The sequence below is a fragment of the Carassius carassius genome, chromosome 12 (assembly GCF_963082965.1).
Source record: "Carassius carassius chromosome 12, fCarCar2.1, whole genome shotgun sequence".
NCBI classification, from domain to species: domain Eukaryota; kingdom Metazoa; phylum Chordata; class Actinopteri; order Cypriniformes; family Cyprinidae; genus Carassius; species Carassius carassius.
In genome coordinates, this window is record NC_081766.1 from 6,228,915 (window position 1) to 6,517,272 (window position 288,358).

The 288,358-nt window shown below is 38.3% G+C and overlaps 13 protein-coding genes, 3 long non-coding RNA genes, 3 other non-coding genes and 3 pseudogenes across 22 annotated transcripts; 10 read left to right on the forward strand and 12 right to left on the reverse strand.

Moving 5' to 3' along the window:
• Positions 1-7,988: 7,988 nt before the first annotated feature.
• Positions 7,989-11,882, forward strand: LOC132154646 (eukaryotic translation initiation factor 4E type 2-like). Of its 2 annotated transcripts, none has more exons than XM_059563293.1 (8): positions 7,989-8,128; positions 9,259-9,370; positions 9,439-9,573; positions 9,706-9,810; positions 9,892-10,044; positions 10,287-10,423; positions 10,726-10,821; positions 10,931-11,882. In XM_059563293.1, exons 1-7 carry the CDS (start codon positions 8,109-8,111, stop codon positions 10,772-10,774), a joined length of 711 nt encoding a protein of 236 aa, XP_059419276.1. In that variant the 5' UTR covers positions 7,989-8,108; the 3' UTR covers positions 10,775-10,821; positions 10,931-11,882. The 2 variants fall into 2 exon arrangements, with proteins under 2 accessions (XP_059419276.1, XP_059419275.1); XM_059563292.1 differs by lacking the exon at positions 7,989-8,128 and adding an exon at positions 8,153-8,546.
• A 631-nt stretch (positions 11,883-12,513) lies between these two features.
• On the reverse strand, positions 12,514-16,938 carry LOC132154645 (phospholipid scramblase family member 5-like). The gene is made up of 8 exons (XM_059563291.1): positions 16,785-16,938; positions 15,549-15,819; positions 14,765-14,839; positions 14,406-14,598; positions 13,562-13,673; positions 13,375-13,474; positions 13,202-13,260; positions 12,514-13,122 (listed from the first exon to the last, which is right to left on the reverse strand). The coding sequence occupies exons 1-8, from the start codon at positions 16,785-16,787 to the stop codon at positions 13,096-13,098; spliced, it is 840 nt and encodes a 279-aa protein (XP_059419274.1). The 5' UTR covers positions 16,788-16,938; the 3' UTR covers positions 12,514-13,095.
• LOC132154639 (acetylcholine receptor subunit gamma-like) lies at positions 16,807-22,569 on the reverse strand. Its single transcript, XM_059563285.1, has 13 exons — positions 22,453-22,569; positions 21,407-21,543; positions 21,280-21,324; positions 21,069-21,190; positions 20,761-20,916; positions 20,558-20,655; positions 19,405-19,605; positions 18,985-19,099; positions 18,722-18,836; positions 18,353-18,599; positions 17,775-17,908; positions 17,023-17,618; positions 16,807-16,941 (listed from the first exon to the last, which is right to left on the reverse strand). Exons 1-12 carry the CDS (start codon positions 22,514-22,516, stop codon positions 17,427-17,429), a joined length of 1,626 nt encoding a protein of 541 aa, XP_059419268.1. The 5' UTR covers positions 22,517-22,569; the 3' UTR covers positions 16,807-16,941; positions 17,023-17,426.
• Positions 22,570-25,804: 3,235 nt separating this feature from the next.
• LOC132154630 (uncharacterized) lies at positions 25,805-39,468 on the reverse strand. Its single transcript, XM_059563265.1, has 15 exons — positions 39,084-39,468; positions 37,447-37,605; positions 37,110-37,364; positions 36,733-36,922; positions 36,264-36,372; positions 35,951-36,107; positions 35,685-35,827; positions 35,393-35,552; positions 35,066-35,254; positions 34,336-34,503; positions 34,032-34,183; positions 33,484-33,907; positions 27,092-27,154; positions 26,840-26,946; positions 25,805-26,117 (listed from the first exon to the last, which is right to left on the reverse strand). Exons 1-15 carry the CDS (start codon positions 39,181-39,183, stop codon positions 25,944-25,946), a joined length of 2,550 nt encoding a protein of 849 aa, XP_059419248.1. The 5' UTR covers positions 39,184-39,468; the 3' UTR covers positions 25,805-25,943.
• A 10,737-nt stretch (positions 39,469-50,205) lies between these two features.
• Positions 50,206-55,394, reverse strand: LOC132154640 (dol-P-Man:Man(5)GlcNAc(2)-PP-Dol alpha-1,3-mannosyltransferase-like). Its single transcript, XM_059563286.1, has 9 exons — positions 55,127-55,394; positions 54,638-54,737; positions 54,335-54,482; positions 53,425-53,585; positions 53,069-53,189; positions 52,766-52,971; positions 52,584-52,661; positions 52,302-52,445; positions 50,206-51,479 (listed from the first exon to the last, which is right to left on the reverse strand). Exons 1-9 carry the CDS (start codon positions 55,338-55,340, stop codon positions 51,311-51,313), a joined length of 1,341 nt encoding a protein of 446 aa, XP_059419269.1. The 5' UTR covers positions 55,341-55,394; the 3' UTR covers positions 50,206-51,310.
• A 1-nt stretch (position 55,395) lies between these two features.
• Positions 55,396-58,605, forward strand: LOC132154643 (mitochondrial ubiquitin ligase activator of nfkb 1-A). 2 transcript variants are annotated; one of them, XM_059563288.1, is made up of 5 exons: positions 55,396-55,552; positions 56,187-56,337; positions 56,520-56,607; positions 56,708-56,828; positions 57,444-58,605. In XM_059563288.1, the coding sequence occupies exons 2-5, from the start codon at positions 56,221-56,223 to the stop codon at positions 58,159-58,161; spliced, it is 1,044 nt and encodes a 347-aa protein (XP_059419271.1). In that variant the 5' UTR covers positions 55,396-55,552; positions 56,187-56,220; the 3' UTR covers positions 58,162-58,605. The 2 variants fall into 2 exon arrangements, with proteins under 2 accessions (XP_059419271.1, XP_059419272.1); XM_059563289.1 differs by having other exon boundaries at positions 56,190-56,337.
• A 7,236-nt stretch (positions 58,606-65,841) lies between these two features.
• Positions 65,842-68,486, forward strand: LOC132154657 (calcium/calmodulin-dependent protein kinase II inhibitor 2-like). Its single transcript, XM_059563305.1, has 2 exons — positions 65,842-66,301; positions 66,860-68,486. The coding sequence occupies exons 1-2, from the start codon at positions 66,133-66,135 to the stop codon at positions 66,928-66,930; spliced, it is 240 nt and encodes a 79-aa protein (XP_059419288.1). The 5' UTR covers positions 65,842-66,132; the 3' UTR covers positions 66,931-68,486.
• Positions 68,487-72,793: 4,307 nt separating this feature from the next.
• On the reverse strand, positions 72,794-131,238 carry LOC132155380 (EEF1A lysine methyltransferase 4-like; annotated as a pseudogene).
• A 3,887-nt stretch (positions 131,239-135,125) lies between these two features.
• On the forward strand, positions 135,126-135,447 carry LOC132155458 (small nucleolar RNA U85). The gene has a single exon (XR_009437251.1). It is a non-coding gene; the product is annotated as a small nucleolar RNA U85 (small nucleolar RNA).
• An 831-nt stretch (positions 135,448-136,278) lies between these two features.
• Positions 136,279-137,588, forward strand: LOC132154661 (uncharacterized). The gene is made up of 3 exons (XR_009437177.1): positions 136,279-136,402; positions 136,864-137,022; positions 137,489-137,588. It is a non-coding gene; the product is annotated as an uncharacterized LOC132154661 (long non-coding RNA).
• Positions 136,448-136,768, forward strand: LOC132155457 (small nucleolar RNA U85). The gene has a single exon (XR_009437250.1). It is a non-coding gene; the product is annotated as a small nucleolar RNA U85 (small nucleolar RNA).
• LOC132155459 (small nucleolar RNA U85) lies at positions 137,076-137,403 on the forward strand. Its single transcript, XR_009437252.1, has one exon. It is a non-coding gene; the product is annotated as a small nucleolar RNA U85 (small nucleolar RNA).
• Positions 137,589-138,045: 457 nt separating the features above from the next.
• LOC132155381 (condensin complex subunit 1-like) lies at positions 138,046-139,771 on the forward strand (annotated as a pseudogene).
• Positions 139,772-142,423: 2,652 nt separating this feature from the next.
• LOC132154650 (microtubule-associated protein 6 homolog) lies at positions 142,424-151,861 on the forward strand. Of its 2 annotated transcripts, XM_059563298.1 has the most exons (4): positions 142,424-142,542; positions 143,377-143,860; positions 146,581-146,806; positions 150,992-151,861. In XM_059563298.1, exons 2-4 carry the CDS (start codon positions 143,379-143,381, stop codon positions 151,061-151,063), a joined length of 780 nt encoding a protein of 259 aa, XP_059419281.1. In that variant the 5' UTR covers positions 142,424-142,542; positions 143,377-143,378; the 3' UTR covers positions 151,064-151,861. The 2 variants fall into 2 exon arrangements, with proteins under 2 accessions (XP_059419281.1, XP_059419280.1); XM_059563297.1 differs by lacking the exon at positions 142,424-142,542 and having other exon boundaries at positions 143,123-143,860.
• LOC132154664 (uncharacterized) lies at positions 145,417-146,533 on the forward strand. The gene is made up of 3 exons (XR_009437180.1): positions 145,417-146,085; positions 146,168-146,309; positions 146,375-146,533. It is a non-coding gene; the product is annotated as an uncharacterized LOC132154664 (long non-coding RNA).
• Positions 151,862-152,220: 359 nt separating the features above from the next.
• On the reverse strand, positions 152,221-153,996 carry LOC132154662 (uncharacterized). The gene is made up of 2 exons (XR_009437178.1): positions 153,843-153,996; positions 152,221-152,496 (listed from the first exon to the last, which is right to left on the reverse strand). It is a non-coding gene; the product is annotated as an uncharacterized LOC132154662 (long non-coding RNA).
• Positions 153,997-154,015: 19 nt separating this feature from the next.
• LOC132154660 (YEATS domain-containing protein 2-like) lies at positions 154,016-187,735 on the reverse strand. The gene is made up of 31 exons (XM_059563307.1): positions 187,599-187,735; positions 187,078-187,195; positions 186,901-186,998; positions 186,609-186,701; positions 185,600-185,827; positions 183,996-184,108; positions 181,360-181,521; positions 180,287-180,398; positions 179,756-179,800; positions 178,650-178,854; positions 178,113-178,337; positions 176,993-177,154; positions 174,433-174,527; positions 169,944-170,123; positions 166,840-167,080; positions 165,172-165,333; positions 164,959-165,077; positions 164,557-164,703; positions 162,837-163,019; positions 162,262-162,598; positions 161,506-161,640; positions 159,636-159,707; positions 159,328-159,505; positions 158,685-158,761; positions 158,203-158,282; positions 157,913-158,114; positions 156,414-156,652; positions 156,110-156,184; positions 155,672-155,745; positions 154,967-155,044; positions 154,016-154,633 (listed from the first exon to the last, which is right to left on the reverse strand). Exons 2-31 carry the CDS (start codon positions 187,175-187,177, stop codon positions 154,591-154,593), a joined length of 4,260 nt encoding a protein of 1,419 aa, XP_059419290.1. The 5' UTR covers positions 187,178-187,195; positions 187,599-187,735; the 3' UTR covers positions 154,016-154,590.
• A 4,003-nt stretch (positions 187,736-191,738) lies between these two features.
• Positions 191,739-209,590, reverse strand: LOC132154637 (kelch-like protein 24a). The gene is made up of 8 exons (XM_059563279.1): positions 209,354-209,590; positions 206,902-207,776; positions 204,950-205,065; positions 203,771-203,955; positions 198,650-198,768; positions 194,124-194,312; positions 192,126-192,314; positions 191,739-192,045 (listed from the first exon to the last, which is right to left on the reverse strand). Exons 2-8 carry the CDS (start codon positions 207,700-207,702, stop codon positions 191,845-191,847), a joined length of 1,800 nt encoding a protein of 599 aa, XP_059419262.1. The 5' UTR covers positions 207,703-207,776; positions 209,354-209,590; the 3' UTR covers positions 191,739-191,844.
• Positions 209,591-212,308: 2,718 nt separating this feature from the next.
• LOC132154644 (probable G-protein coupled receptor 148) lies at positions 212,309-216,320 on the reverse strand. The gene is made up of 2 exons (XM_059563290.1): positions 216,062-216,320; positions 212,309-213,472 (listed from the first exon to the last, which is right to left on the reverse strand). The coding sequence occupies exon 2, from the start codon at positions 213,363-213,365 to the stop codon at positions 212,415-212,417; it is 951 nt and encodes a 316-aa protein (XP_059419273.1). The 5' UTR covers positions 213,366-213,472; positions 216,062-216,320; the 3' UTR covers positions 212,309-212,414.
• Positions 216,321-216,586: 266 nt separating this feature from the next.
• On the reverse strand, positions 216,587-226,878 carry LOC132155382 (transcription termination factor 4, mitochondrial-like; annotated as a pseudogene).
• A 1,378-nt stretch (positions 226,879-228,256) lies between these two features.
• Positions 228,257-240,643, reverse strand: LOC132154624 (PAS domain-containing serine/threonine-protein kinase-like). The gene is made up of 20 exons (XM_059563259.1): positions 240,404-240,643; positions 240,032-240,204; positions 239,113-239,327; positions 238,777-238,944; positions 238,444-238,581; positions 237,575-237,709; positions 236,982-237,162; positions 236,489-236,673; positions 236,093-236,204; positions 235,899-236,000; positions 235,560-235,734; positions 232,254-233,197; positions 231,983-232,158; positions 231,612-231,767; positions 231,254-231,379; positions 230,279-230,413; positions 229,989-230,188; positions 229,254-229,387; positions 228,635-228,778; positions 228,257-228,475 (listed from the first exon to the last, which is right to left on the reverse strand). Exons 2-20 carry the CDS (start codon positions 240,192-240,194, stop codon positions 228,291-228,293), a joined length of 3,774 nt encoding a protein of 1,257 aa, XP_059419242.1. The 5' UTR covers positions 240,195-240,204; positions 240,404-240,643; the 3' UTR covers positions 228,257-228,290.
• Positions 240,644-240,989: 346 nt separating this feature from the next.
• LOC132154642 (voltage-gated potassium channel subunit beta-1-like) lies at positions 240,990-283,151 on the reverse strand. The gene is made up of 14 exons (XM_059563287.1): positions 282,197-283,151; positions 274,126-274,169; positions 270,707-270,744; positions 268,277-268,356; positions 263,807-263,851; positions 263,667-263,711; positions 263,483-263,526; positions 260,081-260,167; positions 250,843-250,928; positions 244,111-244,231; positions 243,943-244,037; positions 243,271-243,391; positions 242,388-242,476; positions 240,990-242,040 (listed from the first exon to the last, which is right to left on the reverse strand). Exons 1-14 carry the CDS (start codon positions 282,409-282,411, stop codon positions 241,951-241,953), a joined length of 1,200 nt encoding a protein of 399 aa, XP_059419270.1. The 5' UTR covers positions 282,412-283,151; the 3' UTR covers positions 240,990-241,950.
• Positions 283,152-288,358: the final 5,207 nt, after the last annotated feature.

Genomic DNA, 288,358 nt, shown 5'->3' on the forward strand with positions numbered 1-288,358 from the left:
ACTTCAATAAGTATTCCTTCGGCTCTCCCACCACACTATATTAGGGGTAGGGCCACCCTCCTCCTCCTGGAGAGATCTACACAACGCCAGGTCAATATACAGGGCACTTTCGACTGGCTCTTAGTACTCACATCAATGCCACTTCCAATCCCCTTTTTCACGTCGTCTCAGTTCGCCGTATAATCTGTTCACTTCTCAACCTTTAAGGTTCGCGATGTCTTCACAATCATACAATTCCAGCCTGAGGGAGAGAGAGAGTTAGACAGCTACCAGCAGCGTACCAAGACGGGCACAACCCAGTGCTTCACACACACCAAAGAGAGCTTCCCAGACTGTGAAATAACTTGGCCTTAAGTACTGCCTTGTCCAGCGTATCCTCCAATCACCAACCGCTGTCCCTAACTAGGCACAGGTGCATCGAATTCCCTGATTTTCCTTCTTACGGCGCTACCGGAAGTTCCGGTGTTCTGTTTTTCCGGTCCGGGCGGAAACACTTCCGGGCGGAACCAAACTTCCCGAATTTTGGTTCCGCCCCTAAAGATCGTCACCTTGTGACATCCTCCCCCGCCAATCCGTTCTAGTCCCTAGAACGTCCTCGGGCTGTCCACTCCCCATAGCGGGCAGGGGGTCGGCCTCGGTTCTCTCGCTGGGATCGTCTCACTGGTGAATCGGGCTCAGCTTGTTCAGGGGCTGCTTCTGGTTCTCTCGGGGCGATCGGGGGTGGTGCCACCACGGGTCTCCCTGGTACCACAGCCCAACCTTCAATCCAGGGGGCCGCTGGTACAGGTTCCGTGGGGACTTCTTCCACGGCTTCAGGGTAGTTAGGGCATGGGCGAATCATGTTCCGGTGCACCACACGGTCGGGGCCTGACTTCCCTTCTGGCCGGATAGTATAGACCGGCTGCCCCGGCCTCTGCTGCCGGCAGACTACATAAGGGGTGGCCTCCCAACGGTCACTCAGTTTCCCCTTCCCCTGCCGCCGATTATCTCTCACCAACACCCTCTCTCCTGGCAGTAGAGGGGCTTCTCTAGCAGTCCGATCATACAACCGCTTACTTTTCTCTCCTGCCGTCTGTATCCTTTTCGACACCTGCTCGTAGGCGAAATGCAAGCGCTGGTGATGGCGCCCCACCCACTCCGTTACACTTGCTTCCTCTTGGTCGGCTATCACTCCTAGGACCAGGTCAGTAGGCATTCGTATGTGTCTGCCAAACATCAGGTAAGTGGGAGCGTAACCCGTAGTACTATGTATACTGTTGTTATAGGCCTGTAGGAGGTTTGGCAAGGCACTCACCCAATCGTCCTGCCGTTGTTGGTCCAAGGTCCCCAGCAGCCCCAATAGGGTCTGATTGAATCTCTCACAGCCGCCGTTCCCCTGAGGATGATACGAAGTGGTGTGAGTTTTCGTGCAACCGTACAACTGGCATAGTTCTCTAATTACCCTGGACTCAAAGTTGGCTCCTTGATCGGAGTGCAGAAACTCCGGGCATCCGAACGTCTGGAAGACGGCCCGCCATAAACTGTAGCGGTGGTGGTTGCAGTCTGGTCGAGGGTGGGGATAGCCCAAGCGTACTTTGTGAACAAATCCGTTATTACCAAGATGTTCTGGTAGCGATCTCGTGGTCGGCCCAGTGTCAAGAAGTCCATAGCCATGATATGAAGGGGGGCCTTCGCATGGATGGGTACCATTGGCGCTCGGACCTCCCGTCTGGACTTAAACAATATGCATCTCGGGCAAGCTTGAATTAGGGCGTGCACCGATGCCTCTAGCCCGGGCCAAAAGAAGAATCTCCTAAGCAGGGACACGGTCCTCTCCTGTCCCTGATGCCCCAACTGGTTGTGGTACGCCGAAACTAAAGCCGTTACCTCATCTGCGGGTACCACGATCTGGCGTACTTCTTCGCCCAACTTCGGGTCACTGACCCTTCTGCACAAAACGCCATCTCTCAGCTCCAGCCTGTCCCATTGCCCCAGCAGCCTCCTCCCAGTATCCGTCTGGGCTAACCTCTCCGCTGGCGTCAGCCGTCGGCCCTGTTCCAGCCATTCTCTTACCAGCCGCACATCTTGATCCCTGGCCTGTCTCTCCCTCCACCGACGGGGATCCCATCCCCAGTTCTCAGGCACGGCCTCTTGTCTGCTGCCTGGTGCCTCTACTGCTCCTACCATATAGCCCTCCTCCGGGCTGGCCCCTCCGGGGCTTTCCGCTTCGGGCAGCCTTGAGAGGACGTCCGCGTTCATGTGTTCACGCCCTGGTCGGTACTGTAGTTGATAGTCAAAGTTGGCCAGTTGGGCCACCCACCGCTGCTCCACGGCTCCCAGCTTCGCCGTCTGTAAGTGTACTAATGGGTTATTGTCTGTAATGATCGTCACCTTGGCACCCCAGAGGTAGTCTTTAAATTTCTCACTTAGGGCCCACTTCAACGCCAGCAGCTCCAATTTGAAAGAACTATAGTTCGCATCGTTCCTCTCGGCTGGGTGGAGGCTCCGGCTGGCGTACGCGATGACCCTCTCAACTCCGTCCTGCCGTTGAGCCAACACCGCTCCCAGCCCGAGATTGCTGGCATCTGTATACAAAAGGAATGGTTTTGTGAAATCTGCGTATGCCAAGATAGGGGCCTGTAGCAGCTCCTGCTTCAATGTCTGGAACGCCGACTCACAATTTGCATCCCAGTCTACGTTGGGCGACCCCCGGCCCCGGTTACGACCTGTGCCAACCAGCAACTGATTAAGGGGTTTAGCAATTTTTGAAAAGTCCTTTATGAAACGCCTATAGTATCCCACAAATCCTAAAAAGGATCGCACTTGCCTCACTGTCCTCGGGGCCTTCCAGTCCTTCACGGCCGATACCTTTCCAGGATCTACGGACACTCCAGCCGCACTGACCACGTGGCCCAGAAAGTTGACTTCTCTCCGTAGTAAGTGACACTTATTGGGCTGTAGTTTCAATCCGTACTTCTCCATGGCCCGAAAGACTTCCTCGAGGTGCCTCAGGTGTGAATCAAAATCTGGGGAGTAGACAATCACATCATCCAGGTAAACTAATACTGACTCCATTAACTGACCTCCCAAGCACCGCTGCATCAGCCGCTGGAAGGTGGCCGGAGCGTTACAGAGCCCGAAAGGCATCCGGTCCCATTCAAATAGTCCAAACGGGGTTGTAAAGGCAGTCTTCTCCCGGTCTGCTTCGGCCACCTGCACCTGCCAGTAGCCACTGGCCAAATCTAGGGTAGAGTACCATGCCGACTGCGTGAGGCTGGCAAGCGAATCTTCGATCCGTGGCAAAGGGAAAGCGTCTTTCTTAGTCACGAGGTTCAGCTTACGGTAGTCCACGCAGAATCTCCAAGCCCCCGTCTTCTTTTGCACCAGCACTATGGGGGCCGCCCACGGGCTGCTGCTTTCCCTAACAACTCCTCGCTTCAGCATGCCTTGCAGGAGTGTACGTACCTCGGTATACAAAGTGGGCGGAATTGGGCGATACCTCTCCCGGCTGGGCCCTGCATCCCCGGTAGGTATATGATGTTGTACCACCTGGGTGCATCCGTAGTCTTCATCGTGGGTGGCGAACACATGCTGCCATCTCCGAAGGAGGGCCTGTAACTTCTGTGTCTGTGCCTGCTCTAAATCCTCCCCTTGTAACGACTCACCCGCCAGGTGGCTCGGCACACTCCTCTCCATACCACCCCATGGGGTGTCTACTTGTGTCAGGGCCACCTCGATGACAGTGGGGCACACCTGACGAAAACTAATATCCCTCTCTTCCCTTACTTGGTGGGATGTAACCGTTGTCAGACGGGCTAATCGTTGGTGCCGATGTAGTTGCACCGCGTATGGATGTACATTCCGTATCCTCACGGGGACTCTCCCCCGCCGGACCGTCGATAGTCCTCGTGCCACTTCCACTTGTGGACAATCCACATGGGGCTCCACCAGCACCCACTCTTCTGGGCCCGCTCTTCGGGGCGGTACTCGCGCCCACACAACAGCCTCACTTTTTGCGGGGACAGACAAAGCAAAACGACACATCACTCTTCCTACCTCTTCCTGTTCCCTGCGGACTTGGCTCATTTGCACCCTTCGACAGTCAGCTACCACACACTCCCACTTGGGCCTCTCTGCAGGTGGTATCTTCGATACGGGCCTAGCCCGAAATAGCTCTTCCCAGCAATCAGCGAGGACATTCATGCCCAACAGGGCTCGATGTGCACCCAGACAATGGTCTTGCACGATAATCACACCTTTCTGGGGGACCATCACTCCGTGAACCTCTAGGTCCGTCAATCGGTAGCCAATATATGGGATGTCGAGGCCGTTTGCGCCCTTCAGAGTAAGCCAGGGGGCCTCCGCCCCTGGTGCCCCTTGTTTCCCAAACACTTCTTCGGATAAACTCTCAGCAAACAACGTCACTTGGGAGCCTGTGTCTACCAGGCATTGAATCTCCTTGCCGCACACTCTCACCTTCGCCACGGGGCTACGCCCAATCATCTGGCTCCTAGAGCCATATCCTCTTCCAGGGTCTTCTCGAGGGGTCCCGGCCACACGACCCACAGTGGCCGGCCGACCTAAAAACCCCCTTCTGACGCCCTGCGGGGCCCACACTGGCGGCTATAGTGACCTGGTTTGCCACAGCGGTTGCAGATGGGTCGCCCTTGCTCGTCCCATTCGAAACGGGGCCGGTTAAAGTGGTTCGGGCGCCTGAACGGCTCTCGGCCTCCCTCTGAGTACACTCGGTCTCGGGGCGCCGGCCGTGGTTCCTCCCGCGCCCGTCCTTGGCGCAATTCTCCTACGAGGGCTTTAGACAGTTCAGACATCTGATCGCGGACATCTTTCAAAAGTTCAGCCTTCAGTGCTTGCTTCCAGTCAGGGCCTCCGGGTTGTGCTGGTGCTACTTCACTGACAACCGCACACACTGGGGAACCACTCACCTCAGTCTCATCACCTTCCAGGGCCAGTGCCTCTTTCTTCAGATCTTCAAACGTAAGACCCGGGTCCCTTCGAAACTGGATACGTAGGCTCTGTCTCACCGGACCCTCCTTCAACCCCAGAAGAAACTGGTCCCGCAATAGAGTCTCTCCATCTCCCAACCCGTGGTCCCGACGGGTCTGTAGTCGGGCGAATTGCTCTCGCAACCTCAGGGCGAAAGCTCTAATCGGTTGGCGGGGGCCCTGCTTACAATTGAAGAACTGGGAGCGAAGGGCAGCTACGGGGGTGTGGTCACCATACTGTTCAGTGAGGAACTGGAACACGGTTTGGGCGTTGGCTCTAACGGCTTCGGGGGCGGCATGCACCTCTCGCCGCGCTTCTCCATCCAGGGAGTTTAACACAAATTGAAGCCGCTGGGCTGCACTAAGGCCCTGTAGGTCGGCCAAGTACTCTAGTTGAGCCTTCCATTCAGACAATCGTACCTCGGATTCTGTCCCCCCATATTTTTGAATCCAGGGGCTCCCCATAAAAACGGGCATGGCACGGGGTTGGGCTGAAAGCCCCGCGTTGTCGGTCATTGGACGACCTTGGTTACTCAACTCGAGGTGGAAATCCTGCCGACTACGCCAAATCTGTCACACCCAGGGGCTGGCTATGCTTTAACTAAGCCACACCCCTTCTCAACTTCCACCTCGAGGAGGTCCCCAAACCCGACCCAATGGCCAAGCAACACGAGAACAAGTAAGTGATAAAACAATCTTTATTTAAATATTTAAAAATAGCTTAGGGAATAGGGAAAGGGCAATTAAAACTAAACTCTGACTCGGCCCTCCAGATGGGCTATGGCCGGGAAGAGGTCAGGGAGCAAGGGGGCCACGGGGATCCGGGGCGTGGGGCTCGGGCCCCGGCCTGAGTCTTAGGTATCCGTAGCGCCCTCCTTCTTCCTCCTCTTCGCTGAATACAGCTCACGGTAAGTACTGGTTCACTCAGTTCGTTCTCGAGGTGCCCACTCTCTTTCTCTTCCTCCACAGGCAACAGCTCTTCGCTGATTACAGCTCACAGTAAGTACTGATTCACCCAGTTCGTTCCTTGGGTGCTCACGCTCTTTCTCTTTCTCCACAGGCAACGGCTGGGACACACAGGCACAGTTAGTTCAGCTTGGTTTTGCTCTCACCTCTTCGCTGATTACAGCTCACAGTAAGTACTGGTTCACACAGTTCGTTCCTTGGGTGCTCACTCGCTTTCTCTTTCTCCACAGGCAGCGGCTGGGACACACAGGCACAGTTAGTTCAGCTTGGTTTTGCTCTCACCTCTTCGCTGATTACAGCTCACAGTAAGTACTGGTTCACACAGTTCGTTCCTTGGGTGCTCACTCGCTTTCTCTTTCTCCACAGGCAGCGGCGTAAGTACAGGTTCCCTCAGTCTCTCCTCGTGTTACCCACTCTCTCTCCTTTTCTCTCCACAGGTATCAACTTGGGCACAATAGCACAGTTAGTTTGCTTTGAATGGCTCTCACCTCTGGGCTGGACACAGCGTACTGTAAGTACAGGGTTCGCTCTATTCCTCCTCGTGTTATTCACTCTCTCTCTCCTTTCCTCTCCACAGGTATCAACTTGGGCACAATAGCACAGTTAGTTTGCTTTGAATGGCTCTCACCTCTGGGCTGGACACAGCGTACTGTAAGTACAGGGTTCGCTCTATTCCTCCTCGTGTTATTCACTCTCTCTCCTTTTCTCTCCACAGGTATCAACTTGGGCACAATAGCACAGTTAGTTTGCTTTGAATGGCTCTCACCTCTGGGCTGGACACAGCGTACTGTAAGTACAGGGTTCGCTCTATTCCTCCTCGTGTTATTCCCTCTCTCTCCTTTTCTCTCCACAGATATCAACTTGGGCACAATAGCACCGTTAGTTTGCTTTGAATGGCTCTCACCTCTGGGCTGAACACAGCGCACTGTAAGTACAGGTTTCCTCTGTTTCTCCTTGTGTTACTCACTCTCTTTCCTTTCCTCTCCACAGGTATCAACTTAGACACAAAACACAGTTACTCTGCTTTGGATGGCTTTCACCTCTGGGCTGGACACAGCGTACCGTGCTGTCTCCGGAGATCTGAAGCACGCTCACAACATATACTGTACTGAACTAGGCCAGGACCAGCGATCTCCTTGTCCTCCCACGCCGAAGTGCGTGAAGGCGGGGGTTTATCTGACAGGACACACGGCAATACACAGCAGCCCACAGCAATATACAACACCACGTCAAAATTATAGGTTTTCACAGCACGAAGACTCACCCACCACACTCAGTGTACGGAAAGGACACCCGTCTTCCTTCACTTCGCTTGGTTCGGATCTGGCGATGGAATATGCGGCCTAGCTAGTGATGTCGTCGTTGCGACTACTTCAATAAGTATTCCTTCGGCTCTCCCACCACACTATATTAGGGGTAGGGCCACCCTCCTCCTCCTGGAGAGATCTACACAACGCCAGGTCAATATACAGGGCACTTTCGACTGGCTCTTAGTACTCACATCAATGCCACTTCCAATCCCCTTTTTCACGTCGTCTCAGTTCGCCGTATAATCTGTTCACTTCTCAACCTTTAAGGTTCGCGATGTCTTCACAATCATACAATTCCAGCCTGAGGGAGAGAGAGAGTTAGACAGCTACCAGCAGCGTACCAAGACGGGCACAACCCAGTGCTTCACACACACCAAAGAGAGCTTCCCAGACTGTGAAATAACTTGGCCTTAAGTACTGCCTTGTCCAGCGTATCCTCCAATCACCAACCGCTGTCCCTAACTAGGCACAGGTGCATCGAATTCCCTGATTTTCCTTCTTACGGCGCTACCGGAAGTTCCGGTGTTCTGTTTTTCCGGTCCGGGCGGAAACACTTCCGGGCGGAACCAAACTTCCCGAATTTTGGTTCCGCCCCTAAAGATCGTCACCTTGTGACATATACGTTAGCTATTCAACACAAAATGTTTATTAGACTAGGATAAGGTTATAATCTCTCCCATTTTTGTATACTGCAAAAAATACAAATATTCACCAAGTGTACAGCGTGCGCGTCACCCACCACGGGCGATGCGCGCGGCCGCCGCCACCACTAGCGCGCGCCGCCGTTGCTGCGGAATTGACGGGGCTGCCGTCGGCGCGAGAGCGGATACAGACACTCACCTAGAAAATAATGAACAACAAATTTGACGCGTGAGTAATCAAAACGACGCTGCACGTTAGCAGGGATTAGTCTTGCGTAAATGCAAATGTATGCGTTTCAAGCGTCTTTTTAACTTAGAGACCGTGAGAGAGAGGAAAGAGAGCGAGGGGGAAAAGAGGTGTGTCTAGAAGCTTTGGCATGGGCTGGGAGGTCACCATGTTTTAGTACATGATTGGACTCCTATAAGATTTTGTGAAGGATTGTGTTTTAATGCATGCGGTGAATGCAGCATGCAAATAACCACTTCTAGTCGCAGATCTGCATGCTCAGGGCCTCCAGGCCGAGGACGGATCACCGGGTTACGCGTGTGTGTGAGCAGCGGGGGTTAGGTGCTCTGCGACCCCGGCTCAAACTCTTCTCTGCAGCCAGCTGGAATGGCATGAGGCGGTGTAGGCTGGCTGTAAACACGTGAGGGGTTGTGCATAAGCGAAACACGCTATACTGTACATGGCACGTGAAAACGAAACTACCATAAAATCATCTGTTACATAAGCAGCGTAATTTATTATGTTTGCAAACTTCTCATGCGCAGCCATTGACCATTATAATCGCAGGGTCAAATAAGGTAGTGCAGTCCGTCTCTGCAAACTCTGACAGAGTCTTTCCTTTCGCTAATAAAGTCGAGTTTACAATTCTCAGAACCGTGGCTACAGTATGATTTTGGTATCAGAAAATTAATAACATGGTACTGAAAAAAAGTGTACATTATAAAGCCACTTGCATGACTTAATTTAATGTTTAATATATGTTGGCATATCTGAATTTTTAGCAACCATTACTCAGTTTTCAGTTTTTAACATAATAAAAATGAAAAATGAAAATTCAGCTTTGCCATCACAGGAATTAATTAGATTTTAAAATCTATTCAAATAGAAAACTTTGTAAAATTGTATAAATGTTTGACAATATTACAGTTTTTACTGTATTTTTAGTCAAATACATGCAGTCTTAGTGAGCAGAAGTTACTTATTGCATATATGAATGATCACACAATCACAAAAATGGTTTTATAGTTGCTTTATTTTTTTGTTGGAACCACTGCAATTATTATTGAAGCCACAGTTACTAAAAAATAACATATTGTGACTGAGTGGAATGAACCATTTTCTCTCTCTTTAAGCCTGAAAGATGATGACAGTGGAGATCACGACCAGGACAACTGCTCACCGAAAGATGGGGAGAAGGAAAAAAATGACGAAGAGGAGAAGGACTCAAACACTACCAAGAGAAAGGTACAGATAGATAGATAGGTCAAATGCTGTGGCTATACTGTATACTCTGAGCTGCTTTACTTGTGCAGGCGGTGGTCCCAGGAGCTGGTGAGCACCCTCTTCAGTACAACTACACGTTCTGGTATTCTCGTCGCACACCAGGACGACCAGCGAGCACACAGAGCTACGAACAGAACATTAAACAGATCGGCAGCTTTGCTTCGGTAACCTACAGACACAAACTCACATTGACATATTTATTCAGACTCACTTAATGAAGATTCAAACACAGGCACAGTGGGGGATGAAGTTTTAGTCACATGATTGACAGCTCAACAGCTGCCCTGTGTTTGTAGGTGGAGCAGTTCTGGCGTTTTTATAGTCACATGATCCGACCGGATGATCTGACTGGTCACAGCGATTTCCACCTGTTTAAGGAAGGAATCAAACCCATGTGGGAGGTGAGTTTTGTCAGATCACATGTACTGTATGAATGCTTCTTTATGCATGACAGATAATAGAATTGGGGTTGTTTTATGTAGGATGATGCTAATAAGAGCGGAGGTAAATGGATCATTCGGCTTCGTAAAGGCCTGGCGTCACGCTGCTGGGAAAATCTGATCTTGGCCATGCTAGGCGAGCAGTTCATGGTGGGCGAGGAGATCTGTGGGGCCGTTGTGTCCGTTCGCTTCCAGGTACTGTGATATTCATGCAATAAAGTTTGTATCTTGTATAGCATGCAAATAAAACCTACTATATTTGGTAAATATTATTTTTTATAAAATAGCATACAGTGTAGTTTGCAGTAAGCAGTACGGCAGTTTTTAATTTAGAACATAGACAGCATTTCACTCATTCTATGTTCATGAGTGGAGCTGTTACATTGTAAATAATAGTTTTTCTGTATAGTCATAAATATTTGTGCTTTTGTTTGAAGGAGGATATCATTTCTATCTGGAATAAGACCGCAAGTGATCAGGCCACCACTGCTCGCATTAGAGACACCTTACGCAGAGTTCTCAACCTGCCGCCCAATACCATTATGGAGTATAAAACACACACTGATAGCATCAAGTGAGTTATACAACAATACACTCATATATTTATGTGTATAGTCAAACAAAAATTTATTCAGACACCTTCAACATTTCACACTCAAGAGTTAAACTGTGTCAGAACAAATCCATCTTGATAAAGTCCGATCAGATCACTTTTTTTTTCAGTTTTATAGTCCACTGTATGAAGAATTTTTTGGGTATAATATATCACAGTTTACTTTATTTTGCTATCCTCGCTTACATAAATGAACTAAAGTGTCCTGCACCCACAGTGTTGATATAATATATAATGTTGTGTGTGTGTGTGTGATCTCTTAGAGCTTGGGAGGATTTCCATGGTCTAGTGAACGCAAGTGGAGGCCGCTAGTTTTTCATCTGAAGTGTGTGTGACAGGTATAAACTCTTGACTGACACGTAATCACTCACACTGGAGCTGCTCAGTTCTCTTTATGAGATACATGTAAGATTCATTCCCAACATGTTCATAACTGTATATAAGTACTACCTCTTTCTCCCCATCTAGATTGCCAAGTTAATTTTACCACCGAAGAGGACGTTTCCGAGGAATTTACCAGTTTTTAAAAGAAAAACGATCGGGACGCCATGAAAAGTGTCAGCATGACAAATGTTTACTATTGAAGATCATCTGTTTTTACAATCATCCAAACCCCACATCACCTGAAAACTCAGAGAAGAAGAAGAAGGAGGAACCAATTCATCAACATATGAACGAATGTTTTCCAGTCAGTCATTATTTGGTGGAGCTCTCAGAGGGACACAGCGGGACCACGTAGTTCAGCCACTGTGACGTGAACTAATGGCTGGGAACTGCCACAACAACACGCCCTTGTGTAGTACAGTCACATTAACTGAATTATCATCTGAATAACACCGTCTCATAAAGATGGTCTGAGAGGAAGACAGGTTACATTTAGGTCACAATATTTACCAATGAGGTTGCAGGATGATGAGGATATTTTACTATAGTGCAGTATTTTAGCTACAGTGTTGAGTTGTTTTAAAATAGAACTGTTGTACAAAAAAAAAATTATATTTCTAAATGTATTTGGAGAGCTCTATAATGGCTAACTTTTTATTTCTCCTGAGCTTAGAGAGTGTTAACCCAAAAGACAGTGCCCTATCAGGGATGGGTACCACGCTGCCTGATTCACTGTGCCTCCGGCAAAATCACTGATTTTCAAGATCGCTCAACATCCTGGCACTCCGCTGGAGGAGACCACACTGGAGATGCGACTCTTGGGTCTCCAAGCCCTGTTTTAGAAATGACTCGGATGTTATTCAGACATGCTAACTAACAAACACTGATCTGTTCATGGAGGCTGTGTATCAAAACCTCCCTTGAATTTCAGTGCTGGACAGTTGTTTTTGAGGTACATAAAAAAAAAGTGGAAAGGTTTTTAATTATGATTGATCATAGCAATAAATGTTGATTATGCATCTGCTGCTAATTTTCAGCTGTGGTGTGGCTCTGATTTGTTGGAAGTATTTCCATCTAATATGATTTGAAGAGCATGAGATATGTGTACAGCCCTGTCAATGCTACCTGGACTTCACATCTACGTATGATTCTGACCTCCGGAAATTTTTGCTTCTGAATGGGATCGAAGTCCTCCTTAACTATAAAGACACCTTACACAGAGTTCTCAACCTGCCTCCTAATACCATTATGAAGTATAAAACACTGGTATATACAGATAGCAATAAATGAGTTGTACAACACTCATATATTTATGTGTATACAGTCAAACCAAAATGTATTCAGACACCTTCACATTTCACACTCAAAAGAGTTAAACTGTCAGAACAAATTATTTCTTTTTTTTCAGTTTTACTGGTAGTACACTGTATGAATAATTTTGGGGTAAAATATTTCAGTTTACTTAACTGTGGAAAATATTCATCTAGTAAATTTCCTTTAAGAAACAGGACCTTAATCAAACTATGAAAGGCTGAATAGGCCATAAAAAAAATCTATAATTTCATTTATTTTTTTATTCTTTATTCATAATTTAACCTGTTTCTGGCCGTGAAAATAGTTGTGTTACTGTGGCTGGCATATAAACAATTATAAACTAATCCAACATGAAACTCTAGTAGACTACTTATAGACTACTGCATATACATATAAGCTTTCACTCTTTATCTCACAGTATGTTAATAATTCTTAGTTTTATGATCAAAGCTCTATAGTTTTTTACAAACATATGATGCAAGGTAATACAATGATGATTGAGAGATTGAGGACAAGTATTCTTTCCTAGATAGATAGATAGATAGGCCTTTCACTTGCTAAAAAAAGTCTGAACTATACTGTAGATTAAATGAGAGAAGGCATGTAGTAGTTTGTGTATCACAGGTTTTGACTGTGTTAATTGTTTAGTGGCCTAATTTGTGTATCAAATATGATAAAGCTGTATAGGTTAAATATGTACTTCAATTTAGTGTGCAAATGTTCAGGTGTAGAGTGGCTTTGTATGAAGAGTCATGATCTTCACAACAGCTCAAATGTAGGTAGCTCAGAAGAGCATCACCAATGCCGGTTCCTTATAGTTGTCATAGAAACATGATGCAGTGTTCCATCTTGTCACCAGAGTTCTATATTGTTGGTTTCACACCTCACTTCTGAGCTGATGCTAGCAGGCGAAGCTGATGTCTTTCATGTCCTACTTAGCTCATCTCAAAAAACATATGATTCTGCAAAAAGAAAGAGATAAATGATAAATCTGTTACATATTAATAAAATACCAGCATCTGTGTGTGGTTGGCAACTCACCAGCAGGAAGACAGCAGCTATTAACAGCACTTTGGTGTTCAATTTCATTCCTTGAGGTACTGAGAGAGAAAGAGATGTTCAAAATAGTCACACTACAATATATCACTCTAGCATATATATATATATATGTATACACATATATACTTGATATGAATGTGTATACAAATTTTTACCATCCAGTCCAAAATATTCATGATCCATGTTACATTCCTCATTATATCCAGGCCACCTTTTCCATATGCACCCAATATTCTCACCAATACTGGAAACCACCTGATGCCCCCAATACATGAGAATAATTAGAAGAGAGTACAATTAGAGCTGCATGTAAAAGGTGGATGATATGAATGGGTTTTTGACCTGCAGCTCCTGCTCTGAGAGGCAGCGTGTATTGCAACAGGAGCCCTGGATCCTCACAGCTGAGATGCCCTCGGAGTCACAGACCTCGAAATACGGCGTGAACATGCTCCACCTGTTAAAAACCTCAAGGCTTATAACAGTCTTAAATCAGTGGATTTGGTTTTAGAAGTTTGGATAAGAAGAGTTTTTTTCTGAACCTAGTGAATGTTCATTTGTGTGTGACTGATATTATTTTAGCTTGATATGACCTGATGCTGAAAGGCAACAAACAAACACGGCATGGTCTTTGTTCATGGCTGTCCTGAGAAGGAGGTCATGTTGATGGTTTCATCTCAGAACATTCACCACATCTCTCCCTATTCAGGCTGAGAGAGGTTACTGGAGGGTTTTTGTTGGGTGCAGTTAGTAGAAACACAATGATGACCTTATCTGACAGAACAGTTGGCATCATGATGAAACATGATGTGGATGGCTCTGTCTGCATAATAGGTTTACAGTACAGGAGATTACATCACCATTATACAAGAGTTAGAGTTAATTTGATTGGACCAGAGCAATGATACAGTAGTTAACTAAAATTAAAACCAATAATGAAAACCAATCAAATTAAAACCATATAGTATCTCAGTGATACTAAAATAACACTGGATCTGAAACGCATGCTGATATTTTATTATAACACTAGGATGTTTGCATCTGTATATTCAAGTGCCTTAAATATCACGCTAATTGTTTTGCATGTCAATCACATGGCTTTTTCTTGTCTTTAAGTGTCTGATTCTTGCAGTGTGGATTAATATTCCAGCTGCATGAGAGTGAGATCTGGTTTGCTGTTGATCTCTACCTTTGGTGAACTGTCCCAATAAGCTCTCTCTCTGGTGTGTAGGCCCTTATTTCCATCAGGCAGCAACCGAGCCAGCAAATCTCTGCTCTCAGGGGCCTCTCAAACAGGAAAACGCACTCTGCATCCTTATCAAAGCCTCGTAGTGAACAGGCTCGAGCTGGACCGCAGCATTGCATACACATGCATGCGCTCTCTAACAAAGACGCAACACAGAAAGAGGTTTTGTGACATATCAGTTGTGCTCAAAGTTTATATGTGGCTGCATGTTTTGGTGGCTTTGACAATGCAAATGACATCATCTTAAAGAGTGGCACACAATATCATCATTTAGCACATACAGTAGACTATTTCATATTTACCTTCCACAGCCACAAAGAGCTGGTCCCCGGTTTCAGTGGAGATGCTGTATGTTCTCCGGGCTACACACTGTGGACCTGAGACATCACACAAATATAAACCTTTATTAAACCTTACCATATTATATTAATTTATATACTGTGAGTATCTCAAACCAAGTCCAAGCTGTTTTACCTTTTATAAATATGCATTTAAAATTGTAATTATTATCATTTACTTATTTAGTTATTTACTTTAAATCATTATTTATTAATTATTTTATTAGTAGTATTTAATCCATTCTTATATAATGATTGGTGCTCAGGAAACATTTCTTATTATTATCAGTGTTAAAAATGATTGTGCTGCTTAATGCTTTTTGTGGTAATATTTCTCTATTGTTATTGGTTGATGCGTAGAATGTTCAAAAGAAAAGTATAGAAATCTTTTGTAAAATTATAAATGTATTTACTGTCACTTTTAATAAATTGCATCCTTGCTGAATAAAAGTATTAATTACTTTTTTTTTTAAAGGACTGACCATGCACTTTTGAACCGTATAGTACATTTTAAATTATCTTAATTATCTTTTTTCAAAGCCAATCAGTGTCTGTCTTTTGAATATTTTTTTTTTAGTTTGAAGAGTTAATAATAATAATTTTTGTTAAGTCACCTTTAAAGTTGTTCTTTCCAATACAAGTATTTTTCCTAAGAAAAATAGTCTATTAAACTGATTTGTAATATGACAATTTATGTTTTTTATAAAATTGTATGTATATATATTTATTTTATAAATGTTTTATTCACCTTGCAGTTCTGGTCTGGCAGTAATATGAAGTCTTGTGACTGTTCTCAGAACAGACAGTTTTCCCAGTCTTTTACTGTCATTGTCTGTCTCTTTCCATCTAGGTCCTCCGTCCTGTCCTCTTGTCCTGCTAGTATCCCGGAGCACAGGAGTGAGGTCCTGCGTGTCTGTAGTAGGTCTAATCTGCCTGTGGAAAGCTCTGAAGAGCATGTCAATATGTTTCTCCCTTTCCAGACCAAAAGGAAGAGGCTGAGTGGTCACAGATGGGGAGGCCTGGTTGGAAGAGAGAGAAAACACAGGAGGTAAAATCATGGCATGTGAAAGCCAAAGTAAATATTTGTCAAATGTCACTGAAAATCAGTGTGAACGGTCTTCTGCAACCCATTTCATTTTCTCATAAAACAGGATATTCAATATGACAAAAGTAGAGGAGGGGTCAGAATGTAGAACGTCTAAATGTGAGTTTACTAAAACAATGCTTAAATTACCACTTTGAATAAAAAGAAAAAATATATAAATGTAATATAAAAAAGATTAAAAGAAAATTTGTATACACTATAAAACCAGAATAAATGAGTATAAAAAGTAATAAAAGTATTTTTATTAATTTTTTTTTAAATAATTTATCTTTGCAAAAAGTGTTTTATAACTGTAATATAACTTATAATCTTTTCATATAATACCCATAAAATAATATAAAAACAATGCCTAAAATTAATAATGAATACATTACTAAATATTTTTTAATTGTATTTAAGAAACAATTTACTTATTAATTTTATACATTATTTACTATTATTCATATTTTTTAATAACACAAAAATCTATATATTATTGCATATGCTAATTATTTAAAAGATATATTAATATTAAAATTAAGACTTTTACATAACAAAAATAAATCTAAATAAAATAAATAAACAAGGCCATTTTTGATTCTAATAAGTTTTTTTTTCTTTTTGTGAGAAAGCTTTTCTAGAAACCGTTAAAAATAGCAACAAATTAAAGAAAAGGGCAAAATTAAATAATAACTGAAATATTGAATCTTTAGTCTTTTCTGCATCATTCGACTCTAGATGCACTCTCTTTTTTCTTTTCTTTTTTTGAAAGCTTGTCATTAAGCCATAATTTGTTGAATAACTATGCTTACTATACATAATTTGTTGTGTAAAGACACTTTATGACATGAATCAATACCAATTCAGCTGCTAAATAGACACATCAACAACATATCTTACCATTTCAGTTCCTGAGGTCTTTGTGGCTGCTGGGCAGGTGCAGAAGTGACGGGATAAGGGTTTCCTTTACTGAGAAGCTTCAAATACTGTGTTAGTAGTTGTAATTCTACTCCTACACTGAACACCCACCTCCTGCCCTGCTCTCTCCTTCCCGGATCTGGTCTTTGTCAGACAGAAAAGTACCAGTCAGCCATGTAATTAAGATCCTCCTCAAGTTAGTGGGGGGTAGAGGACTAACCTGAAACAATTCATTTGATTTCATGCAGAAGATCATCATTTACATGTAGAAATTTACCATTTTTATTTTCAGCAAAGCATCAACTGTTGAATCACTACACAGAATTAAAGTTGATAAAGAAATTGACAGGCAATAACAAGCAAATAATATGACATTCATATTTATCAACATCTCATCAAAGCCAATTCAAGTTTCAAATGACTTCGGAACCAACCAGCTCTCTTCTCTGGAGACCTTCGATCACTTTTGTAAACATGAAGCACTTCTAAACTGAAGTGCTGAGAGCTCCTTTGCCATAGCTTAGAACAATCTGATGGCTTTTTGTCTCCAGAGTATCCTCAAGAAAGTCCTCTATACTTCTGCTGGAGTTTCTCTGAGTCTATCATTTGGTTTTTAACTTGCATTCAGCCTGTGATGTCTCCAGATGAGATTTCAGGCAGGTATTTTTTTGGGTCTCCAGGGAAGGGCTGAGACGGGGCCTGGTTGAAATGTCCCATCAGGAAGATTCCGATGGTGCCCAATATAAACAGTAGCGCCATGACGATGAAGCACATCCTGTCAATCACCCTGGCAACCAGAAACCATTCTTCATTTTCCTGCAGAGTGAGAAGAAAGGATGACTGGAATTTAGACGTCAACACTAGTTTTTCAGGGATTGGTAAGTTAAGCCCAAACACAAACATCCACTGTTCTTGTGTAAATAAGAGACACTTTCAGCCTCATGTTTGGAGAATTCTGGAACAGCCACTTACACTTTGAAAGTCATTTTGGTGCTTGGCACTTTCAGCAATGTGTTTACAGGAAGACACACACTGCTGCACTTCTGATGAAGCTGAAGCCAAACTGGATTCTAGATCCTGTGCTGTGTTCCCTCCCAGACCATTTTCTGAAGTCAGACCACAAAAGAGCTAATTAAAGGCCAGAAACCATATGGCAAAATAAATAAATAAATAAATGTATTTTATTTTAAATATTTACTTTAATAAACGTATACTGTTACTTCAATTTAATGCATACTTTCTGAACAAAAACATTAATTTCTTAAATGTAAAAATGTACATTTTTAAACATTCATTTGTGTTCCTGTGGCTTAAGTAGAGCATTGCATTAGCAGCGCAAGGTTGTGGGTTCAATTCCCAGTAAACACATGTTAGGTAAAAAATGTTAGACTGAATGCACTGTAAGTCGCTTTGGATAAAAGCATCTGCTAAATGCATTAATTTAATTTTTTATTTAAGAAAAATAATAAACATTTTATTTAAAAAAAATCTTACTGACCCCAAACTTTTGAATAGTAGTGTATATAATTTGTTCAGAGTTGTTAACTCACGTATTTTCTCTAAAGTGTTCTTCAGCAGCCCCTTTCTCTCCTTCAGTCGACTGAACATCAGCTCTGAGCGTGCTGTTCTGAACATGTATTCATCAGCCTTTGCTATTAATCCCAAAGAGCTTCGTCTCCTGCGGCGAAGTGGAGTGCCGTTGCCCAGGGCAAACATTTTAAAATCCCCTTCCTCCTGCTCAGGTGTCCAGCGCTGCATCGTCATCCTCAGCAGACGAGGGAGGATATTCAGAAAGACCTGAGTAGCCCCAAAATGGAGGGAAAAGCGATTATGTAGCTTCATGTATAATAATAACTTTTTCATTATGTCTTTATGGATTGGACTAAAAGCATAAAGATGGTTAGATCGTTCTGTTGTACCTTTCTGATGTTGTTGCTCATGGGGTGGGTGTTTGGAGTTCGCAGAGAAACATTCAACACCACGACACAGTTCATCACAGTTATTGTGGTCACCGACATCACAAACATCAGATACCTGCCAAAAGAACACAAATTTCTCTAGATAATGTGTGCTGGAACACACACTAGTGTATATACTGTTTATCTTATGTTGCACACATTGAATACAAGTTTATCAGAAACTGCTGAAAAGGTGTGATGAGTGAATAAAAACGCAGACTCACTTTCCGATGAGAGGAACAGCTTGGGAAGTTTCTGGCACTTTCTTGGCAATAAGGAACAGGAAGACAGTCTGACCGAGCAGGATTGCAATGGTCATAGTACATTTCTGTCCTCCAGCTATTATACACAAACAAGCAATTCAACATACTGATCACAAATATGCTTATGAACTGAATGATAACGTCTCCTGATTTGTTAGGTTAAAGTCTTACTGTAAAAATGAATCATTCACTTCATGTTGATTATCATGAAGCAAATTAGTTCATGTTAAAGCCATCTGCTGTCAATGGTTTTGGATGACATTATTAGCCATGCCATGTTTAATCCCCCCCCCCCCCCCAAAAAACTTTCTGCAATTGTAAGAACTCGCTGAAATAGAAGCTGTGCATTGTGACACCTGTTAGCATCCACTGGAGTCTGACCTTTGGCCGGCAGGAAGTAGACAAGTAACACAAGGGATGAGAAGAGGACACAGGGCACGATGATATTGATGATGTAGAACAGAGGTTTTCTCTGGATGATGAGGAAGAAGATGATCTCCTGGTACTCCAACTCATCTGGGCTGTATCGCTTGTTCACAACCTTCTTAGCAGGGCGGTGCTTAATAATCCATTCCCCATTCTCTGACCAATCAGGGCACAGGAAAAAATGATCATTAGTGGTGTCGACTGAGACAAACACTACTCTACTACTCTAAGGGATAAGGGATAAGGATATGAACAAAACCCTATCTTACAATATTAAACTTTGTCGTTTTGTATAATTGAAGGATAAAACTTTAGATTGTGAGGTTTGCTGAGTAGATTGTGCAATTGTATTTATAATGGGTCAAAACCCCTTAAACTCAGTAAACCAGTTTAAGGGTGGGATTATAGACCAGTTTTAAGTTTTTTATTATTATTATTATTATTATTATTTTTTTACCTGTTATAAATACAATTACATAAAAAGTAAGCATCACAATTTGAAGTTTTATCCATAAATTATACGAAATGGTTCACATGCCAAAGAATCCAGAAGGGAGAATATCCAGAATTCAGACATTAATTTTTTTAAGTTAAAATGTGATATTACTTTAATTGTATATTTGTTTGTATTGTTTGATAAAATTGGCACACACAAAAAAAGAGAGAACTGTTGCAACCACCCAAAACAACAATTGATGGTAAAAAACAAACAAACAAAAAAACAGTCAGGTAAAAAATATTTTTATAGCGCTTATCACAATACACATCGTTTCTGAGCAGCTTTACAGAAAATCATGATGTTAATGTTTATAGTAGATTAATATCTTAATGCCTTATAGTTGCATATATCAGGGCAATAGTATAGCTGATATATGAGATATGTTTTAGTATTCATCACCCTACATGAGTATACCCAACCTTTAATAAAAGCTGTATATAGTTATGTTTTGTCACAAAAATAAAATAAAAATTATTCAGGCAGTTGAAGCGTATCGCTCATACACGATGCAACACAACTGCACCTTCTGGCATGGATAGCCTGTTGATTGTAACAACTAAATTTTACTTGATGGCAAAAAAAAAAAACATGCTATAGGAGGTTTAGTACCAGTAAAAGCTTCTGGATCAATTTCAATCCACTCCATAGTGACATTGTCCTCGTCTGACAGCATCAGTTTGATTTCATTGGCATTGTACGTCTCTGATCTGCCAAAGCAACCAGAGTGAAAGCCAGAATAAAGCAACTTGTTCTGTTTCTATGTAAGCTATTTCCACCACTCAAGACTGTCAAGACAGACGGATCAGCCCTACCTGAACACCATGCTGCAGTTCTGCCAGTCAAAAGGGAAGTAGTTGACCTTGATGGCACAAGAGCTTTGGTAGATGGCAGGGGGCAACCAGACCACACTACCGTCAGGATCTATCAGAGCGTTAGTGTAGAGCGCCACCTCAAAACGTCCATCCACACTTCACACAGAAACAGGTATTTACAGGTCACATTTGATGGTCTAAAATACTCAAAATTGCAAATATGTTTCAGAATAGATACTTTCATAATTAAAAACTACAACAAAGTTGAAGATACAGTGAGATGATGGATTTTTACTACAGTCTCTCACTTGTTCTCCAGGCCGATGTCGGGCAGCCAGATAGCTTTAGAGGGAAGACGCATACGTGTTATGTTCTCATAGACCTCAAACCCTGTCCTGTTGGCCCAGCGGAGTCGATAATCATGCCATTTCTGGAAAGAGAGAGAGAGAAAGAAAGGTATTTTGCTCTGAAATCACTGCTTAATTTACTGTACATATACAGAGATGTTATTACTCTTACCATCTCAATCCAAACACAGGTGCTGAGGGTCTCTTCTTTCTCATTCTGAACATGAAAAAAGGATGACAAACCAGTCACATATTTCACATAGATTTACCTTGTGTATACACACACATGCAGAATTTACCAGAGAAATGAGGTTGGTGAGGGTCATCTTGATCTTCACATCAGTGATGTCACCATAGTTCTCCATAGGTCGAATGTTCTTGTTGTATCCCACCATTAGATCTCTGTGCAGAGATCCTTCTAGATTACAGATCACATCTGAAACACACAGGATGTCAATCTAACCCCTCATTTTATTATTCCTCAAAAAATAAAATAATAATAAATAATAATAATAATAATCATTTGTTCACTTTTATTTTAATTGAGGAAAGCTCTTCCACACATTTAGTTAAGGTCATTTGAAAAGTATAATGTTTTGTTGAATATCACTACAAACAACAACAGCTGTTCACTGTAAAAAAAAATGATTGCTGCAATTTGTACAGAAATGGGAAGACCCAAAAATGATGTCATTAATTAACTAAAAATATTGCATTTAATTAATTTCTATAAAATTGAATTCAGTTCTGTGAAAAGTGCATTTTTTTTTTTGGATTTTCCAGTGGATTTTCATCTTTTCATTTCATGTTTTCATTTTTGGTCTTGCACCAGTTGAAGATGATTTGGATGTATGTATTCCCCCCTCTTCTATTATGTATTGTAATGAAATTGTATTGTACATACATGTATTAAGCATGACTTATGTGTCCAAATACCAGCTGGGCCCTGGGAATTTTTTTTGTCTCTTTGTTCTTCCAAATTTTTTTGAGAATAGTCTTCATGCTGAACTTTAGTCTTGGTTGGTTTGTGTACACACACATTACATCTTTACAATTAAAATAATCTCTTTATTACTAAATATATATATTTATGTAATTATGTAATGCTCGTGTAAATCAACAAAGATTTAACACCCTATTTCCCGCCCTCTTTGCTGACACTCAGTTCTCTAGCTTTAACACTTTATAAAGGCAGAGTGTGAACATGTAAAAACCAGTGGTTTCATGAAGAATTTGTCCACTAGACCGAACCCATGCTGAATCACTGAAAACTTCACAAGGTCTTAATCCATGCAACTTTGTGCATAACAAACCCCTCAGAACTCAGAAGAACACACCATATTACCTGAGAATAAGAGTGATAGAAGGCTCCATAACCAGACGGTTTTTGAGGAAGAGATCAGTTCCATGTCTAAAATCCTCAGAGCAGCATTAGTGGAGAATGGCTCTCCAGCTGTGTGTGTGTGTGAGGGAAACACAGTTGTTTAGGAACGGGAAGGGTTACAGGAAAAATAGGTGTGGTTCCAAACTTGAATCCTCATTGTTATTTTCAGAAAGTCCACAGAGTCTGTACCCATACAGTTCCTCACATTTTCAGCTGTCACTATACACACATGCATGTGCGCGCACACACATAGCAAAGACCTCAAAGCGAGGTCACTGGAGCTAGAAGTTTTCTCTCTCTCTGATTTTTCTCTGATGTCAAGCAGAGAGATAAGGTTACAGTATTTCCCACAAGTCAGTGCACAGATGGTGTCCCAGGCATGATTTGTGGAAGGATGTGTGTCATCAGCTGTCATGTGTTCATCTCTGTCTAACGATTGTCATCTGAGGTGACAAAGATGGTCAATACACCATAAATACCTATAAATTGCTTCATTTACAAATTGGGCTGGTTTAGATTTCAATTAGGATCTTAAGGGGGTAGTGAAGTTTAAGCATGTTTTATGCATGAATAGACAGTTTTCTGGAATTATTGAGTGATTGAGCAGAGCTGTGAGCTGTACTGTGGGTCAACGGGTGCTAATGGGGATCATATCCTCTATGGTATTATTTTAAGCCTAATGGTATCTCTAAGGCATACATTTCTGAGAGCTGCATTTAGTCTAATCTATGTTTTAGGATGTCTTGGAGATACATCAAATGAGAAACCTTGATACTTATCCATTTTTTGAAAATGCAGTAATCTGTTTTTTAGAGGCATTTAATTATTCACTTTTTCGTTTAAGAAACATCAATGCTTTATGTTACTTGGATACATGAAAAAGTTTTTTCTGCTTTGGATGTTTTTGAAACTATTTTAGTTGGTGGAACAAACAAGACAATAACTGGTAACATAAATATATATATATATATATTTGTATTTTTTTTTTACAGAACTGTTGTATAAAAGCATTTGAGCTGCTGGTTCACCTCATGTCTAAAGGAACAGATCAAACAAACAAATATGAAAACAGACAGACAGGCAGACAGATAACCAGACAGAGAGATAGACTAACAAATGAACACACAATCTGGATGGATTAATGGTTGTAAAAGATAGACAGATAGTCGAATTTGAATAAACAAATAAACGAAAGATAGGGATTGATGGATGGATGCTTTAATCTACATAGTTTGTTGTTGAAAAAACACGAATTTCATGATGTTTGACATGATGCTTAAAGACTGAGTAAAGGAAACAAGGGATCATAATATCTGATCATAGACAGAGAGCTCAGAAATATCATGTGTTGCCACCTTGCACCTCTACAATCCTTCACCGATGAGAGTTGGGGTTTATTTTTAACACTTTGGAATTTTGGAATGACGGATTCTAGACTGGTTGTTTGTTTGAGGATCAGAGATACAGGTCTTATTAATACAAACTAATTCCATATAATTCCATTAGAATAGAATAGAATAGAATAGAATAGAATAGAATACTTTGGACTGGTACTACTTGCTTATTTTTTATTGCCAAGAGATGGATTAAAATTAAATTCTAGGCTAAAGTGTGATAAGAGCAAGTGCTTCCAAACCTGTCAATCATTACACAACAGCTGTTTGCATCACTACTGTGACAGTTCTTCTGGCATCAACTACCCCATCTCATGCATTATTTCTGTCTATTCATAATTCCAGTGGGGCTTTTAGTATTTGAGTCTTGAATCATACTCAAGGAATTCTATAAACATGCAAACCCATGAAACTATAGTTGATTGGCACTGAAAGTGAATTAACATTACTCTGAATAAATCACTTGAGCATGCTTCTTATGGGGAACATACTAGGTGGAACAGACAATGAGCTGCAACTGCCAATTATCATGTACTAATACAGCATTTCTCAATGTTCCTTAGGATCCTCCAGAATCTTTTAATGCTCATTTTGAAGCCCAGAGGATTGTCATCAGCTCCAGATAAAGAATCAGAATTAAATTATATGTTAGTAATGTAGGGACAACTGTCGCTGAACAGCACAATAAGCACATTACCCATATGCTGAAACACCTCAGAAATTAAATCTGAGCCAAACAAAAAAGCCCCCCCTGAGTTTGAGTTTCCAGCACTGCTTTCTGCTGACAGAGATGTTCAGCTGCCATGAACTGACATGATCATAGAAAGCGCAGTTTCAGTGGCCTTTAATTAGGGTGATTTCTCACACCAATTTCTTCCCTTTCCCATCTAATAAATCTTAAATCTGAAGGAAGAGGGATGGAGGTTGAAAGGTTAGGGTATAAGGCTAAAAGCAGCCAAATGTATTAAACATCATAAACCCGTATTTTTCGGCAACAACTAGATATGGGTGTCATGCAGGCTAATACAATTTGTTTAATGGGACTGAATTTGTATTTAACGGTATAACAATTTAAATAAAAACATTAGAAAATGATAATCAGGATATATAACGTTTCCTTTCCATAGTTATTCAAAGAGTGAATAAATTATATATAGAAAGAGACATTGTCACTAACTGAACTAATTGTCGTAGGCCTACTCTCAAATAAAATAAAAAAACTATGGTTATTATCACTGAAGCTGCATATATTGTAAACTGAATCTGTTACTTACATTGTACTTGTATCTGCTCTTCGTTTTTGATGAGATGTATGATAAGAGAATTCGTGTAATTGAGTTAGAGAACAATCTCTCTCAAAACTGATGAGTTTCAGCGATGACTCACCTGAACGCCTCTAATTGGCCATTGCATTCCTAAGCTCAACAGAATTGTGTGTGATTGGTTAAAATGCGCAACACTAAAATACAGAGCAACATGAGAAGGACTTAATTCGATGGCTCAATCAACACTGTCTGTTCAGTTTCACTTTGTTAGCAACAGACGTAATAGATTTAATTTGTTTGTGCAGGGGCATTTTTGTCCAATTTAGTGGCATTTTTGCCCCAAGTTCCCATGGCCCCAGCCATACACATGCTCCGCCCATATATTAAAAAGCCCAAATACTTTTTTTTGTCAGTATGTGTGTTTGGTTCTTCTTTTGTATAAGAATTTTTTCACAAAGTCATTGTGTGCTTTTTAAAAAGAAAAAAGAAAGAAAGACCTGACAAGCTCATAAATATAAAGACAAAATGTATTTAAATAGTTAAATCTTCAACTCCATTTAATTTTTTAGTGATTTGTTTTCATACAAAAAATACAAAGTAATGCAAATAAATATATAACAAACATCAAATACCATATCTGTACAGTTTGTACACAGTGACCAACTTCATCCTCCAGAAAAGTGTTAGCTGTCCTGTGATGACTCTAGAAAGAAGGTCTCATCCAATCATTTCCATAGCAGCAGGTGATGTCACATGAGAAAGTTTAGGATGCAATAATATATACAAGTGTGTTTTACGTTTTGAGAGCATCAATGGCGACGGCAATGATGCGTGGCATGCTGCGATAGAACGCTTCATTCTCCAAACCCACCAAGCTGTAAAAGGTCAAAGGTCGCCCACCAACAGTGGCCTTGATCCGTGATTGGTACAAACCACGATCATTCTTAGAATTCAGGTCAACCAGCACCTGAGATGATGAACACACACAATGAAACATATGCAGAATTAAGATACAACACCACACAAACATAACATACATTACAAACGTGGGCTGAGTAGAAATTAAATTTTTTTGAAATGTATCATTTTTTGGGGTATTTTTTTTCAACAAAGAATTAAATTAATCTAAAGTGAAGGTACTGTGGAAGGCATTTATAATGTTTATGTGTGTGTATGTGTGTGTGTGTGTGTGTGTGTGTGTTTGTGTGTGTGTGTATATAGTTTTTTTTTTTACTTCAAATTCATGAAAGAATCCTGAAATATCTAAATATTAAGCAGCACAACTGTTTTCAACATTGATAAGAAGAAATGTTTCTTGAGCAGCAAATCAGAATATTAGTATTATGTGACACTGAAGACTGGATTAATGGCTGGGGAAAATTCAGCTTTGCTGTTAGAAAAGAGTTCATTTAAATTGTCACATTATATTTCAGAATATTGCTTTTTTTTTTTTTTTTTTTTTTTTTTTTTTTTAAACCAAATAAATGTATGCAAAAGAGACTACTTTCAAAATTACAAAAACTTACAGACTGAAAACTTTTGAACAGTAGAGTATATTTTATAATCTAATACAACTTCTGTAAATATATACTTGAAGGATCTGTCTGTCTGTCAAAACATGTACATAAAGTATCATATATTTTACTTGCAAATGTAATCTAGAAACTTCTACGACACACACAGACTCACCTCCTGGAAGATCATGTTTATGTTGTTCGATGGAACAGCCAGGATCCAGTTGTACATCACTTTGGTGGTGCTGACCAGCTGAGTGGATTCAGTTACTCCTGAGCAAACTGCAAAACACAAAGAACAAAGCCTTGAAACAAAACAGTAAATAATAAAAACTCACATTCTTTCAAATACATTTAATATTAACCTCATATTCCTTTTCAAATGAAATGAATGGATAGAAACACTAAATTAAATGAGAAATTGTACCTTTGTCATTGGCTCCTCTTATCTGTCGCTTGTGTAGATCTCTCTTTCTCCTCCACAGGATCTCTGAAACAATTATTAGTCTATTAGTCTGGATATTCATGGTAAATGGTATACAAATAGTTGTTGTTGTTTATATTTTTTAAATAAAAAAACAAGTATTTAATAATAGTAGTAATGGTTATTATTTTTAATAATAATATGATTATTAATAAAATATTATATAAATATAATATTGAAGCTAAAAAACATACTCGGTTACTAAACGTAACCTCGGTTCTCTCTAGAAGAGTGAACGAGTACTGCGTCTTAGCTAAGACGCTACGGGAAAAGTCTCTTTTCACGAAATACTGAAGCAAAAAATTATCCTTAATTTTGTATTTTTGTAAAGCGCATTTGCAGCAGTACACAGCCATAGGCGAGACGGCTCGTTCGCTCATTGGCTTGTTCTTCGCGCCCTTCTTGCCACTTCCCGCCGAAACGGGTGTGGCCCAACCTATAAAAGGAGCTCGAAAAGGCTGACTCACCTGATTTATTTCATCGCCGAAGCGAACCAGAGTGAATCGTACGCACGGCAGAGAACGCAGTACTCGTTCACTCTTCTAGAGAGAACCGAGGTTACATTTAGTAACCGAGTACGTTCTCTTACGAGAGCTCTCTCGTACTGCGTCTTAGCTAAGACGCTACGGGAACCCAATGTAAAACGCCGTGCGCGCAGGGATCACACACCAATAAACCTGAAGCAACACCCAGGATTTACAGTGCACAGTCACCTGAGGGACTCACAGAGAGTCCAGGACAGAAAAGGGAAAAAGCCCTCCGTCCTATATCTAGCAGCATCCGTAGATGCGGCAATATGACATCACACAGCCGAGGCAAGGCCTGACCAATGTGGCAATGCGGGTCTTACGCAATACTGCCCATATAACAGTCGGCAGCGCATAGCGCTCGTGAACTCAGAATTCCCCTCAGGGCCCTGATTCGACTATACCGACAGCAGCCTTGCTTGCAAGCAAGCCCAACCTGCCGCCATACATATATCCTGCAAGGAGATCACGAGGCGACGCCTCTTGTGGAGTGTGCTCTGACGCCCACTGGGCACTGAAGGCCCCTGGAAGCGTAAGCTAACGCTATGGCGTCAACTATCCATCTGGATAGAGTCTGTCTCGAAACAGCCATTCCCTTGGAATGTCCACCGAATGAGACAAACAGCTGCTCCGTCTGCCGAAAGGCAGCAGAGCGAGACACATAAGCTCTTAAAACCCTGACAGGGCAAAGAAGACTCGAGTCTCCATCCTCCCCTGACACCGGCAGGGCAGACAGGGCAATAACCTGAGCCCGAAACGGTGTGTTGAGGGATTTCGGCACATAACCGTGCCTAGGTTTGAGTATGACCCTTGAGTCATTGGGCCCAAACTCCAAGCACGACTGGCTCACCGAGAGTGCGTGCAAATCACCCACACGCTTCACCAAAGCGAGAGCCAACAAGAATACTGTCTTGAACGACAGATGCTGAAGGCTAACCGATTGGATAGGCTCAAAAGGGGGACCCTTCAAGGCCTCCAAAACCGCCGCGAGGTCCCACATAGGGACTGACGGAGGTCTGGGAGGATTCAGCCTCCTAGCTCCTCTGAGGAACCGGATGACTAAATCATTCCTTCCTATTGACTGACCGGGCGCCGTTTCAGAAAATGCCGCGATGGCCGCCACATAAACTTTGAGCGTGGATGGGGCTCTGCCCTTATCCAACAGCTCCTGTAGGAAGGAGAGGACCTCCGACACCTCACAACTAAGGGGTGAATAACCTCGAGCTGTGCACCAGCTGGAGAACACCGACCACTTCGAGGGCATTCAGACGTCGTGTCGACGGAGCTCTAGCCTGAGTGATGGTATTTAGCACTCCCACTGCGAGATCAGCGGGTAACCGTTGAGCGCCCACACATGGAGGGGCCACAACTCCGGTTGAGGGTGCCAAATCGAGCCCCTGGCCTGCGAGAGGAGGTCCCTCCTCAACGGTACCGGCCACAGGGCGACATCTGCTAACTGCATCAAATCTGGGAACCATGGTTGGTTCTTCCAAAGAGGTGCTACAAGCAGTAATGAACATCTCGTTTCTCTCACCCGTTCTATCACCTGCGGAAGGAGGGAGACGGGAGGGAAAGCATAAAGCGGGCAGCACGGCCATCTCCGTGACAGCGCGCTTTTGTTCTTGGAAAAGAACGCGGGGCAGTGAGCGTTTTCGTGGGACGCGAAGAGGTCCACCTTCGCCCTGCCAAATCTCTCCCACAACAGCCGGACTGTTTGCGGGTGTAGAGACCATTCGCCCGTAGGAACATTGCCTCTGGACAGCCTGTCTGGACCCAGATTCTGCAGCCCAGGCACATGCACTGCTCTCAGCGAGCGCATGTTGCGCTGAGCCCAAACCAGGAGGCGTTCCGTCAGCCTGCACAGGTTTCGAGACCCGAGACCGCCCTGGCGATTTATGTAGGACACCACAGACATGTTGTCCGAACGGACTACGACGTGGTGATCCTTGATATGGGGACAAAAGCGCGTCAGCGCGTTCTCCACTGCCAGCATTTCCAGGCAGTTGATATGATGGAGCTTTTCCTGTTCTGACCATAGGCCAAAGGACGGTCTGCCCTCGAGCAGCGCTCCCCATCCCGAAGTGGAGGCGTCCATCGACACCATCTTCACATTCGGGGAAGTCCCCAGGCTTACACCTGATCTGTACCAGCCGTTCGCTGTCCAAGGTGCTAGAGCCGCAACACAGCTCTGATCGACCTTGAAATGCAGCCGGCCAGACGCCCACGCTCTGCGCGGCACCCGAGCCTTCAGCCAGAACTGCAGGGGGCGCATGCGGAGCAGGCCCAGCTGCAGAGCCGGAGATGCTGAGGCCATGAGGCCCAGCATCTTTTGACAGTGTTTGAGCAACACGGTCGCGCCGCAGCGGAAAGAACTCGCTGCGCGCTGAATGCCCATCACGCGCTGTGGTGACAGCCGCGCCGTCATGGAACACGAGTTCAGAACTATACCCAGAAACAGGATCGTCTGACGGGGGTTCAGCGAACTCGTCGCCCAATTGACACTGAGGCCGATCTTCTCGAGGTGATCGAGTAAAACGGCCCTGTGGTCCACGAGCTCCGCTCGTGATTAGGCCAGAACCAGCCAGTCGTCCAAATAATTCAGCACTCGCATGCCTCTGAGTCTGAGAGGAGCGAGCGCTGCATCCATGCACCTCGTAAACGTACGAGGAGCCACAGATCAGCTGTCTTAGATCCAGTATGGGCCTGAGACCCCCGTCTCTCTTGGGCACCAGAAAGTATCTGCTGTACAGCCCCCCCTCGCTTTGAGCTTGAGACACAGGCTCTACAGCCCCTTTGCTCAACAGTTTTGATATTTCGGCCCGAAGTATGTGTGCTACTTCTGTTTTGACCGTAGTTTCGACGCACGCTGAAAAGTGCGGTGGGCGTCGAGAAAACTATAGCGAGTAGCCTCTCTTTATAATGCCTAGCACCCAATCCGAAACCCCTGGAAGCGCTGACCATGCATCTGCATGAATGGCTAAGGGCTGGATGCGAAGCGCGCTCTGTTGACTGGGCAACGGCGGCGCTCGAGTGTGCTGCGCATCTGAGGCAGGGAGCGCGCTGATCACAGCGGGCAGATCGCTCCTCCTCGACCCCGTCCCGGCGCTTAACCGACTGGGGGGAGGCTGAGCGGGTCCCGTGGGACTCGATATATCTGCGAGTAACTGTGGGCTGCATGTGTGCACATTTACCACTTTCAACTCGCTGTCTGTCTGTGCAGAATGTACGTGCGCGGGCCTCGTTTTTACAGAAGCCCCGCGCTGTATGTGACATAGTGTATGTGGGCACTGGGAAGTGGGCACGTTTACTATGCGGTGCGCTCGACCGATCTGTGTCGATCTTATGTGCGCTAGCCCTGTGTGCAGGGCTGTGCTTACATGTGGAAATGGGCACTGAGTAGTGGGCATCGTCACTGCATTTATAGCACCATCGGCCATGGCCGGACGAGCGTGCATGGGTTTCGTTTTTACAGAAACCACATGACGTGTGTGACATAGTAATTGTGGGCACTGAGGGGTGGGCACACTTACTATGCAGTGTGCGCGACCGACTTGAGTCGTCATTATGGGCGCAGGCCCTGTGTGCAGGGCTGTGCTTACATGTGGAGATGGGCACTGAGGAGTGGGCATCGTCACTACATTTATAGCACCATCGGCCGTGGCCGGAACACCAGAAAAAACACTCTTTTTCTGAAACATCTGGGTAGCCGTGATAACGGCTTTTGTGTGCAGGCAAGCGGGCACTCGTGCAGGCTTGCGCATTGCAGAGGACACTGAGGCAGTCACAACTCTTGGGACCGCAACAGCGGCGCGCTTGGGTGAGAGCTCGGCCGCAGCGGAACTCGAACACCGGCGCTTTCCCAGCAGTGCTAGGATGCTTTCGGGGGCTTCTGGCTTCACCGCAATCCTCTGCCGCGGCTCCCGCGGTGCAGGGCGACGGCTTGAAGAGCGAGAACGGGGTCCCGAGCTGCGTTGCTGACGCTGTCGCAATGATGCAGCAGGAGGCGGTGGGCGTGACTGAGAGCTCTGTGGGGCCGGTCTAGAGCGGCTAGCTGCAGAACTGGAGCGCTTCGGCAAGGTCCCATCTCATCCAGCTTGCGGAGGAGATCACCCTGGAAAATCTGTAGCGTAGCCATGGTGTGTAGCGCAGACGCAGCCTGCCCAGCAGCAGAGAATATCCGTGCAAGCAGCGATGACGTCATGCGGCAGGCTTTGGATGGCAACGCCGCCTTAGTCCGCCGTCCAGCAGAGGGCGGGCAAAGGTGCGCTGCTATAGCCTGTTCCACCGGCGGAAGTGACAGGTAGCCTCTGTTCTTAGCACCGTCCAGTGTGGAGAATCCTGGCGAAACAGATGAGCGGATTCTCGCCGAGAATGGAGCGTCCCAAGCTTTCGCCACTTCTTCGTGAAGCTCAGGAAGAAAAGGGCCGTGCTCTGTGCTTGAGGAAGAGCGCTCATCCGGAAGATAGCTACCATCCAGCCGGGAACGTGAAGGGGGCGCTGGTGCAGACCACTCGAGGCCGAGGCTCACCGCGGCCAGAGGGAGTACATGCATCAGCTCCTTATCGATGTCCCCCCGTCTGTTGGGCCTCTGAGCAGCGGGCGCGAGATCCATGGAGCTCGCCCAACCCTCACTGCCCGAAGCAAGCAGAGAGCACGTGTCTTCTTCCTCCGACGCGGGCCTGAGATCCACTTCCTCAGATGACGCGTTGGCAAGCAGCGGACGCTGAACATCGGGAAGCGATGCAAGGGAGGCCGGCGAAGCGGAGGGAACCGGCGAGCTCGGCCGAACTGGAGGCGGTTCTGGTAGGCGCTGCGAGCGACGCTGCGAGCGACGCTGCGAGCGACGCTGCGAGCGACGCTGCGAGCGATGCTTCTTACAGCGCTGCGGCGCAGCGGATGATGCAGGCTTCGAGAAGGATGCCAGGCGAGTCCTCAGAGTCACCATAGGCATTAACTCGCAATGAGGGCATCCGCCGTCAGCGAGCGCGAGCGCTGCATGGTCCTCATCCAGACAGGAGACTCAGATGACGTGGCGATCTCCTTCGCTGAGCAGGGCTCTGCACGAGCCGCACGAGGGCATCTTTAAAAAGACGCAGCTCTTTTTGTGAATGTGCGTCGCAGGGCGAACACACACACAGGATATAAACAGATATAAGGATGTAAAGGATATGGGCGCCGGATAGCGCAGCAGGAACGGCAGTGGAAGGCGGCGATGCCAGCAGCTTCAGAATGGCTCGTCCTGCTGATATGCTCTTTCAGACGGCGCTTGCTTCCTCCGTGATCCAGCGATGCGTGAGCTTCGCTGAAGAGATGAAAAATCAGGTGAGTCAGCCTTTTCGAGCTCCTTTTATAGGTTGGGCCACACCCATTTCGGCGGGAAGTGGCAAGAAGGGAGCGAAGCCCTGTTGCATCAGCCTGCGCTCGATAGGCTGTGCAGTTGCCGCAGAACAAGCCAATGAGCGAACGAGCCGTCTCGCCTATGGCTGTGTACTGCTGCAAATGCGCTTTACAAAAATACAAAATTAAGGATAATTTTTTGCTTCAGTATTTCGTGAAAAGACTTTTCCCGTAGCGTCTTAGCTAAGACGCAGTACGAGAGAGCTCTCGTAAGAGAACTCAAGTTTGTATTTTTGTTCAATCATTTACATTCATTTTTTGCTTAAAATATATATTATTTGAGATCTACAGTGGTCTAAACGGTAGTAAGGAGCCTACTGCAGGTTGAGAAAATTATAGTTATTGCAAAAAAGGTTTCCTGTTATTGTTTCTCAATATTCTGCTACTCAATTTCCCATTATTAACACTTACTTTTGAAGAGTGGCTGTTGAAGCAGGGGCGTCTGGGTAGGGACAGAATCAGAAGGTTCCAGAGTCTTAAGCTTCAGTGGTTGTGTGGAAGGTTCCAAAGATCTGGTTGTTGTATCTATATGATCCTGAGGGGATGCTGTCATCACCGGACTTCCTGTAACACTTCCTGTGCCACTTCCTCTCAGAGCTTTATATATCTGAGCAGTCCAATAGTCAGCTGACAGTACAGACTCCTTAGATTTGGCACTTTTATCCTGTTGTTGTTTTCCAGTGGTGGGAATAGTGAAATCCCTTTGAAACAGTCGGTGGTCCAATTCTGGTATGACAGGAATGCGCAGTGAGTCTAGTTTGGAATGCAGGGCAGCAATGGAGGAGAGCAGTGATCCGTCAAGCTGCTGAAGAAATGCTTTTCCACTCTCCTCTTCCTGAAATTTTCAACAAGTCACCATCAGTCTTAGTTTATTGTTAACTAATGTCCGTCTTAAACAGAAATGTAGTGAACATGCTGCTCCATCATGTAAAACCTTTGTTTAAATTAGACAAATTTACCGGTGTGAAGAGTTGTTGCTCCTGAGAAAGTTCCTGTGAGTTCTTTAGTTCTTTGTGTAGATTCAGATCTTCAGCAATGCCTGTAAGGTAGTTCTCCCAGTCGTCCACCAGAGGGCCCACTTGCTGGAATAGTGCTGGCTGGCCAACCTGCTCTTTGAGAATAATATGTTGGTTAGAAGAATAACAATATGGAGAATGATATATACAGTTGCTGAAAAACATTACATTCTGGAAAGCATTGTACATCCCCCCTGAGCCCTGACTGGCTTTACAAGTACAGTTCAGAAAGGTTTAACGGCTCTACCTGTTTCAAGAGCATTTCTGCGTCTTCGTGTTATATGAGCAGAGCTGTACACATTCTCCACCAACTGAGGAAGAGTCTGAGTGAAGAAGGTCAGGTCAAATTTATTTCTGATACAGTCATCGGCCTTCTGAAGCAAGTCCAGCAGAGTCTGCAGAAAGGAATGCAACTCTGTAGAGAGAAATACAGCAGACAGTAAGAAAGGCACTAGATGGAGGGAAGGTAAATATATTTCAGAATACATTAAAATAGAAAACAGTTTTCTATATTTCAGTATATTACTGTTTTTATCAAAGTACACTGTGAGTCTTGAGAGTTTGGACAGTACATAACTCAATTTATAATTTAAGCCTTTTATTTAGGATTTTAAAAATGCTTGAAATAGGTTGTGTAGAATAAATTGTGTCTACATACAAATTTCTTTAAAAACTAGTTTAAATTCATGTAAAGAAAATTAAATTGATGATTTGAATTTCATAAAACTGTATGAGCGAGCCTACAAGTGCCCAACATACATGTGAACTCCTTCAATGCAGCATAAAAAGCATCCCAGAAGATGACTAAATAATTTGCATATTTCCATTGCTGTTATTTCATAGTTTGTTATTTTTAAATCTTGAAAATAGTAGTAATAAAGAATGAGAATGTACATCCAAACTAGCACTTAACATTAGGTTAATTCAGTTTAAATATATAATTAGATTTTTTTATTTAAACTGTCTGGATAACTTACGGCACTTCTTAAACCGGCTTTGGCATTTGTCCTGAGCGAGACGCTGACAGGCAGAGGGGTCGAGGGCCGAAGAGCAGGATAGTGTGTAGAAGTGGCAGAGCGTGGTAAATTCTGACATCTGCTGTTCTTCAGACAGTTCACTTGTCTTGAGCAGCTCAGGACATGTGGGCTCCCGACTCCCAAAGGACTCTGGAATTCAGAGAATGGAATGTAAAACGATTTTGCAGGATTTGTGGCTTTTTATTGAGCAGAAAGTGTGGGAGGGTTTAAACTCATGGTGGTGGAGATCTTTGTTTTGTAGTGTGTGCAACATGCTGAGCAACTCACTCTGTATCTCTGTCATGACCCAGTCAGAGAAGGCGGTGACCCGTGTGTAAACACCAGGCTTTCCCCTCTCCCCACAGCCATCCCCCCAAGAGGTGATGCCAAAGAGCTGAAACCGTCCCGATAAACGGTCCTGGAAGATCAGCGGCCCTCCGGAATCACCCTGGACACATGCAAGGACACAGATTCTAGTCAGATGATTATAAAACAGGTGTAGTGTTTATATAGCAGATAAGATGTTTCTTCATCTGCTGGGGTGTTTATAATGCAAGCTAGTAGGGTAATGTGGAGATACCTGGCATGAGTCGATACCTCCAGTGAGGTACCCAGCACAGAACATGGTGTTCGTGAGCAGCTCCTTCCCCAGTGCACTGCAACAGGTGGCCTGAGACAGCAGTGGCACTTTCGCCTCCATCACCACATCTGCAGAGGGTCCGTCTTCACACATACAGAGAATCAAGACAAACATGAATAAACAAATTCTTCACAGCATTTTAAGCAAATGTTGTGTGATATTATTTGGCTCTTTTTCCAAAATATGAGTTATGCAGATTCTCTTACCCTCATATAGAGAGCCCCAGCCAGCCACCAAACAGGGTGTACCAGCCGGTGGGTCAAGGTCAGAGGGCAAGCAGACAGGTGTGACCCGTTCAGACAGAATAACTGGAGAACTCAGCTCCACCAGAGCAATGTCGTTATTAAATGTCTTTGGGTTAAACTACAACAAGAGAAAAGGACTGGTACAATAATTAAAATAAATATAAATACATACATATACATATATATATATATATATATATATATATATATATATATATATATATATATATATATATATACAATATTGGACTGGTTGCATTTTTGATGTGTTTACCTTCGGATGAGTGATGATGCGATTGACTTTCATGATCTGCTCATCAGGGTCAGTTTTTCTGAGGTCAAACTCTCCCACTACCGCTGTCCAGTAACTCTCACTGCGGCTCCTAATTGGGGGAGATACATTTTTAGACATTCACAAAACATTTGAGTACATTCACAAATAAAGCAACAAGACACAGCAAAATTAGTTATCCTTTTCAGAAAATGGCGAGAACATAATATGATAAAAGTCAGTGCTGTGGTTCATTATTTTTAATGTTATGGCACATTTAATCACTGTCACAAGTGTGTGCTGTTCTGGTATTGTACAACAGCTTCAAATGTTGCTCCTTTCATCACATCTGAGCAAAACAATTGTATGTTCTCAATACCAATACAAATAGCAAGATTGTCAAGTGAAAAGGCAATAAGGTATCCCACTTCACATTCAATTTAAATATGTAGATATGTATTTGTGCTTTTACCCAGCAAAGCAATGGGCAGCAGTGAGGACCCAAGAGCTGTCAACCAGCACGCCCCCACACATCAGAGCCCCATCCAGCCGAAGGTTCACCAGCCATGGCCAGCTGCCCAGAGGAGCAGGAGATCCCCCCATGATACGAGAACGAGGCTGTGTCAGGTTTTGCGAGACAGAGAAACGCTGGCCACACACAGCTACAAAAGGGAAGTTACATCAATAATTAGATCTCATTAGTTCCTCTAAAGTCCATTGACAAGCATAGTCAAGGTTTATTTTTGATTACATTTTTTATTTTAATTATGCAGATAATGTAAAATTATATATACATGAAAGTTCTGAGTATGTTTACATTATTTACTTTTTTAATTTATTTTTTTTTACCCTGTGCTGTGGTCTGTGTGGCCGGCTCGAGGTTCTGCATGGTGTTGAGCAGACTGCACTGCAGGACGCGAGCACTGCAGCTCTCTCCCATGACTCTGACGCACAGGTCTTTGTTCACTTGTGCAGGTGTGCAACGGCGTTTGTAGAAGCCACAGGCCTGACTCAGCAACCAACTCCTCTCTCCTTCATCAGCTTCCTCCTGAGCGCGAGAGATGACCTGACAGCTCGGCTCTGACTGTGTATGCTCTGGAGAAGCTACGGAATAACCACCACCATCAGAATCCTTGTTTAAAGTCAAAGAGTCCTAGTTATAAAGCATTTGTTCATTCAAGCTTACCACAAGCGCCTTTTCGCTGTCCACAGTCCTGAAACAGACAGGGCAAACACCCTCTGCAGCCTGCCTCGGCCTTGTTGCGGTCTGATACGGCAGCATCTACAGCAGACAGAGCGCGGGACATAGCGGCCTCCATCACTACTGTTCCTCTATCAGACAGAGCTGCAGAGAGAAGCAGAAAGAGATGAGCAAAAGTGAATACATGCCTCAAAACAACCAACATAAAGCAAATTAAAGAAAACATTAAAAGTAGGTATAAAGAAGAAATATGAGACATTTAAGCTCAGTGGAGCAGAAAATTGTGCTGACTTGGTGTTTATGTGAATCAGATAAGATAATCAGATCATTGTTTTCTCAAATGCATTATTTTTGTTTCAACAATAAAAATGGTCAGATATGCATACAAACACAAAAACTACAAAACAGCAGAATAACTAAAAAAACATTTCTGAATTTTCTCTTTTTTAAAATATTTTAAAAACATTTCTCTTGGTAATGCGAGCGTTAAGAAAACATTCCATTTTATCATTTAGTGTTACTTTGGAATGTTCTCTCTCTTTTTTTTTGCATTACTGAAGTGAACCTTACAGAAACATTAGCCAAAGCTCTGAGAATGTTCCCTGTTAGGTGGAGAGAAAACCAACATTTGCACATCTCTCAACGCATGACTGGCTGTGGTAATACTACATTTATATAAAAAAATCTATATGAGGGCAGTATTTTAATCAGTCATGGTTTTTCCATGAGGGCAAGTGAGCAAACTCATGCTCAGAGCAGTGCTAAAGACCCCAAACACAAAGTTACAAACACATTCAGCCACGTTAATTAACGGCCTGAACTATGGTCTCTGTGGTGACTACGCTAAACTCCTGAACACAGTCTCACTGTGATGGCACACAAAAGTAGAGGACTGATTCTTACCAACAAAAAATATGACATGCTTATTCAGTAACAAATATTGCTACAAGTGTGATTGCATCATATAATAATTGCTGTTAATAATGTTCATCTGGTTGACTACGTCTTGTATACATTTTTCTGAAAAATCCTGTCATATGCACACAAACTGACAGTCACCACTTATAAGCTACTACTAAATATTGTGGAAACGTAATTTTCTGTAAAGTTGCTTTGTAATGATTTGTATCGTAAAAAGCGCTATACAAATAAACTTGAATTGAATTGAACTGAATTGAATTGAACAGTCAAGAAGTTTATTCTTAGAGAAACAGTTAAATAATAATACTGTCAGATTATTAAGAGTTATTGGTCATTAGAGTTATTGGAGCTCTGACATCAATGTTCACCATCACTGAAAAGGCTGTTCATATATATTTTTTTTTGAGAAGTTCTACCTTTGGAACTCTTTTGCAACAAGTTTATTGAAAAGAAAACAGCTAAGCTATTAGGTTCATTTTAGACATCACAGTGAGTTTGCATCTTTTGAATCTACACGCTCAGAAAAAAAAGGTACAAAGCTGTCAATAGGGCGGTCACTAAAATAGAGAAGCTAAAAGGTACACTTTGTACCCTGTTTACCCCTAAATGGTACATATTAGTAACTTGAAAAGGTGCCACCCCAGTGACAGTTTTGTACCTCTAATGTAGAAGCAGGCAAAACGTCTGAATACCTGGCCTACCTTTAAGTGCGCTCTGTGGCATTCTGTACACCTCTCTCAACGGTGGCACCCCACCACACCAGCCAATCACCATCAACAGCAGCAGTGACATCATACCCATGATTCCACTTCACCTGTCCACAGGTGAGTCTTCCAATAGAAATACAAATTTTCTAACAACTTTAAGAAGTTCCACTTTTCAAAAACACTGGCACATGGACACAACCTTCCTTTTGCATCAAGGCACCTGTGACGCACGAGTGTCTCTGACCTTCTGGCTGGTTTAGCTTTCTCCCACACTCCCTTTAAGAGGATGTGTTAGTGACAGAAGCTGATGGAACTATGGAAAACATGCAGCAGCCCTGCAGATATATGCAAGAGCACTGGACCTCTCCCTGAAGGGTTGGGCATCAGGGCCAATGCACTCCCAGTTGAATTCATTAAGACGATGAGAGCAAATCACGAGGAACTTGCCAAGGCTGGAAATGTTCTGTGGTGAGAGAAAAAGAGGGAAAGAGAAAGAGAGCTGGATGGGTAGGGGGCGGGTTTGTTTGAATTCATTAATGTTAGAGGGAGACAGAGAGGAGGGGGCGAGAGAAAGAGAAAGAGAGAGGGAGCATCTGTCATTCAGCCAATCTCTGAATGAGAGTATTGTGCTCCTCCCTGAGAGTTCAAAGCAAGCGAATGTGGCGATCACAGGCACGCCGACCTCCTTGATCACTTTCACGCTTTTATGTGCGCCATTAAAATATTGTCAGTTCAGATCATTGCATCTTTCTCAGCTCAGCATAGCCTCATTGCATAAAAACATACAACATTAAAATACAAGAGCTCATCATTTGTTTACTCGTTACTGGCCGAGAGTTCGTAGAAAAGTTTGTCATGCTTCCTACATTGTTGGACTGTCACAGAAGGTGCTTTCCAAATCGTTTTCCAAAAACTTTTTCAGTGACATTTAAAAAAGCTAATTGAATTTTAATTTTAAATTGCTCCTTTTGGCAATAGTTAATAGACAAAATTAAATCAATCAAATGCCGAGCTCTGCATACATAACACTATGACTAAATCATAAATAAATCGTGTATTATAAATGTAAGTCTAAGTGCTCTTGTTGTTTTCATGGGAAATGCTTGACAAGTTTGACAATAACATCCATTTGGTTGGGCTGCATAATAAATGGGGGGAAAAAAACATATTATTTGTTAATCAGTACAATAAGCTGTTCCCTCATAAAAATTAATAGATAGATCATTTGAATTTTTAAATTAGAAATGTAAACAATCATCAGACAATAGTTTTTGCCAGTGGTTCGCAACCTTTTTGACTCTGAGACCGTCCAACAATATTCGCACATCCCATGACTTTTCCAGTTTTACATGTTTTACTGGATAAGAATTTTACTTACTTATTTTTTCACTCACAATTTCTAGTTGATACAATATATTGTAGCTTGGAAAAGCTAGACAAATGTATATCCATTATAAAATATTATAAAGATTTTAATCATTTAAATGACTTCTCCAGGTCTAGAAATCACAGTTTTTTTTATTCAGGTTTTTTTTTAGTGAGAAAGAGAGAGAGAGAGTTGTTGAGGGGGTGAATTAAAATAATTAACTAGATTTTTTTGTTATTTTGACTTTTTTAATTATTTGTTTGTGCTCTAACTGTATGTATGACTCTATTTTTCAAACCACTTTCCAAGCTGCTTTTGGTGGATGTATAATGTAATTTTCCCTAGTATAGTTCATCACACCAGCAAAGATCATGGTTTCCAACATTAGTGTAGTAGTCCCTCTGGATAAAAGTGTTTGCTAAATACATAAATGTTTGTGCCATCTTTAAAATTAACACCACAAGGTTTGATATTTAATGCAATTACATTACTAAGTGTGTCAAGTGTGAGAAGAGCAAAGTGAGGCTTAGTGGCCTGATTCATGAAATAATGACGCATGACAATCGAATGACTGTTCTTCCCTCAAATAAGGCTTGGACGTGGCAATCAGGGCAAAGGGAAACATAAAGGAGCGAATGCACAGACAGAGATGCTCTTGAATTCATCAGAGCTAATGAGCGATCATTTTAAGCTGTCACACGGTATCAGGTTTGTTCGTCTCTTTGAATTGGACTCATGACAGGCTATGTGACAAAGTGTGCAGAGATTAGCGAGTCCAACTAAAGGACAAGACAGGAACACTGTGTAATGTACGTGTGCTGAGTCTGCAGTCAGGATGAGAGACCCAAATTGGAGTTATCTTTGAGCCAACTGAGCAACCAAATACAGTGAGGGCATGCAGAGCAGCAGGCTACTTTCAAAAGTGCTTCACACAAGGCCTACAGTATGTATGTGTGTAGCGACTGAGAGAAAGACCTCCTTGGTCAGTGGCACATGAGACAGAACGTTTGGGTGCTGGTCAGAAGACAGAAACAAGCCGATATCTAAAATTCATAACAGTGTGAGCAATATTTAAGGGTTTTCCTGGTAAATAATGTTTTAAAATACTGTTGAAACATTAGCAGACAAAAATATCAAAAGAAAAGATGGACTTCAAGAGCAAGAGTCTCCCTATCTTGCATTCTCCTCCCTTTTTGGCATGAAGAATAAAAACAGGAGCCGACAGTTTGTTCCAGGCGTTCTATGTGGCCCCTGCACAATGGTTTTGCCATCCTACTGCCAACTGAAGCACTGAGGGATGGCATGAAAAAAAAAACAATCAGGCGGCTGATCTCCATTCATCTTTTGCCCCATTCGCCCTGCTGCTCTCTTTGATGTTGCCTGATTAATCTGCCCTCCGCTCCCTTGAGTTTCTCTTGTGCACTTTGTGATGCTCTGCCACTCTCCTCCACGAACAAGATGCTGATCACAGCACTAAAGGCAAAAGCTGGATTCAAGGAAAAGTTCAGGAACGAGCATGTGAGCATACTTTCAGATTGGATTCAGTGTTTGGTTACAAAAAGACAATGTGACCAGAAAGACTAATGATTAAAGAAAACTTCATTGTAAAGCTTTTAAAGCTTGATTTTAATGTTCTGGGTTCATTATCCATTATGATTTATGCATTCATTCATTCATTCAAAAAGACAAACAAAAATCATGTCTAAAGTAATACACTTAGAGTGAAGTGGAAGCCTATGAGGCAATGGATTAGGTGAATTTTTTTGTGAAATGTGAATTTTTGTTAAGGCAAAAAAAAATGTTTAATTTTATATATATATATATATATATATATATATATATATATATATATATACACATACATGTGAACATGCATTTACTCATCTCACTTGCACAAAAACAGACTCAGTATTCCTTGAAATGAATGAAAACAGTAAAATGCAAACTGAGAATATGACACAAATTTCCTTTATGTATTTAATCCCATTTTAGCAACCAGTGTCTTTGCTGCTGACTTTCGATGATCCACTTCAACTATACTAATAGGCAAAAATAACTTTAGATAATCATCACATTTGTGTTTCATTGATGAAGTAAGAGTGTTGAACTTTCTTCTCCTGCGTCCTATTCTTCAGGCTATCTAAAACGACAGGACAGTTAAAAGGTTTGTTTGAGTGTAAATGTATATTTTCTTTAGCCTGAGCTCAGATGAGATCGTTTAACACAAAAGTAATGCAAGTAACGTAATTATTAAATTTTTTAGGGAGTAGGGAATATTGTAATGCATTATTTTTTAAAGTAACTTTCCTCAACACTGGTGGTAACTAATAGCATGTCAGAATTTACTTGAATTTAACCCTGAACATTTATTTGAAAGAAATAGTGTTACTAGTACCCCAAAGTCATCTGTGAGACAACAGCTCAGGCTAATCACAGAAGACAACATTGTCTTTATGCTGTTAAGCTCTACAGCAGATGTGAGTTGAATCTTTCACAGAATGCTACTCACTCTCTCATTCTGCTGTAAGGACGAGCTTCAAGTGTGTCTTTGGTCAAGTCCTGGATCAGTGAAACTACTCATGTCGTCACAGCCATGAGGTCTGACACACAACTGGAGCACATGAGAGGGCTACTTGAGTGTGTGTGAGAAATTGTCTGCTTCTTCAAAACTACAGGGGGCAACAGAGGGAGATTACATAAAGACATGGAACACTAATACAAAAACTACACCCAAACAAACCATTTACATAAAACTATGCAACCATACAGTTGAATAACACACAGGTATTGTGCACTAGTTATGAAACCATTTGTCTCTATTGTCTGGTGCTGAGAACAATTGAAAAGTGGGTCAGTGGGATAAAAAAAAAAAAGGTCCCAACATTTCAGTTTGAGAATTATTTTTTCACAGATTGTGCATCTTTTGCGTGACATGGATAACCCCATTAGCTCAAGCTATTTCAGAATACAACCTTAGTGATGATGAAGACATTTGTTTGTGTTAGATGATTCATGAAAAGGGTCATACTTTACCATATATTTTGATTAATATTTTTTTTCCTACACTCCACTTATAATGTTAGTCAAGTTAGAAAAAAATAAATAAATAAATAAATAAAATTCCTTTTCACGATAATCTTAAATCTCTTAATCCTTTTTCTTCCTTCAAGTTTCAAGCTCCAAGTCTGCATTGTTAGATTTAACCTAAAATTGCAAGAAAGAAAAATTTGGTCTGTATAATATTACACTTAATAATTTCTCTTACACAGTATAAATAAGTCTTTATTATAAAAAATATATATACCTGCTTTTATATTTTAGGATGGGGATCATTACATTTAGGGGGCCCTCAAAAAGCTTGTAAAATGCTCATAGAGATGTCTTCAAAGTGGACAAATTACAAAAGAAAGTATCCTCAGTTGAATTTTAGAAATGTAAAGGGCAGTTTGTTCAGTTATTTAGTATTAACTGGTGGCGCAGCATTTGCATCTCGTTTCTTTACTAGACACTGATTTTCAGACGTGTTTTCTGAGTTTCTGAAAGAGAAACTTATGAAGTGTTGACAACACATTGCTTTACACACTTAATAAATTGTTATAAAAACAAATTAACTAAACATCACACATCTTATGAGTAGCTAGAATGTTTTAGATGATTAATGACATAATTAAAACGTCGAGGCGATTGGGACCATAAGCGAACGCCAACTGTGAAAGAGTGTGCCAACAGCGCCTTCTACCGGACCGTGACGATTGTGAAAAAGATATTTTACCTTATTCGCGGGGCGGGCCAAATAATTTCATAAAAGCGGGACCCGCGGGTTCGAAAAAAAAAACCCGACCCGCATATCACTAGTGTGTGTATGTATATATACATATATATATAGCTATACAGTACAGACCAAAAGTTTGGAAACATTACTATTTTTTATGTTTTTGAAAGAAGTTTCTTCTGTTCATCAAGCCTGCATTTATTTGATCAAAAATACAGAAAAAACAGTAATATTTTGAAATATTATTACAACTTAAAATAATAGTTTTCTATTTGAATATACTTTTAAAAAATAATTTATTCCTGTGATGCAAAGCTGAATTTTCAGCATCATTACTCCAGCCTTCAGTGTCACATGTAACATCCAGTCTATCACATGATCATTTAGAAATCATTCTAATATTCTGATTTATTATGAGTATTGGAAACAGTTCTGCTGTCTAATATATTTGATGAATAAAAGGTTAAAAAGAACTGCATTTATTCATAATAAAAAAAAATCCTAATAATATATATTCTAATAATATATTTTCTTTACTATCACTTTTTATCAATTTAACACATCCTTGCTGAATAAAAGTATTGATTTTATTTTAAAAAAAGAAAGAAAAAAAAATTACTGGCCCCAGATTACTGACCAGTAGTGTATATTGTTATTAAAAAACATTTATATTTTAAAAACATCGCTTCTTTTTTTTTTTCTTTTTACTTTTTATTCATCAAACAAAGTATCCTAAAAAAGTATCACATGTTCTGAAAAAAAATTAAGCAGCAGAACTGTTTCCAACTTTGATAATGAATCATAATATTATAATAATTTCTAAAGGATCATGTGATAATGATCCTAAAAATTCAGCTTTGCATCACAGAAATAAATGATCATTTAAAGTATAATACATTATTATGTATTAAAAAAAAAAAAAAAAAAAAAAAACAAGAACAAGAACAACTTTTAAAAGATCTTTGATGATAAGGTGCATAAATTCCATTAGGTGGTTCCACATTTTTTACATTTATGCATTTAGCAGATGCTTTTATCCAAAATGACTTACAATAGTGGAAAAGTTTCAATTTTATATTTAATATTTTGTAAAGGTTCCAAATTTTGTAAAGCACTTTTACTAAACATGAAATTCAATTAAATCAATAAATTACAATGCTAATATTTACAATCTAAAGATAACACTTTACAATAAGGTCTTAAAAGGTCTTAATATTAGTTAACTTGAACTAACAATGAACAATACTTCTACATAATTAATTTTAGCAAATGTTCAACATATACTGATATATTTAAAAATGTAACATGACCAATAAACAGTTGTACTGTTTGTATTAACAAGCATTAACAAATATAAAAACTGCTATTCAAAAGAAATAAATGCTGTAAAAAATATATTTCTCATTGCTATTTCATGTCATGAATTAAATAATGTTAACAAATAAGACCTTTTTATAAAGTGTTACCAATTTAAAGGAATATTTCACCCAAAAATGAAAATCTGCAGAAAATGTACTCAGCCTCAGGCCATCCAAGATGTATATGAATTTGTTTCTTCACTGGAACAGATTTAGAGAAATGTAGCATTACATCACTTGCTCACCAATGGATCATCTGCAGTGAATGGGTGCCGTCAGAATGAGAGTCCAAACAACTGATAAAAACATTACAATAATCAAGTAATCTACACAACTTCAGTCCATCAATTAACATATTCTGAAGTAAAAAGCTGTGTGTTTGTAATAAACAAATACATCAAAGACATTTTTTACTTCAAACCAATGCTTGTGGCGTGTAAAACATAAATCCTGAATTCTCCTAGTTGATCAGTTTCTCCAAATCTCTTCCAATGATGAAACAAACTCATCTGCATCTTGGATGGCCTAAGGATGAATACATATTCTGCAAATTTCTATTTTTGAGTGAACTATTCTTAGTAAGTAAAAACATAAAATAGAAACTAAAAAATAAACTATAATCCTAACTGGTAGTCTATGTTTGTTTCTGAAGGCTGGCAAGCTCTTAGATGAGTCTCGTCACAGGCAGAAGGCACGAGGTCACTCTGCTCTGTCTGGCCGAAGTTTCTCATCTCCACAGGGTGACCTGTGACCCCAGTCTGACAGACTCCAGTGAGGGAAAACAATCTTACAGTTTATGCATCAACATAAATACACACAGATGCATTTTAAAATCGGTCCAAATATTAAATCATCCTTTTCTTTTTACCTACCACTCTCTATCCAGATGGCCACCTGTTCCACTAGACTGGGACACCTTCACCGATCCAGAATTCCTATTTTCAGCCGCTCCCCCAGGTGAGTTCCAGGCTTCAGGGGACCAGTGTCGCTCAGTCATCCATGGTATGCTGGGAGGAAGGGCCGTATCCTGGAAGGTCCGTGTGGATCTGTCTATTCTGTGGGACACAGAGCGCTCAGCAACCCTGCAAACCAGCACTGGGCCCTGGGATGAGATTATCCACCAGCTGACCGCACGATCTGTCATCAGAGACTTTGAAAACATGCAGGAGAAAGAAACAGATATTAAAGTTGAAAGAGGTCTGATAGGAATAACAGTTAAAAACTAAATATATGAATTTAAGTTACACACAGCCTCCTCCATCCATGTCTTGTTCCTGTTGTTTGGGTGTGTAGGTCTGTCCAAGCATTACAGAATGAAAGCCATCCAGACAAGCTAAAGTTATGGAATCGTCTGCATGTATACAAGCTTCACCACCACCGCCACCAATGCAAGAAATCAACCTCAGAGTACTCGCATACGACACACAGGTACACACATATACTGTAGCACAGAAAATATAATCTCTCCAGCAGAGCCATTGAAGAAACTGAAAATACACAAACCTCGTCAGGTACCTTAAAAGTTATATATGCATGCCCACTTATAGTACATTTTAAGTAGCATACACTACCATTCAGATTTTTTTTTTTTACAAATGAATACTTTTGTTCAGCAAGGATTAATTAAATTAATTAAAAGTGACAGTGGAGACATTTATAATGTTACAAAACATTTTTATTTCAAATAAATACCATTCTTTTGAACTTTCCATTCATCAAAGAATCTTTTAAAAATGTATCACGGTTTCCTCAAAAATATGAATCGGCGCGACTGTTTTTAACATTGATGATAATAGATATTTCTCAAGCACTGAATCAGAATATTAGAATGATTTCTGAAAGATCATGTGACTCTGAAGACTGGAGTGATGATGCTGAAATAACTTTGCCATGACAGGACTAAATTACGCTTAAAAATGTATTTCTATATTAATATAGAAAACAGTTATTTTTAATAGTAATATTTCATAATATTACTTTTTTACTGTATTTTTGATCAAATAAATGCAGTCTTGTGAATGGAAGTCTATCTGTAATCACAAACTGGGTCCAAATTAGGATAAATACAGCTCAAATAAGTATTTACCAGTATTTACAAGATTATATAATTTATTTGCCTCAAACAAAGCTCTTGAATAATTTTTAAAGCTTTAATGTTATGAATATCAAGCTTTTAGCTCAAAAGTGCCCTGTAAACATTACTGTTGCCCATCAGACTGATAGAACCCCTTGCATCCTTACTGCCCAGATCAGCCAATCAGATTGGAGCTCACAATTTCAGCCAACTTTTGACATTTTTGTCCACAATATGCATTAAACGGTCCATAAACAGTCTGAGGCTCAACACGCAACTCAAATACAGATAAATGAAAAGAAAACCCTCTTAAGGTACTGATGCAAAGACATCCATTCAATCTATGAGGCAGTAAAACAATGCATTCTGCTCAGCGCAATCTGAATTTCTCCTTGGAGACAGAAAAAAAGGACATTAAGCTGCGGACACATTAGCACCATTTCTGTGAATTTTCTCAAACAGAAAGGTCGAGTCAATAGTGTAGTGATGTGTAAAAGCATGGAGTCACTTTTAAACCAAGCAGCTTTCTATTGGTCAGTGAAAATTTGCGTGAAAAACTTAAACACCAACAAAATCTTCATGGGGAATGTTTTTGCATTTATATCAATAGTAAGTTTGACCGCACCTTTAGGATTGTTTATACCTTATTAAATGAGTGTTGAATTATGGGTCTAATAATGAAGTTGTGTCTTTCAGGCATCGGAGGGAGCATCAGTCCATCAGCAGTGTCTTATCGCTCTCTGCGCTCTGTGGAGAGTTTCTTCGGGTCCAAGTCAGCATTGACCTGCAGAAGTATCACACTTTGTAATGATTTTATTGTACTATCACACTGATTTTCTGTGTTCTCCAGGTTCAATCTGGGCAGACTAAAGGGCAATAATGGAAAACAAGCTCCTCTCAGACCTCACTGTCTTTCTGCAAAGAGACAGACACACCTTACTACTTGCCATTGGTTGGTGTAATTGCATACTGATTTACAAATTTAATCACAACTTAAAGTCAGTTTTACCTAGTTTTTCTGTCCCCACAGCTGTGCCTACAGTTGGCATCAGGTGTGTTTCTGCTGTCTGAATCCTACTCTGGACTGCCTGAAAAGAGCATCCCCATACCTGAGCCACTGCAGCAGTCTGAGCCCCACTTTCCGTTGATCCTTACCACCTGCCACATCAGCGAGGCATATGTAAGACTCATGGTCCGACCCCTTGGAGGAAGGCCCTCAGAAATTGGTAGGTGCAGTCCCACAAGCTGACAGTGGGCGGGCTCTGAGACTGACATTTGTGAAGGTCCTCCGCTGGATCCCCCAGAACCTCATGGAGAGGATCTGCCGCAGATGGACATAGAGAGCTCAAGCTGGGCCACGGTGGTGGCTCTAGCCTGGTTGGAGCACCGTTGTGCTGGGTTTTTTGTGGAGTGGGAACTGGTGGCTGCCAAGGCAGATTTCTGGCTGAAGTGTCGAGTGAAGGGTATCAATCTGGCAGGGTTGAGGGCAGCGACCAGGCAGCTTTTCCTGCTTTTGCGTCACTGGGATGAGAACATAAAACTGAATGTGCTCTGCTACAACCCCAATAACATGTGATAAACTGCCACAAACAGGATCTATGAAGTTTTTTGTTCTACCCTGTTGGCTACACTTGCAAAGGATTTGGAGTTGTGTTCAAGTTTTTCCTCATGCCCAGACCATAATACTGTACCATAATAAAGCTTTGCCTTAATCTTTGGGCCTCAGTCTAAGTAGAATGCAGTTCACTGCAGATCTGACAACATTTTATCTTAGCAATAGCAAAATGACTAGCATTGGATGCTTCATGAATACAATCACCAACATATATAGCAGGCCAGAATTACACATTCCTGCCTTAACTTACACTACCGTTCAAAGATTTGGGGTCAGTAAGAGTTTTTTATTATTAATATTATTATTCAGCAAGGACACATTAAATTAGAATGAGCATATTAGAATTATTTTTGAAAGATCACATGACACTCAAGGCTGGAGTTATGCTGCTGGAATAAACTATATTTTAAATATTAAAATAGAAAACATTTATTTTAATTTGTAATATTTCACATTAATATTGTATTTTATATCAAATAAATGCAGCCTTGGTGAGCATGAAAAATATTTTTTAAAAATCTTACTGATCTTTTGAACTCTAGTTTAACAGCTGCTTGAATTTGATGAATCTATTTAAGTTTTAGACTAAACTGGACTTTATTTCAAACCACTTTTTTTTTTTGTGCAGTGACCGATTCTGTCAGTATCACTCAGTTTAAGTGCTGTTAACCACATGAACAGTCTAAGTAACTTTGGTAAATTGTATTTTTTGTAGGATCATTTGTGTTTTGATTTTTGACAGCAATTTGAATTCTGTGTGTTTGGCAATGACTGCTAGCTTTTGGACTCAAAGATTTAGGCATTTAATTTGTTTTTTAGAGTTTGGTTGAAAGCAAGAGTTTTCAAATAACACCACAAAAACAATCTGCAAAACTTGGGGCTATATTTATAATGTTCAATCATAGAAAGAATCATAACTGGTAACTATGAATGTTATGAAATTATGACTTTTTATTTTCGATCACAAATCTATACAATAAAATCCTCTGATTCCAAATGATGTTTCCTCAGGTTTTAAGACACTGTTGTTTCAAACAGTAAGGGCTTTAATCGTTCACTGTGCATTTAACCTGGTTTTGCACAGACTTTCGTAGCTGTGATCCTGTCAAAAGAATTGGAAATGGAATAAAATCATGGACAACAGATGTTTTATGATCATCGCCTACACTTTGGATTAAGCAAATACATGCCATGCAAAAAAAAAAAAGAAAAAAACAATAACAGCAAGCAGACCATAAGAATAAGATTTATAAGAACAATCATTCACTCTTCTTCACAGAAAAATAAAAATCACACTCAAAATATGAAGCATTTCATCATTGAATCTCTCGCTCTTCATGCTAGAAAAGGAAAAGACCAAAGATAGAAAACAAACACAGGAACTACTAGAGGTTCATGGTTGCCTTAAACTAAAAAGAAATGGAAAAGCAGATCTTTGCCATAACTTTGTGCCCTATAAATGTAACTATATGATCCTGTTGAGCTTATAGACAACTGTGAATAGCTGAAAAAAAAAAAAAAAAATCTTTTAAAGGGATAGTTCACCCAAAAATGAAAATTCAGTAATTATTTACTCACCATCTTGTTGTTCCAAACCTTGTATGTGTTTTCTCCCATACAATGATACATACAGGTTCTTTAAAATACCTTCATGTACCACAGAAGAAAGTAAGTCATACAGGTTTGGAACGACATGAGGGTGAGTAAATGATGACAATTCTCATTTTGAGTGAACTACCCATTTAAACAAAAACAAATCCCTGAATAATTATGAAAGCGAATGTTGAAATGCACAGATATTCTGTTATATATAACCTCTTGTTCAAATAAAATGTACTGAATGAGTCCAATGGCCAACGAGAAGAGATCCTTGAGGTCTCAAAGGTCAACTGTGTTGATAAACTGCACAGAAATTATGAGAATTTTTTTTTAAATGTCCTTCCAATAAAAATCCATTTACATTTCCCAGACTAAGCATCAAATTAGTCCTCAAGAATCCTGAAAAGCATCCTGAAAAGACCTGGGAAGGCCAGGGCTCAATGGCGCTTAGCCTTGTTCTCCGACTTCTGAGAGGGAAGAGCTGGAGTCGGGTTGAGCCACAAACAGAGCAAGATGATGAGATGGCAGATGTGCAGTGATAGAGAGCTGTAGTTGGTGGACGGATACGTGTTCCAGGACAGTTCAATCAGACCCAGGACCAACACCCTAAAAGAAAGCAAATGATAAAAAGATGATTTGGGACGGTAGATCTGGGGGTTTGATATATAACAAATTTGTATTAATCAACTACGATTGTTACCTAGTTAATGCAGATATCATGAACTAACAATGAAAACTACTGCATAGAGAGTGTTAATTTCTACATTTATTTTTACATTCTAAGCTGAATAAATTAACATACATTTAATGCAATAAACAAAGATGAATTAACTATTAATAATTGTGTGTTTATAAATAAAAATTAACCTAGTTTAATAAATGCTGTAAAAAATGTAATTCATGATTCCTAGTCCGTTCCTAATTTTTTTTTGTTGTTTTTTTTGAGCCAGTGGTTCATATTTTTTTTACTTGCCATGCCACAATTTTTATTAGTCCCGGCACAACAATTATATGTATTAAACACATAAAAAAAAGTAAATAATCCTTAATATAATTCTTTTTGCAAACTAAAGGTTTAAAAACACTTTAATTTTTAAATGATTAAATTAACTTCAGCGATGATGCACATTTCCGTCAACTGTCCCCAGCCTCTTTCAAGCGTACCCAGGGCAATCAGACAGTCCTTATTATTGAGCACTGCCCAACTAATGTTTCTACCACATAACTTGGTATCTCTGCCCACAATGAAATCTCATTGGTCCAAATTCTGCTCCATATAGCGGTTTATTATTAATCAACAAATATGCTCTGGTTGTTGTGATACTGTCGATTTGCACAACAAATGAAACTAACTAAAATGTACAAACACACACACACAAAGTTTATGAGAAGAAAAAAAAAAAAAACTGTTCCATGTGTCTGTTTTACCTGAGCAGATGGGCAAGTTTCTTGACTCCTCCACTCCACAACAGGTATGGCAGCGTATGAAAGTACCAGACATAAAACTGATAGTGCAGAGATCTACTGAAGCACATGCCAATGAAATTAGAAGTGTAAAGAACCAGAACTGTCTGTATGATCTGGGTTAAGGAACCATTCTCATCATATCGACTAGGACTAATAGTGCACATTTCATGAACGCCTGGTTTATTTAAAATGATTTCAATCCAATCCATCATACATTTGATTTAAACAACCATAAAAAGGATATGATCAGCATTGAGCTTGGGTACGGTCTCTTTTCTCGCAGACGGATCTGTTAGAATAGACCAGATACTGGTCCCAGACCTGTAATAAACACCATTTTTTAAAGGACACAGTCAGTGGAACAAAAAGAGCAGTAGGATATTTAGTTTACCAAGAAGTTTAATTGTAAGATTTGATTTTTGTACCTCTTCCATCTCTTCAGCGCAAACAGCAGCAGCGTGGTAATGTGTGCCAGAAGCAGAGCCAGGTGGAAGTATCGACTCAAGAACACATCCTCGGGAAGAAAACGCCAGTTCACCGTCCACTTAAAAAGAAACTGCCTGCCCAGGTCAAAGGCCCGGCTAACATACCCAACGGGGTTCACCAAGAGGAACGGCAGTCCCAAAACCAGCTGAAAGGGAGAAAAACGTTTTAAATGAAAAGCTGGTGTAAAACATCAAAAGGAATCACTTAATAAATATGTGAATGAGTTATTATGTGCGTCTAACCTGAATGACAGCACAGAGAGTGAGTTTAGGTAAAGTTTTCCATAGACCGAACTCACACAGGAGAAGGAAAAGGAGACCAGGAGCGAAGAGCAGAACATTCATCTTCACAGACACAGCTAAACTGTCCACAGCAAAGACAAATATACACTTTAAATGCACACACACTGCTGAAATGACCATTCAATTATCAAGCCATAATTATTCTTATGTTAAGAAGTGATGAAGAAATCAGGCTTCAAAATATTTTTTTTTTTTTTACAAATATCCCTTATAGTATATTCTTTAATTAAAATATTCAGTTTCTCTTATCATTCATCTATCACTCCATGTAGAATGAAGATGTTGTTTCTACTTGCCTGTAGAGGGCACATCCTAGAGTCCAGCGGCCATCCAGGAAGAGATTGATGGCTCCGAATAACAGCATCATGGCCACCGGATCATTAAAGAGACGCAAGATGAAAATGGAGTGAATTCGATACGAAGCACAGCAGATGAAGAAGAACACATATGGAGGAACCTAGAGAAGAATAAACAGACATGCACTATTAATAAGACACTTTCAGAATCATGAATACAAACTTCTGTGAATGGCAAAAACATAATATAAACAGAAATTAGCAGTGCACTGCATTATTAGTTAGATTTTTATCATTGTATTGTTGTGATGAGTAGTTGCTGGATTACAAAGTTTAGAGGTTTATGTTTTGCAATAGTTGTTTAGCTGAAGTTGGATATACAGGTTGTAGAACTAACAATACATGTTGCAGAAATACTGTACACTGCATTACATAAATTATACACCAGCATTCAAAGGTTTGGGGTAGGTAAGATTTTTGAAAGAAATCTGTAATGCTCACCAAGCAAAAGCAGATCAAAAATACAGTAAAAACAGAAATATTATGAACTATTATTTACTATTTTTATTTACATCTATGTTATTTAATGTAATTTATTTCTGCAACAAAAAGCTGAATGTATTACTTCAGTATTCAGTGTCACATGATCCTTCAGAAATCATTTTATTACACATGATTTGGTGCTCAGAAACATTTTTTATTTTAAATGTTGAAAACTTCTTTTTATTTTTTTGTGCTTTTACAAGTCAGTGCATCCAATGCTCATCCGCTTTCTTACAGACCCCACACATTTTAACAGTGGTTTGTAAAAAGAAAAAATCCTGTCTATTCTTGGGTGTAAAAAAAAAAAAACCTGACTGCACAGAATGCACAAGATGTATAATGGATTGGCATTATAAGGGGTCATTACCTTTTTGGTGCGATGGTAAATGCGGAACACAAGCAGGAGAGTGATGAGATAGAACACAGCGAACACATACTGACCCAAACGAATATTCTGTCCATGATCAGTAAGATAATACAGCCCAGTGAATACATACACAAAACCAGCTGGATACCTGAAACACACATACAGTATATAAAATCCAGTAAATGATTAGTGGCCAGATTTTCATTTATTATGCCATTCTCAAAGGTATACAGGAAGAGAGGAAGTCTACTGGGCATCTAAAAGCTGGAATACACTATACACATTTTTGATGTTGACACTTACACCAGGGGTCCCGTGTCGCCCTTCAGCTGTGTGTAGTCATATGTGCCGTTAATAACTCCCTCCACCTCATCCATGTACGCCTTCCAGTCGATCTCTGTATCTAAAAAAACACTTATATCATTAGACAGAGGAATCACGACGGCACTTATAACTGGCATCTCTCTGCATACTGCTATATAGTGTCATTTTGGTTATATGGTGTGCCGTGACTGACAGTGACATGATCATTGATGCATGTGTTCCTTTTAAGGAGTCCCGACGGATCTAATGCACAACTTATCCAGACTACAATTTTGGAAGGCAGAGTTGACTTTGACATTTGAGCCTATGTGAAACGAATGATTGAATGCATTAATAAGCATGCACCGCTATCCTATCTGAACATCAAGCCGTTTCTTTAGTTTGTTGTTCCTTTAATGAATTGTTAACTATTACTTGTAATTATCCAAGGATCACGTCAGTGATTGATTTCTACTGCACTTAACTTACATGCAACTCTTTGGATCACCCATATGTTAATGCCAATTTCCAGGAACCAGAGGACGGCCGTGACCAAGAACGTGTACTCTGCTTTGAACAACACCATGTGTTTGTCCTGCCATACGGAGGAAAGTGTTTTCTGAATTCTTGAGGGTAGAGTAGAGGGTTTCTTTTTGCCTCCTGCCATGTTGGCCGCCTTGGTGAAGCCAGAGGATTCAATCATAAACGTGTGCCGGATTCGGAAACACTGAGTTCCAAATTAAAAGTCCGTTGAGTTGTGTGTGTTTATGCACCGGCCTCCGCCCCCGCCCCAAATTCATGGTCAGGCAGAAATCATAGCTACCTATAAAAGGTCCTCGCGCATTGACGTGCCACGTGACCTTAACAACGTCGCAGTTTTCGGAAATGAATTCAGGAGGATCGTGAGTGTAAAAGGTGATTTCTGCTTTTTATTCACGCTATATTAATTTCTGTTGTTTCAGACAGAACTTTTATATTTATTTATGAGCATACATGTGTAACCGTGGTCAACGTACTAGGTTAAAGTCTTTAAAGGTCATTTATGGGTCACATTATTTTGACAGCCCCACAGATGATGTGCCTTGTTTGGTGAACTGTGGTTATTGTTATGTATGTTTTATTGCGGAGGTGTTAGTAGTGTCATTATGTCGGTTTCTCTTAAATCGACAATCAAAACACCCCAAAGTGCCATAGTTTTAAATAATCGGAATTTTCACTTCCAGTGTAAACAAAGACTTGCATGGCTTTGTCATCTCTTCCTCTTTTAACCTTATAACCTTTTTTATTTATTATTATTTTTTTTTAAACTATGCTCTCAAGCCAACATCTAAGTTTGTCTATGAAACATCTATTAGTTAATGTTAGCTGAACCCCCATATCACATAAATTATTTAAATTTGATTTTTTTTTTAAACTCCTATAAAAGAAACTTAAAATAAATTAATCTGTGTTCATGTAATTAAAAGCATCTGCTAAATTAACAGCAGTAGTAAAAATGAATGAAAATCAAACCTTGCACCTGTTCAATTTGATTTCATTCTGTGTTCAGTAGTCTAGAGAAGAGGAAGAGGGTGAGGAGGAAGATGGAGGATTTCCCCATCCGGGCAGTGGAGATGGTGTGTTTGGGTTCAAGTGTGGCTCTCTCTGGTCTGTTTTATTACATCTACAGGAAGAAATGCAAAACTGTGAACAAGCTTAATGTGAGTACATTTGCAAAAAAGACAATTTAGACACTATATATGCATGTATATAAATATAACTTGGATACTTGGAAATTATTAGTGCTTGGAATTTGTTCTTTTGATTTAAAGTGTCTGCTACACTTAAAGCAGTGAAATAGGAGAAATTTCTTAAAATTTAACAAATTTGGTTTTGATGTTAGGAAGCTCCAGTTTTGCCGGTGGATGAAAAGTTAGTAGATCTTTTGAATGCCACGCCAGGGAAATGTCTGCAGTATGTGGTCATCGAGGGTAACATTCACTTTCCATTATAGTGTCTCAGCTGATCTGTAGAATATAACTCAATCACTCCTTCACTTTCCACTGACTTGTTTCCACTTTCTCTCTGTAGGTACAGTGCAATCCATCGGGGAACCGTTAAGGAGTCAGTTTCAGGAAGGCAGTGTTGGTGTAATCCAGAAACTGGTCCTCCGAGAACACAAACTTGTGTGGAACAGTTTAGCACGCACTTGGTAAGTCCTGGTCCCTTGCTAATATAAATATACATCACCGTTCAAAAGGTTGGAGACTTTAATATTTGATCTTCTTTTAAATTAATACTTTTATTCAGCAAGGATGCATTATATTAATCAAAAGTGACAGTAAAGACATTTATAATGTTACAAAAGGTTTCCATTTTGAAATCAACGCTGCTCTCTTGAACTTTCTATTCATTTAAGAATCCTGAAAAAAAAGTGCCACTGTTTGTACAAAAATATTAACCCGCATAACTGTTTTCAACATTAATAATAATAATTAAAATAGTATATTAGAATGATTTCTGAAGGATCACGCAATACTGAAAACTTGAGTAATGAATGCTGAAAATGTAGCATTATATCACAGGAATAAATTGTTTTAAAATACATTAACATAGAATGTAGTAATTTTAGATTGTGATACTATGTCAAAATATTTATATTATACTGTATTTTGGATCAAATAAATGCAGCCTTGGCGAGCATAAGATACTTAAAAAAACAAACAAACAAAATAACATAATAATATATAAAATCCAAACATTATGTGATATATGTCAGTCTAACATGGCATTTCTAAAACGCGTGATTCTCTTTCACATCTTTCAGGACAGACAGCGAGCGTGTGCTTCACCAGCGTGTGAATGCTGTGCACTTTAACCTGCTGGGTGTGAACAAGGCGTTTGTGCGTGTGCTCTGTCCCCTGGAGGCCACGGGTCCCAATATGGAAATCATCCATGAAAAGTTCCACCAGGCTAGTTATGGCTTCACGGACCTGATTGGTCAGTATTTGAGCGGAGAGAAGCCCAAAGGTCAACTGGAAACAGAGGAGATGCTGAAAGTGGGTGCCTCTTTGACCGCAGTGGGCGAGCTCATCCTGGACACGGACCGCCTCCCAAAAATCCGCCCACCCACTGATGGCTCGGAGTACTTCCTTAGCACAGATGACTTTGAAACCCTGCGGCTGGAGCAGGAAGGGCAGGCAGAGGTGTGGAGGGTGCTGGCGTGCATTTGTGCATTGGCAGGTGTGGCCGTGCTGATGTGGGCGGGACGCAGGTACTACCGCCAGTTGAAGCAGCGATGGGAGCAGGAGAACATGAGGAGGGAGTTTGAACTGATGGGTGCAGAAGAGCGAGAAGAGGAGGAGAACGGCATGGAGGTATCAGAGAACCCGTGCGTGATATGCCTGAGTAACCCACGAGGCTGTGTGCTGCTGGACTGCGGACACGTGTGCTGCTGTTTCCGCTGCTATCAGGCCTTGCCACAACCCATCTGTCCCATCTGCAGACAGAATATCAGACGAGTCGTGCCTTTGTACCAAGCCTGAGAGACTGAAAAGAATCCATTGGTTTCTCTTGAAAAAGGCTTTCAGCACATTTCAACTACTAAACATAGTTTAATCCTTTACAAATGAACAGTTGTGCTGGATTTACATGATATACTTGTCAAAACAGCCTTAAACTTTAAAACAATGTTATACTGTGAACAGGACACCTGCGATAGAAGCAACACAGAGATTCCTGATACACACTTTAGTTTCACCATTTTAGTTTTAACAAATTCCTATGGAAGCTTATTTCCACCACAGAATAAAAAAAACATGTAATTGTGACTTTTTATCTCACAATTCTGACTGAATGTAAACTATTTTTCTTATAACGCTTTTTCTTGCGGTTGCAAGTTTATATCTAACAATTCAGACTTTTCTTCTCAGAACTGCACATCTCACAATCAAAACAATAATATTTTTCTACTCCGATTAGGACTTTTTAGAAGAAATTTCTGACTGTAAAAGAGGACAGTGTTATTGACATTGCAGCAGTATGAGGAAAGGGACTTCTCTAATAGCCTACATTTAGAAATGCACTGTTCCTGAATTAAATAAGGTGTTGAAATTAATTTAACATTGAGTGCCACTATACAATGCTCAATGGACGATCAGCGCACTACCCGAGTAATGCTGAAATTGCTGTTTTACTTCATGGAGAACAATGCAATTGAATCAATGCACTGAACAGCTCTGATGCAGTGGTGGGAAATCCCATTAAACGCTGAAAGGATGTTATGACAAAGATATCACTTTCATCTTCTAACAACTTAAGGTGAACCTTTTTTTTTTTTTTTTCAACAAATATATATATATATATATAACTTGACCTGAAGAAGGACAGATGCAGGTAATAGTGCATGCAAAGATGATCTCTCTTTCTCTTTCTGTCTGTTTAGTGCAATCTACAGAACCTATGTAACGGTACAAATCACAGTGGTACATATGACGTAAAAAGAGCCAGTTGGTGTAAAAATATTAATCACTTTACTCTTGTGATTATTAACAAATTGAACATTCAATACATGTGCATTAAGTGTAAAACAAGAAGGGCATAGCCTCATGAAAATAAAGTGAACATTGCGTTTGTTGTGCTTCCCACCAATTAACAGTTGGCTTGTCAATAATAGCGATATATATCAATACAGCAAATATATATCTCATAAATGCGAGTTTAAACTCGCAATAATACTTTATAGTCTTTTTAGAACTGCTAGTTTATATCTCATAATAGCAAGTTATAAACTTGTGAGAAAAAAAGTCTAAATTGTGAGATAAAGGCCTAAACTCAGAATTGTAAGGAAAAAAATGTCTGAACTGTGAGATTGAGAGAATCGGATAAACTTATTATCTTTTATTTATTGGCAGAATTAAGTTTCCATATGTTCCTGCTGGTCTGCTAGTTAAAAGTGAAAAGTAAAGTTTCGCTGAGCAATATGTTTTGATATTTTATTGAATATCCTGGTAAACAGATGTCTTTTGTGTTTAACTTTCCGTTTATTATTCAAGTGTATCTCATGTTTGGCACTTATCAAATGGTTAAAATTATGTTTTTTTTTTCATTCATTAAAAAGTATGGTTAAATACTGTATTGAATGGCTGGTATAAATAAACCTCTTATCTAAAAGTAAAATGTCGTTGGTAAGCTTAGTGCCTTAATTTATGAATAAGATTCTGCACTAGGTAGTTTGATTTGGTTGAGTTTTCAGTTTCCTTTAAGTCCAAATGTCAAGTCTGTCATGTAAAGATCTGAACTATCTTCTCTGGTCAATAAACACTGTTGTGTGCTGATCTTCTGTTCAGTTTCTAAATTGCTACAATATTATACTACTATATTGATGCTTTATTAGTGTTTGTGTAATGGAAAGTCTGAATTCTTTAGAGAAAGATGTGTGTTTGCCATTAAGCAATCTTTCAAGTGTTTTTAAGCAACAGCTGCTGTCATCCTGTTACAAGTAAATAACCCACAACAACCTTCCCTTTCCTTCAGACTTTTTCCTTTTAAATATAAGCAAATGATATGCAGATGCATAACTATTTGAAGAAGAAAAAAGACTTTTTCGCCAAGGTCGAGCTGAACTTCTGTTGATGCTGCATTTACCAATGCTTGTCATTTTACTTTAAACCACTAGAGAGCAAAGGAGGGCCAGACTCTGGAAAAGTGAAGGAAATATATTAGCATGAATCAATGCATCTCTTCTTGCACTAATGATTTTTAATTAATTTGCTTTATTTCTTTATTTTCATCCTCTGCTTTTTGCCCTTCAACTTAACTTAAGTTCAGTTGCTGCGTTCATTGTAAGTATAATCAAACAGGCTGTCCAAGTCATCTCAACTTAAAGTAAACTGACCTGTAAGACTACTATCTTGTATAAATAATAATAAAAAAAGAACTTGAAATTGGTTAAAATAATAATGGGGAAAAAATATTTTTTTTATATAGATTTTGAAGACCTGGTCAATTTCATAAGTAAAACATGCAGAGTTTACTATGAACAAGTACTGTGACATCATCACAGTAAAGAGATCAGATAAGAATATGGTACTTTCTTGGTATATTACAGTGTTGTTATTGTTCACTAAAACTAAAACTCTTAAAATATTTTGGATAAATTCAATATAAATATAGATAAATATAGATTAAATAAAGTTAGTTTGAAAACATAAATTAAAATAAATGCTTCTGTGTCAACTAACTCAAATAACAACAAAATAATAAAATACACATAACAAAAGTACACTTAAATTAAAATGAAAACAGAAAATATTAAAATAAAATAAAAGAAGTCTACAATCATGATTTAAAAAAAAAACTACTGTGGATGACAGTATTGGATGGTATACCATATCACATATTTATTTATGGAAATATCATGGTATTTGAACTGTTAATAATGGTGTATATAAAATACAATCCAAGTGGATCCAATAATAATTTATATGCAGTATTAGATTGTATTTTATAAACACCATTATTAACAGTTCACTTACCATATTTCCATAAAAATCCATGGCACTTCAAAGATAAACTTTTTTTTCGTAAGTGAACTCTGTCATTATATGGAAACTACATTACATAAAATTACTAAAAACAACAACAGCACATACGCAAAGACATTTGCTGCTATGTATGTGACAGGAGCAAAAAGGTCAGTGAGATTTTCACTTTAAGTAAAAAAAAAAAAAAACCAACAGCAAAATGCTTGCATTTCCCCAGCCACGTAACTCTTTATGTGTCTCAGCGTGCAGCTGTTTGTAACATGACCATGGCCCGTGCCTCATCTGCATACGCTCTCATCTCAGAGATCATCAACCTGCTTCTGTGCCGCAGGCTGAAACAGGCTGTCTGTATCGTGTTCCTGCTTTAATGTTTTTTTATTTAAAGCTCCAGAGGAAAGAATGTGTTGGTGTGTGTGAAATTACAGTGAACTGGCCAACAAATGTACAAAGACACACTCATCAGCTGGTGCCAATTACACTGCCATCCCGAACTTCTGCACTGGAGCCAACATCTCACATTTGAAACGGCAGAGCCGAAGTGGCAAAGAAGAAGGTTCTGTTGTTCTCACTTAGCTTAACAGGTGTTTCTTCAACTAGGCACTGTTATGTCCGAGGGATTTGAAGGTTTTTGTTTGTTTTTTTGTTTTATCAAAGAGTGCCTTGGAAACCTTTTCCATCAAATATGTGATGATTTTCAACATGCCTTTTATGTTTTACACTACCATTCAATTTTTATTGATTGTTTTTTTTTTTTTAGTCTTATGTTCCCCAAAAAGACAGTAAAAACACTATTATTATGAAGTACCATTAGAATTTCAAATAACTGTTTTCTTATTATTCTAAAAGCTGAAACCAGTTTTGCTGCATTGCTGCTTAGTTATGTTGGTGAAACTGTGATACACTGGTTTTCCAGTATTCTATGATGAATTTATTTAGCATTTAGTTTACAACATATACTATAATTTTTTATCACTTTAATGCATCCTTACTAAATTAAAGTATTAATTTATTTAAATAAATTAATATTACTGACCTCAAACTTTTGTTTTACCCCTTTTCCAGACCCAGGCATTCAAATAATCATAAAATATTATTACATTTTCTTTTGATATAGACTAATTAAAATAAGTAAACAAATTAACCAAATGTAATTTTATACATTTATAGCTATGCTTAATATACCAAATAATATTTTCACACTGATCTTGATTTTTTTTTTTCTTTACCCATCACTCATCTTATTTTAGGCACATTCTTCACTCATAGTGTTGTTGCCTTTGTAATTAATCACACTAACTTCTGGAAAAAAGTTCTGTTAGGGGCAAAATTATTTGTTGTGGAAATGACAATTTTAAAATTAATTTTTCAAAACCAGATGCTTGCTGACCTTTCAACTGAAAAGAAGGCTTACGTATAAACTGCATCTGCACATTTTATCGCCCACCCCTGAAAACTATGCAATTTTTGCTCATTTCTGTTCTCAGTATTTCATTTGACTCAGGTTTTTGTGATCTGGTGTGTTTTCTAATGCTGGATAGAGAGTGAGTCAGCAATTACAGCGCATGAGTCAGCAGAGGCCAGTGTGACCACAAACACACTCCCAGAGGACACTTTCACACAGCAAACTTCTGTGACAGAACACAAGACCTGAGAGAGGGCAACAAGGACAATAGACTGAAAAAGAAAGAAAGAAAGAAAGAAAGAAAGAAAGAAAGAAAGAAAGAATGAAAGAAAGAAAGAAAGAAAGAAAGAAAAAGAAAGAAAGAAAAAGAAAGAAAGAAAGTGATAGGTTTTTCTTCTCATTAATTTAGGTCTGATTATTTCACTAAAATTATGTGGGGTGGTGTTGGCCCAGTGGATAAGACACATGCCTTTGGTATGAGAGACCTGGGTTCAAATCCACTGTGAATCCCCTGAGCAAGACACTTAACCCCTAGTTGCTCCAGAGGTGTGTGACCTCTGACATATATAGCAATTGTAAGTCGCTTTGGATAAAAGCATCAGCTAAATGAATAAAATGTAAAATACATTGCTGTAGTGACAAGAATAACATTAAACTTGAAATTAACTGTTGGCTCAAGACAATGGCTCTGATCAAAGAAAAGGTTCAATTTTGTTTTTGCCCAACATTCTAGATTTTTAGCAAAACCTATTTTTGTGAACTAGTCCTAGGTCCTTCGCCTGATCAGAACCAAACCAGTGCAGAAAGATTCTCTGGAAAGTGAATATCAATTTAATTTTCCATTCATGTTCATGAAAGGATGTCAAAACATTCAAAGGGAGTGGGGCCACTTTTACTAAAACACTTTTGAAAGGAATGAGACATTTTCACCAAACTTGGTACTAAATGGGCTAAATCTGAGGTCACAAAAAAAAAAAACATGCAGTTTGGCCTTTTGATGTATGAATCGCTGAAATGCTTGAGTTCAGTGAAGCTCTGGTGTTTTCTATAGGCTAAATCCCTAAAAATGGTTTATTTCAGAGCCCAGACCACTGTGGTTTTCTAAAGACCTGTCAGTATGGATCGGCCTACTGTCATTCATTCATTTATTTGAGCAGTGAAGCGGCACAGACTATGAAAATCTTTTTTCAAAACCTTTTGCATATGAGGACATTGAAGATATGAAAATGAGCTTGGAGAACTCTTAGGATTGGTGACATACTAACAATCTAATGTTTGAGTTGATTCACATAAAACTTACTAGTTGTAATGCTGCAGGGGATACAATAGGTTAGATATTAATTTTATTAATTTTATATGCTTTTCACTCATATTTTAAGAGTAAAATATGCATACATAATCCAAAAATCTTTTGTGAGCTCTATCCAAGGTGCTGAAGCAGCTTTGTCTCTTACTATAAAGAAAGAGATGGAGATAAAATTCAAACCAGCCAGGTGCATCATTACCGTAAACGTCTACTTAGCTTCATTCAAACATAATTCATTCAAAGAAGGATCGGAAAGACAACAGGTGGTTCCAGGGTGACGAACAGCTTCCGGCATCTGGAGACCGAGGACAGACGACGCTGAACGTGACGCACGCTGATGACGCCTGCACAGCAGAACTGGCGTGTTACGGTGACATTTCCCCGGTACACCGGGGAGTGAATCTAATCGGGCTAAGCGAATCACAACAACTGATAGTTACAAAGCCTTTTCCCCATTCTTATTAACCTCCACTTATCGGGAACCGGAAGACAATGGTCATTAAAATTTCCAACATAAAGTTTGGTTTATTCAAGTTACACTTTGCAGCCATGGTGCGCAAAATGAAGACAAAACTATGTTAAAAAAGGCTTTGAATGAGTTATTTATTAATGTGACCAACTAGTAGACAATTAACACGTTGAAAATCATACTTTATTAAACATTTATGGAATAAAATGTAGACAGGCTACTTATTCATTAACTTAGGCTATTTGTCTCGCCAAAGCTAAATGTCCGTTCACTCCGAGACGGATAGCGTCCTAACTAACGGACAGTAACGCTGTGTTTATTACAAGCTTTTCATGGGGTGGATTTCCATGTCCTCTTAGAATTAGAATGATTACTGAAACTTTATAGTTATAGTTATCGTCGCTTGGTGTGAACGGTCCTTAATTTCAAAGTAGCCTAGTTTATACTAAATAGACACTCAAATAATAGGCAATTTTACCCTTTGATTTTCCTTTGTCATGTTCTTAACTGATACTGTTGTTATACGTTTGAAAAGCCTTTATCTGGGGCAAAATAATTTATTATGGTGGAAATAAAATTCATACCATTTTCACTAAATTAGCCTAATATTGAAATTATTAATGTTTGTTTTAATTTGTAAAAATAATAATACAAAAATAAATAGGAAAAAAATCACTAGCTTTAATGTGACCTTTATTTAACAAAAAAAAACATATTTTAGATTAAAAAAAACGATTTTAATAAATAATAATTATATTTTGAACAACATAAAGGCGAGTAGGCTATAGATGAGTTTTTTTTTTATTTTGAGTAAAATAGCCTATCAATTTAAATGCATGTTAAAGGCAGGCAGAATTTTTGAGGTTAGGGCAGATAAAAAAAGATATCCAAAATATTATATATTAATTAAAAAAAAACCTCCAGGAAAAAGAAAAAAAGAGCCCAATGTTGAGCGAATGACAGAATTTTTATTTTAGTGAATTATCCATTTAAATGCATGCTAAAAGACTGGAGATAAAACGTCATGGCAGATAAAAATAAAATCTACAAAATATTATATTTCAATAAAAATTAAACTCAGGACAAAAAAGTGCCCAAATCTGAACAAATATCCACATAGCTATGCATGCAGCAAATGTGACGTTACATTACAGAATGCAGTATTGAGTTGTTGAGATTCAAGTGAGCTCCATGAATCAGGTAGGCCTATTTGCCTTTTTTTATCTTTCTCTTTTAGCTTCCAAACCACAGGCTTTACAAAGACCCCTGCGCACACCGTGCATCACGAATAAAGAAGCGACTGCAAGGCGCTGTTCAGTGTTTCCTCTCGTCGTTTTCACCTTTCGCCTGATGGGGCCACCCTTGCACCTCTTGGACTCCCCATCTTTCTCTTTCTCTCTCTCTCTCTCTCTCTCTCTCTCTCTCTCTCTCTCCTAAACACACACGCCCGGATGGATGACTTCACTGTTCCGCCCGGGTTTCCTTTATGATCGCAGTTTCTCCCGTATCTTACAGCAGAATAACCCGACCGCCGTTGTAGTCTACACTCAGCCGCGCACTCTCTCTCTTTCTCGCTCGCTCTCTCATACTGCACCGAGCACTCCAGTCCGTTTGGTAGTTGGCGGTGCGAGGGGTCTAACATTTACGCACGGGGATATCTACGCAAAAACAAACAAACAAAACAAAAACAGAAGTGCACTTGTTTTTCGGGGATAGTTGCCATATCCACCGTAACTGCCTATCTACATCAGTTCTTTAGCGCCTTCTGAGTCGCGAGCCCATCCTACAACAGTCATGTCCGAGGTTCTGCCATACGGAGAGGGGAAAATGAGCGGATACGGAGCGGACAACGATGTAAGTCAGATGTCCTTCAGCTGCGGGCTGCAGGACACCAACTCATTCTTCGGAGCGTCGCAGGCGAAAAGACCTCCAAAACTTGGACAGATCGGCAGAGCAAAGAGAGGTGAGGATGTTGTCCTGCTGGAAGATAACTTACTGACGTTAAAGGGATACTCTTGTTTTCGCTCACTTTTTCTTATGTGCAACACAAAATGAGATGTTAGAAAGAATGACAGCCTCTCGGTCACCGCACTTTCATTGCACGGAGAAAAAAAATGTGATCGGGACCGAGCCTGTCAGTTCATAACATTCCATAAAAGAAACCCATATGGTTTTGGAACAACATAAAGACGAGCAAAAGCCGGAATTTTAATTTTAAAGTGAATTATCAATTTAAATGCATTTTAAACGATTGGATAATATTTTGACGTTATGAGTTTAACATTTGTAAAAATTTCAAACTGTCACCGGTCTTCCGCAATATGACCAAAGGCGATTTCATTCAACCCGACTGAGGAATGCCCTTGATTTAGGTGATATTGTTACGCATTTAATGTGCACTTTGATCATTTGAATTCGTTTGTGGTGTATTGCGTCTTGTTGCGCAGTTTCAAAACGCACAAACCACACATGGTAGATTGGCGAAGTCTTGACATCAGCTGTCTTGTTTTCTTCTTTCCAGTGGTCATCGAGGACGACCGAATAGATGAGGTGCTTAAAGGCATGACCGACAAATCATCACCGGACGTGTAAACCCGTGCGATGCCTTGCAGACATTTCGATTTTTATCACCGATTCGAAGCACTTGTCGGTTGTGCATGTAAAGATGATTGCAAAGAGATGGAGAGACGGTGGCACGATGCTCGAACCACGAGGAGACTAAACTAAAAAGGGAAAAGGAGAATTAAGAAGGGAGAGACGGAATTTCCTTTGGGGTTTGCTGGCAATTCTACAATATAAACGACAACCCGAATGGAAGCTTTGAGGAAGATGTCGGAGATGTTGAGGTTGCGCGCGCTGCGGGTCTGTGAATAAGGGTGGATTGACTTGCCATTATTATTCCACGACCATCATCTTCCAAAAGCGCTGTAAACAACACAAAGTTCAACCGAAGACTGAACCGCATCTTAAGCTCTGTTACTATGTACAGTATCTTAGCTCGAAGACCTTCCCCTTAACACACACACACACACACACATAGATCTGCCTTGAGCGTCAAATTCTATCCGACTGCTGCTTTTAGAGACATTTTAGATTTAACACACAAAAAGACTTTAAGCGCTCCCATAATGATAAATGAATTATATTTACGGATGGTGCAATGTGAATATTTTCTCTCGCTATTTTGCGTCATATTCTTTTTCAAAAATTGAGAAGTTTATCATACACATGCCCACAGGTGTTGAAGCGTGTAGTCTTTAAAGCGTCGTTTGGTGATCTGTTGTTTTGCCCTTCACTGCAGCTGATTTGCGCACCTGCGCCACGGATTCACATCATCAGTACAAGCACAAAGGAACATTGTGCGTGCCACCTCTTGTAATTAACCCAACACGAATGCATCTCGATTTCTTCCAAAGCATAAGTTTTTTATTTAGTTTTCCATCAGCTCCTCACATTTCTTCAGTCGTGTCCATCTCTTTGCATGAACTTTCACTCCGGTGCCAACAGAGGTGCCGCCATGAATCTTACCCTGGCACGCTTCTTTTTAAAAAAAGTCATATTTGTATTTTTATATCTAAATATTTGTTATTTAAAATGATATGCTAGTATGTCGTCTTAAAGATTTATCAACAATGATGTTTATATTTCAGAGAAAAATCTTTAGACATGGATTAGAGTATAATTCAGTTGGGTTGGAATGTTTTTTTTTTTTAAGACTTGATGAATGAATGTTTCTCGGGTTTTTTGCACACACACACATCCGTGTTGAACCACTGTTATATGGAAATCATAAACTGTGACTTGAGCTTTGTTGATGAATTTGTTAGGAAAATGGCGATATTAGAAATCTACTGCACTTTTTACGAATATCTTCAAATAACTTGTTATTTGACAGGTTTTTGGACATTACGTTTCTTCTGTTGATTTGTTGGATCTTTTTTTTTTTTTGCTTTGTTTTGTACCATTAATCTAAAGAAACTGACTATGGTTTGTTGTGCATGAAACCTTAATACTTTTCAATAACGGAACATTGTTTTATTAAGCAAAAAAAGCAACAAAAATGTCATGACATTCTAAGAATGAATCATTGCATATTATAATACCATTTTCACTGTATTTGGTGAACTAATAAATGGTGGAAGAACATATAGATGTGCATTTCTGTTGTCATTTGACTGCATTACGAAGAGGTAAACAAGTCTGATGCAAATATTGATTTTGAGGTCATCACAACACATACACAGCCTGCTGGTGAATCCATCTACATTTAGAGACAGGCCTACTCATAAACAAAGCACAAATACTATCCATCAAATGATGAAACAAGTATGGTCACATTTAAAAATATCCCCAGCAGTTTTAAATGCCAGATCAAGCTGTTTTTGTCTAATGAAATATTAATGGTCAGTGTTGTAAGATGTGGCTCAGAAATTTCCGCCACCATTTAATCACCCTCATGTTGTGTCAAACCTGTATGACTTTCTTCTGTGAAACACAATAAAAGTGATATTTGTTTGGTCAATGAAAGTCAGTTGGGTCACATTTTGTTTGGACCCAAGCGATCTTCAAAATATCTTGTTTTCCAGAATGAAGTAGGTATTACAGGTTTGGAATGACACGAGGGTGAGTAAATGATGGCAGACTGTTCATTTTAAAGTGAACTTTACCTTTACTATAGGAGATGTGGCACCTTTAAATCATGCTGGCCAGTTAACAGACCAAGTAAAAACATTTAGAATGTTAGTGGTGATTTCAGAGTCTTTTTTGATCAAGGTTGTTCATTTAAGCTGAATATTGTTTATACACAGCTTGGATAAAGCCATATGCTGCTTCCTGTATACACCGAACATTTGGCAGCAATATTGATGTTTTTCTTCACACACAGTCAGACACACTTTGCCGAAACAATGTGTGCATTTCAACCGAAAGAGAATCAGTGGCTTTTATCCGTGATCTGTGCCGTCATGTGCCCATGAGTGGCCTTTGGCTCAGCTGTCTAATGTGTGCAATGAGGCTCAGGATCCAACTGGAAACAAGTTGGGCTCACCTAAATCAATTTAAACTCCAATAGTCATCCAATCCTGATAACATTCCATAACTCCAGTTTAAACAAGCTCAAGTTTGGCAACTAAAATTTCCAAATGATTTTCAGATGATCAATCGTAGTTTAACCTCAGTGTTTAACACAGACTCCTGTCATCTGCGAATGTTTTTTCTCAAGGCTTGATGAGGTCTTTGCACAGCAGAAAGTCCATCAGACAGTCACTCAAGCACAGTCAAGGACACTCAGCTTAACCATCTCAGTCTATTAATACACCTTCATGGCTGTTGCAGTGTTTCTGAGCGGCTCCAATGCCCAGGGGAATCCTTACCGCTTCACACAGCCTGCTCAGAGCTGGAGATTACTGATACACTATCTGAACAGACAGGCGGCCCGCGGCAGCTCTGAGCGACACTGTGGCCTGACCCAATATGGAAAGCCCAGCTCTCAGCAGACAATGACAGCGTGATAAAGGAAGAAAGAGTTGACAATCTAAGATTCTCAAAGAATGAACTCTCTGCCGGAAGAAATGAAAAGCGAAAAAAGTGACAAAGATATTTTATTTACCGTAAATGCATTGTCTTTAAATCATCACAGATTGTGGCTCTGGGTTGGTGATAACACATATATATTTTTTGTGCAGTAGTCCTCATTTAACACCAATGTGAGTCAAAGTGTAAGTGTCTGAACTGGCTCATATAAAATATGCACAGATTGACATTCAGCCACATAGAAATTGATGTCACTCATGGAATAGGAATAAGAATGATATTTCAGAATCTGCAGCTCATCATAAAATAAATGTATATGTTGTGCCACTGTGCAATAAAAGAGAAACCTGTGAACATATACCAGGAATGACCTGAAATCCCCACTATCTTGAATATACAGCAATTTAATTTGAATTGAACTGGCCACACCACACAGGAAACTGAATTGGAAATGACAGAAAGAGAAATGTATTGGATTGAAATTCCAATACAACACAGATAATGCATTGTTGGAGTTCCAGTTCATCCATCCACCCAAAACCAGACCCAGAACAACATGTGCAAACCAAAAACACATTAAAAGCAAACAAGTTGACTTAAACCAAAAACTACCAGTTACAGACTAATATATCATATTTATGATATTAAAAAGATGGCACTATTTGAAAATATTTATAATATGTGCAAATTTGTGTCCATATTCTGCATCATCAGAGACTTTTAGACATGCTGTAGTTCACCCTCATGTAAGTGCCAAAATTAATTTTGAGAAAATAAAGTATAATAAAGTTGCAAATATTACATACTGCAAATATGTAAATATTCATGTTGTGTTATAATTAAATCATACATATATATTAGCATTATATTGCTTACACAGCTCTCTAGAGATTGGCTTGGGCTACTGAAAAAAACCTATATCAGTTTAAAACTACATTTCAATTTTATTTAAATTTTTCAACTCATAACATAAAGAATGAAATCAATCAGTAAGGTTTTGAAGTGCTGCCTTCTACATCAAAAATGTCCCTGCTTTAACCTTATGAGCACTACTCACCAAAAACACACACACACACCTCTGTCCGTAATGTAGCTTGATGCAATGTTTACCCTAGTGTTGTCAGCGGAACTGGCTGGCTGTGAGCAGGGGTTTATGTGTCTGCTATCAATACCACAGCCTATGTTGTTGCTGCCGCTGCTGGATGATGATGTAATGGTGTGTTCTGACCCCTCCCCCTGCTGATCAACAGCACATTTGTCCCTACAGAAACATGAGCTTTGATGAACAGGCAGATCTCAGCCTTTGATAAATGATATTGAAGGGTCAAATGATCATTTCTGATTCTTTTCTTGTGTGCACAGTGACTAATGAAAACAGTGTGTCTGTAAGAGGCAGGGATGCACCACAGGGTCAAGATTTGGCAGGTTAACATGGTCTGGCTAGCCCCTGCTGGTAGATGTCGTAACTATACCATCTGTACCCAAAAAGCTAGTTTCTTCAACCATGACAACCATTCAAAATGAGCCCTGAACAAAATTCTAATCTAATCTATCTATCTATCCATTCATCCATCTGTTCAAGTAAATAAAACTTTAAGGCTTTTTAACCTTTTTCAACTTTCAAACAGGGTATAATTGTTGTCAATATAACAACAACTGTCCATGACATGCAGAATTAAATTTGCTCTGTACCATACAAGGACTGTTCTAGTTCTTCTTCAAGACGAGACACCAGCTCAGAAAATATCTCACAAGTACACTTCGGAAATTACTCAATTATTCAAAAGTGCATTATTGAATATCATGGTTTTAGAGGTCAATATAAAGTAAAGCTTGCGTGTGTGTTTGCACTGCGAGGGGGTAAATGACACATAATCGGCCATTAGACTAATCAGGGTCTCCTGTTCTCTGCAGCAGCTTTATGGTGTTTAGGCAGCACTGGGTTCCTGAAGAACCGTTACACAGCATGTTGTGAGGATACGATCACAGAATAAATCTACACCTGATATGTGCGGCTCACCTGACACCAGCATCCATCTGATGCCATTCCTGACCTGACGTCATTGCTTAGCGCTTCAGTGAAGGAGAAAGACCTGTGATACATCATCAGCTTTCACAGATAACATATTCAATCTGGACACTTTCAACTCTGAACTTAACGTTTATGAAACTACTGATATATGAATCACTACTAATGTACACTGGTACACTTTTGCATTCAGAATATCTTAGCAACCACCTAGCAACATTCTAAAAAGAACTCATAACACCTTGGCAACCACCCACAACATAGTGTGGGTTTAAATGTGTTTTGGTCTCTCCTGGTTCAAGAATAACATTCCTCTATTTACTATTTAAAAAAAATCCCAGTGTAACATTTCAATCTATGCTCACACTGGCACACAGGAAGCTATTCTGAAATTCAGGCACCTTCCTCAAGTCTTAAAAATAGACGGTAATTACATTCCAGAGCTAAATTAAAAATAAATGATTTCTGGTTTATTAATGGCCTCCTCCGATTCACTGCAGCCATTCCTCATCCAAAAGAGTACAGACACATCTGTCATATTCTGGCACACAGCAGGGCTGTTTGTTTTCTGTGTGTCTGTTTGTTTGTTGTTTGAGAAGCATTTGTGACAGATTTATCTCTGAACAAGTGTGCAGGTGTCAAGCACTCAACCTTGTCCTACCAATCAAGACTATTGAACAGAGAAATAGGCCAGAGAGAGAGAGTGAAAGAGAGAGAGTGAAAGAGAGAGAGAAAATGCAGAACATAGTAATAATTCACATCAAGCATCCTAAAAAAGCATTTTTTTTTAAATATACAAGATACTAAAAGACCAAATACCGAACCAACTCTAAACCAGTATAGAGTAGCATAAAAGTCAAATGTCATTTCAAAATATTACAGGATCTCAGGAAGTCATAAATTAAGAAAGTCCTCAGAATCCACTTCCCGAAAGTTTACATCGGTGGGTGGAGCCTCCGTTTCCTTGCGCAGTATCCTCTCAAGTGCAGCGTCCTCTGGGCTTAGCTCCTCCCCTTTGCTAAGAACATACATGAAGTAGTGAAAGCTGCTGCCATAGTGATAATGCTTGATAGACCAGATGTAGTCTACTCGAGTGTTGAGTCTCTTATGAAAATGAGATGAAACGGCCACCAGGTTTCAAAACACGACTGACCTGTGGGGCAAAACAGATAATTGGAATATTATTATTATGAGATCTGATCATATCTAGAATAACTAGTTCCAAATAAATATCAACATTTTCTTTACTGTCTTTTTTGACCAATATAATAGATCCTTGCTGAATAAAATATTAATTTCTTAAAAGAAAAAAAATCTTGCTAACCCCAAACTTACAATAGTGTACAGTATTCTGTATGTGTCCATGAGCAGGTTTGAGTGTTTGTGTATGTAAGTGCGTGTGCATGAGTGCGAGTGCATCATGTGCCCCAGCCACCCATTCTTCATCTGCCAGAAGAAATGAATAATTCACTCCTCAAGGTGTCAACATGGAATCCGCCGAGAGTGTGAGAGAAGAGAGAATTGAAAGAGAAACTTCCACTGAGAACTCCAACAGGAATGAGAGTGTCGCACTTTCTTTCTATGTTTAATGTTTTCTAGATACCTGATCACAACTTCATCCTAGATTAATGTGCTCAAACTATGAGTTTTGGTTCTTCCAACAAATTACAAAAAAGTATAATTAAAGCAGTCCATATGACCAAAATGTGGATAAAGATTCACTTAAAATCTTCCTGCTATGTCTTACTCAATTCAGATACGGCACGTCAAGATGTGTTGCATGCATCAGGTTTGAAGTCAACTAATCACATTTGGCTTCACTGACGTCAAACCTCACATAACACGTCACATTTGAATTGAAAGCAAGCAAAGAGATTTGAAAACTATGGTAAATTATCTTCTAATTAAAGCTTCAGTTTCTGTCTGGCACAAAATGATCCTATGAAAATAGTAGGAAAATGTCACAGGTTTGAAAGCCATTGAGAAATAACAGAATTTACTTTGACACAAAAAGACATATGAACGAATGTGCGGAGGATGCGGTTTTCTTCAATAAAATCTGACCTCACAGGCAGCATTACTGTTGTCTTTATAATAATTATCTCGCTCCACATAGGATAATGTCAGCATCACACACTTCGCATAATATGGGCTTTCCAACAATTACCTTCAGATCAAAACACTCTTTTTAATGGTGAACTGCTCACTAAATTATGCTCCCATCTAAAGCAGACACTCAAAAGCAGGTCATTTAAACCAATGACTGTTAACGTCTTTGTCTACAGTGATCACTGAATTATTATTTACACTGCTGTAAAAGATCTGTTTTCTATTTCGTATTAGTTGTATAGCCATCCATCTGAAACAAGGGCCAAGAATACTGTGGCCTTGATTTAAAATTAATACTGTTATTAATATTAGTTTTATTATAATAATAATAATATAATAATGATAGGTAAAAATTGATAACCTGAATGCACTGTAATTCGCTTTGGATAAAAGCGTCTGCTAAATGCATACATTTATTTAAGGGGAAGTCGTGGCCTAATGGTTAGAGAGTCAGACTCCCAATCGAAAGGTTGTGAGTTCGAGTCCTGGGCCGGCAGGAATTGTGGGTGGGGGGAGTGCATGTACAGTTTTCTCTCCACCTTCAATACCATGACTTAGGTGCCCTTGAGCAAGGCATCGAACCCCCAACTGCTCCCCGGGCGCCGCAGCATAAATGGCTGCCCACTGCTCCGTGTGTGTGTGTGTGTGTGTGTGTTCACTGCTCTGTGTGTGTGCACTTTGGTTGGGTTAAATGCAGAGCACAAATTCTGAGTATGGGTCACCATACTTGGCTGAATGTCACTTCACTTTCACTTTATAAATTTAATAGAAGTTGCTTCTACAAACACCTGATGACAGCCATATAACACCACCTCTAAAACATTTGGGGTCTGTAAGAATTTATTTATTTCATTTAATTTTTGGTATTGAAAATGTATTTTATGCTTACCAAGGCTGCAATTATTTTAAAATAACGTAAAAACACTTATACTGTAAAAATTGTATTACAATTTGAACATTTTATATAGTTTAAAATGGAATTCAAGTTGAATTTTCAGCATCATTACTCCAGTATACTGATTTACATAAATATGCTGATTTTGTACTATTACAAATGTTGAAAACTGTCTCATATTTGTTGTGCTGTCTAATATTTTTGTGGAAACCATGTTATATGTTTCAAGATATTTAGACGAATTCTTAGACAAAAGATTCTTTAGATGAATGTTCAAAAGATCATTCTAAATAAAATTATTTTGTAACTTTATGACTTCATAGTCACTTTCGTTCAATTAAATGCATCCTTGCTGAATAAAAGTATTCATAAAAAAATTGAAATAAATTCTTCCCAAACCCAAATATTTTTAACAGTAGTGTAATATTACATTCCTCTTATAAAATAAATAAAATGCATACAAACATGCTTCGATGCCAATCATAATCTCTTTTCTACAGCACAAGGGATAGTGGGAAATAATTAACTTTAAAAATCATGCACAAATCCATAATGAAACATTAAACATACATGTAGGATTTCGGCTGGACTAATCCTAGTCTTACATACTAAATAGTGCAGAATATTTAGTGTGGCTAGTATATGTATTAGGCTGCAGTCCTTCTCTTGGTGCACTTTTTCAGGTGTTTTGTTTTGACTTTAATTGGATGTGGAACTGCGGACAGCTGAGGAAATGTGCAAAAAAAAATACAAATAAAAAATCGTCTGCAGATTGGCAAAGTCTGACAGGGGATTTGTGTGTGTATGTGTGCGAGTGATAAAGAGTTTGTTGGGTAAGGTTTGTTATTTTGAAAGACAAAAATATTTTATATGTGAGAAAGGTTTCTTTAATATCCAAGATACCATCTATTATAAAGCGTCATATTTAAAAAAAAATTCAACCTAACTTAATGTTTCACACACACACACACACACAAAAGAAACACAATAAATCAGCGCTACTTAATTTTATCTAACTGTGCGCAGAGCCAGGCATGTGAGGTTACAGAAAAGTGTAATTTCATGACCTAGAATCTTCCTCCTGCTTGTTAGCAGCCAGAAATTACTTTCACAAACTCCCAGCGTCCTCCAGGGACATTAGTAACAGCATGCTCTCGTCTTCATATCAATGTCTGCTCTTTCTCTACTCCGCCGTGAGTGTCTCCTTCAAGGACCCTGAGCTCAAAGCCACCATCTGTCCTGCAGCGAAGGGCATGTATGTGTGTTTGTGTGTCTATGTGGACAACCAACACAGAATTGTGGACAGACTATAATGATGACACTCAGTAGCTATAGCATTTCTAGTGTGCTAACAGCTGTCATACCAGCACTCAGCCCTCAGGGAATCAAGATCCTTTTACGGCCACTGACAGCTGCCAAATTCTATAGGAGACGCAATTATCAAACTAACAGTCTGTGAAAGCGCACAGGTGATGAGGTCATTTATTCATCCTTCCTCATTAAAGGTGAAGTGTGTTAATTATGCAATGTTAAAATGCTTCCTCCTCTCCAGTGTGCATCTCGTCAAAGGAATTACTGACGAAAATGCTTCAAAAGGTTTTATCAACAATAACAAACATGAGCAATGTGCGTCAAGGTGATTATTAAAATGTTTCATTAAAACACTGATGAAAACAGAAGGAAACAAATAACAACAATATGCAAGTCTGGGCTCAGTAAGATTGTCTTTTTAAAGAAATGAATACTTTTATTCACCACAAAAGTTTTTCAAGAATCCAGACTAACCCGACACAGCAAAATTAGCTTAACCAATGGTGTGAGTTTGTCCAACTACTGACAGAAAGATGAAGTGTTTGGGAAACGTTTTGATATATACAATCATTTCGCAACTTACTTTGGTGACGTTAGTGGCACAAAAGCTGAATACTTTAGCTTTAAGGACATGATTCAGTCTGTTAAAAATAAGAGACATGCAATCAGCCTTTTCTTTCTTCTTTGCGGATATGATGTGAACTCGTTCACCCTTAAACTCAGAGCTCATAAACAGTTCATCTTAACCAAACGCATAGCTGCAGCAGAACTCCATGAGTCACTCATTATGGCTAATGCCTCGAGTTAAGACCAGATCACAATGTGTCTTTTTGCAAAGAAGGTGCTGCTGTCTTTGGCTTAGCCATTGTTAATTAAGAGACTCAAAAACATTTCTCACCTTATTACCACTTTTTTATTTTATTTGGTTGGACAGAACTGGCTTAAATGAATCACCTAGCTATCTGGATTGTAGATTACAAAGCAACCAACAGCAACCTTTATATGTTCAAAATGGCATAATACTATACTCGTCCTATCTTTAAAGTATGTGGTGTATACTGTGCACATAATATGCAAATAGTACGCATATTTGGTAAAATTCATTTTCCCCATTGGGATTTTAAAAAATAAGTCTTTGTTAAAGCATTATAAATTCATGAAACCAAACAACTGTCTATGAGGAGAATCTCAACATTACAAACTTTTAATTGAAGTAAAAAACTATTTAAAAAATTGGACAAAAAGACAACTTTGTTTTTGGACAAAGGCATCATTTGCGTTGATTCATGGGAGACAGTGTTCTCTATAGCTTTTTTTGTCGTGATGTACTTGCCGCAAATCACTCATCATCAGTAATGTAATTTTACAATAATTCTGTTGTAAAACATTAATTTTAATGCAAAACAACTACATTTATTTCTAAGTTGACAATTATGGTAGATGCAAATTGAAAGTATGTGACAAAGTAGCATACTGCTATTCAAAAGATTTTGATCTGCATACTAAATCATATACAATTCCAAGTACAGTATTTACATTTACATTTACATTTATTCACTTAGCTGACGCTTTTATCCAAAGCGACTTACAATTGCCACATATGTCAGAGGTCGCACACCTCTGGAGCAACTAGGGGTTAAGTGTCTTGCTCAGGAACACATTGGTGTCTCACAGTGGATTCGAACCCGGGTCTCTCACACCAAAGACATGTGTCTTATCCACTGCGCTAGCACCACCCCATTGCAGTATATACTGCAATATGTGCACTCTTATGTTGTGAACTCCTCACGGGTTTTGTTGTTGTAGGCCGTGGGTCCCAGCATCAGAGGAGTTTGTTAGACTTGCTCCTGTTCTGATAAAGCTGCACTCAGCATGTCTGATTTGGCCGCAGGCCGGAAGCCTGTGACCTGGTTTTGAAATGAGGGGTTTGGATGCTTTTGAGCTGCAATGCCTAATTGCAGAATTTACACTACTCATGCCCATGAGAGATAAACATGACACTCTTTTATGGTTATTTGCTGTTGCTTTGATTTAATAGATGTCGAATTAACTGTGTGATTTACCATGTTTAGGGCATACTTCCTTTAATCAATTAATCGATGTATTTATCAGTCTGTCTGTCTATCATCTGTCTGTCTGTCTTAATCGATATCACTATCACTCACATGTAAGATAACTAACACTTGTAGATTAGATGTACTCTACATCAGTTCTCGACAGCAATGCCAGTTCCTGCTGAAATAAGAGTCTGTTGTATCGCCTGTGTTTATGAACACTGTTTTCAGAGAAGCTGAGGCACTGAGGCTGGAATAGAGCTCTGATTTGGTGTTTCTTACTCCGCCATACTTTAGTGACAAAATCGCTCAGGTTACAGTAGTTAAACTTCCCAAAACTTTTATAAACATTCTCAAAATGAGATATGGTTTATAAAGAACATTCGTAATGCAATACTAGAGTACTGCTTACTACTGAGTAGTATATATTTTCCACTATTTTGTAACAATAATGTGAAACTGTATGTACAAAGAACAAACTTTTCAACAATACATTCTATGTTATTGTTGCATGACCTCACAGTTATCCTCTAAGAAATAAAAATGATTATTTAGCATTTTTTAAACAATATTGTATAAAAATCCCTACTCTTTAATTAGCCAAGAAAGCCCTAATACTGCTAGTTCATTTGTCACACTGGAATTAAAAAGTCAAGTTAAGTGCATTGATTATGCGAGACAGTATTTTCAGTAGACATTACATAGATTCCATTTGTTAATGCATTAACTAACAATGAGCAACACATGTTACAGTATTTATTAATATTTGTTAATGTTAGTTAATTAAAATACAACTGTTCATTGTTAGTTTGTCTTATCTCAAGTCCGTTAAATAACATTAATAGATGCAACTTTTGATTTTAATAATGTATTAATAAATGCTGGAATCAACTTTAGCCAAGATTATTAAATGTTTTACAAGTATTTTTCATTGTTAGTTTACGTTGACTAATGCTAACAAAAGGTACCTTATTGCAAAGTGTTACCACAAAAAAATAGCATTTTAAATCGCAAGCTTTAATCAGCAAATTCACAAATTTGTTTTTTTTTTATCCTCAAATTGTGCAGCCCTAATTCTCTGCAGTAAGGTCTGTTGCATAATGCACATTTTGGCAAATGCAGTCAATGCCTTTAAAATACACAAAGGTTTCTTATAAAAATCCAATGTCCCCTGCAGCAAGCAAGATATATGTGTTTGAGTGAGCAAACTAATTTCCAGAACATTCTGAATGAAGGCATACTGAGAGCAAACCACATAAATTATACATTCATCACCCACAGATGCACATTATTGACTATGAGTGGAAGAATGCATGTTTGCGCATGTGTGCATATGTTTGTGTTCATTCATGAATTTGTATGTGCCTGCACATCTGTGTGTGTGTGTGTGTGTGTGTGTGTGTGTGTGTGTGTGTGTGTGTGTGTGTGTGTGTGTGTGTGTGTGTGTGTGTGTGTGTGTGGTATTTAGTGTAGGCTGGGTCAGAGCTAACGCTTTAGTGCCTTTATGTGTGATTTGTAAATACTGATTGCTAGATTCTGATTAAAGCTGTTCCAGCATATCGATTTCTGCAATTAACCAAATGCACCGGATCACCTTTGACTACCATGTCAGATCCTGCCAACAAACAAATGACTGGAGAAGATGATTTATTCTCTCAATCTGTTTCTCAGCACCTGGCCATTACATAACATATCTTTAATTATACAAGCTGAACAGCCACTCTAATTGGCTGCCAGCAGCCATGGAACCAGACAGACTGGTGCCACTGGCCTTTTGATATGGCATACAAGAAGGTTCGAAAAATCATTAATCAGTTTCCTGATCATCAATAATGACTTGAATCTATCTGTATTTGTGTTTTTAAAATCAGAGACATGGAGGTTTGGGTGGATGTTCTGCTGCCAAGTGGTGGGATGCTTCAAGTTTTTGTCTTTTATGAGCTCTTCAAATGACTTGGCTGAAAACATTTTCCCAAATCTCTGGCAATTTCCTACACAAGGTTGCCATGGAAATGAAAGTTTTCACACTGCAAAAAAAAAAAAAAAGTAATTCAATTGGGTCAAGATGTAACACTAAAGAAGAGCACACATTGTGTGAAATACTATCTATCTTTTACATGAATATACCTTTAAAATGGGCATTTTTGCATGTACATTCTATGTAGTTTCCTATTTATACTTTTTATGACAACACCGATGTAACAGTGTTAAAACAGTAAGCAGCCTAGCTAGACAGTAGGCAGCCTTATAAGACTTTTTCTTCTGGACAAATTCAAAGTCAGCATTGTGAATAATTGTGCAGAAAAGGCACACACACACAAAAAAACACCCAAGATAGTAGATGAAGTCAAGATAAATGTGTTATAAATACATATAAATTTCATTTAATACATAAATATACACTATTGTTAAATAGTTTAGAGGCAGTATATATATATATATATCACATATTCAAAAACAACACATGACCAAAATTATGTGGACATCAATTATTTTTTAAATAATTTCTAGATAATTATCCTTGAACCTCTAGGAAAAATGTGACTATTGAAAAACCGAAAAGGAGCAAGAGAAAGGGTATTCCTCCTGTACTACTACACCCCAAGTTTGAATAAATACACTTACAGCTGCTAAAGGCACTAGGTAAATAGGGCAAAAGTAAGTGTGTGAGTGAGAGTGTGTGTGTTTGAGTGGATAACACTAAATATATGGGGCAGTGTGTCTGGGAGCCCTGAGGACGCCCATGGGATGGCAATCACTAACGTTACCACTGAATCTGCAGCAACAGCACGCTTTTGCTTAGAGCAATATGTCGACAACCTATATGATTTTCTTTTTTTTTTATGGAACACAAAAGAAAATGGTTTTAGAATGATGGGGTCCAAACACCTTTTGATACCATTGACTGGATAAATAAAATTGTTTTTTATTTTAACATTAATAATGTAAAGAAATGTTTTTTTTTTTTTTTTGAGCACCAAGTCTGCATATTAGAATGATTTCTGAACTATCATGTGACACTAAAGACTAGAGTAATGGCTTCTGACATATCATATATTTAACAAAATATATTAAAATAGAAAAAAGCTATTATATATTATTTAAATTATAGCTTTTTATACGTATTTATATTTTATAATCTTCTTTTAAAAATATTCTTACTGATGCCAAGCTTTGGAACTATAAATGATGAGGATATATAGAGACTGTTGGATCCTGGTGAAACAGTCAATCCTCTTTCGAGCAAGAAGGGAAACTGTGATTGATCTTACATGTTCTCTGTACACACAGTCGCATGCACACAAAAAAAACAAAGACATTCTGTATGGATCTTGCTCTAACACACTACACAGAAACATTTAAGAAGATTTATTTTAATACCAAAGCAAAGAAACAGCTGTTTGGTGCACCTCTAACATGGTGGGAAGTTGAAACACATTTCATTTAGTAACTATTTACACAACTTGTTGACAAACAGCTTTACTATTGATTTACTGGCAAAATAAGTTACAGCAAACGATCCAACACAAATCTGCCAAAACACAAGGTGGTCTCCCTGGAAACTGTTTATCTATAAACCTCAACACAGACGATGCTTGGTAACGACCTGTTTGCTAACACCACTGCAGAGAGAGAGAGAGAGAGAGAGAGAGAGAGAGAGAGAATGTGAAGTCCAAGCCATATCTGTATGGAAAACCCTTTCCGGGAACCAAGGTTCCACTTTGAAGCCATGAATAAATATAGCCCGAAACCTCAAGCCAAACACTCTGAATAAGGTCTGCCTCTCTCTTCCACACACAATGTTATCAGTAGAGCTTTTAAAAGCTGTGTCATGATAAAAACTAATTAAACAACATGACTATACGTCTGGAGTCTGGTGACCTGCTTTAATCTGCAAGGGGAACTTCAGACATAACCACTGGTCTGGGATCAGCATATCTGGCCATGTTATTCAGATGTGAGCATGAGAAACTGTGTCAGGCTGATTGCAGACTGATTTCAGATCAGTCGTGAAACACCAATATCCCTCACACATGCTAATCAAGGCTGATTTACTATAACCGGACTCATGTTAACAGATAAGGTATCTATTCTGGGCCGCACAACTGTGTGAATTTCCAAACATCAAGCACAATATCCCAATACATACTCTCTCTTTTTGGCTGCACGTCGCAGGAGGGCTTCTGGGTTTCCCCCTGTGTTGTCCTGTGATGGACCGTGGATGGTATTTTCCATTCCAGCAGGTCCCGGTCATGCAAACCCCCTTGCTATCACTTTCTCTCTCTCTCTCTCTCTCTCTCTCTCTCTCACACACACACACATACACACACAAAAAGCTCAGTGACAGAACGTCCTTGGACGCTGACACAGGAGTCAAGTGACCCCGAGATTACCAAGTCAGGCAGACGCACACTGACGTGTGACAGTCACTCGGGAAAATGAATGGTCCTGGAATAAAGCCACAGAAGGGGAGAGAGAAAGATTAGGGAGGTGTGGAATAACCCCTGAGCCATAATTTTGACAGCACTGACATCCATACATGGTCTCACAGATGACTCGTATTATCACACTAATATCTCTCTGAACTACCCATGTATGCTGTAACGCTGAGCTGTGATGTAATTATTTTTATTGAACACTGGCAATATATATATATATATATGTATAATTATATTATAATATTATATACGTATAATTTTTTTTACAGGTTTTAAATAAACAGTTTTAATAAATAAATAATTATCAAATCAATTAAAACAAACAAAGATAGCAGTTGTTAACCCTGCTGGATAAAAAAAATTAAATATAATAAACCGTTCATACCAGTTAAAGATGATCACAGAGGTTTTGTATATGTGGTAGCTGGTTTTTATCTACATTTCTCTTAATTAACAGTGTTAGATAAAAAATTATTTTGTTTTTCCAGAACAGGGATGAAAAAAGATCATCTGAGGAGTCAAAGGTCATATGCTACTATGACCTAGACCTGAACACCTGCTTGGTTTGATCTTTGCCAACAGATTATCATGATGTCAGCTATGGTACACTGCAGGATTTACAGACGATGAAAACATCTGGACTGCAATCCAAATCCTCTGCTAAATTGCCATTGAATTTACCAAAAAGTGAAAAATCTGACACTTTGATCCTTTTACAATGTTGAAATTTGTTTTTAGCATTATCTGTTAAAAATAAAATTAGCACAGAGGCTTCTCTTGACCTCTGACCTCAGTTAAGACTATACTGACACTTCCCTTGAGCTTTGCCTAATAAGGGGGACAAACAAGTGTTATATATATATATAATGTCTCAGACGCAACATTACTCACAGAAACCTCAGACCCAGTTAGCATTTGCATACTGCAAATAAAATACAAACTAGTGCAACTAAAACTGACTATAGGGTTGACAACAGTTATACAGTACATAAAAAATTTAATTAACAGGCCTTATTATATCTTACACATTTTATTTGCCTCGAATAATGGCTTATTATTTGCCTTAAAACAACGTTACAGCCTCAGTTTGATTCCACAGCCTCTGCAGAAACAGAGGAATGAGGATTTGAATGAACATGTAAACATGAACGAACACAGACTTTAAATACACACAAATAACCAGTTCAGTATAAGGTTGTTGACTCTCTGATCTCCTTATAGTGTGTCCTCTTGAGAAGTGGGAAATCAAACGAGATGAGCTTGTTTTTGCTTATAATTAAGACTTCAGTGCTCACAATCTGGGCACTAATACGAATCAAAGCAGACTGGGAAATCTGCTCAGTGATGGTAGCTGCCAAACACAAAACTAAAATCTGTTTGCCGTGTACACACACACACACACACACACATAAAATACTCAGCTGTTCCAAAACCAGGATGCTCACAGTTCATTATAATGTGTTTCTGTGTACGAAACAGAAAGAACATAAATAGACCATTTGGCTGTGTTTGGACATCTCGAACTGCAAAATTGAAAGCAAGTCAGTATTTCTTCTCTTTCTTTTGCTGTTTCCTAACAAAACCTGACTGAAGCTTAGCAGATGCAGTGAGAAAACACAAGTCTAATTTAGGAAACCTTCACTGTTCTCAGATTTAATTAGTAGAAAATCATTTCATATAACAATCTTCAACACAGAGAAACTCTAAAACAAACCACAAATGTCTGGCATAAATAAAAACAACTGTAAAACCTTATAGAAAAGTACCATGGTACCAAAATAAATAGCATAGTGCTACATTGCATGTCCATAAACACATGGTTCATGAATTTCAGTAGCTGATAGCATCACTGTATCATCTCAGAGTATGTTTACCATGCTGTATTTTAATGGTAATACCATGGTATTTTTGTCTAAAGTGACTGAAACACAGTCACAGCTACTAGAAGTATATCAGAGTAAACTTTGGTAGCTTTTGGCACGAAGGCTCTTCTAAACCCCCCTCAGCAGGATGAGTCATGCTCGCCCTCCAGCAACCACTGTGATCCAGTTTCTATAGAAACATGTTGCTATGGAAACATCTCTTGCTCAAAAGCCATGGAGGGATGCACAAACACTAGCACAGGTGACTGGGGCAAATCAGACGTGATTTTAATGAGATAATCAAGTCGGGCCCATTTCTAAAGGTCCCATCACATGAAATGTCAGAACAAACAATTATCTGCATAATGCTGCTTCTTCTGTGAACACTTTCTGGATGTTTTCAACATGTTTGAAAAGGGGTTCTGGGTAATTTCAAGATGCTTGCTTACTATTAATACATAGAGTCGCTATGGTATTTTGGTCTCTGTATGGTATTCGTTTTGGACTATTTAATTGTTTGTATTCCCTTAAAAAAAACACTACAATGATACTGTAATTGGTAAGAGATGGTACTAAGATTCTCTGAAGTACACTAACGTTCAAAAGTTTGGGGTCAGAAACTAATATTTTTATTCAGCAGGAATGCATTTAATTCCTCAAAAGTAACAGTAAAAACATTTATGATGTTATTTTTATTTCAAATAAATGCTGCTCTTTTGAATTTACTTCTGCATTCATCAAAAAAATACTGAAAATATATCACAATATTTACACAACATAAAAATTAAGAAGCAAATTTTCAACACTGATAATAATAATAATAATAATAATAATAATAATAATAATAATAATAATGAATAAATGTTTTTTTGTGCAACAAATCAGAATAATGATTTTTGAAACATCACGTAACACTGAAAACTGCTGCAATGATGCTGAAAATTCACAGGAATAAAAGATATTTAAAAAAAATAAATAAGAACACAGTAAAATGAAGTGTAACCAAAACTTTTTTCCATGTGCAAGACTAAACTGTCCATAAAGTAATATGTATGGTATAACCATTAATTATAGTGATGCAATTTTTTTATATTTTGCAATTACCTTATTTAAATTCCATGGTATATATCAAAGTGCTTCTTTCTGATACCAGCATTGTGTAATGGGACCACCACAATACTTTTTGTAATGGTATATCATTATATATTTTACATGGGATTCAAAAAATAACATGGTATTAACATAGTACAACTCCAAATAAACACGGTTATACACAACACTTTTAGAAAGTGATTTACAGATTTATAAAAAGCTCTTCTTGAAAAATCAAGAAGGAGCCCACAGAAATACTGGTGTGTGAAGATGTAAAATGTGATGATGTAAAAAGTACACTCATATCAGCTGCCTGTAGAGAGCCAGAGATCAAATCACTGTCCTTCCGTCTTCACCTTGTGCAATGAAAGTGGGGCTCAGTCAACCTTACTTGACATGAAGTCCTCTGGAGAAAGCAGAGAGGCTTTGAGAGGATTCAGACAGCATAGTGTGTACAAGTGTTCTTGTCTGAGTGTGTGCGTGGTGTCCTTAAAAATGAAGAGCAAAGAGCATAAAAAATAAAATAAATCTCATTGAAATGCTGGTCACTGCTGCCAGCTCTTCATACACTAAATATTATGTAACTAGAAAATAATACGGTTGCATCTGTGCCCCCTCCCCCCATCTCTGCGCTGAGACGGACCGGCTGAGGCAGTTACATAAACTCAGATACCCATACTCACCAACTGTGACTCTGTGCTGCCTCGCTGGCTCTCTGTCTGTCTGTGGAGGCACTAGAGATTGCAGGTGCAGGTGGTAATTCAAGTCTTGAGGCGATTATCAAGAAGTAAGCAACGTTTGATGATGCTCAGATTCCCTGAGCATCATCAGATCATTTTTACCACCTTTTCTTCTTTATATTTTCTTATTATGTGCTTGTGCTTTGTCACCTGGCAGAAAATGAAATCCCACATACTAAATGAAGAAATTTCTCACGTTGAATTGAAAACCATTTAAAATAGCATTTTTCTAATTATTTTACAATGTTATGTTTAGCTTTTATGACCCCAAATTCATTGAAAGACTTGATTAGAAATATTAATACCACATTTAAAAAATGAGAATAATAATAAAAAAAATTTTTTATTCAGGGAAATGGCCCAGGGATTATTACACATCTCCCTATAAATATTTATTTTTATACAGTAAATACATTTAAAGTGCTACAAAGGATATTTGTTCTATAAAAAAAAAAGCTGATCGTTTTTAGCCATGTATTTTTTAAAGAGTCCTGAAAAATCTGTTTCCACAACAATATTAAGCTGCATAACTATTTTTAAAACTGAGAGTAATAAGAAAGGTTTCTTGATCATTAAATCAGCAAATTTGAATGATTTCTGAAGGATCATGTGACACTGACGAATGGAATTAAAATACATTAAAACATAGAGCAGTTATTTTAAATTATAATAATATTACTTTTCGTATTTTTCATAAATAAATGCAGCCTTGACAAGCATAACTGACTTCATTTAAAAATCGTACTGACCCCAAAATTTCTAAAGGCAATGTATATATTAACCTATGTGTCAGCTACCCATATACACTTGTGTTTTTTCCTTATTTTTCTCCACGAGAGTGTGTAGGCTCAAAATCCCACAGGAGCCTCTTTTAAAGAACAATCCTAGGCTTACTCCTGTTCTCTCTCATCGATCAGAGCACTAGAGATGCTCGTCAGGCTTCCTCCCATTCACCTGCATCCCGCAGGCTACCCATCGCCATGGGAACAGCCAAGGTGAATGAGCAGAGGTCATGAACGACTGGTTCAACCTCATACGCAGTCAGCTGGGTCTCAGAACAACCCCGCCTGAACGTGGAAAGTTAAAGCTCCCATCTTAGACACAGCATGGAAGGTTTTTTTCCACTGCATCATTTGCAAGTCTACAGAGAAAACGTACACACTCTTATTAGCAAGCTAATACACACAACTCACTCAGCATGCAGCTCACCTTTCCCCTGAGAGAAAGAACAAGTGAGAGAGAGAGAGAGAGAGAGAGAGAGAGAGAGAGAGAGAGAGAGAGAGACAGAGAGCAGGAGAGGATGGTGACCTTGGCCAGGCCTTTAATGAGATGGAAAACTCCAGAAAATCTGTTCCTACTCCACACTCAGCAGTCTCTAAACTACATTACACTCTGTCAGCATGATTCTGATGAGGAGATAGTCTAATGTGTGTGTGTTATGTGAGAGACTGATAAGCTATCTTTCCAGAATAATATAGGTGACTGTCGCTGGCTAAGGTTGTTAAGCATGTGGAACATAGATTAGTGAGCTATCTCTGTATTTTTTTATGTGTGTGTGTGTGTGTGTGTGTGTGTGTGTGTGTGAGTGTGTGTGTGTGTTTGTGTGTGTGTGCATGTGTGAGAGAGAAGGAGGACAGTGCTGTTTTCCACTCAACAACTTGGAGTAATGGCCCCAGCAGTGGACTGGTGTGGTTTGGTAGGGAGATTGTAAAATCAATTTTAATGTCAGACACATATCTCAAGTGTGAGGTTGTGCTCCTTGACACACACTCACACACAAACACAGAGTGCCATCTGGGAAAGCTGCAGGAACACTGTGAAAAATCTACAGAAATAATTAAAGGAGCAGTGTGCAATATCTGCACCACTAGAGGCAACAAACACTCAAAAAAATGAAATGTTGGGTTTAATTAAAAATATTATGTCAACAGGTTCCACACAATTTAAGTAATCTCAACAAACAATAATTTAGTTCATTTTACAAAAGAAGTTTAAGTAAACTTAACTTAACAAACCTTAGATGAGTCAACAAACAACAATTGAGTTAATTGTACATGAAAATTATAATTAATGATGACAAATTTTTTAATAATGCCACTTCGGAAACACCGCCCCCTTTAATTAAGATTTAATAAGTCCATAACACTGAATCAATAAATAAGAGTGCAGCAGCTCAATACAACTCAACATATAAACCATCTCTAAATTACAGTTCATCAAACATGTTTGAGAGGCAATGTTGCATTTCCAACCATTTGTTTGTATATTTTGTTCTAAAATATATCAGAACAAGTTCAGTAAATCAAACATGATTTTTGTTTATTACTCACGTACCTATCTAATGGTGCTACACTTCTGCAAGAGGGTGACAGAACAACAATTACCCGTAATACACTGCAAAATCCTCAGCCAATGAGATGCAAGTCTGTATTGGTTTTATTAATCTGTTACTTTTATGCAACAATGTTATGTTGGCTGAACAAATAATTTTTAAGTAAAGCTGACAATACACACTTTTTTGTTGAATGAACTAGACTAAATTAAGTTCACATTGTTAAATTAATTTTTTAAGTAATCACAACATGAACGGATTAAGTAAAATTGGCAAAAGTGAAAGTACATTTTTTGAGTGAACATAACTGCAAAAATAACTAGAGTTGTGTTTGTCTGTTGGCAAAACAAAATAAAAAACAATGTAACAAAATAAAATAAAAACAACACAAACAACACAAAATTATATATATATATACATAACAAAAAAGTGTGAAACAACTGAAAATATGTCATATTCTAGGTTCTTCAAAGTAGCCACCTTTTGCTTTGATTACTGCTTTGCACACGCTTGGCATTCTCTTGATGAGCTTCAAGAGGTAGTCACCTGAAATGGTCTTCCAACAGTCTTGAAAGAGTTCCCCGAGAGATGCTTAGCACTTGTTGGCCCTTTTGCCTTCTGTCTGCGGTCCAGCTCACCCCTAAACCATCTCGATTGGGTTCAGGTCCGGTGACTGTGGAGGCCAGGTCATCTGGCGCAGCACCCCATCACTCTCCTTCTTGGTCAAATAGCCTGATGCCTTCAATGTGACTCTACAATTTTCATAGTCATGAAAATAAAGAAAACTCTTTGAATGAGAAGGTGTGTCCAAACTTTTGGTCTGTACTGTATATATATATATATATATATATATATATATATATATATATATATACAGGTCCTTCTCAAAAAATTAGCATATTGTGATAAAGTTAATTATTTTCCATAATGTAATGATAAAAATTAAGCTTTCATATATTTTAGATTCATTGCACACCAACTGAAATATTTCAGTTCTTTTATTGTTTTAATACTGATGATTTTGACATACAGCTCATGAAAACCCAAAATGCCTGTCTCAAAAAATTAGCATATTTCATCCGACCAATAAAAGAAAAGTGTTTTTAATACAAAAAAAGTCAACCTTCAAATAATTATGTTCAGTTATGCACGGGAATCCTTTTGCAGAAATGACTGCTTCAATGCGGCGTGGCATGGAGGCAATCAGCCTGTGGCACTGCTGAGGTGTTTCGGAGGCCCAGGATGCTTCGATAGCGGCCTTAAGCTCATCCAGAATGTTGGGTCTTGCGTCTCTCAACTTTCTCTTCACAATATCCCACAGATTCTCTATGGGGTTCAGGTCAGGAGAGTTGGCAGGCCAATTGAGCACAGTAATACCATGGTCAGTAAACCATTTACCGGTGGTTTTGGCACTGTGAGCAGGTGCCAGGTCGTGCTGAAAAAGGAAATCTTAATCTCCATAAAGTTTTTAAGCAGATGGAAGCATGAAGTGCTCCAAAATCTCCTGATAACTAGCTGCATTGACCCTGCCCTTGATAAAACACAGTGGACCAACACCAGCAGCTGACATGGCACCCCAGACCATCACTGACTGTGGGTACTTGACACTGGACTTCAGGCATTTTGGCATTTCCTTCTCCCCAGTCTTCCTCCAGACTCTGGCACCTTGATTTCCGAATGACATGCAAAATTTGTCCAAAAGTCCAGTGCTGCTTCTCTGTAGCCCAGGTCAGGCGCTTCTGCCGCTGTTTCTGGTTCAAAAGTGGCTTGACCTGGGGAATGCGGCACCTGTAGCCCATTTCCTGCACACGCCTGTGCACAGTGGCTCTGGATGTTTCTACTCCAGACTCAGTCCACTGCTTCCGCAGGTCCCCCAAGGTCTGGAATCGGTCCTTCTCCACAATCTTCCTCAGGCTCCGGTCACCTCTTCTCGTTGTGCAGCGTTTTTTGCCACACTTTTTCCTTCCCACAGACTTCCCACTGAGGTGGCTTGATACAGCACTCTGGGAAAAGCCTATTCGTTCAGAAATTTCTTTCTGTGTCTTACCCTCTTGCTTGAGGGTGTCAATGATGGCCTTCTGGTCAGCAGTCAGGTCGGCAGTCCTACCCATGATTGCGGTTTTGAGTAATGAATCAGGCTGGGAGTTTTTAAAAGCCTCAGGAATCTTTTGCAGATGTTTAGAGTTAATTAGTTGATTCAGATGATTAGGTTAATAGCTCGTTTAGAGAACCTTTTCATGATATGCTAATTTTTTGAGAATTTTGGGTTTTCATGAGCTGTATGTCAAAATCATCAGTATTAAAACAATAAAAGACCTGAAATATTTCAGTTGGTGTGCAATGAATCTAAAATATATGAAAGTTAAATTTTTATCATTACATTATGGAAAATAATGAACTTTATCACAATATGCTAATTTTTTGAGAAGGACCTGTATATATATATATTAGGGGTGTAACGATACGCATATTCGTATTGAACCGTTCGGTACGAGGCTTTCGGTTCGGTACGCGGTACGCATTATGGACCGAACGGTTTGTTGGACTAATTAATTATATTTGGAAAATAAAAAAAATTGTGAAATATAATGATATGCGTTCAACAAGGTAGCCCAATAACCCAAACGACGTAACAGGCAACGCCCCTGACACCCCCAAAGAAGAAAAAAACACCAACTTATATGTTTATGTTAGGCTACTCAGTCAGGCGCTCGCTCACTCAGTAATACGCGCTGAAGGCTCGTTGCAAAATGGCCAATGCGTTTAACAGACCAGAAATAGAAGATCCTCCAATAACCAACAGGTCTGGGGTTTGGGTGCACTTTGGATTCCCTGTAAGCTATAATGGTGATGGCAAGAGAGTGGTGGATAAAAAACAACAACGATATGTCGCATCTAGGGTAGGCTACACCAGCGGGAATACAAAAAAAAAAAAAAAACACCAGCGGGATTACTTGAAACATGTCAACTCATTTACGCGGACATCACCTTAGTGTGTCAGTATCTGGGAAAAGACGAAAAAAAGGAGAAACATACACGCAACAAAACTATCCCCGCAGCATTTAGACAGACATTTCCAACGGATTCAAACAGGGCAAAAGACATCACCACGGCGATTGGTAGGCTACATTTACGTTATAGCCGCGGATATGAGACCATACTATTTACCATTGATTCTATCATCACCATTATAGCTTACAGGGAATCCAAAGTGCACCCAAACACCAGACCTGTTGGTTATTGGAGGATCTTCTATATCTGGTCTGTTAAACGCATTAGCCATTTTGCAACGAGCCTTCAGCGTGTACTGAGTGAGCGAGCACCTTACTCTGTAGTGGAAAACGTAGGTTTTAAGAACATGCTTAATGTAATTGAGCCCCGTTACAATATTCCTTCACGAGCCCATTTCAGACCGACCGTAATTCCTGCTTTGTTCCAAAAAACATAAGCCCTATAGAGAACCAATTGAGTAAAAACACACTCAATATAAAGAGTTATAGAGTTCCATATAAAAAGTTACATCTTTGTATTTGTTCATAACTAATATAACATTTTCATTTTTTTTAATAAGGAGCTGTTTTTGTTTTATACAGTATGCTGCTAAGAAAACACCATAGAAGATGGGTAAAGAATAGCTCCATCATTGTTCAATGTAAAAAAAAAAAACATACTTTGTTAGTTTTAATAAATAAAACATTTTTTAAAAATCAAGGAAATTTATCTGCCAATTTTTTCTTTTTGCTGTATCTAAAACGTACCGAACCGAACCGTGACACCAGTGTATTGTATCGAACCGAACCGTGAATTTTGTGAACCGTTACACTCCTAATATATATATATATATATATATATATGAATTCTGTTTTAGTAATTTTTTCATAATCTAACCCAGGAAGTGTGCATGAGCCATTCAGAAAAAGGCACTGCGGCTATAGGAACAACTTTAATCATTTTAAATTCATATATTTACTAGTGTAGCAGATACATGAACATGAACATTTTCTCTTTCTGCTGCAAATAATGTCACAGCTCAGAATAGTTGCTGATGAAAGTTTTGGGACTGTGCATGTTCTTATGATATAATTTCCCAACAGCTCCAGAATGAGTAGTCACATGACCTTTACGGCTCAGCAATTGGCTCAAAAACAACCGTGTCAACTGTGTGCAGAGTGCTGAGCAACTTCCATTGAAATGAACAGGAATGCTAATGGACTTTCTCCATGTAGACCTCCTAAGGGATAAACATGACACTTCATAACACTCTGTCTATATAGGATTAAGTAATATGATATTTTCTGCTTAGCATTCAAATCTAATCTGCTCTGCATACTCAGCAACTCCCTATGCAGAGAGAAAAGAGAGACCAATGCAACTATTTTGATGACACTTATCTACAAAATATGATGAGCACTTGGAAAAATACACACACATCCTCCATAACTAAGTTTACTGTTGATGCCTTCATTCTCAGCTTCAGTGGGCAGAGTCTGTAGTCCTAAAACCCTATTAGACATCATGACTGAACAGAGAAAAACTGTTCAAGTAAAGCATATCAACTATGATAGAAAGAGAGACTCACTGTAAGAAACTCACTGCCATCTCTACTGCAGTGCTGTGCTGACGCAATATCAGGAAAGTTCATCTGTGTGCTAATATTCGGATTTGACTCATAATGTTTACAAAACCAGCCCATAAAAACTAATGACAGCATCAGAAAACCTCCATGAACCGCCAAATGACTGCACTAAATACACACACTCATGTCTTTAACCCTCACTGTAATCCTAACCGCTGTCATAAATTAGTATTTGTCTAATAATTTGACGCAAACCTGCTTTGTTTTCTCCACATGGACTTAAGCTGGTCAGTTCTGATTGGCTGGAGAGGCTTGACATCACAAAAGGGACAACTGTAATCACAACAACAATGACATCATACTTAAAACCAATTCCATTTGGCAGATTACACACGCAGACCTGGTATTGCCCTACAAGATTATTGATGCCCCACACACACACACACATGCACTGCTGTATTCTATTATTTTCTTCTCTGGACATGGTACTTTGATATATCTCATCAAACTGAAATTATAATACCATGGTAATTTACATTACCAAAAAAAATAAAAAAGTACTTTGGCAGTATACCAAGGGACATATGGTAATTCTAAGGTAATACTTTTAAATACACCATATGTACCACGGTTTTTACTCCATAATACTTCCTAGACTATAGTGATACCATGGTAAACTTAACACATAACACTGTTTAAATAATTAATTTTCCTTTTTGGCACCTGTTTGTAAGTGAAGTGCAAAAAAGTACCTTGGCTTGGTTATGCACCATGGCATTTTTGGGAGTATCATGTAAATATTGTATCAAAATTAATTTATTGTATTAAAATATTATCCGCTTTTGGTATGTGTATGTTTGCCATATTTATGTACAATGGTCTTTCCAAGGTGCTTGATATTCCTACACTAACATGATATTACTATCATAAGTTTCTAAAAACCATGATATTACCATGAAATTGTGTCTAAAAACATGGTAATATATTCATATAGGAAATGTTTTGAAAGAAGTCTCTTTTGCCCACGGCTGCATTTATTTTGATTAAAAATTTGAAAAAAATACAGTAAAAATAATAATTATTTGAAATATTATCACTATTTAAAATAACTTAAATTATTCCATTACTCCAGTCTTCAGTGTCATGTAATCCTTCAGAAATCATTCAAATATGCTGATCTGGTCAAGAAACATTTCTGTTTTTTATCAATGCTGATAACAGTTGTGCTGATTAATATTTTTGTGAGTAATAAAGTAATAACGTTTTTTTTTTTTGGATGAATAGAACGTTCAAAACAGCCTTCATTTGAAATAAAAAATCATAACATTATTAATGATCAATGTAATATGGCCATACAAAAAAACACACACAAACACACACAAACACACACACACACACACACACACACACACACACACACACACACACACACACATATATATATACATCATATATATCCAGTAGCAATAAATTGAGAAAAATAAAGAGTATACACTAAAAAAATGGCTCTACAGTTGGAATTGCATTGAAAGAGTTGTAAGATATCAAGAGAGATGCTGCTATAATCCATTCGTGCAGAACGCGAGGCAGCGCCTCCCTGAAAACTGGACAGAACCTGCTCTGACTGTACACACTGTGCCTAGCTCCAACCTCAAGAGAAACTGTCATCTTCTCTCTGTCTCTCGTCCTGTCTATCTGTCTCTCGTTGGCTCTAATTAATGGTGGCCCCCTCCCAGTAGGCATCCAGTGTTTCCATAGCAACTTGCTCTGCAGTCAATACTGGCCTCTCGTCTCCATAGTAACAGTGAGTTGGGATGCGAGTGGTTCTGTCTCTGTGATTTGGGCTGCAGTGTGTGGGAGAGGGTTGCATACACACACACATACACACACACACACACACACACGCATGAAAACAAACATCCACAAACACTCCATACCAGCTAAAACAATCCACATGACCTCTACTAACAAATTTGAGAAGATAAGTGGCCAAAGACACAAAACCATGTGTGTATCTCACATACTTTTAGAGATGCTAAGAGACTTTAATTAATTAAAACTATTTCCATTATTTCCATACATTAATCAGTAACTCCAACAGACACCCTGTCTTAAACATTTTAAACTTATAACATTCCATGGCATGACTATAATATGAAAAATTATATATATATATTTAGGTATAGGTAAGGTAGTATCTGTAAATAAGATTCAATAAGAATTTTTCAGCTTTTCTACTTCAAAATTTCATGTATAATTCAATTTGTTAAATTATTAGCAGTTTTTGAGTTAAAATTACTTATATGCTATTTATTTTTTTCATTGTGCCAGAAAAACAATACTTCAGAACAGTGGTGATGCCTTTATATTCTTCAAATCAACCTAACTGTCATGTTTAAATATTATACCTTATGAATATGTTATTCATACAGTACTGTATATAAAAACCCATACTGTCCATAAAATGTCGAAATTGAAAAAATATTAAGGTTCAAAGCTATAATCTGTAATCTAACATCAAAAGAATTAAATATTAATTCATAATAAGAATTATTAAAGATAATTCTTGTAATTTTACACTCATATTCATTATAGGAAACATTTGATTATTGGAAAGCAAATCCAGTCTATGTGTGCTAGTTATTTCTTATCACACACAAAGGAAAAGTACAATGAACAAGAAAAAATGAGCTGACATGCCAAGTAATTTTTCCTAATCAGGTGCTGAACGGATGACAGGAGGAAAAATAAGAGAAAAGAAATGAGGGATTTTGTCATTTCATGAGTGGAGATAAATCCTGAAAGAAGGATTAAAGCAGTAGTGCCTCAAAAAAAGAAAACCTCAGTTGGAAAAGAAAGAGGAGAGACAGAGAAGATGGGACAAAAGAGGAAATCAGAGTGATGAGATAAATGAGAATGTGTGTGTGTATCTAGAAATATAATGAGCACTCGAGCCATTTAATGGGCTAATCACCAATCAAAACACAAGGATCTGCAATGACCATCAAACTAGCCGGGAAATAGAGAAAAAGTGTGTGCAGATGAGCATGTATGAGTAAAACGGTTGTTAATGCACATGCTGATTTGCACATACTTGACTTTTAGGAAGGTGAAGTGTTTGTACAAAGTAGATGTGCTAAACAGAACCCAGAGGAAAATTCATTTGCTTTGTGGCGCAAAAGTTGCTCTTTCATAGCTCATGAACCTAATGGATTTCTCAGTTATATTTTAAATATAAACTTTTACATGAGAAGCAAATGAGAAAATAGCATTGACTTTCAGTAATAAGAAGTTAATGTGACTAGCATAGCCCAGATAATTGGACTTAAAAAAAAAGAAATATGTGAAATATATATAAATAATGTAATAAGATCTATAAGTATATATGTAATATACAGTGCATTTAGCAAAACAGACAGACTCTAAATAGCATTCATAAATGTAATGTAAATCGACATAATTTACAAGCTACTGATTTCTTTCAGTGGTTAAAACACTGATTGATCGATTATATATGATGCTGAATTTTCAGTAGATCACTATATGAGACACAAAAACATAAGCATTTGTGACTAAACTATATGTTAATGTCACATTTTGTATATTGTCGGTCCTACTTAGTTTAACTACTGGGTGAACTATCCCTTTAAAACATTTAAATGCTTATTTACGAACATGATCATTTTGGCCAACCGACATACTGTTGCCACTCAGAAGACCAGAAAATAATCTGCTTCCTGAAGCAAATCCTATTACGTACAGCTAATTAATAATATTAAATGTCAACTGTGCTGACTGCCTCAAATTGTGTTCAGATTTGCTCATTTACCGATGTCTTCAGTCAAAAGAGATTTCATGATGAATTTAATTCATCAAAATCTTCCAAATTTAAAAAGGCCAAATTATCTGCATGAATTTTACAACTCTATACTCCAAGGGGCCATTCACACATAATGCATTTTTTAATAAAAAAAAATCACAAGACACATTGTCTAGAAATGAGTTTATTAAAATATGAAATGCTTTAATTTGAGCACTGTGTCTTTAGAATGCCATACGACAGTTAAACATGTCCATCTAGAACGTTTACATAGAAAAACAATGGAAAAGCATAGCAGTGGAATGGAAAACAGGGTTTTTGTGGAAAATTATCGGCTCATATCTAAAGTAATCTGGACACACGCACACACACACCATGTGTGGTGCATTGCATCTCACATCTCTGATCAACCACTGGAAGCAATAACATCACACTTCAACTGCAGATATTTGTTTACATGGTATATATGTGTGCGTGTGTGAGGGACCAAGTGGACATACTGTCATCCATCTGCGTTTGGAATGAGAGGTGAATGTATGAGGAGAGAAACACAGCTTGTCTAATCTGCCTCAGGCACACACATACACACACAAACAGAAATAGTGATTCTCTGTCCTACTCTCCATATGTCTCTCTTTTCCACTACATGAAATAGCTTTCATCTTCTTTACTTGGCCTCTAATAATGCCTCCATTTTGCATTTTCTCCATCTGCTCTCTTCATTTCTTTTTTCAATCTGTCTGTAAAATATCCTTCTTAATTTCTACCTCTACACTGAAATACTATGCAACTATAATTGTGCATAACTGGCGAGGGGGGGGGGGTTGTTAAGAGAATAATTAACAATTGCAAAAGAAAGTGGTTTGAGTTGAGCAGTGGTTTTTTTCCCCTATTTATTTATTATTTTTTATTGTTCTGTCTGTCTGTCTGTCTATCAATTTATCCGTCCATCATTCTATCATATCCATTCATTCATCCATCAATTATTCTATCATTATGTCTGTTTATCCATCATCCATTGTTCTATCATTCTTTTATCGATTAATCATCCATCCATTCATTTCTTGTTCTGTCATTTTGTCTATCTGTCTATCCATACATTCGTCTTTTGTTCTGTCAGTCTATCCATCCTTCCATTGTTCTATCATTCTCTCTTTCTACCCATCCACCCCTCCATCCATCTATCTGTCATTCTATTGTTATGTCTGTCTATCTAGCCATCCTTCTGTCATTCAGTCTTTCTCACTGGCTGTCTTTCCATCCATCCATATCCATCCATCATTTTATCATTCTGTCTAACCATCCATCCATGCATCCATCCATCCATTTATCATTCTGCCAGTCAGTCCATCCATATATCTATTGTTCTGTCTATTGTTCTATCAGTCTATCTTAAAGGCACAGTATTAAAATGGTGGAAAATGGATATGTGAAAAATGAAAGGCAACAAAATTGTAAAATATGACCCCTTTAACATTACTGTACAAGGAAACATGATCTTCATGATGTCTTGAGCATCATCCTGCCTTCCAGGCAGGAAGAGTTTGATGTGGGTCGGTGGCTGTGGGGAAGTTATTTTCACTTACTGGGTGACAGGAACAGATGCTTTCATATGAACAAATTCATTTCAAGCAGTATGTATACAGCATCCCACAAAACTATTTACGTTTTCTGCCATGGTGTTGGTGTCAGATTATGAAATTTTAATCTGTATGTGACAGCAGTTCGGGTCAGTATTTATGTAAAGCCTGCAGTCAGTCAGCAGAGCGCCTAAATCTTTAATAATACAAAATACACAGGTCCCAAAATCATCTCTCCAAATCCCCATCTGCAACTCTCTCTCTCACACAGACACACAAGCACTCGTATGCATTCACACATGAAAACACACACAGAACAAACCAGAAACAAGAGCGGTCTGGGACACATGGGCAGTAACATTACTGCTTTGTCCCCGAACAATTTCTGTGTATACGTAAGAGAGAATTAACTAGAAGAAGCGCTGGAAATACATTTGAAATGCACTAATTTAATGTTTAATGTGAATAACTTGTTCTTGGTTTATAATTATTTAGTTGTCAGTTTTGCCAAAGGAGGAGAACTTTATAAGATATCTAATATGGTGGTGTGCAACCACACATCACAGATTTTATTTCTGGATTATGCTGGTCTAAATTTATTAACCTGTGCTTGTGAATTTGAATAAAATTTGCCACAGGAAGTTCAAATGGAATATGAATTCAAATAACAGGAAGCTTTTTACTGAATTGCATTTGAAAGAATTTCAACACAGGTAATGCATTATGGGGAAAGTCTTCTTCAAACCTGGTCCTAATAACTAATCAATCAATCAATCAATCAATCAATCAATTTCTTCTTTCATGCATCCATCAATCCATCCATTTACCTATTCATCTATTCATACGTCTACATATTAATCTATTCATTCATCCATCATCCAACCATCCACCAGTTTGTCTGTAACGCCTATGAACTTTCAAACTTTTTTCAAACTTTTTCAAAACTTTCAAACTTTGTCTAGTTATCATTCAAAATGCGTTATTGCAAACAGTTATGGGACCTCTCTATCTGCATCTGCATCCCATTTGCAACCTGAAATCAAATTCCATAAAAAATTCCAGAATCAAATATGAATTCTCAATTAAATTCTGATGCACAACTCCCTTCCAATACATGCAGACACTTAGATGACAACTTTGAAATGACATGCACTGTCTAAAGAGTACAAACAGTGAGAGTGAGGTAATGAGTCTCATACTTCAGACTATCCCACACACTGAGACCATCACATCCCAAATTTCATTTTGCAGTATCTGATTGATATGAGCAGAATTCTGACTGTCTGAGACCAATAAATCATGACTGCAGTATTACATAACTCCAGCTCTTGTTAGAACGCTGCTGTGTATGTTTGATACTAACAAGGGAGCTATCAACACTTTGATGAACTGACAGCTAAATGAGCTCACCCACATGGACAGCAGCATAAAAATCGCATCTTTTTTTTTCTTTTTTTTTAAAGCATACTGTTAGATTTTGTATAAAAGCGTGTATTAACTCACATGATCAGGAAAGAGACCATGAAAATAGAAAATACAGACTGTGTGGATTGATATTGATACCATAATTACATTTGTCAATTTAAATCTGTTCTTTTAATTTAATATGGGCCTTTTTCTCTGCAAATACTGGCATCGGCATATCATGTAATATATATAATTAAAATATATAATCAATTTACAACCCTGTTATTTCATCCACGGTCCTCATTAAAAAGCAAAGAAATCTGATAAGAGGCTCATTCTCTCGATCCTCGCTCTCGACTCTTTTTCTCATTTACTTTTCCGAGTGAGTGTAAGAGCCAAAGGGCAAAGGAAGGAGAGGGAAAATGAAGAAAACGACCAGACAGAAAATGAAAGTTGATATGCAATTTTACCATCCAATCCGGAGCCACCCTCCTCAGCTGCTTCCCTCTCTCTGTTGAAGTATTATGTAACCGGGCCCTAGGCATGGTAATTAGGAAGCTTTAGGTATTAGCTAAAACCAAAGACAAGAACAAAGGAACAGTAAGAGACTCTGAGTGTGTGTGGGCATCCTTCACCACTTTAATAAGGTTGAGCCATAAGCAAGCTTTTTTTTTTTTTTTATCAGTCAGACAGCACTGAACTTCAATACTCCTGACCTGTGAGTGTGGGTGTGCAAATTACAGGTAAAACTAATAGTATGTGCCTGATACATTCAATTGGACTGATTGTTGATCATTTAATAGAAAGTTGTTATGCAGCATCTTTACTTAAGTATTCTATTCTTTTTTATTCTGGTGCAAAGCACAGATTAATTTTCTAAAGTGATTAATAGAGAATTTCCTGTGTGTGTGGATACTTAGGGATACCTTGGGAACAAAACTGTAGGATACAAAATTACTTAAAATAATAAATATAATTTTCATTTGAAAAAAAATGCTTTCTGTACACACCAAAAGTGCAACAGGTGCTGTTTGAAAAACTAAATCAATACAGAAATCAATCAATAAAATGCACTGTTGATAATTAACAAATATTGTTTAAATTAAATAGTAATGTAAAGATGGCAAACACAAATTATAATATAAAATTTAAATTTTCACTTTTTTTCCAAAACATTGCCATTTTATATGTTACATTACAAAATTAATGTTGCCAAAGCTTCAATATTTTATGTAGGTAAATGTAGGAAAATACAAGACTAGGACTTTATACACTCCTTTAATTCACACAAACACACAACCATATAACAAATTATTGTGTACTATAAGGGCCTTTGCTTAAAAGCCTGGAAGAACTGATGGTTGGTAAAATTGCAATATATTGATATGGGTTAGTCCATAGAAAATACAATTAACCTTATAAAAAGAAATGTCTATGGTAAATCCTCATTCAGACAACTAGGTTAACGTGTGAGAAGATAGACTGAAGACTTGTTTGTACTCTGGGTCAGCAGAGTGAATCCACACAATATCAGACAAAGCTCTCACTTCTTCACCACAAACAAGTGTGACACTCACTGAAGCAATCTGTGTGTGTGTGTGTGTGTGTGTGTGTGTGTGTGTGTGTGTGTGTGTGTATGAGGAGGGAGCCCTGTGTATGCGGACAGCGTTTCTATGGAAACGGATGTGGGTGATTGATGGAGCGTGTCAGGCTGAAAAATAAATCATACACAACTACATATGTGTGTGTGAGAGAGAGACAGAGAGTGGGCACAGTGATGGTTTAATGTTTTTGAGTGTTTAAGAGTGTTTTAATATGCCAAAGTGTTATGAATGTGAGTGTTTGTATGTCATGAGGGGAGGATTGATATACTGTAGTACCAAATTTTCATTAAATGCTCTTTAAATATATCAACTTTTAATTATCATTGTATATAAACACACAAAACCTCAATTTACTATTGTATATATGTATATTGCCACACAATTGGAGCACTGCTTTGTGCACTAGTGTGTGTGTCTATATATACACATATATACACATATATATATATATCAATTCTGTTTAATATTTGCCCTAACCCTAAAGAATGTAAAGTAATTTAATTGTTACGGGAAGTCGTGGCCTAATGGTTAGAGAGTCGGACTCCCAATCGAAAGGTTGTGAGTTCGAGTCCCGGGCTGGCAGGAATTGTGGGTGGGGGGAGTGCATGTACAGTGCTCTCTCCACCTTCAATACCACGACTTAGGTGCCCTTGAGCAAGGCACCGAACCCCCAACTGCTCCCCGGGCGCCGCAGCATAAATGGTTGCCCACTGCTCCGGGTGTGTGCTCACAGTGTGTGTGTGTGTGTGTGTGTGTTCACTGCTCTGTGTGTGTGCACTTCGGATGGGTTAAATGCAGAGCACAAATTCTGAGTATGGGTCACCATACTTGGCTGAATGTCACGTCGTCACTAAAAATATAGACATGAAAAAGCAAAACACATGTGAAAAAGCCCAAGGCACAAACAAAAACTGAACATTATATTCTACTCACTATCATGTGTCAAGACGCAGAGTCTCACAGGAATAACTAAAGGCACAGTGTCATGCTCAAGGACACATGCTGATGGAAGACCTCCAGTTTACAGATCAACCTGCTGCAAGACTCTTTTTACTTTTACATTCTCATTTTAATTTTTAGAAAGTTCTATTATGAGCACATATCATAAAGTGGTGATATCAAACTTGATATTCTTCACCCGTCAGTGCACTGAATACACTTGAAACTTTGATCAATGACTAATAGTTGCGAGACAATAACACGACTGCAAGACTCAGCTCAGAGTTTAGGTGTTTTAATCTTGTGCATCAACCTGAAGTGGAGTTATCAGAGTCATAAAAGACCTCGAAAAAGTCCTTACATTTTTAATCAGAAATCTGTTAAAGTGATAGTTCTCCTAAAAATGAAAAGTCTGTCATAATTTACTCTCCAGTACATTATTCCAAAACTGTGTCTTTCTTCTGTGGAACACAAAAGAAAATTTTCTGAAGATTGTTTGTAGTCAAAAGGTTAATAGTAACCATTGACATCCATAGTATGGAGGGGAAAAAAATACAATGGATGTACATGGCTGCCATCAACTGTTTAGTTGCCAGTATATCAAAATATCATATTTAGTGTCTTTCTGTCTTTTTTGAGTTAATGATGACCCTTTTCATATTTGGGTGAACTATCCCTTTAATAATGACACCATTAAGGATAAAGTGTGTAATATTTTTTTTTTTAATAATATCCCAGCTTAATGTGCAGAGGCATAAAAACACAAATCAGTGGTTGGAGGGTGTTTGAAAAAACAGATTAACAAGATGTTTGAAAACATGACAGAATCTGTAACTTATTTACCATATTTACCTTAACATCCGGACCCCTCTATCCTCTCAGTACTGAGTTAATAGCTAAAGCTGCAAATTACACCAGAACAGAAGGAGAGATGACCTTGTTTCTCCATAACCGAAAGCATAAAACAACTTAACAGGCTTTGCTAAGGAGAAAGCTGTGCTCAGTATGATTGTTTTCTCTAGCTCATAACCTCCCTCTTTCCTTCTTGAGGCTAGATAGTTGTAAAAACAACACAAGATGTATGTATTTTTGGATGTATATTTTTAAATGTTGCGGTCATCATGTAAATCAAGCCTCTGGAATGTGAATGACACTAATGTGGTCCTGAAAATGTCGAGAACACACTCTCTCACATACACACACACACACACTGCAGACCTAATCTGTGCTGCCCTGACATACTGATGAATAAACTATGAAGGGAGGAAACTGAACTGACAGTTACACTATTAACATGAGAGAAAGAGATTAAATATAAATGGCTCTGTGATTTCTGCTGTGATGAAAGGTTAGATTGTACGGACATATTTCCTAGGAGTTTTAATAGTCAAAACATCTATTAGCAGGCCTTTAACATGCAAAAAAAAATGTTGTTTCTGTGCTGTGACATATGATGAATAATTCTTGCAGTAGTGCATTGTGAGATTGAGGGAAAGCAACTCAGCCTCTATGAGTTTAAAAACACAAGGTTGAAATTACTCATTTAAGGATAAACGGAAAAAACACTTTACATCTGTGGCCCCTTATGTAACTAAACATGAGTCAGATGCTCGTAGCATGTCGCCTGTGCTGTCATTTTCTTCCAGTCTTCATTAAGGGATGTGACAGATGTTGAAGTTATTCAAATTTAGAATTAATCTCTACCCAAGAGGTAAAGATTGACTCATATGGGTGGCTATTTGCAAGTACAGGTCTACTTAAATACAGATCCACTAAAAATACAGGCATTTTTTTAAGGGAGCTAAAAGTCGACCCGTAAAGGGGTCTTATGATTATTTTTAAATTCATTATTTTGTGTATTTGGTGTAACAAAATATGTTGACATGCTTTAATGTTCCAAAAAACACATTATTTTTCAAAAACTGTACATTATTGTAGGTCCTCTATGCCCTGTCTCTCTCAAATGCATCGTTTTCTACAAAGTCCCTCCTTCCGACAAGCGCAGTCTGCTCTGATTGGCCAACTGACCCAGTGCACTCTGATTGGACGATCACTGCAAGCAATCGTCGGAAATGTAACAACTCTCACATGCGATGCGCAAAACTCCGCATTCGAACATTCAATAGCAAATACTTAAACTAATAACAAAACATACTTACAGTAGCTGATTCAGAAGTGCCAGATTGTCGTAGCAAAGTCAGAATTACCTCCTCTCCTAGGTTCACGAAACGGTTGTCCATAAAATGCGTTGCTATTCTGTTGTAAGTAAACTTAAAGATTCCTAAATGCATCTACTTTCGGAAGGCCAAATAAAGTGCTTTTGCTTTCGCCTAGAAACATAGGCTGCTTCCCTGACATGGCTGCTTCAACACTAACTGCTGTTACTGAACCATGCCTTCTTTCTTTGCATGAACATTTGGGCAGCATTATGCAAATATTTCCACATAGTGACGAAGAGATGTGGGGAAGTGTTTAAATGCACAGACACTATTTAAACTGAACAGAGATGACATCACTGAATTCAATGATGAACTGCCTTTAACTGTCATCTTGCATTATTGACACACTGTTTTCCTTATGAATGTTGTTCAGTTTCTTTGACGCAATGTATTTTTGTTTAAAGCGCTATTTAAATAAAGATGACTTGGAGGGCATGGCGGAGTCCTAACTTTGATAAAGAATATTAGGGGTGTAACGGTACGCAAAATTCACGGTTCGGTGCGTACCTCGGTTTTAAAGTCACGGTTCGGTTCATTTTCGGTACAGTAAGGGAAAGAAATGCAAACATTAAACTGCAGGTTGTTTATTACTATAAACTTTTTTTAACAATTTGTTTACACTTTTTTAAAATACTTTTTAATAAAATATATATAAAATAAAAAAAAGAATAAGAAATAAAATACTGCTGCAAAGTTCTCCACTAAATAAAATACTCTCAGTCTCAAATCAATATCATATAATAAAATATAATGAAAAATATAAATAAATAACTATGATTACAGTGCAGCATTACCAATCCCAGCTTGTAGACCTGCTCATATTTAAAATATATATAACTTTTCCAAAGTGTAAACTGCAGCATCAACAGTTTCAGCTTTTAGACCTGCTCAGATTTCGTTATTGCGTTGGACCGATCGGAATAAGAGCAAAGGTCTGTTTAAATGCCAACGGGAGCTGCGTTTGAATTACAATAGTTTTTTTCCTAGTTGTAGTGATGTTCACATCGAATACACGTACCGTTACACCCCTAAATAATATCTTATTGGATTTGAGACTTTAGTCTTTGCAACTCTACAGATCTTCTTTATGCACCAAGATCTTGTAAAACTCCAAAGAGAAAGAAAAAACTGAAATCGCATCATATGACCCCTTTAAAGTCAAAATATTAGACTCAGTGTTGTTCCTCACCTCCAAGAGAACCTGGGGCAGCAGTTTGGCAGCAGTTTGGCAGCAGTTTGGCAGCATTCTTAGAGACCTTCCACGGGTCGCTCTCCTCCACCAGCATGGCATCCAGGGTTCCCTTCTCCAAAACCACATCAAACACACCATCAGGGAAGGCCAGTCACCAGGCGTCCATGCACAGCCAGCTGAGCTGAGTGCAGTCCTTGTGTCTCTCCGCCATACTCTCCACATAAATGCTGGAGTAATCCACATTAGTGATGGAGGTGTAGCCAGCCTGGTACATAGCTCAGAGCACTATTACCACAACCTGAGAAAGAAACAGAGAGTCTGGCGAGTGAAAAACAGTTTGAGAGTTATATTACTGGTAATTTAAGAGTCACTCTTGCAAATAAATGTGGTTGTCAACTCTTTACTTCATTCAAAAACTGTAAGACCAAGCTCAACAGAATAGAACAAAAAGACATGTTTAAAAGTGAAACAGCATGATGTCACAGACATCTGTCTGACACATAAGAGCACAGAAAAACAAGAGAAAAAAACCCAGTCTGGACTGAAAGTAAGAACACATCCTCTGTGTGAATGATAATGGTAAGCTAGTGTTGGCCAAAAAATTACGAATAAAAAATGAAAGTGAGAGTCTTGAACACTCTTATACACTCTTGAACACTCTTATATTAAAATGTGCTACCCATGTGACTTTTTAGATAAAACGTTGTCAGGTGATTAAAAATCACCAATCTAACCAGAGGTGTGAATGATAGGAAGTCATATGTTGTGACTTCCTGTAGTGGCACGGGGTTGGGAGTCTCAGCTCTTGAGGCGAGAGCAACTTTAATTATCGCCTCCTTCATTAGTCTAATTAAAGAGTTCTTAACAAGCAATTTCACAGAGGGCGTTTAATCAAACGCATTTTCTTTCTTTCCAATTTTTTTTTTTTTTTTACACTTCTTCACCTCTGTCTGTAGTCAACACATCACTCTTCTCATTTAAAACTGGATGTAAAGATATAGTTATGAAGTAATTCTTCACAGGAACGTTGCTGCACTCTCAGTGTTATCTGGAAGCTTGCATGCTGCAGTCTCAGCAGGACGACAGGCGCTTCCCTGGAGGCACCTAACAGTACGTTTAAACCAGAGTGTCTCAAACTCTATTTATAGCTCTTTATAGAGCATTTATCTCACTCATGCTGCCACTCTTCTCCCAGATCTCATTACAAAACCATTCTGTGCAAGTGTGCCAGTCTGTGACAACATACTAAAAAAGTGTTGTTGTTGTTTTTTGAGCATATCAAAATCCAAGTCCACTTCAGTAAAACAACCCTTAATTTCTGTGCAAATACTAGTTTGTTATTGTCACTAAAATAAAACTGTGACTTGCCATTAAAAATAAATTACACAATCCAGAGATACTAAAAGCTCCTTATGTAAAGAAGAAAATCCAGTATTATTTATATACTATTCTAGTATTGATTACATTTTTATAAGCTTTGCCTGTTATATTTTCAAGTCATATTTAAAGTTTTCGTATTAAAGTCATTTGTTATTTGGTTTTGACTTTTTTGTTGTTTTTAATTAAACCTTTAATTTTATTTCAGTTCCAGTATTTTTATTACTTCACATTAAACTTATCTGAGTAGCCAAGGCAGCATTTCGAGTTCATCAAATGAAAATTTTTTTTCTAATATTTTACCTAATTTAACTAAAATTATTTTTTGTTTTAGTTAACAATAACGATACTGAATCCATTATTTATAGTACCAACTTATTTTGGTTTTATACTAGAAACAACTATGCCCTAACTATGGTATTTTAACTATAGTTAAAATAATTCAAATAAATTATCCTATCCATTCTCAAGGGTGAAATGTTTAATTTCTGCACTACTACTGGTATCACATGGAATTGCAGTCTGTTTGCTTGGACAATAACTTTTGGATTTTCGGGCAAGACTGTTTTGATTAATGGCAGAGAAGGTTTTCTATTTAGGAAACCTGTCTGAAACCAGCCATTATTTCTCCAATTGTCTTTGTTGCTACTAGAAAGACAGAAAATAATAAGTCTAATATCTTTTTAAATGTTTATGGTGTGCACAGAAACCTTGAACATGAGACTCAGCTGTTTGTGTGCCGTTTATATTGATATGCTGTTTATGTCAAAGGTCAATGGTCATTGCGACCATGTAAATGTGTGTGTGAGTTCAGAGGGAAAGAAAAGAGAGAAACAAATAGACAGAGGGAGTGAGTGTTCCCGAGATGTCAACCGCTGCCCTATCTCCGCTCATAAACACTCCTTGTTTCCGCTCTCTCCATGACATCACCAGCTACACATGGCCTCTGACCTTCATTATCGCTGCCTCTGTCTGGATCTCCCTCTTCAGTGCTTTCGTTGTGGCAACAAGGACCAGGGAATTTCCAGAGCGGAGGAGACACTAACTAACAGGACAGAATGCTAAAGTTAGTCTGACATATCACACATAGCATTCCATCATTCCTTGCTCTCTCACTCTCTCCTTCTCCACATAGGGAGACGGAAAAAATGATTCCAGCGTTTCAGACAGTTACGAGACACTTCGGACAAACATCACAAGACCCGGAGACTCGAGCAGAACGTGTCATACACAGATCTCTATGTAATATGTCTCTGGAACAGAAAGCAGTCTCTTGGATTCACTGTATAAACTCTTTCACCAGTCAGGGACCGATTTCACAAAACCATCTCTCTTTCTTTTTTTTCTGAAAGTAAATGTTAAAATTAGAAAATGTTGCACATCTCAGGCAGCTAAACAGTCTCACCCATACAGTGAGTGAGGATCAGTGGAAGTTTTTATCCTTGAGGAGCCGAATGTGGCTCATCCATGCTTTCCTATAATGCCCCAGTGCTGCAGAGATAGTGTAAATGATTTAGCACAATGATGTCATACCAAGTGGAGCATGAAACTTTAAAGTATTACACAACACCAGCAGAATTAAGATATGACTACAACAAGCCTTTCAAAATAAACTAGTAACACAATGATGTCAACACAATGATGAGATTACTTGAAAATAACAGTGCCTGACTGGCTGATCATTAAAGTGGAATCTACTTGCAATATAATTCTTCAAGTGTAAAGAATCAATTTAAATTATTTAAAAAAATGTATCCAAATATATATTTTTTTAAATGTATGCCGTAACTTTCATTACAACAACTTACTACCAAAAAAAAAAAAGTATATCACTCATATCACCCACAATTAGGTAGAAACTAACCAAATTAGACCAGTACCAACAGGAACAGGTTACACAACATGCCTTCATCCTCAAAATCTATCAACAAACCTACACAAAGTACATACTACATTACATTTGGATTTACATGTAAATTGCATTCACAAAATTAATTTTACCTAATTAATTTCCATTGAAATGAATTTAAACCGGTGTCATATTTTCATAAAGCTGAGCCCAGTATGCAGTATATGGTAATATACATTTGAATGTTTTTTTGTGTGCGTTTGTGTGTTGTACGATAAACAATAATAGTGCCATTATGTATTTCCATTGGATCACGAAGCAAAACCAGCCAAGAACCACAAATACAAATGTCATGCTTGGCCAATGAAAAACCTGTTGTGATTGTTCACACAACAGATAGAAACAAAGCAGTTCTTCTGCAGGTCTGTAATGAAAGTACAAGACAGAAATGCAAGAAGCAATACAGATCAGCATCTAAATGAGAGGAAACCCAGTGTGTACCATTCACTTTGATGTTAAATCCATAAAGACCCTTACACACACACTCTCTCGTATAGTTCCCGGAAATGTCAGCTTCACAGAGGGAGCGGCTCTGTTGCCTTGGTGATGCGAGATAGAGCGCAGCAGACCGACTCCCACAGGGCTTTGTTTAGCAGCCTCCCAAAGCAAGCTGGGAATAGCAGATACACAAAAACACATGAACACACAAGAACAGAGAGAGGGAGAGAGAGAGAGAGAAAATAACCATCATCAGCAGTGCTGTAATTAGGTCACGCGAGTGCAAACATGTAGGATGAGAGGAGTGGCAAGCACATGTGCGTAAAGCTCTAAACATGTTCTTTCCACTATGAGCATGATGTGTCTGTTTATCTCTGTCACTGACACATACAGAGACACTGACATCATCTGTCACACACTCACTGAAATATTCTCAGATGAACCATTCAATCAAACTAACTCATCGCTAATGAACTTAAAGGTAACTTTTATTGTCACAAGGACACCAATGCATGACCGCTATTTTTCGACAACAAGACATAATTGATGGAATGGTGTGTGTGAAATTGACTGTCAGGTTCGTACTCTCAGTGTGAAATGTTTCAAATCGTTGAGACAGAGTTCAGAGGTCAAAGCCACAGTTTGCAGACTAAGTACAAACTGGCGTCTCTCTGCATTTATATAGAATCACTTGTGATCACGAATATGAAAACACTTCCACTTTTGATACATATACAATGTATATGAAAGCATATAGGCCTGTATAACAGAAAATGTGTCTTTATACATAAAGTAAGAAACAAACAAATAAATAGGGTCAGTCAGTAAGAGGACATTTTAACACTTTTATTAATAAAATATACATTACATTTTTCCAAAGTTACAGTAAAGGCATTTTATAAAAGATTTCAATTTCAAATAAGTGCAATATAAATTTCAATAAATCAATGAATTACGGAAACAAATGAATCAAAAAAAATTTATTAACTGAGCAATAATAATAATATTATGAACATTTCTTGAGCTGCATATCAGCATATTAAAATGATTTCTGAAGGATCATGTGACACTGAAAACTGGAATAATGCGGCTGTTGAAAACTCAGCTTTGCATCACAGGAATTAATTACTTTTAAAATATATTAAAATAGAAAACATTTTTTTACTGTAAAAGTATTTAATAATATTAGGTAAAAAAAAAGCAGACTTGGTGAATATAAAAGACCTATTTCAAAAATATTAAGACCTTACCATCCTCAAACTTTTCAACAAGATATATATCAAGATATATATATATATATAGAAAAATAAATAACTTGGCTGTTATGATCATCGGATCATGGGTGGCGCATCTGAAATCACAAAATCCCAAAAACAACAGCAAATTGTCCTTACATATTTACATGTTTGCTTGTCTTCAACATATTATACAGAAGTTGAAATAAATATGAATTAAAGACATAAAGAAGTTATTTTATTGAAAAGTGAAAAACTTTTATTGAAAACTATACACATAATTTTCAGTGGTATGTTATCAAGGTAAGCCAAAATAAATTGAGTAAGCATAGCGATGCTCGAACTCACCCAAAGATAAAGGGAATAAAGAGGTATAGCAGCCAAGATGATATTTCCAATCACCCTCCTGCCAAGCTGCAGTCTGTGCTCACACACACGCACTCATCACAACTTCTCACATACTAATTCTCACAAGAACACAAGGGAGCCTTTATGTGTATTCTCAAGTGTGTGTTAATATCGCTTTCACTTGAGTGGGGATCACCACATAGTATGTGTGTGTGAGTGTCTGTAAGAAAGAGGATGTCCCCTGTTGTGTAAAGTGATACGAATCATTTTTCTAAGTGTTGAGAGAAAGTGTGTGTGTGTTTGGTGCAGAGATATCTCCAGGTGAATTCCTGATGAGACTCAAGGAGCCTTTCCGAACACACACACACACACACACACACACACACACACAGTTTAGCTGGAAGGGATGTTAGCAGTCGACTCACGGCAGGAGAGAATAAGAGCAGGACGGAGAGATTAAAGAGCTTACTTGTCACAATCTATACACAGAGAGAGAAAGAAAGAGGGATGGAAGGATGAAAAGGAGGTTTGGAGGACACTTCAGACCTCTTTAGCTTCATTGTGACCTTAGTGTGAGGAAATCTGCATGAATATTTATGCCATCTTTGTCATTTCATGAATATGTGATGCTAAAGCTACACATTTCCTCTCTACTTGTGTTCTCTAGTTGATATGTCTGTATTTCCCATAAGCCCTTGCTCACAGTAAGTGCTATGTTGTTAGTGTCCTGCCGGAGGGGCTCTCCCAGAATCCTCTCTGCTCTCTGCTTATGTAACAGAATGCACCCTCTTTGAAGTCCAAACTATCTATTCCAGTTGATTGGTTGAATCAGATTGGTTCCTGTGCTAAAAGACATGTACAGATAGGTTTATTTTACCTGAAGAGTTCACAGGTAGATGAAAAATAACATGGTCATCATTTTTTCAACATAACGAACATATAAATATAAAAAAATTGTAGTATAAATAACTGTATATAATGCTTATATAAACACATTTTATTTCTAAAATTTAACATTAACATAATAACATTGAACTTTAAACTATAGATATACAATAAAAATAACTGATCAAATTTGAATTAAATCTTACTTTTTAAGACGGCATTGTAAACGACATGTATTATAGTTCAATACAAAGGTACATTACACATCACACAAAGTTTCATTTACATCTATCTATATCTATCTTATATAACAAATTTTCTCTTGTTTATTAATAAACAAAGCAAAGCAAGTAAAACAACAATCTACACCTTTCTGCAGAATTTGCTCAATCCGCAAGATTTAAAGTATCATTCACATCTGTAACAAATGCTATGGGACTAATTTCAAAGTATAATACTTATGGTTAGCTATTGTGAAAATGACATGTGATGTCATCTACCAAGAACTGTAACAGGAGAGAGACATTTACTATGACATCTACAGACAAAACTAGAAAACAGACAAAAAATGTAATGGATATTTGAACATTCCTCTAATGAAGAGCAAGAGAGAGCAGCTGATCTGTGTGTCACTCAGTACTGCATCTCTCTTGACCTGATATGATGATGTAATGCTTCACACAAACACACACACACACACACACACACACACACACACACAGGTCCCTTAATCTTATCCTTAAAGCTTTCTTCTGGCTCAGAATTCACACACACACACAAAGCCTTTTCTTGTTCTTCAAGTGTGTGAAACAAGAAATAAGACAGCTGAAGACTGAGAAAGATAGAGAATGAAAAAGAGAAGAAACATCGAGACACAGAGGGCAGTTTCATCTGGCCTTGAAAAGAGTTTTGATTTAGTAAATCTTTTTAAGTATAAAGCCAGTGCACAGACTGAAGCAATAACACTGAGCCTAACATTCAGTGTTGACCTCTGCACTTTGACTTGCACACATGGGATCATGATTCTGCTTTGACCCTGTAACCCTAACAGAAGTTATTACTAATAACAGCGTAAACAGCTGAGAATAGTGAATAAAGCCTATATTTCTGTTTGTGCCAAATTGAGCTCATGGTATATATTTCCTTTTAAGAGAAGATATATATTTACTGTTATAGGGTTTAAACCACAAACATTTCTACCCTCAACTTCTTTCCACAGTAAAGGTTATGGTTTAAAATATTAAAACCTCATATTTCTCACCTTGTTGTCAATAAAAGTTTTACCTTTTTGTTTCAAAAATCCACGCTTGCCTATTTTAGTGCTAAAACCAACAGGCTTGTTTACAGTTTTAGTGTCCTTTGTCACAAGCGTACCGTAAAACTTCATATTTCAGTTTTAAAACAAACTTCTATGCTTGTTTACAGTTTTATTTTAAAAAATGTTAAGAAGCTTAAAGTTTTTAATAGCTTTATAGTTTAAGTGCCCTTTGTTGCAAATTTACCATAAAATTTCATATTTTCGTTTTTAAAACAAATATTTCAGCTACTTGAATTTTTTTAAGAAGCTTAGTTTACAATAATTATACAATTTTAGTGCTAAAAACACAACCATACTAGCTTGTTTCGAGTTTTAGGGTCCGTCTAAAGTTTGGTGTAAATTTCAAAGTTACCGTTGTAAACATTTTGACTTCTTTTTACATAAATGTTCAAATATATGAATAATTTGCTGGTTTAAAGAAAAGTTTAGAATTGTATAGCTACAACACTACTGTCTTGTTTACAGCTTTAGTATCCTTTCTACCTAGTTTACTGCATAGTTTACGGTTTTAGGTAAGTCTCAACAATATCTGCTGGGACTGAGAGGCTACAAAATGTTACTTGATACATTTCATCTTGATGTTAAGTCAGTCTCTAGACTGCTTCCATGCAAAAGGATTTGATTTATTAATATTTTACTAAGTTATCCCTTTGGATGAATCTGTGTGGGTGAGGAAGAGATGGAGACTTTATTTGATTTTTCAAAACTGCTCATTTATTTTTTGCAATTTTACTTTTTACACCATTTTGGCTAAACACATTTATAGTTATTGTCATGCAGATAAATCCCACTAAACTGTTTTCATTTGTGTTCATTAGTAAAAGTGAGTAGAGGACGACATGATAGAGCAACAGACCGCTCAAATTTACTCTGAGATGTGCTGAGGGTGAGAAAAGCTTCTAGAGTTGATTATCCTGTTGCATGCATGCAGAAAAATTGCGGAGGATTTGGAAATAAAAACCACATCTCTGTCCATCTGTTGGATTTCAAAGCATTCAATGTCAAATGAGACTGTGTATAAGGCAAGATACCTGCGTGTGGGTGAGAGGGGAAGGAGGGCTTTTTTTCTGTGCCTCTGCTTGTCTTTTTGAAAAGGGCAGAGGAGTCTGCAGCCTCTCAGCTCCCACAGAAAAGCAACCCTACAGAGCTACTTTTATTCTGAACTCAATGGACATCAAATATAGCACAAGAACACTCCACTGTCTAACACCCCACACACTTCAACACTGTACACCCACAAGAGATAAAGCCCAAACTCTAAAGTTTCATGCCAACACTTTATTAGAAAACGTTTGTGGTATAAACCCCAAATCCTCTGCAAGCCGAATTAGAAAAGATTTTACAGTTTTTCTCCATTGGTTTGGCTCATTTCTTCAAACAGAAATTAAATTCTCAAAACAACATGGACAAACCTCCAAACCACTTGGCAATTGTTCACAACAGAATGGATTTTCTCATTAATTTCATCAAATTGCCAATGTGTAAGTCATCATTGTAACCTTTTTACAATTAAGCAGTGGTCCCCTAAACTTTTTTGGCTTCAGTACCCCAATTTACCTGATTTGTGTATCCAGGTAATCCAGGTATTAAAGTATTTGATTTATCTGACTTCAACATTTTGCATAAAAACTGTAGCTTACTGTATGATGCAATTATCATTATAATCCTTATTTTAAAGAATATAACATACAATAAGAAAAAGGATCAAAGAGCTGCAATTAGTGCCTCCCATGTAAATCTATCTAATACTGTGGGTTTTACTGTAATATTTCAGTAAGTCTAGTCTTTGATGATTTTCCCCTTCACTTTATGTCAAATACCCCCTGCAGTACCTCTGCATAGGGGTAAATGTACCCCAATTTCGGAACCACTGGAGTAGTGGCCAGTAGTATACTGAACTTCTGGAGACATTACATTACATATGTAATTGTATGTAACTGTAGTGTATGACTCTTCTGTATGAATTATTTAATGTTTTCTTTATTTATATGGAGCCAAAAGAGTCTCAATAAAGATAAATGCACACAATACATTCACATATGCACACATAGGATTCATACATGCACACACATAATTCATAAATACACACACAGGATACACAAAAGCGCACAAAATTCACAAATGCACACACAAAATGTTAAAAGCACAGAAGATTCACAAATGCATGCAAAATTCAGAAATGCACACAAAATTCAGAAATACACACACAATTCAGAAATGCAAACAACATTTACAAATGCACTCAAGATTCACAAATGCACAGGGCAAGATTCAGAAATGTATTTCTGATGCACACACACATATATCTTGATTTACAAACTGCTTGCGGTCTGTGAACTTCACTGCATTTGTGTGTGAATTTTGAGACTCCCCCGAGCGCCAACCTCCCTTTCTCTCTCGTGAGGCCAATAAGGAAGTGACTAAAACTGCAATTCATCGACTGGCCGCTTGAGGCTGGCTGCAAAAGGGAGTCAGTTCCATAGACTCCCCATGTTAAAATGCCCAACTTTACAGCAGGAAAAAACATGTTTACAGTCTGGTTCAAAAAATGATTTTGGTCTAAATAGCTAATTTTGCCCTTCATGACAATTGTGAGGGGGGTGAATTTTTTTATAACTCATCCGTTTAAATTATATTAAGACTTAAAGTTCTGCACAATTAAGGGCATAGCCACTTGAGTGACAGGTGGATTGCCGCTGCTGACACTGCCGTCGTGCTAGGTGGGTGTGGCTTCAGCAACTAGCTCCCGCCTTTTTGCCCATTTTTGATTGTCCGGCAGAGTCGCGCGGTGACGCACTGCCAAGATGGCGACGGCCCGCTCTACACACTTTAGGCTTCAAAAACACACTTCAAGAGTCTACGGGTGACGTCACATATACATAAACTGACACATTTTCATGGTTAAGACAACTCCATTTTAGGATTTCTAATCAAAAACAGCATAGCATCTCTTTTGTTTAGGGGTACAAGAGGGTTTGGTTTCAGTTTTGAATAGGTAGTTGAATTTGCGATGACCCCAGCAGACTATGAGTCACAATGGTTGGGAGTTAGTCCTGCTATTTGAAATTTTTAAGATTGCTCTCTGGTTCTATTCAAATCCAGTTCTTTCTTTCAGGACTGAAACTAGACTAAAGTCAAAGTCAGTGATCTCTTCTGCACCTGATATCTAAGCAGAATGACAGCAGTGTCAGCAGTGTCTATTTGCACTGACTGTCATGAATATCCAGCATTTTAATTCAACCACAAACGGTAAACACATTTCACACAGGAGGATGGATCCATTACCTGAAGGAGGTCAGAGACATCCATGAAGCGGACAGTGTTTTAAATAGTAACAGTTAAAAACTATATTTAAAAATTGGTTGGAACTTGTACTAAATAATTGCATTTTCTTCATTAACAATACTGTCTAGGGCTCTATTCATTTCGGGGAAGTTCTGTGTAAAACATATGGGTCCTGCTGTTTTGCTATGTTCAAGTCCTCCTGGGATACTAGTGTTTGCAAGAAAAAAAACAAAAAAAAACATTTTTTTAATCTCTACTTCTACAAAATGACGAACAATGAATGCACATTAGGTGTGTTTGCTGTTTTATGTTTTTTTACATTTAGGAAGGTCAAGTGAATATACTACAGATGCTAATAATATAAATGCTATAGGATTTTGTACATGCATTTTTCACTGTAAATGAAAAAACAAACAAATTTCACACTTTTAAACAAATTTAAGCTAATTACATACCACGTATCTATCCTAAATAAAGAAAATACAGAGTAAGAAAATTATTTGATTCAGAACCCCGCTAATGAAGTAATGACCACTGTTTTAGACTTTATTAAAATGTAATAATGTTTTTAAGTGTTAGTGCAGAGAGATCTGGCAACAGTATGAATCTGCTGGAGAGGTTGCAAGGGTACAAAGTGGGGCAGAGGAACAAAAACTCTACAGATGCGACTGTTGCTAAGGAACAGATCATTCCATGCCTGATCCACTCACGACAGTTCTCTGTATAAGCACACAAACGCAGTCACATGCAGATGAAAGCATGCCATGCCCACACACGTTTGAGTGTGTATATATGTAAAGTATGTCTTATTAGTGAAGGCAGCTGCTGCTTTGCTAATTTACTCTATTGTTAAAGGATAAAAGGGCTATCACATACAGTCATTATAAATGAAAAACAAATAAAAAGGGGAGAAATAAAGAAAGCGAGAGTGACAGAAAGACTAATAGATGACTGCAATGGATCGAGGAGAACACGATAGATAGATAGATAGATAGATAGATAGATAGATAGATAGATAGATAGATAGATAGATAGATAGATAGATAGATAGATAAGTGAAGTGAGTGAAGTGAAGTGACATTCAGCCAAGTATGGTGACCCATACTCAGAATTTGTGCTCTGCATTTAACCCATCCGAAGTGCACACACACAGAGCAGTGAACACACACACACACACACTGTGAGCACACACCCGGAGCAGTGGGCAGCCATTTATGCTGCGGCGCCCGGGGAGCAGTTGGGGGTTCGATGCCTTGCTCAAGGGCACCTAAGTTGTGGTATTGAAGGTGGAGAGAGAACTGTACATGCACTCCCCCTACCCACAATTCCTGCCGGCCCGGGACTCGAACTCACAACCTTTCGATTGGGAGTCCGACTCTCTAACCATTAGGCCACAACTTCCCTCCCCTTCCCTAGATAGATAGATAGATAGATAGATAGATATTACATAAATATAAACATATATTCAAACGTATTTTATTATCATAGAGAAAGAACGACCGATAGAACAACAGATGGATACAATGACAGATAGATAGAATGAACGACAGAATAAATTGGACGACAGAGCAGCAGACAGACAGAATGACAGAACAGCAGACAGATAGAATGACAGACAGACAGAATGACAGACAGATAGATCCATAGATGGATAGAACCAATGATAGAATGACAGACAGACAGATAAAATGACAGACAGAAAGATATATAGAATGTCAGAACAACAGACAGACAGACAGATAGACAGAACGACAAATAGATAGACAGAACGACAGACAAATAGAAAGAATGGCAGACAGATTGACAGAACAACAGAGAGATAAAACGACAGACTGACAGATCAACCGACGTGACACTACCAGCAATAAGATGTCATGCCCTCTAACTAACCTCCAGGTGGAACAGATGTTCTCTTTACCCCTTACCCAGCACATCATAATGAGCATAGACACTGTCATTCAGGGTTTTCCGGTTACAGACTGTGAAAAGAACAAACAGTTTCTGTGTGTTCAGACACAAGTACTCAGAAGCTGATATGAGATTACGTGTCACCTCACAGAGGTGAGGAGCCTACGAGGCAGTCATGGGCACTGAGCTGCTAAAATGATGCTAATATAACAGCCACAGTAATGCTTACAAACGATCAAAGAGTGTTTAATGAAAAATAGACATCTATGAGCATAAACAAAGCCTTTGTTCTAGAATTGTTGTGGACTTCTGTAAAATAAAATAAAAATCTAGTGATTCTGCAAAATTGTGCAGGAGGGATTTTCAATTCAAAACGGTCACAAGAGTCAGTCATGACAGAAACACTTGAGGTTTTACACACCCTTTCACATCTAGATGAACATACAGAAAAGTGTGAGATGGGACATATAACACTAATTCCCACACACACCAGAACTGCTGCTCTCGAGAGATTGTCTTGTCTGTTAGTCAGAGGCAAGAGCTTTCAGGAGGACAGAAGATGAGTCGATAGACACAGCCTACTTCCTGTGGACAAACGCCATCTGGCCCTCAAACACACCTCCAGAGAACTTCAAGTCCTTCACAGACCGTATGCAGACTTTAGTGAATTAATATTGTGTAATGCTTCCTGTCTAATGTACAAAAATATAACTGCTTATATTACTGCGTAAATGCTTAAAATGTGTGCACACACACAGACACAAACTGTATATTCAATTTCAGAAGGAAATTTTAAATAATTTGGGTGGAAAGTGGAAAGTCAGTGCAATGTGACAAAATTGTGACAAAAATGGTAATGAGGTTACCCTAAGATGAAGGCATGTTGAATTGCATTTTGCTGATTAGGCATATCCATTGTAGAAAGCTTTGTGGTTCTGTTGATTATACTGGGAGCAATCTAGGTTTACCACATCAACTAATCTGAAAACTTGTTTTGACAACATCCTCCTGCCCTCTGACCACTGATGTTAAGTGATTCTTGGTCTAAGACCAGCAGGTAGAATCAATATTTCCATAAAACGGTGAAAAACATATGGAATGGCCAGACTGGGCATTGGCCCTGGCAAAGGTGGAAAAGGAATATCAGAGATAAAACTTATCAGATGAAACTTCCCTGCAGAATCCCAGGTTGCAATAGTTACAGCTCACAATGCACCACTCAGTCTAGAGTCTAGTAAAATAAAGCGGAAGTAAAACTAAAACTGACCCAAGATCAGAGTCCCCCATCCATCCTAACAACAATTTGAAGCCAATATAAAGTCTGCACCTATGACAAACTTCTCTCAGCAGACAGTTTATGAAAGACAACCAGGAAAAAGATCCAGAGACGCCTGGGAAGGACTAAACCCTGACTGAAAATTCAAGCTTTCATCAGATCAACAACACATAAAGTGTATATGTGTGAGTTAATATAAATTAACTCAAGAGAGAAAATATATGGGAGTCAAATCAGATGCATGTGGGAATTGAAAACGGGTGTGTGTGGTTATCAGGTACAGGGTATATAACTCAAACCCTTTCATAAATCACATACACAAACAGTTTTCTTTCATGTGCATTCGCTGCCCCATTTATCGGAGGAAAGCCCATTTATCATCCAAGCCCCGTTGCCCGGGTAACCCAGTTAATATTCCAGACATGAGTCAGAGAGAGAAAGAAAGAGAGACAGTGAGAGAGAATGAGAGGAATTCTCCTTGATCTGCAAGCAAATAAATAACACTGTAAGAGGACCAACACAAAAAGCCAGGTTTCCTACAATGTCACATACATAAGGCATATGTGCACTTTACAAGATCACACTTATGCATAATACAGTGTACATACAAAAAAAATAAAAATAAATAAACAACATGAATATAATCTACCCAAAACAGGATCCAACCCACAAAAAACACAGCACACACTTACATATGTACACAAAATGCATATTTTTACAAAATCAAACACATTTACAACTATATTTTATGCTTGTAATAATGTGTGTGTGTGTGTGTGTATATATATATACACTAAGCAGAACAACTGTTTTCAAAATTGATAACAAAAAAATTATTCTGAGCAACATACCAGCATATTAGAATTTCTAAAGCATCATTGAAGACTAAATTCTAAAATCACAATGAAAAACAACAAAACAAATTACATTCTCATGTTTATAATGTATTTACCACAAAAACAATGGTTCAACACACAAAACTTTCTACACAAATGCACACTCATGGCAAAAACTGGCAAAAATATATTTTTACAAAAAATTGAATCACTATATTCTAATGCTTAAATTGTACACATGCAAAGCATATGTATATAAAAAAAAAAAAACAAGGTCCAACACAAAAAAGGCCACATTGACACGATACAGTAGCACACTCATTTAACTACCAAAATTGCATTTTTTCCAAGACATCACACACAAATATAGTAAAATGCCCTATATTCTTATGAATTTATGCCAACAAATTACATTCAAATAACCAAAGCATGACAGATTTTCCCACTAGAGCACAACACTGGGCAAGCTTCGCTCACATGCAACCCAATTCTTTGTTAAATTTTTCCAACTTCCATTCATAAACGGCAGAGGTTGTGATGTATGGGGTGAGAGTTGTTGCTTTATTCCAAATAAATAGATTATGATCCACAAATAAATGTAACAAGATTCACAAAAATATATCAAATTCACAAATAAATGTACAGAGTTTCACAAAAAAATATAAAACTCACAAATAAATAAAATGAGATTTGCAAATAAAAATATATATATTTACAAATGTGTTTAATGTCACAAACACAACTCTACCTGGTATTTATTTGTGAACCGCTGTCTGTGCATTTGTAAATCACTGCACGCATTTGTGGATCGGTTCCTGTGCATTTGTGGATTTGAAACACTTCTAGCGTCGACGTGCAGATAAATCCACAAATAAGTGGACTCCACCCACCGTTTACTCAAGCCAATCAAATAACGGCCACATTGAGCTGACCAATCGTAGCACGTTATCGCTTCAACCAATCACGTTTTGGCTTAAATCCAGGGAGGGGGGGCGTCTTGCCTGATCGGCCATGTTGTGCGTACTTGTCTGTAACGTTACTTGTGGACTTGTGAAATGTCATCAGTCGCTGCCCAAGTACTGTTTCCCTTTTCAAAGTTCACATCTAGCCAAGTCCAGTTCAAATCCCCGGATGTGTTCTTGCTCCGCTCCTTTTACCGAGGATGCATGGAGAGGTGACTTGTGCGGACTTGATACGGGCCATAACCCAGAATTCAGCTCGAACCAGGTTAGCATCAATGGCGGAGGAGAAAACTCACAACTGTAAGTTATACATTTCGAAATACTATTGTTGTTTTATCACAAAATGTAACGTAGTTCTAAGAGTTTTGATGCCAGAATGTTGTTTAAACTTCAAAGCTACCGTCGAATTTTGAAAATTTGCTCAGACTATTTCGTTACGAGTTGAAAAGTAGCCTAACCCTCGGCAAGTCCTCCTAAAAAGTAGCTAGGCCCTGTAACATTTTGTAAAATATGGGGCTGCCTGTGTTGATTCTGTAGTGGATAAACATTTGATATATTTTGCTTTGGGTATATCTAATGGGCAATTGTTTTGCCTGAGGGAAAAGTTTCCTAACTAACGTTTGCCTAACGATACTTATATCAAATGCAAACCTTATTTTAGAGTGCTCTTGTCATTTTAACCAAATAGTTTGCTTGTCTTTATTTAAAATTTTTTTACAAATTCTTTTATAATTGTATTATTTTTCATCAACTTAAATTAAGCATTATTTTTTATCAAGGGACTGCTGAGGAAACTCGGGCCTTGATAGAGTGGCGGGCGGCCAACGAAAGGCTTTTCACCGGGAGGCGCAATTCCTCCAAAAGTTGATGGGAGTGAGTATTCATTTTGAGTGCTTGTATAATTCCCTGCATGTCTGAAGGTTTGGAGCTAGATTTGGACAGTCTTCATCCATAAAAATGAATACGTTATTGAAGTGGAATCATGTAAATCTTTATGGTTTTGTTTTGCCTATAGGCATTTTGTTCCACTTCTGGTTTGGCCATAACTGCCAAACAGGCAAAGAAAAAATTGAATAACCTAAAAGATAAATACAAGGTAATCTGCCTGTTTCTCTACTTTCTGTTACTGAAAGAGGCTTACCAAGATGTGTGTAAAGACTTTCCGGTCATATTTGAAACCTAACATAGATGCATTGGCCCTTACATTTTATTTTGTAAAATGTAGTTTACTCCGTTTACATTGTTTACTCTGAGACTGTAAAAAGAATAGTTCACCCCAAAATGAACATTCTGCCATTCACCTACAATTTTAAGTTGTTTCACACCTGTATACACTATTTATTTATTCTTTTTTTTTTTTTTGCTTTACACAAAGGAAGAATATTTGTAACCTAAGAGTTCTGGGGCACCACTGACATGTGTAATTTTTTGGTGCCTCAAACTGTTAGGTTACAAAAATTCTTAAGAATATCTTCCTCTGTGTAGAGCAAAAATAAAAAATGTCTAAAAGTGTGGAACAACGTGAGGTGAGAACATGACAGCATTTTGCTTTATTTCAGGAGCTTAGGGACCCACCCACAGGAAAAGGGGTAGAGGCCGGTAGTGTGACTGCTGCAACCTGGCAGTGGTACACTGCAATGGATGCTGCACTCCAGGGGCAGCACTCAGTTACTATGCCCGTAGTTGTTGCATCAAACCCACTGCCACTACAGGTGGCTCAGTCAGCACACCAGGTTCAGCCCCTTCTGTGGAAGCCAGGAGTAGCCAGCAGTCAAGAAAGAGGCGACGGGACAGCCAGGCTCTTCTTTAGTTTCTAAAAGAACAGGCAGAGAGGGAAGAGGAGAGGGAGAGAGAAGCATTGGCGAGAGAAGAGGAGAGAGAGAGGGCAGCAACAGCCAGAGCAGAGACATATGTCTCTTTTTGAAAAACTTAATAAATTCTAAATTAATGTTGTATTTAATGATAAATGATTTTATATAGATTATTTGAATAAAAAAAATAAAAATGAATGTTTCAATTTCAACCCTGGCAAATCATTGTTATAGCAACAGTGTATTCTTTATATTTACAACAAAAACACAAATAATATAAAATAATGTAATATCCAATGTCTATAGTGGTATACAATTATTTACAATCATGCAGTTAAATCTCAAGAAGAACATACCAACATTAAGAAAACGTATAAATGTATCTATACCCATCTACTTGCACATTTATTCATACCTATCTTTCTAATCAATGTCATAGCTATTTCAACTGTTTATGTTGCTCTTTTAATGAACATGACAACATCTGGAAAGGTTTACTGTCTAGATGTAGTACTGTTCAGTTAGACACCCAGGCAGTTCCACGGGAGAAGAAAGCTGAGCAGCCAGACGTCCTCGGAGATGGTTCCCTGATAGGTCCCTCTCACCCACTGCTGCATTCTCACCATCCTCGCGGTCTTCTTGTCCTTGGCTTTCCTCCTCCTCCTCCAAGAGATCACCTCCCATCACACAGATGTTGTGGAGGATACAACAGGCACCAATCACCTTTGGGGCGAACAGTGGCCTGATCTCTAGGGCCCGCAAGAAAATTGCACGCCAGTGAGTTTTTAACATCCCAAAAGTGCGCTCGATGATGTTCCGTGCTTGTGCATAATGCCTGTTGTATCGGGCTTCAACTTGGCCTGTTAATCAAAAATCGTGTAGAAAATGTGTAGTGTATTGCAAATTCATAACAGTAAAAATTTGGTTTATCGTGTGTGTGTGTGTGTCTGTCTGTCTGACATAAAAAAAGTGTTCTTACTTGCGACAGGCTGGCGGTATGGGGTCATGATTGCAATAGGATGCTGCAAGCAAGGGTATCCCCCATCTCCCAAAAGATAGTATCCAGCTGGTGAATACAAAGCCTGCTGGTACATTGGTGATCTGCGCAGCACAAGGGCATCCTGTACAGAGCCTGGATTGCCAATATACACATCTATAAATATGCCTTTAGCATCACAGGTGCCCTGTAGAATGATGGAAGGGAAGATCTTTCTATTTATGTAGCATCTTTTTTGTGGCATTGCAGGAGGAACAATCCTGATGTGGCACCAGCAGCACAGCGGAATGCCTCATGGCCAGCAAGGCCCCCCACCTCATCCATTTCCTCTGCTTTTGGAAAATGAATAATTTTGTGGAGGATGGTCATCATCTCCTCCACAACATTGTGAACAGTCCTACAAACTGTTGAAAGTGGCATGCTGAAGTCATCTGATGTGACCCTGTAGGATGCTCAACAGGCAAGCCAATAAACCGTAACAAGTACTTCAATTTCACGGCTCCATCCATGGGCTTTTTGACGGGGCAGCATCTGTACCAGCATGTTGATGCTGTTCCTGGAGAGCCTGAAAGCTGGCTTTAAATCCTCTCCAGAAAAAAACTTGACCAGGATTGGTACCTGGTCATTGATCTGTGAATACCTGCGAGTGGGACTTTGTTCCTGTTAAAATATATAGATAATATATTAAGAATGTTTTTACTTTTGTTGTATTATGTATTTGTTATATGTATTGCTTTTAAAAAGTTGTTACTATATGTACTGTCGTTGCATTGTATTTATTATATTTTTGGATTTAATATAAGCTATATACTCAGTTGTTTTAAGGATTTTGTCTAAAATTTACTAAAATCTGCCATAATTAAATCTCCCTCTAACATTTGCTCTTTTCGTGAAGTATTTCTTTATACTCTATTTCGGTTTCATTCATTTATTGATAAGCTCTAGCACAACATTCATCCCAGAGTCTAAAAGTTGTAGCCTATATGATTATTATAGATATTAAATTGTCCTGTTTGTGTTAATGCAGTAATATGATGTGCACCTAGCTATATAAAGATGATAAACTATAAACTTATTTGAGCACCACAAAGACAAATAAAAGGTGTGTGAAGTGTAAGCTAGTTAATTTAAATGTTATCAACTGTCAAACCTATTGTACTTGTCAGTTTATTTGGTATACTGAAAAATCTAATGTTGTCTCATTACATCCCTGCAATAGTTTACATAACTTTTTGTGAGATAGTACTTTGTAGTCTGTTGATAGGGTGCCTATATGATACATTATAATAAATTTTTATTATGACTTTTCATTTGGATATACCTAACTAAGTCCACATAAGTATATGGGCAGTTTATGAAGAAAGAATAATTAGAAAAACGTACAATGCTAGAGAGACATGCTAATATGGCACGTCTCTTCGCCATCCTCCGCTGCATCCTGGCTTTTCTTTGAAGGATTTGTCTCCTCCGTTCGGCAGCCTCCTCTTCAGCATCTTGATAAATAGCAATTGCAATGGCAATCCTAAGCTGTTCCATTTTGATTTACACTTATTTACAATTGATTTACACTTTTCAACCGTATTATTTAAATTGTAGCTGAGTGGGTTTATTGCTAGATTGTTCTTAATGAAAAGAGGCAGTTGTTTCCACATATTTTATTTATTTTGAACGACGTAAATATAATCACAGTATTAATGTTACCTGAACCACATATTAATGTTTAATAGTTTTTAAAATAAAAAAGAGACAGTCGTTTAATATTATATTCAATTTCATTATAAATATAAAGTGAAAATAATCAGAGTAGGTAAATATTAGTTTTTTAATACTAATATATTTAATATATTGAAAATAAAAAAGAAGTTAATTCAAGTAAAACATGCATGCTGAGTGAAGCTATCAAGTACGCTGCCGTTCCATTTGTAGAATGACTGGACTCGCGTCCTCCCGTCCTCGAGAGTTCGTTCTTCTGAGTCCAACTTGGCATGTCCAAACTCGGAAGGACGGAAGTCCAGACTCTGCGAACTTGGTATTGAGAAATGCCCTGACTGTCTGTTGTTGGTCTCAAGTTCGGTGTCTATTCCCGCAGTTCCCCTGGCTGTAAGCCAAAACGTGATTGGTTGAAGCGATAACGTGCTACGATTGGTCAGCTCAATGTGGCCGTTATTTGATTGGCTTGAGTAAACGGTGGGTGGAGTCCACTTATTTGTGGATTTATCTGCACGTCGACGCTAGAAGTGTTTCAAATCCACAAATGCACAGGAACCGATCCACAAATGCGTGCAGTGATTTACAAATGCACAGACAGCGGTTCACAAATAAATACCAGGTAGAGTTGTGTTTGTGACATTAAACACATTTGTAAATATATATATTTTTATTTGCAAATCTCATTTTATTTATTTGTGAGTTTTATATTTTTTTGTGAAACTCTGTACATTTATTTGTGAATTTGATATATTTTTGTGAATCTTGTTACATTTATTTGTGGATCATAATCTATTTATTTGGAATAAAGCAACAATTCTCACCCCATAGTGATGGAGGGGTAACCCCCAGATGACTGCAGAACCCTCCAGCAGTGTTGACTCCTCTCAGCCAATCAGAAAGCAGAGGGAGAGGAAGGAAGATCAAAACATGTCGGGCGGTGCCAAGGAGATACCGCATTACACCGCAGCCTTTCCTTCCCCCACCATTCATTTATCAGATCCATTCTTTCATTCATCCCCTCGCTGATATATTTATTCATTCACGTTAACACGGCTACAGCTGATCTGGACCGCAGGGCTCGCTCTCAAACAGTGCAGTCCAGGTTCAGAGCATGTTACATGTCTCTGGGGGGTAAAGAATGCTGAGAGCGAGAGAAAAAGGGACTATGCTCGCAGTGTGAAGCGAGCGCTGACTCACACTTATTCTGACCGATAGTGACTCATGATTTCTCTATTCAAGACGGTTCATTCTAAACTCAATTGCCTCAAACTCTTCAGGACTTCACTGAAGATGATTTGTGATTGTTCTGACGCACAACAACGAACACTTGAAAGCTTCTCTTTTTCTTCATTAGCTTGTTCCCTGCAATAGGGTTCAGCATTGAAACCATTTACCAACTATTTACTTTTATTTTATTATAAAAATGTTTTTCCTAAATATCTTTTGAGTTCAGCATTGGAAAAAATGTATATGGTTTCACAACAACATGACTGAGTAAACTGAATATATTGTATTCCTGTATAAACAGAGGGGTGAGTCATTATTTTCTGCATGCTATAGGTATAAATTAATGGCTAACTATGGTAAACTTTATCTGTGAAGACTACTTCTCACAGTAATTATTTGATAAGCCTTCATTTTTTCATATTGAATATCATGTTTCACTTGCAGATACACAACTGTTCAAAAATTTGGGTCAGTAAGATTTTTTTTTTTTAGTTACAAATAAATACTGATCTTTTGAACTTTCTATACATCAGCAGATCCTGTACAAAGGAAAGCATGATGGTTTCCACAAAAAAAAATATATAAAGCAGTTTCAACATTTATAATAAGAAGAAATGATTTGTGTGCACCAAATCAGCATATTAGAATGATTTCTGGAAGATCATGAGACACTGGAGACCAGAGTAATGGCTGCTGAAAATTAAACTTTGCCCTCACAGCAATTAATTACATTTTTAAATATATGTAAAACATTATTTTGAATTGCAATGATATTTTATAATATTACTGTTTTCTGATTGTATACTAATGCAAACTCGATAAGCATAAGAAAATTCTTCCAAAAGCATTTAAAATTTTTACTGACTTCAAACTGACCTTTCAACTGCAGTGCATGTCACGTTACTGAACTGAGAACAGAATAGCATTGTTCATTTTAACATACACAAGTGTCCATCATTACATACAGTTTAATCAGGTCATTAATTAAGGTTTCTTCCACCATAAACAGACATTATTTTTTTGAAGACCATTTTCACTCCTGCACGAACCATAAAACTAAACAGTTTATGCCACTATAATGTAAATTAAAAGCACTATATGTAAAGGAACTGTTATGCTCAAATAAGTTCCACATGCTAGCACAGTTTACACATCATTCATCAGGGCGAGCCAAATTGCTGAACAGACAGTGATATGCAAATGTAGTGGTGGCTGTGCCATCAAAACTATTACCATTTTTAGCAAATTACCCATTTTCACGTTTTTGCTTCCATTTACGGTCCAAGTTTCACATATGCATACAGGTCGAGAGCAAGATGGGATCTGACCTGCCTTTCACTGTGACTGTATCTGCTAACGTTAACTGCAGGGATTCCACTTCTCCTCACGCAAGAAACTGTTACGCAACCACAGAAACTTGAGACACATGCAGCCTTAACAGCCTGTTCAGGAATCTGCCTTGAGCCACTGCATTATCGGTAAGGGAGGACACTTATGTTTTTATGGCAGTATCCTTGAGCATGGAAAAATAAAAGACAAAGACAGGGAAAAAGTTTGATGGAGAGAGACATTTCATAACCAAAGAATCCATGTAAATTATAACCCAATCCCAAGCAGTTCAGCAGCAATTTAGTGGAATAAAAACAAAGAGTTCAATGGAGAACAAATATTTTATGACCATATGATGAACAAACAACTACAATATTCAATTCAGCAGCAATTTAGCTCTAAAATGATCATGAATGGAACATTACATAAAGAAAATACGTTTGTTACTTCTGTGAGAGGTCACAAGTGAAGCACACCAGAGAAGGGTGTGTGTAAGAACTCCTCGCCCTGTTCCCCAGTTGAGAAAGGTCACAGAGAGTGTAGCTGTTGTGTTTGTGAGGGTGGACTGTGGAGGAAACCTAAAATGGATGCAGAAAGGGTGTCTGTGTGGGGGGAGAGAATGAAAGCGAGAAGCAGAAAAGAAGAAATAAAGTCTGATGAAATAAAATGTGTTTTTCGTTAAATAACGTGTTTTGCAAAATCCAACAATCCGGAATCTGCCCACATTAGACTGAATCACAATCACAGCAATACAATTCCAGGGCTAATCACACACTATGCTAGGAACACGTTTCATTGATCCAAGATGCATGAAATAGAACTCAATATTGACCCAAACTATACCCTAACCAATGTTTTTTATTACACTACTTTAAGTGTGTGAATAGTGCTTGATTGATTGGTAATTGGATTGAGATATAGCGGAACCAGTCATTGGGGGACAAGAGCTTGTGTCATTGCATTGAAGAGCAGATCTAGTGCTCAGAGTGCATGTCAGATGTCCACACTCATCTCTAATACAGCACCAGCTGAATACATAAATCCTGCTGTGAGTGAACTGACCAATACTGTCCCCTCAAATCTGACTATAACACTGCAGCTACTGTATATCTAAAAAAAATGTGCATTAGCCTACACCACTGCAGAATGCTCAACACAAATAATTCACCTCATTGTTTGTCAACCAGACATTATCTTTCAAATAACAAAGCTGTATGTATGAATGTTGATACTGCACCAAGAAACCAAGGTTCTATGTCTAGGCCAACCAGATGATAGGAAATCATTTTTAAGCTTCTTCATGAGAAGTATTCATTATATTTTGTAGGTTGCTTTGGAGAAAATTGGGGTTACATGCTTTTAAAAAGCAAGGATGGTCATAGGTTCAAACCTGGAAGGAGTTCCCACATAACCAATATGCCCCTGAGCAAGCCACGTAATCCCAGGATACATCTCGTCTCCTACTGTCTGGAGTAAAAAAAATTATAATCTGCTAAATAACCAATATCAGCAGAATTATAATACAAATCTTTAACTAAAAATGTTACCAACCTAAATGTAACCATTAAACAACCACCACCTAGCTATTTGAAGAGATAGCAATGAATAACTTAAATAAATTACTGTTCAGGATACACGCTTAAATTTTATCATAATTTGCTCATCTATTAAGGTTTTTTTTTTATCATCTGAACAGTACCGGTAGTTTTGGATTACACTTCACTGTGATTAGACAGCTGTAAATGACTGAAAGCATTGTTAAAAAAAAACAACAGATTTTTATATTATTAATATTGGCAGTAGTCTGGTCAATTGCATGATGCAGCATGTGCCTGGCCCATGAGAGAGTGACCTGCTCCATGTAGACTAAATAGATTTACCAGAAGACTAATAGGGCTTAATGTCATTGTAATTTGCTGACAAAGTGATGTAATGCTACATTTCCACAAATTTGTTCCAATGAAAAAACAATCATCTATATGTTGGATGGCCTGAAGATGAGTAGGCCTACATTTTAAGAAAATTTTTATTTTTGGGTAAACTTTTTTTTAAGGCAGATTCTCAAAAAACAATGCAGTAGCAACCCCTGCTGACCATTGTGTAATATACACAATACAACGATATACGGTGACTCATAATGCTGATTTTGTTTTCTATGGGTCTAACTTACCTATCGTCAAAATGTTTTCTTCCGTTCCCATGTGCTGTTTGAGCATTTATGTTCAAATTTAGTGAAGTCTCTGAACCACTCGAAGCTCTACTCTGTCCGATACCGCTCATTCCAGTAACGAACATCCGTATACCTGCAACATTCCATCCTGCTATAAAATAGAAATGAAAGTCATACGTCGTATTAAAAGTTTGTTATTAAAACACGCGTTGCTGTCATATCTGTTGTCGTGATGGTTTTTATAACACAATGACAAGCCCAGCTGTGTCTGGATCAGAACTCTGAATACTTTGCATAATGTTGACTGATTACATTAAACATGGATTTGGTTAAATAAGGTTTAGACCAGGTCACACAAAAATTATGGAAAAAAAATCGGTACCCGGACTCTTACCAAGTCAATGTTTTTATCAGTTTTACCTTAAACATGTGCGTCTAAAACACCAAATAAAAAAATAAAATAAACTACTAGTGTGTATTTTAAAACAGATCTGTCATCAAGACAGCTCCATGTGTGTATTTATTTATTTTTAATTTTATTTATTATGTATTAACCTCGTGGACGTGTTAATCATGACACAACGAGTGGCAATTTAACGATGTGATGTCAAAATAAAAGTTTATTACAACGCAAGAGCTTGACATTGGGAAATTAACCGCACTGGCATAAATCTGGAATACACTACATATTGTTTATATAATTATGAAAAGGTGGACACTTGTCATACCATTGTTGTTAATATGATCACGGTTATTTGCATTTTGCCCAGGTCAACGGGACGGGTTCAAATAAGGTTAAATCGTTTCAGGATGGCTTCCAATCAGAATCAATTGCGCCGTTTTAATCGAATCTACATCATAATTGAGTTTCCTGTCTACCATCGGCCTTTTAAAGCTTCATGAACACTTCCTTATTTGCTGAATAATTCATCTGCACCATTCGCAACTGTTTAATTTCCCTCCATTGTTATCCTAATGTTGCAACGATAGTCTTGTAAACTCGTGAAATCATAAGAAGCTTTGCTAAACGTTGATACAACGATCGAAAACTATTTTAAAATGGCTGGGCGACACAAAAATAAAGTAAATGTTTAATTGAGTAAAATAGTAAAATAAAATAAAACAATCAAAATAACACATATGACACTTAAATTATACATTAAACAAAGCTATGTTATGGACTAAACAGCACATAATCATTTTGCTGTAAAAGTATATGTTACAGTAATATAAATCGGGCGTTCGCGAGTGGGCGGAGTCATGGCGTACTTCCTTTGGCGCGCGCGGTGTGAAAGTCAAAGCTGCGACTCAAATCGTTCAGTCCAGTCTGCTTCATGTGGATTAGTTCAGGTTAGGATTTGTCGGGAATAAAGTCGTAGTTTTTGTACGGTGAGTGTTTGAATGTGTTGTATTATTTATTTCAACCTTATGAATTGTGTAGAAGAAATTTAGATATGTCTGTTTGTACTGTCGTTAGCGTAGCAAGCTAGCTTGCCCTGTCAAACAAAACAAGCCTGTTTTGCTTAAGTCTAATGTAAACAAATAATTGTTTCTATGTTTTTTCAGTATGTGCTGTCTGCTAAACAGCTTCTCTCTCTCACATCAACTGTATATAATTCAATACTATTATCTGTACCGGTGCCATTACCCTTTTCTTTGTCTGCTATGAAGGTTTTAAAGCAGCACTGAGAAGTCAGTGGCCCCTGTGCATCCTAGAACATTTTGACACAGCATACAGTGTTTTGAAGTAAGTGTAGAGTATGTATACAAAATTGGAACTATATACAATATTATGAGACTTATTCTTAATATTCTGAACATTCTAAATATATTTTTATCTGTATTAAACCTTAACCTCATGTGTTACCATGACTTTTTCGAGGCCTAATTTTCTTTATGCATTTAGACATTGTCACACAGTGGATGTGGCAGGTTTCCCTGTCGACCCTGCTCCTGACAGGCTTTTTATCAGCTGCGAACCGCAAACAGCAGCTCAGTGCTGTGAAGATGAGTGTTTTCTTCTTTGCAAACTCACAGTGACTTATACAGGGAGACTATTGTCATGGCACCCAGCAAGGTACTGCTGAATGTTATTGAGTTTTTATTATTCATGAATTGTTTATACCAGTGGTTCTCAATTCCAGTCCTCACGACCCCCCACTCTGCACATTTTCTATGTATCTCTTATCACTTCAGACATTTGTTCTATTTTACTGTAAGTGCCCTGCAAATTGGACTTTCTGCCTTGATTCCAGTTTGAAGGGAGCATATACAACCCGAATTTCGGAAAAGTTGGGACGTTTTTTAAATTTTAATAAAATGAAAACTAAAGGAATTTCAAATCACATGAGCCAATATTTTATTCACAATAGAACATAGATAACGTAGCAAATGTTTAAACTGAGAAATTTTACACTTTTATCCATTTAATTAGCTCATTTAAAATTTAATGCCTGCTACAGGTCTCAAAAAAGTTGGCACGGGGGTAACAAATGGCTAAAAAAGCAAGCAGTTTTGAAAAGATTCAGCTGGGAGAACATCTAGTGATTAATTAAGTTAATTGATATCAGGTCTGTAACATGATTAGCTATAAAAGCTTTGTCTTAGAGAAGCAGAGTCTCTCAGAAGTAAAGGTGGGCAGATGCTCTCCAATCTGTGAAAGACTGCGTAAAAAAATTGTGGAAAACTTTAAAAACAATGTTCCTCAACGTCAAATTGCAAAGGCTTTGCAAATCTCATCATCTACAGTGCATAACATCATCAAAAGATTCAGAGAAACTGGAGAAATCTCTGTGCGTAAGGGACAAGGCCGGAGACCTTTATTGGATGCCCGTGGTCTTCGGGCTCTCAGACGACATTGCATCACTCATCGGCATGATTGTGTCAATGACATTACTAAATGGGCCCAGGAATACTTTCAGAAACCACTGTTGGTAAACACAATTCGGTGTGTGAATGAGTGAGTGAATGGGTGAATGTGAGGCAACTTGTAAAGCGCTTTGGATGGCAATGTGGTCTGTTGAAAGCGCTATATAAATGCAGTCCATTTACCATTTACAATCCGCCGTGCCATCAGCAGATGCCAACTAAAGCTCTATCATGCAAAAAGGAAGCCATATGTGAACATGGTCCAGAAGCGCCGTCGTGTCCTGTGGGCCAAGGCTCATTTAAAATGGACTATTTCAAAGTGGAATAGTGTTTTATGGTCAGACGAGTCCAAATTTGACATTCTTGTTGGAAATCACGGACGCCGTGTCCTCCGGGCTAAAGAGGAGGGAGACCTTCCAGCATGTTATCAGCGTTCAGTTCAAAAGCCAGCATCTCTGATGGTATGGGGGTGCATAAGTGCATACGGTATGGGTAGCTTGCATGTTTTGGAAGGCTCTGTGAATGCTGAAAGGTATATAAAGGTTTTAGAGCAACATATGCTTCCCTCCAAACAACGTCTATTTCAGGGAAGGCCTTGTTTATTTCAGCAGGACAATGCAAAACCACATACTGCAGCTATAACAACAGCATGGCTTCGTCGTAGAAGAGTCCGGGTGCTAACCTGGCCTGCCTGCAGTCCAGATCTTTCACCTATAGAGAACATTTGGCGCATCATTAAACGAAAAATACGTCAAAGACGACCACGAACTCTTCAGCAGCTGGAAATCTATATAAGGCAAGAATGGGACCAAATTCCTCCAGCAACTCATAGCCTCAATGCCCAGACGTCTTCAAACTGTTTTGAAAAGAAAAGGAGATGCTACACCATGGTAAACATGCCCCGTCCCAACTATTTTGAGACCTGTAGCAGAAATCAAAATTGAAATGAGCTCATTTTGTGCATAAAATTGTAAACTTTCTCAGTTTAAACATTTGCTATGTTATCTATGTTCTATTGTGAATAAAATATTGGCTCATGTGATTTGAAAGTCTTTTAGTTTTCATTTTATTAAAATTTTAAAAACGTCCCAACTTTTCCGGAATTCGGGTTGTAGGTTCCATTCAGATTGCCATGACTGGAATTGAGAATCACTGGTTTATACTATGCCCCGTGATGAGAACAAGGCAAATACGAGCTGATTGGCTGGGATCTTGTGTTCTCTTGCTTTCTGACTGGTGGGTAATCTTGGCAGAGCAGTGGAGATTGGCTGTGCTGCTGTAAGGGCCCACCCATATTGATGCTGGCTGTTAAGCATAATATAATTATCCTTTAGAAATGGACATTTGTGGATGATTTGGCAGTTTACAGTGTGTGTGTGTGTTTGGGTATGTCCCAAGAATGTGTGTGTAAATGTGTCAGTCAGCAAAGAGTCACATCACCTAATGGGCCCACCAGCTGTGAATGCTTTCTTTGGTAATCTGAGGGCAACATCTATTGTTTCTAGGCTTGTTAATTTTGTGTATACACCATATTAAACATCTCTTTGTTTTTGTCTCAGGGTCACAAAAAAAGGTATCCTGCAATAGGACAGTGAGAGAGAGAAAGTTCTTCAGTGTTTGACTCAACTGCTGCAGATGGACATTCGCACACTGTGGAGTCTGTCTCTAGTGGAAGAGGAGTTTGTCAGGTAAAAGACTGTATTTCCTCTTAAAAGGTCACCCTTTCTCTGTTTAATCTCTTTTGCTCTGTGTGTCTTAATATATCATTTTGATTGTGTCAGTTTCTACTTGACTTATGTTTTGTCTTTTTTTATGTAGCTGTGTGACATGCTGTTGCTAAAACTCCTGGAAAACCCCACCATAAGCCACAAGAAGAGCAAGTCCACCATGTCCTATGTACATGAAAGGCCTATTTCTCTTAAATATTGGTTACAAATCTGTCTAAATCTGTGTTAGTGAGCACTTCTACTTTGCCAAGATAATCCATCCACCTCACAAGTGTGGCATATTAAGATGTTGATTAGACAGATTTATAATTGCACAGGTGTGCCTAAGGCTGGCCACAATAAAAGTCCAAATGTGCAGTTTTATCACATAGCACAATGCCACAGATGTCGCAAGTTTTGAGGGAGTGTGCAATTGGCATGCTGACTGCAGGAATGTCCACCAGAGCTCTGCCCTACTAAGGCAAAATACCTGAATAATATCTGATTTATCGATGGTAGTAAATAAAAATATAAATGTATATTGGTCTATATTAATGAATGGGCATTTCCAGTGTAGCAGCACTCATAAAATATTATTTAATTTTAGGTGAAAAAATCAAGTGAGGAACTAGCCAGAGAAAGTTCAGGTGTGAAGCTTTTTGTCTGAACTCCGTACTCTGGAACCTGAAACCACGATCCCAAACATCAGTGTTCTCCTTACACACCTGGATGGAGAGGTACAGTCACATGTTGTCTTTAATCACTTCTTTCATTGGATTCTTGCCCAGTGATGAGACCAAGGCGAATATGAGCCCATTAAATTGGAGTCTGAGCTCTCCTGCTTTCCTGTTGGCTGGTAATCTTGGCTGGGCAGTGAAAATTTGCTGTCTTGCTGTAAGGGCCTGCCTACATTCAATAAGCCCCTTCCTCTGAGTTTTCTATCCTTTAAAGAAATGGGGATGAAAAAGGGTGGGGCTTACAGCGTGTGTGTGTGTGTGTGTGTGTGTGTGTGTGTGCGCGCATGTGTACAATCACAGGTTGAATCTCAGTTCTCTGCAGTAATTATTTGGGCATTGAGCACTCTCTTTGGTAATCTGAGGGCAATCGTTTAAAATGAAGCTGTGAGTTTCAGAGCTTAACTCTTCTTTGAGTGTGTGTGTGTGCGCCCTCTGTTAACATGCTGTTTGTGTTTGGACAGAGTCCGAGTCTGCAGGTGGCTGTGTGTAAAGTTCTTGTCTGAGTTTTGTCTGGTGATGAGCTGGATGATTCTGCTCATGCGAGCCGAGATAATTTCCTGAACATGCTGCAGGAGCACATCCATGATGCCCACTCACATGTCCGAGCACGTGTGCTTCAGGTCTAGAATGATTCTATTGAACTGATTTAATGTCACAGCATAATAAACACTTTGCCCAATGATGAGACCAAGGCGAATGCGAGCTCGTTGGGTAAGAGTCTGAGCTCTTCTGTGCTCCTATTGGCTGGTAATCTTGGCTGGGCAGGGGAGATTTGCTGCTTTGCTGTAAGGGCCCGCCTACATAAAGCAAGTTCTTCCTATCAAGCTCTTCCTCAGAGAAATGCAGGAGAGATTTTGGAAGGATAATCAAAGTGTGTGTGTGTGTGTGTGTGTGTGTGTGTGTGTGTGTGTGTGTGTGTGTGTGTGGATACAGGTCGAAGCTCAGTTCTCTGTAATGTCCAATGAGCTATGAGCTAGTTCTTTTTTTGTAATCTGAGGGCATTCTTGTCTTTATCATGTTAAGGCATGGTGTGCATTATTTAGATCTGTAACTTCATTTTGTGTGTGTGTGTGTGTGTGTGTTTAGTGCTGAGAAGGAGGTGGTTCTCAGTAATTTGGACATACTCTGCTATGGGAGAGAAGGTTGCAGAAGATTATTTGCTGGCTCAAGACACATTTATCATCATATGTGAGGGTATGTATTTACACTAAAGTATTATAGGCTACTTTAGCTGTCTGTCCCAAGCCATCGCCGTTGGTATGTTCTTTTAGCTCTTTTTGGCATTTACACATCTCTTACTAGCTTGTCTTGGGTAATCTGATCACAAGTTTTGGTTTCTAATAAATGCTGTACCAAAAACTTTCCCCCAACACATACTCTTTTTCTCCATGTGAGTAGATGGTCCTTCGTTGTTTTGGAAATGTTAGTTTTTACATTGCAAATGCAAAGTAGCCGCATGTGTCCAATAAAGTGGACATCAGATGCAAAATTTACTTTTACCTGGTGTTTGCATATAAATGTGTCTTAGCAGTGTATGGACATAACCACATTAAAATGATTTAAAAAAAAAAAAAAAAAAAAGAAAAATTCCATTCACCTCCCAAGATGAGATGACCTAAATGTAACACTCTGCCCAATTTTTTTCTTCTTCTCAGGACAACGCAATTTACAACCTGCTGCCAGACATCATCAGCGGATTATCTGATCCTGAATGTGGAATGAAGGAGGAGGACTTCAACACCATTATGAAGTGAGAGATGATTTATGCTGCTATTGCAGTTTAACTTTTTCTGCATGACAAACCATAAATCACTTCTATTTAACTTTCTCTTTCAGATAACTCTTCTCCTACATCACTAAAGAGAGACCGAGAGTTTAGTGGAGAAGCTCTGCCAATGAATCAGAACAGCAAAGTGCGTATCAGACGCACACAATATGCTATTTGCTTTATTTTGACCTACAGTCTCCAAATGGAAACAGTGTTCTAAAAACACCTTTCCATTCATCACCAAATCAGAAAAGTTTAACCTGGTTTTAGAAGATTTTTCCATTATTTTGCCTACTTCAAACATGAACGATAACTTGGGCTAATATAGTTACCCAAAATCAAATGTAATAGTTTTCATGGTGCACAGGAAAACGTTGCTAGAACAACATTTGTGAGATTGGACCCCATTATGACAGATGATCGGTATGAAGGACCAGGTCTCTCTCTTATGTGATCTTGTTCTGTTTCCTGTTTGCAGGACTGCGTGTCAGTGGGCAGTTTTGGCCGTGTCTCTGTCCCTGTTGTCTCTATGCGAGCGAGGATTCAAAAAGCTGCAAGAGTGCTGGGACCATGGTAAAGTCACCGAGCCTGGAGTCAATCAGCCTCTCCTATCCGTTGGAGCCAAACTTTGTCAAAGAGCCAAATCACAGTTCAAGGTACTACAGTTGCGAATATGTGGCAGCTAAATGGCGTACTATACATACGTATGCACACAGAGCATTGGTCATGATTTAATGACAGACTGTTGAAAGTAGCTGTTTTTGTTTAGGTGCAGGTTGAAGACTGGGCTGGAGAATGTGGAGCGTGAGGAGAGAGAAAGGCAGATGGGAGACACACGAAGTCAAAACCTACAAACGGCTCAGCCACACAAGAGCATGCACAAAACCACACAAGGTGAAGAGATCGAGCAAATCCGACCTCACAAAATAATTCGATTTTATAATTGAATCTCATTGTATATTCACACAATTCATAATGCATTCATCTCCATATCCTTCAGGATGTGGCAAACCAAACTTAGATGACATCGACCTCATAACCGCAAGGAAATCTTGCTCTCATCCCAAACCTACCATCACCTTCACCAGTAATGAAGAAGAGGAAGAGGGTCAGTCACTTTAACATGATTATCATTTAGTCATTTATTTCAAGTTAAAAGTGCAGTAAAGCACTTATGCTTATTTAACATGCTTCATTTCAATTCTTTTTCAGATGCTGTCATGGCTGAGAGTGAGATGCCCAAAGTGACAACACCCATCGGTCGCACACGATACACTCGTGTCAGACACTGTGTGCACTTTTTCTGTATTTCAAGCTTTTTTTAAATACCTCTATGTAATTTGGTTTTAGACAGATGAGGTCTGTGACTGTAATTAATTGTTTAATGTTTTAGTTAGCATCAATATGGTATATCTGTGTCTGTTGGTTTTTATTAAACTTTTTTTCCATGGAGCTGAACTGTGTTTTTGGGCAGCTTTTATTGCAGCCCAAGTTTGTTGCAACGAAAAGGAAAAAAAACTATGATTAAAGGGCCTGACTCTAAAAATGAGATGCTGATCCGTGTGAAAGTTTCATTTGTGTCGCTGACTAATGTAGGGTAAGAGAAACTACCTCAGTTGCTTTAGTTTACAATGCCGAGGCCACGTTTAAAACCTTGCAATAAATTTATATGTGCTTTGCAAAGACTTTTTCACCACTGTCCGAAAATCTCCAAGAAGCATGAACTGCATGAGTAAGGCCGGTGGCTGCAAATGTGCAGCTTTTAGCATCTGCAACTTCTGCGATTATGAGAGCAGACGGGTTTACAACATACAAGTTCCTCAGCAGTTTAATTTCACCAAAGATGTGTTTGATTTACTTTAAATTGGATAACACACATTGTACATTAACACTGAATAAATGTCTCAAAAAAGGTTAAAACTTTGGATAATACTTAGTAATAATTCCTGAACAAACATTGTAATATATTGAGCAGATCAGCTGATACTTAGACATTGAAAATGCATTAAAAAGATTCTGACCGTGCCCGTTCACCAATAAATAATAAAATAACATAAAACCTGAGACTATTCTCTACTAATATTTTGAGGCTGGCCTTAAGAGGGAGCAATGAATGATTTGGAAATTTGGAGAAAAAAAATGTATTGCAGTACTTTCCATCTCTTTATATTCAACGTTTCCACATGTCTTCCCACTATATGATGCATAATACGTAAGACTGATAAATGGATCTAAAGACCTGTAGTGCTTCAGCTGGCCTGAAGGTGGAGGCATTTCGTAACAATCAATTTGCAGAACTCATTTCCAATTACATGCAATATATATTTTAGTAAGTTTAAATGATTCTGAATAACTCAAAATGTCTAAGCCTTGCAGTTCAAATGTTTTTTCTTCTTTTATTTGTAAATTGTAGAATCATTTATTAATAATATTGTAAGCATTTATATCATTAGAAGCCTCTTGTTTTGAGTTAAATTAAAGCATTTTTTGAGTGACATTTTGTTAGTGAAAACATTTCTCTTCCAAACACATGGTGATCCTTTTTTTACACAAGAGCATGATGCCATGTGACTGATGGCAGACAAAAATCTGATCTCTGCTGAATGATGAGAGGGTTGTGAGGTTACAAAGATTTCTGAATTTGTGGAAATTTTACTCTACAGAAAGGAATGTAGGGACTTTCCAGGTGATAAATCTGTTAGTGGGGAGAGCGGGGTAAGTTGTCACATGGATAAGTTGTCACACTGTTCATAACTCCAAAACTTGAAGTTCTATCTCAAAAATCAAATAGCCACTTTGTGTGACTTCTTCTTCTATCATCAATTTCCTGTTCAAATGTGGTCAAGAGCTCTCTAATCTGAGTTTAGCACCATTTTCTTATTTTTTGGCTTTAAGAGTAAAAAAACAAATTGAACTTTAAATTTTATGCAATACAACTTTGTTAGGTATGAATGTTCATTTTTTTTATTTTGCACAAAATAGAAAAGACAATAACGTGTCTTTTGATACTTTAGCTGACATGCTATGTTGAGCTAACCTTTTTTAACTAGATTTAGCCAACTTTAGCACACAGGTCAGTTTGGGGCAAGTTGTCACATATAACAACCTGCCCCAGTACAAAAAAAAAAAAACCACATAGAACATGCTCAAAAAACATTGTGGAAACTGGTTTTGCACCATTCTACATCACAGATCAACCCATTCAGAACCCTGGCCTGGTAGGCACCGGCACCAACTCTGCTCTACCTAGCATGCCCAGTTATGCTTCTGCTATCAGCAAACAAGGTAGTTAAAAGAAGAAAAATTAATAGAAGAGTCATCATCAGATAGAGTCAGATAATGAAGAGTGCTTCTGCCTCAACTGTGTGGAGCCATTTTCAAACAGTCGCCCAAAAGAGTCTTGGGTAAAATGTGTAAAATTCAACAAATGGGCCCATGATGCTTGCACTTCAGTCCAGGCAATTTAGGTGTGCCAGAATTGTGACTCTGAAGATGAGTCTGATTAGTCAGATACAGGGAATCTGTTTTGTTCAGAGGTTAAACATTTTAAGCAAGTTATCTGCAGTATTTCATTCAGTTATCATGGATCTATGTGCAAGCCAGAGAATGTTTGAGTTTAAAGTTCAAAGTAAAGTGGTCTTGCCACTTAAACGTGTTTTGATTGAAATGTGTATTGTTTGGATTAAAATAATTGTTTTTCCAAATTCTCTAAGCAGTATTTTTTTTTTATATTTCCACTTCTGGTTGAATTTTAAAGTTAAAATCAAAAATCACAATTAAATAGTTGTGTTCTTATTTTTGTATAGTCTAGTCTTATATAGTCACAAGTGCACATCCTCTATTCAACAGTACACAACTCCGTAATGATATGAGATATGAAAATGTTACGAGTACAACATATGTGCCCAAGACTTCCTTCTTTCATTTGGTACGAAATTTATATCATTGTGATGTACGGTGCTCATTAAATGTTAGACAGTTTGAAAAGTGTGACAACTTACCCCGCTCTCCCAAATTAGTCTTGACCCCTAATGGGGAAAAACAGCATAACTTCAGCAAACAGGCCTGTAGCTTGTCAGAAATAATGATAATAATAATGCAACTATTTTTGAAAAATGAAAGCATATATTTTTCAAACTGCAAATTTTTTTTTAACCAAGCTGTAAATTCCCCCACACTGATTATTCTAGGACTATAAAGGGAGAAATGTAGTGGTGCAGCACACTCACTGACTGCAGTAATGAGGCGAGTGTTGCTTAATTGACCTGTTAATGGGGCTTATGCTTATCAGATGGAAAATAGAGCCACCGACTTTATAACTGAAATATCAAGCCAAAATATACCAGAGCTCAACATATTCAGCTGCTTTGTGGTATGTCGTTAAATCAGACTTTAGATGTTTGTTATGACAGCCTGAAAACAACAGCTTGTTTGTGAATGCAGAGCGAAAGCAATTTGTTAGTTTTGGTTTGGAGCAATTGATTAGAATGGTTTAAATGGCAAACTTTGCTATGGAAATAAATACCATAAAGAACACGATATATATGAGAACATTCATTTGTATTAATACAGTACACCGTTTTTAAAACTTGAATGCCATTAATTGGTTGTAAAATCTCTACAAATAAAAACTTTTTTTTTAAGAGCTTGTGACAATTTTTTAAATGCATACATGCTCCTTATAGCCTCTAAATTGTTTATGCTTAAAATAGTTTTAGATTTAGTACAAAGTTTCCTAGTGAATATGTCAAATACGTCGAGTATTTCAAGTTGACTACAAGTTTGCATTGTTCTATAGAAAATACCTTATTGAATAATGTCAAAAAGTGTAGTACCTTGGTGCTTTAGTTAGTGTAGGCAGCATCTGAGTCAGCTGTAAGCGCCTATGATGCCTAGAAATGCTGTCTAGGTAGGAAGTGCACTTGGTTTTGATTAAAAGAGGATTTTTAGGGCATTAGTAAGTTGAGCTCTGTCGGGGAAACAGCCGTGAGGTGGACACGGTTCACCGACTCGGATGTTTATGGCTTATTATTTTTTCTGCATTAAAATTCTAATCACGTGAGTTGAATGTGCAATGACAGTGTCCCGACACCGAGCCGTCTCGCGCAGTTCTAGAGGAACGGACACGCGCTCATATTCATGTAATCGAGCATCTCATCGCGTTTTTACAGTGTTTTCTTTCTTTTTGTTTTGGTTTATTTTATAGTTATGGCTTGGCCGTGCATCAGCAGAGTCTGCTGCTTGGCTCGGTTCTGGAACCAGTTCGATAAATCAGATTTGTCGGTTCCGCTAACGATTCAGAACTACTCTGACATCGGGGAGCAGGAGGTGCGATCCGTCACCAAACTCGTTTCCACGGAACAGGCGCCGGGCGTCAACTTCGTGACGCCGGACCATGCAGCTGGAGTCCGGCGGCCGCAACGAGGACGCACGGAACCGAGTTATAAACCCCGCGAGGACTACCATCCCCCGGGTGTGCCCTTCCAGAGCGTCACCCAGTACAAACAGGATTACAAACCCTGGCCCATCCCGAAGAAGGATAACTTTCCCTGGATTAGTAACGGAGGGAAAGGCGGCACTTTAACGGATAGCCCGGTGAACGGTTACTCTAACAGCACGAGTCAGCATCGGGCGGACAGACAGGAGCGCAGCGGCAGGCAGAGAGGGGCAGATCAGCTCAGCTCACACAGGTACAGATGCTCTTCATGCGAGGCTTTCTCTCATGGGAGCTGTTCTTCAGCACCTCTCATCCACTGCAACACTCACAACACTTCTCAACAGTACATCATCATCATGAGTTAAATAAGGTTATGGAATTTACATTTACATTTAAATTTTAGCAAATTTAGTTAGTAAAACACACACACATTCATTATTTTATTTCATTTTAGCCTGTTTAGTAAGTAAAAACATATTACAAAGAAAAATACCATATAATAATTCTATATGAATAAATCTCAAATCTTTGTAATCTATATATTTTTATTTTATTCTGAAGTGAGTAAAAACATTGCAAAGACAAAACAAATGTGTATTATTATTATGATTATTTTATATATTTTTGTATTTAATTTCGTCCTATTTAGTACGTAAAAAAACAAATTATGAAAAAAATTCATAAATATAATATGTCCTTATCGCGTACATTTTTTATTTATCAAATAGAGTACTACACTAACATAAAAAACATGTAATAATAATAATATCACTTATTACTGGTATGTATCTAATATATATATATGTATATATATATATATATATATATGTATATGTATATATGTATATGTATATATATATATGTATATATATATGTATGTATATATATATATATATATATATATATATATATATTTATATACATATATATATACATATATATATACATATATATATTAGATATATATATGTTTATTATACTCCCTGACAAAAATCTTGTTGCCTATCCAATCTGTAGGAACAAAAAATAATAACTTGACTTCTAGTTGATCATTTGGAATCAGAAGTGGCTTATATGAAAGGCAAAGACCTCTAGATTACACTTATTTTACCAAAATAAAATCTTATCATGCCTTGATTTTTAATTAGGAAAGAAAGGTCAGACTTTGTTTAGACAAAAGTCTTGTCACTTAACAGAAATAATGTACAGTACAAAGCATAAAGTCATGGTGCAATGGAAAAATAATTAATATTGTGTATGACTCCCATGAGCTTGGAGGACTGCATCCATACGTCTCAGCAATGACTTAAATTACTTAAAATAAATTCATCTGGAATGACAAAGAAGCATTCTTGCAGGACTCCCAGAGTTCATCAAGATTCTTTGGTTTCATCTTCAATGCCTCCTCCTTCATCTTACCCCAGACATGTTCAATAATGTTCATGTTTGGTGACTGGGCTGGCCAATCCTGGAGCACCTTGACCTTCTTTGCTTTCAGGAATTTTGATGTGCAGGCTAAAGTATGAGAAGAAGCGCCATCCTGCTAAAGATTTTGCCCTCTCTTGTGGTTTGGAATGTAATGGGCAGCAAGAATGTCTTGATACCTCAGGCTGTTGATGTTGCCATCCACTCTGCAGATATCTTGCATGCCCCCGTACTTAATGTAACCCCAAACCAAAATTTTTCGCCCACGGAACTTGACTGTTTTCTGTGTGAATCTTGGGTCCATGCGGGTTCCTATAGGTCTTCTGCAGTATTTGCTATGATTGGGATGCAGTTCAATAGATGATTCATCAGAAAAATCAACCTTCCTGCAAGCTGTGCGCCTTGGTAAATGCAACACGATTTTTTAGTTGTCTTCTGTTTAATGCTGGTTTCTGAGCACTAATTCGGCCATTAAGACCACTGCGTGAGAGAATTCGACAAACTGTTCTTGTAGTTACAGGGGTTCCTGGTGACCAGTTCTAATGTAGCTCTGCTGCAGTTGAAAAAGGGCTGGCCCTGGACTGTCGAACCAGCAAACAGTCCTCTCGAACAGTTGTCCTATGGGGTCTGCCTGACCTGGGTCTGTCATAAACTTCACCAGTTTCTTCAAATGTTTTTCTTATCCTCTCCACTTGACGTTTAGATACATTAAAGATGTCTGCCACCTCAGCAGGAGACTTGGTCTTCAGACTCTTGATGATCAGCATTTTGGTCTGTTGTTGAATCTTTGGCATGCTGTCAGAGGTCAGGATGTATTTCAGATGAAGGTTGGGTGTGCTGGGGTTCTTCTACACACCTGGGAATGTGTTAATTACAGTATTTGTCACAGGTGATACTCTATTCTGTGATTGGTTGAATCCATTAAAGATGTGACAAGACTTTTGTCTAAGCAAAGTCTGACCTTTCTGTACTAATTAAATAAAAAAATAAAGGCATTATACATTTTATATAGGTAAAATAAGCATAATCTAGAGGCCTTTGCCTTTCATATAAGTCACTTCTGATTCCAAGTGATCTAGAAGTCAAGTTATTATTTGTTGTTCCTACAACTTGGATATTATCTACTATACACTAGAGCCTAAATCAGTGGTTTTTATGTCTGAAATAACATATGCTCACTATAGTCTCCAAAAATTAATTGTTGCCCTTCTTTGATTCTAGTTTACTGTAGTGCTGTAACTGGACTGGTGTGGTGGTTGTAACGGTTGTGTATTGCAGTGATTTACAGACAGTGTGGTTACTGGTCACTGTCATGCATATTTCATCCGACAGTTCATGAAAGAGCTGAATTAATCTCAAACAACTACATAAACAGTTAACTGAAGGAAAGAGAATGAATTGATAACAAACAGCCTTCTGTGTTCTGTGGCTTTGGTTGAAGGATCTGATCTGTGAATGTATGAAACCTGCAGCTCCTCAGAACTCTAACTTTTTTTTCCCCTGTCTGTCTTTCTCTGTCTTATACATTTGATCTCTTTCTGGAGTCAGGAAGGAGTACCAGCCATGGTCTGGAGCTCGGCCGTCAAAGCCTGCCCATAAACGGCCCACCTTCCTGGGTACAGGTGCTGACCAGCCTCCGCCGGAGACCAGCTACCAGGCCGCCTTCAGCCCAGACTCGCACAAACACACAGACGCCAGCGTACCGGAGACCAGCACACACGCACAGACAGATAAAGCACACTCACACAAGACAGAGATCAGCATGAAACCAGAGGTGAGTGAGAGCATAGATCAGAAGAGATGTGGAGAGAAGAGAAAGAGATCAAATCAGACAGCGAGCGGATGTGACAGAATTATCAACAAAGAGCAAAATTTCAGACCATGCTCAGCAGAATGAGAATGAACTGGAGACTTTCATATTATCAGCAGGAGATCACTGTGTAAAATCTAAACTTTTATCACAAGGACTTCTATCAACATTTGTATAAGGAAAAGACCAACAGCCCCCCCCCCCCCCCCCCAGACACACACACCCCATGAATTATTCATGTTTGAGTTGTAAAGCCTTTTTAAGTGGGTTTACCTTTCAGATTAACTTTTTGGGCAAATGAAGAGTTGGACATATTTAACCCAGAATATGTTAGCAGAAATATTGATTTGCATAACCTTTTAGGTTAATCTGTGAAATCATGCATAATATGCAGTTAAATCACAATGGTTATTTAACACTGATCCCTGTCTGGGACAAATGCGAGTTTCAGGTCTGGTAAAAGTTGTGCTCTCTGTATCGACCAGTGCTGATTCATTGAGGTTATGTAATCAGTGACCCTGCTCCTGTGCCCCATTACGTCAGTCTAGTCTATGCCTGTCCTCTCAATAATAATCAAAACTAACTGTGAAACTGGTGCTGCATCTTTTGCCCGTCAGTCAGTGAAGTATGCAGTAATTGGGTTTTATTTAGTCCTAATTACTCTCTTGGTAACCCATGCATGCTATCAAACCTCATGCTTGACCAGTGAGGAGAGAAACAGAGAGCTGAAACACACAATGCCAGCTGTATGAGGTAGAATTGGCTTAAATGCCTCTGCTATTGAGTTGTAACTTTTCTTTTCATAACCTTTGCGCTTGTCAAGTTCATCCGGTTTTGGAGAGGACGCTGGCGCTGCCGTTTGTTAGGTTGCCGCTTCTCCTGCCGTATTTTATTTTTATTTTATATTTTATCTGGCTGGTTTATACTTATGCGTCTGTACCAGTCTTTCATACTGTTTGTTCTGGTCTGTCTGCTGTACGCTGATCATATCTGACGCCGTGTTCCCCCGGTACTGTTGTCTTTGTGAATCAGTGCTTGGCAGAGGACTGAACCTTTGGACATCACAATGCTGCGGTACTCTCTATCTGAACTTTTATCTCTGGACCACCTTGACCGCCCTAGTGTTTTAAAATCTCTGCGCTCTTCTCACCTCCTCCGTCGGCCTTGCTACTCTCATAGAGGCTCACGTCAGAGTCGTTTTGTTGCCGATGCTGGAGTTTCAGTGTTTTGGTCGAACTGTAGGCGTGTGCTGCATCATGCTACTGTACCTCGAGGAATCTGTTGTGGAAATCTATGCTATCCAGAGTATATTTCTCAAAACACTGTGGTGAATGTGCTCTGCAGCAAAATGCAAATTGCTCATTTAAACACGAGGTCAATAAACAACAAAACGTCACTCATCACTGATACTATTTTAGATAGGAAAATCGACATTCTGTGTCTCAGTGAAACATGGCACAAAGAGAATGACTATCTTAATCTGAATATGTGTGCCCCACATGGATATAAATACATTGATGTGCCTCGCGTTTGTGGTAAAGGTAGTGTTTCATCATTTGAATGTCTGGCTTGTAAAATCAACCCCTGTTCTTCTGCTGCTCATTTACCGTCCTCCAAAGTTTTACCCTGCATTTTTCACTGAGTTTACTGAGTTGTTGACACTCCTAACTGTGGCAATACTGCTACTTTTATTGACATTTTGGATGACTTTGACTTTATACAGCATGTAACTTTTCCAACCCATAAGTTGGGTCACACATTGGATATTGTTTGCTCTGCTGGTGTTGACATTAGATCTCTGAATGGTATAGACATGCGTATAAGTGACCATAGTCTCATTACTTTTGATATGAATGTCATGTCTTCACGAGCCACTTCTAAACGCTCTATAAAATTTCGTAACATCAAGCATATGGACTTCTCGCTCTTTTCTACCTCTCTCTCTGGGCTTCCTATTACTAACTCCGTGGAGCACTATAATTCCATGCTATCTGCACTTTTGGATGAGTTTGCACCTGTGCGGGAACGGGTTGTCACATTTAGGAAACCATATCCATGGTACACCCCAAAGTTGCGATTAATGAAAGCTGCTGGAAGGCAATTTGAACGGCAGTACAAGAAATCTGACCTGACGGTACATAGGCTTTGCTATATTCAACAACAGTCTGAATGCCACTCTGCTCTAAACATTGCACGTAAAAACTACTATTCTGACATTATAGGAAAGGCTGCAACTAATTCCAAAGCTCTCTTTAAGACTGTTGACAATCTTCTTAAACCAACTAAGGCCATTGTTCACTCCTCTGCTGACCAGTGTAATTTGTTTTTACATTATTTCACTGGTAAGATTGATGATATATACAGTTCTTTAACTGCCATCACCACAGTTGAGTTAGTTGATACATTGCCTTTACATCCCCCAATTACAGTTTTTTCGAATTTTGACATGGTTGGCGTTGACTTCACTACAAGTACAGTTAAGTCCATGAATTCAACCACCAGTATTTTAGATCCGGTTCCTTGGTCAGTTATTAAGAACTGCCTAGCATCAATCTGCCCTCATATGCTTAATATTCTGAATTTATCATTGAGCTCTGGAATTATTCCTTCAGAATTAAAAATAGCTGCTATTACACCAGTCCCTAAGAAGCCTGGTTCTGATGTCTCTGATCTGTCCAACTGTAGGCCTATTTCAAACCTTCCATTTCTGGCCAAACTTCTGGAGCATGCTGTGGCTTCTCAGCTAAATTATTACCTAGCACAAAACAGTCTTCTTGAACCTTTTCAATCTGGGTTCAGAAAAAGGCATAGCACTGAGACCGCCTTAGTGAGGGTCGTAAATGACCTTCTTACCGTAGCAGATTCTGGTGTATGCAGTATTTTGGTATTACTAGACCTCAGTGCTGCCTTTGACACTTTATGTCATTCCCTCTTGCTGGATAGGATGGAAAATTGGCTCGGTATTTCTGTAGTAGCACTCAGTTGGTTTCGGTCTTATTTAGCTAATCGTACACAGTTTGTAAGCATGGGTGTTTATAAGTCAGATACTGTGCCTGTGCGGCAGGGAGTTCCACAAGGTTCAGTGCTAGGTCCAATTTTATTTAATATTTACATTCTTCCACTTGGGCAGATCATCAGTAAATATAATCTTGGGTATCATTGTTATGCGGACGATACGCAGATTTACATCACTACAAATCCGGATGTGCACTGCTCATTAATAACATTGCATAGCTGTCTAGCAGAGATCAGCACATGGATACAGAACAACTTCCTGAAGCTAAATGGGTTGAGGGTGAGGGTGTCAAGTTCTTATTCTAGAAACACTAAACGGTGTAAGAGAGCGTGTGTGAGAGAAAAAGATTTAGTAGATAATTAACCTCATTTTCACTCCAGCGCTTGGCTTCTCAAATAGTGAGCCCCTACAGTAAGGATTAGATGTCTTCTAGCCAGGAGAAGGAGACAGACTGAGAGACAGAAAAAGAGACAACGAACAAAGACAGATGAAGGCAAAGTGGCTGGAGATACTAGAATATGAGACTTGAAAAAGTACATCCCCAAATCATAGTAATTTGAAAATAGTATGCTAAATGGATACTATTTCCAGTGGGTTTTTGAAGCTTGAAGTCTCACAGAAGATGTCCATGACCTGATGCTTCTTTTTCTACTTACATCTACTTACTTACATTTGAGACATTTTAAACTGTGAATTGATTTCTATTTCAAATAAATACTACTTTTTTTTTTTTTTACCTTCTATTCATCAAAGAATATGGTGAAACATGTTTCACAGGAACCACAAACATATTAAGCATCACAATTGTCTTCAGCATTGATAAAATAAATGTTTCTTTAGCAGTAAATCAGTATATTAGAATAATTTCTCAAGGATCATGTTACACTAAAGACTAGAGTAATGATGCTGAAAAGTCAGCTTTGTCATCTTGGAATAAATTACATTTGAATATATATATAATAATATTTCACAATATTACTTTTTTTTAACCATACTTAAAATCAAATAAATGCAGCATTTGTGAACATATAAGAAACTTGCAAAATTCACCAATCCCAAATCTCTGATTGGCAGTGTAGTTATTTTATATTTGTAATTTTATGATTTTAACAGAAATGTGTTTTTTGTGACAGGAGCAGAAGACTAAGCTTTCACCAAACCCCTCTGCCGTCTTTCAAAGCAAATCCAGGATCTTCAACATATGATCCATCAACGCTCCCCATTTAAAGAGCCACATTCACGTCTGATTCGGTGTTTCACTAGAAAAGACCATTTTAAAAATGAACTGTCACCTGAATATTGAGAAACTGAAGTAATTCTGACTAGGATCGTCAGAGGAAAAGAAAGACCAGAGGATAAATAAAGACGGGTTTAGTGCAAGAGATTGTGAAAAATAAAATGGAATTCTCCAAATCATCCCACTGAGGAAACTACAGAACCAGAGGAATTTTGCTGGAAATTTACACGTGAAATCTATGCAAGATAATGTATGCTTCAAATGTCAACCATCTACTAGAAGGATATGTTTGTAATACGCTATAGATTTAAGAGTTATAGAAAGATTGTGTGACTGGGAAAGTTTTCGGGCTTCAGTTTCTGCTGACTCTTACCCTGTCCCATCTGAATGAATATCTGCATGTTTCTAATAGTTTTATGAATTGATTGAATATGCAACATTTAAAAATGTTTAAAAAGCAACAAAATGTAATCTGGTGTCTGGGTGGGTTTATCCTGTAGTTGCTTATTTAATGATATGCTTTTGAATATATAGTAATGTTGGTCTGCCATAATGTCTGCCTGAGGACGCTGAGTGCTTCTTATCACCATTTTTATGCTCCAGACCCTGCTAGCCCTTTATGAAACCAATATAAAGACTAAAATATGAATATGAATATTTCACTGTCACTGAATTGGGGGCTGTGCAAGTATTTTGTAAATTCAGTTTAGATAAATGGGGAAAATCCTTAGGACAAACCGTTTAAATAAAATTTACGTTCTTTAAATTTGCTTCCACATTATTTGACTAAGAGCTGATTAATCATTCTAAACATCTTACAAATAATTGTAATTTTAAAAACTGACAGTGTCTTGTAAGTTACCTTAAAAAAAATGTTCTTTAAAAATCACTCAAAAGCTGAGAAAATAAAACGCTGTGCTAAGTAGTAATAATAGCATATAGCATAGCATAGTATAACATAAAAAAAAATTGTGGTAGGCCAGTAAAAACTAAAAACAAAGGAAATTATTCCCGAGCCCTTGAAAGCCCTCTGAGTCCTATCTTGTTATTGTTTTGCTATGTGACATTTCAATTGTACTGGCAGTTGCAAAAAGAACAGAACAGATCAGGACACCTGGATCCGTCTTAGTGGCAGATCGACCATTTATATTACAAGATTAACTATTTTGTGATGCACAAAATGAAAGAAAAACATTCAGGAGTTTGGTTAGACAAGTCAAGATTTTAACACTGAATTAACACACAGCAATACATTCTCTGGCATCCACACAGACACTGATGCTAGCTGTATGACACAAAGTAGCCCACCAAACCAGAAGACACAATAGATTTAGCAAGTACACAAATGCCTCCTGTCAATCTGCATTTTCCTCAATGCCCCCAAATGACACGCACAAAAAACTCTCAGGCCGGGTTCACACCGCATGCTGCAGCAGGTAGGCAGAGCGGAAGCAGAGCGCGCATATTTTGCTTTCACACCGGCAGCGGAGGCAGCGCGCAACTGAACAGCGGATTTTGGACAGAAAGAGTACTCTATAATGGGTAAGTTCGCATTGCTTTATTTCCATTTAAAATACATTTAAATAAAAAGACTTGGCAAGAAGCTTTTTTAATTAATAATTTCATTGTTACTTTTGTTGCATCTTTGTTTTCCGTGCAATTCTGTGTATTGTAAATGGTTCACAGCCTTGACTTCGTGCTCATCTTGAAATCAGCATTTACTTGTTTATTATATATGCATGTATCACCTGCTTTTGTTATTTGTGTGCTTATGTGTAATTTAGAAATTGTAAATAAATGGTTCCAATTGAATACATTTTGAATCAAATATTGAGTTGTTTGCCAGCGAAAGCGTCAAAAACGCTATAAAATTACTTACCATCTGCAATAAGAGCCGCTGCAACTTCATCCCATGCTTTTTCCTTCTCCTGCAAGTCTTTGTAAAGTACATTGTGTGGATCATAAAGAACTTGATATTTCTCAACTTTCACGATGAGACGAGTGTCGTCCATTATTGTCTTTCCAGGTGCACTCTGAAGACCACCGCCTGTGACACCACGTGCTGTTGTTTATGATTGTCAGCATGATGTCAGCACGACATCCGTTCTTCTGCCAATATATAGGCCTATTTATAAGAATACGACTACTACTAATAATAATAAATAAATCTCTAAGTCTAAACTAGCAGTATAAATCATTTAAAGTTTTTTTTGTATTTTGGCAAACAAGTTTATTTTTGGATAGAACTAAGTACTTTGACAGATTTTGTAAAAAACATTATAATAAAAAATGTTAATTTTAATATCATACACTTTTAATGTAATTTGCTAAAAACACAGTAGATGTCATTAATGCAAATTTTGGGCAAAATTACTTTTTCGTTTCAGTACATGTGTATTTTGGCCATGATCATTGTCACTTTATCTTCTATACATATTTTTCTATATTAATTTTCTTTCCTAACTTATTCCAGTTCTTGTTAAAACACGCTAGATGTGCTTATTTTGTGTATTTAGAGCACTTTTTGTGTGAAATCATATTTATTTTGTCCATCAAATGTGTACTTTCACTGTAACTGAGCGTCAGCAGCACAGAAAAAATAGACCCAGCGTTGAGACGATCGCGACACTGCTGCTTCTGCTCTGCTTCTGCAACGCTCTGCCGCGGTGTGAACGCTCTCATCTGTTAACATAGGCACCGAAAAAAATACGCGCTGCTTCTGCTCTGCTGCAGCTTGCGGTGTGAACCCGGCCTCACACTCACTGAAGTTTATTCCTTCTTAAATCCCACAGCTGTGCGAAAATGATTCATATGAAAACAACATGATTAAGACTTTTCTTAGACCTTCTATGCCCTAGTGTGAAACTAGTGAAGACGTGCGACTCAAAATGGACATTTAATTGTCTGGTTAAAGAAATACCCAAAAATGACATTTCTGTCATTATTTACTCAACACTATTTCAAACAACATGAGGGTAAGAAAATCATTCCAGAAAAGTAATTTTTGGGTGAACTATTCCTTTAAGACTAAGACGAGCTAAACAGCTGTCAACAGCAAAGCAGGGCCATGTGATCCTTGGTTTTGTTTGTAGAGATTGAGAATCTCAATCACAGTAGAATAATAGAGCAGATGCTTCTGCGTCTTCAGAACCTGATCATTAACACTGTACTGTAGTTATTATACTGACAGTTACACATACTTGACCAGAGTTCATAAATATCACAGAATTCATAAAGGAAGACAAATTAAATAGACTGATGTAGGCATATGAAACAAATGCTGTTCAGACTGTGTATCAAGCTCTGTCTGGATTCAGTACCCTCACAGCCGTTGTTGTAAAAATGGCTAACTTGTATTATGACACTGGTAAGTAAGAGGGCATTTGCACCTGTGATTGGTCAGCCCTTGCACATTCTCCACCTTAATATAATGTGAGGGGGAGGAGTCAGTAAATGACAGTCCACCTGTCTGTGGTCAGATGCCAAGGAGTGAAGTTAGTCAGCATGGCCTTCATCCTTCACCATGATGCCCATGTACCTACCGGAGACAAAAGTTTATGGTGAGATTTAAAGTAAGTGAAACTGCAATAATAATGATGCATTTCCATAACATTTTCAAAATTTGGTTAAGATTTTTAAAGAATAATTTGTAAAAATCATATTACAGAAACTGCACCAAAAAGGGTTTTTTAGAGCCAATGAAATATATAAATGCTGAGCATAACTATTCGATAGAGACATTATCGTGCCTATTTATATTAATTTACATTAATTTCATTTAATTGTTTCCATATGTTTCCAGGATGTTCAAGATCATGGGAACTCTGATGATAGTTGCTGAAAAGCTTAAAAAGAGGATGAACAAAATTACCTATTAGCCAGAAAATCACAGGTGGGAATAGAGCTTATGGCCTGATGCACATCCATAGCTGATATTTCTCTCGGAGTTCTGTGGAGACAAGAAAAGAGGGATGAAACAAGGATGGAAATGAGAGAGAGAAGTCTCACGGTACATTTGTTATCTTGGTATAATAGGTTATTGACCTTTGAGCATTAAATGAGAGGTCTGAGAGTCTCGTCAAACTGCTGCTTTCTGTTAATGTATGAGACTTCGACCTGCTTCATCATTGATAAATTGATCATCATTTAAAATGGTGCTCTATAAAAGGCAGTTACCGAATACTGTATAAAAGGCTGATGAAATATTCTGCTCAATCTGTGTGTGTGTGTCAGGCATGTGAATGAAAGCAGATGTGCTGAGTAAGTAGAGCAGCACTGAGCCAATCTCTTCTCTCTCAGGGCCAGGCTCTGCTGCTCTACAACTCAAATAAATCAGATTTTCATGAGCTATTCTCAGTGCTCTGATAATTATATACTATCATAAAGCACTTCCTCCCACAATCACAATCAAATCACATTAGACAAAGTTCTTCAAAACTGACCAAGAAATAATGTTCCAAGCTCTATCTGTAAAGAACAGAAACAGCGTTTGGAACTACTCTTTTACTCTGAATCATGCTGGTCTGCCCATCTGTCTTGATTAGTCTTATACGGGCATTCAGGCTGATGCACTGACCTGTTTTGTTGGGATTTCCCATGGGCATTAGCCAAAGACTCCCTGAGGATTTCACTAGCAAACTGCTCCACAGCCTATGAAGAGATTTAGACAACATTCAGCACTTTGACATGTTAAGAATGTCCTACCCAGGACAAAAAAAAATTGTTCTCACTGAAAGTAAAAAGAAAAATTAATCAGAAAATATTTGATGCTTAATATAGAGCTATGTGGAGTGGTTTTTAAGACAAATCAGATTTCAGAGTGGGAGGGGCTATCATTCATCATGGTTAGAACAAAAATGTACAAATTAGTAAATAGTGCAAAGGCCCATTCACACCAAGAACACTTAACTATAATGATGACTATATTACGGTATTAAAACTTTATATTTAACATTCTGGATGTGAAATTTTCTTTCATAAAATAAAACAAATGACTAAATCTCAGACTATTTACCTTAAGAATAATGGTCTCCACAACTGGAGCAAAAATGTTCTTCTCCACCTCAACCTGCTGCAGTCTGACGCCGATCTAACACACACACACACACACACACACACACACACACACACGCACACACAATATCATTACTACAGCCTGAATGATATATTGTTTTGCCGATTTTACAGCTAACATAAAATGCAGATTAATTGCTTAATTAAAAAACCATATCAGTCGAGCTCTAGACAATACATGTATGACAAAGCAGAAAGTTTGGAAGCAGGTAGGAAGACATGAAGAACATTTCAATCTCTCTCACCTGCTCCGACGTGTCTCTGATGAACTGGGTTGATGGGCAGCGCCCCAAGAAGAACTTGGGTTCCTGTTCAGCCTCTTCCTGTTCCAGCTTAATCTTAACCTTGGCAGCATCTATGTCTTTCACACTGATGATGTCAAGAGGCTCGTCAACCTCCTCTTCAGGCTCCGCCTTCAGAATCCTCTGAAGTTGCTTCAGACGTTGAGACAACTCCTCACAGCCCGTCAGAGTTGAGCTGCACTCTAACACACACACACACACACACACACACACACACACACACACACACACACACACACACACACACAAACATGCGTTAGTGTAAATCAGCACACAACTAAAGCAGAGCTACACAAACCTACCAAAAGCAAATAATACTCTTGCTCTACAATGGGGCTCTGTTCCAAACACTATTATTATTATTCATAAAAATAGTTTGTTTTGCCTAATAATCATCAGAATTAATTAAATCTATTTTTTATTTTAATTTTATTATTATTAACAGTAGTTTGTATTTTTTCTAATAACTATTATAATATCATTATTGGTATTATTATTATTATTTAATAGTAGTTAATAATAATTATAATTAAACTTTAAACTATAAACTTTACTCATCTAGTTATAATTATTAGTCTTAACAGTTACACAAACTAAATAATAATAATAACAACAACAATTTATGAAGTGCCTAGTATTTATTATAATTGATTTATTATTTTAAAGTTTGTATAGTACCTTTAATAAACAATTTATAAATATAAATATTTATAAATATATATTTATTATTTTTAATAGTTTGTATAGTGCCTTTTATAAACCTACACTGAATAACACAAAGCAAACCAAGAAAGCACATAAATGGAGGCTGAAGACAATAAGGAAGGCAGGAGAAAACAGTACAACAAACAAGACTCCCTAGTGAACCTCCTCACTGCCTATAATCTACACTGGATATTTTCTGAGGCAGCATTCTAACCGTAAATAAACCTCATTAGTGACATTCACGGACAACATATCCATTACTGGTCACTCATTCAAACAGATACCACAGATGTGCACTAATGTCTTACAGTCAATATCAACGCAGTATGACATCAGCTAATGACACAACACTTTATTGTGCTAACAGCTAAGCCTTATCCATGAAATCTATGATGTCTTCAAATGCTTTCTAGGTAGGAAACACGGGACTGAAGCAGAGCTGATGTTGAATTTCAGCTGCTTATGCCCAAGTTGAATTCATGCCCAACTCTGAATACTTATAATCTCATTATTTAACAGACTAATGCACCATCACTGGAAAGTAGAGAGAGAGAGAGAGAGAGAGAGAGAGAGAGAGAGAGAGAGCGTAAACACTACTGCATTATCTGTTCCAAGTCTTGTATAAGTCAAAAAGAGAGACACAGGCCATGATGAATTATCCTCAACCAACGGTTCAAATCACACACAAACCACATTGCACACAAGCATGTGTGCGGTTACATAAACTACACACTCACCGGGTTCACTGTCGATCTGTGTGAGTATGTCCTCGATGGACTCCTCCTCTGGGCGCTGAGCTTCAGGGTCAGGGGGTGTGTAACCACGGAGACGGCACCAGCGAAGCACCTCTTTGGTCCTGGGTGGAGTGAGGGCCTGAAGCAGAGGAGTCCTCTCTAACAGATCAGCACACACACGGCGCACAGCCACTGCTCGCTGCAACTACACAAAGAGGAAGAAAGTAAACAAACACAATCCAATAGAGCTTACAGATGCACTCAGACTAGATGAAACACAAACACTCCTGTACCTCTGCAGCTCTGCGTTTGCCAATGTTCCATGAGTAGTACTGATCCACAGAGGTGGCACAGAACAGATGGGAGTCCTCATCTGCAAATAACACAACTTTGATTGGTTTGGACTTGTGTAAAATTAACTCTTCATGCAGACTAAATGAATGGAGACAATCAACATTGATAATAATAACAAGTGTTTCTTGAGTAGCAAATCAGCCAATTAGAGTGATTTCTGAAGGATCATGTGACACTGAACACTGGAGTAATGCTTGCTAAAAATACAGCTTTTCCATCACAGGAATAAAATACATTTTAAAATAGAAAAACTTTATTTTAAGTGATAATTCACAATATTACTGTATTTCTGACCAAGTAAATGCCTCTGTGAGTATAAGAGACTTAAAATATGTTTTCTTTTCCTCAAAACTTTTTCTAAAAAAAAAAAAAAAAAAAAGCATTTAGAAAATAGTAAGGTCTGTGAAGCTGTCAAACTTACTTTTCTCAGGGACAATCAATGGGAATTTCTTCACTATTGCCGTCAAAAGTTGTGTCATGTTCTCGATGTGCTCCGTACTTAAGAGAGATTGACAATTTTTTTAAATATGTACACAAATATTACAAGCTTGCAATAAAAAAAATCTGAATTTCCGTCACTGATATTGAGTGGCATTGGTGCTCCACAGCAACACATTTATTTTTATTGTAGTGTTGAGTTTGCAGACTAGATTGAATCTGATGATAAAAACCAGACCACTGCAAAATAAGAAACAAAAAATGTGTCAAATATGAATATGAATTGGTTAGAGAAATTGCTCACTCACTTAGAATTGGTCAGAGGGATTAATGAATGAACTATTTATTCACTCAAGAGACTGCAAGTCTGCATTACTTTTTGTAAAAGCCAACTCAAAATGTCAGGAGGATTACATGAGCTTTAACTCAATTAAGTGTAAGGAGAATTATATCAGTATTATTACTGAATAGGTGTCACTATGGCAACACACAATTAAATAAATTCAAAATTGTAGATGTACATGTCTGTGGGTGTCGATGCCGCTCTGCAAGGAATAGAATCCTTAGGGAATAACTGACATTCAGACAGATCAGGACTGACAGACAATTGTGTGTCTAGTTCTTACTTGATGAGTTCATGTGTTGAAGTTTCTACACCCTGTTCCACTTTAATAGTAGCAGCTGTGTCTGTGGATGTGTGGGTTGTCGGCAGAGGACCAGAGGTGGGTGCTGTAGAGGCTGGGGCAGATGGTTGGGGTACTGGAGTTGTACAAGTGGAGCTAACCAAACCAGGTTCAGTTTTAACTATGTAAAAGCAAAAACACAACAAAGGTAAAGAAAAAGTTTGGAATCAGAGGATTGCATGGTTATACACATTACACCTTGACATTATATGTGCTGTATAAGCGTGTGTGTGTTTGTGTGGATGTCTCACCTTGAGCTACAGGAGTGGATGCTGAGGAAGGAATGTTGCTGCCAGATGTACCTTTAGCACCAGACTGCATGACTGTAACATACGTTTTTTTTATTGATAAAAAAAGACAGCAAAGAGATTTATAACATTACAAAATTATTCTTTTTAAAAAAATTGCTGTTCTTTTGAACTTTCTATTCATAAAATGCATTTATTTATTTATGATTTAAAGTCATGTCTGCAGCAGTGGCTATATCCATGACAAGAGAAAACCAAATTTCACAATTCAGTTTCTATTCATAAAAAATATTGCAAAAACATTACTGTTTCTGTTAAGTGTTTTTAACATTGATAACAATAATAAATGTTTCTTGAGCACCAAATCAGCATATTAGAATTATTTCTGAAGGATCATTCTGAAAATTTTGCTTGCAAAAACAGAAATAAAACTTTACTTTACTTTAAATAGTAATAAAATTTCACAACCTTTCGTACCTTTGATCAAATAAATCAATTAAATGCAGCCTTGGAGAGCATAAGAGAAGTTCAAATAATTAAAAAAAAAATCTTACCCACCCCAAAACTTTGATGAACAGAAGTGTAAATGCCTTAATATAGTATAATATAATATTAAAAAAAAAAAAAATATATATATATATATTCATTAAAGACAGAATACATGACTGCTACAGAGAATGAAGGTAAGTACAAGCCTTTACATTATTAGTTAGCAGTTGTAATCTATCATTCATTAGTAATCATCTGTTGCTTTGAATAGGTGCATCTAATAAACGCATAAATGTAAAAATATAAAGCTGTAACTACATCTGTTGCATGGTGACAATTCTAAAGTGCCTATTGACAGATTTTGCTATATCATGGAATGTAAATATATCCTCACAGTGCAGCGTTACTTGATTACATATAGAAATGGGAAAATAAAGCACAGATTTAATGTATATTTAATTGACACAGTAAAAAATATTTTAATTGTACATTTTATTATTCAACTTCTATAGTATTTCTTGAAACCTGCCTTTTATAACAGGTCTATTTTAATTCTACACTGTAATTTTCATAATGTGAAATAACATTTTAGTCATATTGCCCACCAATAGTTCTAATTTAGTAAAAACCACCTTTCGTCCATTACTTAGTTAGCATTAAAGTTTTTTTTTTTTTTTTAATGTTCTGACTCATGTGGTTCCTATTGTTTCTCATAAATGATCACTCAAGCCTGTCATTCCTCAATTACTGAATCCTGAAAATCTAGCTATTATGTTCTTCTATACTTCCATCCATCTCTATAGCTATGATAACAGCTTACATAATGTTACTGGAAATGGCCTGTCTTGCTGCTTGGATGTGTATGTACTGCACTCATTCAACAAAATAAACTGAGGCAGCTTCTGCTGTCATTGTGCTGCACAGATCAATCTAAAACAAAGCTAGAAACCAAGTAGAGAGAGTGCAAAACGAGAAAATGAAAACCATATCTGACAGGTAAGTGTCTCTGTGCACCTATTACTGTTATCACTGATGAATGCTGAACAAAAACAAACATCTCTGATAAATACAATCGGACAGGCTCAACACGGCAGGCAAAAATTATCAGTCCATGAAGGCTGGCAGAATTAGAACTCCTTAACAACTTGACACAGCCCATCATGACACATAACAGTGCCTTGCTTAAGATCACAATAGTGATAAATCATAAATCACCACTTGTAGAGACTCAAACATACTTTAGGTTGCCAGCCAAGATCTATAACCACAAGGCACATCTCTAGGGTTTGGAACCAATGTTACACAGATTCAAAGCCTTCAGGACACTAGAGATCAGGAGTGTGAGTCAGGCTGTGTGGGTATCAGAGGAACAGGGTGCTGTTACCTTTGCTGACAGGCATCAAGATGGTCTGCAGCCCTGAGGACCCACTGCCCACACTGAGTTGCTTCAGCGGATTAGCTGGGATGGTGACGACCGTCTGCTGGGAACTGGACTGAGCTGGGTGCAACTTGAACATACCTGCGAATGTAGAAAATCATGTAGAAATCCTGAATAACAAAATGTGACCAAAAAAACAAATTAATCATTTCAAGCAATTAAATGAGAATATGGGTGGACATGTTGCATTATACAAAAATATATTTTGTAACATGGTTATTTAACATACAAACCATTTTTCTATAAAATTTTTATGCACAAATCATGATCGTTACAGCGATATACACAATGTGTTACAAGAATTTGTCATACTGCCCTAATTCACGTTAATAAATATTTATTTCACTCCTAAAGCTAATGGACAGAAACCATTCAGCCACCAGATGGGAAAAAAATACATTTGTGATCCAATTTAAATGCCTGAGGGAGTCTGTGAGAGCTTTAGTTGTTTGTCATTTTAAAGGTGCGCTGACAGTAACAATGTTTCGGTGAAATCTCATAGGTCATTGTCTATTGTCAATAGTGTAGCAATGTATGAAGCACAGCTCATACAGAAGTCTTTTAAACCAAGCAGCTTTCCGTAAATCAATGTGGCAAATTTGCATGACTAACATAAACTTATTGTGAAATCAGTGAGGGGAAATCTTTCAAATCTTTTTTTTTTAAACAAGGGGCAACTTTGGACAGCAGAAGACTGGTTACCTGAGATGGTGGCAGCAGTTTTCCCGCTGACCGTTCCTCCACCAATCAGTGATGCTGCAGTGACCAGTGAGGGACTTGAGCTTTTGGACCCACCCACTACAGATGACCCCGCCCCCTTCGACAGGCTAATGAGAGGCATGTTGACGCTCTTGGCGACTGTGACTATGGTACCGGTGCCAGAGGCAGAGCTCTTTGCTGTGCTGGCGGCAGAACTGGCACTCTTGGCAGCACTGATCACTGCAGCTTGATTGGCAGCTACAAGCACAGGGTGCTGCGGTGGCACTTTAGCCGTATGAGGGAACAGCTGAGAGGACGATCCTCCAGTGGCTTCAGCTGACTGTAGGGGGAAAAACATTTGAGGGGCTTTAAATAGACAAAGTAACTTCAATATATCAACTTTGTGATGGAGGCACAAAACAGTGAGTTTTTAGCATGAACATTTTTTGTCTCAATTGAAAGATGAAGTCAATGACCTAATCATGGAATGTGGTTTTAGACCAATGAGACTTTTGTAGGGACAGAATTACACTTCTTGATTAGACAATGTAGAACACAAAAACATGTAAATATCTTGCCTGTTGAGAGGTGGGTGTGGAACTGGGTGTGGATGGGGTTGAGCTTGTAGCAGTGATGACACCTCCCGTCATTCTCAGGGTGGTCGTGCCAGGTTTGCTCAGATGACTTGCTGCGGCAGTTGTTACCATTTTTACTGAGCCATCTGACAGCTTCACCTGAGAACCTTGAGACCCACCCACCACCTGTCAATCAAATATTAAAAGAAAGAATTTGAAAAACCCAAATCCAACAATTTGAGAAATGTGTTATTCCAAAAACCAAAGGGTCTGTTCTTTACAGTTCTAAATAAAACTGTCAGCCTTACAATCACATAAAAACATAAATAAGAAACATTCTACTGAACAACTACAATCTAAGAGTCTCTTTTTTTACATTCTGTCTTTTACATTCCAACTTTAATATTCATGCCAATCCAGCTTCTCTGGACTTAAAAAGAGAGTGAGAAAAAGACTGCAAGTATCTCCCTTACATAACAGCATATGCAGTGATAGAGCAATAAGTCTTTAACTTGTTTCTCACACTTGTTCTGTTCATGTCTTTCCCTCTAATGTTGCTTCACTCTTGCTCTTAAGCTCACAGCAAATACCCTCAATCAAACTCAAATACTCCACCATGACAGCAGAGTACTAAAGTAGATCAGGCACTAATCAATATGTATGGTCATCTTACTGCATGCAAACAATCTTTAGCAGGTCTAATGCACCAGAGGAAGAAGTTTGATTTAGTCTCACCTGTGCATAGGGGCAATAAGAATTATAACAAAAACCATTGAACAGAAAATCATGGTGCCCTATGTGCTCCACTTTATGATGAGAATTATGAGGGTATGGTTCAAATGGATAATTAAGAAACAAGAAGAGTAGTAGTAAGAGAAGGAAGAAAGAGAGGCCAATGAGTGTATGTTTACAGGTTGAATTACAGCTCAAATGTCAGCTGCAGGCATACTCATTAGCCTCTATCTTATAATCAGGACACACACGCATGCAGAAAGGGCTCTAGAGAGTGTAAGTTCTTCAGAAGAGGCGTTGTGTAACACTAATGAAAGTGCAGCAAGTGGAAGAAAGATAAAGGAGAGATAAAGCAAGATCAATGAGAGAGAGAGAGAGTAAGAAATCGATGATGAAGAGGGAAGAAATAACGGCAAACCCCTGAACACTTTTGCTTTTATACAGTAGCTAAACGGATCTCACTCAAACTCAGGGAGTCACTGAGTTTGAGTGTGTGCATTTTAACATTTTATTTCTATATTTTATTGAAGCTAACTCATTAAATACAGATGTCTGTTTTAGCAAGATAAATTAATTTGATGCTGAATACATCTCTGCTGCATTGTTATCTACAGTGCCATGGCAAAAATAAATGACATTTTACAAGAATTCTGAGCTTGTATTCTGAATGTAATTAAAAGTGGACAGGTACTGCACAATAAAGACAATACATCTTACAGCTGCATTATCTGCACATAAAATTAAACCTACAGCATGACTTAAACACCTGCTATCCAATCCAATAAGCTTAATCTATATAAGAAAACAATATAATTTTAATATAAATCATTATAATATTATAATTTATATTATAATAATAATACATACTATAATATATATATAAATACATTTATTATATCAACTAATAATGTATAAATATTAATTACATATCCCTGTCGCTATAAAACTATATACAGCAGAAGGGGAAGTAGAGGTGTTTTTAAATCCTTACTTTGTTACACACCTGAGCCAAAATGGCTGCCTTCTGTCCAGCTGTGACCCGAATGGCCTGCTGGGTACTGGATGCAGGACTTGATGCCACGTGACCACCAGAGGTCTGTTTCCCAGAGCCCCCTGGCTGGCCAACCAAGAATGTGCCCTGAAAAGATTGATAATGACTTTGTCAACATAACCCAAGCTGACAGAAAGAGGCTTCTGGGATGTGTGTGTGTGTGTGTGTCTTTGAGTGGACATTGCTTTAGACAACAAAATCACACATAGAGCTCAACATATTAAACAGAGGTCATTCAAATGGTGTTAGTTAGTAACCAAACAACTAGTATTGTCATGATTAATTCTACAGTTCAATGTGTCAAAACCTGGATTTTAAATGTTTTACAGAAAAGAATATCACCTGAGGAGTCTGTTTGAGGATGTAAGAAGTGTAGGATAAATTGGAAGGCAGGCTGCCAGACCCTGAGGACCCACTGGAGGAATGTGACCCTCCAGAACCAGAACTCTGAGACTGCTGGCCTACAGAAACAGATTAATTTCGTCAGATGTTTATCTGAATACAGAAAGAGACAATGACAATGTTCTCAAAATCACATGATAGTGTCAGTCTGACCTGCGCTGTGTGAGGCTCTCAGAATAGCTCCCTGAGGGATCAGCAGCAGTTTGCCTTTGCCTGATGGGTTCTTGCTGTTGGTGGTCAGGTACAGCTTGGTTCCCGGAGGCAGATTGGCAAGGTTTGCCAAGTTATTTGCTGGTAGCTGTAGGGTGGCCATAACTAAAAAAATAAAATACAAATCACCACAAAAACAATTATTACACAAAAGAGAAACATATAATAGCAGGAAATATTAGGGTATCAGAGACTTAATGCTTAATATGGACAAAAATATTAGAAAAGTTATCAGTGAATATCAATTTGACCTGTTCCGCACTTAAAGCTTCTGTACAGCTTAGAAAACATAAAACTGTATTAGCTACTTTCATGGTGTTTTGTCCTTAACAGCCCATGGCAGCTATATGTTTTCACTGTTTGGAGAGAAAGCAGTGTGAACATACACTACCCTTAAAACGTATCTTTTTGAAGAGTTTAATCCTTTAATTTATCAGGGACGCATTAAACGGATCAAGAGTTACAGTGAAGACATTTATATTACAAAAGGATTTCAAATAAATGCTGTTCTTTTGAACTTCTTTTAAAAAAAATATTAAGTAGCACAAATGTTTTCAGCATTGTTAATAATAACAAATGTTACTTGAACACCAAATCAGCATATTAGAATGATCTCTGAAAGATCAAGTGACAGTAGAAATGGCTAACAGTTATAATAAACTTGTATTACAACATTACTTTTTAACTGTATTGTTGTGCACTACTGTTAATGGTAGTGTACATAATTTTGGCGGAATCTCTATTAACACAATAAGATGCAGAAAATGTGATCAACATGGACCTATACAGAACATACGACAATACAGCTTAAAATCTATTTCATAAACCTTCATAAAGGCTTCCAATATGAATCCACATATGGGTGTCTTTAAAATTAATCAAACTCATTGCTGTTTCCCCCTGTGGTGGCAGGTAGATACAAGTATCTGACTGAGTAATGGTGTTTCCTAATGTTTTAGTCAGTTTTGCGGTGCAGCCATACACACTTAGATAAGCCCTGTGAAATTCCACTCTTAGCACAACATCTGCTGATCAGCCTGAAAAACACTTATCCAATCACGCAAAAAAATGCACAATCTTGTTTTTTTTTTCACCAACACACATTTTTGTTCTGAATATCTTAATTAACATCCCTGGCAAGACAGATGGTTTCTGAACTTTGCGCTTGCGAACACGCGAACATGCGAACACACACACACACACACACACACTTCACCTTCTAAAAAGAATACATGCACACTTTTATTTCAAGACTGGGATAATAATTTATGCATCTCTAAAAACCAGCACCTATCCTAACCAAATGAAAAAAATGCTTTTTTTGGGGGGTACAATTCTTTGGTACAAAAACTCATTTCACATAATTGTATATTAAACACCATGTTCTGATTGGTTGAGATTGTCAGCTTGTGCGGTATTTCGTTTTCAGTGAGGACAGAAAAATCATCTGATGCTGGCAACTTGTCACATTACCTCTGGTTACAATTAGTTACTTCACAATTAGTTATTTAACTAATAATAATATAAAAAAAAATGCAGAGCAGCGATCACATGAATTAAATGGCTAACTTTATGACATTATGATGGTCAAGAAAAACTGTGTACTCTGACCTCCACTCTTGCCACTTCCTCCAGACCCACTTGCTGCCTTGGTAACAGCATGCACCTGCTGTCCCGTGATGCCGCTTGCACCGCTGCCTCCTCCACTGACGATTGCCTTAGCGACACCCTGTGCCACCACTTGCTTTTGGCCCACAACCTTAGACACAGAGGGACTGGACTTAGCAACCAAGATCTGCCCGCTGCTCATTGAGACCTGTTTGACAGCAGAGCCCAGTGGAATCCCCAGCACCTACACACACACACACACACACACACACAGTTACTCTGCAACTGGAAATATTTGTTAATTGCTTATCCGAGCATTACTCCAGTCTTTAGTGTCACATGATCCTTCAAAAATCATTCTGATATGTTGATTTGACACTCAAGAAACATTTCTTATTATAATGTAAAAAACGGTTGTGCTGCTTAATATTTTGTAGAAACCATGATACATTTTATTCAGGAGTTTCCGATTAATAGAAAGAACAGCATTTATCTGAAATCTCTTGTACCGTTATAAATGCCTTTAATATGACTGTTGATCAATTTTGTTAATCCTTGCTGAATAAAATCTTATAGACTCCAAACGTTTAAACAGTAGTAGTATGTTATCTATTAAGTCTTATTTCAATATGAAAAAGGGTCTTTCAGTACAGGACAATACTGCCTCATACAGTTATGTTGATTAGTGGTTACACTAATCTAAACAATTTTAACTATAAATGGGGCTGATCAAGTAAATTTATCTTTAAAAATGTATATATATATATATATACAAATCATAAATAAATGGCTTGACAACACCCAGAGATCTAATGAGTAATATAAAAAAAATGCAATAAATGTGCTCATGACTCTAATGTAAGTTAAGGGAGTTAAGACATCTTTTTCACCCGGGAGAATGACTCTAAACCGGATGTCTGAATGACTTTGACTCTCAGGTGCTAAAAATGGCCACAGTAAAGAGATGAGTAGGAGGTCCACAGAGACACAATGACCCGAGATATGTTTAGACTAGAGCCCGACTGATATATCGGCCGGCCGATATTATCGGCCGATATAAGGTAATTGCATTTAAATCGGCATCGGCATTTATAACGGCCGATGAAACATGAGAAACAGAGTCTCATGCTTCACTCATGTTATGAGTGTTGCATAGTGTGCCCACCAGAGGGAGCTCTGCAGCTCCAGAGTTAACAACAGCGCCAGAAATCCACTACAGAAGAAAACGATCAGCCAAGCCAAGAAGATGTAACTTACTGTTTTGACGGTGAGTCTGTCGTTCGTCATGTGAAATGATTGTAGATTTAGTTCATACCCTGTATATAAAAACTGTGTGGTAGTTCTAGCTAACGGTCCTATCATTATCACTTCTAAATATTCTGTAACATCATTTACAGCCGCTAATGCATTGCTATATTAGATTAGCCACAAAGCTAATACCATGTTTATCAGTGGAAGAGCGCGAACGTTAATAGGAGGTCAAACTATAACGTTAGCGTTTAACTTATTCTTATTCTATTGCGGTGTGTTTCCCACATAATGACCGCGTAATTGGGCCTTTCACACAGGACGCGGTATGCACGGCGCTTGCCGCTGGGCTCAGCGTTGCCCTTCAGATACAACGCGATTTGTGCTGCGCTGCGCTATGGCGTAGGCGGAGTTTTAAAAACGTTTAGCGGGAGCTCTTTCATATTCTGTTGTTCCTCCTTTCGGTCAGCAGCAAAGATTTGGTGAATTCAGACTGGTTACGTTACTCTAACGCTAATAGCTTCCTTTTTAGCAGGCCCCTTAAATGCTTGCTATTAACTTGTTTGAAGGTGGTTCTTCTCAAAATTGACAGCGGTGTGTTCATGACACTAACGTTAACCATTCAACTTCGAATTGATTCCGTAATCTTCCGGTAATAGTAGGCAAGACGATGTTTTGATTCAGACTGCACAAAGAGAAGAGGAGAAGATATACAGGTCTGTTGTGAATGTGTCTGTGAGAGCAAATATAGTGTAGTTACAGTAACTACAGTAGGTGCGTCAGAAATGATTAAACCAGAGGGGACATGTAAATAAATGTGAGCTGAACAAGCGCTTTTTTTTTTTTACATATTGTTTCAAAGCAGCTTTACAGACATAACAGAAAAATGTTGAAATAATATTGTTAAATATAAGTAGGTAATACCTATTGCTTGACAAATAAAAAAAATATATATATTTCTCATTTTTGCCTATGTAGGAGATCCCAGTTTATTATTATTATAATTCTAATGATGACATGAGTAATGATACATGGTGATATTATTAATACACATGCTTATTCTTTCTCTGTCTCTCTTTCTGCCTACAGATGGCTGAAAAAGGTGAATGCTGTAGCAGCAAAGTGTGGGACTACTTCTGCAAATACTTTAACTTTAGTATTATAATTTATTTACAGTACACACACAGACTGTTAAAACCAGCTTCAACTGGAAGAAAGTAAAAGTGTTAAATGTTTAAAACCAGACTGTTTTTTGAGCATTAAAAAATATATACTTTTGATGTGCAATTGTTTAGTCATTGAGATTGTAATCTAAGGCTTTTTTTGTTTTAACATAATCCATTCTGGAAAATGGTTTATACAGCCCACATACATAGAACAGGCAGATATTTTGCTATTGAATGTTGTGTAAGTGCAGTTTATAGGAAATGGGTCTAATATCCAGATTATTTTTAAAATCAAAATATCGGCTTATAAATCGGCGCTTTTCGAGTTAATATCGGCATTGGCCCCCAAAAATCCATATCGGTCGGGCTCTAGTTTAGACTTCATGACCACAGCGCACTCCAGCTACAAAAACTCTCTCTGACAGGACGGCCTGCATTGGTGGATGAAATTATAGGAATAAAATCTGAATTTTGGAACTAGTTACACATAATTATTTTGACATCATAGGAGCATCTGAACAATGTTTGAGCCATGATGCCCAAATGTTTAGGTAAGCTGCTCACTAGGTACTAAAACACAGGCAAAGAACATTGTATGATTGGTGTAGAAACACTCAAATTATGAAACTTAAATAGTCAAAATGAAAATTACCATAATGATTAACACAAAACAAAAAAAGCATTCATAAAAACCTTGCTGGGTGTGGCACCTCCAGTCCCTGTCCCACTCTGTTTCTGTGGTGACATGGCTATCATGTGACCACCCTTCACTGTCACGTACTGTTGTTGCTGCTGGGATGTTGCTGTGGAGACGACCTGTTGCTGTGGTGATGGCTGGGTGGGCACCTCTCCTGGTTCTTGCTTTATTATAACCTTAAGACAGACAGACAGAATTTTTATTACTCTGTGCTAGTCATATTACTTCGAGATGTGCACTGAAAAGCCATCAGTTTGATTCACGGTTCAATTTCGAAGATATTTTCAGAAATATTGGATGTGTGATCCAATCCAAAGTTAATTTAGTGAATCACACATTCCCTTGAGTAAGATAAACACATGCTTCTCTGAGGGAGAGGCTGAACACTGAGATGAACTCAGTGAACTTAAGGTGAGATTCACCTCTCCTGCCAGTGGCAAGACCAAAGAGCTGTCAAATGATGTCAGAGACAAAATTGTAGATCTGCACAAGGCTGGAATGGGCTACAAGACCATCAGCAAGAAGCTTTGTGAGAAGGAGTTACTGTTGGTGCGATTATTCGGAAATGGAAGGAATACAAAATAACTATCAATCGGCCTTGGTCTGGAGCTCTGTGCAAGAGCTTGCCTCATTGGGTAAGGATGATCATGAGAAAAGTGAGAGATCAGCCCAGATCTACATGGAAGGAGCTTGTTAATTATCGTAAGGCAGTTGGAACCACATTCATCAAGCAAACCATTGATAACACATTATGCCGCAATGGACTGAAATCCTGCAGCGCCCACAAGCACACCCTGCTCAAAGCGGCACAAGTACAGGCTCGTTTAAAGTTCACCAAAGATCATCTAAATGATTCAGAGATGGATTGGGAGAAAGTCCTGTGGTCAGATGAGACCAAAATGTAACTCTTTAGCATTAACTCGACTCGCTGTGTTTGGAGGGAGAGAAATGCTGACTATGACCCCAAGAACACTATGCCTACAGTCAAGCACAGAGGTGGAAACATTATGCTTTACGGCTGCTTTCTGCTAAGGGAACAGAAAAAATTAATTGCATTGAGGGGCAAATGGACGGGACCATGTACTGTAAAATCTTGGACAAGAACCTCCTTCCCTCAGCCAGAACACTGGAGATGGGTCATGGATGGGTCTTCCAGCATGACAATGACCTGAAACATACCGCCAAGGCAACAAAGGAGTGGCTCAAGAAGAAGCACATTAAGGTTATGGAGTGGCCTAGTCCAGGGGTAGGCAAGTTCGGTCCTAGAGAGCCACAGACCTGCAGAGTTCAGCTTCAACCCTAATCAAACACACCTGAACAAGCTCATCAATCCATTTAGGATTACTAAAACACAGGCAGGTGTTTTTTTTTTCAGGGTTGGAGCTGAACTGTGGCTCTCTAAGAACGAACTTTCCTACCCCTGGCCTAGTCAGTCTTCAGACCTCAATCCTATAGAAAATCTGTCAAGGGAGCTGAAACTTCGAGTTGCTAAATGACAGCCAAGAAATCTTAAGGATTTAGAGAGGATCTGTAAAGAGGAGTGGATCAAAATCCCCCCTGAGATGGATCAACTAGAAAAAAAGTCTTAATTTCTAACCTTTATATAATGTGTTTTTTCAGGATTTTTTGGTTGGTATTCTCTCTACACGTTAAAATAAATCTACCATAAAAATTGCAGACCCTCTGAGCATGTAAGCCCTGCGCATGTGAGGCCCACAGTTTCCGGCTCACGCTGTTCTGTAATTTATTAAAAGATTCATTCTGAATGTGTCGCGTGTCCATAATGCACCAAAATGTGACACTTCACTCCCTTGGGTCTGCAGCAACACACCAGCCACACTTGAAGTCGATTGGATGTTCTTGACATAATAAAAATGCAAACAGACAGACAGACACAGAGATTCATGCTTTTATTAGCAAAAAAAAATTTGTTCAGCCCCCTTCCTCCGAAGCTTTGAATATTCGGTGTGGATTACTTTCGAAGCTTTCGAAGCTCAAAAAATGGTATTCGGACCAGCCCTATGGCATAGTTTAAGAAATTCATATATAGGCACAATATATATATATATGTATATGTATATATATATATATATATATATATATATATATATATATATATATATATATATATATATATATATTAGGGGTGTAACAGTACGCAAGAATCACGGTTCGGTACGTTCCTCGGTTTTAAAGTCACGGTTCGCTTCATTTTCTGTACAGTAAGGGAAAGAAATGCAAACATTAAACTGCAGGTTGTTCATTACTATAAACTTTTTTTAACAATTTGTTTACACTTTTTTAAAATACTTTTTAATAAAATATATATAAAATTTTAAAAGAATAAGAAATAAAATACTGCTGCAAAGATCTCCACTAAATCAAATACTCTCAGTCTCAAACCAATATCATATAATAAAATATAATGAAAAGTATAAATAAATAACTAGGATTACAGTGCAGCATTACCAATCCCAGCTTGTAGACCTGCTCATATTTAAAAAAATATAACTTTTCCAAAGTGTAAAGTTGCAGCATCAACAGTTTCAGTTTTTAGACCTGCTCAGATTTCGTTATTGCGTTGGACCGATCGGAATTAAGAGCAAAGGTCTGTTTAAATGCCGACGGGAGCTGCGTTTGAATTACAATCTATTTTTTCTAGTTGTAGTGATGTTCACACTCGCGTGATGCCTTTTGAAAACCTTAGGCCGGTGACACACTGGCATATTGCACCTGTCAAACATAGTCTATTTTGCCGTCAATACTGTTGACGGTGTCCTTTATCAGTAGGCTTTATATTTATGCTCAACATGAAGTATAGATATTGTTGTCGTGAAGACAAGATCCTTTTCTGTCGGCGGCCTCCCTCTATGTCACCCACAGTAGCAGCAGCGCGCCAGCGCCGCGTCAGGCAAGATTCTGGTGTGTAAAGACACAGAAAATGCGAAGCAGCCGTCACGCAACTGACACGCAGCAGACACGCCATGCAGCCAGTGTGTCACCGGCCTTAGAATCAGCTGCAGGGCGGGATTTGCGCTGAACGCGGAGACTTCCGCCACTTCATATGTTCGTTTGGAAACACCAAAATGTACCTATGTTCCGTGCACAAAATATTGCATTCGGTCATTCGGTACACACGTGCACCGTACCGAAAGCCCTGTACCGAAACGGTCCGGTACGAATACACGTACCGTTACACCCCTAATATATATACTTATTATAAAATTAAGCAAACTACTGTCTAAAAAGATTTTTAAAAAATAAACGTTCTTTTACTCAGCAAAGCAGGATTTAATTGATGAAAGGTTACAGTAAAGACTTAAAAAAAATGTTGAGCACCACAACGGTTTTTAATACCGACAATAATAATAAATGTTTTTAAGAACTAAATCAGCATATTAGAATGATTTCTGAAGAATCATGTGACACAGAACACTGACGTAAAGATGATGAAAATTCAGTTTTGCCATCATAGGAACAAATTAAATTGTACGAATTTCACAATATGCTGTTTTTACTGTATTTTTTATCAAATAAATGCAGTCTTGGTGAGAAAGGACTTCTTTCAAAAATCTTACTGACCCTAAACACAAAGCACAAATTATTTCTAACTATTCTGAAGAAACATCTGTGAACAATTCCCACTGCATGTCCACGCATAAAAGTGTGTGTGTGTGTGTGTTCTGGGAATACTCCACTTCTCTGCAAAGCTTGCGCAAAAGCATCAGTATCATGCCACAGATAGATGTCCCATTTTAAACCTTCACACACAGCAGCTGCAGACCTTTACTGCACCGCCAGGCAGTAACTATTAATAACTACCGGTGTTAATTTAGCCCGCAGTGTCCAGAAAACATTGAAACACCCTCAGAGAACAACCCAGATAGAGAGAGACGAAGAGAGATCGTCACCTAATTTGAGTCAGTTTTTCTTCAGTTCAACAGAAGGACAAACAACGTGTTAATACTTTAAGTGTCAGTATTAATAAGATTTAGTCAAACATTATCTTTCACTTTATAAATAAATGTAAAGAGCAGCAGAACCAATATTAATATAGCTCTATAGAACAATGACAGAAAAATGAATCCCTATTTAGGGATGCCTTCCTCTTACAAGCTCCATTACAGTGTGGGTACTGATTCATCATGCTAATCTGCCTGAAGGGGAACTGATTGTGCCACATTGTTTTCAACAACCTACATCTGTATTTTTCAATTATGGGTGATTTCACTCACAATACCCACATCATTTCTACTGATATTTTTTCCTCATCAACCCACCCCTCACTTCAGTTGCAAGAGAGAGATGTTCACCACATTAAAAGACTGCTAAAGGGATGCAAAGCACATTTACTATTAGTTAAATTCTTCACAAATCCTTAACACATGGTTGGACTTGAGCAGCAAGAACCTAAACTGCGATCAAATGTGGTTTGCACTGAATAAATCCATTCACAGAGAGACACATATACTCTAACAGTCTCACCTTGACCCCAGAGGACAGGAAGCTGCTGGTGTGAACTTTAGGAGCAGGTGATCGAGCACCATGGGCTGTGCTGCTCTGCTTTGCCGAAGGACTGCCTGAGATCAACACATGAAAACAGCAGATATGACAAATATGTATGATACTTCATCTGACAAATGGACTTTCACTCATAAGTACATTAGCTTAACTGAGCTTAACGTGATGTCTGACATATACCACCAGAGAGAGGTAGGTCAGTTGGAAGATGAGGTTATGACACTTGAAATTAAAATAAAAAAATATTCATGCATCAATCGTTCACAACGAGATCAATAACATGCATTTAGAAAATTGAATTTCAATTTAATTCCAACTTCAATACCTATTCAAACAATTACTGCAGCTCAACAAAATCTAAAACAAACCAAACAAAATTAATTTCTATAGACTCCTTCCACAAGCATAAAAAGAGTGCTTTCTTTTACATTTGCTTAGTGATTTTTTGTGTGTGCGTGTCAATATATCATGAGTTTGTGTCATAGAGCTTTTTGCTCTTACTCAAGTTTAAGACTTTTATTTTTTTTCCAGAAGTTGACAAATTAAAACAATATTTCAACAAAGATTTGCATCATTTTGGTACAAAGAGGTTGTCTATCTGCATCTTTGTGTACAATGCAATAGTTACATAGTAACATTGTTTAACCTAAATGTGTTAAGACTGCAGCTCTGCTCTTCCATGCCCAATTTCTCCAGTATATGTGTGAACTGACAAAACAAAGGAGTTTATTTCCTCCAAATCTCATAATGCACCATCCCCCAGGATGGTTGGCATGCTGCTGCTTCTCCAGATTTACAGCCTGATTTTCACAATCACTGTTCTCCAGTAACACAAATACAGAGCTCAAGACAAGCATACAGTGTTTTTCTGAAAAAATGATTTCTATTTAAATAGGAAAAGCAATTCAAGAATAGCTTAAATAGCTTCACTCATCTTCATGTAATAAGGATACATTTCCCCTGTAGAGAATCTTAATTTCTGGGTGATGCATTAATAATTAATAAAATCATGTAACATAATATTTATATGTTGCTGTTAGTTTTAATTCAAAGCAGCGGTCTTCTTTAATGGCTCATTTTCATACCGTTGTATGATTTCTGCAGAGGTCTTATCAGAACACAGCAGAGTAATAGGAGATTGGCTGGGTTTTAAAATTTAGTGAGCTGGATACAAAGACAGCATTTTTTTTTAAGACTAAGAAAATAAAAAACCTCAGCTTCCAACCACTCGAATATGGAAATTAATTTTAATGTACCTTCTGATCACGCTGCAATATTAAAAATTGAATCTCGTTTTCCAGTGCAAATGTCTACAAATTCTTAAATCAATATATATTTACTTGAGAAGTAAAATGACAGAAGGTAACTGTTTCCTTGAAACAGATCAAAACGTGAGTTTGCCAGTGTGCTCAGAAAAAAATAGACTTAAATGAAAGGGAAACATTTTCATACCTCATAGACAGATATTTGTTCTTGTATTAAGCATAAACTCAAATTATGTGTTAAATTTATCAGTTAATTTAGAAAATACATCTTTATTTTAGAGTGTTTAGGTATTTGTACTGAAAAAAAAAAAAAAAGTGTCTTTTTTTGGTCATAATAGAATTTTTTTCAGTGTCCTGCCTACACATCAAGCGTTCTACACTTGACACAAATGCACTCATGATGCCCCATAATGTGGTCTACATAGAAAGCCATTAGTTTTTGAAAACCAGCAATTTTCTGAAGCCCAAGAAAAAAAGACAACTATGATTCTGGCAGTCATGGCACAGAAAATAGTGTTACGTTTTAAGTAGTATTAATACTTTTGTTCTTGTTTTGTCTGTCTCTAATGGTCACTATGTTGCTTTAGCACCACAGCACAGAGCTCTGATCACCCCCACACACACTCATCTTCCCTGAGAGAATGTAGGTGTGTTTCTGTGAAGGCCTGTGCATGTGTGTTGTAAAGATGTTAACAGAGGTGCCAGAATGCACTTATAGGTGATACAGCATTTGTGAGAAGCACATCAGTTGTCCTGCCATGGAGGTTGAATTTGTTCTTACACACACACACACAGTAATGTTACATTAACTGCATTCTGCACACACTCCTAAACTCTCAGTGATGTGGTCGCTATGGCAACCTGGTCTTCTGATGGCCTGTAAACCCACAGCATGAGTCATGGGAAAGAGTGAAGCTCAGAGTGTGTATTTGTGTGTGTGAGCACGAAAAAAAAAAAAAAAAAAAAAGAACTGAAGGGTTAACTTGTACTTTGTCTTCATCATTCACTCCTGACACTCTCTCTCATTGTGTCCTCCCTATGCACGATTTCAAAAAGAAAAAAGTAAATTCACTGTCCTCCCTAAAACCAGAATGTTGCAGCAAAGCAACAACAATAACAGTCAATCAGAACCTGTTCAATGTTGAAAATAAAAGATATGAAATAAAGACCAAGAAACCAATATCAGATCAGTGTGATGTATGGTGTGGTAAAAGTGACTAATTTTTACTCTGTGTGTAGGGATGTGGGAGAGTATGTACCTGTAGCTGTAGGTGTCGACGCAGCCATATTAATGACATGCCCTGGTTTGTCCACGATAATGTAGGGGTTATTTATGACTGAGGGGCTGGACTTCATGTGCACTGGCGTGGAAGATGATGTCCGGGGAAGAGGAGAGTGACTAGGTGTGGAGATAGGAGAGCCTGGAACACAAAATTTTTTTCAGATTTACAGTGTGATCCTCATAAACTTCTCATCATTATCAGAGCTACACAGACTGCAAATCTGTAATGCTTTACAGAGCAGTTTCGCATCTTCGTCTTCTTTTCTTGTCTTATCTGTATACAGCAGGCCAGGTGAGCTTGATGTTTGGAGTTTCCTCAAAATGGCAAACTCGAGACTGATATACTGGCTTTAAGCAATTTTAGAGTTTCAGAGAGTATAGCATTTTAATAAGGCATTGGGAAACACATTCATGTTTATGCAAGGTAATGTCAAACTGCTACAAATCAAGTATTTTCCTAGATTTGTCAAAGTTTACGAGTTTCACAACATCAACTCTTTGAAAGTTTGGCACAAGTAAATAAACAAGATACAACTGGTAGTTTGGTCATTTTGCATGGCAATCAGATGGCCTATGATTATGCCTTGAAAACCTATTGTTTTTTTTAAGGTTTTGGCAGTCATATGCTATTTTGTGGATATATTCATACATTAAATATTCATTTATTTTACCATAGTGAGTAAGTGGTGGAACAATTGCTTCATGACCAATTTGAAAGTTAATTTTGCCTGCCACTAGGGGGCAAAACACGACAATCATACATAAATAGAGATAGTGATATGGTGGCATTAAGTGGCTGGATCTTGTACAGAATAAGACCCAATGTGGACCAGATTTTATAAAGAGGTCTGGCAAGGCAAGACTAGGACAAATCAGACTGAGCTCCTCTTAGATACGCTGTCACTCACCGACAGCACATCTATAATGTATTATAAATGAGTTTCACAACTTTCTGACAATCTCCTTTTCTCCAGAAAATCGAAACCTCCAGCAGAAAGAAGCCAAAGCAACATGAAAGAGACTATATATAGAGGATTTTACTGCTTGCATTTCAAGTCTGCTCTTCTCCACCTTCTTTGTGCACCTGTGAGACTCACCAGACACAATCTTGCAGCTCATCGTGATCGGCTGAAATGATTTCCCAGGTGATTCGGCAGGACTGGGCACTTGCCCTTGTGGAATTATCTTACAGCTGGCCGTAATTGGCTGAAAGGCAGACTTTCCGTGGGAACCAAGGGTGATTTTCTCAGTCCTATTTGACTGCAAATTTCGTTCAGAGCATGAAGAACGCACCGACTCACTCTTGACAGTCACACCTGGAACTGAAATAAAAGGGGGATGACAATCAATTTCGTAATCAATAGATCTAATCAATAATTAATTTTATACACATTTAAGTTCATTTAAATACAAGTTACTTGGGCAAGGACTGTATTATGAAGGTCTAGTCTTGGACTGATACCGGTTTTCAAAACACAGCTTCCACTGTTTATGTGATAAAGTGCAAACATCCTACTAATCATCTTAATCAAAAGAATCCCATTTTAAAGACGTAGTAGGAGACTGCATAATTCTTTTGTGCTACTATGTGGCATCTTGTGAGAAGGACAAGCATTTGTGTATGTTTTGTCTACCTCTATCTAAGCTGGGCTGATCATCATGAGTGTGCTGAGAGGGAGAGGAGGGCCGCCGAGAGCCTTGGGCAGCTGTGGAGGAGGATGAACCAGACCCGCCCACAAACAGCAGATGAGAGGAAGATGATGGTGACGAAGATGATGAGGGGGCAGAGGGGATGAAGTCATCACCTAGTGAGTTTCTGTGGAGCTCAACATCCACCACCTTTAGGAAATAAGATATTAAGAGAGAAAAATGTAAAGATGAATTAAGATATATTTGACACTTATAATAAACCTTGTCATCACAAAATCATTTTAGAACTATAAAATCCTGCACTTTTCAGCTCCCCGATTTCTGCAACTCTAAAGAAGCCATCTTTTTCATCATTATGTTTTTTCCTTAGAGTAAAAAATCAGTTACACGGTTGAAGCACTTAATTACGCTGTGGCATCATGGTCAGGAACCAGATTTTATTTCCTTTTTTACTTTGCTACGAGTGAACAACAATAAATCTTCTTTTGACACTTTCACTCATAACTCTAGTTGTGTGTTTGCTTCCACCTTGAAGACTATGACTTTTTCATCATTATATTCACAACTGAGACCATGACCTCTGTTCCTTGCCCATTTAGGTAAGTGACGTGCTCTTTCTTTAAGTTGATAACTGACAGACACACAATACATTCTTATTTTCTCAGAGGATTTACAGTCCCTTTAGCCTTTCAACCTAATTTGATTCTATATAAAAGAGATTATCCTGAAACTATTTAACAGGTATTTACATATATCCCACAAGACAAAACAATATCTGGAATTACACAAATTATCCTGTTATAAAGCTTATACGCTGGTTCTTAATATAGCATGTTGCCTCCTTGAGCAGTAACGTCTATTCATAGCTTCTTTCTTTTTGATAGTTGTGCTTCTGCAGAGTAATACTAATAAAAGAAAATTAGAATTAAAGTTCCAAAGTAGTAGTACTAAATAAAAAGAAAACTAAATTTTTCGGATCCCTCATCTTAAAATAAAAAATCTAATTATGTAAACTAATAAAAAAGGGCATAAAAACTTATGAGCACAGCTGCAGGTTCATATAAAGATTAAGAAGCTCAGTGTGTCTTACCGTTTCAGCTCCCAAAGTCTGTAAACCTGTGTATGTTCTGTCAAGCTGAGGGAGAACAAATAAAAGATAAATAACAGAAACACAAGAGCAGTCAACAGTCTTTGCTGCAGATAATTTAAGAGGTTGATGGGTGGACAGAAATACTTTAATCGGCAAACGATTCTTTTTTCTTGACATCTTGATTAATCTCCCTCTATTTTATCTTTGTTATTTTAACCTATAACAAAAGGGATTGCTGTGACAACAGACAAAGGAGAAAGGAAATGTCAACAGACAGAATGCTTTATAAAAGAGACCATCTTAGACTCAGAGAATCTTATGTAAAGGATGGATTTGTACAGGCATATTCTATTATGCACAGTCTGCACACACACAAAATAAATGGAATCCTCTAAGTAAATTTCAAATAAATACAGTTTGAATTTCCCATAAATAAATACAAAGATAAAGAGGGAGAAAAGGAAAAAGATGAAAAGGGCAACAAAAGGGTTCAAAGAGAATACGCATGCAAAAAGTCAGTAAGTCTCTGACCTTTAAGTGGTGAATGATGTCGATACGTTTGTTCCGTTGATCTTTAAAGTGTATCTGCACACGGACAGGAAACTCTCCCCACCCTCGACGTGTCAGGTGAAATGGTGGCTCACTAAACACACACACACACAGAGTTTCAGGAGAGATTTTCTTAAAAAAAAATTAACACTTTTTGAATTTTACTATGTGTTGCTATGCTGGCCATAAATGCAGAGAATCCATGATTTATCCTAAATACACAAACTAAAAGTCAGTTATAACTAAATGCAGTGGGTGGTGCTGTGAAGCGTATTAACAAGTTGATTGTATTTAATCACAGAATGTCACTGTCTGCCTCACAGAGTTTGGAATTACTGTGATCAAAATGATCTTACTAAATGATCTAACATAATGGAATAAGTTTTGATCAAATTAATCAGTGAAACGGACTTATAATATTACCACCACAATGAGAAATCACATGAAATCCAAACACCATTCGACTGAGGAAAGACAGTTGTCCATCACTGCAGGTAAGCACAGCTGCACCCCGAGTAAGCTGAGAAGAGAGCTTATCTGACAGCGAAATGATTTTGAGACATAACCTTCCTTTAAGTTTACGAGGGAGAGCTTTGTGTATAGGCCAACCGAGTGTATGTATGTTCTGTACTGTAATTGAAACAGTCTGCTTTATTTTTTTCCATTTGCATTGCTTGAATTTGATTGCTTTTGTTCTTTTTTTATATATATTTTTATATATTTTTTTGTTTACACAAATGCCTAATCATAAGCTTGTTCAGAAAGGGTAAAAAACTTGATTTTTAAAAAATGTAATCTTTCTCCTTTCTCCATCAAACAAATATTTGAATATGCATTTTGTTTAGCTCAAATATTAAAATAAAATATATTTTAAAAAAGGTTCAATTAAAAGGTCATTAATATGCATTAAGTGTATCAAAAGTGAAAGTAAAAACGTTGTTACAAAATAAAATAGTGTTCTTTTGAAAATTCTATTTATCAAAGAATCCTTAAAAATATATATATCACAGTTTGCATTAAACTATTATGCAGCACAGCTGCAGGTAAACACATACCTGACTTCCACCAGGTCATTGGGCTTGTAGCTGGGGTGCAGGAAAAACCAGACCTTCTTCACAAAATGATCAATACTGGGCTCTTTAAGAGAACCTCGAACATACACCATCCATTTATGAGTGGACTGATCATTGTCCTCACGTTTATCAGGGGCAATATACCTGAGAAAGGCGAGAAAGAAATTTATAGTATCAATTTATAGTAGCATACACACATTCACTCATGCTGGGGAAGGTTTAGTGTTCATGACCCTGAGACAGAGATAAAAGCCAATGCGATCCTCCCAGTAACTGTCAGAACAGCCAACTGTCTAATTATATTTAAACATGTTAAACATATTGAAACTTTTAATGAGACTATTCTTCAAGATTCAGCAGGTAATAACATCATAGAATTTTTGCTTATTTATCCATTTAGTAACAGCACAGATAAAAGTTTATTTGCACATGATGTGAGTTTATTTTTGGCTCAGCATGCATTATATATTTTCAGCTACCTGCCTCAGTAATGAAATGTGTGCACTTCATTTTAAGTTTCTTGGGGGGAAAGCATCTGCTACAAACATAAATGTAGAAAGTCGGGCTGTTTAGAAACTATTTATTCAGATAAAAATCTTGAGTTTTTCAGCACAATGGCCCTTGAGTAAACGGTCTCATAAATTTCTTTAGTATCTCTGCAGGCAGAAACAATAAGCTTATATCATTGCTCATATACAAACACACAAACGTGTGTCTCTCTCACATGCTCTGAGTGGATTTTATGAGGCAAAGCAGACAAGGACTGTGTGATAATGCAGAATAAATGAAATTATATCACTGCCTAGGGAAAACTAAAGCTTTGCGCCATGTGAAAGTTTATTAGGTTTTGAAAAATAATACTGCGATTTTCCGGAGAAAGTGATGCATTTGAAAATTAAAACAAACTCAGAGAAATAAATATTGTTTTTCATAAAACCATTTGTCCAAATAACAAGCTGCTTCCATTCATTCAGAAGCTAATTTTTCCTTCCCAAAAAACATTTGTTTAATCAAAAATGAAATTGTTTCATTTACTTGCCCACATGTCATTCTTCCTAAAAATGTATCGATCACGCTTTTCCCATGCAATCTTTACGAACGTAGTTCCTTACTATAACTGCACTATATTTCAAAGTCTTTCGAAGCCATACAATTGTTTTTTTTAAATAAACAAACTTTATTCACTGAAACCTCTGACACTGTATTTTGCCTAGGGCTGGGCTATATGTAAAAAAATATCTTAACGATAATCACCTTTAAAAATATTGCGATATCCGGTAATATTGTGAGTCAGTTTAAATAAATATTCAGAAACGCATGCAGAGCTACTTTTTGTTTTTTTTCTGTTTAACTTTTATTAAAACTGCAGATCAAAATAGAAAAGTCCTATACCCTAAATAAGGATAAATTATATTGGAACGCATCTCCAAAATAACTGCATACACAGATACACGCTGCTATTACAGTAGTCAGCGCTGAACAACAGGCAAATAAAATATGAACTGAGGTTACAAGAGTGATTCAGTCAAGATCAGTGAGGGTTTTTCGTTTATTTTGTTCTTTGATTAACATTATAATGATTGGCGGCAGCAGCTGCTGTCAATGCACGGATCCAATACACCCTTGTTTTCCTTCTAAGCTCTTTGCATTCACTAAAGAAATAACCGATTATATTTATGGGATATTTTGATATAATTCTGTGTATCGGTCCATTTGAATGTGAAAAAATGTGAGAAAGAGAGCTCTGCCCAGTGTTCGCGTATATAAGAGGCAGCTTTTGTGCATGCGCTTTGTGAGTGATTGTGTGTGTGCGCTCAGCGCGGAAAACAGTGCACGATTGCAGAAGGGAGTCTTGCAGTTGAATCTTTTGAAATCACAATAAATGTGCATACAGAAAATGAGAAGAAGAATCGATAATTTTATTTTATAACAAGTAATTTGATTGCGGACCTTACGCACCTGATTTCCAAAATCGGAATAGCTTTTCGATTCCCAACCATCTTACTAAATTATTTCATTCTTCCATGCAAAAAGACCTGTATGGTGACTATGTAAAATATTTTTTGCAACTTTTGCAAGGTTTATCATTTGTCTTTTTTTTTCCAATAATGTTGACAATCGTCTGTTACCTGACTGTTGACATCGACATCGCGATACTTCTAATATCGTCATATTGCCCAGCCCTAATTTTGCCTTGGCATGTTCATGATGGATCTTTCTCTTTTTGTGTTCCATAGAAGAAAGTCAGTCATATAGTTTTACAATGATATTAGGGTGACATAAAAATAACAAAACAATGAAGGAATTTAAATTTTTTGGTGAATTATCCCTTTGAGCTTGCAGAGACGAGAAAAAGTCATCCAACTCAAGGGCACACCAGTATTGTTCATAGGAGCACAAACATCATTCAGCTTCCCGGAGGTGCTAAATCAAATCTCTCTAGTGCAATAACAAAGATTTAGGCCAGAATGCCTCTGGTTGTTGGAAAAAAAGCTAATCTACACTACAAACAAATGATTAAATGTTCTCCAAATCACCCAGGGTTTATACTATGTGCGCAACAGACATTGTGCTAATATAGTAAATTTAAGCAAAGAGACAAGTGTAATGCTTCATACTTGGATACATTGCCCACAACAATGGTTTTCTTCATGTAGAGTCGGGAAGCCTCCTCTCCTGTAGTGTGGTAAGTCACGTGCTGCTCTAAGGATGATGGTATGCCAAATGTGTCCTACACAAGGGAATGTAATAAAAAAACAGTTGTAGGAATAGAGTAGAAGTTCTATAGTATTTTAAAGCCATGCAATCCTTCAGGGGTTTTACATGAGCAATCTTCAATTTAAGGGGTATATATATATATATATATATATATATATATTTTTTATATATATATATATATATATATATATATATATATATATATATATATATATATATATATATATATTTTATATATATATATATATATATATATATATATATATATATATATATATATATATATATATATATATATTTTATATATATATATATATATATATATATATATATATATATATATATATATATATATATATATATATATATATATATATATATATATATATATATATATATATATATATATATATAGTAGTGGGAAGTCGTGGCCTAATGGTTAGAGAGTCGGACTCCCAATCGAAAGGTTGTGAGTTCGAGTCCCGGGCCGGCAGGAATTGTGGGTGGGGGGAGTGCATGTACAGTTCTCTCTCCACCTTCAATACCACGACTTAGGTGCCCTTGAGCAAGGCATCGAACCCCCAACTGCTCCACGGGCGCCGCAGCATAAATGGCTGCCCACTGCTCCGGGTGTGTGCTCACAGTGTGTGTGTGTGTGTGTTCACTGCTCTGTGTGTGTGCATTTCGGATGGGTTAAATGCAGAGCACAAATTCTGAGTATGGGTCACCATACTTGGCTGAATGTCACTTCACTATATATTATATGAAAATATATATATATAATAAGAAATTTTTTAGACTGAATGCAATGTAAGTCGCTTTAGATTAAAGCGTCTGCTAAATGCATAAATTCAAATTCATTCTCTCCAAAACACGAAAAGATCCATCCTCTGTTGTTCACTCACATCAAAAATCCACCCACGTTTGTTTATAAAGTGACGTGACATTCAGCCAAGTATGGTGACCCATACTCAGAATTTGTGCTCTGCATTTAACCCAACCAAAGTGCACACACACAGCAGTGAACAAACACACACTGTGAACACACACCCGGAGCAGTGGGCAGCCATTTATGCTGCGGCGCCCGGGGAGCAGTTGGGGGTTCGATGCCTTGCTCAAGGGCACCTAAGTTGTGGTATTGAAGGTGGAGAGAGCACTGTACATGCACTCCCCCCACCCACAATTCCTGCCGGCCCCAGACTCGAACTCACAACCCCTCGATTGCGAGTCCGACTCTCTAACCATTAGGCCACGACTTAGAACCGTTTTGTACTGTTTTCACTTGTAAACAGTTTTGATTTGTGCATATTTCTATAGCCTAAACAGGAGTACATTTTCAGTAAATTTTCATTTTAGATTGAACTATTCCTTTAACCATGGTAAAACTACTGTAACGCAACCTCTTGCAGATTAATTATTATACTACTAATACAACTGGGTTTTACAGTACTATTACTACATTTTAAAAACCTATTAAATGTTTTAACATTGTGTGGGCCAATACCTTTCCTGTGTTCCTGCCGGGTCGTTGTTCACGTGGAGCGCCATCCTCTCTCCCACTGTCCGTCTCCCTCTCCCCAGCTTCCCCATGTTGACTGAGGGATTCGGTCTCAGACTGAGCCTGTGATGGCGTCTCTGAATTCTGGTTCAGTGGAGACGAGGAGCGGGAGGGGGGATCGTAGAAACGTTTTATGGCAGGATGGTTCAGCACAGATGAGTCACTCTTAGAGGCCTGGAAGCAAATTAAGTCAGTAATCAACTGTTTTTGGGCTTAGAGTCGGAAGACAATTTATAAAGCAGAAACAAAACTGGATGTTTGTTCATGCAGAGTGAGCAAAACCAAAAGTTTGTTGTGTTTTAACATATTTTAGGTGCATTTTTTGCCCACTTTTTAGCAACCTTGGTTCCAGAATTTTTTTTTCCATTTATTCAAATCCCATAGAGATATTTTTAAAAAGTCTTTGTTTAAGAGTTATATGTTATGAACCAAACCAACCAGCTACAATGTGAATTACAACATTACAAACTTATATTTGAAGCAAAAATACAAATGTACAAGATTGTGTACTTAATGACTTTAATTAGAGAAAGAACTACTACACTGCCATGAAGCATGATTTAATCAAACTACAAATGATGGAGTAATATAAAATTATAACTTTTTAATTAATAGTTCATATATATATATATATACATTTTATTTTAATATTGTGCATACAAATATTCAAGTAGTTTGAGAGCCTGAAAATTCTCAGTGCATCATGGGAGTGGGCAGACGATAGAGTGAAAAAAAATGACAGCGTTAAAGTGATAAAGAGTTCTTTTATCGTGATTTGTTTTTTTTATTTTTTGCATAACCTTGGTATTAACAACCTCATAGATCACAACAGGCTTGTCTTTAATGATTTATAAATCATCACTTAAAAAGAATTCCCCTATTAAAAAAATGAATGGGATTTTTTGTTTTACTCTATAGATAAAATGTATCAGTGCATCTAATCTCTATAGAATACCTCAGGGACTTTAGGTTGGCCAGCATTGGCATAGTAGTTTGCGACAATGCACGCTCTGAGCTTGTCCATCATTCTCCTGGCCTCATTCAGCCTCTGAAGAAAAGAAAAAAAGAAAATAAATTGATAAAAGTTCAGATTAGTTAAGTTATGTAGTGTATTACAGCTTTAAGAGTTTACGTTGTCTCAAGTATGTTTTAAGCAAGATACATTGACTTGCACTTGAAGCACCACAATTAAAGCACTTTTGGACTAACAAAACCTTAAATAAAGTGAGTACTGGACAGACGATTACCTGCCCAATGACCTCGATCTCATGCTCTTTATTCTTCATCTCAAGAGAAAACTGATCCTTGATGATTTCTTCAATCTTCTGCACAGCAGCTTCACGGGCTGATAAAAAAAAAATTAAAGTATATTAAAAAAACTACTTGTGCGATAATATACATCACTGTTAGGAACCTAATCTTACCATTCTGCTCCACCACTTTACTCCTCTTGTTCTGCTGCACTTGAGTGATGTCCTCATAGTCAGGATCTTTGTCCTCTATTTTCCTTTTCACCCCAGACATGATCACTCATTGGCTGGACTGAAGACACAGTACACAACATAACACATAAACGACAACAAATGTATACAGGCACACAAAGGCTCTCAAAACTTAGCTAATTAATTGATTTCTTATAATGTCTAAAAGCGCCTCCTAGGTAGTCAGCTTGCAAGATTTGAGTCACAGCCCTAGTATATGAGCATACAAGTGTCATTATATTAAATTTACAAACTGCAATTAGTGGTTGCAGAGGTTTCAAAACATATAAAAATAGAAGGAAGACGCTGCTAATCTGACATACACACAGACCACGCTAAACAAAACAATAGCTTTTTAAACAGTTATTGTAAAACTCTCACCATGCCGCTTTTCTAAACTGCGCAAAATGTGACGTAAACACTGACAAAAGTGGTCGGTGTGTTTATTTACACGTTAAACGTACGCTGAATTTGCTGGTGAGACGTTTAAAGGTGAGGTGTTTAGCCGTTAGCTTGGGTTGGTCTCGCGCACATGAAAGTCTCGCGCGTACACACGAACTCGTGCAGGGCGCGTTCCCGCTCAGGAAAGAGCGCAGAGAGCGCGCGGCCTACATTAGATAGATAAGGAAGTTTCAAGCTGGGTTCCAGAGACACCCAAGGAGACCCCCAGTGGGTCCGTGGAAATATTTAGATGAAAACAGTAAATAAGCAATACAATAAATAAACGAATAAATAAATCTAACAGTACTTTAATGAATAGGAAACAAATGTAATGATGTATATATATATATATATATATATATATATATATATATATATACATACACACACACATATATATATATATATATATAATATGGGTCTTTAAACTCAAACAATATAGATTAGCTTTTAAATTATGATCGAGAATCACCATGTTTGGAGGTCTGTAACATCTAAAAGATTGAAAACCCCTGAGCAGAGAACTAAAATATTATAATAAAATATTATATATTTTAAATTATCTCTTTTAATACTGCCTACCTCACTGCCTATCTTTCCCTAAACATCACTCATTCATCTCACGGATCTGCCAGGGGCAAATAAATTATGTCCTATTTACATGTAGTCCCAATAGTGTATTTCTTTACATTATAGTCTGCAAGAAGACATATTAAAAATCAACAACAAAAAGTCACAACAAAATTACAAAAAAAAATTTAACTAAAAGAAAATAAAGAAAATAATTAAATGCAAAATATTAATACATTTTGTAATAGTATGTCAATATTCAGTATCAAAATAACGCTGTTGTGTTCCATGATAAAAAAGGGGAACATTTTATTGTAAGCTGTCCTTGTTACACATTACATGTAATTACTATTATAATAACAATTAAATATGCATAATTACATGCAAGTAGCCCTAACCCAAAAACAATTTTTACCCTAACTATATAGTAAATACATGTAGTTAATTAATATTATGCAGTACTTATGTGTATATTTACCAATATTTACACTGTAAAAAGGACATTTTAAAAGTAATGTGTAACCAAAAAACACCTACAATACAACTGAAACATTTTTCATATTTTTCATACCATGTCTACATTGCAGTTTCATACATCTTTTCCTTGTAAAAATAGCTTGGAACAGATGCCGGAATGGATGACTAAGTGATTTGTTCCAAGCAGCTCTTTACACGTCAACACTTTGGACTTCATCACCTGAGGGGATCTGCTATCATAATGAACATTAAAAGAAAACACACACATTAAAGGAATTCACATTTTCATCAAGCTTCCTTCTTATCGCATTTTCCGCTCATAAAGGAAACATGTCAGTAAGTTTAATTAGTCATGCCAGAGCAAACTATTTCATTTGGCAACTGCCATGAAACATTGCCCTACAATCACAAAGAACCAGTGGCAAGAAATCTTGAGAGTAAAGGTCTTTCTTTTCTGTTCCGACCTTTTGCTGATGCTTAAAGTTTTAGAGGTTTAAGAAAAATATATTATTTTGGTTAATTTGAAAATGCCTTCAGCTACTATCTGCTCTGTTAAATTTTTTTTTACAATATTTAAATACATTCTGCATATTTGGCCTCAAAATTAGCACAGAAAATGCTAAAAGTCTGGGTCTATATGTATTCAAGTACAAGACAAACAGTTTGAACTGAACTTAAAAATCCAGTTGTTACCAGTTGTAAAAATGGTCATGGGTCCAGTGCTAATGAATTTAACAATTGCCAGGTAATATCTGGGTAAGACATGAGCTCACAATGGGTTTACAAATGGTTCTAGAATAACTTAAAATAAAAATAAAAAAATAAAAAAACTGAACCTCAGACAAGACAAAAATAATAATAACAGTAAAAATAAAACAAACAATATACACTGTTGTTTTTTCATATGAAAGATTGCTAAATGCTAAATGCCTAATTCATACAATAGATTCATCAAGGCGAATACATATTTTGTGTTCAGTAAATTTTCATATTTCTTTTGTAGCCATATTTGTTTTATAGGACACTCAATATATGCTATCTTTGTTTCTGTGCATAAATCATACAGGTATAGATAGGCAAGTCAACAAACAGCTAAATAGTCCTTATTGTAAAAATATATTTCAATCCATGCTGGGAACTCATAAACATTTCAAGTAATTCCGTTTGTAATTGAAAAATTCCTGTAAACTGTAAAATATGTAGTTGCTTTTGCTTTTAAAGGGCTTGGGCAATCGCTAAGAATGGCGAAGCAAACTTTTTTTTTAATTGTGAGTGGGATTATGATTCGTTACAACCTAAAGTACGAGGAAGTAAAGTAGGAGTAAAGTACTCCACTAAAGTATGAGGAATATAGCTTTGTTTTCCTTTTGATGAATTTCAATAGAATCTTGAATAATACATAGATACTCAGAGGAATCCCGGTTTCCGCAAACTACAAAAATGACGAGGGTTGTACAAACACTTTCTCCATGAATCAAGTTATTCTGATGAACAGTTACATGAAATGTCAACATAAATAATTGCATAAAAATATATTAAAAATAACATAAAAATTATTTTTTTTATTGAGGCACTTTTGCAGTTTTACAAAAGTAAGGTATATTATTACTTCTAAAAATGTCCAGTATTTCTTATGCTTTGGACTCATTCCACTGAAATGAAACGATTAGAAACTACATTTTTAGGAGTTTTGATTGCAACAAAAATACCAGGATGTATTTATGAATGAGCTGAAAGCCAACTCAGTGCTTGGACCATCAGGATTGTATAGATCAATCCTACAAAAACACCACATCTAACCCAGACAAACTCAATATAAACCAGGGTTTGAGAAACTGTCAAAAAAAAAAAAAAAAACATAGTATAATGGAACGTTTACAAAAAGTTCAGAACAGAACGAACAGCTTTTAATAATCCAAATGATCAAAAGGGCAAATCAACGTTATGTTTAAAGTATATACAAATACACTTATATCTTTGTCATTGCAGGCAGAAATGCAGGAGACGCGGTGCTTTGGGTAAACTAGCTGCCAGCATCCTGCCTGACACGTTCAGATGAATTGCAGAAAATGATTCTGAATAATGGCAAATATCTATCTCCAGTACAGATTAGTACTAGAGCAGAGACTGCAGTTATCTTACTCCTTAACATGAAAAATTAGGTTAGTGTAACTGGACTACGCACAACCATACACGCAAACAAGAATTTCCAGCGGTTCAAATCAAAACATTCAGATGCTATCTACAGCTATAGGATTGTTTAACAAGCACAACATCAAATAACACGGATAACATTAAAAAAGTAGAATGTATTTACATTGAGATATATTACTAACAGTAGTACATACAAGTGCATGATTGGGGCTCTTAAAAAAAAAAAAAAAAAAGGATCAGAAAGCCACAGCTTGGTTGTCACACTAAAGATAATGAGACCCCTAAATACAGACATGATACACAGCAACAACAACAACAAAAAAAGTTTCACAGCTGAAACCTGAACGTTACAATTCATTGACCAAAATCAGAGCTGTCAATCACGGAGGTGTGTGGTTTAGGTATTCAAATGCTTAGAATGCCAAAACCTTATTATGAATACCTCATACGCATTTCTGATGGAGTATTAAGTGCTTTCTTTTACTTAAGCTCAGAAGCAGAATATGTAAAAAGAGTAAATAGCACATTAAAATCACCTCAAGACTGAGCCTTAAAGTTTGTCTGCAGACCTGAAAATCATTGTCAAAACGCAAGAGTCATGCTATCAAAATGAACAAAAAAAAGCCATAAAAAGCACATTTTAAAATAAAAGTGTGTGGGAAAAAATAAAAATCTTAGAAAATAATGCAAAAACAGCAGTGTTTTTTCAATACAAGACTGTTGGCACCATCACAGCATCTATGTGATTACTCCATCAGATTAGACACATTCTCTAAATGCATTTCAGTTATGAGGAAGGTTACAATTTGCATTCTTCCTTGTTCCAAAAAATCCGCCTCACAAATAACAGTTTTGGTATGATTAAATCAACGGTAGCAGTTAAACATTGTGCTACACCTACAGTGCAAATAGATATGCATGTTAACCCTATAAGTGAAAGAAAATTAATTTATCACTCAATATAAATGTTGCAAAGTTGTTTAGATGATTTTTATGTATTTTTAATATGCATGTAAGTGTCTACAGCTCCATGTTTGGAACAGTTTGCATGTGTGTTTGCAGATGCTTTCAGGGTTTGCGTTGTTTTTCGCTGAAGCGGTGTATGGTAACACAGCCATGGTAGGAAATGGAGCGAGGCATTGCAGCCGTGCATGTGATGATGCCAGAGGCTGGGTTGTAGCACACAATGTTGTCAGAGGCTTCACCATTTTCTCCCCGTCCACCCATTATGTAGATCTTTCCATTGCAAACTGACATACCGCAACTCTCCTAAAACAAAACCGATGAATAAAATCAGTATATGGGACAAAATGACAGGAACATTGAGGTTTTCACTAGGCTTCAGGTACCTGTCTGCTGAAGGTGTGGCCCACATGCATCCAGTAGTCCTGTGAAGGATCGTAGCAGTAGATGGACTTGGTGAGGCCACCACAAACGTAGATGAGTTGTTTGAGAGAAACGGCAGAAATATTGGGTTTGGTGAAAGGAATACATGCCTTCAGCTGCCAGCTGTCTGACTCTGGGTCATAACACTGGACCTGAAACACAATGGAGAAAGGTTGTTTTATAATCTTGAATAGCCTTAAAAAAGAGGACTGGGCCTGCGGGTGAAAAACCAGAAATAACTAAATCTAATATTTGCACTTTTTAGTGCAAACAATCTTTCTCTTTGCCGGCTGATGTATAGATTTAAGAAAGATTGACAATGTGGATGTTTCCATCCAAAGATGCGAATTTAACTTATGTGCAAAACTGGAACAGCACATAAAACCATCCATCAAGTCAAAATAGAACAAAATCGTCACTTCCTGATAAACTGGCACAAAAAAAAAAAAAAGAAGGACCTAGGAAAAGCCACTGAATATTATAAATGACTTGCACTTCAGAGAGAGCAGATGTAACAGAATAAATGTTTTTTAGAATTTATGTACATCTCGGGATTTCCATCCAGCGTGTTTTTTTTATTTTTTATTACAATAATCCAAAATGAGCATAAAAATAGGTGGATGGAAACATAGCTAGTGAAGACATGCATTCTGACAGACAGTAAAGACATACAGTTGAAGAGACATCATTTGCAAATTCTCAGATGACAGATGCAGGACTTAAATTAGAACATGCAACTTTTTTTTATTTTTTTTATAAGAAAACCATATCAGATCCTTTCCTTTCAGGTTTTTTCACTTTCTTTCTCTTTCTGCTCCAGATGGCAAGTAAAGAAGGCCGTAATCTGAGCACTGGAAAAATCAATGCGAGAACCCATGTGAGATGTTACCCAAGATGGCAGCAGTGTCTGAGGACAATAAGCTCAGCACACAGGCCCACCTGTCCACTAAGTTATAGACCACCAGCACAAAAACACACGTTCACTCCCCATCTGCCGTTAGCAGCCTTTCCGTTCAAAAGGATACCCACATTTTAGGGGTTTTTGGTGGCATGGTACAGGCAGGACCCCTCTCATACACAAATCTCAAACAAAGGAAATCAAATTACAGTTTCACTAATGTATTAAGCAGCACAACGGTTTTCAATATTGATAATAGAAAGAAATGTTTCTTGAGCAGCGAATCAGATTAGAATGATTTCTGAAGGATCATGAGACACAAATAGTTAAATGTCAATTATATATATATAAAAAAAAAATTTAAATATCAAAAATAAGATACAAACATTATGACAACTCTAGTGAGCTGCTTCAGGGGCTGTTCAGATAAGAAGCTATCTTCTAAAAAAGCATCCTAACGAAAACCAAAACAAAACTCAAGTGACAAATGAACCATATGAAACCAGTCAAAAATGTCTGTTAGCTAGTTTTGGTGCATTTTTCAGCTAGTTAGGCTGGGAGAACAGCTTTACCAGCAAACCAGTTCAGCCTAGTCCAAATACGTCACTCACTGGGGTTCAAAGCTGAGCCAGCATGACAGGTTGTTTAAACTCTCACCATGAAGACATCATGTCAAACAGGAAAATCAGATGACAGTATCATTAAGACTTCTTGAAGTTGAAGATGTGGTTATTACATTTATCAGCTGGACAGGTTTATAGAAATATGGGGTGACTACATGTGCTGAGCCAAAGATAAAAAAATAAAAAAAAGTATAAAAAAAAAAATAGTTTGTTAAAAGGCCATATGCATGTCTGTTCTCAAACAAAAAATTTTTTTTTTTTACCCAAACACACTTACTCTAGAGCACTATTGGATGGGTCTGTCACTCAGCACTGAAAAGTCATCAGGCCTAAACTGCATTACCAGTGTTTTAGGTGAAGTCCTTTTCGGTTTGTAGAGTTCTGCCTAATTTTATATTGTATGTTTGTATTGTGTATTTTAGCACAGTTTTTCCACTCACCTTATTGGAGCAGCTGTTTTCATAAGGTTCTCCTCCAATGACGAAAAGTTTTCCCGCACAGCTTGTGACCGCCGGGCAGGAGACGGCTTCATTCATGGGGGCCACCTCAGTCCAGCGGTTGGAGAAGGAGTCATACACCTCCACGTTACTGAGACAAGACTTCCCATCATAACCTCCAACTGCATACACCTGCAGAATACATACAGATGTTCACATAGCTATCTAAATGAATACATTTAGATAATCGAACCCTAAAAATTAAATTATTAATTGCATGTTTAAATTTATATATGCATGTGTGTGGATTAACTGTAAATTACTGTGATGTTATTTTTTAAATAAGCAGTTTGAACTCTTATTTTGATGGCACCCATTCACTGCAGAGGATCCATTGATGAACAAGAGGTGTACCGTAATGCTAAATTTCTCCAAATCTATTCCAATAAAGACCCAAACTAATTTCATCTCAGGTTGCATAAAAATCTTCATATTTGGGTGAATTATTCCTTTGATGTTTTCTTAACCGTCACATTAATTAGCAAATTATTTTTTTGACAGTTTAAAAACAGATCCAACATAAGCATCACATTTCCCTAGCTAATGGCTGGCGTTTCTCTGTAGCTGTTCAAAGACGAGTGCTTCTCGTTTTCTCTCCACATACAGCTTTATCCTCAAACTGACACCCAAGAGGAAGTGTGGAAAGGCCACGATAACAACATAATTTGCTGGGGAAGTCGTAGCCTACTGGTTTGAAAGTTTGACTCCTAACCCTAGGGTTGTGGGTTCGAATCTCGGGCAGGCAATCCCACGACTGAGGTGCTCTTGAGCAAGGCACCGAACCCCCAACTGCTCCCCGGTTGCCGCAGCATAAATGGCTGCCCACTGCTCCAGGTGTGTGTTCACATTGTGTGTGTGTTCACTGCTGTGTGTTTGTGCACTTTGGTTGGGTTAAATGCAGAGCACGAATTCTGAGTATGGGTCACCATACTTGGCTGAATGTCACGTCACTTTCACTTTCATGATGACAATGACCCACGTTAATGCTGTTTAACTGGAAACCTGACCTCTGACCTAAGAAGCTAAAGTTCTCTTATTCACTCTCTCTGATGATTTAAACGGTCACACTCGTCTTCACTGAAATGCACTAAAATGACATTCACTTCAATTACATGCATACACTTATTAAAAAGAAAGTGTATCTGTAATTACAACCCGAATTCCGGAAAAGTTGGGACGTTTTTTAAATTTTAATAAAATGAAAACTAAAAGACTTTCAAATCACATGAGCCAATATTTTAATTCACAATAGAACATAGATAACATAGCAAATGTTTAAACTGAGAAAGTTTACAATTTTATGCACAAAATGAGCTCATTTCAATTTTGATTTCTGCTACAGGTCTCAAAATAGTTGGGACGGGGCATGTTTACCATGGTGTAGCATCTCCTTTTCTTTTCAAAACAGTTTGAAGACGTCTGGGCATTGAGGCTATGAGTTGCTGGAGTTTTGCTGTTGGAATTTGGTCCCATTCTTGCCTTATATAGATTTCCAGCTGCTGAAGAGTTTGTGGTCGTCTTTGACGTATTTTTCGTTTAATGATGCGCCAAATGTTCTCTATAGGTGAAAGATCTGGACTGCAGGCAGGCCAGGTTAGCACCCGGACTCTTCTACGACGAAGCCATGCGGTTGTTATAGCTGCAGTATGTGGTTTTGCATTGTCCTGCTGAAATAAACAAGGCCTTCCCTGAAATAGACGTTGTTTGGAGGGAAGCATATGTTGCTCTAAAACCTTTATATGCCTTTCAGCATTCACAGAGCCTTCCAAAACATGCAAGCTGCCCATACCGTATGCACTTATGCACCCCCATACCATCAGAGATGCTGGCTTTTGAACTGAACGCTGATAACATGCTGGAAGGTCTCCCTCCTCTTTAGCCCGGAGGACACGGCGTCCGTGATTTCCAACAAGAATGTCAAATTTGGACTCGTCTGACCATAAAACACTATTCCACTTTGAAATAGTCCATTTTAAATGAGCCTTGGCCCACAGGACACGACGGCGCTTCTGGACCATGTTCACATATGGCTTCCTTTTTGCATGATAGAGCTTTAGTTGGCATCTGCTGATGGCACGGCGGATTGTGTTTACCGACAGTGGTTTCTGAAAGTATTCCTGGGCCCATTTAGTAATGTCATTGACACAATCATGCCGATGAGTGATGCAGTGTCGTCTGAGAGCCCGAAGACCACGGGCATCCAATAAAGGTCTCCGGCCTTGTCCCTTACGCACAGAGATTTCTCCAGTTTCTCTGAATCTTTTGATGATGTTATGCACTGTAGATGATGAGATTTGCAAAGCCTTTGCAATTTGACGTTGAGGAACATTGTTTTTAAAGTTTTCCACAATTTTTTTACGCAGTCTTTCACAGATTGGAGAGCCTCTGCCCATCTTTACTTCTGAGAGACTCTGCTTCTCTAAGACAAAGCTTTTATAGCTAATCATGTTACAGACCTGATATCAATTAACTTAATTAATCACTAAATGTTCTCCCAGCTGAATCTTTTCAAAACTGCTTGCTTTTTTAGCCATTTGTTGCCCCCGTGCCAACTTTTTTGAGACCTGTAGCAGGCATTAAATTTTAAATGAGCTAATTAAGTGGATAAAAGTGTAAAATTTCTCAGTTTAAACATTTGCTATGTTATCTATGTTCTATTGTGAATAAAATATTGGCTCATGTGATTTGAAATTCCTTTAGTTTTCATTTTATTACAATTTAAAAAACGTCCCAACTTTTCCGGAATTCGGGTTGTAAAATATATGGTGATTACGGTCTAGTTGAAACAAAAATTCACATCAGGATTTGAACCCCATCGTCTTGGCACGCGAAAAACTTCCAAGTCATTTTAAACAGAGCTGCACAAACAAGATAAGAGAATGTTGGATGGATATGACAGGTAGATGGAATGAAATAAAATAAGATATGCTATCAAACAAGATTTCCTTCCATATAGCTGTACATGCATTCATCATCCTGTTATCTAGTTTTTTTTACCCTGAATGTGTTTCAGCAAAACAGTTAAGAGGTTCTTCAGAAATGTCAAGAAAAGAGACTAATTTTTCAAAAGGATAACAACCTGAACTTAGTTATGCATTAGGCAAGCAAAAATGGGTATAAACAACATTCACACGCACACACCACAAAATGAAATGCAAAAAAGAATTCTAGTAGATGCTTAAAAGAAATCTGGTAGATGGAATGAAAACATTTAAAGGGAAAGTTCACTGAAGTAGCAATTCTGCAGCATCTTTCTCTCACCCTCATGTCTTTGTGTTCCACTGAAGAAAATGTCATACAGGTTCAGAACAATGTTAACAACACTTTTTTTTTGGGTGAACTATTTCCTTCAAAATGGAAACTGATTTCAATCCTCCTAAAGAGCTACAAACATCATGAAAATGAAGTAAATGTGTCTGTAAACAACTACAGAGGAGGATGGGCATTGGGTGGACACACACAGGAAGAGAGAGAATTACAACAACTGTTTTCCAAGAAAAAACTCTCAAGAGAGCATTCTGTGCGTGTCTTGTGTATGAACAGAAAACATGATTTACATCCAAGCAGGCAGAATGTTACACCCCCTGCATGTGTAATAAAATGCATGTGTTCAAAAGATTCACAAACCCCCAAAATAAAACACCAAAAAGACCATCACAACAAAACATGAAGTGAAGCATGCTTCTGCATAAGACCAACACAACACACAATAACTTGGGCAGCTAATTTCTACAAAATTATCAGTTAATTGGCAACAGCACAATCTGATTGGAGCTGTAAACATCTGATCATAACAGTCCTACACACGCACTAAAAGATTGGTTATTAAAAGTGCCATCTGTGCACGGAAAGTTGTGTGCTCTAAAAACTTTAAGTTTCTCTTAACCCACTGCTAAAATATTTTTGTCTTGTTTGAATCATAAACTACACTAAATTTTATCGCATATATTCCTAAAACAAAAAATTAATTTGCCAAGGAGATAAGAAAAAAAAAATCTAAATTACCTGAAAATTGCTTAATATTAATATCCCATGCATTGTTTTCAGATAAACTTATTTTAAGGTTAAGGTGCTGCAAACGTGTATCAAACTGCAATATTTATGGAGAACAAAGAGAAGAGGAAATCTGAGTAATTCTAATGCAGGGCTAATTATGATAAGGAACAAAAAGGAACAAACAGGGGCGGGGACGCCTAAAATAAAGCCAAAAGCATCTTTCTCGATCATCAGCCATTCAAAAGTAGCCTTATTTGAACCTATTAAAATTATGTTTTCACCCCCAAACAACACTAAAATTACAAATGTTTACATGAGATGTTTTACCAGTGCAACACAAAGGGGCAAATCATGCATTATATTGTTCTTACAGTTAAACTGAAGTAAAGGAAGTGTGCCTTTGATTTAGGAAATGGGACACTGGGACTAGAAATACAGACACACACACACGCACACACACCACTCTCTCTCACCTTCCCCAGTAGGACGGTCATCTTATGTCTCCAGCGACCCTTATTAAGAGAAGCCACTCTGATCCAGATGTTGAGCTGAGAGTTATACATCCAGACGTAACTGCTGTTGATGCGTCCACCTGTAAATAACAACCACAACAACATTAACAACAGTATTACATTCACAATATTAAATTTTTTTCTGTATTTTTGATCAAATAAATGCAGGCTTGATGAGCAGAAGAAACTTCGTTCAAAAACATAAAAAATAGTAATGTTTCCAAACTTTTGGTTTGTACTGTATATATATATATATATATATATATATATATATATATATATATATATATATATATATATATATATATAAAATAAAGCATAACATTTACTAAAATGTAAACTACCATATTAAATACAAAACAGAAATTATTTGAACAAATGATTATTAATTCTTTAACATATGCTATAATATTACATACATAAAAGAACGCGTTCATGTTATTGAATGCATTTGCACAACTATAACATTGTACAAAACCATTTGCTTATAATCTATTTACAATTGAGACTTTCTCTATAAAAAGGACTTTGAGTATCAAACATTATTTCATAATTTTATGACCTAATTTGATGTTTGATTACCCTGCCAGGACATCTTGAGGCGAACAGACTTACAGTAATACATCCGCTAAAAATTTCCTTGAGACCAAACATTTCAGAAATGGCTCAGAAAAGAGAAGATAGTTCTGAGCATCATTTGGTTTAATCAATGACATTTATACATTTTTAACTGACTTAACTGTGACTTAAGTGTCCAGATATCAGTCCAGGCCACTGCATAGCTATGGAATAACTGCATAACTTTGCAAACCCACAAACAGGCTATTAATTCTCCATGTCAGACAACACCATGTCTGTAATTACACAAACCACACCGCTTCACCTGTGTTCCTGTTAAAAATAAATGCTCCCTCTGATCTGAACATCCTTTGTTGTCGTCAGTTTATCTAAACCCGCCGAGGGCTATTCTATTCTGTGTCACTTCACATCTCGGCCACATCTCAGACAGCAGGTCTGAGACGAACTTGAACAGTCCTTCTCTCACACACATACACATACACATACAGGCTAAACACCTGGGAGAAGGCCGTTCCACTTTAATTCTGTTTACAGACTTGGATAATGAAGGTCTGAGAAGTTCTCAAATAGCATGAGGCCCTTCTTCCCTCACAGTACCATGAAAGTCCCTTTAAGGTAGGTCACTCACTTATTTTTGAGCAAGTAAAAGCGGCACAACAAGAACTACAGTGCTCATAAACTCCATTAGTGCATTAGCTGAGCAACTGTCTGGTAAACAAAGATGGATTCAAAATCTCTAATTAAAGAGGATGCTCTAGCTTTGTTCCTCTTATACTGAGTAAACATAATAAAGACTGGCTGTAGACCTTTTAGTTTGCTCTACGGTCATAAATCTCTCCTGACAAAGACCATCAGGCCTTTGTGTTACGATCGGAGACCAAGGGAAACACAGGAGACGAGAGATCCAAGCGCAGTGTGGTTTAATGGGTAATCCAAATCAGAATCCAACAAGCAGGGGTCAAAACCAGAAATCAATCCAAACAAACAAACAATAGGGATAGGAACAGGAATGGAACTAGAAAGGCGAGGAAACTGGGTGACGGAAAGAAAGGACTCCATGAAAACAAAATAAAAAAAACAGACCAGATTATATAGGCAGGGTAATGACTATCAAGTGAAGATACCCGAGTGCAATTAACAGGAGTGCAATTACTGTGATGAAGGGACAAGGCTTTGTGGGAAATGTAGTGCCAGCGGTGAGATGCCTATGGGGAAGTGAGACCACTAGTGGACACCCAGGGAAACAGAGACCAGACAGCGTGACACTTTGTGACATTCATTCAGACTGAAGACCAGACAAACCAGCATTTAAGATGGAGTGTGTCTCCAGGTGACACTTCACATGTTGTCACCAAGCTTGTTTAAAACCGGCACTTTCAGGTGAACAGTAAAACTAGTCATTAACAGAAACACTGCTTGACACATGCTGAAGGGATGTAGCTTCAAATCTATTTTAGATAGTCCTGAATGTTTTAGAGGCATTAGAGTAAAGACAGCCAATCATTTTGAATACAGTTCATGACAATTTCTTGGCAACATTACAGCTCAAAATAAAAATCCTTCTCAAATTCGTAACATTTCTAACAAAATCACTGCAAAAACCACTAATAAATTGTGACCTAAGGAATATAGTCAATAAGGAAGCAACATAAAATAAAGCCTTGTCTCTTTAACCTGACATATTTAGTTCATTGTTTATTTTTCTAACAGACCTTGATGACATCAATTTTTCAGGATTTTTAATACAAGTTATATACACTTGCAAATAATAATAACTTTGCATTATGCAATGGCACGAATGGGGTAAGCCCCAGGTGTGATTTATGATTTGTGCCGGCCCTGTTCATTAGCCTCCTAAAATGGGCAACTGTGAAAAGGAAATGTCAAATTAAGTGTGCGTTCACTGGAAACCTATCAACTGCCTCAGGGAGGAACTGCCAACCAATTATGTCTTCCATCATATTTCAACACCAAAATCAAACGACTTCCCTTTCTCTGGTCACAACACTAAAATCTGGGAGTATGGATTGAACAATGACTGTGAGCAAAATAAAGACACACATCTGATTGAAAGAAGGCAGTGATGTTACAATGAACATCTTTAAATTCAGTCCAGACATTTCTCTTTTTCAAAATATGATGTCATTGCATATAGAACTTCAAAATAGATGATATCGTGAAAAATATATCAGTGTTTCTTGTCCATACAATGAAAGTCCAACATTGTTGTGTAAAAGAAAGTCAGTCATACAGGTTTGATCAACATGCAGGTGAGCGAATGACAAAAACTTTAATTTCCGGGCTCTGCTGAAGAAATGCAGACACAGGGTTCCTAGGAAGGATTACTTGGCAAGTAATTTAACACGCTAATAAAATGTGAGCAGTCCAGAATAGTCACTTTGGTGTATTTCAAGTCGCTTTACTTATACATGCTTTGATTTCATTTGTATGCAAGGATCAGAAAATCCTGCCTGTTTTGATTCTAGAAAATAAAATTAGTTAATGGGATGGATGCATAAAATAGTCTTCTTAAATTTGTGATGTATGGAATTACTGATGTGTGAAGTGAAGTGATGTGAAGATTTTTGATATTCTTGAAAGAAATCCAAGAGATATGTTTACCAAAGACAGCTGAACCATCATGCCTGTAGAATATGACTTGACAAGAGAGGGATAGATTTAGACAGAAACCTCTGAACTTGATGCTGGAGGCTGGCCAACTGCAAGTGCACACGAGAACAGCAATATGAAGTGTGTTCATGAGTATGAGAGACGGAGAGAAGGGCACGTCTGGGGAAGTCGTGGCCTTATGGTTAGAGAGTCGGACTCCCAATCGAAAGGTTGTGAGTTCGAGTCCCGGGCCGGCAGGAATTGTGGGTGGGGGGAGTGCATGTACAGTTCTCTCTCCACCTTCAATACCACGACTTAGGTGCCCTTGAGCAAGGCATCGAACCCCCAACTGCTCCCCGGGCGCCGCAGCATAAATGGCTGCCCACTGCTCCGGGTGTGTGCTCACAGTGTGTGTGTGTGTGTTCACTGCTCTGTGTGTGTGCATTTCGGATGGGTTAAATGCAGAGCACAAATTCTGAGTATGGGTTACCATACTTGGCTGAATGTCACTTCACTTAAAGAAACCTGACACGTGAGAACATGAGTGAAAACATAGCTCTATTCATGGAAATCAGACAAACAAAACACACTCCATACTGCTTTATGTTTTCAATGTGCTAAACAATGGCTCTATTAGGAGAAGAATAAGAATTACACAATTCAGAATTCCTCATTATGGCATCTAGCTTGTTTAAACAAAAACACACATGTTTGTTTGAATAAAACTTCAGTTACAGAAACTCCTCAAATGCATGACCTGTATATGCGTCCAGTGACCCTGGATGACATGTCGTGATGCAATATAGCCTTACCAACATCTGCAGATCATTACTGGAACTATTCTGAAATACTTGCCACAAATAGTCCTCCAAGATGCAGCTTGCCCATGCCAGTTAGGGATTAAAATGTCCAGAGCACTCAGCTCATGCAAACGCGAGAGTTTGCCAGAGAGAACAGACCTTGACACACTGGCTGATCAGAGAGGCAGCTGTTGTGTTTTCCTCAAATCATAAACAACTGTTCCAGAAATGTCCTCACAAACAAGGCATTTGCTAAAAGCCCTTAACCCGTCTAACACAACCCTGGAGTAATTAGTCCAACCCATCTAAACAACAACAGAATTTGTTCAATGAAGCTCAACCGAACTATGAATTTAAAAAGTAGATGCTTAAAATTTCTACAGAAATGTGAGGTGGTTGCATACTGGCACAATTTTTAAGAGCCCTGTCCCAAGTATCTTCTGATCCCCATACATGGTTTGGGTCCATCTTCGAAACTAATTTATTTGAACAGTTTTCAACCTGTGATGTTGTATAAGTCAGATTACTTAGAAAGGTTATAGCACACCTTTCCCTCACACTTAATACAGTGATAGTCTTGTCAGTAGGACACTTCAAATTATTTAAGGTAAAATAAAACAAAACAGTTAAAACTGAAAAAAACTAGAATTTTTAATTAGATGTCATTTATGTTTCAGGCAGATATCAAGAGTCCTCCCTAATGTGTAAATCTGGGAGAATCTACTTTTATAGGAAGTTCCACATGCCTGAGTCAACAACACAGCTCAAAAGAGAGAGAGAGAGTGTGTGTGTGTGTGTGTGTGTTCAGGTTCCACAGAACTAGACTCTCTCTGATCAATCACTGAGAGCAAGTACAGGATACACCATTACAAAAAATACAGAAAATTTCACCATGTCCTAACCACACTTTATCATTTCCAGCCTCAAATCATTTGATATTAAAACAAAAATACAGCATTATGTAACAATCACAAATTAGAAAATAAAGGATGCTTTTTATACAGCAATGCAAGGACTTTGGACCAATGAGGCTTTTCTGTGGATGGGGCTATCCCAATTAATCATTTGTCAAATAGGAATAAGAGGGTCTCACCTGACACAATGATGTCGTTGCGAAGAGCGCACACTGCATACTCAGACTTGGTGTACTCAGGGTGTTTAGCAAGAGACGTCCACTCTCCAGTCACGGGGTCGTAACATTCTGTGTATGGCAGATTGAAACTCCCCATTCGCTCACAGCCTCCCACCACCACAATGACCTCAGAGAAACCAGTAGACCTGCAGATGACAAAAAAATAAATAAAAAATTATCAGATAAACATGGGCTTTGAGGTGGTGACATTGTCAAAAAGTGGTTATGCTTCATTCCTGCTAAGGTACAATGAGATTCTGCAATGATTCATTGGAGAATAAATCCTCTTCCAAGACACTGCCACGAGTTAGAGGCCCACATAACACAAACACTCCCTAATTTACTGCAGTTAGAAGCAAAGTGGAATGTCCAAAAGCAAGCTCATACATATTCAAGAAAAAAAGATACTGACTCTAAACACAGATACCTCTTCTAAATACAGATATAGACCCAATTTTAGGATACTGACTCTAAATACAAAAACTCCATATCAAGATACTGCCTCAAAGTACAGATTAGACCTCCCCACATCTGACTCCTGTAAAGATCCTACCCTAAAAATACACAAAAAATACTTCCCTAAATAAACACTGCCTCCAGAGCAGGACATGCTGCTTCTAAACAATGACATGTTTTCAAATTCTCAGCCTTCTTTTAAATCGATACTTTCTACAAACAGAATTACTTAATGATCACTTCACTCATGATATCAGTCAAGTGAGTGTGTAGAAATGGACAATATTTGTTCTGAAGAAAACACGAGTGGTGCCTGCACGTACAAAAGTCACTGCCACAATCCCAGGATGTTGTTTTGCAGTAACTAAAGTGTTTCGAGTGGTTGTTAGTGTTAGTTTTACAATGCAAGTTTTTTCAAATTTTTTGGACTTCCCGGTAATCATAAATCACATAACTTACAATTAATGGCACAAATCTCTTCAGCTGCACTAACAGAGCTATCATTCGCATCAAGTAAAAGCAAAATGTTAACAAATGGAGGTGTATTTAATGATGACCAGTTACACTTTATCTGTGATTTGCATGTAATTTAAGAAATAAACAATTTCATGAGTAAAATGTGATTAGTTTTTCCAAGAGCAAATCATCTTATCAGCCAATTTTCAGTCACAAACATTTGTGTACCTTCGGGGTCTGGCTCGTGGCGACATCATCTCATTGCCAAGTATGTGATAGCGACGTGCTTCATGCAGCAACTGGTAACATTCTGGAGCATTCTGGATCAGTTTATCGCCTTCCACCTGCAAAATATAATCACATTCTTAATGCTTAAACTTAAACTGGCTCCCTTATATCTGGCTTCCTGTAGAGTCCAGATATCTAGTTTAAATAACTAAATCCCTGGTGCTCTAGTGGTTAGAATTCGGCACGCTCATCGCTGCGGCCCGGGATCGATTCCCGGTCAGGGAATGTGCATTTGGGGAAGTTGTGGCCTAGTGGTTAGAGAGTATGACTCCTAACCCTAGGGTTGTGGGTTCAAGTCTCAGGCCGGCAATACCACAACTTGGATGCCCTTGAGCAAGGCACCGAACCCCCAACTGCTTCCCGGGCGCCACAACATAAATGGCTGCCCACTGCTCCGGGTGTGTGTTCACTGTGTGTGTGTGTGTGTTTGCGCACTTTTGATGGATTAAATGCAAAGCACGAATTCCGAGTATGGGTCACCATACTTGGCTGTATGTCACGTCACTTTCATAAACTCGTTACATTACAACAATAAGGAAAGAGTTTTGACTTGGCAAACATCAACACACCTGCCGATAGGTTTCAAGTGAACCCCATAATCTTGATTAACTGGTTCAGGTGTGTTTGATCATCATTGAAAAGAAATGCTGCACTCCATTTGTACTCATAAGTCTGAAATTCCGAGTTCCCAGTAGGAACTTTTCACTGGAATGTCCCCTCAATTCAGAGTTCCGACTCAGAAACTCTTAGGAACCACAACAACCCCAACTTCAGAATCCAATATGGCTGCTCAGTGGATCAATAGACATGAAACAGTAGTAAAATATTGTTTGATAGCACTTATGTTGGTCTGTGTCACAAACTCAGTGGTGCACACAGTACAATCCAACCTCTATGTGTGGACATGATTCATCGGAATTATCTTTGTAAAATATCCCTCTGTTTAATGCGTTTTTATCAACTAGTATAGAAGATGGTTTTCCAACTTGGGTACTGGAACATGGTCAACTTGGGTCTGACATCATTCCTAGCTCCGAAATGCAACTCCCAAGATAAATGGAGCACAGCAACACTCTACAACTAGCCAAATCTCAAGGCCATGCTTTATCTGGTTCCGTAATTTATGAAACATGCCATATCCAACGTAGGGTTCATTTTCAACGAGTCAATCTTTCTTTCGTTATCTGGCTCGGCTCGGTGTTAATCTTCAGTTCTCTCTTCACAGCAGTTCAGTCAGTGTACTGTTTGAGTACATTAATTACTCCGGGATATTGGTTTGTTTTAACTCAGAGGGAGTGTCAGCTACATTAAAAAAGTTAACAGCTTAAGTCATTTGTGGATTAATCCTTATTGGAGACACAAACCGTTTCAAACGATTCAGTTCGATTTGGTGAACTGGTTCAAGAAGATCCAGTTACATCGAGTGATTCGTTCGCGAACCGGATATCACTAAACTGCAGTGTTTTGAACTCGCTCACAACAGACATGGAAGAGAAGACAATGCTGAATAAAGTCCAAAAGACCAAAATGTATTTTCGATGCTTCAAAAAATTCTAAGTGGCCCTCTGATGTCACTTGGACTACTTTGAAGATGTTTTTATTACCTTTCTAACCATGGACAGTATACGTATATACATTTTCAATGGAGGGACAGAAAGCTCTCTGACTAAATCTAAAATATCTTAAAATGTGTTCCGAAGATGAACGGAGGTCTTGGGGTTTGGAATGACATGAGGGTGAGTCATTAATGACATAATTTTAATTTTTGGGTGAACTATCCCTTTAAGCACACTCTAAGAAACAAACCAACTCTATATTAATTTCGGCAGATTTCTGGATTAAAAAAAAAAAAAAAAAGCTTCTGTTCAAATGAATTTGAATGTGCCACTCACCGTCTGTACAAAATAGTTTGGGTGAAGGAGAGGCAGTCGGACATGTTGTAGCAGATCTTTCAGCATGGGTCTGCGGTACTCCACGCCATGGTAGACCCAACGCATCACTGCCTCGAACACCACCTCCTCCCTGCCAACACACAGCTCATCGCTGGCCAAGTATTCCTCCAGCTCATCCTTGTGGAGGTCTAGAAACTCCTCATGCTGAGCCACCTCTGGAAAATTCAATAAGGCAAAAGCACGGCAGCGACTGGCCAGCTGTTTGAGAGAGTGGGCATCTGCGAAACGCTGGATCCCGAGGCAGTTGCAGGGGTCCAACTGCTCTTCCAGGAATTTTGCGCAAGCATCCCGCAGAGTGTTGATCTGGAAGAGGCTGGAGGTCTCAAACAGGAACTGGACATTGTGTGTGGTGATGCAGGCATGACCAGTGTAAACATACTGCAGGAACATGTCCATAGCATCTGCCTGGATGCCGTTGATCTCTACAAGCATCTCATGGCTCTCTCTGTGGTCGTTGCAGAACATGGCACGGAAGTAACTGCTGCAGGCCGACAGGACGGCGCGATGACACGGGAACTCGCGACCCTGGACGCTTATGATCACGTCCGTGAAGAGGCGGCTGTCACGGAACTCATTGAAGACCTGAAGGACGCTCTCAGAGTGAGAAGAACCGGAACTGAAGTTGTACACGTCGCTCAGGGTCTTAGACTCCACCTCAAAGACTTTACGTTTGATTGCCGGTGATTCCGGCACGCAACTGGAGATCTCATGATTCAGACGGCGACCCAGAATGAGCACCATGATTGTATCTGGCCCTCCACCAACAAACAATCACTATCAACAACTGCAGGAAAATGGTCAACGACCATCAACACCTGTAGAACAACAGCATTTACAATCAAGAAATACTATATTAGTGGTATTCATTAAATTTCTGGAGGTCCACATTCTTGAGATTAGTATTACTATGTATGCTACAACACACAAGTCTATAATTTCAAGTAAACGCAAAAAGCCGTTTAAGATGTGTTTGAAGTGTTAAAACTAAACTGTGAAGGAAATATTGACCTTTGGTAGTATATTATTGACCACTTTCATTATTCATTTCATAAAGAATGCGCTCAGACTCACACTTTCAAGGAGGAATTTTGGCTAAAGGTCTATAATTATTTGTTAATATAACCATATTTTTTGTTACATTATCAAGCTGTCATACTTATAACATTAGCCAAAAGATAAATAAATAAAAAAAGGTTAAATAGCATTTTGACTATTATTAAAATTATGCTCCCCATCAGAGTGGCCTAGGAGAAATCAATTGAAAAGTAAAGTAATTTCAGTGGAAAAAAGTTAATATATTTTAATGAAAACTAAAAACCATCCATTTAGATTTTTGCTACCAAAAGCAAATCATTAATCAATATTCATTAATGAACAACTATTAATTATATTAAGGTAAAATGTGAACTTAAGTGTTATTATAATTGTATTATGAGTGTCATCACATTCTATCAAAAGGGTCATGACAATAAAAAAAAAATAATACAATTGTGTTTTAGGTTCAAAAGCAAACTATATTTCATAAAAATCTGAGAATTTTACTAGAGCACACTGAAATGCATGAAGACGTAACCAGTAAAATACAAACAAACAAACAAAAATCTATTCCTTGAGGCAATAGTGCACTGACATAAACAGAACACTGATTCTGTGTTGTTGAGAGATAAAATGAGTGAATGAGCGAGAGAGAGGGACAATTTGCGCAATCTTTTTTTTAAAGTCACTCAGGTTTGTTTTGTTGTTGAAGTAGAAATAAAGGAACATAGATGGTTGGTCAATATTTCCTCAACAGCTCAGCTAAAATGGTTTGACAGCAAAACATGCTTTTGAGAACATGAAATGATGACATCATATACATGACATGAAATCAATTATGTGTGATTTCTACTCCATAAAATGCTTTTAACCACAGAGAAAGAAGTATTTAGAATGACCATCTTTCTAAATAGCCTGCTGAAAAATCAATTTTAAGACGACAGCTAGTTTTTAGCTGGTCTAAAGAGGTCATTAGTTGTTTGAGGCTGCATGAAAGCTTATCCAAACATTATGTTCCAGTAACCATCCTAGCTGTTTTGTTACTGGTCAAAGATGGTCTATGATGGTGCACCAGTGCTCAGCAGGCTAGATATTATCGTGCAGTTTCTTAATAAACATTTAATCCCAAAACGTAGAGCTGCCTACAAAAATGAACTCAATACAACATAAAGAGTCAAATCTGTCAAAATGTCAAAAATGATACATATCACATTTAGACATATCCTAGGCTGTTAATGCGCCATGAACAAATGTGACATTAACATGTGAATGTTTTAAATGTATTCAGTGTAGCTCAATCAATCGTATCTCAATCATTAAAGTTGTTCAGATAAAAGTTGAGCATTATTTTTCTCACCTTATCCCCAGGAGACCAACTTGCTAAAATACATTTAAAAAAAACAATAGCTAGGGTTAAAGATCCTTAAAAGTAAATGTGAACAAACAAATTTTCTTGATTCTACAAAAAGAGATCCATAAGCGTGAGCACTTATGTTGTCATTGTGAAGTTTTCTTTGTTATCGTCCGTATCGTCCTGCGTGTTCTGGCACAAAGAATACACACACTGCCTTTAAGCTTCTGTTTTGTCAGCTGTTCTGCAGGGCGTTCAAGGGAAATGTAGTTCTGTTGACGAAACACCACTCCTTCAGCGCAGAAAAAGAACGCCTTATCCCAGAATTCCTTGCGGGAGAATTTCCATGTGGTTGGCTGTTGTTTGCAAACAAAAACCCGATTGAACGAAGACTATTCGTGTTATGCTGTATTGCCGTCACGGCAAACTTGAACAGATTTTCAAGCTCCTAAAGCCAATAATGTTGTTTGACGTTATTATTTATTTTATTTAGTTAATGAAAGAACAAAACATTTCGATTAGAATATATCCCTTGTGTGTCTCAAATGTAGCTTTTAGTTTGTTTTGTACAGTACAAAAAAAGGATGGTGCTGGTTTCTTTTCCTTATGTAACTGCCGCCTTGATTTAAAAACAAAACAAAAAAAGAAAAGAAAAGAAAAAAAGATGAACCGTGACGCCTAACTAGAAACTTAATATCCTATAATAATAATGATAATAATACTAATGATAATAATAATAAAAACTCGCCAGGATGAAACAACAAGAAATCATCCTTATTAAAAAGGCGCCAATAGCGTCATCTTGTGGTTATTTTAACGAACCCTGTCGGTGTTTCACGCGCATTATTTTCAGGCATAACTTACAGATTCGAGACACATTGCAATAATATATTACCCACAGTACAATAATAATGGTGAATTATAGATATTCTTGGATCTTGGATTAATAATAGTAATATTTGCAACAGCGTGACATTTGTAAACGTTTTTATCAGACGTAACGTACACATCTGAGGAGAGGGAGCACAATGTTTTAACTTAAACTTCAGTGGGAAGTTTTTCCAGGAATCTTTCAAATAACGCTAATGTGTATAATGAACATTTCAACATATGGTCGGTTTATCACCCTTAAGAAAATTACAGTGGTTTACATTCAGTCAAAATTCAATTGTTGCTACAGTTATTGTTTCTACAATAAAATATAGTAACCTGGTTTGTAACAATATAATATAGTAACTAAATTAAAGATTTTCAAAGAGTTGTAGACATCAAAATCTTTATAGTAATTTCTAATATTTACAGTAGTAAATCTGCTTTGACTGAAAAAGTATATGAAAGCTGACTTTTACTATTTTTTTTTTTTTTTTAAATTTTGATGATAGGCTAGAAATAAGAGTTTTTAGTAACCAAAATACATAGTAAATACCATAAATAAATAAATAATACCATATGAAACACAATAAATACCATTAAAACTACAACATAATGTATATTTTCAACAGGTGTGATAGCTGTAGGCCTATTCAGCCGAAGGAACTGGAACAGCACGTTGCACATTTCCCTATAGCGTAGCCCATACAGGTACGGTGCTAAGGCTTTGGGCAGGATGAGTAAGAACTTACACACCACCAGGGACATCCACAGGTTTGCTTTGGGGTCCATATAGTCTCACTGTTGTTGAAAAGCATCAACTCAATCATCAAAACCAGCAGGGGGCAGAAAGCCAGGAACAGGTGGAGATAATGGATGATAAATGTTCCTCTAGTAAGGGATGAGGTCTGGTGCCAGGTAGTGAAAGGGTGCTAACACTGCAAAGCAGGTATCCAGCACCATTGCTGTAATACTCAGGACACCAGAGCTGTATAAGACGGCCGATAAGAAGAGCAGCACAGCACACGGCCACTCCGTCATCAACACACCAGCTAAATTGATGCAGGCACTCAGGATATTCATGCAAACAAAGAGCAGGTCACTAAAGAGAACATAGCCCAGGAGGTTACGTGTCTGCTGCCGCAGGTCAACTCTATATAAGTTTTATTATATTAACTCTATAAGGACCGGAGTGATCAGCAGAATGGCCAGAAAGGCCAAAATGGGGCACAGCTGAAGCAACTTTATGTGGGAGGGAGGGATGAAACAGGTAAATATCACTTCACAGCTAAATGGATCAGAATGACACTGGAGTTTTGCACAAGGCATAAATATTGATACGTCTTCCTAGGATCAGAATGATTGCATAACATTTACACTGTTATTTTTGGACTGACAGATTAACTTAGAGCGCTAAGGCCCGGTTTCACAGACAGGGCTTAGACTAAGCCAGGATAGACCATAGATCAATTAGGACATTTAATTAATTTTTATAAACATGCTTAGAAAAAAACATTACCGATGTGCATCTTAAAACTAAAAAGGCACTGATATATTTTTAAGATCAGTCAGTGCAAGTTTATTTCAGTGGAAACAGCTCAGACTTACATTTTAGTCTAGGACTAGTCTTAAGCCCTGTCTGTGAAACCAGGGGTAAGTGTCACACAGGTCAAACACTGAACACTTACCTATAGGAAATTGGAGAAAGACACAATTTTGTAAAAATCCTGAAATGTAAATTTATTTACTTTATCAAGAGAACAAAACAGCATCGACCATTGCTTTGCACACAAGAGTTTGAATCAATTTTGTGGTCATGAATAACAACATACAGTATATCACTGGGGAAATCTAAAAATAAAAAAATATTTGCACAAAGAAAATCAAGCCTAAATATTTTTATTTATTTTTTATTAAGTCTTAGTAACCTAGTAACCTAGAATTTTCAGAGATTCACCCAGTTGCACTTTAATAGCACATTCAGTCTTCAGTTTAGATATGAAAATATAAAAACAATTTAAAACATTAAAATGCTTTAACTGAACATACTAAAATGAATTCTAAAATATAAAATATATCTTTTGAGATCTCTTTCTGGCTCAGGAGTCTTTTAAATTCCATCTTCTGCAAATAAATCTTCCAACAACTGAGCAACCAGACAATTATTTTGCAGGCTTGCTCTGCTTCAAGTCCAGTTCTAGGCAGCACTCCTCTGACTTTGGGGTCTCTTCTTCCACAACACTTGCTGGACAGTCCTGTAAATCTCGCGATAGCGCAGGATGTACAGGTAAGGTGTGCAACAGCGTGGCAACAACATCAACACGCACATGTTCACCAAGTTAATCCACACTCCCACCTCATACGGGGTATCTCGCTTTAAAAGAGCCAGCTCGACCGCAAAGACCAATGGGGGTACAAAATACAACATGAGCAACAGAGTGTGTGCCAGAAGTGTCATACGCGCACGAGAGTACCGACCACGCCATATCCCAGAAGTCTTGGTGATGATGTAGAGATGGATGTAACAGTACACAGTAAGAACAGTGCAGAGGCTGACAGCAGTGATGAAGTACGAATGAACGCCAACCTTCATCTGTTCCAATGAGTGCACCGCAATCAACACTAAACACACTGGACGGCTCTGCTTGTAATGGCCCATCACCACCTCAAACATCACTAGCAAAGAGACGGGACACACTGCGGCCAACACCCACAAGCTCATGATTATCTTCCTGGCCCGAGATGGTGTGAAAATCTCTTTGTAACGTAATGGCCACCGTACCGCCACATACGTGTCGACAACCATCAGTGTGATAGTGAGCACAGAGGTGCTATATGTCATTACAATGCTCACCATCATAAACTCACAAAACCAGTTGGGCATGTGCAGGCCCATGGAGTTGCAGGAGACCATCGTAAGGTTTATGGCGAGGAAGAGCATATCGGTGAAGAGCATGTTAGCAAGGAGCAGGTAGCGGTTCTCTTGACGTAGCGAAGGAAAACACAGTATGCAAAGGGACAGAATGGGGTTGACCAGCAATGTGACCGAGGTTAGCAGAACCATAGGGATGAGGAACAGATTCATGTGTCTGCTCATCATTATGATGTTCCAATTTGCAGAGATGTTAACAATGAAAGGCTGATCCATGTTTGGAGTTCAGTGCCACATTAATGAGAGAAAGCGTTAGGCTGAAGAACAATAGCTCCTCTGTATGCTGAGACTGGAATGGTGGAGCACATTTACGGCTTCTCTACCTACAGAAAACAGAAGAAACATGAGTACAGACCTATACACCATATGATCTGTAAACTTAGGATGAGGCTTCAAATATAAAAAAATACACTTACATTTTCAAATTAGAAAGACAACAAAAATTAATAACTCATCCTGCACTACACAGTTTTTTGTCAAATTAACTGCTCTATAGAATAAGAATGCCCTTCCTCCTAATATAACTGGCATCTGACTAGCAATTGGGACATGACTGAGATTTTTTTGTAAAGTAACTATAAACTGATAAAAGTCAAGGAAGAAGAACAATGTTTGAGGGACTTTATAAAGAACGTTTACCCAAAAATTAAAATGTCATCATTTATTTATCCATCGTTGCAAACCTATATGATTTCTTTCTTTCATGACTGTGAGTGAATGAGGAGAGAATTTTAATTTTAGGTGAACTATCCCTTTAAATGGTTACAATGACCTGAACAAAGCTTTACAGTTTGCAATTTCTCCAAAAAATAATGACAGACAAATGTTAAGCAAACATTATCATTCCTAATTTATTTTTTATTTTATTTTTTATTATTATTAGGACCATCAAACATTCACAAAGCATTTTTCCTCCTTATAAACAATTTGAATTATATCATTTTTAACCTCAAACAGAGAATAAAAATAGTGATGAGTATAAAATATAAAAAATATAGTTTTGAGTGTACTTGAATGACCTTAATATACAACCCGAATTCCGGAAAAGTTGGGACGTTTTTTAAATTTTAATAAAATGAAAACTAAAGGAATTTCAAATCACATGAGCCAATATTTTATTCACAATAGAACATAGATAACGTAGCAAATGTTTAAACTGAGAAATTTTACACTTTTATCCACTTAATTAGCTCATTTAAAATTTAATGCCTGCTACAGGTCTCAAAAAAGTTGGCACGGGGGTAACAAATGGCTAAAAAAAGCAAGCAGTTTTGAAAAGATTCAGCTGGGAGAACATCTAGTGATTAATTAAGTTAATTGATATCAGGTCTGTAACATGATTAGCTATAAAAGCTTTGTCTTAGAGAAGCAGAGTCTCTCAGAAGTAAAGATGGGCAGAGGCTCTCCAATCTGTGAAAGACTGCGTAAAAAAATTGTGGAAAACTTTAAAAACAATGTTCCTCAACGTCAAATTGCAAAGGCTTTGCAAATCTCATCATCTACAGTGCATAACATCATCAAAAGATTCAGAGAAACTGGAGAAATCTCTGTGCGTAAGGGACAAGGCCGGAGACCTTTATTGGATGCCCGTGGTCTTCGGGCTCTCAGACGACACTGCATCACTCATCGGCATGATTGTGTCAATGACATTACTAAATGGGCTCAGGAATACTTTCAGAAACCACTGTCGGTAAACACAATCCGCCGTGCCATCAGCAGATGCCAACTAAAGCTCTATCATGCAAAAAGGAAGCCATATGTGAACATGGTCCAGAAGCCCCGTCATGTCCTGTGGGCCAAGGCTCATTTAAAATGGACTATTTCAAAGTGGAATAGTGTTTTATGGTCAGACGAGTCCAAATTTGACATTCTTGTTGGAAATCACGGACGCCGTGTCCTCCGGGCTAAAGAGGAGGGAGACCTTCCAGCATGTTATCAGGGTTCAGTTCAAAAGCCAGCATCTCTGATGGTATGGGGGTGCATAAGTGCATACGGTATGGGCAGCTTGCATGTTTTGGAAGGCTCTGTGAATGCTGAAAGGTATATAAAGGTTTTAGAGCAACATATGCTTCCCTCCAAACAACGTCTATTTCAGGGAAGGCCTTGTTTATTTCAGCAGGACAATGCAAAACCACATACTGCAGCTATAACAACAGCATGGCTTCGTCGTAGAAGAGTCCGGGTGCTAACCTGGCCTGCCTGCAGTCCAGATCTTTCACCTATAGAGAACATTTGGCGCATCATTAAACGGAAAATACGTCAAAGACGACCACGAACTCTTCAGCAGCTGGAAATCTATATAAGGCAAGAATGGGACCAAATTCCAACAGCAAAACTCCAGCAACTCATAGCCTCAATGCCCAGACGTCTTCAAACTGTTTTGAAAAGAAAAGGAGATGCTACACCATGGTAAACATGCCCCGTCCCAACTATTTTGAGACCTGTAGCAGAAATCAAAATTGAAATGAGCTCATTTTGTGCATAAAATTGTAAACTTTCTCAGTTTAAACATTTGCTATGTTATCTATGTTCTATTGTAAATAAAATATTGGCTCATGTGATTAGAAAGTCTTTTAGTTTTCCTTTTATTAAAATTTAAAAAAATTCCCAACTTTTCCGGAATTCGGGTTATATTTACAAACATACAAATTATAACCACAAATGCCAGTAGCGTGATATTTGATGAGCAGGATCAATCCATGCAAATAATGTGCTTGTTTGTTTTACTGGTAATATAAGCTGTTATCTCTAATAAATACACAAATCGTTATGACATGGTACGTAGTTCCAACTGAAGAAAACATTATTGTAAGTTTCAGCCCTGTTTCTCCGACAAACAGTTCAAAGAGTTAGAATAAAATATGAACGCATTGAAGAACAATCGATTAATTGTGTTAAAATGACTTGCGTACCTGTTCCACACATCCACATATGCAGTAGCTACTGCTTGCATCCTGGCCTCCATTAGACTAATGTTGCCCCAGATCAATACCGCCCGACTCTATCCTTGTTATCAGAGAGCAGGCGTTCCACTGATGCGCACAGATCCGTAAACGATAGCACGACACTAACACTCTTCAGCTCTGCATGGTTACTCAGTATTTGGTGTAAATTATGCTGACCCTCCCCATGACAGGCCATTCAGATAAACAAACACTATTATCACCTCAATGTTCCTCGACACTACTATTCACCTCATATCCGGAGGTAAAAGCTTATAAAGAAATAAATGAGATGGAGGATTAAATAAACAAATAATATACAAAAATGTTGTCATGACCACCAGCCTGTAAACAGTATGCTAGTAGTTTGCATATGTTAGGTAATTTATGCAAAACATGAAATGCTGCCATCATATAGCTTGAAAAAAAAATACTTAGGTAATTTTGCTGAATGAAATTGTTTTTATTAATTTTGAATATTTAATACAAAAGGCCTCATTTCCTGTCCTTCTTGTAACCAGTGTTCCAGTGTCGCTTTCTCCTGTGCAGTCCGTCATCATCATCTTTATCCTCCCCTAACTCCTCATCACTGCTGTATTCATTGTCCCTCCCTTCTTCCTCTTGCTCTCTTGCCATCAGCTTGAGAAAAACATGGAACTCCTCTGCATCTGCCATGGTGACCTGCGCCAGGTAGGTTTCCTCAGAGACACAGAGGATGTCTTTGAGCGGAGGGTAAAGGATGAGAGTTTGGCCCTTTTTGTCTGGTGTCTGGTACAGTCCCCTCCACTCCAAAAAACAATGACGACATCACAGCTCAGAGAGAGACATCCTGAACAGCTTTGCCTTTATCTGGCTGCCAAACACCCATTAGAAAATATGCATACCGTGGGGAGAAAACAAGCTGTGTGTCAGTTTGAAACTACTGTAAAATCACTGACTGCCCTTTAAATGGCATCTTGAGTGATCCAAAATGGCCCACACAACAGTGAACTGTGGTGGGAACGGGCTTCCATACATCAGAGCCAGGATAACCTTTCGTGAAAAATAGCAGCCCTACCTGAAATTTGTAATCCAGCAGGGACAAATCCTGATGTATGGTGAAGAGCCATTTCTCTCTTAGCTGTCGGGATACCATGTTTACCCTCTTGACTGGCAGATGCATGACTTTGGAGTAGCGACTGATCATACTTTGCAGACTACCTTTGGACAGATATAGTTTAGTTTAGATTAATTAATATATTTAACAGGGATCATACATTTACATTTAGTCATTTAGCAGACGCTTTTATCCAAAGCAACTTACAAACAATACAAGTGTTGTGCCAGAGTTAGCTACAGAGCTAATTTGCATCTGCAGTTCCTGGATGTTTTACAAACTTAAAATTCTCCATTACAAAAAATACAATACATACAATAACAGCACTTCTAGAAACCTTTTTTTAGTAGTTTAGTAGTTTTTTAAAATATAAATTAGAGTCCACGATCAAATACCCAAATATTTGAAATGCTGAACAATATTACTTCTATTTTGACTAAAATATCCAGACAACCCTCATCAACTCTCTTCAATCGAAAAGTACATTCCCACAGTTTTACTCACATTTAAAGTTATTCTACATCCCTAATCTTACCCAATACCTAAACCTAACAACTACCTTACTAACTATTAATAAGCAGCAAATTAAGAATTTATTGAGAGAAATGTCGTAGTTAATATTTAACAAGTGTTACCTATTCTAAAGTGTTAATAAAGTGTTATATAGCACACTGAATCATACACTTAATGCTGGCAGCAGTGGAAGCACTTGAGAGAACTGCCAAGTGAGTTATTTCTTACGACCCGAATTCCGGAAAAGTTGGGACGTTTTTTAAATTTTAATAAAATGAAAACTAAAGGAATTTCAAATCACATGAGCCAATATTTTATTCACAATAGAACATAGATAACGTAGCAAATGTTTAAACTGAGAAATTTTACACTTTTATCCACTTAATTAGCTCATTTAAAATTTAATGCCTGCTACAGGTCTCAAAAAAGTTGGCACGGGGGTAACAAATGGCTAAAAAAGCAAGCAGTTTTGAAAAGATTCAGCTGGGAGAACATCTAGTGATTAATTAAGTTAATTGATATCAGCTCTGTAACATGATTAGCTATAAAAGCTTTGTCTTAGAGAAGCAGAGTCTCTCAGAAGTAAAGATGGGCAGAGGCTCTCCAATCTGTGAAAGACTGCGTAAAAAAATTGTGGAAAACTTTAAAAACAATGTTCCTCAACGTCAAATTGCAAAGGCTTTGCAAATCTCATCATCTACAGTGCATAACATCATCAAAAGATTCAGAGAAACTGGAGAAATCTCTGTGCGTAAGGGACAAGGCCGGAGACCTTTATTGGATGCCCGTGGTCTTCGGGCTCTCAGACGACACTGCATCACTCATCGGCATGATTGTGTCAATGACATTACTAAATGGGCCCAGGAATACTTTCAGAAACCACTGTCGGTAAACACAATCCGCCGTGCCATCAGCAGATGCCAACTAAAGCTCTATCATGCAAAAAGGAAGCCATATGTGAACATGGTCCAGAAGCGCCGTCATGTCCTGTGGGCCAAGGCTCATTTAAAATGGACTATTTCAAAGTGGAATAGTGTTTTATGGTCAGACGAGTCCAAATTTGACATTCTTGTTGGAAATCACGGACGCCGTGTCCTCCGGGCTAAAGAGGAGGGAGACCTTCCAGCATGTTATCAGGGTTCAGTTCAAAAGCCAGCATCTCTGATGGTATGGGGGTGCATAAGTGCATACGGTATGGGCAGCTTGCATGTTTTGGAAGGCTCTGTGAATGCTGAAAGGTATATAAAGGTTTTAGAGCAACATATGCTTCCCTCCAAACAACGTCTATTTCAGGGAAGGCCTTGTTTATTTCAGCAGGACAATGCAAAACCACATACTGCAGCTATAACAACAGCATGGCTTTGTCGTAGAAGAGTCCGGGTGCTAACCTGGCCTGCCTGCAGTCCAGATCTTTCACCTATAGAGAACATTTGGCGCATCATTAAACGGAAAATACGTCAAAGACGACCACGAACTCTTCAGCAGCTGGAAATCTATATAAGGCAAGAATGGGACCAAATTCCAACAGCAAAACTCCAGCAACTCATAGCCTCAATGCCCAGACGTCTTCAAACTGTTTTGAAAAGAAAAGGAGATGCTACACCATGGTAAACATGCCCCGTCCCAACTATTTTGAGACCTGTAGCAGAAATCAAAATTGAAATGAGCTCATTTTGTGCATAAAATTGTAAACTTTCTCAGTTTAAACATTTGCTATGTTATCTATGTTCTATTGTGAATAAAATATTGGCTCATGTGATTTGAAAGTCTTTTAGTTTTCATTTTATTAAAATTTAAAAAACATCCCAAATTTTCCGGAATTCGGGTTGTATGATAAAAGAGGACAATGGTACAAGAGGAATACCAAATTTTAGTTTTAAGTGTGAAAATATGGCAGAAGTAACACTGACATTCAAAAACAATGGACTTGTGAAAGGCTCCTGAAATACTCAGGACTTCACTTTAAGTTTTCATTTAGTGATGAGGGAATTTTTGCTAGAATAAGATCAGGAGAAATAACATGCAAGGGTCTCAGAGCTGGCAAAAGCTATGAAAAAAGTGACACTTTATCTTACAGAGTAAGACACAGCCTGCAGAAGTGACATGGATGCCTTGTGGTCACCACTAGTATTACCTACTGTAGCCAAAGCAAAATAAACTCATTTAACTTCTTCCAATGCCCATACTGTGGTTTCTAGAGGCCAAGTCAGTCATTTCGGATCCAAAAGCATCCAACACATTCTGGTGTTGTGAGAGGAGGAGTACAGTGAGAAGTGGAGGTAGGAGGTGCACTCATTAATATTATGCTGTGCACTGTAACTTTATTGAATAGAACAGCAGGAAAGCACACATAGCACTGGGATGAGACGAACAATACCGGACGGAAAACCAAGGGCAGAACACACTTTAAATACACTCAAACTAATGAGACACACCTGGGGACATGTATACATATAGATGTATATATTTGTATGTGTGTGTATTTATATATAAATACATACACAGTACACATATCATGTCAAAACAAACTTTTATTTTGGATGCGATTAACCAATTTGACAGCCCTAATTTAAATTTTATCTTCTCTCCTTACTTCCAATGTACATATGTTCAAAATTGTGGTTTTCCCTTACCTATAGATTGTGTTGCATTATTTTCTGTAAATCGGCTTTGTAACAATATGTATTATAAATTGTGTTACATAAATACATTTCAGTTGAATTAAACTATGTTTATCTTATATTTAATAATTGGGTGGAAAAAATATTTATTTATATAAGGTTAATATTTTCAAAATAATTCAATAATTTGAATACATTTACACCACTGTTCAGAAATTTGGGGTTGGCTAGATATTTTAATAAGATTTTGAAAAAATACTCTCATATTCACCAAGGTTGCATTTATTTCATCAACAATATATTAAAACAGTCATATGGTGAAATATTATTGCCATTAAAAAGAACTGTTAGCTATTTTAATATATTTTAAAATTACATTGATTCCTGTGATGGCAAAACAATATTGTCAATCCTGATTTCTTTTAAAATTAAAACCATCAAACATCAACTTCAAAGGCTAGTAGATTTTAAACAAGACAAATGCATGTTAATAATTTGCAAATAATTTGTTTGCTGTAATGAGGAAGAAGCCCATCTTTACTAAATAAACAAATCATTACAGCATGACACGTAGTTCCAAAGCTATTTCTGGTCCACAAAACTCTTACATTTACATTTATTTATTTAGCAGACACTTTTATCCAAAGCAACTTACAAATGAGGACAGTGGAAGCAATCAAAAATAACAAAAAGAGCAATGATATATAAGTGCTATAACAAGTCTCAGTTACGTTAACACAGTAAACGTAGCATGGGCTTTTAAATAATATAATAAATAAAAAGAAAACAGATAGAATAGAAAAAGAATAGAGCAAGCTAGTGTTAGAGGTCTTTACACACACACACACACACACACACAAAATTGCATAATAAATGAAAAGAAAATAGAATACAAAAAGATAAGAAAGGTAGTTCGATTTTTTTAAGAATAGAATTGAATAGAATAGTGAGTGTTAGAGTTAGAGGGTCAAATAAAGATGGAAGAGATGGGTTTTAAGACGATTCTTGAAGATGGCTAAGGACTTTAAAGGAATTTAAAGTCCGTAAAAGTGATTTTGTGCTTCTTTGGGATGGCACAATAAAGCGACATTCACTTGCAGAACGCAAGCTTCTAGAGGGCACATAAGTCTGAAGTGCCAAATTTAGGTAAATGGGTGCAGGGCCAATTGTAGTTTTGTAGGCAAACATCAATGACTTGAATTTTATGCAAGCAGCAATTGGAAGCCAGTGCAAATTTTTAAACAGAGGTGTGACGTGCATTCTTTTTGGCTCATTAAAAAATAATCTTGCCCCCGCGTTCTGGATTAATTGTAAAGGTTTGATGGAACTGGCTGGAAGACCTGCCAAGAGGGCATTGCAATAGTCCAGTCTGGACAGAACAAGAGCTTGAACAAGGAGTTGTGCAGCATGTTGCGAAAGAAAGGGCCTGATCTTCTTGATGTTGAATAAAGCAAATCTGACAGTTTTAGCAATGTGGTCTGAGAGAGTCAGCTGATCATCAATCATAACTCCAAGGTTTCTAGCTGTTTTTGAAGGAGTTATGGTTGATGTGCCTAACTTGATGATGAAATTGTGATGAAACGATGGGTTTGCTGGAATCACAAGCAGTTCTGTCTTGGCAAGGTTGAGTTGAAGGTGATGGTCCATCATCCAGCAAGAAATGTCTGTTAGACAAGCTGAGATGCGAATAGCTACCGTCGGATCATCAGGATGGAATGAGAGGTAGAGTTGAGTGTCATCAGCATAGCAGTGGTATGAAAAGCCATGTTTCTGAATGACAGAACCTAATGATGCCATGTAGACAGAGAAGAGAAGTGGTCCAAGAACTGAGCCCTGATGCACCCCAGTAGTAAGATGTTGTGACTTGGACACCTCACCTCTCCAAGATACTTTGAAGGACCTATCTGATAGGTAAGACTCAAACCAATCACTGTTCAAACCATTCCTGAGATGCCTTTTGCCAGTAGGGTTGATAGGAGGATCTGGTGGTTAACCGTGTTAAAAGCAGCGGACAGATCAAGCAAGATAAGTACTGAAGATTTGGATTCCGCTCTTGCCAGTCTTAGAGCTTCAACAACTGAGAGCAAGGCAGTCTCAGTTGAATGTCCACTTCTGAAGCCAGACTGGTTGCTGTCAAGGAGGTTGTTGTGTGTGAGAAATGTAGAGACTTGAAGCTGTTGAACACAGCTTGTTCAGGTGTTTTTGCAATGAAAGGAAGAAGGGAAACTGGTCTGTAGTTTCCTAAAAGAGATGGGTTGAGGGTGAGTTTCGTAAGTAGTGGAGTTATACTATATATATATATTTAAAAATGTCTATCAATGCAAGCAAGCAAGTGTCATTTGATCAGTACTTTTGAAAATCTAGGAATTGTGCTGAAAGGTGCTCCACGCATTCTGTTTATTATTATTTACAGGCCTCCAAAATACTCTCCAGCCTTTGTTGAAGAGGTCACAGAAATGTTATCAGTGATATCCTCAGAGTTTGACTGTTTTGCTATTGCAGGGGATTTTAATATTCACATAGATAATGCAGAAAACAAAACTACAAAAGAAATGATAACGGTTCTAAACACTTTTGACTTGACTCAGCATGTGCATGGACCCACACACAAAGGTGGACACACTCTAGACTTAATCATCAGTAGGGGTCTAAACATTTCATCCATTGTTATTAAGGACATAGCACTATCTGATCACTTCTGTATTTTCTTTGATATTTTGATGTCTGCTACAACTGAATCTAGATCGGTCTCTGTCAGAAGGAGATGCATTAACGAAAACACAACTGTACTATTTATGGAGGCTATATCTTTAACACCAAGCATTTCTGCAGACTCTGTTGATACTCTCCTTGATTCATTCAACTCAAAAGTTAAGAATGTTATTGATGATATTGCTCCAATAATAATCAGTAAGAAAACAAACAGACAGAAATCAGTTTGGAGAAGATCAACAGCAGTTCAGACTATGAAAAGACAATGCAGAAAAGCAGAGCGGATGTGGCGGAAGACAAAACTTGAAATTCACTATAGCATCTACGAAGACAGCCTTCATGCTTTTAATGTGAAACTAGCCACAGCTAGACAGAATTTCTTCTCAAACCTTATAAACAGTAACTTAAATAACACTCGTACTCTTTTTGCCACTGTTGAGAGACTGACAAACCCCCCAAGTCAGATTCCCAGTGAAATGCTCTCAGACAGCAAATGCAATGAGTTTGCATCCTTCTTTTCTGAGAAGATCATCAATATCAGGAAGGCGATTAGCACATCCTCAAGTAATGCAGAGGTCAGACAGATTAGGCCACAATATAAAAAAGATACTATGTCGATTTTTGAAGCAATTGATAGCAAAATTCTGGAAGACATAGTGCAGCACCTAAAATCGTCAACCTGCTATCTTGACACACTTCCCACATATGTTTTTCAAAAATGTGTTTAACTGCTTAGAAGCAGATCTTTTAGAAGTGGTGAACGCCTCACTTCTTTCTGGGACATTTCCAAACTCCTTAAAAAATGCAGTTGTTAAGCCCCTCCTGAAAAAGAGCAATCTTGATAACACCATTTTGAGCAATTTTAGACCAATATCTAATCTTCCTTTTATAGGTAAAATTATAGAAAAGGTCGTTTTTAATCAGCTGAACAAATACTTAAACTCAAATGGATACCTGGACAATTTTCAGTCTGGTTTTCGACCGCATCACAGCACAGAGACAGCACTCATTAAGATAATAAATGATATTCACTTAAATTGTGACTCTGGCAAAATATCGGTGCTGGTATTGCTAGATCTCAGTGCTGCGTTTGACACTGTCGATCATAACATACTACTAGAGAGACTGGAAAACTGGGTCGGGCTTTCTGGGATGGTACTCAAATGGTTCAGGTCATACTTAGAAGGGAGAGGCTATTATGGGAGTATAGGGGAGCATAAGTCTAAGTGGACGTCCATGACATGCGGAGTCCCACAAGGGTCAATTCTTGCACCGCTCTTGTTTAGCCTGTATATGCTTCCCCTAAGTCAAATAATGAGAAAGAACCAAATTGCCTATCACAGCTATGCTGATGATACCCAGATTTACCTAGCCTTATCTCCAAATGACTACAGCCCAATTGACTCCCTCTGCCAATGCATTGATGAAATTAATAGTTGTATGTGCCAGAACTTTCTTCAGTTAAACAAGGAAAAAACTGAAGTCATTGCATTTGGAAACAAAGATGAAGTGTTCAAGGTGAATGCATACCTTAACTCTAGGGGTCAAACAACTAAAAATCAAGTCAGGAATCTTGGTTTGATTCTGGAGACAGACCGTTTCAATAGTTATGTCAAAGCAGTAACTAAATCAGCATACTATAATTTAAAAAACATTACAAGAATTAGATCTTTTGTTTCCAGCCAAGACTTGGAGAAACTTGTTCATGCCTTCATCACCAGCAGGGTGGACTATTGTATTGGGCTCCTCACCGGCCTTCCCAAAAAGACCATTAGACAGCTACAGCTCATCCAGAACGCTGCTGCCAGGATTCTGACTAGAACCAGAACATCTGAGCATATCACACCAGTCCTCAGGTCCTTACACTGGCTTCCAGTTACATTTAGGATTGATTTTAAAGTACTTTTACTCGTATATAAGTCACTAAATGACCTAGGACCGAAATATATTGCAGATATGCTCACTGAATATAAACCTAACAGAGCACTCAGATCATTAGGATCGAGTCAGTTAGAAATACCAAGGGTTCACACAAAACAAGGGGAGTCCGCCTTTAGTTACTATGCCGCCCGCAGTTGGAATCAGCTTCCAGAAGAGATCAGATGTGCTAAAACACTGGTCACATTTAAATCTAGACTTAAAACTCATCTGTTTAGCTGTGCATTTATTGAATGAGCACTGTGCAATGTCCGAACTGATTGCAATATATATTTTCACTGTTTTTTTGTATTTAATTTAATGTAAAATAATTTTCTAACTGTTTTAAATTCATTTTAAATAAGTACAGTTTTAATAATTTTAAAAGTTATAAAATTGCTTGTTTTATTCTTGTTATTATTTTTCTTCATTAGTATTTTACTTTCTTTTATGTAAAGCACTTTGAATTACCATTGTGTACGAAATGTGCTATATAAATAAACTTGCCTTGCCTTGCCTTGCCTATACGAGCCTGTCTAAATGATGAGGGAAAAACACTAGTGTGGAGGGATGTGTTGATGATGTGAGTGAGTGCAGGTACAACTGCAAGAGAAATGGCTTGAAGGAAATGAGATGGAATAGGTTCAAGCGGGCAAGTAGTAGGGTGATTAGAAAGGATGAGTTTTGAGACTTCTGCCTCAGAGAGTGAAGAGAAGGATGTAAATGAGTGTATGTTTGCTGGTGATATGAGCTTGCCTGATTGTGGTGTGGAAAATTGTGCACTGATGTGTTTAGGGGAAGTAAGTGAAGATGAAACCATTGCCGATAGCCGGGAGGGTGAAAGTGTGCGTAGGTTACGTCGAAAGTTGACATGTGGAGGGGTAACTGATGTGTCAGGGACCATTTTGAGGTTAAGAGTGAGGAGGAAGTGATCTGACGTGTGCAGTGGAGTAACCAGTACATGATCAGTAGAGCAGTGTCGCGTATAAATAAGGTCCAGTTGGTTGCCTGATTTGTGAGTAGCAGTAGTTGACACTCGGTTGAGATCAAAAGAGGCAAGCAGAGGCAAACTCTTCTGTTAGTTTCAGCCCAGTTTCGATGTTTTTAAAAGAAGTCTCTTATGTTCACCAAGGCTGCATTTGATTGATTAAAAATACAGTAAAAACAGTCATATTGTGAAATAGCATTAAAGTTTTTTGTTTTAATATGTGTAAAAGGTAATTTATTCCTGTGATGGCAAAGCAGAATTTTCAGTTTCATTACTCCAGTCTTCACTGTCACATGATCCTTCAGAATATACTAATATACAGAATATTCTGTTCAAAAAACATTCCTTGGTTGTGCTGGTTAGTATTTTTGTGGAAACCATGATACTCTATTTTTCAGGATAGATTGATGAATAGAAAATTCAAAAGAACAGTATTTATTTGAAATAAATAAATACTGTAGCTGAATATAAGCTGAATAGAAGTATTCATGTCTCAAAAAAAAAAAACCTTACTGACCTCAAACTTTGGAACAGCAGTGTAATTTATTAAAAGACAAGATGCATCACCTTCTACCAGTCCCATCTTCATCAGATGATCGATGCGCGGCTGTAAGTCTGCACCTTTAAGTGTATATACTTCTGGACACTTCTGCATTATTTTCAGGATACTGGAGGGATTTAAGCCCAGGAGCAACAGTGCTGTCAGAACAGACTGAACATGTTTTCCACGGCTCTTTGTAGCACCTTCATGCATCTCCTTGGCTTGAGTTTCTGAGAAGCCCACTGGAGCAAAGAGCACAGGGTGAGCTGATTCCCAGGTCTGTGGGTGACTTGACTGATGTGAGATGGATTTGCTTGATGGGGCTCTTGTTTTGTGGAGCAGAACGGCATATGACCTCTGCTCACCGCCACAGGATAAACACTCCATCTCCACATCCATCGATCTGAGATATAGAGGGAGGATACATAATGGCTCCAAAATATCTGGACACACTAAATATATTAGGAAGAATATATAAAACCATACTACAGCCTTTCTTAGAACTACATTTTCTGAGACATTTTACTTTTAAGCACCTACTGGGTATTTTTAGTGGATATATCAAGTCAGTTTTCCTCAAGTAAAATATAATTGAAATAAGTAATTAATAACTGGTTACCAATACCCACTTGTATAAAATTCAAAGCATTGATATTTGGCTAAAAATCAACCACTGGTGCTGCATCCCTTTACCTAAACTCACTACTTAAGAGTGCCCAACAGAAGCTTGTGTTCTGCAAGTGAACAGCGCATCATAGTGAATTTGTCGCATGTTTAATTAGATAACAGATAAAGAATAGTTTTAAAATCAGTATGGAGTCCTGTTTGTTTTGATCTGTTGTTTCTTGCAAAATTAGTCTTAGTTTTAACAAACTTTGTTTTAGGAGATTCATATTGACAAGCAGTCACATATCCTATCATAATATTATATGAGCTATTATTTATTCATTTGATTTTTATGCGATTTATCACAATTGAATGTTAGTACTGAATTCAATGATGAACTGCCTTTAACTGTCATTTTGCATTATTCACAAACTGTTTTCCTAATTAATGTTCTTCAGTTGCTTTGACAATCTTTTTTGTTTAAAGCACTATATAATTAAAGGTGACTTGACTCCATCCGTTCCGGAGGTTTGAACGGAAGACAAGACGAAAGTGAATATAAACTGCTAATACTTTATTGAAGAATTCAACTGACATTAACACCTGATTGAGGCTTTACAAAGCCTGTGAATAAATTGAAAAAAAAAAAAAAAAATTGTGAGTAACCGACAGCCAAAGTACACTGAAATTATGCCAATAATTTATTCATAGGATAAACATTTAAAAGTTAAAAATATTTAAAATATTCATAATTTTAAAATGTAAAAAAAAAAAAAAAAAAAAATCAACCTAAAATTATTTTCCAGCTCTGAAGGCCTAATAACAAACACCCTCATCAAGGTCTAGTGCATGTCTCATGTTTTAACAGGACAATTCTTGTGCTCAACACCACAGCATTACAACCAACAGCAAGAATTTTCTACATCTCAGAATACAAGGTTTTAAAAACTCCATGAAAGGTGAAAAGCAACATTCATAAATACACTCCTATTCCTTCACCGAGATAAAGCTGTTTCTTAGCAACACAGATGGCTTCCTTTCCCAGTAATGCTTTCCTTTTGCTCTTTGGACGGACTGGTATCATCAAGGAGGACAGCGGCAGGAGAGTTCTGCAGACATTGTGCATTAGTGCTCATTGTGACATTAGATGTAAATGTCATAATTAGTTGAGCAGAACACATTAGTATTTCTTTCACAACAGCTCCTCACTCATCGGTGAGATATTTCAGCAGCTCGGACTGCAGCGCCGCCATGGTTCTCCTCTGTTCCTCATCCTCATCTTCATCTACTAAAGGGGTGTCCTCTGAAGTGCTCAGATTGTTTTCGAGGTCCAGGTAGAGGATATCTGCCCGGTGCACACATGAGTTGGACTCAACATGTTCTGTGGATACTGAGAGAAAATCATGAGATAAATGATGCAGATCTTTTTTTTTTTCTTTTTTTGTTTTTTAATTAAAAGGTGTTTGACTGAGCTAAGTATTATAATCTTTTTGGAGGACGAAGGCATAAATGTCCAAAATATTAAATGATCTAAAACCAATAGTCTTACCATCACTAGCGGGAAAGACCTCTCCCCACGAGTACTCTGCTAGATTTATGGGTTGCTGAATCCACTGCGACTCCAAGAGCTCCTCTAGAGTCATTCTTTCATCAACCACTGGGTGCAAAAGACCAGCCAACAGTGCATACAACTCTAAAACAAGCACACAGCAACAGGTTGAACACAATAAATAGTGTTTTTGCAGGTTTTATTTAAAAAAAAAGCAATGTTCAAAATTATATGTCTTATTTTTCTGGGAAATTATTCAAAAAGAAGTGTTATGATTAAAACGAGAACAAATTTCTGCCAACGGGCTTGGATAATGTAAAGGGAAACAAGTCTTAACGCCTCACTGAGGGATCTCTTAAGCATAAACTCAATTTTGCTCAATTTATCAGAAAAAAAATACCTTTATACCTTCATTTTGCATCTCAAGTAAATGCATCTTGATTGATTGCAGTGCATGCAACATTACATGGCATGTCTGTGAATTTAATAGTTTCAGCTCCAATTTAAGAACTTTTTAATGCCTTCATTTGTTGGAGGTGAGAATTAAGACTTTTTCAGACCTACAGAAACCTGTGTCTCTAGTTAGTGTTCATAGCTGTGATGAAGCAGAACTTTAAACCTGTAGATATCGGGCATGGAGGGTTGAGTCGGGCCTGCAGGGTTTCCTCCACACAGCCAAACGGGTTTTCACTGAAGAGTAAGGTGTATAAGAACACTCCTAGAGACCACATCTCCAGCTCTGGACCCTTGTATCTACATACATCAAAATATAAAATACAAAAAATAAAAATACATAAAATCTTATATTTTGCCTGTATATACAAACAATGCTTTCAATATTATTCTTGCATTAATCTAACATTCATCTCCACAGGCTTTAAGTCAACATAAAAAAAACCTTTCTTTTTTTTTTTTTTTTTTTTTTTACACGGTGATGTTGCAGGTTTCCCAGTTGAAAAGGGTATTCTAACCTATTTCAATATCCAAACAGGATTAATGAAACCTGAGTGAATAATAATTGTTAACTTGTCTCTACATTTTTATTAAGGGTAAATAAAGAAAGACCTACTCTGATGAGTCGTGCACATGAATGTTCAAGGGCTTTGTGGTGATCTCAGTCATACAGTAATTAATGTACTGCTTATTTTATAGACATGAATATATAAAGGAATAGTTCCCCTTCAGTTGCTGGTCCCCACTGACTTCCATGGTATGAAAAAAAAACCTATTCAAGTCAAGCAATTGAAGGTGAACTATGCCTTTAACCGCCTGATCTTATCCTGTTTTCTGTCCTCATCAAGCTTAGACACACAGAGATGGAACGGAGATGTCTGTGTGATGCTTCAGTACGTACGGGTTTCCCTGAAGCACCTCTGGTGAGCAGTACTCCAGAGTACCACAGAAGGTATAGAAGAGCTTTCCGGGTTCCAGCAGGGCAGCAGAGCCAAAGTCGATCAGCCGGATGTGGAATTTAGAGTTTATGATGATATTTTCATCCTTTATGTCCCTGTGGAGCACTCTTTTGCTACGCAGATAACTCACTGCAGCTACCAACTACGCACAGACACATACAGATGGACATCAGGGAAAAAGTGATCCAATTACAACTTCTATACGCAACAGTTCTCACAGCCTGTTTCTCACCTGTCTGAAGATGTAGCTGGCTAGAGGCTCATCCAGTCTTGGCTGCATGTCGATAAACTCAAACAGGTCTAGCCCATCCCCATGCTTCTCCATGACCATTTGGAAGAATCCCTCATTCTCAAACACCTCCAGCACCTGGAGCAAAAAAGTAATACACTAATAAACACAAAGAGTGAACAGACCATAACTAGCATTTTGGCAATGTTCAATATAAAACTTGACAAATAATCCAGAAAATGTACAATATGAATATTATATCTATAAATGTATTGTTCAAATGTTTGGGGTCATTTTTTGACTTGCCAAGTCTGTCTGATCAAGCTAGTTGATCAAAAATATAGTAAAAATAGTCATATTGTGAAATTTGTTTTATCGTATTTTTAAGTGAACAATAATTTTTAAAGTTCCTAATATTGTTTTGGGCATCTCCTACAATAAGTTTATAAAAAAAAATCTGCTGTGATTGGTCAGATAGCCCAGTTTGTTGTGATTGGTCTACCTTGTACAGTGCGTTTCAGAAACGACTCGCCCTTTGCCGTAGTTCTGTATTTTGAACGATCGTTAGAAAATCTAAACATCTATTATTTATCATACTTACAGTATGTGATTCAGTAGAGCCAGCTAAACCAAATAAACTGGGTACTGAGCCATCTTTCAAGAGCAAACATTTTGAAAAAACCGCCCCGAGATTTGAAAAGTCATCCAAAAAATTACAGCAACACAGATTGGGGTTGTACTGTTGTAGTACAGTGAAACAATTTATTTTAACCACCGATTCTTTGCAGCCTAAACTTCACAGCAAGGTTTTAAAGCATGTGAACAGATTGAAATAGACATTCAACAACAACATTTGCATTTAAGGAACCTAATGGCCAAATACTTTTATTTTTTTAGGAGGCTGTTTTGCATCATTTACTTTTGGCAACAAAATATTGTAAATATTTCATATGAACTGAAGCCGTTCTCTCAGCGTACCTTCACAATATTGGGGTGTTGCAGGCGAGCCAGTATGGCCACTTCTTGACTGACCCGACCCAGATCAGGATCATCCACCCAGCATTCACTCACCACTGCACTTTTCCTAATGAACTTCACAACCACCTGAAATTGAAGTGATAATAAATTCAACATCTCTTCACCAGCTCATATAATTGTCCATAAAAGACTGAATACACAATACAGCAATGACACGGACTCAGAGTGTAAATATCATCTCTTAAGAACCCTGAGCAAAGGTTTGAACAACTGACGTCACTGTTGTCAAGTTATTATCTCGCAACCGGATGAATATGAGTGTATGAATAGCAGTGAGTGCAGAAAGAGCGTCACTGACTTCCTGTCCATCTATCCGTCTTGCAGCAAGCCAGACAAAACCAAAGGCTCCCTTTCCAATGGAGCGCAGTGGATGGTAGTCTTCTTCAAACTGACCCTCACATGCTCCGGACTGCTCCAGGTCCACAGAGGAGCGTAAGGCATCTGAACGAACTGCCTAAATGAGGAAGAAAGGAAGGTTGCCGCTTTATCTTAAATGCAGATACTAAAGTTATAGGTCACCCAAAATTACCCTCCTCACTCATGATGTTCCAAATCTGTACAACTTACTTTCTTCTGAAGAACTCAATAGAAGATATTTTGAAAGAATAACATTTTTGGTTGGACTATACCTTTAAAAGAGCTCAGTTTTAAAGTATTCAGGCAGCTTACCTCAGAAAGGCTACAAGCAAAGGCCTCTTGTTCTGGGGCTCCAGTCCTCACTGTGGGAGACATTGTGCTCTGTAGAGCCTCCTGGTGGTGGAGCAGGAGATGACTCCCACTCAGCCACAGACAGACCAGGGAGCTACCGCTGGACAGGGACACCCAGCGCACATCACACTGCACCTCTACACAGAGTCAGAAAATTACCACGCTATCAGTTGTATTCATGTAGTCATTATTGGTCCCTAGTATAATTACAACAGCTACACAGTTGACATACCAACTGGTGTTCCATCGCTGTTGTAGCAGGTCACATGAATCCTGCCCTCTGGAATGGAGGAGTTCACCTTGACCTTCTTCGGAGTGGAGGTGGAAGGAGTGTCACCTGGCAACAAAATTCCACCCCTCTCCCTCTGGAGATCCAGAACACGGTCGATAGCCTGTTCCGAAAAGGAATTCCACTGTTCCTGAAGCTTGGTTAAATGATTTATTGGATGTTGCTCTAGAGTCTTCTGCTGAGGGCTTGTTGTCTGTTCTTGCTCTAGTGGTGATGGGGCAGGATTTTGTATCGTCTCTTGCTCTGGGCAGCTTTGAGCTTCTGCTTCAGTTTCAAATTCCACAACGAAGGGTGAAGGAGTACGCAGGAGCTCAGCCGTGTCACATGAGCTAAGCGAATGGTTAAGACCTGCAGATGCACTTAGAATCTCAACACTGTCATTCAGGTTCATCTCTGACATGGCATGAACAATGACATCTCCATTAGAGTTCAAATCCAGAAAGGTACTGCCCGATTTTGCTAGCTGACGACCTTGCTGAGACTCATCTAACTTTTCAGGACCAGAACCGCCCACAAGCTGCTCGCAGAACCCAGACGATGACCCACTGCCTAAAGAAATCACCTCAAAGCTGGAGTCCTGAAGCTGGGCTTTCTCTGAACACTGGCAGGCCTGTGTGTGAGGTTTTGGATGTGGCACAGTGCCAGAGGAATGTACTGGAGCTTCTTTATTGTCTGAGTTTGGGGCCTTGGAGGCATCTCGCCTAGTGAAGAGCTGCTCTGATGGGCCACAATGAGCAGAGCCAGTAGCGGAGAGGCAAGCTTTGTGGACTTCCAGGGACTCTACCAGAGCAAAGGTCTGTAGCAGAGCGGTAGTGGAGTTGGCGGAGTCAGACACTTGAGCAGTCACATCCACAACCTGCTCAAAAAGCTCTGTAGTGTCATCCAACCTGAGAATAACAGAGAGAATGATGACAAATAAAGGCAATCTGCACTTGTCATCCATTTTCTTTTTTCTGGAACATCTATATTGTCAAGTAGGGCTGGGCGATATATCTAACGATATGATCATGCTCATCTAGTCAGGAAATCTGGCGCTAAACTGCCATCACCTGCTTTCAAATGGAGCGGCACTTAATAGACAGAGCCGTAGATCACTGACAAACTACGCAATATCACGTTCATTATCGAAGGCGATTCATCTATTGTCAAGGTAACATTTCTTATTACCATGTAGTTGATTTACTAAAATAAATACAACTAATAAAATGTAATATAAAAATTAAGACATTAATAAAATTAAAATGTCATCAAAATGAAAAGGGAAAATATATATATATATATACATATATACACAGTACAGACCAAAGTTTGGACACACCTTCTCATTCAAAGAGTTTTCTTTATTTTCATGAATATGAAAATTGTAGATTCACACTGAAGGCATCAAAACTATGAATTAACACATGTGGAATTATATACATAACAAAAAAAGTGTGAAACAACTGAAAATGTCATTCTAGGTTCTTCAAAGTAGCCACCTTTTGCTTTGATTACTGCTTTGCACACTCTTGGCATTCTGTTGATGAGCTTCAAGAGGTAGTCACCTGAAATGGTCTTCCAACAGTCTTGAAGGAGTTCCCCGAGAGATGCTTAGCACTTGTTGGCCCTTTTGCCTTCAGTCTGTGGTCCAGCTCACCCCTAAACCATCTCGATTGGGTTCAGGTCCGGTGACTGTGGAGGCCAGGTCATCTGGCGCAGCACCCCATCACTCATCAGTCTGGAGGTGTGTTTGGGGTCATTGTCCTGTTGAAAAACAAATGATGGTCCAACTAAACGCAAACCGGATGGAATAGCATGCCGCTGCAAGATGCTGTGGTAGCCATGCTGGTTCAGTATGCCTTCAATTTTGAATAAATCCCCAACAGTGTCACCAGCAAAGCACCCCCACGCCATCACACCTCCTCCTCCATGCTTTACGGTGGGAACCAGGCATGTGGAGTCCATCCGTTCACCTTTTCTGCATCACACAAAGACACGGTGGTTGGAACCAAAGATCTCAAATTTGGACTCATCAGACCAAAGCACAGATTTCCACTGGTCTAATGTCCATTCCTTGTGTTCTTTAGCCCAAACAAGTCTCTTCTGCTTGTTGCCTTTCTTTAGCAGTGGTTTCCTAGTAGATAATCTATCATGAAGGCCTGATTCACACGGTCTCCTCTTAACAGTTGTTCTAGAGATGTGTCTGCTGCTAGAACTCAGTGTGCCATTGACCTGGTCTCTAATCTGAGCTGCTGTTAACCTGCGATTTCTGAGGCTGGTGACTCGGATGAACTTATCCTCCGCAGCAGAGGTGACTCTTGGTCTTCCTTTCCTGGGGCGGTCGCATGTGAGCCAGTTTCTTTGTAACGCATGATGGTTTTTGTGACTGCACTTGGGGACACTTTCAAAGTTTTCCCAATTTTTCGGACTGACTGACCTTCATTTATTAAAGTAATGATGGCCACTCGTTTTCCTGTACTTAGCTGCTTTTTTCTTGCCATAATTCAAATTCTAGCAGTCTATTCAGTAGGACTATCAGCTGTGTATCCACGAGACTTCTGCACAACACAACTGATGGTCCCAACCCCATAAGGCAAGAAATCACACTTATTAAACCTGACAGGGCACACCTGTGACGTGAAAACCATTTCAGGTGACTACCTCTTGAAGCTCATCAAGAGAATGCCAAGCGTGTGCAAAGCAGTAATCAAAGCAAAAGGTGGCTACTTTGAAGAACCTACAATATGACATATTTTCAGTTGTTTCACACTTTTTTTGTTATGTATATAATTCCACATGTGTTAATTCATAGTTTTGATGCCTTCAGTGTGAATCTACAATTTTCATAGTTATGAAAATAAAGAAAACTCTTTGAATGAGAAGGTGTGTCCAAACTTTTGGTCTGTACTGTATATAAATTAAATATTAATCAAAAACTATAAAAGCGTCACAATGATACTGCTACAGAGTGCTTTTTAATAATCGCACATGCGCAGTAATTTACAATAATTCAATTGCAATCATTACAAGCAGCAAATGCTACCATATATTTGATTATATTTAATAGTTTTTTATATTACTTAATATTTTATTTGAATAATAAACCCATTATGATTTTTATATGATCTATGAGGATTAAAATAAATAAAACACATTTAAATAATAATGGGTTTCATTTCCACATGCTGACCATGCAATTTACCCTTAATCTGTGCATATTAACAAATAAGGGGAAAAAAGTAAATGAAAGGAATAAGTGTAGTATGTAACCCATTCAGTGGTGTTTTGGTGACAGCAGGTGAGGTCATGGTTGATGGGACACTGCTCTCTTTCTCTAGTTTAGCGCTTGTCCCAGTGAAGATCCTCTTCCCTTTCCCAAGACCAGCTCTCCTACGCATGGCTTGATGCACCATCACACTGTCAACAGCAAGCACTGTGTTTGGATCTGCACGTATCATCCAATCAGAGCAAAAACACTGGTTAATATAAAATGAATAAAGACAAATAAAATAGCAATAATTCAGATAATAATACAAAAATGTAATAAAAAAAAAGAATTAAGTGACAGCAATAAAATAAAATAAATGTGCAATAAGATAAGGAACTCACTACATGTCTCCTGTTGATCTTCCTTAGTTGAGAGCATGTCAGTAAAGAGGGATCGAACATCAGCAGGGGGACAGTTAGCACTAGCAGAACATCTACAGGGCTCTGAGAAGTAGACAGACAGGAAGTTAGGGGATTTTAGCACAGCACCACAAGCTAAAGTGTGTGTATCCTTACAGTCCATCACATCTCTGTACCTCTGCAGCTGTCAGAAGGGCTGGAAGTGTCGTGTGGATGAGCTGTAGGGTGGTTGCTTTGGTCCACAGCACAAACTCGCTCATAAAACGCTGGTATCAGGTATGTGACATTCTACACACAGGTGCACAGGCTTACTGTTAGCATATAAACTAGCTTGGAAACATTTAAAATACATAACAAAAGCCCTTAAAAAATCATTTTAAAATGAAAACTGAAACAGCTCATTTAAAATATTAATAAAAACTATAAAACTGCATCACACTCAAATAACACTGGTTGGATTAGCCAAATCAAATTGGACCCACTAAAACTAAAAGCATATATTTTTTTAAACAGAGTTATACGGACTTAACACAAATCCCAACCTAAAAGGGAATGTCTCATAGCATCTGTACCTTTCCGAGCAGCTGGCTGCTGTTGTATCCAAGCAGCAGAGAGCTGAAGGGGTTGTTGAGGCTGTGAATGTTGCCATTGGGCAGGAGCGTCAGGAGGCAGCTACTGGGAGCAAACACACACACTGACCCAGAGTACAGCACACCTGCGCTGGGGGACATGACACCATCTGCACCTGATTTACCACCTGCAGGACAAGAGTGCACTGCACTGATCACACTGAAATCTAATTCAATTTATTAATAGCAACTTAGTTAATTTGCTTGGACAAATACCGACAAGAAACACAATGAAAATAAAGATTTCATTTATGTCTGAGTAAATATTGGAAAAGTCTATAAATAAATCCAGAAATATCATTCACAGAAGGAAATCTGCATGCATATTTTTATTTTCAATGTCAGTGTGAGAAAACACACACTTAAGGTGAATGATTGTGACTTCAGTCTGTTGAAGCACCTATCAAAACTGCATGCACTGCAGTGAAAGACTGACCTGAAGGAGTTTGGTTGGTCTGTCGACAGCTTATGAGTGAGCCATCAGAAGGTTCTGGATGTGCTGATCCATTCATCTGCAGCGGTGATCTTCCACAGGACACAGCAGCCTGCAGACGGACACATGCTGGCACCACCAAACCACACCTGGCCTGCACACACAATCTCTGAACACGCAACACCTGAAATACAACGGTCAAGAAACAAGCTATATGAAGTGCACAGTTATTGTAAATTAAATCTATTATACACTTTTGTAAATTGAAATAAAGCTGAAATAAAAAATAAATAAAACATTACATACATAAATTTGAAAAATGTTGCCTTGGCAACTTACTGAAATAACGTTGAAACACTAAAATTACTAAATGGGGGAAAAAAAAACAAATAAAAATGATTAAACAAAATCACTAAAAATTATACAAATTAAAATGAAAGCTGAATGCATAAAAATAAAGGCTAATTCTAAATATTAATAAGAAATAGAACCAGTCTGTTATTTTTATCATCATTTCTGTATCACTAGCATGACCAAACGAAACTGCAAAAATGCCAACCGTTTCCTTAAGGATTTTTTTGAGACTTTATTGTGACCTTGGGAGTTGTCCTGCAGTGGAAGGGGATCTGTAGTGAAGGCATCAGAGACATGATCGACAGCCCAGTTATCTCCTCTGTAGCGTGGTAACCATAGAGATGGGCAAAAGCGGCATCACAACTGAGGATTCCGCCCTGAGGAAACAGGAGGAGGGGCTAAAACTTTTCTGGCCAATTAAGCAACAGCTTTACACAACAATTTTCTTTAGAGGTACACTTCTGTTTAAAAGTTTGGGGGTCGGTAAGATTTATTTTCAATGTTTTTGAAACGTCTTTTCTGCTCACAAAAGGCGGCATTTATTTGATCACAAATACAACAGAAATATTGTGAAATATTATTACAATTTATAAGAAATGTTTTCTATATTTATATATTTTAAAATGTAATTTATTCCAAAATGCAATGCTAAATATTCAACATTAAACATTCAACATTACTCCAGACTTCAGAGTCACATGATTCTCCACAAATCATTCTAACATGCTGATTTGGTGCTTAATAAACTTTTAATATTTTTTTACTTTACTTCAGATTGCTACGTTGAAAACAGGTGTGCTGCTTAAAATGTTTGTGGTAATCATGACTTATTTTTTCAGGATTCTTTGATGAATACAAAGTTCAAAAGTGTAAAATACTTTTAAAATACAGATACATTTAACGCATCCTTGCTTCTATCTTACTGACCCCAAACCTTTGAATGGTAGTGTATATTCCTGTTAAATACGGTTTCTTTAATTCTATAAATTCTTTATTGTGTAATATCAATATAAGCTTAATTAAGGTAATCAAATTAGGTTTACAAATGCTAAATTAAATACATAAGGACAATCTTTCAGTGCACTATTAGTTGCAAGGGAATGAGTCTCACATTTTGAGTGAATGTCACACGTGCTGTGATTCTCTCCACTCGCTCCAGCAGGAGCTCGAAGATCTGCTGCCGCTGCTCCAGTATCTGAAGCCACACAGACACAGGAAACTCAGCTCCTGTCAAACTCACTGCGCTCACCTGTGGAGAGAATGAGCCAGAGCTGGGCTTTAATTACTGATGCTCACATCCAGCACAGGAAACCAGAGATCAGAGCCAAGGACAAAACACACAGTGTGGAAGAAATATTCAAGACTCAAATAATGATATTCAAAATTCAAATCATTTTGTGACAGCTAAGTGAATTGTTGTTTAATTAACCACAGGGTTTCATACCACTTTGGCAGAAATCACAACTAGGTTCCCATCAGAATCCAGTGTCTCCTCTTTCAGGCCCTCCTCAAGCATCTGACTGGCTTTTAGGAGAGAGGTCAGCTTCCGGCCAATCAAATCACTGTATGCACACTCAAACAGCTTACAAGCATGTTCATTTGCATCCAAAACCTTTCAAAAAGAGATAACATCAATAAATAATTGAAATCTTTTGTAATAACTCAATAGTTCAACGAATAGGCGAGCAGCTTAAAGTCCAGGCAAAGAATCCAAAAATGTGGTGTAATATGGCCTTTGTTTAATTGGTAAAAGGGCTTTGGTGAAAATAATCGTCCGTACCTGTAATGTGGTGCAGTTAATGGACAGAATAGCTTTATTAGGGTTGATGGTGAGAGCTGTGCCTCTCTTCTCTGGAGCAGTACACATCAGCTTTTTGAGCAGAGAGCTCTCCAACACTAGAGACTGAGTAGATGATGGAGACACAGGGTGGAAGCAATGCAGATCAGAGATCTGAAGATTCCTCATCGCCACGGAAGAACCAACATGAGAATCACCTTTGGGAAAATAAATGAGTAAAAATGAATAGTCTGCAAATTAACTCTTCGGTTACTTTTCCATATTACATTTTCTTCTGTGGAACACAAGGAAGATTTTAAGGAGAATGACGGCTTCAGTCACCATTGACTTGCACATACAAAAGTTTAGGGTCAGTCCTTTTTTTCTTTTTTTAAGAAATCAATACTTTTGTTCAGCAAGGATGCATTAATTTATCAAATTGACAGTAAAGACAATGATATTACAGATTATTTATATTTCAAATTAATTAAATGTAAAAACAAAATACAAATATTCCAACCCCTAACTTTTGAACAGTATATATTTTTTCCACACAGTGAAAGTGAATGGTGACTGAGGATGTTATTCTGTCTTATACATTATTGTGTTCCAAATAAAGGGATACAAGTTTGAATAAAAGTATCACAGTCACCCGTTTCGGGCTAGATATTTCAGAAACAATCTTCTTCAGCAACCACTCTGAAACTCTCTACTGAATAACCATAATTTCGATATTTTTTAAAACACTTGGCAACAAATTCTTAAGAGATCTCCAATGTGGTACCATTATATTGTTACAACGACTGCTGTATGCTGCACTGTTGTAATTTTGGCAAGCTTCATCTTGATTATTATATATTATTATATAATTTCCAGGATCTTTTCAGTGTCCACACGTGTGAAAGCAGTCTGTCTGGCCCACCTGAAGAGTCCATGCGGTTGAGAGTGCAGTTGCGTGCGGAGGGGAATGACTGGTTCATGCAGAAGGAGTCGGTCTTCATCATTCTGCTGATACTGCAGTCGTCATCAGCAGCACACACACTGTCGCCCCTGGGGCTGCTTCTCCGACCGTGCATCAGCCACATCGCCGATGCGCTTTGAATCAAAGTGGACAGTCATAAATAAGATCTAAACCAACGCCGTTATTGTTTTCGAGACTAGCTAGAACGCTTTGATCATGTGTGTATATATATATATATATATATATATATATATATATATATATATATATATATATATATATATCTCATTACAAACTAACACAGTCATTGTGATTATAAGAAGTGCGACTCACCCACCACACTGCTCGTTTCAACAACTTGCTGTGCTTTCAGTTTGCTGCCTGCTGCCTTGGAGGCAGAGAGAGGGATGGTTCCTTTTTTCCTTTTAGACGGCTAAATTCAATAATAAATAACAAAGCAAACCCTCGTTTACAGGATTTCGCAAGTTTCAATGGCCATAAACAGCGCTAGCTCGAAGTGTTTGCGTTAAGTATGTCACGTCCTACAATGTTTGGCGCGTATGGAATCGAAATAAGGTGACGGGAGGGAATGAACCAATGAAAAACAGAATTTTGAAACTGACAAAACGTTCATCCAATAGAAAACCTAGGTAGACGGGGCTTGTTGCATTAGGGGAGGGATGTAGTCTCTATGGAGACATAAGTTAATGTTTATGTTATTCAGTATTTTTAGCAGCCTCATTTGACGTCGTTTTTCCGTTCAGTTATGGCCTAGTTTTTCTAACTTTTAAATTAGTTTCGTTTTTCTTTTCGTTTCAGGTTATTTTGTTTCCAGATGACTTTTTTGTGGCATGTTCTTCAAACAGCAAAGTAACTTAAAATGGTTAAAATCATTTACATATACCAAAACACCATAAACTAGAGATGTACATTTTTATTTTAATCTTAAAAGCACTCTGCATAATGCATTAATTAACAGCGTCATAATTAAACGTTTGTAAACATTTTGACCTCATTTCTCACAGACATTAAGTAGTTGCTTTTAAGTAGTTGTGCATTTCTAGCCCTCTCTGGACTCAAGTATGCACTGCCTTGCAGTACAAAAGTTGCCAAATACAGCAGCAAGCATTTAAATCTTTAACCAGTGTACTTTTATCACTGGAAAAGCATTTCAACAACCTAAGTTTCTTTTATAATGTAAATTTAAAACAACAGAGAATTAAGATCAGACATGACACAAATTGCAGGATTTACAAAGGAAACATACACAAACAGTCTTTTAAAAATGTTAAACATTTTGGAGAACAATTAACACAATAACAGCCTACTTTGCTGTTGATGGCTTTTTATTCCAACACATTTTTACCAATGCACACACATCGTACACAGTTTAACTCTACATGCTGCTCTGCCATATATCACAGCTCCTAGTTTGTACATTCTCAGAATGATATGTAGTGCATTTTCCTTACTACAGTGTTTTATAGACGTTAATCAGGGCCATTCATAAGGGCCTGTCTTTCGTCCCTTTTCAGAATGGATGTCCGAAGGGTCAAGGGTCAAGACCAGGTTGACTTTGGCATTTATGGGTTATGACAACTGAATACAAAACTCCACAGACGAGGGAGTCCGGGAGCTTCTGTGCTTCACAGGCAGGTGTGTCTCCACAGAGACCTTAATGCGAGGTTGAGCTCAGGTTTAGGTCGGACAGAAGCATGCATAACACTTTAGCATTTCTACTGTAACTGTAACAATGGCTCTCTGCAGGAGAAGTTGACACAGACACACAATGGTGGGAATCACACACTGTGGACACCCGCCGAAACAAGAGGACTGGAACGGGATCCTGAGTCTCAAGGCTTACAAGCTCACAGAAAGGCCTAGTGATGGTAGTCCTTCTTACTCTGGGGACGGTTACCCAGGATTTTGTCGATATCTGAGGCCACGTGAGGAGTGATCTTTGGAAGAACCTGTCAGCGAGATTGTAGATTTAATTACTTAAACACAAGGGATGAATTAAAATAAAAATGATCTTGATTTTTATTTGTTTTAGATTTTTTTAATTGCTCGTTTAATCTAAATATTTTTAAGTTTTAAACCATCTTTATCTGAAGCTTGTTTAGTTGGATCTCTTATCAGTGTGTGAAATTTTGCCTTGGCACATAAAAATAACATCAAGCAATAATCCTGTTTTTTGATGTTTAAATGTATATTAACCCTGTGAGATTCTGAAGACAGGTGTAAAGAGATGAAAGCACAGAGCTGTAACAGGCCACAGTGTGCGAGTGTGTTTGAGATGCTTTGGTAAAACTCTTGCCTGTATCGCCCCCAGGTTCTCAGTGAGCTGTGCAGGGTTGGAGGTCCCCAGGAGAACAGAACTCACTCCTTCATTACGGAGGCACCAGGCTACAGAGGTGCACAGAGAATAGCCAGTGAATCATGGGAATCTCAAATGAGCTGGTGGGATTCTGATCAGGTGCTGCAGCCAAATGCTGCTGTAAGGATTGTTGATACAGGATTTTTTTTTAACAGTACAGTTTTTTTTACAAAATATTTTTTATCAAACTGTTTAAATTGAAAAAAATAATAATAATAATACAATAAATTGTATTGCAAAAAAAAGTATACAATGAAAAAATATAACAAATTATATAACATAAATAAATAAAGCAAAATTGAAATAATTATTGACTATTTAAAAAATACACAATAAAATGTTTTATTAAAAACAATTCATATGAACAAAAAAAATTAGAAAATATTTATTATCATTATTATTAATAAACAAAAATAAAACTACATAAAAATAAAACTACACAACAAATAGGTAATTAAAAATTTCATAAATTATATATTATACATTTTTGAAAAGAATATTACCCACCAGAACATTTATGAAAACACATTAAAACTGTAAAAGAGTCAACACCAAGGTTTTCAAAGTCACAAAAATGCTTCCAACTTCCAAGAAATTGCCAAGTTTGTTTTTTATTATGTAATTGTACCATTCAACCCTCAGATTTGGTGACTTCAAAGCTCTGTCGATTAATGTCAAGGTTTGTTTCTCAGTCAGGAAATGTGCATGCATGAAAGCCGAAATTCAGTATTTTACTCTTATGTAAACAGTGACAGAACAGTTGAGTCACTATGGCAGTGATAATAAGTTGCACTTTGTGACAGTTTAAGTTTTTTTGACCTACCAATGGCAAGTTGTGGAAGGGTACAGCTGAGCTTCTCAGCTATGTGGGTCAGTTCCTTAAGCTTTGCCTGCTGCTTTCTCCCATCCTCGCTCAGAATCTTCTCCTTCAGCCACTGGTATGACTGCAGAGAGAGAGAGAGAGAGAGAGAGTACAGCAAATCTGCCCTGACAGACCTCCCAACCTCATCGCTGTATACTAGCTGAAGGTGTAATCTATGAACTATATGAGCTCCTAAATCACTGGCACTAGAAATCTGGCACTATTTCAGTTGGATAAATATCAGTTTAATCAACACATCTCCATCCTTATGTCTAGGATGTGTCTGCCATGACACACAGGATTAAACAAATTCACTCAAAAATCTAAATGTAATTTACCATTACATCACTCGCTCATTAATGAATGGGTGCCGTCAGAATAAGAGTCCACACAGCTGACTGGCCAGAAGCAACTATTTAAAAACTATTTCCAATTAAAATGCCTTAACGGATTTGTTTCTTACAAACACTGAGCTTTCTGCTTCACAAGATGTTGATTGATGGACTGGAGTTGTGTGAATCACTTGTGGATTACTGTGATGCTTTTCTCCAAATCTATTCTAATCTTGGATGCCCTGAGGGTGAGTACATTTTCAGCAAATTCATTTTTGGCTGAACTACTCCTTTAAAGTACCTTCAAAGAGGCCCTGGAGGATTCTGGGATGCCGTTTTCATATTTCCCTGTGATGATGCCGCAGGCTAGAGGAGACCAGGATACCACACCAACTCCTGTGGTGCAAGACTGTGTCTTTAGGCTGTTTCATAGATCATATTTTAATCATGTGTGTTTATGTGTATATACCAATCTTATGGTAAAGCTCAGGCAGTTGCGTCTCCACTTTATCCCTCTGGAATAAATGATATTCGGCCTGTTCACACACAGGAGGAATCAGATTAAACTGCCTCGCTACAGAATATGCCTCCTACAGGGAGAGAGAGATAACAAAAATGAGAAGAGAATGGTATGAATGAATAAAGACAATAAACAACAACAGCTGTAAATACCCAGAAAACCAGTTTAATATGCATTAAATATGACAGTGTTAAATAATTTCATCATCAGGACTAACTAAAATAACAAAAAGAAGCATTAAAGGGTTAGTTCACCCAGATAGCAAATTTTTGTAATTAATAACTTACCCTCATGTTGTTTCAAACCCGTAAGACCTCCGTTTATCTTTGGAACACAGTTTAAGATATTTTAGATTTAGTCCGAGAGCTCTCAGTCCCTCCATTGAAGCTGTGTGTATGGTATACTGTCCATTTCCAGAAAGGTAAGAAAAACATCATCAAAGTAGTCCATGTGACATCAGAGGGTCAGTTAGAATTTTTTGAAGCATTGAAAATACATTTTGGTCCAAAAATAGCAAAAACGACGACTTTATTCAGCATTGTCTTCTCTTCCGTGTCTGTTGTGAGAGAGTGTTCAAAACAAAGCAGCTGGATATCTATGGGCTGAAATATGTGCCACTAGAAACTGAATTTGAATTGCTAAACTTGAATAATTGCATTGAATAACTGAATTTGAATAACATAATTTGAAAGTGTATTGTTTAATTTGAATCATTGCATTGAAAATCTGAATCTGAATTGTATAATTTGAAATTGTATTTATTCAAAAACTGAATCTGAATTGTGGTCGAATAAAATTTGTCCAATAAAATTTGATCCTCACTTAAAAATAAACTCTCTATATATCTTCACATTCACTTCTCACAATTCAGATTCAGTTCTCAAATTCAATTTCAAGTTACTGAGACAGACATCCGGGTAGTTGGAGGATGAAGGAAGAGCAATCCAGCCCAGATCGATAGATCGGGTTCATTGGCGCACAGGAGCCAATCAGCACCTACGTTTTGAAGCATAGTACGTACCCACCATCAGAATCAGAATCAGAATCAGAATGAGCTTTATTGCCAGGTATGTTCACACATACGAGGAATTTGTTTTCGTGACAGAGCTCCGCAGTGCAACATAACAGCGACAGAACAAAAAACACAATAAGGAATAAAAAATACAAAAAAATACAAATAGGTGGGTAAGGATTGACAATATACAAATTGACAATGTATGGCAGGTATATTAAAAAGAGCATTTATGTATGTACATGTATATTATGTGGAAAAATTGTAACTGTACGCTAAGTATGTGTGTTTGGATAAATAAGTGTATGTGTATATAAATATAAATATAAGTAGTATAGTGTGTTCCATGTATGTACATGTATATTATGTGCAAAAGATTTACGTGTACGCTAAGTATGTGTGTTGGATAAAAAGTGTAGTGTATATAAATATAAATAGTGTAGTGTGTCCCACAGTTATTATCAGCTGTTCATAAGATGGATTGCCTGAGGGAAGAAACTGTTCCTGTGTCTGGTCGTTCTGGTGCTCAGTGCTCTGTAGCGTCGACCAGATGGCAACAGTTCAAAGAGGGAGTGTGCTGGATGTGAGGGGTCCAGAGTGATTTTAACAGCCCTTTTGCTCACTCTGGATAAGTACAGTTCTTGAATAGATGGGAGGGTTGAACCGATAATTCGCTCAGCAGTCCGGACTACCCTCTGTAGTCTTCTGAGGTCAGATTTAGAAGCTGAGCTGAACCAGACAGTTACTGAAGTGCAGAGGATGGATTCGATGATGGTGGAGTAGAACTGTTTCAGCAGATCCTGTGGCAGGTTAAACTTCCTCAGCTGGCGAAGGAAGTACAACCTCTGCTGGGCCTTTTTCACAATGGAGTCAATGTGAATGTCCCACTTCAGGTCCTGAGAGATAGTGGTGCCCAGGAACATGAATGACTCCACTGCAGTCACAGTGCTGTTCATGATGGTGAGTGGGGGGAGTGCAGGGGGGTTTCTCCTGAAGTCCACGATCGTCTCCACTGTTTTGAGCGTGTTAAGCTCCAGGTTGTTGAGAATGCACCAGACAGCCAGCTCTTTAACCTCCTGTCTGTAAGCAGACTCGTCACCGTCCTGAATGAGGCCGATGAGTGTGGTGTCATCTGCAAACTTCAGGAGCTTGACAGAGGGGTCCTTAGATGTGCAGTCATTAGTGTACAGGGAGAAGAGCAGTGGGGAGAGAACACAGCCCTGGGGAGCTCCGGTGCTGATTGTACGGGTGCTGGATGTGTATTTTCCCAGCCTCACTAGCTGCTGCCTGTCTGTCAGGAAGCTGTTGATCCACTGACAGACGGAGGTGGGCACGGAGAGCTGAGTTAGTTTGGGCAGGAGGAGGTTTGGGATGATCGTGTTGAAGGCAGAGCTGAAGTCCACAAACAGGATCCTCACATAGGTCCCCGGTCTGTCTAGGTGTTGCAGAACATAATGCAGTCCGATGTTTACTGCATCGTCCACAGACCTGTTTGCTCTGTAGGCAAACTGAAGAGGATCCAGCAAGGGTCCAGTGATGTCCTTCAGGTGGGCCAGCACCAGTTTTTCAAATGACTTCATGACTACAGACGTTAGAGCCACAGGCCTGTAGTCATTTAGTCCTGTAATTTTGGATTTCTTTGGGATGGGGATGATGGTGGAGCGTTTGAAGCATGAAGGGACTTCGCACAGCTCCAGCGATCTGTTGAAGATCTTTGTGAAGATGGGGGCCAGCTGGTCAGCACAGGATTTCAGACAGGCTTGTGTAACACAATCTGGGCCTGGTGCTTTTTTCCTTTTCTGCTTCCTGAAGACCTGGCGCACCGCATCCTCGCTGATCTGTATTGCAGGTGTGGGGGAGAGGGGGGATGCAGGAGGTGTGAATGGTGAGAGCGCTTGATTGGAGAGGTGTTCAGGGTGGGTTGCAGGAGTTGTGAGTGGTGTGAACAGTTGTTTGGAGAGGCATTCAGGGTTGGTTGCAGGAGTTGTGAATGGTGAGAGCGGTTGATTGGAGAGGTGATCAGGATGGGTTGCAGGAGCTGTGAATGGTGTGAACGGTTGTGTGGAGAGGCATTCAGGGTTGGTTGCAGGAGCTGTGAATGGTGTGAACGTTTGTTTGGAGAGGCATTCAGGGTTGGTTGCAGGAGTTGTTATTGGTGTGAACGGTTGTGTGGAGAGGTGTTCAGGGCAGGTGATGGGTGTTCTTTCAAACCTGCAGTAAAACTCGTTCAGATCGTCTGCCAGTCGTTGATTTTCCACAGTGCTGGGGGGTGGTGTCTTGTAATTGGTGATCTTCTTTAGGCTTTTCCACACTGATGCGGAGTCGTTCGAAGTGAACTGAGTCCTTATTTTTTCAGAATAATTCCTCTTTGCCACTTTGATCTCCTTTTCCAGTGTGTATTTAGCCTGTTTATACAAGACATTGTCCCCCTTCACGTAAGCATCTTCTTTGGCCTGACGGAGCTGTCTGAGTTTTGCAGTGAACCACGGTTTGTCATTGTTGTAATTTAGTTGAGTCTTGGTAGGAATACACATATCCTCACAGAAACTGATATATGATGTTACGGTCTCTGTGAGTTCGTCCAGATCGGTGGCAGCAGCTTCAAAAACACTCCAATCAGTGAGGTCAAAACAAGATTGTAAATCCTGCTCTGCTTCATTAGTCCATCTTTTTACAGTCCTTAATACAGGTTTAGCTGATTTTAGTTTCTGCCTGTAGGTCGGTATAAGATGAACCAGAAGGTGATCAGAATGTCCCAAAGCTGCTCGTGGAACAGAGTGAAATGCATCCTTTATTGTTGTGTAACAGTGATCCAATATATTACTGTCTCTTGTGGGACAAGTAACATGCTGTCTGTATTTTGGCAGTTCACGGGAGAGATTGGCTTTATTAAAGTCCCCAAGAATGATTAAAACAGAGTCTGGGTGTTGTTGTTCTGTCTCTGTGATCTGCTCAGCGAGTTTCTGTAAAGCTGAGCTCACATGCGCTTGAGGAGGGATGTAAACACTAACCAGAATGAACGAATGAAACTCCCGCGGCGAATAGAACGGCTTGCAGTTAATGAAGAGCGTTTCGAGATTTGAGCAGCACGTCTTCTTTAACACAGTTACATCTGTACACCACCGTTCATTGATGTAAAAGCATGTCCCGCCGCCGCGCGATTTCCCCGTTGATTCTGCGTCGCGATCCGCTCTAAACAGCTGAAAGTCCGGCAGATGGAGCGCGCTGTCCGGTATGGTGTCATTCAGCCAAGTTTCCGTGAAACACAGAGCAGCAGAGTGGGAGAAATCTTTATTTGTCCGAGAGAGCAGAAGCAGTTCGTCCGTTTTGTTGGGTAGAGAGCGGAGATTTGCCAGATGGATGCTAGGCAACGGCGTTCGAAATCCGCGTTTTCTGAGTCTCACGAGCGCTCCCGCTCGCTTTCCCCGCCTGCGCGTCCTCTTGAAGCGTGTGATCAGGGCAGCCGCTCCGCCGACAAGAATGTCCAGCAAAACATCAGAAAAGTCGAAAACCGGTGAAATATCGGGAGATGTGTGTTGCCGAATATCCAGCAATTCGTCCCTGGTGAAACTGATTGCAGGAATATAACTAAAGACAGGACAAACTAACAAAAACACAAAAACAACTGCAGAGCACGTCACGGAGGCAGCCATCCTGTATCGGCGCCACTCAGAGGACAATCTGAATTGTATCAGATTCATCACCATGAAACAAGGAAGAAGTGCTTGCTTGAAGAAGTGCTTTTTTTCTGGATAATAAACGCCAAGCAAAGATGTTGTTACCAGAGCTAGTACATAACCACAAAAACGTGGGATAATAGCTACTGTGTTTGCAACACATCGAGAAAGATGTAATTTCCCCCGTTTCTACAAAACAGCTACACCATTAAACTAAAGATCGTTAGATCGTGAAAAAAAAAATTGTCATTACCATATTTGTCCCAGGCGGATCCATGGTGGTCAAGTCAGTCGGCAAGGCAAGCACTTCTTCCTTGTTTCATGGTGGGTACGTACTTTGCTTCAAAACGTAGGTGCTGATTGGCTCCTGTGCGCCAATGAACGCGATCTATCGATCTGTGCTCGATTGCTCTTCCTTCATCCTCCAACTACCCGGATGTCTGTCTCAGTAACTTGAAATTGAATTTGAGAACTGAATCTGAATTGTGAGAAGTGAATGTGAAGATATATAGAGAGTTTATTTTTAAGTGAGGATCAAATTTTATTGGACAAATTTTATTCGGCTACAATTCAGATTCTGTTTTTGAATAAATACAATTTCAAATTATACAATTCAGATTCAGATTTTCAATGCAATGATTCAAATTAAACAATACACTTTCAAATTAGGTTATTCAAATTCAGTTATTCAATGCAATTATTCAAGTTTAGCAATTCAAATTCAGTTTCTGGTGGCACATATTTCAGCCCATAGATATCCGGTTCGCGAACGAATCATTCAGTTCACCAAATCGAACTGAATCGTTTTAAACAGTTCGCATCTCTAATACGCATTAATCCACAAATATAAGCTGTTAACTTTTTTAATGTGGCTGAAACTCCCTCTGAGTTCAAACAAACCATTCATGTACTCAAACAGTACACTGACTGAACTTTTGTGAAGAGAGAACTGAAGATGAACACCGAGCCGAGCCAGATAACGAACAAAACATTGACTCATTCACGAGTCAAGAACCGTTTCTGTCAGACGAGTCCGATTCGTGAACTGAGGAGCTGATGATACTGCGCATGTGTGATTCAGCGTGAAGCAGACCGACACACAGGGCATCTGAACTGAACTGATTCTTTTGGTGATTGATTCTGAACTGATGCTGTGCTAGTGTTATGAGCGCGGGTAAACCGAAGGCTTGAATCAAGGGCAATCATCGCAAATAACGCCATTATACGTCGAGCGAAAAAAGAACCGGTGAACCGTTTTCTTCAACCGGTTTATTGAATCGAACTGTCCGAAAGAACTACTGGTGATCCGAAAACCGATGCAACCGGTTCTTCACTCGTAAACGAGTCAGTCTATTGTTCGCTATCTGGCTCGGCTCGGTGTTCATCTTCAGTTCTCTCTTCACAGCAGTTCAGTCAGTGTACTGTTTGAGTACATGAATTACTCCGGGATATTGGTTTGTTTGAACTCAGAGGAAGTGTCAGCCACATTAAAAAAAAGTTAACAGCTTAAGTCATTTGTGGATTAATGCGTATTAGAGATGCGAACCGTTTAAAACGATTCAGTTCGATTTGGTGAACTGAATGATTCGTTCGTGAACCAGATATCCAGCTGCTTTGTTTTGAACTGTTTTACAACAGACACGGAAGAGAAGACAATGCTGAACAAAGTCGTCGTTTTTGCTATTTTTGGACCAAAATGTATTTTCGATGCTTAAAAAAATTCTAACCGACCCTCTGATGTCACATGGACTACTTTGATGATGTTTTTCTTACCTTTCTGGACATGGACAGTATACCGTTCACACAGCTTCAATGGAGGGACTGAGAGCTCTCGGACTAAATCTAAAATATCTTAAACTGTGTTCCAAAGATAAACGGAGGTTTTACGGGTTTGAAACAACATCAGGGTAAGTAATTAATTACATAAATTTGCTATCTGGGTGAACTAACCCTTTAAGGAAAAGTGCACAGAAGTTTGTCCTCTCCACTCACCATGATCTCCATCGCTGACCAGCGTGACGTGCCCCAGTACATGGACATGCCATGGTTAATGACATGCGTCATGGCTCTCACTATCTCTAAAACACAAAACACACATGTACAAATAAAAATATCAGCCAAGCTTCTGAATTGGTTTGATTTACAGATTCAAAGTGCCAGAGAAAGCAATTGTGTCTGGTCACCATTAGATGGCGCTGTGTACATATTCTCCTTTTGTTGAGTAGACATTTCTATTAAGCAACTTGTTTCATTTTTTTTTTTTTCAGATTGACATTTTTTTATTGATTCTCAAACTTTCCAGAATGCAACATAACATATATGTACAGAATCAGCTTTTTTTCCTTTTTTCCTCGGAAACCCCCCCACCCCGGTCACAACAACACAAATAAGTACAATTGAGATAACTCCCGGCATACAATGATAAGGAAAAAATAAAATAAAAGAATACATACATATTCCACCACATGTTAGGCTTTTGAGTGTGAGCAAGTTTCTTATAAAATTATTACTTCCCATTTTCCAAATAATTTATATATCTGGACCATTTCTTAAAGTATTGATTTACTTTATCAGTCTGTTTATAAGACATTTTTTCAAATGTCGACACTCTACCTAGTTCTGTTAACCATTCTTGAAAAGAGGGGGCCTCCTCTGACTTCCAACTCCTAAGGATTATTTGTCTGCCAATCAATAAACTGGTTTGTACCCAGTGCATTATGTGCTTGTCTCTTATTGCATTATCTGCCCATCCCCCTAAAATAAACAATTGAGGGCATAATGAAATATTAGTATCCAAAATTGTGCAAATGTGTTTATGAACTTTTTCCCAGAAATCCTGAATTTTTGTACAGGACCACAGAGCATGAATTAAATCTCCATCCCCAGTATTACACCTCCAGCAATGTGGTGTATCTTTTAATCCAAGCCTATACAGTCTGGAAGGAGTCCAGTAAAAACGGTGCACAATCTTAAACTGTATAAGACGGATCTTTGCATCCCTAGATGCCGTTTTGACATTCTTTAAAACTCTATTCCATTCCTCATCATCGAATATCAGATTCAGATCTCTTTCCCATATTTTCTTAAGAGCTTGTAAAGCTCCATCACCAAGACTTTGAATCAACCAGGAATAGTACACTGATGCTTCATGGCTCTTCCCATATGCCGACATTACCATGCAGTGTACATCTGATGACTTAGGAAGCTGTGAACTAGAACCAAAAGTAGTGCAAAGTAAATGTCATAACTGTAAATACTGGAAAAACTGGGATCTAGATACACCATATTGCTGTTGTATGTGTCCAAATGACTTCAGACTGCCATTTTCATAAAGGTCGCTTAATATAACAATACCCTTCTTAATCCATTCCTTCCATAAAAAGGGGGTTTTATTAATACGCAATTTAGGGTTCAACCAGATGCTTGAGCAAGTATTTAGGTAAGGGTCACAGCTTCGCATACGGGACACTTTTAACCATACTGTCTGCAAGTGTGAAATAATAGGATGTTTTTTCAACTCTCCTTCCAGTTTAATAGACAGACTCTGTAACAATGAAATGGAAGGCAAGATAGATTGTTCTATCTTATACCAGGGGGGGGGCGCGCTCCGGAGGAAGTGACAAATGAGCCAGGTGTCTAAGACTAAAAGCATAATAATAAAACAAAATATTAGGCAGGCCTAGACCACCTTTCTCGACAGGTCTCTGTAGCTTATTAGAATGCATTCGAGGTCGCTTACCATTCCAAATAAAAGCCTTACACAATCTGTCAAACTGTTTAAAGTAGGAGAGAGGTATTTGTAATGGGAGAGACTGTAACAGATAATTCAGTTTTGGCGAACAGCTCATTTTGATTACATTGACTTTTCCAGCCATTGACATATGGAGTGGAGCCCATCTGTTCATATCGCAGGAAATCTTTTTCATTAAGGGGTCAAAATTAACTCTCACTAAATCGTTCAAATTTGGAGGGAATAAAATGCCTAAATATTTAATGCCTAACATAGGCCATTGGAATGTGCCAGGGTGAAACGCTGAGGCAGGGCAAAATGCAGTCAATGCAAGAGCTTCTGATTTAGACCAATTCACCATATAACCTGAAAACTTAGAGAAGGTATCAATTATTCCAAGGAGACAGGGTATAGACCTGCAAGGGTCAGAAACAAATAATAAAATGTCATCAGCATAAAGCAGAAGCTTATGAACTTCTCCCCCCGCTACAATACCAGGAAAATCATCATCTTTTCTTATTGCGGCCGCTAAAGGTTCCAAAGCAAGACAGAACAGCAACGGGGAAAGTGGAGAGCCTTGTCGGGTCCCCCTACCCAGTGGAAAAAATTCTGAGATTAGACCGTTGGTTTGAACCGCTGCTACCGGTTGTTTATACAATAATTTGATCCATCTTATAAATATGTTTCCAAACCCATAAGCTTCTAAAATTTTAAAAAGATACTTCCACTCCACCATGTCGAATGCCTTCTCCGCATCTAGTGAGACGGCGGCAATCGGTGTCTGTTCCTCCCTTACTGACCACCAAATGTCAATAAACCGTCGAATGTTATCAGAAGAACTACGGCCACTAATAAATCCTACTTGATCTTCGTGTATAAGTGATGATATAACTTTATTTAAACGATTAGTTAGGATTTTTGACAAAATTTTTATATCCAATTGGATCAGCGATATTGGGCGGTAGCTCTTGCACTCACTTGAATCCTTATCCTTCTTAAGTATAAGACTAATTAGAGCTTGAGACATTGTTGGTGGTAATTCCTCCCTCTGAAATGCCTCCATAAAAACTTCTAGCATTAATGGAGCAAGTTCTTTGATATTATCTCTAAAAAATTCTGCGGGGAGCCATCCGGACCAGGTGCTTTTCCTGTGGGCAAAGCTTTGATCACCTCCATCACTTCCTCCAGAGTTATATCTGAATCAAGAAGGTGCTTCTGTTCATTTGAAAGTTTAGGGAGACCCAGCGGTTCCAGGAATCTAATAATATCATCATCAGTTGATGATGATGCTGGTTTGTAAAGATCTATGTAGAATTCCTTAAATGTTCTATTTATATCCGTAGCAGCTGTAAATATATCTCCCCTGGAAGATCTAACAGATGGAATAATGGAGGAGCACTCCTTTTGTTTGATATAATTAGCTAGAAGTTTCCCAGCCTTATCGCCTGACTCAAAATATGTCTGTCTTGTCCTGAATAGCAAAAATTCAATCTTTTGAGACAGAATGATGTTATATTTATATTTTAGCTGGGTTAGTTCCCTAAGACCACTAGATGTCACTTGATGTTTCATCTCTGTTTCAATCTTCTTAATGCTACTATCCAACTCTAAAAGTTCTCGTGCTTTAAGTTTTAAGTTGCTTTAAGTAAGCAACTTGTTTCATTAAGTAATTGAAAAGTATGTGAAGTCAGAAAATGCTAATTTATGCACTTACTGATTTGTAAAGTAACAATACTGAAAGACATTACTTTGCATCATTATGTCCGACACATGGTATAGGATATAAACAATAAACAAGGACTACACATTATGAATTAAAGTTATTCTGCAGTGTTACAGATAAAACCTATCAAATGCATAACAGAGAGTCCCTGGATTGCAAAAACCATCTTATTCTAACCAAATACTAAAATAAATCAGATTAAATAAATCAATTCCCCTCTGAGAAGACAACTGTATTTAGCCAATTTAGCAATGTTTTGGGGAGGCTTATTTTGAGATTGCGTTGTCAGAACAGGTTGCATGTGTTTCCTGTGAGATCTGGCTACACTGACAGTTTCACAAAGGATGAATGCTAATAATGCAGAGCTGAAGCTATTTCACAGCTGTCTGAATGAACAGGATTGAACATGAGAAGCACTTCAGCTGTAAGTCAAGCTGACTCTATATCTCACTGAGCAAGTTTTATTGTACAGGGTACAGTCATTTTAAACTTCTCTGTATTTTATATCCAAGCCCAGCAGCACAATTGTATTCATCCTAAAGTACTCCAGACATATTAATGAATGAAAATATTTTTCCATTATTTACACATCCATTTTGTAGGAGGTAAAATACTTATTTCTTATTTTATTATAAAAATTTCATTAAATTATATTTATTTTTTATTATTATTTATCACTGGCATCCTATAGTTCAGAACCAGCCTGTAACCTGGAGAACAGTCCAGTGCAAATTGCTACCAGCACTGTTCTCATGGCTGTGTTTGCGTCATTATCTGATTTGCATAATTCCTTAAGTGCATGCAAGTGGAATCCTCACCCGATAATTACGAATGGGCATCAAGGCCTTGTTAACCCAACTTTACCCTTAAGAAATTTCCCTCATCTCCTAGTCCAACTGGTGAGTAAATCCATTCTACTATTAGTTATAATAAGGATGATAGCCCACATGACGGTTTTTAAGAGGGGATATTGGATCTTAACACACTGAGGAAGGCCCAGCACCAGGACATTTGTGATTTTATCATCCAGTGGAATTTAACAGAGTAATTGAACTAGCCATCTGTGTATCAACCATCATCCTTTTTAAATCTTATTTCAAAGACAAAGAATTAATATATTTAAAAAAACGCTCTGCTCACAGCGAGTCAGCACCCCGTTGATTATATCAATGAGATCATGCATAATGCGATCAGACAACAGTGTTTGTGTTGTCATACACTTGATGTTGGTGTATATACGTTTGACATTGCTACTCTGCAGCCAACAGAAACCCCATCTGTTCTGACATCCTCAAGGCATTACTGTTCTGTGTCATTACCAGCAGAGACCTTTACTGCTGTGCTGCATTCAGTTCAGTACCAGATCTCCTCTAAAACGCCTCCATCATGAGCTCATAAAGCTGCTTTATTGCTTCATCATTCAGATTTCCATATGCAAAGAGCTGCTTTTCTTTGTTTCATCAACACTTTGACTCCAAGTGCTTTACTCTGGCCCTTACTCTGCTATGATCTGGACTTTGTTGTGTGACCACTGACGTGTTTTTCTTCTTCACTACACATGAGGACCAACAGTCCACTCCCAGACCGTCAGATGCATATTGCACAAAAATCGGAAAGCACTTACTTGGTCTGGCAGGCTCTAATCTGATTGGATGGCATCTTCTGAGACTAAAGACACATTGTTGGTGTTTTTTTTTTATTATTCTGTCCACGTACAAGAGAGAGTTAGAGACACTGAGGTCCAGGAATTAAAAGGAATTTTAGAGTATAAAGAAAAATATTAAAAGAACTTGAATTTATTGTAATGTATTTTAACTAATTGCAAATAATATTTTACTTTTAAAATATACACACATTTACTCTTAATCATATGCCTATTAATAATCATGTTTATTAATAATAATAATAATAATAATATGCCAAAATCAGCTGTTAATGTTTCTTGTCTTTTCGCATTCAGATGAATTAAATGAATCAGAATAATATAAATGACATATTTTCAATTTAATAACAAAATGGCAACATTTGACAAAAAAGTTGAATAGTTTGTCAATGTCAGCCGTGTAACATTTCTATTGTAAAACAGAAATGGGGTGGGGGTGATCTTTATGAAGGGGGGTCTTTTACGGGGGAACACAAATGTTTTGTGAGAGAATGATTTGAAATATGTGACCCTGGACCACAAAACCAGTCTTAAGTCACTGGGGTGTGTTTTTAGCAATAGCAAAAAAAAAATTAATTAAAAAAAATAATAATAAAAAAATTTATTTTATGCCTAGAATCATTACATTTCCTACCATAAATAAATCAAAACTTAATTTCTGATTAGTAATATGAATCGCTAAGAATTAATTTGGACAAATTTAAAGGTGATTTTCTCAGTATTTAGACTTTTGCCAAGGCCAAATCTTTGTCCGATCCTAATAAACCATACATCAATGGGAAGCTCATTTATTCAGCTTTCAGGTGGTGAATAAATCTCATGAGGGTATGCAAATGATGACCGAATTTTCTGAATTAGGTGAACTATTCATTTAATTTACACTAGTCTGTTTTGGGGATATTTTGGAAATCTCAGTGCCTAAAACAAAACTGTGGTCAGTTCCATGTTATGCCAGTCAGGTCTTTCCTGTCTAAGTGGGCAGGTTATAATCCAATGTATAACAATCCTTATACCATCTGTGAAACCAAGGCCATGGCTCAATGTGTGAACATGAAAAACTAAATAAATTCTATTTTAAAAAAAGGCAAGACAAAGGTTTTTTAAAAAAGGACAGAAGAGTAGAAAACAGCAGCCAAATCTACCTCAGTACATAATGAAAATGAAAGCCCACACCCACTCTCTCATTACGATTACTGAAGAGAAATGTGAGTGTGTGGGTGAGAATGGAGGAGAAAAAGCCAGGGGAACGTCAGCAAAGCACAACAATACATCTGCTCAAGAATAGAGAGAGCAAGACAAAAACACAGGAAGCCAGAGGCACATGTCAGTGTGAACAGAAATGAATGGTTCTTCAGCAAACTATACTTCTCATGAGAGACTGAGGACTCCAGCTCAGTTCTGATGAAACATCTGAACAGCAGAACCCTGAAGTATTAATCTAATGTAATCTGGATGTCTGGGGTTTCTGCAGCGCTATTCTACTATTGATTGATGTGGACGATTCAAACACAAATAGGTCATTTGAGATTTGTGGAAACAGCCAGTAGCTGCTTAGTCTACAATATCAGATAAACACTAATAAAGACAGATATGTGTTTGGTGTTTATTAAAACGGCAACAAATATTACAGGTCATGAGGGCCTTATAGAGCAAAACTGTACAGTATTCATTAAATTTTGAGCATGACCTAAAAAAGATCTTTAAATACACAGAGACTGTGTGTTTGTATGTGCGGCATCCCACAGTTCTTCAATACAAGTTAAGTTCTATCGACAGCATCCATGGCATATACCTTCAGTTACTGTAGAAAATAATTACAGTTCTTCCCCCAGTTTGTACAAAGCAAACAAAATCACATTTACACTAATGCACTGAAAATGAAAGGCTAAAGGGTACTGCACTGCACCAAAACACTAAAAATTATCTTTATAACCTTGCCTGTGCAAAATTCTATCAACATATTATATAAACTACTTCTTATATAAACTGTTAAAAAGATTTATATAGATTTCACCTTACTTTTTGGTCAAATAAATATAAGCTAATGCACTCTGGGCCATTGAATATAACGGAGGTGTTTTTTTCCCCCTTGAAGAATTTATATGTACAGTACTAAAATAACAGGACTGGCATCACACTGATGAACTCATGTCTATTTCACAAAGCTCAGCAGGTCTCCAGGGAGGCCATGGGTAGTAAAATTTGTTCTCAATTCAGTACCAAAATGTTCTTTTATTAAAATACCCTACTATCATTATCTTCCCATGAGGATTTAACTGTACGTGCCAAGAACACATTTCACATCAATTTGGATTAAAATCTTTCCAGCCTCGATGGTAGAAAGATGATGAAATGTTTTACTTTGTCAGATCTTCAGCTTTCCCCCACCATGGCTTTAACGCTCTCATTTGTACGGGGAGTCCACTTAAGTCTACGCTTTACTTTTTTGGCTTGTAACCCTGATGTTAAATGTGTCTATGTGTTGATAAAACTCACTCATACAGACAGGAAAAATCCTAACGTAGTCCAATGGCAGAAATCCGGTGTGTGTTGTTCCCAAAAAATAGCTAAATCTAATGTAACATCTCTTTCAGACATTTCGGGATGTCCTGAATAGAATAGAATAGAATGCTCCACATTAAACAATATAACCAGTATGTCCACATTTAGATAGTAGAAAATGTATTAGACTATGTGTGTAACTGGTATTCCCCACATTATGGGGACCAAATGTCCCAAAAGGATAGTAATACCAGTACATTTTTACCTTGTGGGGAGATTAGTTTTTTTGTTCCCATGAGGAAAACAGCTTATAAATCATACAGTGTTTTAATTAAGTGTTTTGAAAATTTAAAAATGGTTTAAGGGTAGAGTTAGGGTAAGGGGGTTGAAAATACAGTTTGTACAGTATAAAAACATTATGCCTACAGAATAAAATCATAATGATAGGAAAACCTGTGTGCAAAAGAGAAAGGTTTGGCGTTTGGAGACACAGCAGGGAAAGAGCATCTTAAAAATACACTATGTACCCCATGGACAAGTCTCTAATCCTACTCAGAGAGAGAGAGAGAGAGCAAGAGAGGAAAATAGAGAGAGAGAGAGTCTATAAGTAGTCTATAAGAAGTAGACTTCCTGAGCACTGCAGTGCCACAGAATTTGAAATGGAGTGAGAGAGGGTTTAGACTGGGATTATGAAAAATGGCCTCCTGAGATGTATGGAAATAGCACTCTACATCCTGTTTTACACACACACACACACACACACACACACACACACACACGCACACACACACACACACACGCACAATTTAGACCGAGTATGTAGGAAAAAACTGACTTTTGCCAAGGCACCAAGCACAGGGTCCCATTAAACATACACCGTTCCAAAGTTTGGGATCATTGGAATAAAAAAAGAAAAGAAATTAGGCTAATTTTATTCAGCAAGGATGCACTAAATTGAATAAAAAGTGACAGTAAAGACATTTATAAAAAATATTTTTTAAATGAATGCTTTTATTTTGAAGATTTTGAAATTCATCAAAGATTCCTGATATGATCCTGTATTATGGATTCCACACAAATATTAAGCAGCACAACTGTTTTCAACCTTAATAAGAAAAAAATGTTCCTTGAGCAGCAAATCCTCCTATTAGAATGATTTCTGAAGGATCGTGTGGCACTGAAGACTAAAGTAACGGCTGCTACAATTTAGCTTGGGCATATACAAGAATAAATGACACTTTAAAATATATTCAAACGGAAGGGAAAAAAAATATATTTCACAATTTTACTGTTTGATCCAATAAATGGTGAGAATAAGAGACTTCTTTCAAGAAACATTTTCAAAAATGTAACCGACCCCTCACACTTTTGATCAAGTCTCACTCTTTAAACTTCTGCACTGCTATTACAGTAAAAAAGAAAACTTGCTGACAGTTTACGCTAATGCTATAGCAGCTCTTGTGACAGTTCAATATAAGTAATTCATACTTGCATTTCTTTACAAATCACCTCTAAAACATTTCAGAATCCAATGATGCACAAAATGGAGCAAGCATCAGAAGCTAGAAGCATCAGTGTAGTGACACGTGTTTTGGACCTTAGCCTCACCTACCCTCCATAGGAGTGTTGCTATCAGGGCGATTGGCAAAAACCACGTCCACATACTCCAGCTGCAACCTCTGCAAAGAACCCTTCAGACCTACAGAGAGAAAACACAGAGAGAAAGCAGAAGAAAATGTGCATGTTTTTTTTTTTTTTTTGTATTCAGAGTGTGATTTATTTGGTTGGTGTGAAAGTGAATCCAAAATCACATTTAAATCCACCAGAAAAGACGGTCTGGGATACGTTCAGTATGCTGCAGGAGAGACGCTGATCAAATAACAGCTTATATTTTGGTCTGTTCCTCACACAAAACTATCAAATGGTTTGTATATGACAAACAGCCCCAATTTCCATTCAATTTCATTTAAAGAGTAGTAAAAACATTCTGGCTAATACAATATTTTTTTGTTTTGTGGAAAAAAAGGTTTGAAGCAACATGAGGCTATGAAACAGGAGAGATTAAAAATGATGACACAAACTCATGTGCTTGCCTGGACCTACATTGATTCTTAGCTGCTATCTGACAGCCAGAAGTGTGAAAAGAGAAAGAGGGATGAAAGGAGAGAGGAAACTCAGACAGAGCAAAAATAGGATCAGGTGAGCAGTTGAGAGAGGATTAGAAAAGTACAGCTTTGTAGACACCAGAGAAGAGGAAGAGAAACAAGATGAGGAAGCAGAAAAAGGATGAATCAGTCACATCACTGCCCCATTCAGAAACAGAGAGAGAGAGAGAAAGAGAACAAACACTGAGGGACAGTTCATAACATACATTATGCACTGTGAGCAATATGTTTATTTGTGTTTATAGACTAGGGGTATATCAATGACCATAATTATATCGTCCAATATTAGCTTTTTATAATTATCAAGAATATTCTGATTAAGGTGATACTGGAACGCTTGCTCAAACTTGTAGTAATTAAAAACTATAAATACAAAACAGTACAGATGTATAATATTGACCATTGTATTAGTAATATTAGATTATGTTATATAACATAAAAATATATAAAAACAGTGAACATGATTTGCGGTTATCATATTGACCAATATGTTATTTTATTCCTATTTATAGACCATAACATGGCCCAAAAAAGGCAATTCAGTCGCATTTAAAATGAATGATAGTTATGTAAACCGTTCAAAAGTTTGGGGTCGGTAAAATTTGTTCTGCAAATGTTTAGGTGAGTATCTTATGCTCACAAAGGCTGCACTTTTTGGATCAAAAATACAGTAAAGCAATGTTGCGAAACATTAATACAATTAATATTGTATTAATTAATAGTTCCTAATACAATTACATTTATTCCTGTGATGACAAAGCTAAATTGTCAGCAACCGCATAAAAAAAAATTCATTCCATATGATCTTATGCTTAATAACATTTTCGTATTATTATCAATACTGGAAACACTTGCTTAATATTTTTTGTGACACTCGTGATACAGGATTCTTTGAAAAAAAAACAGCATTTATTTGACATAGAAATCTTTTTAACATTATAAATGTCTTTACTGTCACTTTTGATCAATTTAATGCATCGTTGCTGAATAAAAGTATTTTTTGTTTAAAATGTTCTATTTGTTCTTCTCAATTTATTTAAAAAGATCTGTCGTTTTTTCCATTAGGAACCTCACAAACATCTATTCTGTAAAATGTTTTGCATGAAAAGTGCTTGAGTCTTTTTTCCCCTCTTAAATAAATGCCATTTGGTTTTACATTTTTTGTTTAATGCAATTGCATTCAAACTTTTTTTGAGTGTTGCTTAGGTGTCTGAATACTTTTTGGGTTTACTCATCTGAAATCTGTGAACACATTTATTCTTTGTTCTATTTAGGCTTTTCTTTCAAATGATACACACACTGTACTGTAGCTTTTCTTATTTCATACACCTGTATTTAAGTACTGTGAAAGTAATGGACTGAGAAAACTTTACAGTCATGCCAATAAATCTTGGCAGAAAAGAGAAAAGAGAGAGAGAGAGAGAAACACCAGGTGTGCTGAAACAAAGTTGTCAGTGGCATTCAGGTGATCAGACGCTGGCATGATTACTCTGCCATACTGAAATTAATCTGACAGATAAACCCCACGCTCGTCCTTTCACAAAAATACTGTAATCCAGCCAATCTCAGACTCATTAATCAGACCCGTGCTCACAGAGTGCACCCTTGCATCCGCCACGGCTCTAATCTGTCAGAATTTTCTGGGTTTTTGGAGGAGATATTCTTAGCAGGGAGCTTATTTTAAAGTACATAGAGGATAAACAGACGTTTTCTTCCCACAAACAATGTCAAACAAACACAAGCTACCAAGAATGGTAGAGAGACACAAGCCAGAAAGGAAAACTACACACAAGCTGGAGTGATAAAAATAACTTGGAGAACAGGAGGGAGGGAGGCTGGGATGAGCACAGTATGTGAATGATTCAGTTAGTTTCATGAAACACCAACAGTGAATTTTCTCAATCTGAAAGTGATAAAGAAATGACATTACAGATATTAAACTCTCTGAAAATCAGTCGTCCGCTTCTGTCTCATAGAAATACAGTAATAGAGCAGAGATAAATCTGAATATTAGTACACATAGATTTCCACTCTTCATCAAAGTCACTCAAATAAAGCTTAGGATTTCAAACACTTAATAATTTCATGCGGTTGATAATCACAATATGTAAATATGTCATTTTAATTATGCATGAAGCTATTAAAGCAATCTGAATTCATGTCTTTTAACATACTTTGCTGTGTCAGGAACATTTAGTCTCTTTATTTAAATAGAGACTATTACAATAAGTAAATAAAAAATAAATAACAAATAAATTTGTATGTAATTAAATGTTTTTTTTTAATGGTTAATTTTTTCATTTTCATCAGACTTTTTGTCTTGTTTCCAGCAGAAATATCTAAACATAATTAAAACATAATACATTTATGTGAGTCTGGTTAAGGTTAGACAAATAAACTCAAAACAGTGAATAAATGATTAATTACACAAGTGAAGAAGTAGGTAAGTAAATAAATAAAATAAGATTGTCTTAATATCTTTATTATGTTTTTTATATACATGTTTCTTATTTTAAATATGTTTAGACATGTTTACTGGAAAACAAAACAATAAACAAACATTCAGATAATGAAAATGATATTTTAGAGTGTAATAAATGTAGACGTTTCTATATATATATATCTATACTGTATTTGAATCAATATTTTGGTTTGCATGTGTCAGAAATCAAATGGGATTGAGAAAGAATCTCACACTTTAAGAATGAATGCTGGTGTGGGTGCAGTAGTGAAAGAGAAAAAAAAATCAATAAATGAGGAGGGAACTAGAAATAAAAGAAGAAGAAAAAAGGTTCAGGTCAATTACAAACGACAGGGGAATTAAAAGAAAGAAGAAGAAGAATCTCTACCTTCAATAATGTGCTTCCGGGAGAGCCCTCGCTCTGTCTCTGCTCTAGAGAGAGAAAGAAAGAAAGCTTTATATAAGCAGACTAAATCTAAAAAGCCTACATCTCATGGAGAAAATCAAAGTAGAATTTATTGACTGAATGAATAGAAAGATGGCAGAAAAAAGAACGACAGACAGATACTCACTTTCCTCCCCAGTACAGTTTAGTGGTGATAACCAGACTGGATCTCCTGTACACACACAGATTCTGTGTGAAAGCAGTAGTCTTATACATTTCTCCACCAATGAAATCGATGATTAGATTGATAATATTAAAAATAAATACCTTAAACATTTCTTTTTGATAATGTTTCCTAGGATTATTTCAGCCCTGTGAAGAAGGAAGATACATTTTGAGTGCTTGCTTTGAGAGATTTTTTTCCACGTCACTGTGAGGTGAATTCACTATTGAGCCACTATAGCACTGCTCTATGCATATATTTAAACTTTATCTTTAAAGTTACTGTCACACCTTCTTTGTATGCCAGTTGCCTAAGGCGCCAGATTCACAAGCTCAACGTTGAGCTATGGGTACTGTCTCTAGAAAGCTGGAAGAAATTTAAAGCTTATTTAAAATTAATGTTAGTGTACTTTTCTAGTGATCACGGTGACAGCAGTAATTCATTCAATTATGCTCAAAGAATAGAGAAAAGCATTACAATCAGGCATTTTGAAGGTGCCTTATGACAGTGGTAGAGTGATGATGTACAGCTCCATGTGCATGTCCATTAACATGTCCTACCTAACACTCAGAACTAGCCAGCAAGCCTAAAATGTCACGGCAGGGATCCAATGAGGCACGGAGATAGAACCAATTGCGAGTAAGTCTTTTATTAAGGGCAATCCAAAAGGGTAAACAGTCCAGGCAGAGGTCGATACCAAACAAAACCAAACCAAACATAAACAAACAAGGACACAAGGCAAGAGCACGACAAGATGACGGACATGAATTAAACAACGACTCCGTGACACATACTAAGACAGACCGGGTTATATACACAAAAGGATAATGGGGAAACAGGAGACAGGTGGGGAACAATCAATTAACTAAACAAGGAGGAAGGTGACCAAATAAGGAGACAGGAAGTGATAATATGATAAACACCGTGGGAACTGAGGACACCTAGTGGAACCCCAGGGAACACAACCCAGACACTGTGACAGTACCCCCCTTCTACGGAGCGGCTCCCAGACGCTCCAAGACAGACACAAAACAGAGACCAGGAGGGAGGTGGACAGGTGGAGGCTCAGGGGGAGGGACGGAGGGCCAGAAAAGAAAAACATGGGGAACAGGCACCAGAATGTAAACACAACACAGAAAGACCAGGAGGGAGGAGGACAGGAGGAGGTTCAGGGGGAGGGACGGAGGGCCAGACTAACAGAAAGGAACAGAGACAGACATTAACACAAAAACCAAAGGAAAAAACAACATGAAGCCCCCCAGGGCGGAGCAGAAGACCACCACACCCTTGTGGTCAAGGCCAGAGCCCTCCAGGGCGGAGCGGAAGACCACCACAACCGTGTAGTCAGGGCAAGCGCCCCCCAGGGTGGAGCGGAAGACCACCATGTCCGTGTGGTCAGAGCGGAAGCCCCCCAGGGCGGAGCAGAAGACCACCATGTCCATGTGGTCAGAGCGGAAGCCCCCCAGGGCGGAGCAGAAGACCACCACAACCTTGTGGTCGAGGCCAGAGTTCCCCAGGGCGGAGCAGAAGACCACCACCACCATGTGGTCAGGGCGGAAGGCCCCCAGGACGGAGCAGAAGACCACCACCCCCCTGTGGTCAAAGCGGAAGCCCTCCAGGGCGGAGCAGAAGACCACCACATCCCTGTGGTCGATGCACAAAGCCCCCAGGGCGGATCAGAAGCCCACCACTTCCGTGCGGCCGGATCAACGGGAGGACGAGACTCTGGTAATTCCATGGTGTCTCTACTGGACTCCAGAAGATCGGTGCTGGCCTGACACTGCTCATGAAGATCATTGGTGACTTGCATTTGCTCATGAAGATCAATGGTGACTTGCCTTTGTTCATGAAGATCAGAGGTGACTTGCCTTTGTTCATGAAGATCAGAGGTGACTTGACTCAGTCCTTGAAGATCACTGGTGACTTGACTCAGTCCTTGAAGATCACCGGTGACTTGACTCAGCTCTGAAAGGTCAAAGGTGACTTGACTTGACTCTGAAAGGTCAACGGTGACTAGCCCTGACTCTGGAGCTTCAGCGGTGACTAGCCCTGACTCTGGAGGGTTAACAGTGACTAGCCTTGACTCTGGAGGGTCATCTGGAACCCGACTCGACTCTGGAGGGTCATCAATGACTAGCCCTGACTCTGGAAGGTCTTCGGTGGCTAGCCCTGACTCTGGAAGGTCATCGGTGGCTAGCCCTGGCTCTGGAAGGTCATCGGTGACTAGCCCTGACTCTGGAAGGTCATCGGTGACTAGCCCTGACTCTGGAGGGTCATCGGTGACTAGCCCTGACTCTGGAAGGTCACCGGTGATAAGCACTGACTCTGGAAGGTCATCGGTGATAAGCCCTAACTCTGGAGAGTTCCCTGGCACCTGACTCGACTCTGGAGGATCAGCGGTGACTGGCACCTGACTCGACTCCGGAGGGTCCACTGGCACCTGACTCGACTCCGGAGGGTCCACTGGCACATGACTCGACTCCGGAGGGTCCACTGGCACCTGACTCGACTCCGGAGGGTCCACTGGCACCTGACTCGACTCCGGAGGGTCCACTGGCACCTGACTCGACTCCGGAGGGTCCACTGGCACCTGACTCGACTCCGGAGGGTCCACTGGCACCTGACTCGACTCCGGAGGGTCCACGGGCACCTGACTCGACTCCGGAGGGTCCACGGGCACCTGACTCGACTCCGAAGGGTCCACGGGCACCCGACTCGACTCCGGAGGGTCCACGGGCACCCGACTCGACTCCGGAGGGTCCACGGGCACCCGACTCGACTCCGGAGGGTCCACGTGCACCTGACTCGACTCCGGAGGGACCACGGGCACCTGACTCGACTCCGGAGGGTCCACTGGCACCTGACTCGACTCCGGAGGGTCCACTGGCACCTGACTCGACTCTGAAGGGTCCACGGGCACCTGACTCGACTCTGGAGGGTCCACTGGCACCTGACTCGACTCCGGAGGGTCCACGGGCACCTGACTCGACTCCGGAGGATCCACGGGCACCTGACTCAACTCTGAAGGGTCCACGGGCACCTGACTCGACTCTGGAGGGTCCACGGGCACCTGACTCGACTCTGAAGGGTCAGCTGAGACTCTCATCCTGTGCAGCGGCGCTGGGCAAGCAGCCATCTTGGGCCATGACTCTGGACAGGCGGCCATCTTGTACTGTGGTGCTGGGCTGGCGGCCATCTGGGGTTGTGGTGCTGGACTGGCGGCCATCTTGTACTTTGGCGCTGGACCGGTGGCCAATTTGGGCATTGGCGCTGGGTTAGCGGCCATCTTGTGCTGTGGCGCTAGGCTGACGGCCATCTTGGGCTGTGGCACTGAACCGTTGGCCAAAGTGGGCATTGGCGCTGGGCTGGCGGCCATCTTGTACTGTGGCTCTGGACTGGTGGCCAATTTGGGCATTGGCGCTGGGTTGGCGGCCATCTTGGGCTGTGGCGCTGGAACAGTGGCCAATTTGGGCATTGGCGCTGGGTTAGCGGCCATCTTGTGCTGTGGCGCTTGGCTGGTAGCCATCCTGGGCAGTGATGCTGGACTGGCGGCCATCTTGGATGGTGGCGCTTGGCTGGTAGCCATCCTGGGCAGTGGTGCTGGACTGGCGGCCATCTTGGGTTGTGGCGCTGGAACGGTGGCCAATTTGGGCATTGGCGCTGGGTTAGCGGCCATCTTGTGCTGTGGCGCTTGGCTGGTAGCCATCCTGGGCAGTGGTGCTGGACTGGCGGTCATCTTGGGTTGTGGCGCTTGGCTGGTTGCAATCCTGGGCAGTGGTGCTGGGCTGACGACCACCCCGCCGGAAGAGACAAAAGTGGCTGGGGCATCCCACCGAAGCCGATGCTGCAGGTAGCGCACGAATTCCCAGAATTCCAGTGTCTCTAACTGCGCCATCTCCTCCTGAGACACTGGATCATCCAGCCCGCCATTGAAATAGTCCTTGAGGGCCGCATCATTGTAGCCCATGCCCTCGGCCAGGGACCAGAACACCTGAGCCAGGGCACCCACTTCATTTCCCTCTTGGCGGAGGGCGATCAACCGAAGATACTTGGCTCGCCGCTCCGCCATCTTGGCTGGGGAACGGAAAGACGACATACCGCTGGTTCCTAGAATGACGGAGTCGTTCTGTCAAGGCAGGGATCCAATGAGGCACGGAGATAGAACCAATTGCGAGTAAGTCTTTTATTAAGGGCAATCCAAAAGGGTAAACAGTCCAGGCAGAGGTCAATACCAAACAAAACCAAACCAAACATAAACAAACAAGGACACAAGGCAAGAGCACGACAAGATGACGGACATGAATTAAACAACGACTCCGTGACACATACTAAGACAGACCGGGTTATATACACAAAAGGATAATGGGGAAACAGGAGACAGGTGGGGAACAATCAATTAACTAAACAAGGAGGAAGGTGACCAAATAAGGAGACAGGAAGTGATAATATGATAAACACCGTGGGAACTGAGGACACCTAGTGGAACCCCAGGGAACACAACCCAGACACTGTGACATAAAATTGATCCATGCAAATTGCATTTAGCACTAAATTTCAAGAGAGGTCAAACTCACTTCCCAGCTGAATAGACCTCTGCAGTGTCAAATAGGTTGACCCCGTTTTCATAGGCTATAGTCATCAGCTGCTCTGCCACCTGCAACACACACACACACACACACACACACACACACACACACACACCAATATCAAGCACTCAGCTGTTAATCATTGCAGAGAGCTCAGAAGTATGTGTAAACTAATAAGTGTGCTCACCTTTCTGAAAACAGTGCTGTTTAAATCCACTTCACATGATTCACTGCTACAGGTACAGTATGTGAAGCACTTTTCTGACATTCACTTCTATCACCTTTAATTTGTCCAAACCAAATTCAGGTTTAAGCTGAGCTTGTTTTGAACCTTTGCAGAATTGTTTTGTCACTTTTATTCATATGCACAGTGCAGTAAGGATAAGAAGCCATGTAGAGAGAGAGGGACAGAACAGGCTCAGAAAATTCAAGTTATTTTAAAGAAAAACAGTTTATCTTTGAAATCTTTCATCAAAATGCAATAGCTTGCCCTTCCGTGAAACAATTTTCCTTTTCGGCTGATTTCACAGAGCACTCAGTGTTATTTTTCAACCCCTCCCCTCCAAACACTTGGCTCTATCCTGGTATTTAAAGCCTGCTTGTCTCTATGTATATAGGAATACAGTATGTGTCATAGCATTGCATGGAATTAATAGTATCTGACAGTGATTTCATTCTTTACACCTCACATTGTTTGTCACATAATGCAGAAAAAAATAATGCATGCCTTTATGGACAGATTTCAGGCAGACGTAGTGAGCATAATGGCATTCATGCACATAATAAGTTAACACAAGTTTATTATTATGCGTGGATGCTTTGTAAATGTGTCCTTGACAAATTGCGCTAATTATTTTAATAAAGTAACAACTAGTCATGATGTAGTATGAGTTAAATTAAACTGCACTGCAGGATCAGAACTCTTTTCACTCTATTTTACTGAGACACATGAGTCTTCATTACCCATGGGAAAGAGCCTTAAAATGCAACCTTAGGCACGGTTCATGCAGAATGCATTTTGAATTTAGACTGTGCTACATATCCATTGTTTTTCTATGTAAATGTGCACTATAGCGCTCTTGTATCTTGTGACATCCTGCACATGACAGCATTCTAAAAACGCAATTAATAATTTAATTAATAATAATTTAATTATTATTAATAATAATAATAATAATAATAAGCTTATCTTTCGCAGTGTCTCGTTTTTGCCTCCATTGGGCTACTTTTCCATGGTTTTTATGTAAATGTGTTTGATGTACATCTTTGACTGATGTGCATGCATCCTTTGCAGTTTCTTACTAAAGACACAGTGTCTAAAAAATATTGCTCAAGTTAAAAGAAGTTCGGCGTGTCTTAGGGCCTTGCATTTTTTTCATTCAGCTGCCCTACTTCTCATGTGTTTGCATTCCACTTCACTACTTTTCCATTGTTCATCTATGTAAACAAGTACTCTTGCACAAGACACAGTGTTCTAGACACAGCTCACAGTTCTAGACACGGCTTTTACAAAACATGTCTTGAGACCTTGTATTGCTCAGAGCGCATCAGTCAAAGATGTCCATCTAGCGCATAATTAACAAAGCAGCGTAGTGGAATGCAAAAATGTGTTTTGTGTAAACAGCCACTAATTTGGAACAGAGCATCTGTTTTTCTTGTGTAACTGCTGCAATAATACACTGATCTGTCGATGTCAATGAATGTCAGAGTTTAATCTTCTGTTGACAGAACAATTGATATGGTGGCTAAAACATCTGCAATCTCTATAATCTCTCTATAGCTCTCTTTGATGGAGAACTGTCAGCAGGAGTGACAGTGATCCCTTCTGTCAGTATAGATGTACATTGGCAGACAGATGAGGAAAAACCATCTGTTCAGCTGCTGATGTGATGACTAATGACATGTGGAGAAGAGAAAAGAATGGGGATGTCCACATCTCACATAATTTGATTGGACAAGAAGGATGATTGGACAATAGAGGAGACTCCACTTCTGGGGAAACACAGGCTTGTGGTGGAAGTTGTAGCTGCAGGGACTTCTATGATGTAAGAACTGCTAGTATTTATGTACATTTGCCCTGGGTGCGTGTCAGAAAGGGGCACTGGCAGAATGATGTTATTGTTAGAATAATGAGGAAGACCACAGCATGATGTGTCTACGAGCCTTCCTCTCTGCCAAGACTGTCAACATGCTTATCTGCCCAATTTGTGATAATGGCTAGAGTGGATTTAGAAATTAGAATAATGGGTAAATACTAAAAAAAAAAAAAAAAAACTATTATATCATATTACAAATTAATAAATTTATATTATATTAAAATATTTATTACAAGTAAATAAATTAATTGTTGTCAAAAATATCTATGCTATGAGTTAAGTTCATTTTCAGGTTATGAATATAAAAATGTTCAATACTCACCTCATCTGAAATCTGTCCCCCAAATGTCACCCATGTGCCTAAGAGAGAGAAAGAAATCATAATAAAGAGAAGGAGTGTGAGTCAGAGATTATTCACTGAGTTTTTATTCTAAGTAGAGCTTGATTTATTTGCTCTGGTGACTGTCACAGAAACGCTCAAACATATTAGAATGAGAAACAGCCCTGATTCTGAATGTTTTGCAGTAATAATACGAGTTAAGGAAGAATTTTTTTAAAAATGAGGTCAGTGCCATTTCCAGAAACTCAATTGTTGTTCAGTGGATGTAGTGTCTACCTGTCACTCATATACTGATGTAAACAATTCAACATTTCCCTGTTCAATTCATTCAATATGATATCACAATAATGGTGCTAATTTGTATCGGATGTATAGGATAGGACCATTTATCAAAAATATTTATTTATTTATTTTTATATTTAGAATTATGACTAGTTTTGTATTTTTATTTTTCAGGGAAATCAGGGAAGTCAAAACATTAAAACTCACTTTCTAACATTTTCCCGCATTTTTAGATATTGGTTTCTGATAGGGAAATTTACACCATCAAAAATAAATATTTCAGTTCAACAAAGAAAGAGACAAAAATTAGGTTGATTCTTGGTAAAAAAAAAACTGTCCCAGGTTTTCCTGGGGACTCTTTCCTGCAGGTTATTCTTGGTTCAGTGCTGTCAGGATAAGGCTCCATGTCACAATCACCTACTATCACCCTAAAAGTCACCCCGGCTGCTCCAGCAAGCACTGGTGTCTTGGGCTTCAATATTATAGGATCAGTTGGCATCCCATAAGACACCAGACTGTGATTTCAGGGTAAGGGAACCTGTTGGGGGTGATCAGCTGTTCCCATGGTGATCAAGCACTCATGGGTTGTAGGATAAATGAAGAAATAGTGTGGGCGTTTGTAAGTGTTACGTTCCCTTGGTGACACCTGTGTGACGATAAGGAACATTTGGCGCCTTTCTTATGTTTTGTATGCTGCCAGAAACTTTATGCTTACAGCTACTGTGTACAACGGTGTGCACCGGGGTCTTTGTCAGCTCAACAACTGAGAGAAACAAGGGAATAACAGGCTCATTCTGCCTAATCCTGGATCTCCCCATGTATTAGAGCAGATTTTTTTATATTAATTTACTTTAGAAAATGAAAGTAATGAATGATATTAGAAACAACATTTTTTTATTAAAATAAATAATTTACAAAATACATTTGAATCTAAAACTGCTATTAAATCAAAGTCATATATCTAAGTAAGTTATGTTCCAAATTTGAAGTTGATATCACAAAAATTGAGGTTCCTGCAAGATTTTGTTTAGGCACTATACCAAAAATAACCACCGGATGACACCCAGATTGTTTGGTGCATTTTCCTGTCACAATCTTATAAATCTCTGTCACAGTATAACTTTCATCACAAATCTTGGAATCTTGAGACTCATACCTTTCGAATGATATGTGTTAGAACGATTAGAGAAAGTTGTAGCTATAAAATATTGTAGTAAATTCTGTAATATGACACTTGACAACACCCAAGGGGAGGAGCCTGCTAAAAGGATTTAAAGTACCGTTTCTATGGTCACGATGTTCAATTTCAAAAACGGTTTCTACAAGATGAATTTTAAATATTCAGCTTACAAATTATATCTAATTTAGGATGATTACTAAAATATGTGATGTGGAAAAGGCGATAAAAAATGAGTGCCAAGCTCGCTAGTGACAGTTAACAGATTAAATATATTTAATATATTTTTGTAAATGTACACTTTAGAGTATTTATGGATTTAGAGAAATATATAAGTAATTTGTAAATAAATTAACCTCATTTTCTGATGAAATTTGATGAAATTCCCGTGTGCTTACATCATATCCTTTTGGACAAACACTGACATACATGAACACGAACATACATTTATACGTGCACACATGGACACACAATCCCATACAAAGAATTACTGCAGCTTTGGTGGTTTCCACTGAACGCTGTCCTCATGTATTCAGTGAAGTGCATGTCTGAAGCACTGAAATCTTATCAGCCTGCAGTACTCTTGTTGTGTTTGATCAAGTGGCTAATGTTTGTGATGTCTGACCCTGAGCAATGTCCTTTGACGTTTCAGGAAAATAGAAGCTACAAGCACTGAAGGATGAGTTGTGGCCCTTTCACACAACATTTCAGCACCAAAATCTGCATCTTAACCACTAAGCACCAGTGAACATCCAGGTGCGAGCTCCTTGATTGGTTGAGCTTTATTCTCAAAAGCTGCAAGTTGCATTCAGCAATTTATTAATTTTTTTTGTGAGCATGTTTGCTCTGTTTGCTGATTTGCATACTCAATTGTGTGCTAAAATAATACTTTATTTCCAGCATTTTTTCTGCAATAAATAACACTAAAAGCCATCTCCATTTCATTCACATTCACTAGCCCCTTTCACAATATAAATGTTTTTGATTTCGTTTTTTTTATTTGATAAATGCAGCCTTGAGGAGCCTAAGAGACTTCAACAAGATTTAAAAAAACATATTGACTCCAAACATTTGAACAGTATTGTATATTTGGATGCAGGAAAGAGGAAGGCCTCGTACAGAGGAAGAATCTGATCTAGGATAAGAGAGACACCATTTAGAAATGTGTTGTGAAGATAAGCCCGGGGCTTTTTTCGTGTTGAAATAGCAGCTGTTTGTTCCTCAGTGCTCTTACTGAAAGCCTTTAGTGTGACTACAATAAAATCCAGTTCACTTATCCTAGTTCAGTGCACACTAATCAATTCAGTTTCCAATGCCCTATGGTTTTCATGAGAGCAGAGATGGTTTGCTCTTGGATGTGAAACATCAACTGAATTTTCAACACACCATTAAAATTTAATTAATTAATTATTAATAATTAACGGACACTGCTGTAATTTTCTTGTGTGTCTTGCATTGATTTGTAGCGATAAAAATAAAATGCACATATTGGAATGAACTGAATCAAGCATGTTCTCTCCATGAGTCCTGTATCATTAGAACCTCCTGCTATATAAGCCAGACTGCGTTTATATCTCAAGAGAAGTCAACAACAGATTTATACAGTCATTATGTTTCATTCACGAGGCTTGTTAATGAAACCACATCTAATCGTAAAAATAAAAGCGACCAGAGAATAAATTAAGCTTCAGCCCATTATGCTCCTGCTGTGTGCAGAGTGAGTGAGGCAGTTAGTGAGCTTATGTTTTAATTCATGATAAATTAAATATGAATGGAGGACAACATTTTCGAGATCATGTGACTCTTCAAATGCACACTGTTGCCTATACTTCATTGAAACACACTGTGTGAACATATCACTGATCTATAGTACTTATATTCAGTGCAACCTTTTGTTGTTTATGGTAAATGGCAGCTGGTTTATCAATCAAAAAATGCTTACCGAGTCCAAGGCATGATACTCGTAGTCCTGACTTCCCAAGATTTCTGTGGAGAGAGAGTGGGAAAAACTGTTATCTAACTCTAACTGTTCAAGCATGTTTCTGCTATTTGGTTTTCAAAAAAGCATTCATGTCCTTATTTGTGTGAATATTGGACCTTATTTTTGGACATAGAGGAAACCATTTTAATTTTCTCTCAGTGTAGACAACAACTGAATGTTTGATCCACAGTGAGCGTTGTGAATCGTACAGCACTTCAGTGAGTTAAGATAGCTATTATCAGAGAACATAACTCCTGAATAGCTTTAAAAAGATCATGTGAAAGCACACACACAAAATGATTAGAAGTTATGGGAAGTCGTGGCCTAGTGGTTAGAGAGTTTGATTACTAACCCTAGGGTTGTGGGTTTGAATCTCGGGCTGGCAATACCATGACTAAGGTGCCCTTGAGCAAGGTATTGAACCCCAAACTGCTCCCTGGGTGCTGCAGAATAACTGGCTGCCCACTGCTCTGGGTGTGTGTTCACAGTGTGTGTGTGTGTTTTCACTCCTCTGTGTGTGTGCACTTTGGATGGGTTAAATGCAGAGCACGAATTCTGAGTATGGGTCAACATACTTGGCTGAATGTCACGTCACTACAATATAAAATACATTTACCACAGCACTATCCTTAAAGTGAGGATGTAACTTTAACAGCAGGTTGGGGAATTGAAACCCTGGTTTCAATCTACTGTTAAATCTCAGCAATCCATTTCAACTCCTCCATCATTAAAATTTCCTCTACTCTGATATGTGTCTCCCTCTTAATGCCTGATTGAGTCAGAGATAACACCTCATTCACTTTAAACCCACACCTCAGCTTTGTTCTAGGTTCACCATCACTGTCCTCAAATGATCTATCTAATGTACAGTATCTATCCATCAATCCATCCATCTGAGCAAACACTGAAGTAATAAACTTTGGCATCTAGTCACTTATGCTACAGAACTAAATGACACTTCAGATAATGTGTATTGTTGAAGAGAGGTGTCATATTGTTTTTCAATGCAACTGGATTTACAATTTTCAACAGGTAGATGAAAAATATCATACTTACACTGAAGAAGGGACCTGAGCCATATTTATTGACCGCAATATCAGACACTCTATCTATATCAAAGAATCTAAGCAAACGCAGAGCAGATCAAGATTCACACAGCAACACCTTAACATTGTGGTGGTTGGTTTTTCATTATGATTTTGCATCATAATAAGTCAATCAACATGGAGTTTCTGCATTTTGGGGAATTATTTTAGGAGGAACAACCAGACATGGTACTTGAATATTTGTTCACGGTTGTATTGACTTGCAGGAAATGAGTTAGTATGCATTTGGAGGCAAACCAAGAACATTGATTTTGGCTCGCGGACACCCACCCCCTGGTTTTCAGTTTATGGTGAGAATATCAAATCAGCATGCACAGTTCACATTTCCTTCCAAACAGATTCATCTCCAGCTTTCTGCAAATCATCCCATTAACAATCTGGGTAAGCATGAAACAAAATGAACAGATACACTCTGTAAAAAAAAAAAATGACCTACTTAATCACTCTATCCTGTCCCTGCTGGTCAGGTCAGGCTTCTCAGATTATTGCCTTTTCAAATAAGACAAATGTGTTGTCTTTATAAGTGGCGGCTTCATCTTTCACAGTGATGCAGCTGTTGCAGAAGCGATGGATGTCGCCAAACATCATCTCCCACTCTATTTTTTTCTCTGACATTTTCCCAGCCATTATTAGTCTGTGACACATTACAACCACAGCAGATTCTCAGCTGCAGACATATATAATTTAAAACTCCCTGTTCTCCGCGTTATGGGGGTGTGTGTCTTTTTCCGTGTAGAAGACACACACGCCAATCCTTCCTCATCACAGCGAGCTGAGTCAGAAAGCTGAAGAACTAGAGACTGCGTGACAGAAGAGCTCAGAAATGCCTCAGCAAATCAATGGATATGGTGTGTATCATTTAAATGACATTGTACAGAGGAAGGTGTATGAAGAACATGTGTCTTGACAGGAAAGCAGGTCTGATTTGTTTGTACATGTGCATGATTAAGTATATAGAAACACAACTGTTTTTTTCCTTGTTTGACTGGATGCTCAAAACACAACACAAAAACACAGAATCAGATCTAGTATCAGTTGCAAAGCATGGTACCATCATGTGTCCATAGAAATGACGTTATTCTGAGCATTGTACATGGTAACTTAGTTGGTACAACATTTGATTTCGGACACTATCGTGTTGAGCCATGATAATCCTATTTCTAACATTTTTCAGAATACCTTAATTTAATAGGACCTTGGTATTTTTGTAAGTACCAAGGAGTACCATATACTGTTTATAACATGATACATGGATTTCAGTGCCATGATATATATAAAAATAACATAGCAGTACATGTGATACCACTGCCGTACCATCATACAAATCATTTCTTCACTGAAATTCATCTATCACGGTTTTTAAATCGTACTCCAAGAATACCTAGTGTTCCTGTAGCTCAGTTGGTAGAGCAATGCGCTATCAAGCGCAAGGTTGGGGGTTCGATTCCCAGGGAACACATGATAGGTTAAAATTGATAGCCTGAATGCACTGTAAGTCGCTTTGGATAAAAGTGTCTGCTAAATGCATTAATTTAAATTTAATACCATATTACCACAATAGTAAAACTACAAAACAGTACAGTACCGTAACCAAAACACCATATCATGTATCAAAAATACTAAAGTATATACTAAAGAACTATGGCACATCACTATACTTTTTTGTAAGGGTTTTATTAATAAACTAACAACATGCAGCAGACAAATAAAAGAGAAGCAGTCAAATATTTAGTATGACAATTAAAACGATGCGTCCACCTGCTTTAAGCATTTCAGTAAGACTGTTGTAGGAGTATAAGCTTGTGAGAGTGTGTGTTAGTGTGAAGCCTCATTACTGTCTCTAGTGATACTGTAGTCATTGTAAAACAGAATTGATAACGAATTAAGAGCAGCCAGGGGACTGCTGCAGAGTGTGATAACTAACTACTGAGCAATATTGTTTGTGAATGTCTTTTAATAAAAATGAAACCATTTTAAAACAAAACTATTAAGCCTCATCAGCATATGAAGAACACAATATGATGATTAACAGATGGGTAACTGTGAGCAGGAAGTGATTTTCTAAGCAGCTCAGGATGATCCTCAGTTGTCTCTCCAGCAGAATCAGGTTTAGTCCCTCAGCAATGTCTGAGCAGCCCAGAGCTCATCTGACAATTAAAGGCATAGTACACTAAAAATTCAAAAATGATGTCTTCATCTACTCACCCTAATACTGTACGTTCAAACTAACTAACAGTAGATAGATAGACAGATAGATAAGTCATATAGATTTGCAACAATATGAAAGTGAGTACATGACTATTTAATATTGTTTGTTTGTGTATGTGTGTGTGAACTACGCCTCACACAAGTAAATATGATGTATGTGAAAACCTGGCTCATAACGGATTATCACAAATGTCTCTCCCAATAAACCCAAAAAATGAAAAAGTGAAATATGACTGCTGTGCCCATTTGGGCATCTATGAGTTCTCCTTATGTGCTTCAGAAGATTCTGGAACACAGCTGCTGTGTTCCACTCACACACAAAAACACACATATTCGCACAATGGACCATTATGGTGTGAAGAAAGATTCTTAAGCCAAATAAAACGAACACATACACTGATTGATTTCTAATAGGCCAATGGCCAAGAAAACAGAAGCCCACACACAAATACAATGACAAGGACAAATGCGCACACACAGAGCACGACTGCCCATCTGGACTGCAACACCGGCCAGTGAACCATGAAACACTGCAACTGCTTGCTTTAGTGTTGGGAAATCAGAAATACCAGGCAGAATTAAACTTTTATTAATTGAGCAAATGAAAGAGTGATGCAAACACACACAAAATGCTAATGTTTAATCCCGCAGACACACTAAGATATGGCCTTTACAAATATGTGGATATCAAAGTTTTAAACTATCTTACAGTTTCTTGTCATTTATAAAGTTGGAGCAAGTGTGACAGAAAGAGCGAGAACACAGAAAAAAGCCTTACTGCTCAGATTTGTTAGGTCCAAAGAAAACACTTAAAGAGCCATCTTTTTTGTTTTGGAGACTTAACTGAATTTTACAGTAACATTTTTCAGAATTCCGAAATACAGCTTAAACACAAGAATTCTAGTTTTTACTGTTATTCAATTTTTTTATAATATAGTATAATGTAATATTTCATTTTAAAATCAAATAAAAAGAAAACATTTTTAAAAGGTTTTATTTTATGCAGTGACACATTCCTATGGTTATGCAACCCAAATAAAAAGAAAATTATTCTGTGCATGATTCTACATAATATATATAGTACAGACCAAAAGTTTGGACACAACTTCTCATTCAAAGAGTTTTCTTTATTTTCATGACTATGAAAATTGTAGATTCACACTGAAGGCATCAAAACTATGAATTAACACATGTGGAATTATATACATAAAAGTGAGAAACAACTGAAAATATGTCATAATCTAGGTTCTTCAAAGTAGCCACCTTTTGTTTTGATTACTGCTTTGCACACTCTTGGCATTCTCTTGATGAGCTTCAAGAGGTAGTCACCTGAAATGGTCTTCCAACAGTCTTGAAGGAGTTCCCAGAGATGCTTAGCACTTGTTGGCCCTTTTGCCTTCACTCTGCGGTCCAGCTCACCCCTAAACCATCTCGATTGGATTCAAGTCCGGTGACTGTGGAGGCCAGGTCATCTGGCGCAGCACCCCATCACTCATCAGTCTGGAGGTGTGTTTGGGGTCATTGTCCTGTTGAAAAACAAATGATGGTCCAACTAAACGCAAACCGAATGGAATAGCATGCCGCTGCAAGATGCTGTGGTAGCCATGCTGGTTCAGTATGCCTTCAATTTTGAATAAATCCCCAACAGTGTCACCAGCAAAGCACCCCCACACCATCACATTTCCTCCTCCATGGTTCACGGTGGGAACCAGGCATGTGGAGTCCATCCGTTCACCTTTTCTGCATCGCACAAAGACACGGTGGTTGGAGCCAAAGATCTCAAATTTGGACTCATCAGACCAAAGCATAGATTTCCACTGGTCTAATGTCCATTCCTTGTGTTCTTTAGCCCAAACAAGTCTCTTCTGCTTGTTGCCTTTCTTTAGCAGTGGTTTCCTAGCAGATATTCTATCATGAAGGCCTGATTCACACGGTCTCCTCTTAACAGTTGTTCTAGATGTGTCTGCTGCTAGAACTCCGTGTGCCATTGAACTGGTCTCTAATCTGAGCTGCTGTTAACCTGCGATTTCTGAGGCTGGTGACTCGGATGAACTTATCCCCCACAGCAGAGTTGACTCTTGGTCTTCCTTTCCTGGGGCGGTCCGCATGTGAGCCAGTTTCTTTGTAGCGCTTGATGGTTTTTGTGACTGCACTTGGGGACACTTTCAAAGTTTTCCCAATTTTTCGGACTGACTGACTGACTGACTGATTCTTAAAGTAATGATGGCCACTCATTTTCCTGTACTTAGCTGCTTTTTTCTTGCCATAATACAAATTCTAACAGTCTATTCAGTAGGACTATCAGCTGTGTATCCACGAGACTTCTGCACAACACAACTGATGGTCCCAACCCCATAAGGCAAGAAATCACACTTATTAAACCTGACAGGGCACACCTGTGACGTGAAAACCATTTCAGGTGACTACCTCTTGAAGCTCATCAAGAGAATGCCAAGCGTGTGCAAAGCAGTAATCAAAGCAAAAGGTGGCTATTTTGAAGAACCTACAATATGACATATTTTCAGTTGTTTCACACTTTTTTGTTATGTATATAATTCCACATGTGTTAATTCATAGTTTTGATGCCTTCAGTGTGAATCTACAATTTTCATAGTCATGAAAATAAAGAAAACTCTTTGAATGAGGTGTGTCCAAACCTTTGGTCTGTACTGTATATATGGGAAAAGTAAAATAAGGAACGGATTCAAAATACAGAAAAAAACATATTTATGGCCCGTACATTTTCTCAATATTTGCATATGGCACATTCAGTAGAAAGTTGCATTTGGACCCTGAGCAGAAACCTAGAGATGGAACAGCAGTTTACTTCGATGTCACACATTTATTCAAATACATTCATTCTGACCACTGACTACAAACACACAATCTTAATCAAATGCACACACTCTGGTGCAACAGAAAGATGTTAAAATGTAAGCAGCACTTCTTCTACACAAATGTAATGTTTACAAAAACGCCCGAAGTTCTATGCTGTCAGAGCAATTGCTTTTTCTAAAGATTAAATCACAGTGAGTGACAGATGATTAAACCACAGAGATAGACATTTGTTCTCCAGGACATCCGACATATACGGATAAACAGAGGGCCATTACTCATGTGTAACCTTGCCCTGTGAAAACAACATATCAGAAATCTCTGCAAGAAGCTGTGCCCTGCGGGCCTCTGATGGTTTGAAATGTCTAGTTTTGTCATGTGATTTGACTTGACCTCGATAAGTCAAAATGATGTGATAAAGTCTCCTCAGCTTTTTCTTCAACATTAAAATGACACGGATCTGGTTAAAAATAAGCTTTAGCCACACTTTCCTTACACTGGAATCCTTTGGAAGGTTACACCGGCATGAGGTTTCCCTACATTTAATCTTATTATTAGTTCTTCTGCTGTTCAGGAATTATAATATGTATAACATCTGTTCTTAAAGTGACAGTATGTTTTCATAGTACATCAAAATCTTATTTCAAAGGATTGGGACAAAATAATTTTTCCCCATGATACGGCCCTTTTAATCACACAATTAATTCATTGAAAGTGTAGAAAAGTAATAAATGTAAAACATGATTATGTGTGAAGCTGGACGTCAGCCGAGGGTGATCTGGTTTACTGCCCAATTATGACCCCTGTCCAACAGCTAATGTGTCCAATTAGAGTTAAATGCAGGCAAACCGTGAGTTCTCTGTCGTTATGAAAACTAGCGGATATGCGATAACTGTTGCATGCTTGTGGTATACTTGTGTCTCAGATGCAATTAATTATTTCCACCAATAAAAACCATTAGTTCACACCTCCCCCTCAAATTCACACACACATACACACACACACACCGATTGTTTCAGCTCTCTGCACCAGCCTTTCCTCCAATTCAGTATTTCACACACAAGACGAGAAACCGCTGTTTGTTTTGAGAGCATAATAAATTAATCTACTTCACAATGGAGCCAATCACAATTTACTTTTCATTTCGTCAATCACTCCACCAACTCATTTTATTAACCACTCCATTCATCACTTTCTTTTTTTTGTGGAACATAAAAGAAAATATTTTAAATAACCAAACAGTTTCAGTTCCCATTGACTTCCAGTGTATAGACAAAATATACTGTGGAAATCAATGGGAACCAAAACCTTTTTATTATTTACATTCTTCATTATATCTTTTTTGTGTTCTAGATAAGAAAGAAATGCATACAGGTTTTAAACAACACGAGGGTGAGTAAATTAACAAAATGTTAATTTTTGAATGAAATATAATATTATACTATACTATAATACTGAAATTTAATGATAACATAATATGTTCCTGTAGCTCAAGTGGTAGACCATTGCATTAGCAAGCTCAAGGTTGGGGGTTTGAATCCCAGGGAACACATGTTAGGAAAAATTGTTAGACTGAATGCAATGTAAGTTGCTTTGGATAAAAGCGTCTGCTAAATGCATAAATTTAATTTAATTTTAAAAATGTAATACCTTTAAGATTTCAAGGACAGAAGGAATGAGTTGTAGAATTACTTTATTCACAGAATAAACTGCTATTTTTATAGAAACATTTTCAATGTCTTTTTTGAGAATAATAAAGATCAAATTAATTTTAACTATACCTGTCAGTGTTAAAACTGAATTCTCAAATGACACAATCAAACTGTGTCAGATATTTGCGATATTATCATCAACTTTCGGTGGTTGCTAGAGGTTTTCTGTACCTGTACTTCATGCCGGTGAGTTTTCCAGTGGACTCTTTCAGGGAAGTATGGTGCCTGTGAGTAAAGGAGCCCAGGCTTCGGGCGATCAGCGCCACCGTTCGGAACCGTGCCCGTGCTGCGCTGGCCGTGCTCTGACTCGACGTGTTCTGTTTGTTCGGCTCACTGGTGCGTGGGGCCTTCAACCCATGATCCGTACATGCGAAGGACACCTGCATGGTTATTAATGGCAAAGGAGCTTGAGCAGGAAAACCAAAACAGCTTGTCCTGAAAGTCAAAGAGTATCAGGATGGAGTTCTGGATTGGCTCTCAAGGACTGAAGAGTTTATAGTCACTAGTTTAGAGTTTACAAATGAAAGCCTGCCTCTCTCTTTCTGAAACTCTCGCTCTCTTTTCCAACAGGAGCTGATCCCGTTCGTGCCGCCGTTTGATGCTCTTTTTAACCTGTGAGACACTGCTTTGCCCTTCACTCTTCTCTTCGTTTTACCTACTTTTGTTACTCTTTCCCCTCCACTGATCTTAGCTGACCATCGACGGTATTCCTCCTCGAGCTGATGACGGGCTGAGAGGGGTTTTCTTCAGCCCACGTTCCTCACCGAGACTGTAAGAGCAGTCCGAATGCACCTCAGGAGACGCACAGCTATGCAACAGACTCCAGGACTCTGGGAAAACACTCGGCAGGCTGCAAACCGGACAAATGGAACCAGACACCCTTCCAAAACCCCTCCAGATAAGTGAGCTGCAAGGTGAAAAAACACGCTGCGTCCCGCATTTAAATGTCCTCTTTCCAAAAACAGGTGAATGCGATTCAGCTGGCACTGAAAAGAGTCAGTTTGATGAAGAAGTATGTAAACGAAAGCAGACAGGCATAGAAGAGGACAGAGGGAGAGAGAGATGCGGCATGATCACTGGGATTGTAAGTGTAAGAGAAGCTAACAGAGCTGGAGAGAGAGAGAGAGTGAAAGAAGAAGCATGAAAGCGTAGCATGTGAGAATGATGCTCAATCAAAGACTATAAGGAGGGAGGAGAGAGTGGGAGATGGAGAGAGAGAGTGCAATGAGACTGAAATAGCTGCAGTCTCTCAACAGCGGCTCAGTCCTGCGCTCAACAGCGAGAGTGAAGGCAATGCATCTGAATGGGACAACGTGTATGTGTGAGTGTGATATGCTTGGATACGTATATAATGAAGATGTCGTTCTCATTTCGCAGTGTGTCACATGTAGTCCACTGCAAAAACTTGAAAAAGTTAATTATTGATTCGACATCTTGATATTTTTTAGCATATATAAAGAAGTTACTGACTAATGTTACTGAAATCTGGTTGTCAAATGAAACACAACATGCTGCATTGATGTGGAAGCTGTGTGTAACCATCCTAAAAGCAGTAAATTACACTCCTGTCAGGTGGGATTATAACAATAACTAAACAAAACATTTCGTTCAGTGAGGGAATTCAAAATAAGACATCAATTCAATTCCTCAATCTGGCCCATAACCAAGATCATGTGATCCAACCTGATCAAACCTGAAAATGTTTTTATTTCCTCTCTCAGCAAGTAGACCCAATTTCACAGACTCTCACACAAAATAAGTTAGGGGCTTTAGAAATGACAAACTAGAACCTGACAGAAACCGAACGCCATATATGAGAAAACTGGACAGAACCAGCCTGAAACCAGTCCTAGCTGGCATCTAAAAATTCCAAAGAATATTCACTGTTTTTTTTTTCCCAAAACATCATATTGACTAAATTTACTGCCATTCAATAATACCAAATATATAATTAAAGTACATTTTGAACCCCGGGTCAAGGCCACCTAACCCTTGAGTAAGAACCATGAAATCACTTAATAAAAAGGTTTTTAAAGTCTTTCCTTTGCTCAATTTGCTAAATATTTGCCAGAAAAAAAAAAGTTACAAACCACACACACACATGCACACACACACACACACACACACACACACACACACACACACACACACACACACACACACACACACACACACACACACACACACATTATAGTTCAGTAATGAACTGAGTAGCAGTAATAATATTAATCATTAGGCCAAGACTTATACGAATAGCAAACCGAAACAAATAAGTTCCATATAAATAAGAACTAAAAAAATGACTAAAAACTAAAATAAATAAGAAATAGTGAAGCTAAATAGAAAGACAAAAAAAAAAATGACAAAAGCATATAACAAAATAACTAAATCCATAATTAAAGGGAAAAATGTAAAAATAAAAGTTACTCAAAAAATTATAGTATATAATACTATATAAGTTAACAAATATTAAAATAAAAAAGTGATTGTCTTTGTAAGTGTGTCATTAATTCATTCAAGAACACTAATTCATTCATTAATGAAACAAGTGACTGTCCGTATGGGAGAGTCTCTACATAATTCATGGAGACAATTAGCTCATGAACACTACACATGTTGTGATGAGATGCGGTATGGTTTATTCTGCTGTGGCTTTGTTGTCAGAGCAAAAATAGACTAAGTCATATATAAATATGATGTTATTATTGGCCGATTTGCTGAAATATTTTCTGAGAATTTTGCATTTACAATTTTTCGACTTTAGGAGTACACATATAGATGACCTCAAAGCAAACAGACATGGACTGAAATCCTACAAAGTTGTTAGAGCTAAACTCTGCAGTGCATTGGCCCTCCAGGATTGTAGCTGAACGGCCCGAGTCTGTCTGACAGTCTTAACTGAGTGTAAGTGTGTCATTATAGTGAGCTAAATCTGAGACTGTCACACTTTGGCGTCCCCTGATGGAAAAACTTTTCTGGCATCCTGAGATAAAGATCTCTCTAAACGTCTCCCTGATAATGAGACTCAGTCAGAGATCACCCACTTTATTACACTTTTGTCCAAATAAAGAGTTCTAACAGGAAATTAGTTTAGTCAAACATGGTTTTGCAAGAGACCTCCGAGGACATCGCTCCCTAATTTTAATTGTCTTAGTTTATCCAGATAACATTATCATAAGTTTCTCCTCTCTAAGAACAATCGAGAAAGTAATTGATTTAGAAACACAATTAAATATGAAAATCTGATGTGGGCTGCACTATATGATGAAATATAATGGAAACAACAACCATATAGGCACTGGAGCTGGGGGGACCATTTAGCATTCTGGACAAAGTTTAGTTGGCTGATATTAAAATTAGTTCTTCATTGAAGTTCAGTGGGTAAAGGCATCTTTTTGTCCTGACATTAAGACCAAAACTATCTTGCACACACATTTGCATAATTCTATTTTACAAGTAAGGAATAACTGCCATTGAATTATTAGAAAATAATGCACACCCGAGGTGGTGATGCAGCCACAAGGCAAAGCAGAGATTTTAATTAGAATTTAAAATTGCAATAGTTAATAGCTATTAGAAATTAACGCAAATGTAAAATCAGGTTTTTTTATTTTTAGTGTGATATATTGAAAAAAAAACGTATTTGTAAAAAAACATATTTATATTGATTTATAATGAATATTAGACTTATTAATATTAATTATAATATTAATTAATTCACAGGAAGGCTACCTTGCTGTCACCTATTAAAGGGATAGTTCAGCTACATAATTAACTTTTCCTTCTGCACAACTACATTCCTAACCCTCATCTCTCTCCCTCTTTCCCCTCAGAATAATCCCAGCTGTCATATGGGATTAGTTGTGTTGCTACTTATTAGCATAAAAAACAGTGTGAGTCAAAGCAGATCAAGCTGGCTGCTAATCAGAGCTAATATCTTTATTTTACCCAGCAGTAGCCCCTCCTTCGATGGCTAGAATAACACCTCTGACTAATACTGGTGTTTCAACTCATAAACAAAACCTTTGATCTTTGACACATGCTTTCACGCACTGATTATTCAGTATGGGTACTTGTCTTTTCATTCCAAAAGACATGCTCTAAAAATGCAGAGTGTTTCCATATATAATAAACATGTCAAGAATGTAATTGAAAAGCAGCAAACATGCTTTTGAAAACCTGCTTTACATATTTGTAATCTCGGTTAAACACTTTGGCCTAGTTTTTCCTGCTTTGTGAACTCTATTACTGTAAATCCCAACTGCTTCATTTATTCAAACAGATACTGAATCCCTGGCTCATTTAATTTGCAAATTTTCTTGTGTAAGCCGTTATGGGTCATGTAATTTACTTTGTATAATGAATAAGTGTGCAAGTAAATTAATATTGCAAACCACAGCTGATAACAGTTCAAAAACATGACTGCGAAAATAAACCAGTGCTGAATGGGCCCTTCATAACATCAGGGATGTACTTGAATAATTGAATCATACTTCTGTACTAAAGTATTCTTTTGGCTAATTCTACTTAAATACTATCAAAACTGAAAACGTGCACATCTTCCAACAAACCAAATTTATCTATTTGCTTTTCATTAAAGGGATAGTTCACCCAAAAATTTAAATTCCATCACATTACTCCCTGTTATGTTTTTCCAAAAGATTTTTTTTTTTTGGTCCATACAACTTTCCTTAAAAACATCTTTAGGTTTCTGCAGAAGACATCCATACAGGTTTAAAACAGCATGAAGGTGAGTAAATGATAACAGAATTTTCATTTTCGTGTGAACTATCGCTTGAAGTAAACAGGTCATCATGGTTTAAATCTTCCACTTGAAGAAAATGTTTTTTAAGGTGAAAAAAAAAAATCACATACTGAGCTTACATTCTTCAGCAAGAATGCTTAAATTGAAGCATCCATTACTCATAAAAGAACATAAGAAAGATAATTTGATTTCCTGAAAAATATTAATCAGCACACCATGGTCTTCAAAAGTGATAGTAATAAGAAAAGTTTATTGAGCAACAAATCATAATTCTATTCATATTAGAATGATTTCTTAAGGATCATGTTAGACTGGAACATTGGATGAAAGGAAGTATATTTTAAATGATATTAATATCAAACTTTTTCAAAAGACGTGTACTCAAACAGAACTATAATTTCTTGAATTGCAATAATATTTCACAATGTTACTGCATTTTTAAGCAAATAAATGCATCTTGAAAGAAAGAATTAAAAAAATCTTACTGAACCCAAACTGAATGGTAGTGTAAATTCAGAATATAAGCTCAAGCAAATCAGATTCTGCTTGGGTCAAACAGCCCCTAGACGTTGTATTCAGTTGATTCTAAAATATAATTTAAGAGTGATATTTTGTAAAGAACATGCAGATAATATATGTTGCTGGTATAATAAAATAAGCAAGTTTGCACTTGTTCAATTGTTTGCAGAAATGTTGACACTTTCTCACAAGCCAGTTACACCACAGTTAGGTTGGCCTAATGTTTCTATTTCATATAGACTGCTTTAAGTACTGTGTAAAAACTAGTACTACGTACCTGTAGATCATTTTGGTGATGGTGCCAACTGATTCCAGTGAAGAGTACCCATGGATCTTCATCAAATGCCCCAGCTGCTGCAGCTCCAGGGCAGAGCTGGATCTGCCTTCCCAGTGGGGACAACCTGCTCTGTGGTGTGAGCTCAATCTTGTCCCTTGTCTCTGGAGGAAGCTGCCTGCGGATCTCTCAGAGTGCTGAACACTTCTCTGCCAAGGGCCCGGAATGTCGCTGCAAACTGCTTTGTACAGGTGCATTTTGCTGAAACTCACCCAAAAAGATGTGAGAACTTTTCCACCTTGGCAGTTTTTATATGAATACACAAAGCTATCAGTCTGAGCAGACAACTGCAGCCAATCCAAATACAAGATATCATGCATGGAATTGTAATCCTTTAGTACCATCCAGTCATGGGTTTTCTGACATTGTGGAATTACAGTGAACAATTGGAGACAGAATTGTAAGTCATCTAAAATCCTCATGTTTCCAGTGTGACTGAAGTCAGAAAAATCCTGAATCTCTGGGTAACCACCCACACATGCTCACACAAAACAAACACTGACACATACACATGTGGCAGCGGCAGCTGGATCTACAACTCAATTACTTCCCTAATTGCAGAAATTAACATTTAAACACACAGCTTTCAAAAGCACTGGGTTATGGCATAGCATTATTCTTGGTAATTTGTTAATTAGATTAAGGAAATCAGCTCTTGCATGGGTTCTGGCGCTGTCTGGCATTAGTGCTGACTGCCAGCTCCTTTGGTGGGATA

Coding starts and splice junctions, on each gene's coding strand:
- LOC132154646 (XM_059563292.1), top strand. CDS start 8,401: ATGCTCAGGGCCTCCAGGCCGAGGACGGATCACCGGGTTACGCGTGTG. Junction 9,574..9,705: donor AGATCGGCAGCTTTGCTTCG/GTAACCTACAGA, acceptor CTGTGTTTGTAG/GTGGAGCAGTTCTGGCGTTT. Junction 10,424..10,725: donor ACACACACTGATAGCATCAA/GTGAGTTATACA, acceptor GTGATCTCTTAG/AGCTTGGGAGGATTTCCATG.
- LOC132154645 (XM_059563291.1), bottom strand. Junction 13,674..14,405: donor ATTGGGACAGTTCACCAAAG/GTAGAGATCAAC, acceptor GGTTTTTAACAG/GTGGAGCATGTTCACGCCGT. Junction 13,475..13,561: donor TCTCAGAGCAGGAGCTGCAG/GTCAAAAACCCA, acceptor TGGGGGCATCAG/GTGGTTTCCAGTATTGGTGA.
- LOC132154639 (XM_059563285.1), bottom strand. CDS start 22,516: ATGGAACTGATCTCTTCCTCAAAAACCGTCTGGTTATGGAGCCTTCTA. Junction 21,191..21,279: donor CCTGTGTTTGGATTGAGATG/GTAAGAGTAATA, acceptor CTCTCTTTCCAG/AAATGGCATGATTATCGACT. Junction 19,606..20,557: donor TGATCCAGAAGCTTTTACTG/GTACTAAACCTC, acceptor CTGATTGGTCAG/AGAATGGGGAATGGATTATT.
- LOC132154630 (XM_059563265.1), bottom strand. CDS start 39,183: ATGGGTATGATGTCACTGCTGCTGTTGATGGTGATTGGCTGGTGTGGT. Junction 36,108..36,263: donor GCATCATCACTCATCCGAAG/GTAAACACATCA, acceptor CTCTTGTTGTAG/TTTAACCCAAAGACATTTAA. Junction 27,155..33,483: donor TCAACAGCCACTCTTCAAAA/GTAAGTGTTAAT, acceptor TAATTGTTTCAG/AGATCCTGTGGAGGAGAAAG.
- LOC132154640 (XM_059563286.1), bottom strand. CDS start 55,340: ATGATTGAATCCTCTGGCTTCACCAAGGCGGCCAACATGGCAGGAGGC. Junction 53,586..54,334: donor TTTACCATCGCACCAAAAAG/GTAATGACCCCT, acceptor ATTCTTCTCTAG/GTTCCTCCATATGTGTTCTT. Junction 52,662..52,765: donor GCGCTGAAGAGATGGAAGAG/GTACAAAAATCA, acceptor TGTTTATTACAG/GTCTGGGACCAGTATCTGGT.
- LOC132154643 (XM_059563288.1), top strand. CDS start 56,221: ATGGAGGATTTCCCCATCCGGGCAGTGGAGATGGTGTGTTTGGGTTCA. Junction 56,608..56,707: donor GCAGTATGTGGTCATCGAGG/GTAACATTCACT, acceptor TTCTCTCTGTAG/GTACAGTGCAATCCATCGGG. Junction 56,829..57,443: donor AACAGTTTAGCACGCACTTG/GTAAGTCCTGGT, acceptor CACATCTTTCAG/GACAGACAGCGAGCGTGTGC.
- LOC132154657 (XM_059563305.1), top strand. CDS start 66,133: ATGTCCGAGGTTCTGCCATACGGAGAGGGGAAAATGAGCGGATACGGA. Junction 66,302..66,859: donor GATCGGCAGAGCAAAGAGAG/GTGAGGATGTTG, acceptor TCTTCTTTCCAG/TGGTCATCGAGGACGACCGA.
- LOC132154650 (XM_059563298.1), top strand. CDS start 143,379: ATGGCTTGGCCGTGCATCAGCAGAGTCTGCTGCTTGGCTCGGTTCTGG. Junction 143,861..146,580: donor GATCAGCTCAGCTCACACAG/GTACAGATGCTC, acceptor TTCTGGAGTCAG/GAAGGAGTACCAGCCATGGT. Junction 146,807..150,991: donor AGATCAGCATGAAACCAGAG/GTGAGTGAGAGC, acceptor TTTTTGTGACAG/GAGCAGAAGACTAAGCTTTC.
- LOC132154660 (XM_059563307.1), bottom strand. CDS start 187,177: ATGTCTGGGGTGAAAAGGAAAATAGAGGACAAAGATCCTGACTATGAG. Junction 178,338..178,649: donor TCAGCCCAGCTTAGATAGAG/GTAGACAAAACA, acceptor CTTTTATTTCAG/TTCCAGGTGTGACTGTCAAG. Junction 155,746..156,109: donor TGGAGACCATTATTCTTAAG/GTAAATAGTCTG, acceptor ATCTCTTCATAG/GCTGTGGAGCAGTTTGCTAG.
- LOC132154637 (XM_059563279.1), bottom strand. CDS start 207,702: ATGGTGCTCATTCTGGGTCGCCGTCTGAATCATGAGATCTCCAGTTGC. Junction 203,956..204,949: donor CCACGAGCCAGACCCCGAAG/GTACACAAATGT, acceptor TGTCATCTGCAG/GTCTACTGGTTTCTCTGAGG. Junction 198,769..203,770: donor CAACGACATCATTGTGTCAG/GTGAGACCCTCT, acceptor TGTTATTTACAG/GTGGACGCATCAACAGCAGT.
- LOC132154644 (XM_059563290.1), bottom strand. CDS start 213,365: ATGGATCAGCCTTTCATTGTTAACATCTCTGCAAATTGGAACATCATA.
- LOC132154624 (XM_059563259.1), bottom strand. CDS start 240,194: ATGTGGCTGATGCACGGTCGGAGAAGCAGCCCCAGGGGCGACAGTGTG. Junction 233,198..235,559: donor ACCAAAACACCACTGAATGG/GTTACATACTAC, acceptor TGTTATTCTCAG/GTTGGATGACACTACAGAGC. Junction 228,476..228,634: donor GGTCTTTCCCGCTAGTGATG/GTAAGACTATTG, acceptor ATTTTCTCTCAG/TATCCACAGAACATGTTGAG.
- LOC132154642 (XM_059563287.1), bottom strand. CDS start 282,411: ATGCAGGTGTCCTTCGCATGTACGGATCATGGGTTGAAGGCCCCACGC. Junction 263,712..263,806: donor ATCAAAAAGAAATGTTTAAG/GTATTTATTTTT, acceptor GTGTGTGTACAG/GAGATCCAGTCTGGTTATCA. Junction 243,392..243,942: donor CCTCCAGGGCCTCTTTGAAG/GTACTTTAAAGG, acceptor CTCTCTCTGCAG/TCATACCAGTGGCTGAAGGA.